Below are 287,231 nucleotides of genomic sequence, written 5' to 3' on the forward strand. Positions count from 1 at the left end.
TGTGCTGAGCAGTAATTTCATTCCGTGTCCTTTCGACAAGCAAGAACGTTTCTTCTCGCGTTGTTTCTTGGTGAGTAACCCATCGAGAGCACCTAGATTTTTTAGATTGGAGTATGGTATCTGGTACACGACACCCTTGGGCTTCATGTTGATGCTCTATGTGTTATTTTCACGGTATGTTATTTATATATATATATTCTGAGATTTTTTCTTGTGTAGTTTTTTTACGGTATGTTATTTATATATAAATGTTCTGAGATTTTTTTTTCAAGGCCTCGCAGTCGTTACACAAATTCTATTACGTGCTTCGTTTTCTTGCCAAGAAGTTCCTTTGTCCCCTTGTACACGATTCGAGTTTTGTTCTCGATTAAAATAGCTAGCTTCTCGTCGGATAACATGTTAGCGTATCGATCTGGTAAAAATAGACTGTATTGTGCGTTGAGCAACAGGCGTACCTTGGGGCCATACTGGGTAGAAACGATTGAACCGGAAGTTATCGTGTAAGGTTTGTCGACTTCCAATTCCTGAATTTTTACATACTCGACTGATAAATTTAGCATTTGTTTTAATGCTTGGAGGTCACTCATTTTTTCAGTCGTCATATCAAAGAAAAATTTCAGAGTGTTAGAGAGAAATTTATTTTTTATTCACGATGTGTGTTATTTATATATATATATATTTTTTCACGAGATTTTTTTTTGTATCGAATATTTTTTTAACAGAGGAAGAAAGTTCGTGCTTCCGAAAACGCGATGATGTGCGTGATGATTTCTTCAGTTTTCTGTTTGGACTTACGCCAATCATTAGTATACCGTCTTCTCCCCTGCCTCGCCTCGTGCAGTTCGTCCAACCTCTCGTTCAATTTCTTCCCCGCGGCCGACAGAAGAGTGTCGAGATCACCGCACCTCATTCTACTGATCTCCCGAAGACGGTCCGTGAGAACTATTTCACAAGGGATGCGAAATGCCGGCGTCGTTTTAGCTATGATCACAAGTTTATTAACATCTCCGTTAACTACCTTTTTGAATATTTTAGATAGTAGTTCGTGCGGCAAATCAGTTATGCAAGCCATGTTGTTTTTTTACTGGATGTTATTTATATACCCCACCCCAATTTTTGTTTTGTGTTCATGGCGATGGTGGTACCCAGTGCGACGACCCGTTCACCCAGCGATGCGTCTCTGCTCACGAACCTTTCGAAAGCTGCATGTTCCAATTTTTTGTCTGCTTCGTGACGTGCGTCCAGATCCGTCTGCGTGGTGTTGTAGGCGATGTCGTGATCTTTGCATGCGGCGTCCAACGGATTCACACCCTTGTCTCCTCTCTCCAATCTTTTCTCGAGTTTGGTAACCGGTCCGCAGTACTGGTAGCCAGGTAGATGCATCTCGAAAGGTAACTTGTTGATGATGTCGTTCACGAGTCCCTTTCCTTCGGCCACGTTCCAAAATTTCGGAGGCAGCGTGTTGATGATTTTGATCAGGTAACCTATGCCCTTGTCGTCGTTCACGATGAAGTTGGAAAGTTTCGTGCTGATCATGTCCACGATGCCAACCTTCTCGTTGTAGAAATTACGGTTGCCTGCATTCTCTTCGCCGGCTATCACCAACAATCGGTCCACGAGCTTCCTAACGTCGTCCACCCAAACGAATTCTTTGGGTAACGTGTTGTAGCGTTTGACGCCGCTGCCTGTTTTGACCTGGTTCCAAATCGGTTTGATGAGATTCCTGTACTTCTCGCCGCTGCTCGATTTCACCCTATTCTGCGAGGCGTCGTTGTTCTGGTACAAGGCATCCGTCATGATCAGAATTTCCTTGTAACTTTGGTAATCTTCGTCGGTGTAATCTTTCGGCTGCTTTTTGGCGACGAGTTCCCACAGTCCCACCGTACCCGGATACCTGGTCCAACTATCCTTGTCGCCTAAATTGACTTTAATGTCGTTGCCTTCGAAGGTCACCTTCGATTTCCCAATCTTCCACGCCACACCGCCGCCTTCGCTGGTTTCCATGCTGGGATACAATCCGAACACTTCATCCTTGTCGAATTTCCCCGTGCTCAGGTAGTCTCGTGCCAAAGGTCCCAACTCGATTTTATCCGAAGACGACGTGCTACCAATGGCTCGACGCCGTGCCGGCGCATCCTTCAGTTCGAACGGTGTCGAAGGAATGCTCGAAATAGGCGTGGGTACGGCGTAACTTTTAGCTGCGAGCGGTACGAGTTCGTTGATCAAATTTTTATTTTGTTCCGTGACACTTTTAATTTCTTTACCTAGACCGCTGATGGCATCGATCACAGGTTGATCCTGACGTTTCTTCTCTTCGTAGAATCCGCGATTCTCGGATTTCCAACCTTTGAAGCGTTTCGCGAGGTATTCTCGCAACTTGAGATTTTCGTCTTCGATTTTTCGTTTCGTCATGACGTTATTTATACACGTCGTTTCTCACAACGTTGCAACGTTTAGAAAGTCGTTGATTTTGTTTCTGTATTTTCCGTCGTTGGGTTTCCTCGTCATGTCGATCGTCGCGAATCCGAAATCGTCACCGTTCCAGCAAGAAGAGCAGCGTTCCGAAAATTGATTGTAGTTCATGTCTCCGCCTACGTAGTCATCGTACGCATGCTTGAGGTTGGTGTGATCTTGACGAAACAAACATATGAAATTAGCGTTGTCGCGTACTAACTGTTTTGGAATTTTGGAAAACGTTTGAGCTAGGTAAAAGCAATCCATTTCTTTGTGACGACCTTGCGTGAAAAAGTTGCGAATTTCATTTTGATTTTCCAGGATGGCGTCGTCGAACACGACGACTGAATTTTCACGACAATCGTCGAGTGGTTTTATTTCCGAAGCGAACGTTGCAATGTCCAGACCATCGTACAGTTTCATCAGTTGCTGGTATTTGGATTGCTCCAAACTTTTCGAGAACACGTACAGGTGCCTGTTCTTCCAATCTAACCAATTCGGTGCGAGGAGAAAATTGTCCACGAGCAGTGTCGTTTTCCCACACCCCGAAGGACCTACGATCAGACAGCGGATGCTGTCGGGAAGCAACTTGCCGTTCTTTTTTTTTCTCGTTTGACTTTCCGGATCCGGTAGACGCTTCACCACGTTCCACGTACTCACAAGATCACTTCGTTCGCGTCGATCCAACTCTTTTCCGGAAGTCCCAGCCATTTGACAAACAGTTTGTCACCTTTCCTACGCAATACTTTCTCGATGAGGTACGTGTCGGGGTGTTTTGTTTTAGAGAGTTCCTCTTCGTAAAATCTTCCTTTCAAAATCTCGCCGCTACTATCTTTTATTATATACGTGTGTCGGTTTCCGGGTAGAACTCGAACCACCGTAAAGAGTTCCGTGCTCCAATTTTTTGTGAATCCCTTCTCGAAGGTGCGTTTGAATTTGCTGATCCTCACCTGGTCTCCAATTTTGTATTTAGCTTTTTTTGTCGTGGGTGTGTACTTTGGACAGTAAACAGTAGAAATTAAACGCTGCTCGTCAGACTTGGTAACGTCAACTGGCTTCATGCCTATCGTTCTGTGTACCGTATCATTATAGGTGTCGACGAGTTCCGGCAGGATGTCGACCCATTTGTAATTTCCCCGAAGCGTGAATCGTTTCCACATGTGTGTTTTCAAGGTTCGATTGAATCTTTCCACGATGCCGGCTTTGATGTGACTGAAGGTCGAATAATGTCGAATCTTGTGTTTTTGAATAAACTTTTGGAATACGGCGTTGTAAAATTCTTTACCGTTGTCCGTTTGCAGAAACCGTGGTTGTCTGCCGCCGCTTTCGCGAAAAATTAATTTGAATGCTTCCGTGACGCACGATCCCGTTTTCGCCTTCAAAGGTAGAGCCCATGCGAATTTCGAAAATGTGTCTATGACGGTGAGGAGGTACTTGTTGCCCTTGTTCAATTTATGTACGTTTTTCAAATTGCCGCTACTCATCTCCACGAGGTCACTTTGCCAGAGGTCGTCGATGCCCTTGGTTACCACAGCCAAACGTTCGTAGTTACGGCGTGCAGGTTTATGCAATTCTTCGACGATGGCTTGCCTAGACATTTTTTTTAGAGATTACGTTTCAAGAGAAGCACAAGCGTGATGGGATTCAAAGAGGGTGGCACTTCGCTCGTGTTTTGAATGATCAGCTTATCGCCGGCACTCACGTCGAAAACGGTAAGATCTTCGTCTTCGTGTATTTCATATATGTTGCGCGTTTCGTTCCAACGTGCCAGAGGAATGTTTCCTGCTTTCTGGACACCACGATTCGATATCAAGGTCATGGTAGGAACGCTAGCTTTTCTACCGTGAGACCAGTACGAAAATTCGTTTATCTGAATCGTGCCATCGAGGAGAAACTTGTAGTACGGATGATAAGGATGCAACATGTACAGTTTGTTACCTTCGACGAACGTGGAGATTCTCTGTTGATTGGGTATGCTGTTTATTTCGATGGCTTGCAAGGTGAACAATTTGGCGAATTTAGTGTCGACGCCGAGCAGATTACTGTGAACTTGTCCGAGTTTATTTTCGATGGGCAACAAATGCTCGACTATGGCATCCGTTACGGCAGAAAACGACGGTTTGATTTTCACTTCCACGTTCAACTGCTTGTAGTTTTCGTTGAGTTCTTGCAACTTGGCACCGAAAGAGGCCAGCGTCGATTCCTGCGTGGATTCCAGCACTCCAACTTGATCTCTGATGTTGACGACAATGTTCTGAAGGTTCTCGACTTGATTCAATTTCGAGCTCTTCTCGGTAAGATCGTTCACGATGCTTCGCATCTCTGTAAACTGCGTGTGAAGGTCGGCGACGCTCTGCGAAGTGGGCAGCGTCGACACCAGCGAACTAATTTCGTCTCGAATCTGTTCCACGTTCGCCGTTTCCGTTTCCAGTCGTTTCAGCATTCGAGATATGTTTCTTTTCAAAGCGTGCAATTCTTTGGAGGTGGGGAGATTGGCCACCCTACTCTCGAGATCGCTCAATGAGCTTTTGATGTCGCTCGAATCGGATAGTGCCGTCACCGCCGTTTTCAATTTTTCCAAATCTTCGCTCGAAGGCACGCTCGTCCGTAACGATTCCAAGTCACCCTGTATGTTGTCGAGTACGTGATGAAAATGAGCAAGATTCGTTTCGACGTTCAAATTTTCTAAATATTCGATCTTCTGCTGAACCGTGCTTAACGTGTCTTGAATGCTCGTCAACGCTCTCGCTTCAGCGTGAATATTTTTAATTTCTTCGTTGATCAATTCCAAGGACGCCTGAAGCGTGCCGATGGTGGTTTGAATGTGTTCGAAATCTTGATAGGCCTCCAATTGAATTTTTATGTTCGCGACGCTTTTACCGATGACCTGCAGTTCGTCCGACGATGGTAGGTTCGTCATTGTATCTTCCAAAGTCTGCAATTTGGATTTAATTTCTTCCAACGTGCTGGTGAATTCTTCTTGTAATTTGGAAACAACAACATGCAAGCGTTCTGCGTCTATATCGTTCACGACGGTTTGAAGTTCAGAGAAATTCTTTTCTATTGCGGAAGTTCGTTCTTCGATTTCGAATTTCAGTTTTTCCAAATCTTCATTTTTGGATTGAAATTGCTGTAATTTGGCCAAATCATTTTGAAGCGAATCCACGCTCAACTGTATATTTTGAACGCTGTCGTAAGAAGGTACGTCGACATAATTTTTTATGAGCGTTTTCAGTTCGGAATCGATTTTCAGAATGGGGTCGAGACATTGCGTTTGGAGCGTAGCGATTTCCGACTCTAAACTTTTGTTTAAGGTCTCCTGCAAAGCAATCAAATCGGTCCTCAACTTCTTAACTCGAATGTCCAACATGAGAATCTCTTCTGCGTGGTCTACACGCTTGGTGTTGCCGAAAATGTCGTTAGGCATTTTTGGTTGACGGTTATTTATAATAGGATAAACGATTCGTAATTCTACAAAAAGAGGAATGAGTTTGTCGTTTTCTCCGAGAAGTTCCATGTAAAGATAATCTCCTGCAGAAACATCGTACGTAATGTTAGAAAGCATCTTGTCGTGCTTGATTCGAAAAATATTCTTGCCGGTAGAAATTTTGATTTCGCCTGCGTTTTCCGGATTCATGGTGATTTGAAGTTTCCCGTCGATCGGAATTTCGTAGAAATGTAAATTGTTATTAAAAACATAAAACATCTTACCCACATCGTCATTCAGTTTCGTCCAAATGCTGTTGAGATGAACAATCAGTAAACCATTGAGTTTAGATAACACGGAAGGTAAGAGGTTATTGAAATTTGGCGGTGCAGTCTCCATGTTGATCTGTTTGCGGAAGCCAAAAAGATTCATTGTCCTTGTTAGTTATTTAAGAATACGGTCAAAGTTTTTTTTTGTAATGACACGCAAAGTTTTTTTTTGTTTGCTTGCGTCACAATACAGGCACGTGCGCGTGCGTGTGTGTGTGCGACATATTGTTCCCGAAAGAGATTTACAAAAGTCACGATATATAAACATTTGGTCCCACAGTTGGAAAATTACGATAAGTTGTATTCATCCTTCAAGGATGAGAGAGTGCATTCGTCACAATACACGCGCGCGCGTGTAAAAATTATACACCGTGAAAAGCTACAACGAGTTGGAAACACTGCTGGTAGGGTTAACATACACCATAAAAGGCTACGCCTCGCCCCGAGTTGGCAACACTGCTTGTGAGGTTAACATACACCGTGAAAGGCTTCAAAATATCATATAGTGGAATTTTTGTAGAGTGGGTTGGCAACACCGACGAGTCTTGACATAAAAAATACGTGGACCCCTCAGGCCCTTTGATAAAAATTTACAGTGAAAAAAAAAACCCAGTAGGTTAACAACACTGTCAAAAAATCTACGGTAGTGTTGCCAGATGTAAACAGAGGGCAATAGACCCCCCCCTCATAACAGGCTACAGTAAGCCCCCACAGTGTTGCCAACTCTGTGCCCTCAAAATATACATCATAAAAAGCTACGACGAACCTCAAATGATGATTCGAGCCTCAAATAATGACTTAGAACCGGGCCACCTGTACTGTAAGGCAAGCCTCAAGCAAGGTTGCCAGCTCCTTGCTTTAGGTTAGGTTAGACAAAAAACCTTGGTGATTTTTTTCGAGTAAGATGTTGGCAACACTGTAACAAAATAGGGGGGGGTTTATGCCTTACAAGAGCAAACCATCAAGGCGAGCCCCACCAAGCTTTACTTTCGGGCGTAGTGTTGGCAACACTGCGAGAAAAGGTTGCCAGCTCCATGCTTTAGGTTAGGTTACCCCAAAAACCTTGGTGATTTTTTCGGGTAAGGAGTTGGCAACACTGCGAGCCCCACATGATGATTCGAGCCCCAATTGATTATTGAGAACTCTCCAATTGCCTCTACTGTCAATAAACCTGTCTGAGCATAAGGTGGATGTAAATAATAAATTTAATACAAAGATTCTCCAAAATTTCTCTACCACTGTCTACGTCACTAACGTCAGGCCAGTATCCAGTGGGGGCATGGGGGCCATGCCCCCCTCGAACCCTGAAATATTTAAATGTGAACCTATCAATAACTACGAAAATAACATCATTGATTTTAGAAATGTGCAAACATTTCAATTTTGTTCTTACATAAATGAATCTGTTTCTTGCGCAAAAGTCTTTAGGCTGCATATTGGATGGTTTTAGTTTTATAATGCAAGGCTAGCAGACGTCCGATTCACCGATTTAGTCAGGAGAGTGCGCTACTTTCAATCACTGTCCCGACTTTTTCGCACTGGAATCGTGATGCGAGAATGTCTCTTTGTTATTGATGTTTTCTTAACTCACAATTAGACATGTTCTTTATTGTAATAATAATTCCTAGTACGCAACATTTAATTTATAAATATATTATTTTCTAAACATAGAATTATCATGACTTTCGAATCGCGCTCGCACTATTTGAACTATTTTGTAATATCTGTCTCTCTCTCTCATATATATATATATATATATATATATATATATATATATATATATATATATAGACACACACACACACACACACACAGACACACACACACACACACATTAGGGTCTGTCCACTCCCTCAAAGAAATCCTGCGTACTGGCCTGGTCTACGTCAATGACAGAAATGCAAGCAATACTTTTATTTATATTTAACCCAATGAAAGGAATGTGGAAGAATTTAAAAGAAATGAGAAAGAGCGGAACTACTGTTGCTCTACTATAAAAATTGTTGTCCTTCGAGGAAGAAAAATAAGAAGGATATACTCCAGCACCTTAACACAGTGTCCCACGAGTCTCTCTTGACCAATATTGTCAAGTGTTAAGAATACAATTTTCCGCCTGTTTACGTCTAACGTTGCGCAGATTTGGTAGTTTGCAAACGGTGTAATTATTTCGTGTTACCTTACGCAACAGCAAATACATTTCATAAGACTGTTCTGAACACCAGACTTGCGTCAGTAAACAAGCAATACGTCTGTTGCAGTATCACAGGAAAAGAACATCGTCCTGCAATATTCAAGCCTCTAGATATTTTTCATTAATAATGTCTAATCACAATAATAAGTTAGAAGAAATAACTCGCATTTTCTGAACTACCAATATTCTCGTTTTCCTTCATCACTTCGAAAATTATTTCTCGAAGATATCTGCTATACTACAAGAAAGCAATCCAAAATTAAACTAAAAGTTCAACCACATGTATACCCAACTTCATTTACAATATTGGAAGTAAGGGCGTGGTGTAGTGGTTAGAGTTCTTGAAAGCATTGATTGTGGTCCCAGGTTCGATCCTCCTTAGGAGGTGTTCTTTTTTTAGTTCTCCTTTTATTACAAACAAGAGCATGGTAACATTAATTGTAATAGCAGTGTATAGTAGCTACATTGTTCTGCAAATGGAATTTATAAAAAAATAAACAAATAAATGAATTGACACACGTTCATAGGGATATTTTCATGTATAAGATCATGAATTATAATACTTTAACGATAATTGTGTTCTGCTTCAAAGACATTGACAAATATTAATGAAATAACTATTTATATTTATGGCAATTCAGGACATACTAATTTTACCCCTTTTCCCACTCGAGTTCAATGCAAGGATACCTCCGCAAATATCGAATGAAAAGTTCTCATCATGTGCAATTCTCCATTAAATGTTTCCTCCGAGTCGTACCACCTTCGTTTTCTTTGTTACAAACAAGTATTGTTTGCACATTACATGTATGAGGAAAGTTGCATCTACATTTCACATTGGTCAGCTCCTTCTACTTACTTTCAGGAGCGAAAGTAGTGTAGTGTTTAACTTTCAGGACTGTCAATGTGATGGTCGTAGGTTCAAACCCTTCCGGTGGCAGAAAATTTTCGTAAGTTTTAGACCTATCCCATTGTGTTCATTGTTCACCCCGTGTGAAACAGAATGATTCCGTTTGGAATTAACGATGGGAGGAGGGGAAATATTAAATTACAAAATCTCCATTTCAACGAACCGAGAATTGGACAAAAATTGGATAATTCTTATAAATATTAAAATTACATTCATGTTTTTAGTGGTATAATCGCAGGTAAAATCAAAGATCTTACATGGAAGATTTTACCTTGCTCTGAACTAAGCCAAAAGGCATTTCGCACCGATTTAATACATTCTCCAATACATTTCAAAATGTTATTGAATGTTTCATGTCGATAATTTGACCAATGCATCAATTCTTGACGCTGAGACGATATTTTCTGCAACTACCTCTTCTCTTCAGTCCCTTCTGTTCTTCTCTTCTCCTTCTCCTTCTTCTCTCCCCTCCTTCTGCTCTGCTTTTATCTCATATCGCCTTCCCTACTTTTCTCGCATCTTATCTCCATCCCACTCATCTCCACTCCTCGTATCTCCTTTCCTGTCTTAGATTTCCGACTCCACGCACTTTTCTCCTCTTCTTTTCGTCCTTCTCTTCTTCTCTCCTTCACTCTACTCTCCACTCTTCTCTCATTTCGTTTACCTTCTCTTTTCTCTTCTTTGCTCCATTTTCCTCATCTCTCCTAGAATATTTTTCCATTCTCCTCACTACATCTCCTCTCCTCGTCTATCCTCTCTTTCTTCTCTCCTCTACTTTTCCTCTTCTCCTCTCGCTTTCTCTTTCTCCTGTCATTTGTCACCTCTCGTTTTCTCTCACCTCTTCTCCTTTCTGTAGACTCATCAGCGATGAAATGCTAGAAAACCTATTATTTTTCTTTCAGAAAGAATTTTGTCACTTGCGATATAATATTGATATTTTTAATACTTTTTATACACTAATACTTGTTTTTATTTCTTTCGCGTATTTTATAAATATTTATTGTGCATGTGGCAACCCTGAAATTGAGCCTAACTCTACACGCAACCCACCAACGCCTTGTGTAAATTGGGTTGCCTAGTTTAAAATGTCGTTGTCCTAAAACTTTTGAGAGACACTGTACAACGGCATTTCTTTGGCTTAAGAATACACATTTATACAGTTCAATAAGTGCTGCAGTTTTTAAGAACTTTGCTCTTTCTTATTGCATGTTTTAAAACTTTAAATACAGGGTATTTACAAATTAGCTCTCTAATTTTAAAATTACGAGTATATAACTTTTGAATGAATTGGTACACGGATCTGTAGCTTGTAATGACTGTTTCAGTAGCTGTACAAGTATATGGTCCCGGTACGTCTTGCCTCACGGAAGTCACAGCCCAAACTAACGCAGCTACTTAGGACATCCTGGATACCCAGAATTCTTAGCCTATATCTAATCTGTGATTCTTAGCATGACGCCTGATTGGCTGCCGTTTCCAGCACCAGATGCCGGGCCAGGATATGTTTTGTTTTTATTCTGAATGAAATTGGCACGTGAAACAGGGTGCGAAATCAATTAAGATTGGAACGCGTGTGCAAATTGTGTACATTATTATGTGGTATACATATTTATATTATATATATCATGTATGATGTATGTATGTATAAAGGAATTAATCAGTAATTTATATATATATATATAATTATAGATTAGATAACTAACCCCTTCACTAATTGATTAAATATGCCAAAAAATTAAAAATAGTTGAAATTATGTTATATTATAATAGTTTTATTATGCATTAGGTGAAATGAAATAGTTTCCGTTTAGTTTTTGGTTTCTGTTAATATAAATCAACTACAGACTGCGTTTGTTTTGGCTCTGGGCCGACATAGCGCGTGACATGGCGCAGATGCCGGCATTTTCTTCCCGTAATGTCTCGCTTATTTACGCACATATCTTTAGCATGTACACATTTATATTTATATTACAAAACGAGTTGCTCAAAGTTGTTGACGCGCTCTCACAGACAAAACAAGCGAACTGTATCAAGGACATTAAGGGCATGCGGGACAGTTTCCACGGGGCTCTTCCCAAGCTCTCCCCTCCCCCGCGTGGTAGTGTTGCCAACTTAGCTCTCTTGGAGCCAGATCCGACTCTTTCGTGCACTCGTTTGGCTGTGAACTGGGGCGCCCGCCCCCGTGCACCACTATGATGCCATCACAGGTTCCGGTCCACATAGATCAACTTTTGCCATGATTATACATTTTGCACGTGACGTGATATTGTTATATTGACTGCGTTGCCCCCCTCTTATATCCCCAGATACTTTTTTTATAGTACCGTGTTGACGTGAAATTGGCTTAATATTGTTATCAGGGAACCCTTTATTTTCGATTTCGTATGACCATGAGATGATGGGTGATGCCGCCGGATCTAGATGGTGAAAACTAAGAATAAATTGTCATCAATTTAGAGTTAACGCTAATAGCAGAGCCCCACCCCTTTGACAACTAACATTACCCCAGGAAGCACTTAGTAAATCTAGCTCCTTGAAAGTCAGTTTTAACTCCATTTAAGGTGAAAGTTAGCTCTTTCATGCGCACCAGGTTTGGCAACACTGCCAGGATGGCCGTAGGAGGCAAGGATAAATGCATTGGGCTTATGGTGAGTATTATTGGGAATATCAAACTGCCGGACGAATAGAAACATATATCAACGGGAAGAGTGCTGTTTGAAGATGCATTTCACCAGCGAAAAAGTCGAAACTTCCATTTGATTAGCCGTAACTTGATATTGAAATTGATTCCCTATAAGGAATACACGGGATTACGAAAATTCTTATTCATCATGTTTTTCAAACATCTTGTCCAGCTTAATAATCAACATTAAAAAAACTCCTCCACTTGCAACATGGAGAGATATTCATACTCTTGGATACACCCAGGGTTTTTTTTAGTAGCAGTGCCCATTCCCGACGATATTCAAATAAATGCACAATTGGTGCGTAACTTTATCTCCTCCCGTTAAAAAGAAAGAAATGTACAAAAACTCAACGTTAGTATGTTATAATAGTCAATGAATGTGTAATTCAATAATACCTTTTCAGGGCCCGGGACTTTATGTCCTATAAAACTTTAAAATATGTATGTAATTATGTTATAAAAATGGAAAAATATTTCACGGAAAATGAAAAATATGTCAGAAAAAGTCAGAAGTATCCCCAGTAAAGCCAAAAATATGCACAGCAGTACTTTCGAATGTCTCATTATACGGGATGTCAGTATCTTCCAGGGAAGATTGACGACGATGGGGGTGAGGTATTAAATGAAGTCAGAATCCCTTTAACCATATAATGTAGTGGGAAAATACTGACAATATATTGTGAGGTTCACTGCAATTATCCAAAATGTTATTTGCTATTATGTCAGATTTTCACCTTTGTGGAAAGTAAGTCATAATTGGCAGCTCGCTATAAAAAAGGGGGAATTTTTGTTCTGTACTGGTTGGTAAGAAGATGACTTTAATTTCATCGTTCGTAATTTCCTTATCCTGCCATCGATAATATGAACTATCCGTTGTGGTAAAGGTACAAATTATAAAATAAAAATAAATAAATTATAAAATAACCGATAATATGGAAGACAATTACGAAATTATATAGAAATATGTCTGATTACGAGAATATTTTGAATAAATTGGTAAAATATACCTTATGAAGTTTGTCTATTTCGACTGATTTTCATCCGATATACGTGGCTCGTTCAATATATGTTTCCGTATGCTGCATAAAAATTTATTTTTAAGATACATTATAAAACTATACATACATGTATAATCCACATAATCGCCATAGAGATTCAGGTATTTGTCCCACCGTTGCACCAATGTGTCCATACCCTTTGCATGAAATTCAGGGCTCTCGCTATTGAGCACTATTCTCACATTACGCTTCACTTCTTCATCTGTTTCGAAACGGTAACCTTTGCAATTCAGACCTTAACACCGGAAAAAGATGGAAATCACTCGGCGCTAAATCGGGGCTGTATGGAGGGTGGGGCAGCCGTTCCCACCCCAATTCTTCAATTTTGTGTTGTGTTTGCACTGCTCAGTGGGGGCGTTATCGTCAAGATGAATGACACCAGCTGACAGGAGACCTGGTCGCTTATGTCGAATTGCATTTTTCAGTTTATCCAATGTTTGACAATAACGGTCAGCATTAATTATTCTTCCTCGTTCCAAAAAGTCCATAAGCAGAACGCCCTTAGCATCCATGCTTCTGAACTCCTTATGACGCGAGTCCGCATTTTCCGTACAAGCATTTACTTTTCGCCCTTGAGCGCATGTGCCTTCACGTCTGATAACGAATCGATTGTTGTTACTTGTAGACGAAGGATGGCGCTTGTCAACCATGTGCTTCTTTTTTATAGCACAGGGAAACTTATATATTAAACGTCCCTAATATAAAGATCTCAACCCAGTATCCGATCCGATGCCAAAAAAAAATATGTTATAACATAAAGTCACGGGCCCTAGTAATAATGATGCCATCATTTCGAAATCAAAGAAGTAAAAGGCTAAAAAACTCCGAAATTTTCCACTTGGGAGATCTTTTATTTCCCTGCAATCCAAGCACACCTACGGAGTCCCGCGTCACGAGCAAGGAAATAATTTACTGGAATCCCGGCCAGCTCAGCTAATAGCTTCTTACATCTGAAACCCCTGTGTAAGGATTAACTTCCCCGCTGGAACTCTTGTTGTGGGAAACTCAGCATTAGTGTATGGCGGACGGTGCCACGTGCACGTGTTTAGCCTCTCTGAACAGTACACTTGAAGCGCGCGGTTTTCAAACTTGCCGGTAAGCACAAAAAAATTGTAGCTCCAGAACTAATTGTCGTAGAGATATTAAATCGAGGTTTTTTTTTTCGGAATGAAAGGAATTTTAGCTGAGGTGAAATTTATGCATTCTACTTCCTAATAAGGTCTCCCCGATGGCGGTGTGGTAGCATCGTCGCCTTGTAATCAAGGGGCCGCGGGTTCGATACCGGTGGAGGCACATAACGGTTCAGATCCCACTTTAAACTGTATCTTCAATCCCGATTACCCTTATTGTGCATAAAGTGAACTGAAAAGACTGAAAATTAATCAAACAAAATATCCCAATAGTGAAAGTTAAGGAACAAGAAGAAGAAATTCGATATTTAAACAAGATATTGGTATTCAGCACGCCCCTGTGGGCACCTCTATAAAAAAAAGTTAATGAAATATGTATTATGTACAGTAAAACCTGTCTATCCCGTAACATGATGGTTCCGAGCAAAATATTCCGTCTTAATAGTTTTCCTTCTCATACAGGGTTGACATTAAATACAGTATAGAGCGCTGCAGGAAATAATGGAAAGCCAGATTTACATTTCGCATTACTTATAATGTAGAGTGTTAATGCATGTACATACATGAATACAAATGCGATACAGTCGCAATAAGCATAGCAGAGATTACAATTATGTAACTACACAACATGTTGGTACACTTTTTACAGTATTCTAAAAACGTACAGTATCTTTTCGAACCCGGGACCCCTGGCGTCGTAGCGCGATGTGCATAGAGGGAAAGAGAAAGATGGAATAAGAGAGGTGAAGAAAGATTGAGATAAAAGTGAAGAAAATAGAAAGATGACGAAAGAACAGAGGAGAAATAGACAAAGAAAGGTGGAGAAAGAGGGTAAGAGATGAAAGAAAGAAACGGAATCGGAACAGCTATGAGTATTGTAGCGCATTCTTTCATATCTACAATGTTACCGATAAGCGAGTGGCAACAGAGGCGTGTTCCACTTGCAGTATTGCACTGTTTTCTTGGGAGCGAAAAAAATAAAGGAAGAAATTTCCGTCTTACTGAGAATAAAAACATCTCGTTGGTCTTTAAATGGTGTTCCGTTTCCGCCTTAAGCAGGTCGTTTTCAGGTATGAAATCGGTCCGTTCTGGGGACTTTTTTCCCCAATATTTTTCCTTCTTATAGAGGTTCTGGGATATGCAGTTTTTACTGTATTATGTAGAAGAAGTACATTCCCACAACCATGAAAAGTTTCATTGAAAATACACTGATATTTCTTGGGAGTTCTTTAGCAAGTATCCCTTTATCATGATTGATTGAGTTGGTGTTTTAAGTCCATTTTATGCACAGTAAGGCTAATCGGGACTGGACCTACAGTTTAAAGTGGGATCCAAACCACTATCTGCTTCCACCGGGTATCGATCCCGGGACCCCTTGATTAAAAGGCGACTACGCTACCACTGCGACATCAATTTCATCATCATCTTCATGATTAGCCTAAAGCGACTACCCCCCCCCCACAAATCTAAAGGTTTAAAGATTTTATACGCGATGACATCAGAGCTTCCACGGTGGATCCACGAGTTTGCTCGCAGCGGAAGTGACGTAAGGTCAAACCGGCCAATCACCGGTTAGGAAAACATATCGTGTTTCGCGCATCCCAGGACCCCAGCCACCTGTTGCATCTGATGCTTTTTCCACCCTTGAAGTCGTTTTAACCACGTTCCAGTTGCTTTTTTCAACTCTCAGCGGCGAGGACTGGACTTCGACGCTTGTTCTTTCCATAACTCCTGTGACAGCCGCTTCACTGCAAAGCTTACGTGAGTAGCTGCTTCTTGTTATGTTCAATTTACGTTCCCACATGTTGTTTGTTTGCTGTGTTAAGCTTAACGCCCACTGAGACGCGGGGAACCGCGACAACAGAACATCTGTTGTATTCTTCTGTTAAAAACAGTGTTGTTAAAGGTCCATAAATTTTGAAATACATTTAATTCCGGTCCAAGAGAGAAAATCAGCAAGCGTAAATGGGTTCTGGACCGTAAATAACCTATTTATCTGTAAAGTATTTCAATTCGGTCCAGGAACCTTTTTCCCGATTAATTTAAATTCGGTCCAGAAACCTTTTTTCCAGAATGAATTTCAATTCGGTCCTGAAACTTTTTTTACGGAAGAATTTCAAATCGGTCCAGGAACATTTTTTACGGAAGAATTTCAATTCGGTCCAGGAACATTTTTTTACGGAAGAATTTCAATTTGGTCCAGGAACAGTTTTTCCCGCATTAATTTAAATACGGTCCGGAAACCTTTTTTCAAACCAATTTAAATTCGGTCCAGAAATCTTTCCAGAATGAATTTCAATTCGGTCCAGAAACTTTTTTTACGGAAGAATTTCAAATCGGTCCAGGAACATTTTTACGGAAGAATTTCGATTCGGTCCAGAAACCTTTTTTCCCGATTAATTTATGTATGTATTGTCTGTAACGCGCACTACAGGGAAACGCGTGGAACAGAAGCGGGAATTTCCGTGCCAGAAGTCTACAGCTTTTCTTAGAGATTATCGCCCACCGAGATGCTGGAAACGCGCTCAGTCAAGACGTCATCATCTGGAGGCGAACGTCTTAACGCTGTAAACCCCTTGTCGTAATTTTACCGTACTGAATTAAGGTATATTTATTTCTTTTATGAAGTTAAATTTTGACATTTACCCTCCCGACGAATATAGTTCGAAGAAAAAGTAGAATATTGAATATTTACACCAAAATTTTCATTCAGGAAGTCACTATGACCACCACAAAAAAATTCCTACCATAGCACCGTTAGAAACTTCCTGTCAGAAAAAGTTAAACATTGTATTTCCTTTAAAAATATTATCGGGAATATTTGTCAGCTACAGTAAAACTCGTAACCGCTTTTGTATGAACTTTTGTATGTAAAATCAATTGATTAAATCAGAACACCCCATATTAGGTTGACCGTAAACTTTCCAAGTTACCCAATCAATGAAATTGACTAACTTTACCCAAAATTAATCAACCAGATAATGCAGATATTCTGTGTAGCTATACAATCTCAATACAAAAAACTTAATTTCTATATCCTTGCAATGAAAGCGAAAGAAATCGGTACAAGGGCAATGTTACATTTCTGTGAATCAGGGGCGGCGCCAGGAGGGGCACCCCCTTCAGCAACCCCTATTCAAAACATGTGTTGAAAACATTAACTTTACAGTGATGCACCAGAATGTTAGGTGTTGTAGTGAGACCGCAGTTATTGCATACAACAGCCAAGCATTCGAAGAGAAGCCTGTTTTATTTTCCTGTACTGTCGGCAGTCTCTGTAAAGATCAGAGGCCCTTTTCTTTCCTTTCGTCAGTATTATTGTTAAGAATTGTTTATTGTTTTGCTTTAAGTGGCCTGTTTGTGTTTTTCGATATTTAACGACAGCTCAATGAATTCTTCTTTTGGCATTGTTGTTAAAGGTTTCCTGTCCGCCTATTTGTTCTTCCTCTTTTATCCAGGGAGAGAGAGAGAGAGAGAGAAAGAGAGAAAAGTAAGAGAGAGAGAGAGAGAGAGAGAGAAAAGTAAGAGAGAGATATTATCTCTCTCTTTCATCTTCTTCTTCTTCTCTCTATTTCTTCATCTCCTTCTCTCTCCCTCTTTCTTCATATTCTTCTTCTTCTCTCTTTTTCAACTTCTTCTTCTCTCTCTTTCTTCATATTCTTCTTCTTCTTCCCTCTTTCTTCATCTTCTTATCTCTTTCTTCTTCTTCTTCTTCTCTCTCTCTATCTCTCTCTCTCTCTCTCTCTGGTGGAGTGGGGCCCCCTCCCTTCCCAGAATAGAGAGAGAGAGAGAGAGAGAGAGAGAGAGAGAGAGAGGAGGAGATAAAGAAGGCCAGGGCGGTCGGGAGATGGAAGAAGAGAAAGCGGAAGAAGAAAGAAGGCGACTTAGAAAGAGAGAGAGAGAGAGGGAGAGGAGAGAAGAAGAAATAGATGTTGGGAGAAGAAGAATATGTCTCTCTCTCTCTCTCTCTCTCCCTCTCTCTCTTTCCCTCTCTCTCTGTAACCACTCATCCCCGTCTGCCCCTTTCCCCGACAGAGAGAGAGAGAGAGAGAGAGAGAGAGAGAGAGAGAGGGAGAGAGAGATGGATGTGGACGTTCACTCTCTCTTCTTCTTTCTTCTTTTTCACAGAGAGAGGAGAGTGAGGGAGAGAAAGAAAAGGTTCTTCTTCCTTCTTCTCTCCTCTTTCTCTCTCGGTTTTTCCTTTTTCTTCTTCTTCTATCTATTTTCTTCCTCCCTCCATTTTTCTTTCCTTTCCTTTCTCCCCACTTCCCATCTCTCTCTCTCTCATCCACCCTGCCAATTAGAGAGAGTGCGAGAGAGAGCGAATGATTCTTCATACACACAAACACACACACACACACACACACACACACACACACACAAGAGAGAGAAAGAAAGAAAGAGAGAGAGGATTTTCCCTCTCCCCCTTGAAAACAAGTCGCACTTTAACAAAAATTTCAGGTGCTTTCAAGATATCGTCAGGTTATGCTCGGGGAATTATTTTACTCGAGTTGGCTCGTGACGAGTAGATTACCTGTTAGTATGCTCTGTATGTTGCACGTAACATGTTTACTAAGGTAGAGTGAGATTGTTTTCGTAACATCTCTGAGTGTTCTGCATTTGCAGCTTGGGAGCGAGTAGAAAGGTCCGAAGCATCCAATCAAGAAGCGAGCCGCTGACGTCATCTGAACCCAGCACCTATCGCTAACTCTCCCGCTCACGCTCTACACTGTTGGTAGGCTCGCTTGCTGGACTTGCACAGGAAACTGGAGATGTTTCGAAAGTAATCGGACTATACCATTTCAGTGTCGAGGAGCCCAAAGTTCGCGAAGAAATGTTAGTTTGTTGATGTGGATGGTGCGGCAGAAAGCGTTTTTCAACAAAGATGAAGTTGCCGTCCACTTCGAGTTCTGTCTTGACACCGCAGCACCTGGGGCAGACGGAAGATAGCCAGTGGTGCAACTTGCAATAAAGCAAGGCTAGAAGAATCTAAGAGTAGCAGAACAATACTCTACACAAGATGGATTCTTTATTTTTTCTTTCAGACTTCCAATGGCACCTGCAGGTAGGAAATTGACATCCTCGATTTCAAATGTCATGCAATTAAAGACATATTTCGTTTTCTTTTTGTAAATTCCTGAAAGTTCAGAGCCGTAGCTAGGGGAAGGAAGAATCTAAATTAAAAGGTTATGAAAGAGAGAATGCGGCGCTCTATTAAATTAGTATTGTTTCCAGTTTGCAATAATTTGGATCTAAAAAAATTCTTGCGAGCGAGACGAGCAATATCATTCCTTTCTGTAATGTACCACAGAGAGAAAAAATACTAACTATGTACTGCACACTGTAACTGCTATATCTGCTAAGCAGTTTGGTCTTAAATGCAAGAACAATTGTTTGGATGAAAAGGAGCGTGCACATTTGAGAGATTTATATCGTTATGTGCATTTAAATAATATGTTATATACCTAGGTACATGTATTAAAGAAACTTTGAATACGTACACAATTTAGTGTTAACATGTTGCATACGCATCTTCTTATTTTTTTACGTCACTCCATGTCGCATATGTGTAAAACATTTTCTGTACATGAAAGTTACACATGTCATATGTACAAAAATAATTATATTCGTCATGCATTTTCTGTCTTTAAAAAATACAGTTTGTGTTGTTCTTATAAATTATTTGCTAATATGAAATTGAACGTGTCGAGAAATATTTTAAATCGTTTGTTCCAACACAAATGCTTTAGCACCGACTTCTCCCCTTTTTGCGTGATTTACGAGGATAATAACGTATTTGATACTACTATACTACTACACCTGCTACTACTACAATAATAATAATAATAATATTGGCACGTTTATCCTTGTACTTGCCCCCTCCCCCCAGACAAAAATTCGTGGTTGCGCCTCTGCTAAAACATGCATGCATATTTCATGCTTTCTTTATATTCAACATCGCACCCCTTAAATTTTATTCCGCACCCCCTCAGCACACCCAGATGATTGATCCTGGTGCCTCCGCTGCTGTGCATAAAAACTACACGTAAATCACTTGTCACATTGTAATTTCGACCTTATTGACTTTATTGAACGAATGATAATAAACAAATTGAATGTTTTCATTGTTGTTAGTAAGCTCTGTGATAATAACTTAAAGAGTTTAAACATTTTCACTGAAAAAAAGCAGATTAATATTTCGATCTTAGCGTTCACTTGGGAAATAAACATTTGGAATATTTCCTTACACTGTTTTTACACTATCTTAATAAAATCGTGAAGAACGATAATAAATTATGAAACAATTAACATTATCACTGATCAAAGTTACAAACATTGAAGCTTGACAAAGACAAAAAATAAAAAGCAGTTCATATGAAACATTTTTATAAAATTTAATACATTTGTAGTTCATATTAACATAGCTAGGTAACAAAAATCTTTCTGCGTGAAAACATTTGTATTTGAAACATAAGTAATATGTTCTTGGACAGTTTTACACCCGAATATTTCATCGAAGTTCTTGTTACACATAGCACCCTTGTATTTGAATGCACAACATATCTTCAATTAGCCTCCGATTAGCATATAGAAGCATAAGGCGCGGTAAAATATGAATGCAAATGTACACATGTATAAATTTAGCCCAGTTGTATAGCTTTCTTTCATTGAGCATATTTTGAAACTGAAAATTTGTGTAAATAATTTGAATATTTAATCGAATGCTTGCATGAAATTCACACTAACATACCTTTGGTAGATACGAACGTAATATTTTAAACGTTGTCTAAATCTTGAAACAAATGAATTTGCAATAATAAGCAAGAATCTTAACGTTAACCAACGGGTAACACTTTCATATAGGGGTGACGGATTTCTCACTTTTTACAGGAGAAAGTAATTACGCAAATCATTTTCTGTAGCGTTGTGGAAGTTCGTGAATGTAGTTTTGATCCATTTTAATGCAAATGCATGTTGTTTTCTTCGAAAATCTCTGTCCGACACGCTGTTTCTCCTGCCGCCATTTGCTTTCTGCATGAGAGCACAATGTTCCGTATGTTAGATGACGTAAACCCCGTAGTCAGTGTTTCAAACTCGCCGTGTTTTCACTAGAACATGACGTGTCGAGTATTTTTAATTTTTTTACTATGCTTGCCAAACCTAACCTAACCTTACGGAAAATGGTTTGTGGGGCTAAAGTGAATGGTTTTTGGAGCTAACGTCAATGGTTTGTGATGCTAACGTCAATGGTTTGCGAGGTATTAGCATAATTTCAAATCCGGGCACGAAAGTAGGTATTTTCCGGTGAACAAGGTTGCAACACTGCATAAATCGACAAAACACTATCACAACGCGCGATGAACCAGTACGCTATCGCCATAATGTGTGTGTGTTACAGAATAGAAATAACGAGTAACAGTAAGTACTCGTAAATGTAAGAAATAGACATTATTTTCGTTAGAAATTCATTATTTCACCAAAATAAATGTTCCGCAATGTTGAATAGTACGTTAGCAATGTAAAAAAGTGCGAAATACATGATTTATAGGTGTCACCCCTATAGTAAAGTAGTACCAACCAACGTTTATAATTCAGGGTAAAACATCACCACATTTAAGAGTATATTAGATGCCTATTCCGGACACATGAAATGTTTACATCATGAACTATTACTCTTATTTATTTATGAGTATAAAACCTTTGTTACTTAACTTGCATCTTTTCGTAGGAACCGAATCACATGGAATTTCCCTAAACATTTCTCATTTTCAGCAACATCTTGAAGAAATGTGAACGTTACTCTTACCTTTTTCATCATAATTGCCTCTGCAATTGAGTACACAACACTCACACACCAGACCTCTTGCACATTTAAGCATATTTACACGTCATGTAAACCCGATTACAGTTCTTAAATTTGCATTACAATTCCATATTCACTAAAAATGTCCAACATTGATTCCGAAGAAGCAAATCAAACATGGCGGCTATCTCGCCTCCAGTTGATGACGCTTAGTCACGTGACCAGAGCAAGCCATTAGGCTTTCAGATAGAGAAGGTAATGATTTGTTGCGGTATGTTGCCGCATTTCCCCACGCCTCAGTATGTGTTAAGATTTACAATGTCTCGCGTTTCTACGTCATCGGGTTAACGAATCTTCTCTTAGTAGTAACAGGGTCTACACTTACTTCCACGAGTAAAGTAACTGAATTATAGTTAGAGCAACTTAATAGAAAAAAGTTTTAGTTGAACAGTTAGAAAGTAACTGTTTCTGTTCATGTGAAAAGTAACAAAAAGTTTCATTTGAATATGTAAGAAGTAACGGTTTCCGTTACATGATTGAAAAGTAAAAAAAAAAACACTAATTCAGTTAAATGATGAAAAGTAACGGATGGGTTGCTCACCAGTGATGTGCCGTACACTATAAGTTTACGTCTACATGTGTTGTCTACACGTAATCTACGCGTACATTACATTGGGTTGTAGTTTACATATACTACGTAGACAATCTAAAGTGCATTAAAATTAATTTTCAGGGCTTTCATGAAAGGAAAGCGACATTTTCAACTATATTGGTTCCTAGCGAACTGAAAATAATCCAATTTACAATAAAATGTCTCTACTCTTCTATCATCAAGTATGGAAGAAGATAAATAGTATGCAAAAGAAACAACAGATGGCAGTCGTGAGGCAATATTAGTCTTTTCCCCATAAAATACTAGAATATTTCCTATGTTAGGTTTCTTTCCAAGGTGAGAAATTGTTCGAATTTGGAAGGGAGCGTATGAAAAGTTCTCCTCACACATCAGCAACTGATACGCAGTATAATATTCTTTTTATTCCACGGCGCCCTTTGCTAAGTCATCACCTTTCACCATGTTGTTTACATAGATTACGTAATCTACGTGTGTAAAATAGTCTACGTGTAGAATGTAGACTATCGTTGTTTACGCTTAAACGTGCATCACTGTACCCTTGTCGCTGTCCCTGTTTAGCCTTATAACGTGAGCACCTGAATTCCTGCCTCGGCGTGTTTGTCAAATGATCGTCTTACAATTGAAATAAGAGCCAGGTGCTACACGGGGACGAGAAACCTTTTATTGGCGGTTTCCGGAATGAAATACGATACGCCTTCTTCAATCCTCATGGGATCATCGTCTATAGCTGGGAAAGACAAGACACTTCTTTTCTTTGTTGTAAAAATAGAGAGTTAATTGAAAATATACACGAGTGTGTGCTTCATTTGGTTCATATTTCTTCGCTTTTCTCCCATTTTTGGTTAATCGCTAAGATGAGAATGAGTGATATGATGAAGGAACACACATGCCCCCACACAGAGAACTAAATGCATCATATCGATTGATGCACTAAAGTGTGTTTTGTAGCTTCTTCAAAGAATCAGATTCACATTTGATGCATTTTGGTGCATTTTTGTATGTCGTGAAAGAAACACCAAAGTGCATCATTTGGTTCAAGTGAGGATTTCTTTCAGTCGAGATGCACTTTAAGAGTGCCTTGGATTTTGGCATCAAAAGAGTTTTCCTGCCCGGTGCGATAGTAGTACAGTAAATATGCCTTCTACGCCAACCCTGATTTTTTGACCCCTAAGAAAATCGCACCAAAACCTCAAAAACTCACTTTCTCTCCACGTTCCGCGCCTCATTTATTGCGCTGACGATGTTTCACAGCGCAGAAAAGCAGTGATGAGTAAATGCACTTTCTCATCCTTGAAGGATGAATGCACCTTATCGTAATTTTCCAAGTCCGGGAACAATGTTTATATATCGTGACCTTTGTAAACCTCTCGGGAACGATGTGATCTCTCTGCCACACAAACACACACACACGCACACACACACACGCGCGCGCGCCTCTCATTATTTCTGTATTGTGACGCAAGCAAACAAACAAATAATAATTGTTTTTTTTTTTTTTTAGGATTCCTGGCCCCTATAACCTCACCAGGGTGCGTGGTGGTGAAATCGTCACGAGTTCGGATTTGTAATGCGAATGTTGCCAGAAATTTAATCAACGTTGTTCGTTCTCGATGCTGGAATCTTACGTAGATTATTCCATGAAAAACAAACTGATAATCCTGTGCGAAGCCCCCAAAGCATTCGTGCAATTTTTGATGTTTGCGTGGATAGCGACGCTCGGTTGAACGAATTTTTCAGTCCCTATAGAGAAATTGTGTTCCATCGCTCAACGCAACGTCTTCATCACAAACCAAACGCGCTTTCGAACGATCCAAATTTTCTGCAAAACGTTCGAGAACGAATTCCAAAATATCGAATGTCGCTCGAGAGTGGGAGAGAAAAATTGAAATCGATTTTCGATTCGATGAGAGCATCACCCCAAACATTAACCATTCCGGAGCTTGCACGGCAAGAACCCGAAAGTTCGTTTAAGATGGAATTGTTTTCGCACAACGTGCAAAATATCTTGCAAGCGTTTCCGAAACTATCGTCGTTGAACGCCGCAATTTTGGAAGCGATATGTGCGGGTGATGCGGAAATCGAACGTTCGTGGCTTCGAAACATCACTCGCTTTTTCTGCTCCGAACCTGCATACTGGAACGATTCGCAATTTCGCTCGCAAGCTTTGTTTTTCTTGCAAGCGTGTGCTCGATTGGGAAACAATATTATTTTTTCGAGGGAACTACAATCGCAAGAAATAATTGCCGTACTGCCCATGCTACCCGCTTCGGCAACACCCCCTCCCGCCACCGCCGCCGCAACAACGGCAACCCCTCCCCGAACCCGTTCAGCTTGCATCCTCTTCCACTCGAAGCGAATCTATTTTTTCAGCCTCCACGGTCATGAACGAAAGAATCCACATCCCCGATAACAATAGAATCAGAGGCGGAGGCGGCGGAAGCGAGCACAACATCCGCTTTGGAAGATTACCTATCCACATTATGCTCGACCGAAAAAAAAAGCTGCATTGTTGCACGTGGAATTTTCCAACCTTTTCGCGTACTGGTACCACGAATTATTCTTATGGAACCATAAACACGAAACGGTGGACGCTTCGTTTCAGGCATGGTTGAGTTTCGTGCTGGTTCTCGCAGAGCGGGGCCACCCGTTTCTCACGCAATTAGAGTTTGACCAAACCCTTTGGGATCAAAACAAAAAAAACGCTCGTCAATTTTATTGTTCTGGATTTTAAAACCACACCACACCCTGACGGGCGTGGAAGAGGCCGAGGAAAAATGATCGAATACCATGACAACATGCATGGGTGGAACTGTCAACGGGGGGGTACTTACCCGTTCATTGCCATTTGTCCCCCAGGATATTGTGCGCATCAAAAAAGTCTTTTGTTGAAAAAAAAAGTATAGCATTGTTTGTTGTACCAGGGTAACACACACACACACATGCATGAGTGAATCGGTCAACAGGGGTTTATTGACTATGGCGCTCATTGTGTTTTAACCAAGGGGTCGCGTGGGGTGGGGGTTCCTATATAACGCACCAGTTTATCTTTTTGTACATCATTATCATAGTGAACGTCAATCGTGGCAGTTCAGTATTCTTAATTGTTTGTCTGATAGTATACATATATATCATCGTGGAAGTTTTAGTGAGCTACAAGTTTTTTTTTAAGTCTCTCTATCTCTCTTGAAAGGTAAGTTTTTTTTTGTTTTTTTCAAGTGTGTTTTTTTTCATGATATATTTATTTTGTTTTGCGTCTGACACACACATATTCAGAGGAGTCATAAAAATTGACACACACCTCCTACAACAGTGCACACACTGTTCGCGTCTAATATATATATGCACTTGTGGAAGGAAAAATGTCTAGCATTTTTTTTATCTATTTTTTTCCTTCTGTTTCAGTGCGCTTTCCCCTACCACCACCAACCCCCCAAAAAATTTAGCTGTATATAAATAACAGAGAAAAAATGGAATCGCAACCAGGTCCCTCCGGTCTTTGCGGGAAAGTGGCATGTGTGAACTGTGCGAAGTTGGTTTCTAAACCCAATATTGCTAGGCATTTGAAAAAATGTCGTCTACCGGAACATGATGTCGTCCCCCCCGGCAAAGAAATCTCGCATTGCTGCGCATGAAGGCGGTGCTTTGAATAAAAGTGCACGCATCATGACGTATAAATCTGGAAGTGACGAAAAGTGTGACTCGAGCACCTTCCTCGACAACGTGAAATCTCTGGTAGTTGATAAATTACGGGATTGCCTCGTTAATGTTGCAGTTAAAATTCATCTCGTCTTGACCCTGCTGTATGAGAAAGTTGTCTCCTCCAAGACAAGCACTTTCAGCTTTTACGTAGGGTGCGAAGGCTTACATGAGGGCAATCACGACGATCTTGACGAGATTGTGACACGGCTATTTGAGCATCTGGGACAAAAACAAGAAGATTTTGAAGGACGCGGAAGCGGATGGAGTCTTTGCGGTCGCAACCACATGTTGCAGCTTCGAGTGTGCAAGTTCAGAGCCTTACGCGGTCCTCAAAAAACAAAAACAAAAAATGCTGCACCAGACATTAAAAAAAACCCGTGTTAAACATAGAAAGTAAAGATCAGAAGAGTTTCTTATGGTCTGTCATCGCCGCATTACAGCCAGCAAATAATGATAAACCCCAACGCCTGTCCAATTACACACGATACGAGAGGAAATACAAGAATGTCATGCGAGGAATTTCCTATCCTGTGCCCCTGAATGAGATCGATCAATTTTTAAAAAACTATAGAGAGGAAAAAAGAGAAGATATCGATATTTCTGTGTTTGGGGTTGACGATTGCGACAACATTCGTGTGTTAAGACCTGCGAGAAGCCAGAATAATGTAATTCGACTCTTGCTTGTAGATGGTCGTCACAGTTTGATACGGAATTTTTCTCGCCTAGTCGGAAGACAGATCAGCAAGGATCATGATAAGATTGAAATTTGCGATCGATGTTTGAGAATTTTTCGCGTGGGAAAGAAGATGAAAGAACAGCACAAGTGTTTTGGGTCCGTGAATGCAGAACCCGAAGATGTCATGCCGGAACCCGGAACCAAGATGAAATTTCAGAAACACCAGGCTCTTCTCCACCATCCCGTTGTCCTTTATGCCGACTTTGAAAGCTTCCAAGTTCCCATGACGTCTTGCAACCCTGATCCCTCTACCTCAAGCACAATGCAAATTTTTCACCACGAGCCTTGCAGTTTCTCCATCTACGGAGAAAAATTGAATGATGTCATCTTGTATTGTGGACCTGATGCGGGAAAAAATTTTGTTAAGAAGATAGCGGAATGCGCAAGAGAACTTGCACCCAGTCTGAAAGGCTCTTACGTTTCTCCACCTGCTCTCACCACGGAACAACAACGGAGACATGACACGGCGACAAGATGTGCGGAGTGTAACCAGGCTTTCACCCCCGAAAATCACAAAGGTCGCACACCATGACCATCACAATGGATTATTCCTGAACACCATCTGTAATTCGTGCAATCTTAAAATTAAGGAGTCGCATTTTGTTGCCGTGTTTCTGCATTACACGGAAAAATACGATACGCATCTGTTCATCAAAGAGTTGTACAATATCACGACTCGAATCAGCATCATCCCTAGAACGAGCGAGAAGTATATTGCAGTAAGAGTGTGGATCCCTCTCGAAGAAGGAGGAAGTGTGGAAGTTAGAATCCTGGACTCTTACAATTTCCTGTCCTCCAGCCTCGCCACCCTTGCATCTCAACTTGGCGACGAAGATCTTGTGGCCACAAAGCAAATGTTTTCGGGAGATGAGAATTTGAATCTGTTGCGTCGCAAGGGCGTCTACCCCTACGAGTACGTCAACGATTTCGACAAATTTGACGAGACGGAACTTCCACCCCGGGAGGCATTTTATTCTCATCTCACGGAGGACGTCTGTTCCGAAGAGGACTACGAACACGCTCGTAGTGTGTGGACGGCTTTCAATTGCCAAACTTTTCGCGACTATCACGATCTCTATCTCAAATTGGACGTGACACTTCTCATGGACATTTTCGAATCGTTTCGCAAAAGATGCATCTCGATCTACAAATTGGATCCTGCGTATTTCTTCACGACGCCGGGATTGACTTGGGAATCTATGATGAAATACACCAACGTGGAACTGGGGCTCATCGCAGAGAAAGAACAGTATGCCTTCATGGAGAGTGCGATACGCGGTGGCATCGTCCAATGTCCCCGACGCCATGCTCTGGCAAACAATCCTCATACGCCTGGTTACGATGCATCGAAGCCCAACACCTACATCGTCTACTGGGATCTTAACAACTTGTATGGCCATTCCATGTCCCAGTGTCTTCCCATCAGCGACTACGTGTGGATGACCGAAGAGGAACTCTCCTGCGAGGATTTCCTCAACTGGAGCGAAAATAACGAATGGGGCTGTTTCTTGGAAGTGGATCTCGATTATCCCGAAACGCTTCACGAGAAACATCACGGATTGGCCCTGGCCCCCACCAAAGAGAAGCCACCTGGAGGATCATCGGAGCCACAACTGATACTAAGCGTGGAGAACAAGCGGAATTACGTTCCGCAGTACCGACTCCTCCAATTTTACGTGAGTCACGGCTTGCAGCTGAAGAAAGTACATAGAGGATTAAAGTTCCGACAGAGCAAGTGGCTCGAACCGTACATAGCCGAGAACACGCAACGCAGAGCGCAATCAACATCGCCTGCAGACAAGGATCTGTACAAACTATTCAACAACGCCATCTACGGCAAGACGATGGAGAACGTACGCAGTTACATCGACGCAACGTTGGTCACGGACGAAAAGAATTTCGAGAAGATCGTCGCGTCCCCCTACTTCAAAAACTTCACCGTTTTCGACGAGAATCTGATATTCGTCGAGAAGAACAAGAAGCAAGTGATGCTAAACAAGCCGATTGCCATAGGTGCCACCGTCCTTGAACTCTCTAAATTGCACATGTACCAATCGTACTACGATCAGTTTCAACCCTTTTATGGAGATAACATTGAAATATGTTACATTGACACGGATAGCTTCATTTTTCTAATCCAAGCCTCGAACATGATCTGAATTCGATGAAGCATCTTTTTGATTTTTAGCAACCTACCATCAGGCCATCACTTGCATTCGACAGAAAATAAAATGACCATAGGAAAGTTCAAAGACGAAGCGGCGGGTAATTACATCAGCGAATTTGCGGGGCTTCGTGCCAAAATGTACTGCGTCAAGATTGCAGAAGAAAAAGAGATCAAGAAAGCGAAGGGGGTTGGAAAAATAAGTACCAGTAAATTTAGCATGCAAGATTACAAAGAATGCCTATTTCAAGATAAAAGAAAACTCAGCACCGATCATCGCATTGCGAATAAATTACACGAACTGTACACGACGCGCGTAACCAAGGTAGCATTGGATGCCAGAGACAACAAGTTACGTGTTCTCAATTGTCAAATACACACGAGAGAGTGGGGCCACTGCAATGGAAGCGATAAATGTGACGTGTGTTAACTGTAACCGCATAGCCATGAAGTCCGCTGTGTCTTTTGCCATTCTTCAAAAACATACGGAGGAAAAGAGGAAAAGGGGAAGCCCTCGGGCGATGAAAAGTTGGAAGTTGTTATTATGTCGTTACGCTCGCTCTAAACGAGGCTCATTAAATTCAACTCTTACTTTTTTCCATTCATCGTGATCTAATGACATAATTACATGTTCGAGCCTTTTGAATTGCATCGCTGCAGAGGAAAATCTTCTCTTCTTTTTTTTTATTCGATCTACAAGGGGGCACACCATAAAAAAAGGTAAAGTGTTCCCCTGTGCTTAGCACCACGCCATGAAGGCGCATAGGGGGTGTGGGGGTAACGCCCCACACTTTCTTGATCCGGTCGTGAGTGGGGGTGATGTGATCAGCATCACGCCCCTGACCGCCTTTACCCCCCAGGGTTTCCCCCAGGTACCCATGTTATTCGACGCTGGGTGGACGCCGGGGCCGCTTCCAACGTTAGAAAAGTTCCCGGATTTGAACCGGCCGGGGATCGAACCCGGGACCTTCAGCATGGTAGTCAGACGCGTTACCGACTGAGCCACCGCGGCCACACCATATAGAAAATTTAAATAACTAACAAGGACAATGAATCTTTTTGGTTTCCGAAAACAGACCATCATGGAAACTGCACCACCAAATTCCAATAACCTCTTACCTTCCATGTTATTCAAACTCAACGCCCTGTTGATCGTTCACCTGAACAGTATTTGGACGAAATTGGATGACGATGTGGGCAAGATGTTTTACGTCTTCAATAACAATTTACATTTTTACGAAATTCCGATCGGTGGGAAACTTCAAATCACCGTGAATCCGGAAAACGTAGGCGAAATCAAAATATCTACCGGCAAGAACATTTTTCGAATCAAGCACGACAAGATGCTTTCTAACATGGCATACGATGTTTCTGCAGGAGATTATCTTTACGTGGAACTCCTCGGAGATTACGACAAACTCATTCCTCTCTTCGTAGAATTACGAATCGTCTATCCTATAATAAATAACCGTTAACAAAATGCCTAACGACATTTTCGGACACACCAAGCGTGTAGACCACGCAGAAGAGATTCTCATGTTGGATATTCGAGTTAGAAAATTGAGGAGCGATTTGATCGCTTTGCAGGAGACCTTAAACAAAAGTTTAGAGTCGGAAATCGCTACGCTCCAAACGCAATGTCTCGACCCCATTCTGAAAATCGATTCCGAACTGAAAACGCTCATAAAAAATTATGTTGACGTACCTTCTTACGACAACGTTCAAAATATACAGTTGAGCGTGGATTCGCTTCAAAATGATTTGGCCAAATTGCAGCAATTTCAATCGAAAGAAGAAGATTTGGAAAAATTGAAACTCGAAATCGAAGAACGAACTTCCGCAATCGAAAAGAATTTCTCTGAACTTCAAACCGTCGTGAACGATATCGATGTAGAACGCTTGCATGTCGTCGTTTCCAAATTACAAGAAGAATTCACCGGCACGTTGGAAGAAATCAAATCCAAGTTACAGACTATGGAAGATACCATGACGAACCTACCATCGTCAGACGAACTGCAGGTCATCGGTAAAAGCGTTGCGAACATAAAAATTCAATTGGAGGCTTATCAAGATTTCGAACACATTCAAACCACCATCGCTACGCTTCAGGCGTCTCTGGAGTTGATCAACGAAGAAATTAAAAATATTCACGCTGAAGCGAGCGCGTTGACGAGCATTCAGGACACGTTAAGCACGGTTCAGCAAAAGATCGAATATTTAGAAAATTTGAACGTCGAATCGAACCTTGCTCATTTTCATCACGTACTGGACAACATACAGGGTGACTTGGAATCGTTACGGACGAGCGTGCCTTCGAAGGAAGATTTGGAAAAATTGAAAACGGCGGTGACGGCATTATCCGAATCGAGCGACATCAAAAGTTCATTGAGCGATCTCGAAAGTACGGTGGCCAATCTCCCCACCTCCAAAGAATTACACGCTTTGAAAAGGAACATATCTCGAATGCTGAAACGACTGGAAACGGAAACGGCAAACGTAGAACAGATTCGAGACGAAATTAGTTCGCTGGTGTCGACGCTGCCCACTTCGCAGAGCGTCGCCGACCTTCACACGCAGTTTACAGAGTTGCGAAGGATCGTGAACGATCTTACCGAGAAGAGCTCGAAATTGAATCAAGTCGAGAACCTTCAGAACATTGTCGTCAACATCACAGATCAAGTTGGAGTGCTGGAATCCACGCAGGAATCGACGCTGGCCTCTTTCGGTGCCAAGTTGCAAGAACTGAACGAAAACTACAAGCAGTTGAACGTGGAATTGAAAATCAAACCGTCATTTTCTGCCGTAACGGATACCATATTCGAGCATTTGTTGCCCATTGAAAATAAACTTGGACATGTTCACAGTAATCTGCTCAGCGTCGACACTAAAATCGCCAAATTGTTCACCTTGCAAGCCATCGAAATCAACAGCGTACCCAATCAACAGAGAATCTCCACGTTCGTCGAAGGTAACAAACTGTACATGTTACATCCTTCTCATCCGTACTACAAGTTTCTCCTCGATGGCACGATTCAGATAAACGAATTTTCATACTGGTCTCACGGCAGAAAAGCTAGCGTTCCCACCATGACCTTGATATCGAATCGTGGTGTCCAGAAAGCAGGAAATATTCCTCTGGCACGTTGGAACGAAACGCACAACATATATGAAATACACGAAGACGAAGATCTTACCATTTTCGACGTGAGTGCCGGCGATAAGCTGATCATTCAAAACACGAGCGAGGTGCCACCCTCTTTGAATCCCATCACGCTGGTGCTTCTCTTCAAACGTAATCTCTAAAAATGTCTAGGCAAGCCATCGTCCAAGAATTGCATAAACCTGCACGCCGCAACTACGAACGTTTGGCGGTGGTGACCAAGGGCATCGACGACCTCTGGGAAAGTGACCTCGTGGAGATGAGTAGCGGCAAGTAAAAAAACGTACATAAATTGAACAAGGGCAACAAGTACCTTCTCACCGTCATAGACACATTTTCGAAATTCGCATGGGCTCTACCTTTGAAGGCGAAAACGGGAACATGCATCACGGAAGCATTCAAATTAATTTTTCGCGAAAGCGGCAGACGACCTCGGTTTCTGCACACGGACAAGGGGAAGGAATTCTACAATGCCACGTTCAGGCAGTTTATTCGGAAACACGACGTTCGACATTACTCGACCTTCAGTGACGTCAAAGCCAGCATCGTGGAAAGATACAATCGCACTCTGAAATCGCGCATGTGGTCACGCTTCACGCTTCAGGGAAGCTACAAGTGGGTCACCATTCTTCCGGAACTCGTTAACGACTATAATCACACACGGCACAGAACGATAGGCATGAAGCCAGCTGACGTTACCAAGTCCGACGAGCAGTGTTTAATTTCTACAGTTTACTGTCCAAAGTACACACCCACGACAAAAAGACCTAAATACAAAATTGGAGACCAGGTGAGGGTCAGTAAATTGAAGCGAACGTTCGACAGGGGTTTCACACGAAACTGGAGCACGGAACTTTTTACCGTAGTTCGAGTTTTACCCGGGAACCGTCACACGTATATAATAAAGGACAGTGGCGGTGAAATTTTATTGGGGCGCTTCTACGAGGAGGAACTCTCTAAAACTAAATACCCCGACACGTACCTTATCGAAAAAGTTTTGCGTAAGAGAGGTGACAAACTTTTCGTGAAATGGCTGGGACTTCCGGGAACAAGTTGGATCGATTCGAACGAAGTGATTCTATGAGTACGTGGAATGTTGTGAAACGTTTACCTGATTCGGAAAGTCAAACGAAAAAAAGGAACGGCGAATTGCTCCCCGACAGCATACGGTGTCTGATCGTAGGACCTTCGGGGTGCGGAAAGACGACACTGTTCATTGATAATTTTATCCTCGCACCCAATTGGTTAGACTGGGAAAACAGAAACCTCTACGTATTTTCGAAAAGTCTCGAACAACCGAAATACCAGCAACTTATGAAACTGTACGAGGGACTGGGCATTGCAACTTTCGCATCTGAAATCATTCCACTGGACGATTGTCTCGAGAATTCCGTTGTGGTGTTCGACGACATGATCCTGGAAAATCAAAAAGAGATTCGTAATTTTTTCACTCGAGGTCGTCACAAAGGATTAGATTGTTTCTACCTGGCACAAACTTTTTCCAAGGTTCCGAAACAACTGCTACGCGATAATGCTAATTTTATTTGCTTGTTTCGACAAGACCACACCAATTTAAAACACGCACACGATGATTACGTAGGGGCTGAAATGAATTACAATCTATTTTCTAAATTCTGCTCCCACTGTTGGAACGAAGGTGATTTCGGATTCGTGACCATTCACATGACTCGAAAAGCAAACCATGGAAAATATAGGAATAAAATAAACGTTTATCTAGACGTCTCAAAGGCTAACAAGAGGACAATTTCAGATTTGCAACAAGAAGAAAAAATCCCCAAAAAAAATCAAAGGACGTGAGAATCTAAAAAAATAAAATTTGAAAAAAAAAGGTTTTTTTTTCAAAAGTCTGACAAGTATATATAAAATAACCATTACAACAAAAAGTGAATGTTAGAAAAAGTGGATAGTCTCAAGCGGGTGACAGCAAGAAAACTACGAGAACCGAACGTATAGGCTGAGAATTCGACGTTTCAGAAACGTTTCAACGTATATAGAAAAATGTCAAAACGTCAATTTCAAGAAGAGGACAATCTCAAGTTGCGTGAATATCTAGTGAAGCGATTCAAAGGTTGGAAATCCGAGAATCGCGGATCCTACGAAGAGAAGAAACGTCAGGATCAACCTGTGATCGATGCCATCAGCGGTCTAGGTAAAGAAATTAAAAGTGTCACGGAACAAAATAAAAATTTGATCAACGAACTCGTACCACTCGCAGCTAAAAGTTACGCTGTACCCACGCCCATTTCGAGCATTCCTTCGACGCCGTTCGAACTGAAGGACGTACCGGCACGACGTCAAGCCATAAGCAGTACCTCTTCGTCTTCGGATAAGATCGAGTTGGGACCTTTGGCACGAGACTACCTGAGCACGGGGAAATTCGACAAGGATGAAGTGTTCGGATTGTATCCGAGCATGGAAACCAACGAGGGTGTGGTGTGGAAGATTGGAAAATCGAAAGTCATATTCGAAGGCAACGACATTAAAGTTAATTTAGGCGAGAAGAACAGTTGAACCAGGTATCCGGGTACGGTGGGACTGTGGGAACTCGTTGCCAAAAAGCAGCCGAAAGATTACACGGACGAAGATTACAAGAGTTACAGGGAAATTCTAATCATGACGGATTCCATGTACCAGAACAACGATGCCTCGCAGAATAGGGTGAAATCGAGCAGCAGTGAAAAGTACAGGAATCTCATCAAACCGAATTGGAACGAGGTGAAGAGTGGAAGCGGCGTCAAACGCTACAACACGTTACCCAAAGAATTCGCTTGAGTGGACGACGTGAGGAAGCTCGCGGACCGATTGTTAGTGATAGCCGGTGAAGAGAATGCAGGCAATCGTAATTTTTACAACGAGAAGGTTGGCATCGTGGACATGATCAGCACGAAACTTTCCAACTTCATCGTGAACGACGACAAGGGCATAGGTTACCTGATCAAAATCATCAACACGCTGCCTCCGAGATTCTGGAACGTGGCCGAAGGAAAGGGACTCGTGAACGACATCATCAAGTTACCTTTCGAGATGCATTTACCTGGCTACCAGTACTGCGGACCGGGTACCAAACTCGAGAAAAGATTGGAGAGAGGAGACAAGGGTGTGAATCCGTTGGACGCTGCATGCAAATATCACGACATCGCTTACAACAACACTCGCACCGATCTGGATGCACGTCACGAAGCAGACAAGAAATTGGAACATGCCGCTTTCGAAAGATTCGTCAGCAGAGACGCTTCTTTGGGTGAAAGAGTTGCAGCATTGGGCACCACCATCGCCATGAGCACGAAACAAAAATTTGGGTGGGGTATATAAATAACATACAGTAAAAATAAATAAATAATAACAACATGTCTTGTATAACCGATTTACCGCCCGAGCTACTATGTAAAATATTCAAACACGCAGTAAACGGAGATTGTGAGGATAAAGGGAAACTTGTAATCATAGCAAACACAACACCGGCATTTCGTATCCCTTGTAAAATGGTTGTCAAGGATTATCTTCGGGAGATCAGTGGAATGAGGTGCGGTGATCTCAACACTCTTCTTTCGGCCGCAGGGGAAAAATTAAACGATATGTTGGACGAGCTTCACGAGGCGAGGCAGGGAAGAAGACGATACACGGATGATTGGCGCAAGTCTAAACAGGAGACCGAAGAAATCATCACGCACATCATCGCGTTTTCGGAAGCACGAACTTTCTTCCTCTGTGAAAAAAAATAATAATATATACGTGTCAAAACTTGATATATAAATAACACACATCGTGAAAGAAAAATCTTCGGTATATAAATAACACACATATTGTGAAAAAAAAAAATTCTCTAACACCCTGAAATTTCTCTTCTATATGACTGAAAAAATGAGTGACCTCCAAGCATTAAAACAAATGCTAAATTTGTCAGTCGAATATGTAAAAATTCAGGAATTGGAAGTGGACAAACCTTACACGATAACTTCCGGTTCAATTGTTTCTACCCAGTATGGTCCCAAGGTGCGTCTGTTGCTCAACGGACAATACAGTCTATTTTTACCAGATCGATACGCTAACATGTTATCCGACGAGAAGCTATCTATTTTAATCGAGAACAAAACTCGAATCGTGTACAAGGGGACAAAGGAACTTCTTGGCAAGAAAACGAAGCACGTAATAGAATTTGTGTAACGGCTGCGAGGAGTATATATAAAATAACATACCTTGAAAAAAAATTACACGAAAGAGGGAAACAAAAAAAAATCTCAGAACATATATATAAATAACATACTGTGAAAAAAACCATGAAGCCCAAGGGTGTCGTGTACCAGATACCATATTCGAATCTGAAAACGCTGGGTGCCCTCGATGGGTTACTCACCAAGAAACAACGCGAGAAGAAACGTTCTTGCTTGACGAAAGGACACGGAATGAAATTACTTCTCAGCACACCTCAATTGAAAAGATTGCAGCGTTCGCGGAAACAGCAAAAGATCGGAGGTTTCATATTCAGCATCCCGGCCATCCTGGCAGCATTGGGGGCCGTTGGAAGTTTGGCTGGGGGTAGCGCCGCCATCGCGAAAACCGTCATCGACTCGAAGAAGAACAAGGCGGAATTGGAAGAACAGAAACGTCACAACCTGGCCATGAAGAAGAAGGGGAAGGGCGTCATGAGGAAGTTTTAAAAAAAGAAACAGCACTCACCAACCGAGACATTGAATCTCTGATCAAACCGTTACAAATCAAACACTTCAGAGGCGTTTTCATGTCCGACTCGTTACCTTCAACCGTTAAAAGAAGAGAATGCGGAGTAGTCAACTTGGACAGTCAAGAAAATCCAGGCACGCATTGGATATGTTACCACAAAAATGATAAAGCATTCGTTTTCGATTCTTTCGGAGGTGTTCCACCTACAAATTTAGTTCGTTATCTGAAAACGAACAAAACCTATATATACTACAACGACGAACGCATTCAAAATTTCGGAGACGTGAACTGCGGTCATCTCTGCCTCTCCATGCTCGCGTTTCTCTCTAAAATAAATAAGCCGCAGGTGGAAGATTTCCAGAAAGCATTGTGGAAGCTGAAACAGCATCACGATGGGCGTGTTCCATCTCACGAGCGAATCTTCGATCTTGAAACTCACGCTGCACGACGACATCGTCTATCCTAAATCCATAGCTCTGCGTGCATTCTACAGCATGTACCTCATACCTAACGTCACGCAGCACAACAACAAAATTAGCGTCGGAAGCGAACATATCGTCGTCACGCCAGGCCAATACAATCTTTCTACTTTGCAAGCTCTGTTACCCAAAGGCACGTACCTTTCTCAAAATTCGGTCACGCACAGAGTGGAAATCGTATCGACGACGGAGACCGTGTACCTGGGCACCATGGGAGAACTTTTAGGTTTCGAGAACAATCACCCGAAACTCGAAGCTGGCATCAAGCACGTAGCAACCAATATTCCTAAATTTCTAGCCATAGAGACTCTGAACGTTCACTGCAACGTGGCGGAAGGCATGATCACGAAATCCTCGGACGGGTTACTGGGAAGTCACAAGCAGACGGGAATCATAGCCACGTTCAAACCCAGTTCCGAGTTCATGGAACCGATCATCTACACACCCTCTTCGCCGATCTATTTTCCAGTAAAGCAACCGCATAGACAACATAGAGTTGGTGGTGACGAACGAGAAAGGAGAGGTGGTGGATTTCGCAGGTGCAACGACGACGGCCGTCCTGGAGATCAACGTATAATAAATAACACACATAGTGAAAAAAATGGAGCAAATCGAAAGTTACGAGTTGCAATCTTTTCCTCCGAACCGTCGCACGTTCGCTAATTTGAACGAAGCGAACAGGGAGATCGAATACGACGTGGACGTAGGCGACGGGTTCGTTCATCCTCACAGAGCGGACCTCTACCTTCAATTCAACGTGGTGAAGAAAGAAAGCGGAGACGCGTTTCCCCCAGCAGCAGCAAATTTGATACTCGTGGACAACTTCGTGCCTCACCTGTTCTCGCAGGTGGAGGTGAGGAAACACAACACCGTCATCGACAGAATCGATTATCCAGGCATCACGTCGACGGCAGTGGGAACATTGAAATTATCCAAAACGGACGCAGCATACTATCAGGCGGGAGGGTTCGAAGCGGGGACCAAAATATCGACGAGAAGTCACACGGTGCTCTTTCCCATGCGTCTGCTTCCGGGATTCTTCTCGGACTACAAGGAGATCATGTGGAAGGGAGGACTGAGGATCACGTTTCGAAAAGCGGCCAACGACAACGACGCACTGATGCGATACGCTACTTTGGGTCCGGACGGAACGCCGCTGCCCAACACTTTACCCGAAGCAGCCAAGTGCGTCATCCGGAGCATGGAGTTGAGAATGCCGGTGGTGGAATACGAAACGAACTACGCCCTCAAGTACAAAGCAGAGATCTTGAAGAGTCCACAGGTGCCGATTCACTTTCACGGTTACCAGTGCGTGCAGAAGATAGCGTCCGGAAGTCACATGGAATTCGACGTGACGACGCAGTTCAACAACATACAGTTCGACATGCCAGATTTCGTCATTGTACTTTTTCAGACCGGTAGGGACAAGAATCAGGAAAAAGATTCCAGCAAGTTCGACGACTGCAAGATCAAGAACGTTTATCTCAAGAATGGTAGGAACGAAGTCTTCCCGCGCGAGAATTACAACCTCGACATGACCAAAGACGATTACCTCAAACTTTACGAAGCTTACACGGCTTACAAGCGCGTGACCGAGGGAAGCGTGGACATGTACTACACGCCCAGCGAATTCAAAACCCACAGACCCATGTCCGTCATCAACACGACGAAGCGGAAGCAGGTCGTGGTCAACGATCGCACCAACATCAAGGTCGTCTGCGAGTTCCAAGACGCGCTGCCTGCCGATACTCTATGCAGCGTCATCCTGGTCGCCGAGAAATCCTTCATCCACGACGTGAAGAACGAGAGGGTCACGGAGCAGTTTTAACAGGTTTAACATCTTTTCTTGCACAATCATTTACAATAAGAATTATGTACTAGCACAATCAGTTACAATAGCATAATACGAATTTCACTAGTTCAGATCAGTTACAATATCTTTTTCACCCTATCAGTTACAATAAGCATTTTTTTTTGTTTTATTTCATCAGTTTGCACTATAGCACTAGACAATCAGTTACAATCAGAATTTGCACAAAATTTTCGTTTTTTTTTACATGAGAAAATTAACAATAAATTTATTTTTTACTTTATCGTTTCAGATGCTGTCGAACATCAAAACACATATACATACACACTAGAAAAAAAAAGGCATGCAACTTTATCTGTTTGTAACACACATTCATCAAGAAAATATTATTAATAAACATAATTTTTTATCTATCTCACAAATAAAACTCTATATATCAAAAATACAACATCAAATAACACTAGAGTCGTTAGTACACGTTGCATGCATTACGGAGGTCCTCTGTAGAGTTTCATGGAAGTTTGAGAAAAAAAAGAAACACGTGAAACTCTACAGAGGTGTGGTTATCTAACCGCAGCCGTTAGAACATTTTTTTCGGTTGGGCACCACGCACCCTGGCGAGGTTATAGGGGCCAGGAATCCTAAAAAAAAACAATTATTATTTGTTTGTTTGCTTGCGTCACAATACAGAAATAATGAGAGGCGCGCGCGCGCGCGTGTGTGTGTGTGTGTGTGCGTGTGTGTGTTTGTGTGGCAGAGAGATCACATCGTTCCCGAGAGGTTTACAAAGGTCACGATATATAAACATTGGTCCCGGACTTGGAAAATTACGATAAGGTGCATTCATCCTTCAAGGATGAGAAAGTGCATTTACTCATCACTGCTTTTCTGCGCTGTGAAACATCGTCAGCGCAATAAATGAGGCGCGGAACGTGGAGAGAAAGTGAGTTTTTGAGGTTTTGGTGCGATTTTCTTAGGGGTCAAAAAATCAGGGTTGGCGTAGAAGGCATATTTACTGTACTACATGCGATACAGACACACCTAACGACATATCAGGGAACTAGGAATTCTTCTCGGTTGTGTCCTAAACCATAGGGCAGAGCACAGGCCCACAGGCCGTGGGCCAGAGGACCTACCCCCCATGGTGGAAAGACTTTCCACCATGCCTCCCCCTTGCCTTCACCACCCCCTCCCCTACGTGACCGCTGCGAAAGGGCACCACCTGTTTCATTTAATTCTGGTTCCGGCTTCTTTCAAGATTTCTCCACTGGCAAAATATTCACTGCTGGCAGGCCCTTGCGTTTAAAGTGGCCACGGCAAACAGTCAGGACCATCACAAATGAAATTTGAATTGAGTAAATTTTGTTGATTACAGTGGCTGCTATAATTATGTGGAATTTCTTAGTGCAGTTGAGATTATAAATTGAGAGTAAAGAAGGAGATAGAGATTATCAGTTGAAAGTAACGATGAATCAAGTAAGAATAACTAATTGAAAGTACGCTGTGGCTGTGTAGTCTTGCTAATGAACCGTGTTAAAAATGTAAACATAAACATTGGTGAGGTCTTGCCCGGTCTCCCCGGAACGTCCGGTTTAGGCCAGTTCCCGTTGTTTGCAGTACAGATTCACCGGCATACGAAGTAATAATAAGAGCTTGTTTTCATCAATTGTGCGATGATACTCAAGAAAGATATTTATTAAAGTTCTACTATGAAGGAGTGGACGTCAAGATACATATGGACGTAGATACATATGTACAAATGAACTACAGCCTCTGACAATAAAGTTCGGTGAATGATCCTGAATATCGAAAGTAGACGAATTATTAATGAAACCTACCTTACTGTTGTCACGTGCCAGTTTCGATGACACAATGAAAGTTGCAATGAGGAATGGTTTCTCGGAATCGACGAGAGATGGCAGCACGCTATATAAAGAGGAGCAAAGGAAATTATAAAAAAACTTAGAGCGGAGAAGAGGGATTATATATATTATAGTAAATTGAGAAATATATAAAAGAAGAGTTCAAATACTATAAAAGAAATAAATAGAATGTTGTATACAGTAACACTAAATTAAAATAATTAAGAATATGGCCGCATATGAAACGTTTAGGAGAGTTATTAAGTAAGCGAACGAATTCAGAAATCTATCTCTTTTGATTTCTCTGACGAGGAGAACATTGTCAGTATTTTGGTTGTTTGTCCCCGGTGGCGCTGTTGTCAAATTAGACGCCCCGAAGCACTTTACGGTTGCGCTCCTTTTTAGTCGCACTGGGCCATCGGTAGCGCTCGTTATTAGCGATCCTGGTTATTTCCCTTGGTTGTTGTTTTAGGAGGAGGCGCTATTGTCAGATTAGACGCCCCTAAAAATCCTCTATAGCTTTGGTTCAATTCTCTACAAGGAATGCAGCATAATGGTTTGTCTATATTATTGAGAAGAGATATGGTAAAGAGAAATATTTGCGATAAATGAGAGAAATAAGACTTTTTCCAGTGGCAAAGAAGAATAGAAGAAATAAGAATTTGCTGTGGAAAGAATGAATAGAAGAATTTATCGAGAATATAAGAATATCTTGTCGGAATATAGAAGAAAATAAGAATTGCTGGTGAAAGAAGAAATGAGAATTGATATGAATAGAGGAAATAAGAAACAGCGATGAATAAAAGGGGATGACTATTTTTTGTAAATAGAAGAAAGAGATTGTCATAAAAAGGTAGAAGAAAGAGAAATAAGATTATCCTTTTACCAAAGAAGTGGAAATTGAAGAAAGAAGAAGCCATTCATATATTTTGTCATAGAAGAAATTGACGAAAGAAGAAGAAGCCTTTATTTCCTATAGAAGAAATTGATGAAAGAAGAACGAGCCTTTCCATATTTTATCATAGAAGAAATTGATGAAAGAAGAAGAAGCCTTCCTATTACCATAGAGGAGACGATAAAAGAAGAAGAAGACTTTTTGATAATAAAAGAAGAAGAAGCCTTTTCGACAGAAGAAATAGATAAAAGAAGAAGAAGCCCTTTTGACAATAAAAGAAGAAGAAGCCTTTTCGATAATAAAAGAAGAAGAATCCTTTTCCCAAATTAGAGGGAAGTATAGAAGAAGAAGCCTTACATATACCTTTGCGATTATACACATATATATTTTTTCTCTGTATTTTGTATAGTTCTCAGAATATAGATCCGTATTTAACTATATCCTAAACTATATATAACTAAAAGGGATGAGGAGACAGGTGAGTGGAGAAGGTTACATAATTTAGAACTACATAATTTGTACTCATGTCCAGATATTATTAGAATAATTAAATCAAGAAGACTTAGGTGGGCAGGCCGTGTGGCACGAATGGGAGAGGAAAGAGGAGTTTACAGGATTCTTGTTGGGAAACCTGATGGTAAGAGACCTGTAGGAAGGCCAAGACGAAGATGGAGGGACAACGTTGAGATGGACCTAAGGGAAATCGGTAGGGATGGAAAAGAGTATATAGATCTTGCTCAAGATAGGGACAGATGGAAGGCCTGTGTTGCTGCAGCCATGAAACTTCGGGTTTAAGAAGGCTAGAGAGTTAGTTAGTTAGTTAGTATTTAACTATATCCTCTTGGCTATAAAACGATTTCTTATTTGGAATTCTCAAATAAAGAACCTATCCCCTGACATTAAGATATCTGTAGACGTGGTAAATAACATTTAAGTACGTACCCAAAGGGGCGTAGCACTGTCTTTCGAAGTAGTCCCCTCCCATGGCTATGCACCGTTGAGAACGGCTGTACATGTCCTGGAAACTTTTAGAAAAGTCTTCTTTCGGGATGGTGCTCAAGACCCTCGTCACGTTCCGTTGGATGTCCGGAATATCCTCAAATCTCTGACCTTTCAATGCGATTTTGAGGCGTGGGAAGAGAAAGAAATCTGGAGGATTCAGATCCAAATTTCTTGCAATGCATTGCTACAGAGGATGAGAGCTGGTTTGTGAGGTACGACCCTGAAACGAAACGCCGAAGCATGGAATGGCGTTCTTCTGCATCACCCCGTCGGAAGAAGGTCAAGGCGTAAAAATCACGCATCAAGACGATGCTTATCACTTTCTTTGACAGTGATGGCATGATCCACAAGGAATTCCTGCCGGAGGGAACAACAATTTTTTCCCCTTTGACACGTCTGTATTTGTATTTTCTTTTCTGCTTCTGCCACGTTTGGCTAATAGCGACGAGGAGGATGAATGAAGACACCCACTCACTCTCTCACTCACTCAGTCTTTTACACTCTCACACTCTATGTCCAGGCTGATGCCACGGCTTGAACGTGGAACCTTCCATGGTCAGACCATCGGTCAACTGCTGAGCGCGCTCGGCCACAGTTTCCTTTCTTATAATCTTCAAGTCCCTTTGTGCAGTTCTCATCGTTGAGTTCACAGCAGATATAATGGGCCAAGGTTGATCTGTTTGGTCTATTTTACTCAGCTTTTCTGCCACTTCTTACTATTCGCGAAGATGGGAGGGAATGAGTGATGATATGAAATTGATGAAAGAACACCCCATGCCCAGGCCTGGATTCGATTGATTGGTTTCAAATTGAAATTTCAGTCCAACTAAGGACAGTATGATCTTCGAGATGAGCACTATACGTGTTACAATGTACTCTTAAAAAATCCCAAGTGAATTGGTCAAAATAAATTGACAGAATTTCGAGGAGAGGTCGAGCCGCTGTGGACCCACACCTTACGCCAATATACGTCAGTAAACCCGTGGCGCAACAGCCAGTGAAGGCAAGGGCCTACTCACTCACTCACACTCCAACCAGTTACAGGGTGACGTATGGTCAGCACGACGAACCACCAGTCGTTGTTGAAGGTTTCCGTGACCAGGTTACTCATTCGTGGCTCCCCAATCTCCTCAACAGGTCTTATAGACCAGCCATGTCAAACTCAATTTGTGAGTAGGACCGCATAACGATAATGTCAAAACTATCCGGGCCACACATCTAGAACCCCAACACCTTGAAGTCCAGAACTAAGTGGTTCGACCCAACAGGGCCCGGGGGGAGATTCCAGTGATTATTATTGCAGCATCGATATGTAAATTATTTTTTCATGGTTATAGTATTTTACATATTAGTTTCGAGTATAAATTGGTTACAATTGTGCAAACATTTTTGCAAGAAACTGTTTGTGAGCAATTATAGTTTCTTTTCGCACAGATTTGACAGTTTTTTTTAACGAACTTCTCAAAAGCCTGCAATATGTTTTATGTCAGCATGAAACTCTAAATGCAGACAGCAAATGTTCTGCCAGTCATTCTTGATCATTCGGCTGTTTCATTAATCTGCATATGGAAAACAACTTTTCACCAAGGCAAGTGCAACCAAAATTAATAGAATTTCTACAGCAAAATAGCTTCTTCGAGGATACTGCTATGGGAGAAATGAGAAAAAACAAGGATAGCTCACCTCGTGATATTTATTTTTCATAACGAGTTGCACTGCAATTCAACAAGTTCCATTCGAAGGCAGGACCTGCACACGCATCATCAACAGGAAAGGGAGCAGAGCAGAACAAGAATATTGCCCTTCGTACCCTCTGAAGTCTTGAAACCTGTTTCCAACTTCATCACGTAGTAATTTTACTGTGGACAAATATTCCTGCCATTCCTGGTATTCCTGAGAAGTTGGGAAGGACAAATTATAACTGTATTAAAAAGTTTTAATGTAACGGAAGACTGTAACTTTGTAAATTGGCTTCCACTTCCTTCAAAATATCATCTCTTGAGTCACTGGGAGGAATCATTCAAGTAGTTTTACTGTCATATCGAGATGAGAATTGCATCCACGAATGAAGGGAGCTAACTGAGCTAGCTCACAGACGTCCGTAATTTCGCATATTGTGAGCGAAAAGGCAACAACACGAACAATTTTCGCTTTCAATTGTTCGTTGACTAAGTCATCAATCCTCTCCTCAACTGTATTTCTGATTCTTTTAATATTTTTTTTAATTAGCGTTGCTTTTCTGCCACGTTTGGCTAATGGCGACGATGAGGATGAGTAATGATATGATGAAATTGATGAAGGGACACATACAAAGAACACCCATGCTCAGGCTAGGATTCGAACCCGCAACCTCTGGTGTCGCAACGGACTGTGCTAACCACTCTGCCACAGAAGTTGGCAAATTTATTTCGTGATGAAGAAATACTTCTGAATGAATTAACTTTATCAGGGTACAAAATTTCTACTATTTTCACTGTTCACTTCACAACAAAAGTAAGCAATTCACTTGAAAAATCTACATTCCTCTTCTATAGTCCTTTTCTTACTCCCACGAAGTTTGGGCAGCGATATGGTTCTCTGAAACCTTTACAGAAACTGACATTTCTTCCAGGTAAATCCTTGAAAATCAAGAAACAGACTCATAGGCGACAGAAATTACGCACGCTGCTTTCCCCCAGCTGGAAAGAAATGTTCGTACTTCAGAAGTAACCTGTCCATCAGCTTGCTTGGTTGACATAACACCTACTCTCATGGGCGTCAACAAAAAATTATGTTTTTCACACATATAATTTCATTTTAGCCACAATAATATGTGTTAATTATTGCATGAACACCATAAATTCAAACTTAAGCAATGTTGTTTTAGGGAACAACACTATTTTTGGAGAAATGTGCCTTGTTCCCCACCCCTGGAAAAAAAAATACCTTCCTTGCCCCTCCTTGGAAAAAATCCTGCGGACGTCCATGCCTACTCTATAATGGAATGTATACATGTGTAGGGAAAATTGGTCAATGTGGTAAAGTTTGGATGAGTCTGGTCTTGTATCAAGAAAAAAGAGAAAACGGGATAACTACAAATGTATAGATAATTTCAAGCATGAAGTGTTAAGTGGGGCCAAGGCGGGCCGCATTAACGTATGCTGGGGCCCACCTTGTGGCCCGCGAGTTTGACTGGCCGAAATCTCAGGAGAAAAGTTGTTACGCTTTTCCCAGGAGACTCAAACCTGCGGGCGTCCCGTAGCTGGAGCCCAAAGCATGACGTCTTAGACCGTCTAAGGGCGAAAAAGTGGGGAACACCTGAAGATGAGTTTTTGTTTCCTAATTTTGATTTGGCAAAGGGGAGCTCTCTCACAGCACCAAGCGCCGTCAACCCTATGCCGGTCGTTTGAGTATCTTGAGTTTGAGTTTCTGTAAGTCTACTTTATGTATAGATAGGCTAATCGGGACTGGACCTACATTTATAGTGGGATTGAGCTATTGGGCGTCCACCAGGTAACAAACTCGGGACCGGTTGACATTACGAGGGTCTTCTTTACCATTACGCTATAGGGGAGGCAAAATATATCCGAAACTAAGAAGACATTTTGAAATTTCTTTTCCCTAAATACTCCCCCTAAATACGACGGAATTCTCCCTCCCCTTTCCTAACCTGTACATCTCTAATGTAATTCTCAACCAAGCCAAAAATATTGTCCTTCTACATTTTATATAACTTTTTTATTGTTAATGAAGAATTCGAATTAATCATTTGTCTTTAAATCTCAAGTTAGCAAGTCAGCCAAAATTATGTTCTTATTCTAAATTGTACATTAATTGAAGATTTGCAAAGAAACATTAGACCTTTTCATGATCCTTCCACTCCAAAAGCAAATGTTTTGTAAGAGTCACATCAAGTTTATGTTTGGAAGTAGTGAAGTTCTAGGAACCACACACACACGCGCGCGCGCACGCACGCATATGTAAGGAACAACAATAGTATTGTAATTTGGAGAAGATGTGATTAGCGAGCGGAACAAGCATGGGAATTTAACGAAGTTCCTTTGCGAATCATCAATTACATATGCATACATGTGTGTGTGTGTACACGTATTTCCTATCTCCACCGTTGACTCACAAAGTACACCCCTGTAATGGCCGCCGAGCGCTAGAACACGTTCAAATTGCGTCCCGCTAACTCATACATTTATAATCATATGTAGCAGCTATAGAGTTCTATTTGTTGCATTACAAGTAGTGTGAAGTGTAAGTGCAGCGGTTCGGACTGAAAAATATCAAGGAAGTGCCAGCTTTGTGGTTCTTGTGGAATATTATTGAAGCGAAAGCTCCCACAACGCCATGGCTCCTGGATCGCGCAGAGGCAGCAGCGGCACTACGGCAGTCAAATCACCGTCTGGCAATGCAGGTAAGGGTGAACTCTTGCAGCAGATATGCGACGAGGTAAAGCGGGCAGTGCAAACACCTGAAGTGTCGAAAGTAATTGTTGACGCGATAATTGAATCGGCGACGAAAATCGTGGTGGAAAGACTTGAGGATTCGCTGAAATTCAACAGCGACATGTTCTAAGACCTACGCAAGGAGCTCCGCAGCAAAGATGATGAGATACAGGAGCTGCACGAAAACATTCACGAGTTAGAACAATACCAGAGACGTAACAGTGTCCGTATATTCGGGATCCCTGAGAAGAAAGACGAAAACACGGACAATATTGCGCTTTCGCTTTTTGAAGAACAGCTGGGCCAAAAATTAAAGCAGGAAGACATTTGTCGCTCGCATCGCGTTGGACAAAACCGCCCCGGAACAACAAGACCCATAATTGTGAAATTCACGAGCTACAGATCACGGTCGGCAGTCTTCAGGAAGAAAAGCAAACTGAAGAACTCGGGCATTGTAACCAGGGAGGACCTGTGCATGGCAAGACTGCAACTTCTACGTCAAGCCATCCAAAAGTTCGATACTAAGAATGTATACACCCAAGATGGAAAAATTGTGGTCGTCGTGGATGGCAACTATATCACGAGGGAGGCACAGCTCCGGGGGCTATAGAATAGGAATAATCATTCAAAATCCAGTGCATGAGTTGTCCTCCCCCGAACTACACTGTGTTGTTAAAATGAAGCACCAGACATAGACTGGGACGCGATGCATTATGTGATACTTACCTGGGACACAAGTATCCTCATTTCATTTAATATATTCAATTTCATTCTTCTTCTAAGTTTTATTTTATATTATTATTTTTTACTATTATTTTTCATTATTTTTTAATCTTTATGAAATGTATATCACAGTTGATATTTTTCTGTTAAATGCAATCAACTTTATAGATTTTGTGGAAAATATGTGCACAGGTAAATATTTTATTTTGCTTCTGGTCGTCAGAATTCACGGGGTATATGTTAAACTTTAAAATGTTGCCACTCCTGGGTGAACCTCCTCTTACGGAACAGTGCATTCCATCACCCTCGACCCCCGCTGCAGTGGCAAACGGGGCAACAGACCTTTGCTTTCTTCCAAGAAAATCGCCCCCGGCCAACGCGACCACTGCTGCCTCCCCCCGCCCTCCCTCCTCTTTCACTATCGCACATGTAAACATTCGCTCCCTGATGCGCAAACTGGACGAAGTACGTCACACCGTAAAGGAAATGAACGTGGACGCCCTTTTAGTCACCGAAACGTGGCTCAAAGGACACGTTGATGACAAAACCATAAATATCCCTGGGTTTTCAGTTTTGCGGAAAGACAGAAAACACAAAAATGCCGGCGGGCTCTTATTATATGTACGCTCTGAACTGCAAGCTGAAGAGATTTCATATATTTCGGAAGAACAAACAAATATTGAACATATAATAGTAAAAATTCGTTTAAAGAAAGAAACCGTTGGGATCTGTGGGATTTATAGACCCGGAGATATACCCTATTCTAAGCTATCAATCCTAGAAGATATTATATCAGATATTAACCATAGGCGACTTTAATGTAGATTTCTTGAAACCAAACGAACCCGACACTTCCTATCTTCAATCGCTTGTTAAACAATTTAACCTCACTCAAATCTTAACTGAACCAACGCGAATTACCGCCACTACTAGAACGCTCATTGATCCAATATTTGTAAATAATGTAAGTGATATTATCAATTCTGGTGTTACGGTACCAGTCGGTAATTGTGATCACTCTTTAGCGTATCTCTCTTTACGTTACGGGAAACCACAAAGTAAGGGCAAGACGATCACATACAGAGACTACAGTGCGATAGTGAAGGATGCTCTGAAGGAAGATCTAGAGAGCATCGACTGGAATCCTCTGATGCTCTACGAAAACATTGACGTCAAGGTGCGTTTCTTTACGGAGAAATTGATTAAAGTGTTTGGTAAACACGCCCCCCTGAAAACAGTTCGTGCAACAAAACGAAAAGTACCCTGGATTACAGATAACGTTAAATTAATTATGAGGTTACGCGACAACATGCTGTTAAAATTTAAACGAACAAATAATCCTGACCATTGGAACGAATATAAGAGATTGCGTAACTTCGCTACTTCAGTCGTAAGACAAGAAAAAAAGGCATATTTTGAATACATCATTAATTCATCCAACGATTCGAAACACATTTGGCAACACCTGCGAAGCTTGGGATATGGCAGGAAAAACAAAATGGAGAGCCTTCCACCCGCACTAAATGACGCAAACGCACTGAACAACCATTTCGTCAACGTATCCTCCAAAATGGAAATTAATGAAGAGCTAGTCTCGCAGCAATGTGAGAAATGTTACGCCAGCAGTTTCGACCACGGTGCAGAGGCGTTCAGTTTCTGCGAGGTGGATGGTTCTCGCGTCAGGAAAGCGATATACGAAATCCAATCAAATGCATCTGGATCCGATGACATATCAATAAAAATGTTAAAGCTCTCTCTTCATCATATCCTCCCACCGCTCACGCACATAATCAACTACTCACTCTCCACGGGCAGTTTCCCTGATTCTTGGAAGGAGGCAACGGTAATTCCCATCCCTAAAAAACAGAACCCGGTTTCTGTGAATGACTTGCGGCCCATCAGCATTCTGGCGGTGCTTTCAAAAATCATCGAAAAAATTGCAAACGATCAAATTCGAAAGCATATTGACAAACTTCATATCCTTCCCCGGCAGCAATCCGGTTTTCGCCCTCACCATAGCACACAAACGGCGCTCTTAAAAGTAACCGACGACATTTTTAAATCGATGGATCAATCTAACGTAACGCTACTGGTGTTGCTCGACATTAGCAAGGCCTTTGACACTATACCGCATAAGCTCCTTCTGGCCAAGCTTCATTATTATAAATTCTCGCCGACTGCACTTAAATGGTTCGAAAAGTAAACAGCGGGTTAAGACAGGGGAGCTATCTTTTCCACTTCACGTACGAGCTGGGGTGCCTCAGGGCTCGATCCTTGGTCCGCTGCTATTCACGCTCTCGGCCGCTGATTTAGTCAAGTCTGTGAAAATATGCAACGTTCACTGTTATGCTGACGACACTCAATTGTATATATCCACACCCATATCAAAATTGCAGGACGCGGTCGCACTTTTAAACCAAGAGTTGAAGAACATAAGCGATTGGTGCGCTTCAAATGGGTTAGTAATAAATTCAAACAAATCAATATTTACAATTATCGGAACAGACAGTCTCTTGAAACATATTAACATCAATGAATGCGAAATAATTCTTCACACACAGCGTATTAAATTTTCTGAAACAGTAAAAAACCTAGGACTGATCATGAACCAGCGGCTCGATTGGTCTGAGCAGGTGATACAACAATGTGGCAAGGCGTATTCGATATTAAAAAGCCTCTATCTTCTGGTAGACTTCCTCTCTCCTAAGATCAAATTAAACCTAGTGCAGTCTCTTATCTTCCCCCTGTTTGACTATTGTGACGTCGTTTACGTGCTAGGAATAACAAAAAAGCTTGCAATAAAAATACAGAAAGTTCAAAACGCATGCATTAGATATGTATATAGAACAAAAAAGTGTGAACATATTCTCCCTGTGCTTAATGAGCAGGGAATCCTTTCCATGGCACGACGGAGAAAACTGCACTTGTTTTGTACACTGCACAACATAATTAATAGCAAGAGCCCAAACTACCTCTTTTCGAAATTAAACTTCAGAAGCAAAATTCATTCTCATTCAACCAGAAACGCTGCCAGTTTCAGCTTACCTCGTTGCAGAACTTCAGCTTATCAGGCCTCTTTCAGCTCCGCAGCACCCAAAGCCTGGAATGCACTACCAAATCTAACCAAAAATCAAAACTTCAGACGTTTTCGCGATATGCTCCGTGAATCACTGATCAACGATCAGAAGCAGGGTAAATCAACTTATGAATAATGATAAATACTGTGAGTTGCCAGAATTTATTTTTTTCTTACTATCAACTTTCTCGACTTCAGTTACTTTATTATCTAATTCACTGCCAATATTGTTGCAATGTATATGATTTTATTCCTATTGTATTTTATTGTACTTTCTTGATCAATTTCTTTGTAATATGAATTTCATTTTAATTTTTAGTTTTTATCTGTTCTATTGTATGAGATGTTATTCCATTTGTATTTTATTGTACTTTCTTGTTCATTTTCTTTGTAATCTTGAATTTTATTTTATTTTAATTTTAATCTGTACTTTTTGGGGTTAGGTGGTAGACCAGCAACAGCTGAACCTCACCCAGCAATAAAGTCAATTCAATTCAAAGTACTACATGTGAGGTAAAAAACTATCGAAATGTAAAAAGAGGAAGCGCTACCACCCTCCCCGGCTTTTCTACATTTTACTCAAATCGAACACGAGGCACGTATCTAGATATATATTTCGGAGGCGCGTCCTAACGTAATGTCTCAAAATAATAATATTAATAACGTTAAATTAAAATAAGTATAATTATATTAAATTAATTAATATATTTTTATTACATGAATAGGTGAGAAGGCGGTATAACAACAGTGATATAACATCACGTATTCATTATCTACCTTACGTGTAGTTAAGGTCGGCAAAATTTGTAAAAAAATAGAAACTGCCCTGGCAAGGAAATTAATGTCAAATAGATAAAGAATATAATATTTATTGAGTATGAAAAAATGATGTTAGATCCAGTTGACGAAAGTAAAATTCCTGGTAATATTTTGCATGTTATTATAAGTATGTAGTAATAATTCTTGCATAAATCTTCTTTGGTACTGTCATTCAAAGTCCTATTGCTTTCCAATAAGTTGCGGAAATAAACAATTTGCAATTAAACAACAACCATATTTTCATTACTTAATTGAAGTTATTTTATGATTTCATTATTTTCATTATTTGATTTTTGTACTTGGTAAGTCTTTCGGGGGGAGGTTGGGACTCCTGGGACCCCCCAAAATACGTCCTTGGCGGTAGGGGTCGAGATAAAGTTACTGTGTCACTGGTTCCAATTCATGCTCTGCTTCTCTACACTCAAACATACACAAACGGATGGTCTTCCTGCTTTCTTGGTTTCTTGCCTGGGAAAGAGGCAATAATTCAAGCTGTGACAGCTACGGAACCTTCTGACGAGGGGACGGAACCCATCTGTGCAAAGGATTCAAACACCCGCGCGAACTAGCCCTCCCCGTCAGCCTGAGGCAATTTTCTAACAGAGACATCTAGTGGCGAAGTGGCGAACTATGATGAATGAAATTCGGCTGAAGCTACCGTATCTTTCGCCGTCGATAATACATGACATTTTTAAACAATCATTTTGGGCTGTGCAAGTGACTGTTGAAAAAAAAAGCCCTCCCTAGCTTAGTCATGAAAGGATTGAGCATTACGTTAGTATGCATCATAATGGCAATTTTCGTTGGTGCTACCCACAAATCGTATAACTATTCTGTGCTTATTTATGTATTTCCTTATGGGAAACTGAAAAAAATTATGCAATTTGTGCACATTTATCGAACTGAAATTGCATAAATGTGTCATGTACTCAAAGTTTCATAAAGTAAGTTCACATCTACTTCGTGTTTTCCGGCAAATTTTTATCCTAAAACGTTATATTCAACAAAATGCAAGAAATCCCATGTTACATTTAAGAGCTTTCCACGGCGACCTTCGCCAAACTCCACCGCCCTCTTAATGCAACAAGCTGATGCGTTTTGATGCACTAGCATGCATCTTTTTTAATGATTCACTTAAACGATTCGTCTGAGCTACATAAAGTCTTTAGATCAGACCAAACGTTTAAGTGGATCATCCAAAAAAATGCAGGAAGGTGCATCAACTGATGCATTAAAGTGCATCTCAACTGAAAGAAATCCTTCTTGAATCAAATGATGCACTTTGGTGCTTCTTTCATGACACAAATATGCATCAAATGTGAATCTAATTCTTTGAAGAAACTACAAAACACACTTTAGTGCATCAATCGATATGATGCATTTAGTTTTCTGTGTGCAGTCCGAGATTCGAACCTGGGAGCCCTGGCATTGTAGCACGTTGTGCTAACCACTCCGCCACAGAGGCCGGCGTGTTAACGCCTGACTAGCGTCTCCCTATTAAGTGTGAATATCTCTGATCAAAAATTGCGTTGCCCTTCTTCAATACAAAAAAAACAACATAGAATAGGTTTATACAGGACATGTGTGGATTATGCTAGATGTGCTATTTAACCATAGCTTACCCGTGCCGTACAAGAAACTTACTTACCTGAGGGGGGGAGGGTTCACAGGCCCCCATTATTTTCATCATTAAAATTAAAGAAAACATTTTGATATTCTTCCTTTGTTGATTCTATATTTGCAGTTACTTATCAATCAATTGTACACTCTCACTGACATGAGTGTCTCAATGACAAACATTCGAAGATGGAGCGTGATAGGCCCACCTAGTGCATTTTGTCTCCTATGTGCATTATATTTATGTTTTTATGCATAAAAGAAATACACAAATATTGGGAACAATATAATTTACTTTCATTTTTTTTAGAAAAACTTCCACAATTAAAAAATCGAAAAAATAAAGGTGATGGCCCTTACAATCCTCCCCCCCACCCCGGGTTATGGGAGTGGGGATAAAACTTGTACAACTTTTTCCATAATTTACCTGTACGGAACTCGTATTTGAACAGGAACATCATGACAAACCTCAGAAACGTGCGTCTATTTGAAATCTAATAAAACAAGGCAAATTTATTTGCATGGCTTTACTTGAGAAGAAATATAAAGTCTATAGGGAAGCACCGCTTAGCGCTATGAGTCAACATTTACTCAGGAACATTATTGACTTTGTAAAGTTACTCTCAGAATCTCTAATTTTGTTTTGATTTCCTTAGGGAATAACAATTTTAAAGTTAGCGGCTGCTGGCTCCATCTCTCGTCAAATATATTGTCCACCACGAGACTGCTCTTGTACAGCACGATCGCATCGATTATTCTGATGTGCTTTATACACTGCAAGACGTTAATGGTACTTAGGCTGGCAATTTGAAAGCTATTGTGTAACCACGGCTGCATACACACAGGATAGCGATTGATGTTTTCGCGGGTGATCGTCGAAAAGATCCCATAACGAGCTAAATGTTACTGAGGAAAGTTTCTCGTCTTATGGTCACCTGTGTGGATTCCAAAACCGGGGGCAAGCCGTGAAACGTTGTCGGTGATTTACCGTACAGGGACACATACACAAGCACACAGGGTGTATCCGTAAAACACGGACAAAATTCACAGCGTACAAAGTACATTAGGGTGGAAAATTGTGCATGGTATTTGTATAGTTGAAGTCCCGATTCGAACGTCAGTTCGGTACCATTGACATAGGATAGCCCGAGAGGAAGCCGCCAGGACGTGCATCTGGGTTCGAGAAAGCGCCTGTTTTTCTGAGAAGCGCTGTTGCCACATTTACCTGCACTGTTTAGACATCCATTCATTGACTGCGACGTTACACTCCCAAGAATTCCACATTGTATATAAAAATATATCAAAACACAATAACGCAACCTAGCGAAGATAACCGCAACCTCACGTCATGAAATCTCTAAAGAAACTGAATTGGCAACATCGCATTTACTCCACGTGGACTAGACAAATTCTGTCAGATCGTACAACGGACGCTACCGGGCTCCACGTGGACTTGACATATGCTTACCAGAGACAAACGGGTCTTCCGGAACTTTCTTTGAAATAAAGTGGCGTTCGAATCAGGACTTGAACTATATGCTACATGAATATGCGAGTATATTTCAGATACGTGGGAGGTACTAAACCTTGAAATTTAGTTCCATCTTCCATGATACGTCAGGATTCTAAACACTCATTTATTAAATCTAAGTAACACACCCTAAGTAACATTTACATACGCTAATTTTATGAAATGTTTATTTATATTTCAGAGAGGGAGCGTAGAACTTAGACACGAGCAACCATTGCAACCAAATATCTGAGTGTGTGGTTCGAACAGAGACCCAAAAAGTTAATTTATAAGTTTTATACAAAAGGAAGAGTATGGTAAGTAATAATAAGATCTTTAATACTTAGGTAATTAGTAGTTACTGTTGTATTCCAGTTTAAAATTTCTCTCATAAATAACAGAATTGTCTTTTTTAGATTTGTTCGTAAATTTTGTCGCAAAAAAACTCCGTAGTGCAACAGTCCTTGAGGGCCAGGACCTGCCAAGATTATTTCGAGTCCCATCGTCGCTGTTCTCTTGCTTTCAAGACCTGAGTCCAGTGTGTTTTCTGCTGAAGGAAACAGATCCTCAATTGAGTTTTCTTTATAAAATTCCATTCATAACACTCTCAACAGCGTCAAGGAAAACATCTTCCAAGTAGTTTGTTTTAGATCACGTCGAATTTCTGTCCCTATTGACTAACCGCGACGATGAGGATGAAATTGATGAAGTGCACTCACAAGGAAAATTAATGCCTAGACCGACACTCGAACCGGGATCTTTCGGTTGTGTGGTTCGACTGGTCAACGCGCTCATCCAACCAGGTGGCAAACGTTGAATAACTACAGCCAACATAAACAACTGTACAAGTAAACACACCAAGACAAATCATATGGATGGTGATTGCATGTCACACTCGTTTAGTATGTCGGCGATTTAAAGTAACATTTAGTATATAGGGGAGAGGTGCCGAAATTGGACCGTTGCCTAAGTTGGACCGCTTTTGTTTTTGCTTATAGACAGGTATTTGAAACAGGTGAGTTGGCACTACTGGTTGGCGTCAGTGCCATGTACAAATGACAATGATCAGTCAACTAGAGACGTTCGACGAAGTAGGAGTGCTGTTATTGTGTTTCCATTGTTCGTGTTGCAATTATTTTGATTCGGATCTTAAGCTCTTGTGTAGACTAGGAGTAAGTAATCAAATGTCCTGTAGTATATTATAAAAGTGTCATTCATTAACCACTAAATGCATGTGGTAAAACTATGGTTTAGTTGCGTTGTTCGTGTAGCGTCATATTTTTATTAACGGGGTATAATTGCCTAAGTTGGACCACCACGTGCTTCCCAAATTGGACCGGGGAAAGTACGGGCTGTGGACAGAGATGGAATTGCAAATGGCTACAGCAGCATACAATAATGGGGACTATGGCTTGAACAAGTGTAGTAGAAGGAATGGTTTGTTTGGTTTTACAGCTGACCGAATATTCAACGTGGATGAGTCAGGTTTCACCACAGTCCAGAAACGTCCACAAAAAATTGTAGCAAATAAAGGAAAATCACAGGTAGGTGCTGTTACAAGCGGCGAAGGTGAAGTATATACCACAATGGTGTGTGCAGTGAGTGCTGCAGGTGTCTAGATACCGTAGACATTCATACGTACATGCCTTTTGTGAGCGGTCCAACCTAAGCAACCTGTGGTCCAAGTTAGGAAACCTGTTGCCTATAATGGACCGATGTCACTACTTTCGTTTATGTACCCTATTATATTGGTTCCTGCATTTTTTTGTTGAAATACATATATGAAGTGAAAGCTAATAGTTTGTGCTTCTCATACCTACAATTTCGTTTTTTATCTGTGTCTTGTTTTTGATGCAGAAGCAAAATAGTACCAACTTCCAATTTCGGCAACTCTCCCCTATATGGCAAAACCGTTTTCTTTTCCAGAAATCTTACTTTCATATTCAATTAAAAAAATTCATGCGATGCATGAATATTGGTTTACCACACTTAGCGAAATCTTCATTTATACTTTAAATTAATGCTTAGTCCAACTATTGATACTAATATTCAGGGAATTATAAAATTATCGATAGTTGTTCCACACACAAGTGTTTCGGTGATGTTTTACAGAATTACAGAACTGTTAAATTTAATTCCTGCCCCTCTTGTATGAATAATATTCCTGCTACATACACACACATTTGTAACGAACACGCCATGTATTGTTCCTAAGGTCTTGTGAAATATGACACCTTGTACCAAACATATTACCTGCAATGCCTTCACACCATTTCCTTGTCCAATTTGTATCTTTCGAGAGAGACTCTCAGGTGAAGATGTAGGCTGAATTGTTCTTTTTTCCCGAACACGCCTTCTATGTCAACAGCCATTAATTCCGTCTGTTTGTTTCGGCCTCAGTCATTTTATCACTTTCGTAATTTAAAAGCTCTGTATTAAACCCTAATAGTGTATCATTATTAACCACTATATCAGAGGTACAGCAGCTTCAGTGGCGTGTCCAAGAATTTCCAAAAAGTGGTATGGTATTTCTTGATAATCAAGCGCCGTATTTTGCTCCCTGTATCTGATGTTTTAAAATAATTAAAATAAGACCAAGATGGGGGTTATCAAACCCTTTAACCCCTTCCCTGTACACGCCATTGGTTGTTTATCAGCTGATAATATAAAGTATAATTGATTCCCTATATCAAGTGACACGCACTTACTGTCTTATGTATATATTGTACATAAATGTGCTACTTCCTTCAATTGGACTTCTTCATTTTGTTACAAGGCAAAAAGCCACAACAACTTCAGTTACACGAACTCCTATGCTTGCAGGAAAAACAGATGGTATTTCTCTCACAAATAACACACTTCGAACATAATTTGCAATAATGACCTTCTTGTACACGGTATTAAGTTTGATAAACGTTAATAACTTTCAACACTGAAAAAATCATTAACATGGGACTTACAAATTGTTACATCTATCTCAATGTCATTCTAAAACACATCATTTCGATTCTTACATTTTTTAGAGGTTAACATAAAGGTTGGTCGTCAACCACAAATGTTCAGAGATGCGTCATACTGGTGAAATGTCAGGGATTACTGACAAGGCCGTTACACAAGTACGATTGAGTTTCTAAGGGTGCATGGAATACAGCGCACGAATAACGTGGGTATCAACCAGTACTCCATTGGTGGATGACAACAATACTCCACTTTCTCGCAAGTTCATTTATGGGGCCATGTTGAATGGTTCCTGCTTCTCCTTATGTGTACCATCACCCTGTATGTCCTTATTTCCCTCAAGGAAATAAAATGCGAAAGATTTTCTGAACCCCTTAACTCCTCTTTCAGTGCGACGTTATTGTTACAAACATTACTGATAATTTCAAAACGTTGACAATTTTGCAATTAATATACCAGCTGGGTACACTGCCTAAATCGCGAAAAAGCTACAGTTTACCAAAATGTGTATAAAAACTCCGTACTGCACAATACTAACATGTGTTCCCTTTTTTTCTGCTTGCAGTATGGCCTCATACATGTGTGTCTACAAGAGCTCGTAATCTCCAAATATGGACAGAAGAAATGGGAAGAAATTCTGTAAGTTAGATTACATATAGAATTTCCTCATCCAAATCTTATTAAGCAAAGAGTCCGACAATTATCTATAGGAGCTGTTCATTGCATAGTTATCGTCGAATTCGTGCTTACCTATAAAATAGCAAAATATGAAACTACAATTCAAGTTTCAAATCTACAATACTCCTCGAATGTAATATTATTTACAAGTATGCAACATTAAAAAGAAAGGTTTGAGAAGAAAAAGATTTGCAGTGTCATCTATGAACACACTTTTACACAGGAAGCTTACTACAACCAATGTTTTTGCAAAACGTTTGCTTCAGAACTAAGAATGCATATTTTAGTTCTCTCAAGTCTTTGGAATTATCCTAACACCCTGTAATTAATTCATTCATTACTGAACAAGAACTAAAATCTCGTTACTTATTAAGAGCTGAGGCTGTGAAGAGGCTCTCAGCACACACAGAAACAACACTACTTCGTAGAGGTTTATTCTGGCCGTGAATCCAGGTGCCAGAGGCTCGTTGGCCAGCAAGAAGCAGTTAAGGGATCTACGTGGAATAGGCACGTAGCCACGGGGAGGGCTAAGGGGCCTGAAGCCCCCCCGAAATCCTACAAATATCCAATTTAAATGCTATTAATAACAGAAATAAAGTTAAAACCACAGTAAAAGCTGCAATACATCGAAAAACGTTTAGTGTATAATAGAGGAACCATGTTATATTTTTATATTCTACCATTTAATCCAAAGAATAAATGGATCCACAGCTTCCAAAACTTATAGTTTTCTTCGTGACAGGTCACAGACTATAACGATTGTGTAAAAGTTAATAACAAAATACAATAACTATGATTTTCAATACACTAACTGTACAAAATATAAGAAAAACAATGGACAACATTTGTGTTAGAGCAAATTCTCTCCATTTATGTAATAATAACAACAAATTTAGATTGAAATTGGTATATTATTAATAAATTATAATAGTTACTATTGTAAAATAACAATAATTATTATTGTCATTATTATTTGTACTAATCAAGTTTTATCTATGGCCTGACCCCCCCCTCTACAAATATTTCTGGCGTGGCCCGTGCTGATAGGAGATGAACCCCGCCCCCCCCCCCTGGCTACGGGCTTGACATGGAAGTAAGGTTTACTTTTGGGCACCTTACGAGAAGGTTGCTCCATACACCCCTAGCTTAGGGTTGAAAATTCGGCGACAGCGCCAGAAGGGTTCTCGCATTTTGGTAGAGCAGTAAAGATTCAGTTTCTTAACGTCTACTACTATTTGTCAAAAACACTTTTTCCTACTGCATAATTAACCTGGAAAGACCAAGTCCAAACTCAAATATGCAAAACACTTGTTTATTGTTTTATAATATGAAATTGACTCATTTCCGCAGAATTTACATAAATGTAAGGTGTAGGCTGTGACAATTCAGCTTTGCGTTAAAAGTGCCTGCGAAAGTTTATGCTTACCACTCACTACTACTAATAATACGCATAAAAATAATTAACATGAGCTTTAACTTTCATCAGCTATACCGAATAACTAGGGGCATGCATATTTCGTTTTTGACGAAAAAACGAAATTTGAAAAAACACATTGTAGTGTTAATTTTTCATGTTTTTGAAAGGTGTGAGATGCATTTTGTGACCATGTTTTGTCACGAAATAAAGCGAAATGAACTGCAAAAAGCGAAATTAACTCTGAAACACGAAATTCAGGGTTTATTCACCGACGGGACACCTTCGGAGGTCTGAATTATCCTGAGAGTTATGCAATTCCCGGAAAATTGATTAATTCTGCTGTTAATATTGGAGAAGCGAAAATGGACTCCTTTACTCAGAAATAAACTTAATACTCTGATAACTACAAGGTGGTTATAATTAAAGTGACGGTGTTCAGAGTGGTACAGCACGGGCTGTAATGAGAGTAGCAGTCTGAAACTTCGTAGATATGCTAATGAAGCAATGCGCTCGCGAATTATGCAAAAAAAAAAAAAAAATAGTTCCAATTCTCGCCACCAGGGTAAAAAATGGCGTTGTAAGCAGTCAAAACGTGGTATAGTTACAGGAAATAGGCAGGAAAGATCAAACACACGAGAAAAATGATTCTGGCATGTTTATTAGGAACTATGGTTACAAGAACTGTTCAATATGGCCTCCCAATTCAGCAACATGCTGCATTAGTAACACGGCATGATCGACAGTTGCTCGCAGCATGTCTGGTGAAATCTGAGCGACATGTCGTTGTATGCTAGCTTTCAGATCAGGCAGAGACCGGACATGTCCCTGATAGACACGATCTTTTAAATATCCCCACAGCCAGAAGTCACATGGATTAAGGTCGGGGGATCTGGAAGGCCAATCATCTGGAAACTGCCTAGAGATGATGCGGTCATTAGTGAAGGTTTCTCGCAGCAAATCTTTCACGTGGCGAGCGACATGTGGTGTTGCCCCATCTTGCATGAAAATGGTGGTGTGTTCACAGTTCCGTTCTTGCAAAGCTGGAATCACGTGTTGCACAAGGAGGTCCCTATAACGTGCAGATGTCACTGTACACCTAACAGGCCCTCGAGGTGTCATCTCCTCAAAGAAAAACGGACCAAGAATGAAGGAGCTAGTGAACCCACACCAAGCAGTCACGTAAACTGAGTGCAATGGTTGTTCCTGCACAACATGTGGACGAGTGGAACCCCATATGCGACAGTTCTGAGTATTCACTGTACCGACCAGAGTAAAATGCGCCTCGTCAGTCCACAGAATATTCCCCGGCCACATGTCATCCACTTCCATGCGTGCCAAAAACCGATGGGCAAACTCACGGCGTTGTGGAATATCTTGGGGTTTCAATTGGTGCACAATTTGAATCTTGTAGGGATACCAGTGTAAAATGCACCGCAATACCTTGCGAACTGTTGACCAGGGGAGTGACAATTCACGTGCCACAGCTCTAGCACTGGTTGCAGAAGTTGAGGCATGTGCTGCACGGTCAGCTACAGCTACAGCAACTTCGTCCACAACTTCCACGGGGATGGGCCGCCTTCCTCTCCCTGGTGCAACACCCAATTCACCTGTTTCCTCGAATTTCTTCATCATCTTCTTCAGCCCATTAATTGACATGGGCCCTCTTCTCCGCCCTTTCTGTTGGCGATATTTCCGCAGTGCAGCGTTTCTATTGCTCCCATTCTGGTAAAACAACTTCACTAGCAGTGCACGGTCTTTCTTCGCAATAGCCATTGCTTTTTACACGGGAAAAATCAAACTTTTAATGTTCGGCGAACATTCACATCACTAAAGGAAAAAAAAAAGCAACAAGCGTCACCAACAACAACCAGGGAGCTCACACAATGGTTAGGCAATGTCAACGACTTTGACGTCAGAGTTACGGAAAATTCCACGTTTTGACTGCTTACAGCGCCATTTTTTACCCTGGTGGCGAGAATTGGAACTTTTTTTTTTTTTTTTTTTTTTTGCATAATTCGCGAGCGCATTGCTTCATTATCATATGTACGAAGTTTCAGACTGCTACTCTCATTACAGCCCGTGCTGTACCACTCTGAACACCGTCACTTTAATTATAACCACCTGGTACATAAATGTGCTATTATAAGTGATATAATTCTGTGGAATAAGTGTAGTTTTTAAATCAAATTTAGGATTATATTCACAATTTTAAAACCAAATTGTCTTTTTATATACCACTTTTCATCCAATTTTTCACCGCTATAGCACCGATATTTTATTTTATTTACCGCTTTTGCACCCGAAATTGACTCAGTTTTTGTACCGAAATTTTGCTTTTTTATTTACCAAAAATATGTGCCTCTACGAATAACTTTTAAAATCAAGAAATAATACATTGAAAGTTGCTTTGACATTAATTTCTGTTGTAAGACAGATGTCTTATGCAAATTTACTAATAATAAGCTAGATAATGAATGATTACATTCTCTCTATCTCTCTCTCTGAGGGGGAAGAGGAACCCTCTCTCTCTCTCTGTCTCTATCTCTCTCTCCCTCGAAAGAGAAATGACAGGGAGAGAAGCGTAAAGGAGGAAAGAAGAAAGGAGAGGCGAAGGAATGAGAAGAGGAGAGTGAAAGAAAAAGAGACGAAGAGAGAAAATTAGGAAGAAAAAAGAAAGAAAAGAGAAAGGGAGAAAGCTTCTTCTTCTTCTTTTTTACTCTCTCCTCTCTTCTGTCCCCTTGGGGAGAGAGAGAGAGGAAGAGAGAGAAGAGGGAAAATCTCTCTCTCTCTCTTTTTTTCCTTCTCTCTCTCTCTCTCTGTCTCTCTCTCTCGCACCTTCCCTCTTGTGTCGTTTCTCTCGCTCTCTCTTTCTCTCTCTGAGAGAGAGAAAGAGGAGGAGGAGAGAAAGAGAGGATCAGAAAAAGAGAGAGAAATAACGAAAGAAAGAAGAGAGAGAGAGAGAAATATTCTCTTCTTTCTTCCATTTCCTTGTTTCTTTTTCTTTCTTTCCTCGGAGAGAGGGAGGGAGGGAGAGAGAGAGAGAGAGAGAAGAGAATGGAAGAGAGGAGAGTGAAGATAAATAGAAAGAAAACAGATGTTTCTCTCCCTGTCTCTCCTTCTCCGCTGCCCTTTTCTTTTTGTCTTTCTCTTTCAAGATATCAATCTTATTAAGATATTAATTGTAAAGTTTATTATTATTGGGCTCTCGCCTTTCGTGTGAGCTGTCCCTGGTTCGATTCCGGTGGAAGCTCAAAAATGTTGATGTCAGCCCAGAGTCTTGACGGCAATTGGAGATCTACATGAAGATAAGTTTCGAAAGCCAGAAAACAGCGGCGATGGGACTCTGTTCGCTGGCCACGCGTCACCCAAAGAAAATCCCTCTGGAATACCCTGGCCCTTATATTAGAGAACTTTGGAACCAAGGGATTTATTATTATTACACGTAAAACACCTGATTCAGACTCTTCTACCCCCCCCCCGAAATGTAGATGCGTGACTACCAGTTATCATCATCAATTTTTAACTTTATGAGAAACCATTTTAAACCACCAGATGGAGCTGTACATGTTTGGCTTTGTCACGCTGAAGAAAAGCTTCACATCTGGACAGTCCGTTCTCATGACTTACTACTAAATCCACACAAATGTCTCTTGTGAACACACACACGTGTCTCATGTTAGTAGCCTGTAAGTGTCTGCTTTGACGCTGCAAACAAAGCAGCTGCCTCTACAAACTCACACATAACGAGCAACTTATTTTCATTGTTCCCCAAGTTATGACGCAATTTCAAGAAATCGGGTGAGATAATGCAGCCCAAAATGGGATAAAACTGTTTCTCCACTTTCACTGAATGAAGATAGATGATTTGACAGGTTTCGGCCTTTTCTGTTCATTGTTTGCTTATCTCTGTGCTCATTTTCCTTTTTGCGAAGTTCTAAGATTGTGAAGTAAAACAACTAACGATGTGTGAGTGGGAGAGAGAGAGGCGAAGAGGTTGGAAGAGGGAAGAGAAGTACAGGAAGGAATGGAAGGGAGAAGCAAAAATAGAACTAGGAGCGAGAAAGAAATAGAAAGGTAAAGAATGAAGAGGGAGAAAGAACGGAAGTAAAGAAAAAGAGATAGGAATAAAGACAAGTAGAGATGGAGTGAAGAAACTGTTAAGACGCTCTAAAGAGTATAAAATAAAAATATGTTCTCAAATATAGATAAAAAAAAGTAAAGTGTTCTCCTGTGCTTAGCACCACGCCATGAAGGCGTATAGGGGGTGTGGGGGTAACGCCCCACACTTTCTTGATCCGGTCGTGTGATCAGCACCACGCCCCTGACCGCCTTTACCCCCCAGGTTTCCCCAGGTACCCATGTTATTCGACGCTGGGTGGGCGCCGGGGCCGCTTCCAACGTTAGAAAAGTTCCCCGATTTGAACCGGCCGGGGATCGAACCCGGGACCTTTAGCATGGTAGTCAGACGCGTTACCGACTGAGCCACCGCGGCCACCAATATAACTACCAATATTTCTATTGGTAATATATCAATGAAAAACATTGTAAATTATAAATTTTCCTTTCCATAAATCAACATATTTCGTAAATTAGACATTGTAACGCAATAATACACAAAATTAGATATTTGAGTTTCTTACACAAAAACATCATTTCCCCTGCATTATACAATGCACAAATAAGTTTTAGTTTTAAGTTGACTTTATCCACAAGCAGGCTAATCGGGTCTGGGCCTACAGTTTAAAGTGGAATCCGAACTCTCTCCACCGGGTATCGAACTCAGGACCCCTTGTCTTGCGTCATCGGAGAAGCTCACAAAAAAGTTTCTTTCAATAAACAAAGCCTGTGACTAAACATTTGTTAAATACACAAGAAAGGCACCATGTTTTTTTCAGAAATTCTGACTAAATATGGTCCTCCTTTAATACTACAAGCTTTATTTTGATTTCTAATTACGGAAAAACTCAACCATTATTTATAAAAATTCAAACAAATACGTTGTGTGTGTCATGAATGTATATAGGGGGCATGGATGTAGTGCTCCACAAACATGCTGTAGTTCAAATATACTGTGGATGGTGTGGACATCACAATTCTTCACCTGTCTTTAATGTCTACAAGAATCGCGCCCCAACGAACTCATCTATGAGTTTTTTGGTGTCTGAACACACACCGTGAATGTGCACAACTTACAATTTTTTTTGCTCTAAAATATCCTAGTATATCTGCAAACCTGCCAGACAGTAAAGTCAAGCTGGCTGCATAAACACAAGGATGAATCATTAACGGCGTATTCTTATTTGTTATTCATAAAGGAAATTTTTAATGCGATTGTATGGTCAGTACTTGGGTATATCCATACATGGAACTGTTGATAAAATTCGGACTGTCAGTGTTGCTAACCGGTATTAAATAACGCTAACGCTTATTTCTCTTCTCCCTTAAAAAAGTTCTACTCGTAATCCCTTGCTGTCCATGACCTTTCACAGCTCCCACGTAATCGAACAATTAGCATTCTCGCCTTTGGTGCCAGCAGTTCTGGGTTCGATCCAAGGCGGGAATTTAAAATATATCGGTGTTGGTCCGATTTTGGTGTCTAAACACTCACCGTAAGCCTCCCACGAGCTAGACATACATTTCTTACATGTATCGTAACATAGGTACTGCTCAGCAAAGAAGAGAAAACCCCCAGAAAATATGAGAACTAAAATCCACCCCCACTTGTTTCTGTCCCGGTGAACGGCAGCAGACGAGAATATGGGGGAAATCCTTCTTTTCCTCTGCTCTCAAATGGCACGCTGTTGCCACGTTGCCTCACAGCTGTTCTCTGACAGATGGAATTCTGGCGGATCTGCCTCAAAACGCGACGTTCAGGGTGGCGCGGTCGGTGGTTGAAGAAGAATGGATAGCATTCGTGACGATTCCCGATTTAAAAAATTAATAACAATAAAATCTATTGTCATGGTTGTGATTCTTACTATGCGATAGTAAATATTACCATCTAAGAAACAGATTTTATCTTCAATTTAATTATTAATTATAATTTTATTCTTAGAGACAGTGGCGGCGATTGGGGGCACCAGGCCAGCGGCGATAATTTGCGGGGCTTCTTGTTGGTTTTCATTAGCTGATATAATTCAGCCTTTCGACGATTATCTGAAAATTCAATTGAATTTTCTTTCAACCAGTGCTGCCTATTGTGGAAGGTTTGTTGACTTGCACGGAATGGTAAGGCGCTTTGTCCATGACAATAATGCTGTTGGAGGGAATATTCGGTAACAATTAACTTTCAAACCACTAACTAACTAACTAACTCTCTAGCCTTCTTAAACCCGAAGTTTCATGGCTGCAGCAACACAGGCCTTCCATCTTTCCCTATCTTGAGCAAGATCTATATACTCTTTTACATCCCTACCGATTTCCCTTAGGTCCATCTCAACGTTGTCCCTCCATCTTCGTCTTGGCCTTCCTACAGATCTCTTACCATCAGGTTTCCCAACAAGAATCCTGTAAACTCCTCTTTCCTCTCCCACTCGTGTCACATGGCCTGCCCACCTAAGTCTTCTGGATTTAATTATTCTAATAATATCTGGACACGTATACAAATTATGTAGTTCTAAATTATGTAACCTCCTCCTGTCTCCTCATCCCTTTTAGGTCCAAATATTTTCCTAAGGATCTTATTTTCAAATACCTCAATTTATGTTCAAATTTCAATGTAAGGGACCAAGTTTCACACCCATATAATACTACAGGCAAAATTACTGTTTTGTATATTTTAACTTTTAGTTTCTTAGATATTAAACGAGAAGACAAAAGTTTATGAAGAGAGAAGTAACATGCATTTCCTGAATTAAGCCTACTTTTTATTTCCTCTTTAATATAATTTTCATTTGTTAATATTACTCCTAGGTATTTGAATTTGCAAACTGTTTCAAACGAGTTGTTATCAATAATTAGATTTTGATTATTACCTAACATTTGGTTTCGGCCTGTAAGCATATATTTAGTTTTCTCTTTGTTAACTTCTAAACCTATCTCTTTAGCAGTTTTGAAAAATATTTTAGCATTATTCTTAATTGTATTTATATCATCCCCTAATAAGTCTACATCATCTGCATATGCTAACAAAAAAAATGTCAAGAAACAGCAATATAAGGCCATGGATGACTTTCAAACCATCGTTCAAAATTTCAGCATTCATTTCCCCATGATAATCTCCGGTTTTCTGTTTAGCTTTGAATATAAGTAAACAGTTTGGTACTAAACCGTTTTCACTCCCGGCGTGAAGGATGATCACCCTTCTTCCAGCACTGGTATTTGATAAAGCACAATGTACACTGCCTTCACCCTGCCAACACTTTTTCACCGTGTAGTTCTCATGGATCCATGTTTCATCTAAGTATATAACTGGCCTCTTCGCGTCACTATTCTCATTTTGCTTCAATGCCATCAGAAAACTTGTTCGATTGGACACGATGTCACTCCTTTCCACCAAAGCACTTCTCACGTTCTTGCACATTCGGAAACGAAATCCTAAGTCATTGCAAATAATGTTGCGAAGAGATTCACGACTACCCCGAAAATTAATTTCTTTCTTTAATTTCGAAAGCACTTTTTTTACTCTTGGCACTTCATGTTCAATCGTATAAGAGTTACCAATAGTTCTTCCAATCAAACACTTCGAATCAAGTTCTTCGAATCAAAGTCGTCTAGAACAATTCTACACTTTTCGGCAGACCTGTGCTTACCTGGTGTTGTAAATTTCCCCCCGGAATTTCCATCCTTTCTAATTTTCTTTATGAAAGTGTCCGACATTCGAACTGCAGCCGCCGCACGCTGCAACATCTTTCTCTAGCTTCGTTGTCAAAAAATTTAAATCCCCTATCGGCTCTCACTATGTGCGGTTTTGCCCTTCATTTCGGTACAAACAACATACACAACAGACGCACTCGAACTCAATGACCTTTCGTCCATGTAAGTTTGGCAACATTGAAAGGGTGTGAGAAATCGAGCAGTCTTTGCTACCCCCCACCCTCGAACAAATAAGTTGCTCACAGGATAGCAGCGCCAGACAGACTTTCTCATCTTTGCTGAGCAGTACATATGTGCACAACTTGCAATTTTTTTGCTCTAAAAATATCCTAATCTATCTGCAAACCCGCCAGACAGTAAGGTCACGCTGGCTGCATGAATACTAGGATGAATCATTAACGGCGTATTCTTATTTGTTATTCATAAAGGAAATTTTTAATGCGATTGTATTGTCAGCAGGGAGTCGTAACGTACCCAATTTGCGTTACACGGTACGTTCCATTTTGTAGGAGGAAGAGTATGGTTCAACTGCTGGTACCCATGTAACGTAACGAAATGCAATATCTTATAGAGTGACGTTACAAGGAACGTAACAAAATGTATTATGGTAGATATTAACGTTATAAAGGAACGGAACGAAATGAGCACATTGGAACATAACGTAATATGCAATATGGTATATACTACCGTTACAAGGATACAAGGAACGTAGTAACGAAATGCATTGTGGTATATACTAGCGTTACAAAAAAACGTAACGAAATGCAACATGGTAGTAAATAACGGTACATAGGAACGTAATGAATGCAATCCTCCGTAACGGAACGAAGTGAAAGGCAATATGGTTAATTAACGTTACATAGGAATGTAACAAAATGTAAACCACTGTAGCGGAACGGAACAAAATGCAGTTGGGTACATACCATCTGCATAAGGAACGTAAATAAATTCAGTATGGTAGATGTTAACGTTACAAGGAAAGAACAATTCACAAATGTTTGCTAGTAACGTTATAGGTGCGTGACAAATATAATCTATTAAACATCAAGGAAGAAAAAGGAATAGCCCAAATCTCTTGCCATTCATTGGAACATTGCGAAAAATAACTCAGTATATTGTGTGGGATTAATGTTTCGTTAAAAATATGGTTGTTTGTAAATTAATGAATTTCCACCAGGGTTGTTAAAGGATCAGGAATTTTAAATCAATTCAATTCAGATTCAGCAGGGAATATTAGCAAGCATAAATGGATCTGGACCGTAAAGAGCCTTTTTATGTTTAAGGTATTTAAATAAGTTCCAGGAACCTTTTTTCTGGATCAATTGAAATACGGCACAGGGTCCTTCGTTCCGGATCAATTTAAAGACGGTCTAAGTTCCATATTTGAAATGAAACAATACGCAACTTGGACCGAATTTACACTGTGATAGAACAGGTTCCGGTCTTGTTGCGGAACCCAATAGAACCCATTAGAATTTATGGGTTCGTGGACGTTTAACAATCCTGATTTGAAAATTACATTTTTGGCTCGAAATTGAATAAAGCTTCCAACTAGTGTAGAAATGAGTAGTCATAGACTACTCTTGAGGAATCTTATCGCCGGATTAAACGATATTATGCTCTTGAAGAAAATGAAGTATTACGAAGCCGATGAAAGTTCACAAAGCAACAACGGCGGAAGAAGGTGCAGTGGCGCAACCACAGGGGGCAGGGGAGATTAGCCCTCAAACTTGTACGGAAATCAATTCTAGGAGGTAAGGAAGGCAAACATTGGACTATAGAAAGAAAGGTTGCAGAATCTAAGAGTAGCAAGACAAAGGGATACTGAAGATGGATTTAGTTTTCACGTCTGTCGTGCACTATTTCTTCCAGACGGTCAAGAGCACCTGCAAGGAGGCACAGAGGGGCAATTGCCCCCTCTTGATTTCTATCTTTATACAAATATAAATAAAGTTATATAAACTTGGACAGTTGCTGCTGCTTACGGTGTACGTTTTGCCCGTGTAAGGTAATAAATAGATGTATTATTAACTTTTGAAACCCCACCGTTCATTTATAAACACACTGTATATGAGTCATTGTGAATTCGAGTCAATTAAAACATTTTGCGTTGTTGGGAGATTATATATTAGGATAAAATTTGGACATAATGAATCTAAGTAGAGAAAATGCAACTTGTATATCAAAATTGCCATGTCCAACTGATCTCCGAAAGTAGTGTTTAGCACGTCACATTTCAAGTATATTGTAATCATCTTCAATTAGGCCAAACGTTAACGAACAAAACAACATTTATTTAACTTATAACTTCATGTTATATAAACTACATGAAATACATTTAACAAAGACAAAAGACAAAATACAATCTCTCTCCAATTCGACTTGTTCACAGTATCTCTTCTAAAATTTTTATCTTTTTCTTAACTTCCATCATATATGATTGATTGATTTGAGTCCACTTTATGCACAGTTAGGCTAATCAGGACTGGACCTACAGTTTAAAGTGAAATCCCAATCACTTGTGCCTCCACCGGGTATCGAACCCGGGACCCCTTCATTACAAGGCGATGACGCTACCTTGCGCCATCGGGGAGGCCATTTCAAGTATAGTCCATGATTGTATCTAGTAGTATATGAACGAGATGTGTCCCTCCATTCAAACAATACGTGGCTTGTCCCTATAAGTGTGTCACTTATAAATTAAGTTTCCGAAAGCAGGTATTATGCATGGACAGAACAAAATATACTCGTGAGAAATTACAAAAATTATAAGTAAGTTCGTGGCGGGAGTCATTGACGGTTTTCCCCACAACCTATCCGCTTTAGGTTCCGGGTTCGAGTCCTGGTCTGTAAATATCTTTTTTAGGTGTCTCTTCATTAATTTAATCTAATTATCATCCATCTTCATAGTTTCGATTAATTATAAAAGTCACATAAAAGCGAAGCAAAATAAGAACAAATAAAAATAATTGCAAAATGATTACAATGTCAGAAGTACGTTTGAAAAATAAAATGCGGACAGAAGATTCATTTTCAAACAGGTATTTGGGTAGAATTGTGTAGACAGACAGCATGCTCCCGAAAGTTGCCAATCCACGTGTGGCATGACCTTCGATACTGGGGTTGTGCTTTTTCAGGAAAGTTTGCTCGACGCTCCTCAAGCGTCTTATCAAGAATGCCTCGGTGTTTGCAGCATTACCAACTTATTTTCCGTCGGGAAAATCTTTTTTCTCCTATTTAATCTGCGGTTGACTCTACAATACAGCATATTAATCAAGATACAACAACTGAATTACGGCGAAGTAGGTTAGAAACCCTGCGTGCTCAAGAGCAGCTTCGATAAGGCACCTGAATTGTTTCGAGCTGAACCAGGAAATGGGCGATGTTTATTCCCCAAGGCCATTCTGTAAAACTAATGCCACAAGAAGTTTTCTGTGTGGATTTGTGAGCATGAAATTGTAGGTTAATGATAGTACTACAAGACGTCAAGTGGATTTATTTTTCTGTTTCGTTATTTTATATAGCTTTCCTACCTATATAGTTTGAATAACTAATTAATCATTTCATAAGCAGACAAACACGAAGAAGCCGATCCCGTGGCAAATTGGTTAGCGTAATAAACTGCGAAGTCTAATGTCGGATTAGATTGATTGATTTAGTTTATTTTACTTCGCGTTTTGTGCCTCTAGGCTAATTTGCGAAGATGGGGATGAGTGATGAAATGATGAAATTGATGAATGGACATTCACAAACAACCAAGCCCGACCGGGATTCGAACCCGGGAGATGTCGGATTAGAGCCTGGACTAGAAAATATGGATGGGTTGGGTCATTGTCTTTATACCACTTTCATCACCTATCACATCCTTTATCATCGCGATTAACCGAAAGTGGTAGACGCGAAATAAAAATAGAACCTTTGCATGGAAGTCCGAAAGAGAGGCAAGGGGGGGGGGGTGCACGACCCACCTGGAAAATGAAAGTCAACCAAAAATTATATATATATCTCACACAATTCCATTTCAGCTGCAATAATATATGTTAATTATTGCATGAACATAACTAGCTAACTAACTAACTCTCTAGCCTTCTTAAACCCGAAGGTTCATGGCTGCAGAACACAGGCCTTCCATCTGTCCCTATCCTGAGCAAGATCTATATACTCTTTTCCATCCCTACCGATTTCCTTTAGGTCTATCTCAACGTTGTCCCTCCATCTTCGTCTTAACCTTCCTAAAGGTCTCTTACCATCAGGTTTCCCAACAAGAATCCTATAAACTCCTCTTTCCTCTCCCATTCGTGCCACATGGCCTACCCACCTAAGTCTTCTTGATTTAATTATTCTAATTATCTCCTCATCCCTTTTAGGTCCAAATATTTTCCTAAGGATCTTATTTTCAAATAAGATGAATATGATAACTTCAAATTAAAGCAATGTTTTTTGAGGAGACAACACTGTTATGCACCTTGTTTGCCTCCCTCCCCCCGGAAAAACTACCTTGCTTGCGCCTCTTTGGAAAAAATCCTGCAGACGTTCATGAACCTTTAGTATCGACTTCGGAGTATAAAGCATTGATTCTTCAATGTATAGAGCGGCAATATACCGCGACAGCCTCTTACAGAGTATTTGCCAGGAAATATCAACACGAGAACAGGGATAGGAATTCCTCTTATTTTAGATTTTCTCAAACTAATTTCAAGTATCTGGTGAAAATTCTTTCTATTTAGTATGCAAATAAAGGTTTTAAATTTGAATGGGCGTATTAATTTTCTGGGTTTTTCCTAGAGACGATATGAAGCACTGCGGATACGAAGGGCGAACTCAACAAAGTGCATTGTGAGGGAAATGCGTTTCAAGTTGTCAGGCACAATTCGAGCTCCACAAAAACTTGGTAACTGTAGATCGGAATGTTTCATGCGTGATTTTCAAAGATTTTATGGAGTTTGCACTGTGCCTGGCAACTTGAAACGCATTTCCATCACAATGCACTTTGTTGAGTTCGCCCTTCGTATCCGCAATGCCTCATATTTTCAATTACTTTGAAGCATTTTGGACCATTTTTTATTTTTATAAGCAACTGCATTAATTGATAGAATGATCTTAAACATGAAACTAATTGTTTTTTCCAATGATTGACTGTTTTCTTTGCCTTTCATTACGCTAGGTCACTCAGCCGCTATCTTTGTTGTGAGCCTAGATTAAGTGTGATTGGAGCTTATCCTATATGCTCTCTTCATACAACATGGCTGTCGGCTACATGTTTGACATCTTAACACAACTTCTTTGAAACATCGCTCATGAAATGTATTTCACCTATCGTCCTACGGGAATCAGAGGAACGTAACTACAAAAATTCTGTCTTCAGTTTCGTTAAAAAAAAAATCCTCTGAAGAGTATTTGGAGAAAATCGACATTTTCCACTTCTAATTCTTATCTGTAAGGCGGAGTCACGTTTAAGAGTCATATTCCTAAGAATACATTATTTCCTCTCCTATTAATTTGATAAATTAGAGTTAAGTCGCTCTGGTTCTCACACACGCTATCAGCCCCTATTTTCCAAAATTTGGCACGTTAGGTATTACGCCAGATGTGTCATTGGGTATGATGCATTTTTGTTATATGCCTGTGGAGATTCGAACAGTGTTCTCGGCTTGCGAGCCAGGTTATATCGGCGTCAGCGTCCAACGTTTGGAGCGCATACATTGCTCTAAGCAGGATGCTCTCTACCTTATGATGGGACACTTTTTTACCCATGAAAGTTATTGTCCGTGGCCTGCAAGCAAAGTTCTTGCAACAAACTGCCTCGAGAGAATTATGCGTAGGCTATGTGTGACTTTTCTGTTTCTCAGACCACGTGTGACTACCTACAAATTATGTGAAACAATAACATAAACAACTTCCCATGTGAGTATGAGAAAACACTTGCATTCTAGCCGGGTTCGATTCCTGGTGGAGGCACAGTGATTCGAATTCCACTTTAAACTGTAGGCCCACTCCCAATTAGCCTATCTGTGCATACAAGTGAACTTAAAACAAGACAAACTTTCATTCTAACCTCAGTCACTTATGGGAGCTGCTTAGAAGTAGTAGTGTTGACTGCCATGACTAAAATTTCTGGATCCAAGTTCACTTCCTCTCAACGATTTTATTTGTTGTTTTAAGTCCCCTTTATGCACAGTAAGGCTAATCGGGACTGGACCTACAATTTAAAGTGGGATCCGAACCACTTGTGCCTCCACCGGGTATCGAACCCGGGACCCCTCTCTCGACGATTTGACTGAGTCTGCACTCCTGCGCTACACTCCGCTGTCTATGCAATGTAGTTTTAAAAGTTGTTAACTGAGGTATCCTAGTCACTAATTCCACCGTGCCACCGGTTAGTCAAGGTATGACTCATCATCAGCCAGGCTCGGGCGAAATGCAACTCATTAAACCGTCGCGGACGAACTGTGGCATTTTTCTAGGAATTTCGCTTTCGGACCAAACGCTACTGAACGTACAGCAGTCCCAGTGCCTGCTCCAAGTTGCACAGCTGCTTTCGGAGCCCTTGGTTTTGGAAGGGGATGGGGGTGAGGAAAGGGTCTTTATTTTTCATACTGAAGCTCGTTCATTTCGTTCTCCTATTTCACTTGGTTGAATTTTCTGAGATACGGAATCTACCTCATTTTCCTTTTCATTTTGTTTTATTGCGTCACCCACGGTACTCTTACATGTACTTAACATTTTTAATTTCCCTGTACCTGCACCCTTTGGTTAGGTAAAAATAAATAGCTGCAGTTCGTCAAATGTTGTATTTTTGTTTTTGTTACCCATTTTTCTCGTACTTCAGTCAGGGGCAATGGAGCTACTGGTAACAGACGTAGTTAGGAAATAGCATGAATTGTTTCTTCCCCGCACTGTAGTTGACCGATAAAAGAACTATGTAAAGTCTCGTTTCTATTACCACAAATTTTACCGCGCAACATGACACGCGGCATGCGACGCTGCATGTGCCAAGCATTTGTTGAAATGGAAACTGTCTGCAACATGCCGCGGCGCAAGTGCCGGGGACAAAATTGCCCCAAACGATTAAGACGCACAACGTGCGCGGCGGACAATGGAAACAGCCTGCAGCAAGTTCCTGGGGCATACGAACTAGAGTAGGAACAGACGACGCGACTACAATCTGTGGTCCAACAAAATTTAATAACAATGCAAAATCACTTGCAGTCATTCTTACAAAGTTTTCGTATCCACTTTGAAGACGTAAGTCTCTCATCAACGAGTTAATTTTTTGCTAGAAAACTTCTAATCCACCATCTAGGTTGTTTTCGCCTCTTTTTTTAGAAATTCATGATACGCGCCTGCCATAACCACAAAACCCGCCATAGCTTTATTGTTCATCTTTACCCAAGTTAAATCACCACCAAATTATTACAATACAAGAGAAGGAACACTGACTACTCTAAAGCACTGCACAACGCTACACTGCGATCCTGCACTCCAGTGTTGTTGCGGACGTATTTTGAAGAAGTAGTTTTGAATTGGAAGCAGTACGAGTACACTAAATGACGCGCAACATGCGCCGGCACATGTTGCACGTCATGAGTCTGGAACTTGTCTGAATGGAAACGTAGCTTAACAGAAACAGAAGGCTTTCACGATTTGTCTGAATATTAAAGTGATCTCTTCTTTCACACCAAAACATAAATAACTATTCTCAGATTTGAAAACGTAACAGGGGTGTAAGGGGTGACCTTCCACGTATTACACCCAATCGTCAACTTCATTCCACGTAGTACACCCTGGACTGCTCTTTGCAGACTAACGAGGCTCTGGCGACTGACCCTATGGCCAGTATAATTCTGTGTGTGCTGTTTTTTGTCATGTGTGCTGAGTGCCCCTTTAGAGCCTCAGCTTTTTACCTAAGTCAGAATATTTTAATATTTCAGTTATTCGATATTACAGTTACGTTATTTGTTATGGTAAGGGGCTGGACCCCGTATAACGTGGCGGTTGCAAAATAGCCTAAGTGCTGACGCACCCAAAATTAAAAAAGAAAAAAATGTAACAGGGAATATAGCTTTAATAAATGCCTATAAATATTTCACTATCGTTTATATTTATGTACATGTTGTTAATTTCGAAATATTGTGAAGAAATGCAGCAAAATGCTACATATTCGATTACTAATTTGAGCCACTATACATGTTATGTTTTTATTTCATGAACAATGCGACACCACAGGTCCCGAGTTCAGATCCCAGCCTGTGTATTGTTTTCATTATTTTCTTCGTGATGTCCTTTCATCAATTTTGTCATTGCATCACCCATCCTCGTCTTCGCGATTAGCCAAAAGTGGCAGAAAACCAAAGTTAAATATAACAAATCAAATCAAACATTACTTGCAAGACAAGAATGGATAGGTTATTTTGAAGCTTCTGTTATTAAAAGCAAATTGTGTGTAGCTTTCCTAGACAGAAGTTTCAAACACAGAAAGTGATTGATTGGATAAGGGCTGTGGATTCCTACTCGAGCAGAAAATATATATGTTTCAATTTATTACTTACAACAATAGCAAACTGGTTTCCCGCTAAATCAAAGAAAACTTGCATTCACAGTTACAAATTGACGTGTTGAATGACCTTAACTACAGATTTCTCTCACTCCAATTCTGATTAATCGAACAGCACACCACAACGTGGGTCATTAAATATTTCCAACTTACTCTCGAGTTCCTCAACTAAAAATAAATTGACTGCGAGACAAAAACTCCTCTCCGATAACACATTATATGCAGAGTATACGTAAGTTGAAATTCCATCATAATAATTTGAATTCTTCAAGTAGTAGCTACAAATATAATTTTTCATGCATATTTTCTTAGCAGAATATGAAGTTTCTCACTTCAGATGGATAACATATACACAGTATTTCACAAGCGTTTTTAGTTCGAGCTAGTCGTAGGCCTAATATGAATATAAACGTGACTTCATTACTTAGTTTAAAAAAGTGCCAGGCAATCAAAATTCGAGGGTATGCCTGAAATTATTTGTAGTATCTCATGTGTCAAGGGGGCTTTATAAGTAGTAGTAGTAGAAACTTAATTATACTGCATGTTGCAACTGAAACCGTAGCCTCGAAGACCGAAGTCGTTGAGTGGTCCACTCATACACTCGGTACCAAACATTCCAAGTTCGAGTAGACACCTGGGCATGGCTGTTTTTTTTTTGTAAGCATCCCTTCATAGATTTAATATGATCATCATTCATCTTCATCGTCGCGATTATCTACAAGTGGCAGAAAAGCGATATAAAACAAGAATAATACAAAAGTATAACAAACAAAAGAGGATAAAAGGATGAACTGAGTTAATGATAGGAAGTTTTATGAAATTACTGTTTCTTGAAGAATCCTGTCCTTTGTTACGATTGTATTTCTCAGTCACACGTTGCTCAATGTTCACGTCGACTGTCGTCCTTACGTACTTGAAAATTACTTTCATGTCTGCCTATGCTCTTCTTTCAAACGTGGTAGGTGGGCGCTCTGTCTGTTTCTACACCAAAAAAGTTTAATGAACCTCCTGTCCAAGAAGACAAGAATTACTGAAAGTAATTTTCAAAATTGTAAGCGGATGAGGGCCCTTGTAAATGATAAAATATACTGTCCTTTTATTCGCTTAGTTTTGAGAATCACTTCCCATACAATTCTTGCCTTCTTGAGAGTCCAATGGCCCTGTCTAGCCACAAACCAGTTGCACAAACGCGGTTTCGTTTGTTTCGTACAACAATTCCATCTAACGTTTCGTTTCTACGTAGTTTCTACTTGCTAAAAGTGCCTTTCATATCGCCCCAGGGCGTTGTCTACTCGGCTGCTTCGTGACCGAAGGTCACGTGTACAAAGTTTGAGGATTCACATTTTCCGATTTTGCGTGGTGCTGCTGCTGCTACGAGCGAACACAAGTGAAAAAACCTTGGACGAAAAGTCCGCGCACAGCTCTTCTACTCTTCAGCTCGGCCCATAAGGAAGAACGGTCAACTCTCCCCCTCCCCTCCACGTGGTAGTACAGTGCACAGGAGTTGCGGGTCTGCACAGGTTTCTTTCCTTGTGGTTCAGTTCGTCTTATCAAGGTCGTGCAGCAAATAATTATTTTTCGTCTTCCGATAGGAAAAAGCTTGCCTCTCGCTTACGTGGATGAACGCGTAGCACAGATGATTCCTTGGTTGGTCCTTTATGTTTCGTCCTTCAGCAATTTAATCTAAGCATGAATCATTCTCATCGCCAAACATACTGTATTTTTTAATTGATGTAACACATGTAAACTGAAAGAGAGAGACAGAGAGAGAGAGAGAGAGAGAGAGAGAGAGAGAAAGATATACATAAACGTTTTCTTACAACAAACGTTTGTTTTCTATCGTATAAAGTGAACGCACATGTTAAAATTCATCTTGCATACATAATCAAATTAGAACAAATCCACGTAAAGTGATTTAGTATGCAGAAAATAAATATATTTGTGATAAATACATAGTTAATCAGTAAATTCCAATAACCAGAACTTCTGTCACGCTGAATCTTGTTTACGGATGTTTTCAAACGTTTTGTTTTACAATTTCATTTTTTCACTGACATCCAAAACGAAAATACGTATTATAATTTAATGACTTTCAAAATGTCAAATGCTGTAATGTTAGTATGCTGCCGATCATAATTGTGAGGCTTCTTCGAAAACGCCTTCGATAACGGTATTTACTATTCGTAACGGATATGTGTATCACTTTTTTGAAACAGACTTTTGTGAAGGGAAAGAACTGTAACGTTACAAAAGTAACGAGCACAATTATACGAGAGACCTATGTTATTCTCTCCGGAACACGGCATCGGACACGTTATTGCACATCGGAACGTCTGTATGATACCAGCTATAAATAACGTTGTTGCTTTGAAGCAAAGAGTGTAACGTTTTTACAGTCGTGACCTCAATTAAGTTACTGGTTAATTGTAACGTTACTATCACTTTCCACACACACTAAAGTTACTAGTCAATCGTGACGAACTTGTTTCTTACCCTGTAACGTTACTGGTTGCCGGCAATGGATGGAACGTTAAAGCGTCACCTAACGACCTACTGATTTACAGATCAGTTATGGTTCGGTACCGTTATGCACACCTGTAACGTAATGTTCATATACCTGAGGTAACGTTTCTGTTCACGAAAAAAGTTATTCAGTTTCTGGTTGTAACGTAACGGAAACCGTAATTGAAAATACCGTTCCATTTCGTTACGTTACGACTCCCTGATTGTCAGTACTTGGATTTATCCATACATGGAACTGTTGATAAAATTCGGACTGTCAGTGTTGCTAACCGGTAATAAATAACGCTAAAGCTTATTTCTCTTCTCCCTTAAAAAAGTTCTACTCCTAAACCCTTGCTGTCCATGACCTTTAACAGCTCCCACGTAATCGAACAATTCGCATCCTCGCCTTTGGTGCCAGCAGTTCTGGGTTCGATCCAAGGCGGGAATTTGAAATATATCGGTGTTGGTCCGGCATTGTGAGGACAGCTGGGGAGCTACTTGAAGGTAACAGAAGTGGCATCGTGAGGACAGCTGAGGAAGCAACAGTAGCGGAATGCAATCTCAAACCACAAAACAGCGGCGAAGGGATACGATGTGCTGACCGTGTCTCCTAGTCAAAGTTGCATTAAGGAGCTTAGTTTACTGATCTGTCGCCATATTTGTACTTCCGTCTGGCGCTAATATCGAACGATCAAATAACGGGAAGCCCGTAGTTCGCATATTCTCAGATGACATAGCCGACATCCTGGGTTCGAGTCTCGGCCTAAGCAAGTGGGTTCTCTGTTAGTGTCCCTTCAAATTCATATCATTACTCACACTCAGCGTCACGATTAGCCAAAAGTTGCAGAACATCGAGGCTAAATAATAACAGAACAGATGGCATAGGTAACTTGGAGCGTCAGTAATTTGGTTTACATGACCTCTCTTGATCGCAAACCAGAGATTAGTATTCTAATGCGAAATCCTTCTGAACTGAGTCATTCATTAACTTCTAGAATTTCCTGTATGGACTGAACTAGCAATTAAAAATGTTTCTAAAAATCTCAATAGATGGCGCTTCATAATACAGAAAGCCCTGCGTAAATTTCTCCCCCAATTTTCATGATAGAAACGACCAAATGCAGGGTTTCATAACGTTTAAAACACACTACATTTCAGGAAAGATTTATCCTCTAGTGAATTAACTGTGATAATTAATTATTGTCTTCCAACAGCAAGCTCTCTAAGTGTGACGGAATGGATATGCTAACATTCAAAATCTATCGAGACGATATTTCGTCTGAACTCCTCGCCGCATCGGCCAAAGTGTTGGGTAAGTGTTAAATTTAGTCTTTCTTTTTTCAATTTCCTAATATAGTATTGCAGGAACTAGAGTTGACGAGCTGTATCTTTGCGGGTAGCCTTGGCTACTCCGCGCATAGTGTGAGAGAGATACGTTTATGTAGTTGCCACCTACTCGCTCTTTGGGTGGTCAACAGCAAGGACAGAACGCAAGGATAATGACGCGCAGCCGGTAGCTCCTCCCCCTTGCTACTGCGCAGCCGTGCTTGGGAAAGTTTCGCCCACATAGGTACAGCTCGTCAACTCTAGTATGTATCAATGGTGTTATGTGTGGTATCGTCCAGAGCAGTGATATCGAAAGTGTCCATACAGAGGCACCACAAGAGACGGCGCTAGGGATCCCTGGTTTGAATTACGGCCTCGACGTGGGTGTTCCATAAAAGCATCCCTTTGTCAATTCCACCATACCATCCCTCATTCTCATCTTCGCGATTAACCCGGCGTGGCAGAAAAGTAAAATAAAATAAACCAAATGATTAAATCACAGGACGCGGCCGTAGAAACAAAAAACTTTCTGGAAGTTTTATCCATAATTGATCCTATAGGGTTTTCCAAATTTATTTCCCCTTGGCCTGTAATTTAATCATTTTCTAGGCGAATGGCTCTCAGAACATGTTCATTCCACTTTAACTGATTATTTTAAAATTTCTTGCACCATTGTCTCGACCTTCCATATATTTCGGATTTCTTCTCTTCTAACTTTGACTCGTAAAGTTACTTCACTTAAAGACCGCGAAAATCTCATTCGTGAAAATAATATTCTACTTTTATGATGTTGACGAAGAGTCCAACATTCGTTACCATACATAAAATATGTTGTGGCATATATTTTGAATTTATCTTCTCATTTATTTTCAAAATTCAAAAATTCCATTTAATGTGTTATATTTAGTAAATTTCTCTCAGCATCTTTTTGGTGTTCAAACTGTGAAATATGACTTTCCAAATATACGAAGTCTGTTACCTGTTCAATTTTTTTATGAGTTATCACTATTTTCAATCTAGGAAATTTTTTACCATTTATTGCCGTTGACTTTGTTTTATTAAATGAAATCCGTTCTCCCTTCCTTCCTAAATCCTGACGTTATCTGATGTTTATACATCTTTCCCTTTTCATCCTTCCCCTGTCTATCTTTCCAGGCATGAGCTTGGATGCTGTGCTGGACCTCTTCGGCGAGTATTTCCTAACGTACACAATGAACCATGGATACTGCGAGATGCTGAAGGGGCTTGGAACTTCCTACCTGGCCTTCATCAGAAACATCGACTATCTCCACTGGTACGTATCCACTTCAATGAAAGGGTGGGTTCTTTGTATTCAGATATTCAATAGCCACTGGTGTTAAAAAGTGACAGTTGCTTCAGGAGGTCTAACCTCAGTGTTGATAACAAGATTTTGTCTGTGTTATTTCAACACCACCGAGGGTAGACGTTGATCAATATGTAGTGTGGACCTCTTGGGATAACTGTCTGTGTCGCTTTTTAAAAGCATTGCAATAGGCTAAAGATTTAGGGGAAATTGTTTCGTTGCCAATCCTGAAAACGTAGGCTTTGAAGTAGAAAATCAGTGCCAGGCTAAGTCTGCAAGGAATACAAGACTTCAATGATGTCAATTCTTTTTTTGTGCCTATTTTGAATGTAATTGTCTCTAGTTGCCTAACCAATGAAATGATGGAAAAATCTTTTTGAGTTTCTTTATGTCGGATTCGAAGAACTTTCTTTAACAAATTTCAATCAGTTTTAGTGTATATTTTGTTGTTTAGTGCCTTTTTTTATCTGCTTGGTTATTAAACAAGTTAGTCAAGTCATCAAACAAGTGACGTGATTCAGTGATACTACTAAGAAAGGAAATATGGAGGGCAGGAAATAAAGATCGAGGAATAGAGAAAGAGAGAGAGGATAAAGAGACCGAGAAAAGTGTAAAAGAAATGTAATAAAAGAAGAAAAGAAGAAACAGAGAAACGGAAAATAGGATGAACAAAGAGGTAGAGAGCAAGAGATATGAAAATAAATGAAGAGAGAAAGAAAACTGAAGAGATAGAAAAAGAAAATTACTGTAAACTAAACTGGGATAGAAAAAGAAAAGAAGTGAAAATGAGAGAGGGAGAGAGAAAGAGAGGAGAGAGAGGGTGAGAGAGGGAGAGAGGGAGAGACAGGGTGAGAGAGAGAGGGAGAGAGAGGGAGAGAGGGGTGAGTGAGAGGGGGATGGAGAGAGAGGGAGAAGGGGAGGGAGAGAGGGAGGGAGAGGGAGAGAGGTAGAGAGGGAGAGAGAGTGGAGGGAGAGAGGGTGAGAGAGGGAGAGAGTGGGAGGGTGAGAGAGAGAGAGAGGGAGGGAGGGAGGGAGGGAGAGAGAGAGGGAGGGAGAGAGGGATAGATAGAGAGGGAGAGAAAGAGGTTGATAGAGGTAGAGAGAGAGAGGGAGAGAGAGAGAGAGAGGGAGAGAAAGAGAAGGGGATGAAAAATAATAGATTTATGAAGATGTGTATTAAAAAGAGAATGAAAGTTGAGGCAGAGGCTTAGTAATACAGTGGAGACTCTCTCTCTCTCTCTCTCTCATTCATGATGGACAAGGTCGAAATTGAGAAGTTGAGAAGTCAAGGGATAGCATTTCACATAACGTCCGGCATGACGAATAGGCCACGCGATGTGAAAAGCCTTTACTTTCCCACACCTAATTGTTACGTCCCAAAGTGAAATGGTTGCTAGTTTCTGGTCCAACTTTCCACGCCTTTACAAATATATATGCTCCCAGAAAACATTACGTTTCGTCTGATAAACGATATATATTGCGAATAAGCACGTTCTTTTGTTTTTAGTTAGAACCGTCGCTTTCAATTTAGGAGAAACTCTGTTTCCTAACATTTACGCCGTATTTGCATTAAGCTGTCAGGGTTTGAGAATGACATTGAATATAATCTGGAATGTTTGAGGGATGGGCAGTTGAATTCGAATGCAAATTTATTCGAATCATGGGTGGGATATGTAACCTGGATCCATTAGGAATATCCGAATTTTCAAACACCTGCCCATCCCTACTTTGAACGCATGCTTAAATAGATTGAGTTTGTGTTTTAAGTCCACTTTATGCACAGTAAGGCTAATCGGAACTGGGCCTACAGTCTAAAGTGGGATCACTATATTTATTTATTTAAGTATAGGATCATATTGCTGAAAACTAGCATGAAAGCCTTATACAGGAGTTTATTGCAATGTACATACAAATGACATAAGTATCATCTAGTATACTTATTGTATTTTTATTCTGTATTATTGACTCAGGTACGTAGCTAGAACTGATGTCCAGGGGGGCTCACGAGTTATCAGGGGGGGCTTTGTAAAGCAAGTCCCTTTTTGAAAAGTTTAACAGTATTAAATTAAGGTAAATTGAGAGTGAGGGGTAGGGGGGGGCATTAAGTTTCATAGAATTTAGAAATATCATACAAATACTACATTTTTCCTTTACCTTTTAAAACATCGGTTAAAGTGTTAATTGACTGCTACTGAAATCATCCCTTACTACACACTCAATAGCACTTTTGATGATACACATATTTATATCACACAAAACAAAATTAACAATATTCAATCATAGTGCTTATACAGGGAGGTTATTTCAGTCGTTCACCGCCAGCGTGTCGGCCGTTCATCGGACTCTTCATGCAACAGGTCCCGGCAAATTGCGTTCAGGAAGTCCGTAACAGAAACCGCTTGTTTTGTAATGTTTCCACTTTTCACAATTACAGTTACAATTACAATTGAAATAAGCACGTACCTTGTCGCAAGGATGCTGTGTGTGTGTGGAAAAGGTGTCCTCCCAAATACAAATATTTCTGGCACCTTATTTCTGACATCTAATCTTAGATTAGTCATCGCTACTTTATCCTCAGTTGTCGCGACAGCGCCGGCAGCTTATCGGGGGTTGGATGAGTTGTCAGCCGCGAGAGGGCGCTTCATACTGCACGTGTCGGCAGTGATGCCAACCGTAGGGACATGTCCCTAAGCATAGGGACTTTTCACTAAATTTCGCCCGCGTAGGAACGTAGGGACAGATTTTGACAAATGAGGGAAAACGTAGGTACTTTTTTCAATCTTGGTAAATGACATTTTATGAATTAATTTATCTGGATACTTTAGCGAAGAGGAGAAAAAAGAACTAACTAACAAATCTCCATCAGAATTTTGGAACATGTTATCGGTTACCAAAAACTTTCAAGGCAAGTTCCTTTTTTAAAACATTTCCACTCTCGCGAAAATAGTGCTAACATTGCCACATTCTAAAGCGGAAACGGAAAGAATATTTTCAATGTTAAGTGATACAAAAACAAAAAAGGGAAATAAAATGGGACCAGAATTGTTAAAGACTGCAGGAAATACAGCATCACCAACCAAGATCTATCTCAGCACAGCAGCAGCATGTATGACTTCAAATAACATAATCAACAGTAAACGACTCAACGTTATTCATTAGGGGTGTGCGGGATCCTTTACTTTAAAAAGTCGTTAATTCTCGACGTTTTCTGCCTTGTAAGTTTCTGGAACTTATCGAAAATTGTAAGTTTTTATTCTAGAAATGCAAAAACAATCACTTAATGTGAAAATGACTTGTAAAATTCGAGATTTCCAGTGCTTTGGGAAATTTCGAACATTTCCCGTCCCGAAAATTTTCCGACTTGGTCGGGAAATTGCAAATTTTTCAGTCCCGAATGTCGGGATTTAAAAAAATTACCGTCCCGATCCCGTCCCGACCCAAACAATTCTGTCCCGCACACCCCTATTATTCATTAAGGCAAGAATTTACAATACCGGACCCTTCTGTAATTTCAATGCTACGTCTTATACTCACGAAATAATTATTCGTGATGATTTATCTCAAGTTAACATGTTGGGGTGAGGGGGAAAAAAATGTTAATTAACGTGTAGAAGTTGTAAAATAAGCATTTCAATTCTCGCAATGATTCTCCGTATACAAGTATGGTAGCCATATTTGTTGATATGAACAAATTACAATTAGTTACGCTGTCTACAGCGTTGCCACACTGTTGATTTCATACTTGGAGAGCATGGATTGTGTAAGAATAGCGGAAGAGAACAGTAAAAAAGTTGTTAATGTTATACAGATTGTTAGGTGGAGTGTGCAGGAGGGCTAATTAATAAACTTATTCATTTCAGTATATTGCCCAAAGAACGTGCTTACATGTGACAGCGACAATCACGATGTAGAAGAACTGATTTGATTACAGGTAAATTTGGCAACATTACATCAATCATAAAATTGCAGGATACTAAAATGGCGTCTTCGATGATGTTAAAGTGCTACGAAAAAAATATTTTTTATCGGTTCGTAATCACAATTACCGCAAAACCATTCAGGAATAGCCCCACTGAGCATTCTCGGTAAGGTTAGGTTAAGTTAGGTTAGGCAAGGCAAACATAGTTAAAATTTGGGCTCGAAAAACGGGTAGCCCAACAAACCATTGACGGATAGCCCCACGAACCATTCAGGTACAAAAAAGGTAAAGTGTTCCCCTGTGCATAGCACCACGCCATGAAGGCGTATAGGGGGTGTGAGGGTAACGCCCCACACTTTCTTGATCCGGTCGTGAGTGGGGGTGATGTGATCAGCATCACGCCCCTGACCGCCTTTACCCCCCAGGGTTTCCCCCAGGTACCCATGTTATTCGACGCTGGGTAGGCGCCGGGGCCGCTTCCAGATACGGTTAGGTTAAGTTAGGATAGGCAAATGTAAATTCGCTCCTTCATTAATTGTGGAAGCACCGAGCAGAAAGATTTGGTAAGTAAATGTGTATATTTTATCTTCTGTTTTGCATGCTCATGAGGTGATAATTTTTTTAGTCGCTTTACTTGGCGTAGGGACATTTGGTCAGTTGTAGGGACATTTTGACTACGTCTGTAGGGACATTGCCGAAAAATGGTTAGCAACACTGTCGGCTACCAGACGTCAGTGTACGTTCATGTTCACTTCTGTTTGCGTTTATCAGTACACGTGTTGCTTATACTGTGTTATTGTAATGTGCTACTCATGGCCAGTGCTTTATTGTGTGTTAATTGTTATTCATTCATTAGTTATGTCGTTAAACAAATATAGTCTTGAACAGAGAGTTTTTATGTACGATAATTACGTGAAAACGAATTCTTGCAGAAAAGTGGTCAGGGAATTACGATAGACAGGATCTCTTGAACCTAAGAAACGTGTTGTATTGCTGTTAAAGGAGGTCATTTTCAACATCTCTTATAACACAGGAGGTTAGTGATCATCATTATTATTACTTTTAAATATCATTTTACGCTTTCGGTTTGCTTTATGCGCCGGGATGCTGTCTTCCCTTTCTGACAACTGACGATAAAGTAACGATGTCTAATCTAAGATTTTCTGTCAGAAATAAGGTGCCAGAAATATTTGTATTTGGGAGGACACCTTTTCCACACACACACAGCATCCTTGCGACAAGGTACGTGCTTATTTCAATTGTAATTGTAACTGTAATTGTGAAAAGTGGAAACATTACAAAACAAGCGGTTTCTGTTACGGACTTCCTGAACGCAATTTGCCGGGACCTGTTGCATGAAGAGTCCGATGAACGGCCGACACGCTGGCGGTGAACGACTGAAATAACCTCCCTGTAGTACATTCAACCACCGGCCGAATGAAACTCATCTTCGTTCCCAAAACTTGGAAGGTGTTGGCCCTTGACGTGGAAGGAATATGGATGATGACGTCAAAGTCATCACAGTTTTCTGTCTATAAATGGGAGGCCACAACAGGGGCAGCGAAGGTACAGATAAAGAAGCTCCCCCGTGAAAGAACTTTCTAAAGTCTAGAGAAGAGAATATCCTAAACACTTGCCCCTACTTAAACTTCTTTTTATAAATAACATGAATGTAGTAGCTGCTTGTTAATTTTCTGTGAATTTATCCTTCAACAAATCTGTGAGCAAAATTGCTGTCTACATTTTCACTCTTTACTACAGACAAATTATACAAAATAGTTTTACCTAATGTCAAGGGAGCTGATGGCAGTGCCGGGGGGCTCAGCCCCCCCCCTGGCCCCTGCCTGGCTACGGGCCTGTATTGACTAACATGGAATAGAATTGTCTTCATCTTAAAACAAAAGGACTATTCTATATTACTCCATAATACACGATGCAAAATACAATAAGTATACTACATGATAAAATATACTAAGAACACAAATTTCAATTGAGATTAACCATCACTTATACTAAAACACACGTTAAGTAGTAAAATTACACGTTATTTTCAAAACAAACGTTACTATCCTCCAATGGATTATGATACAAATGTGATATAACAAAATTAAAAGATCTATTATTATAAAATGTGAAATGTCAGGAGAGCAGAGAGTTCCGAATACATGGTTCACATATAATTCCACGGGGTATCGAACCAGGACCGGATCGAAAGAGGTTGATGATAAAAAAAAGATGGGATATGGATGTAGTGGCTCCATAGATGCATGTTCTTGGCCAAGGAAGAGATGGTGTGATCAGCACCACACTCTGGCCGTCTCAATCTCCCCCCCTCGATTTGCCGAACGTACCCATTTTATTATAGGCTAAGCTAGCCCCAGATCCGCTTTATGCAAGGTCATATCCTGAAAAATTTCCACCTCAGGACACATCCCCCGGGTCTCCCACTTGAGTCACTCCCCCCTTTCCTTTCGGACTTTATTTTTTTGAAACTGTTATCGATTTATGTCAATTTTTAGTTATGGCCGCATAAGTTGCAGAGAAGCGTAATAAAATAAATACATTTTTTAATGTATGGCACCCAACATCGTCGATATTGTCTGTCAATAACCGGATATTTCTTATTTATTTCCCCATCACAGGACTGAAATCCCATTTATGTTGAACATAATACAAATATAATATAATGTTAAAATTTGAAATATTGGTGTGACAACTCATTATAAATACTGTTAAAACTCATTTGCAGACAAATTCAATAAAATATGTTATACAGAATGTCGCACCCAATAACATTATAGGCTATGTATCAAAGAATATGTCCAAATCCTGTACTAGGAATAATAGCCAATTAAAATAATCTTGAATTCTTACGATTGGAGAATCTATTCTTCACTCTAAAAGGTGTTACATGAAAGCTTATTTTCCCTAACTGCTCATAACATAGCTAATCATGTCTTGCAATTTACGTAAAAATATTAGATCAGTGGATGTTTTACTTGTTGTTGAATTATAGTCCGCTTCAATCAAATTGGATCCTTAATATCTCCAAACTTGCCAGACATAAATACATGTCCGTGGTGTATCGCGATTTGTGCTAAAAATGGAGATATTTCTCTTTCAAAATTAACATTTTGATCACACTTGCATACGCATACATTCATACCTGAAATTTTGCAACAATTTAAGTGTTATACTTGGCAATGATTTGAAGATGCTATTATTATCGAACACATTTGATGTCCCTGACATCTATACGTGCTATATGGTACTCATTGCAAGGCGTGGTGACTTAATCTGTATATTTGTAAATATGAACAGGCAGATGTTGCTCTAAATGTAATTACCAGCGATAGGATTTATATGTAAATATATATTTTCAATGTCCTCCTCCGTGGCAGTGCGGTCTAAGGCGCTGTGCTTTGGGCTCCGACTGCGGGACGGCATGGGTTCGATTCTGCCTGGGTTCAGTATCTGGGTTCTCGGCCTGTGTATAGGACGGTGGCAACCCACCATCGTGAGGAAATTGGGGAGCTATGAGCGAGTAGCGTAACCCGGTCACGGGTATCTCCTACAACGGCTGAGGGTTCGACGTGCTGACCCAACGTCACCCCATTACTGGTAGAAGATCTCCACACCTCTAGGTAGAATTGTGGGAGGGACTGGTAGTCGGGAAATAGGCCCCTTCGAGGGCTGTCACGCCATGGGTATTCTTTAAAATAATTTTAGTTTGACAATTACTACTGAAATTTTGCAATATCTGTACGAATAGTAATGTTTATAATGATTTAAGACAAATTTTATAGTCAATATTTTTCCATATTTCCACCTTTAATACATACATTTACATAATTAAGGAAAACATACTAATTTTTACGTTTCAACAGGTTTATTTCATATATTGTTCCTATTTCATCATTTTGATATTGTTCAAAAGAAAGTATGTGGTTCCATGAGCATTTCAAATCTCGGCTCTGGCACGTGTTCTTGTAGGAATTGTTTAAAGGAGGCTGCCATGATTGCTGCCTTTGAGGTGCGGTGATTCAAACTGTAACAGTTATTTTCCTGCAAGGTGGTTATAAATGCTGACGACATATGTATTTCCTCAATTCACCAGTAGATGGCAGGGTTTTACAATTGGCTGTTTCAATTGAGCTTTGAGAAGCATGAAACATTTCTTACTCACTTCAGCGTTAGATAACTAGGTGTGTGGTCACGTGTTCGATTCTCCTTAGCTTTTCGTGAAAATAAGTGTCATCTCGAAGTGATCGTAGATATTTTATAAGTAATTGAGCTGTACTTCTCACATATAAATGTTTGTGATTTGACTTATATTCTTGCCAACTTGTCTTCGAGAACTCCGTGTAAAGATTTCGTAGTAAAGCTTATTTATGAGGAACTTGTGTAAAGATTTCTTAGAAAATATTACTTATGAGGAACTTCCATCTGGCTCAGATAGCGAATTGAGTATTATTGAGGATTCTGGCTATGATCCCCTGACAAACTAGGATTTGCGAAGAAGAGTGTACAAGTGACTGTTGTCAAATAAGGTTATCGTAAAGAATGCCAATGGAGACAGTTTGAGAGGTTTGCAGTGGAAGAGTGCTGCAATGCAATTTGCATTGAGTACGTGTGCAACACCAATTAGGACAATTTGGACATGCAGAGCCTGCAATGTACCATTCTCCCTAAGGAAGGAAAAAAATTGTTTCCTGATGCTTCAATCAAATTAAAGTATCACAAAACTTGCAATAAAGCAAGTGATTAAGTAAAAGGTTTGAGATGAAATCATTTTTATAAACACACATTGTAATTGTTAATAACGATGAAAATAATAAAAATAAAGAAAAAGTCCAAAGGCAAAATTTAATTATCTCCACAATATCTTACATATAATCAATGTTGCAAATGAATCTTGAAAAAAAAATTCCTACCCCTTAGAGAGTTAATGCGATGCTTGTTTTCTTTGTTAAAACTGCAATGCTTTGATGGGTGACAAGTTCAGTATATGTACTTGTTATTCTTGTTATTGTTGCTGAAGCTGGCATCGTTTGTAACTGTACAACAAAGACAGCCGACTGTCGCCCATCACGCCCCTGACCACTGTGCTGTAGTTTTCATTCAGGAAAACTATCCACCCACAGTGTACTTTCAATTATTTATCCCTACTTGCTCATTGTTACTTTCAACTGATAATCTCTACCTCCTTCTTTGCTCTCAGTTGATAATTCCAACCTCAACAAGAAAATTCAACATAAATAGTAGGGACTGTAATCAACCAAAATTTATTCAATCACAACTTTATTGATGAAGGTTTTGTCTCCGGAGCCACTGTGGCTACTCTTCTCGCTCCAGCAACCAGTGAATTGCTTTACCAGTGGAGAAATCTTAGCCACCGAAACCAGAATGAAGATAAACAGGTGGGTGCCATTTTCCTGGAAACCTCACTGCGGGAGTCACGGAGGAGGGGAGGGGTGGTGAAGGAAGGAAGGTTTAGAACACAGTTGAGAAGAATTCCTAGTTCCCTGATATGTCGCTAGCTGTCTCTGTATCGCGTCGAGCCAGGAAATTATTTTCATGCCGAACTCCAGGCCACTCCTAAGAAGTAGTGTTGGGGTCTATAGCCTGACAAGTTAAGTCCTGATGTGCGCAGATCGCTGCGGAGCACTTCCTATTACGTCATCCTCCCCACCACTCTTCTACGTACTGGTCTGGCCTTGAGACTACGAGTGGTGCCAACTCAGCAAAATCAAGCTAAAACAAATATGACAAACGACTTTTACTGTGTAGATTGACGATGCCGGCTCATATCAGTTTATCAGTGGTTCATTTGATTTAATCCGGTCTTTGAATTGCGAGCGGTGCGCGGATCATAAACTGTAGTATTACGCACGCGCGTTAAGGTTTATAACGAAGAGAAACTACTGGACGAATTACTTCAATTTCTAAATGCGACATCCAGCAGTGGCCTGGTTTTTTTTAAAAGCCGAGTGGGTGGGGGTTATTTTGTTTATCGTACAACAATCGCTACGAGAAGGCAATCTGATAACACGCTTGCCTGTGTTCTTTTTAAAGCATTGAAATGTTCATGTTCTTTACTCTTGACTGCATATTTTTGAAACCCAAAAATCAAATCATGCCGGGTCCAACGAAATCCACAATCTGCTCTGGAAAGCCCCTTAGAGGACAGGCCAGAGAAATTGTTTACAATGTTGCAACATATTTGCGAAATCAGAAGGAGTTACATAAACTTAAGTATAATGTTGTCGAGTCCACAAGCGCCGCCACGGGAGTATCTAAATGGATGGTTTCTCAAGTTTTCAAAGAATTGGATTGGATTGATTTGTTGTTTTAAGTCCACTTTAGGCACAGTAAGGCTAATCGGGATTGGACCTACAGTTTAAAGTGGGATCCGAACCACTATGTGCCTCCACCGGGAATCGAACCCGGGAACCCTTGATTACAAGGCGACGACGATACCACTGCGCCATCGAGGAGGCCAAGTTTTAAAAGAAGGAAAATAGTCTTTGGTGAAAGGTGAGCTGAATTTCTGTACTCCGACAGGTAGAAAACAGCCCAGGAAAAAGCGAATACAAATTTCGTTGAAAATCCTCAGACCATTCCGCTCCCTCCAGGTTGCAACACTGCGAACCAACGTCGCTGCGGAGAATGGAGTGGTGTGAGATGCGCAACAGCTATTTGCAGCGTCTTGTTTTTAAACTTGTCAAGTTATAATTGTCGAGAGTTAATACGTTATTAGTTCTCAAACCATTGGTAGCGTCTGTCGTGGATTACTTGTCGTTGCAGTTCCAATACCAGTGTACACTCTGTCCCGGGAAATTATATGACAGGTTGATATGTTTTCGTTTTCTCCGTTCCAGGCCACAATTTTGTTATTAACACTGATTATTTAATGCATAGTCGTGAGACATTGGCATTTGTACTAAAGAAAGGACAGATCTCTCTCTTTAAAAATGAACGTTTTGATCACCTTTAAATACGCATACATTTATACCAGCATTTTATCATAATATAAATGTCATATTGGATAACGATCTCAAGATGCTTTTATTATTACACATACACGATTTCCCTGACATCTATACGTGCTATCGCGTAACTACTGCTGGTAACGATCAGATCATTTGTAAATATGAATGGACGGATGTTGTGATTGTTGATTGTGTTGCATATAAACTCTATCGAACGATATGACAGAAGATTGAACCTCGTGATCCATGACGTGGGAGAATCTGAGGAGGAGAATTGCGAGGAGAAGGTGCTGGACATCCTCCGGGACAAGGTGCAGGTTCCAGTCGATGCATTCCAGCTCCAGAGATGCCACCGCCTGGGAGCGAAGCGACGCGACGGGAGTGAAAATCAGTGGCGAATACTGAGTTCAAGATATGGGCTATCTCACTGTCACGTGGTCCTAGGCTATGAATAGAAATAAGTTTACCAAGTCCTAAGAAATCAGGGTGCCAACTCATAGGAAATCAGGTTGCCAACTCATAAGAAATCAGGTTACCAACTCATAGGAAATCAGGTTGCCAACTCATAGGAAATCAGGTTGCCAACTCATAGGAAATCAGGTTGCCAACTCATAGGAAATCAGGTTGCCAACTCCAGAATCACCATCATCTCACTGATATGAATAATAATATTTACAATTTCTGATCTATTTTTCTCCCGTATTTTATTCTCTAGACTTCAGGCTTCGCAGATAGCCTAGCTAGCCTAGAATATACGCCCCTGGTGAAAACAGACAGCCTGGATGACGTAACCAAGTATAAAAAATGACAAACTCTGCCCTCGGTTGGCACTCATTGCATACATTAACCGCCGTAACCATTCACTCACTTCAATCATATGCTTCTCAACCTTATATTTCTTACCTTTCTCCTTTAAATAATTTAATTTGTCTCGCACGTATATTATATTTTTTCTCAGTCAATTTATTAATAATGAGTTTCATTGTTTCTAATGTAGGAAGGCAAGAGGTCAATGTTGTGCGGTGTCAGTGATAGATAGTTCGTTGGACACCCCTGAAAGATGTTTCCTGATATTTGCAAGAATGGCCACTCTCTCCCTCCCCCCCCTCGAGGCCAAGCAAGGTCGAGACCACAATGCTGGGGCTCTAAATAGCTTTCCTCCCTCCCTGCCTGGCAATGACCCGCCCCCCCCCCCCCGTGACGTTACACAGGCTGAGAGCCGTGTTGCCACATGAAGGGAAATTTCCCTTTCGCAGGGAAATTCGGACCGAAATTTAAGGGAAAAGGGAATTTCGATGAAAAATACCAGAATTGCTGAGCAATTTTAAAGTCATCTGACTACATTACTACAGTTTATGTTAATTTCGAATTTCATATCCACATTTTTTATGTTATTTATTTTTTATTCCTACTTGTTTCTGCTCCTTTAAGTTTATTGTACGTTTCTTTTATGCATCTTTGAATAAATAGTAACGATGAGGATTAACGATTAAATGGATTCCTGACCAGGATTCAAACCTGGGACATCTGGTCAGGAAGTGATGAAACTGAAATGTGAATTTTTAAAAAAATATTTTTTGTTTTAACGAATAATTCCACCACCACAACTAATAATGCTGCTGCTACTACTACTACTAATTATTATTATTATTATTATTATTATTTGCTTAGGTGAAGGGAAAAATTGGTCCAAAAAGGGAAATTTTGCCCGTTGGAAAGGGAAATTGTGCCCTCATATTGTGGCAACACTGCTGAGCGTGGCAAACCGGAGATTTCTTGCAAACTTGTATCCGCAATCCGCATGTAGAAGACCTTGCTTTCCCCCCCAAAACGCAGAAAATATCACGGTGGGTCAGCCAAGTATCCAGGAATTCCTTTCGGGGGGGGGCTGAACACCATTTTTAAATGGGGTATAGACAGAACCTCACAATTTTATGTTTAAGGCAGTGGTGGCAATTGGGTTCCAAAACAGTTGGGGGGGGGGTGCAAGGAAAGTTTACTTTATCTTGGTAGGCAAGAGCATTAAGAGGGCATAGTGATAGAGGGGAGGCGAAAATATGGGGTGAAACTATCCCTTAAATCGTCGCCACTGTTTAAGGCTGTCATTTTAATCGGAAGGTGAAATAGGAACATTTCTTACCAATTGACCCCCTCTGTTTCCATGCACTAACATTGTGTGTCGTAACGATGTCAGTATGTGTGTACCATTTCTTCTCATCGGGCATCAAAACATCTATGTACCAGAAGTATTTTTACGAAGCTGTTGCACGTGCACGGGACAACGCGAGATTCAAACTGTGGGCTGCGAACTGGACGCAGACAATTCTCTAATATTTCTCTCTGATTCAAGCCTGAACACCACTAATGTGTCTTGTCCTCCTATGTTTGCAGCTCGTATAAAATTCGAAACCCACCAAATGGTTCATATTCAGGCCTAAGCACTCGCAAGTGTTAAAAAAATTGTCTGTCAGAGCTTCCGCAGTCTTGTCATATATCGGCACGAAACAAAGGAAGTCTGCTAAAGTCGTTTTCACGTTCAGAAGACACAACGGCGCTTATGGAGAAACCGCACAGTGTTGCCAATACAGCGCTAGCTCATGTCGCCGGGAAATGATGACCTTCCTTCACAATAAAGGTGTTACATATTTTGTATATATAATGATAATTATATGTAATTATTAATAATATTATTATACTGTGAACGTTACAGTTATCCTTTTTACTATGATCCATTGCAATCACTACACACGTGAGTGTAATGCACGAATATGACACTTCAGAAATCACTTAAAAAAGTAAAAATCACTGAGCGATCACACAACTGAAAACACTTTTTCGAGAGAGGAAAAAAGTCTAAACAGACCAAAGCAGATCTCTCACTCAAGTAAGGGGAACCTGGCACATGGGTTAGATTAAGTTGCAACGCAAACAAACAAATGAGTTATGGCTCACGTGAACTGATAAGACGTGAATGACTCAAGCAAGGCATGTCATATTTCTATCTTGAAGCCCCATATTTTGTCACGTGTTTGAAAGCCTTTCAAAGGTTAATATGGTGTCTATGAATTTCTGTGTACGTTGGAAACTGAAAGCTGATCTTCATTTCAGTATTAATGTCGACAGTAATGTAAACAAAAACAACGTGTATTTGCGACAGCACTAATGTTGCTCACAACATCAGCATTGGAAATAATTGTCAATTATTAAATTTAAGTAATTTCAATTCTATTATAAGAAACTGTATGAAGTTCATATTTTTACTGAATGAAAATAAAATAACAACTCGAAAACTTGGTGGTGATTAGCCGGAATGCTGCGGTGAGCCAGCTCAAGATGGCCAGACAACGTCTCCTTACTTCGCGCGCGGTTCGGGTTAAAAAGAAACTCCAAATGCATGGAAGTAATATTTCTGGGAACCTTTGAGTGGTTATAAAAAATAATTTCATTATTTTCTCCACAACTTCGTCGCTGGAAGTTTTTACTTGGAATCACAGGACAAAAAATGGCCAGCGACGACATTTTCTACTGCACGAATATAAAAAATGTCCACATACTTTATTTGAATATTTTTTAATGCAAATATGCTTCAAGGTATTGATAAATTCTGAGTACCACCATCACCTATGAGAATTAAAAAACAGTGTCAATTTTTTTAACAATGAATGCTTCAATTTTACGGCATGTTTCAACGTTAGGAATGAAAACAATGTAAAAATTGTGTTTTCACAGAAAATTTTCGTTTTTAATTTATCTAAAATTATGTAAGCAAGTTACCATTTTTTTGTGTTCACCATTGTATTCTCTACAAAATTTCCTGCAAAACTGCAGGTACCGATTTTACTTAAGCTAAATTTGTAAATTCAGAAATTTCACAACAGCGCGCTCGTATTTCCCATAAGAAAAGCATTGCCCATAAGAGCCCATTGTGTCTTCTGAACGTGAAAACGACTTGTTTTTATATAGAATAGAGTTGGATCGCGAAACTAATGCACAGCGTAAACCCTTCCGTTCCCAACACATCTAATGTTTTGTCTCCCGATATGATCACATGCTTAGTCATTTATATCCAGTTATGTACCCAAGGAGGGTTGGTTGGGTCATAACCCCATTTGACCCAGTATTCCTTAAAAAAGAGCGTCAAAGACAGGAAAAGAAGGCAAAATGAGGACTGACCACCAAAAATAGTATGCGTAACCCTTCTCCCCTCCGAAAATCCTGGGCACGCCTCTTTTTATTTTCGACACATTTTTTAAAATCAACTCACCAGAAGTTTTTATCATTTCATATTGGAGACTGAAGTAAGATGCCTTCTTTCTGCAGGTTTGGAGATTATACTTCAGGCTGCTGCCGCCTGCCTTTGCGCCTAACCTTAGCAAAGCCTTAATTTTCCATCCTTGCGACTAATCTTCAAGACTTAGGAAGATTTCAGACTGAAGGGACACGCGATACATGTTGTTTGGATTGAGCCAATCAACAGCAACGTTTCACACCGTAGCGACACAAAGGGCCGCACAAACCTACGTTCGACTTGTGAAATCCTCAGGCGACAAGGTGTGAAATCTCCCTTAGTAGGCCACTGTCATCGTCACCTAGAAGTCTCATTAACCGTATCTGTTAGCCGCGTATTTATATCCTCATTATATTCTAGAATGTTCCGCAGATAAAATGATTCGTAAATATTGCCAGTGGTTCGACTTCTTCTCTTATTCAAGAACGTTCCAGAGATTAAAAATTACAACGAATCGCCCTACGTGTGGCGCTACCTTTGTTGTGCAGCTTTCAAATGCTGACAAGTTTCTACATAGTGCTCAAGTTCGCTGCGACAACACCGAAAGCGCAAGAAAAGTTTACGTGCAGTATTATCAACAACAGGGTACAGAACATTCTCTGTTTTGCTTCGATAATTATTTTTGTCCTTAAATTATCGTCACATTATTCAAGAAGCCAAAACCCTAATTTTATCTAGTGTAAACTGAAAAATTTCCTGGAGGGTGGGGCGGGCTCGAACCACCTCTCCCACCTTTGATACGCCTATTAACAATAACAGGGTTATAGAACATTCTCCGTCTTGTCTCGATAATTATTTATCTCCTTAAATTATCGTCACATTATTCAAGAAGCCCAAATCCTAAATTTATCTAGTGTAAACAGAAAAATTTCCTGAAAGTGGGGTGGGGTCTTGAGCCCATGATTCCCACCTTGGATATGTTCTATTAACAATAAAAGTGTTATAGGACATTCCCTATTTTGCCTCGATAATTACTTCTCTCCTTAAATTACTGTCACGTTATTGAAGAAGCAAAAAACCTAATTTCATCTAGTGTAAACTGAAAAATTTCTTGGAGTGAGGACTCGATCTCCCCGTACCCCACTTTGGGTACTATAATCCTGTACGTCTCTTATTTCCCATTACATACTTATTATATAAATACTGCCTCCCAATAGAAGTTGCATACTTATTTAAGATCATTTGAACTACATCACTCCAAGGGATATTTTCAATTATACATTTCATCCTTAATTTACCCATTTCAGCATTTAATTTTGGTAAAACTGCGAGCATAATCTCGTGAGAAGGCAACATTTTTCTGTCTTTAATGCCCTGCAATACATACAGAAATTTATACAGGCTTTCAGCATTAATTTCCTTAACTATAGGTACAGTAGCTATTAATTGAGTCAAATTTTCTTTGCCCATTTCCATATTTAACTTTCTCAAATCGGACCTATTATATAATACTCGTTCGTCTTCATCAGACGACGAACTTTCCAAAGGCTTACTTGGGCGTTTATTCACCCACCGGGGTTTACAAGGTACCTTTACGTACGTTTCTACATCTTCCCCCTCCCTTTGTCGTCCTTGGGCATTTTCAGGAGTGTGTTAAAAGGGTCCAACAAATTCATTTAACAGTTGCGACGCAGAATGTTCTCTACGAGTTGATAAAAGTGGGGGAAAAGGCGGAACAAAATTCCTCCCATCCACTGTTCCCGTAATATCTACTGTATAATAATTCCGAGAGGTAGCCATATTACCGCACAATTTTACACAAAGTACCAGAGACAGAACAACCATGTAACCATGCTCTGCTCTTATAATCCTGTACGTCTCTTATTTCCCCTTTATAAATAATAAAGATGTGAGACGAGGATTATATTATCTGCGCAGTGCAAGTTAATTATATTTCACTAGGTATTTAAACTATTTAATGTAAACTTAATATTCTTTCATCCATAATCTTTATTAACAAATCATATCATGAAATATACTTTCCAAATGTATATATGCATCACATGGTTCATTTATAACCAATCAAAACACCTAAGAACCACATTTTAGTTAACTCAACAAAAATAACTATGTATTATCTCCCAATTAAACTATAACAGTCCGTCCAATTAGATTGTCAAAAGTCAGTACGTAACGGCTATACGAGTCCGAGCCAACTGCAGCCCCGCCCAAAACCCCCACAGCCAACATGACCCGGAGCAATCTACCTTTAAAAAGAAACAACAACAAAAAAAATCCTTCTCTAGCACTTTTAAGAAGTAAGGGTGATACACGGAAATACAGTATACTCAGCCTGTGTCCAGTTAGTCCTACGTCTCCTCCAGTCGGCAAGGATCTGCCACGCCAAACTCCTCGCTCAACAAGCGCAGAAGCTTAGCCAATGGCATACCCTACCTTAGTCACATGTATATAGAGTCTTCAATACGTCATCAATGAGCTATCGTACACTATGGGCTTACAATACGTGCTATTATCAATAAGAGGGTTACAGAACATTCTCCATCTTGCCTCGATAATTATCTATCTCCTTAAATTATCGTCACATTATTTTATATCACGCCAAAAGAAACCACAAACCTCATTTTATCTAGTGTAAACCGAAAACTTCCGGGGTGGCTCGGGCCCCCGTGGATACGTGCCTGCGGTAGGCCATATCAATATTAACCGCCTAAAGAACAAAATAGATGAAATCGAAGCTTCACATATAACAAACTTCACATGACTCGCAATCACCCAGACTTGCCTAGATGCTTCCATTCCAGACCGACACGTTGAAATTGAACGGTTCAAAATGTATAAACTTGATCGAGACTCTCCCAAGCAAGGGGGAGGTATTATTGTTTACGCAAAAACAGCTGTAATATCGGAACTTGTATATTCTGTGTCAGATGTAGATATTGAAGGATTGTGGGTGTCTTTAAAACTCAAACAAAACGAGAAACCTTTAATTCTAGGATGCGTATATAGACATCCCAAAACCCCCCGTCACTTTTAATGAAAAACTAGAACACATCTTGCAGTCATTTCCGGCTTGCCACGCTTCGGTTCTCGTCGGGGATACAAATCACGACTTCATCAAACCTACTGCAGCGGAAATGCATTTTTCGATACGGTGGAATCAGCGGGGTACAAGCAGCTCGTACGCCTGCCGACACGCGTGAAAGTCTCATGGACCACATTTTTACCAACAAGAAAGAAATGCATGAAAAATCCGCTGTAGTAATGCATGATATAAGCCAGTGGTTTCCAACTTCAAAAGGTCCGAGGGCCAAAATTATATCCAGCAGTTAATTGGCGGGCCGCATTTTTTTGGGGGGGAGGGGGGGATTAAAAATTACAAAACTTGTAAGTACTGAACCGAAAATGTAGTACTTTTGCATTATCTAAATTTCTAAAATGAGGCAATAAAAACAATGGATTCACAAATCAAAATTGTATAATTAGAATTTATTTCACAATGATGAATTGAAAGAAATGAAAAGCACACCATACAAATAAGAATCCTTCATAGTAAGTGTTCAATGTGAAAATTGAGGCCGATCTGCTATTTTTATCAAAGTTGGAATGTCCTCTTCAATTTCTGTATTTGAAAGTCTCAGAAGGTGAAGCAGTGAAGAATCTGCCAGTCGGCTTCTGTAGCGGTTCTTGATGAACTTCATTGAAGAAAAAACACTTTCACACGTGTATGTGCTGTCGAACATCGATGTCATTCTTTGCCCAAAACTACGTACGTTTGGAAAGCGTTCCTTTGAAAAGTTTTTGAAAAACTCTGGCCCCTTTTCTTGCCTAGTTTGAAGGAACACATCGCCTTGCAAATCACACAATTCAAGTTGGAGAGAAGCTTCTTGTTCTTCGATGTTAACAGCAAGAGGATTGCTAAATAGCTGGATGCTGCTTTTAAGTTCTTCAACATCTTTAAATCTGGTGTCAAACTCATCCATTATTTCTTTAATATTTGCACTGAATTCAGAAAAGTCCAGCGTTTCTTCATCTCCTGCTAGCCGCCGACAGCTTGAAAAATGGACCAGGTTATTCCTCTCCAAAGTAACGTTGAAAATCTTCAGTTTATTACGAAACCCATTTATGTTTCCCATTAAATCTGACACCAGCTGGTTTCTTCCCTGCAGATTCAAGTTCAGTTCGTTCAGATGACCTGTGATATCTGTTAGAAACGCCAGTTGTTTAAGGAAATTCATAAATAGAACGTATTTTAATAAAAATACGTAAAATGAATGTATTTTGGAAACTGGCTTCGCGGGCCGCAAAAAATGACATCGCGGGCCGCCAGTTGGAAACCCCTGATATGAGCGATCATTTTCTGATATACACCTCAATTAATTAGATCTCCATGAATAGTCGTAACTAAGCGTTCTTTTAAAAATGTCCCTGAACAACAGTTCGTTAATCATTGTTCTTATCTACCCTTTCACAAAACAACAATGATGCCGGATATAAACGATAAGGTAAGATATTTGCAGTCATTAATGACCGAAGCTATGCGCCAATAAAAACGTTTCGTGTTAGGGGCAAGAAGCGTACCTGGATCACTGACGGTCTTCTAAGATTGATATCACTCAAGAACCGGATGTTTAAGCGCGCACGTAGTTCAAATAATAATAATTACACGTGCGAACAATATAAGACATTAAGGAACTACGTAACAAAAACAGTTAAAGATGCAAAAAGAAATTATATCCTTACGCAGATCTATTCCGATAAATATTCAGGCAATAACAAATTCAAGATTTTCAGGTTCTTAACTGGAAATGATAGCAAAAGCCAATCAATCGCCTCTATTGAACATAACAATGAAACAATTACGGAAGATGTGAGGGTGTCGAACGTCCTCAATGACCACTTTGCTAACGTCGGTAAGTCAATATCCAACACATTCACTAACGATTTAAGGGCGAAGAAAAATGAAAGTAACAAACAAAATGAAAAATACGCTAAATATCAAGAAACCAGCTTGAGTTTTAAGCCCTTCTCACGTGATGACGTTATGAAAAATCTTCAAAAACTTAACCTCAGAAAAGGTCCAGATTTCGATGAAATACGTAGTCACATACTATATCTACTCGCCCCATGGATTATCGAACATCTCACAGATATAATTAATTCATCCTTAAAAGGCGGAATCTTTCCTAACACTTGGAAAGACAAGGGTCACACCTACAGTTAAAGGGGGGGTTCCCGACACAAGTAAATAATTATCTCCCCATATCAATAACTTCATTATTAAGCAGGCTTATTGAAAAGGTAATAGACAAGCAATCAGAACAATACTTACATTCTAACAATCTACTGACAGACAGACAGTTCGCATTTAGGAAAAAATCGCTCGACAGAATTACTCGTGCATGAACTGTTACATAACTGGCGAAATACAGCGTGTCCATAAATATACTGTCATACTTTAAAGTGGTATTACGTTGCTTTGGATAATCGTATTTAAATGAAATTGGTGACATTTGAAAGAAAAACTCAAATATTTTATTTTACAACTCATAGACATTGAATGTGGGCCCCACGAGTGGCCCTGCAGACATCAAGGAGATATTCCCATTCATGCCACACACGCTCCAACATATCCACAGGGATGGACTGGATTGCAGAAGTGATGCGAATTTCCAGTTCTTGCAGGTTTTGAGGCAATGGGGGTACATAGACACAATCTTTTATGTAATCCCATGAAAAATGTCACAGACCGAAAAGTCAGGTGACCTCGGCGGCCAAACTCTACGTGGAATGATAAAACACAACAGCACGTTCACCAAACTCTACGTTCTTAAATCTTCTGTAATAACAACACAATTTTAAAGGAAAACATGCACATGTAACCTGCCTGCCTGCTAAATATCCAACAATTAACCCGCATCGTCCATTGTTGTCAGGAGTGAATTTATTTCATTTTCTATGTTTGATCTCGTTCATTGTTGTCCATTGCTGATATTGGTGTCCATTGTTGACATGCACAAAAATATTTGAGTTTTCTTTCAAATGTCACCAATTACATTTAAATACGATTATCCAAAGCGACGTAATACCAGTTTAAAGTATGACAGTATATTTATGGACACGGTGTATATTAAATCGTAAAGGAAATCAATACACACTATTTCTGTAGACATCAGTAAAGCATTCGACAGTGTTCATCCAAATTTATTAATACAGTAATTACATCAGCAATTCAATTTCTCTGCCGCTGCATGCAACTGGATCGAAAGTTATTTTTGCAATAGAAGTATCGACACAAAAGCAGGCAACTGTATCAAACAGTTTAAATGTATCTCTCGGTGTACCACAGGGATGTATTCTGGGCCCTAAACTGTTTAACATGTTTGTGAATGACATCGCAGACATGAAATTTGGGTTTCAATTATATTTGTACGCAGATGACTGTCTCTTGTACTGCGCGTCAAGGAAATTAGAAAAAGTAATTGCAAATATTGAGAAAAACATGGCCGAAGTTCTTGAGTGGTATCAATCTAACATGTTGAAAGTGAACGAGTCTAAGACGCAAGTATTAATACTATCCAGTGAAAACAATAACAATACGCTAGTTGACAACATTAAAACAGGTAATTGCAATGTAAAACCATGTGAATCTCTAAAATATCTCGGTATGCACCTAGATAAGAATTTATACACCTAGCCCACAAAGTAGCGTTCTACAAAGCATTTATTAGGCCATTACTTGAATACTGTTCCTCTGTACTTTATGGGATTAATAGAAATAACACAAGAAATACAGCTCACACGACCTCACGTGCAAGCAAGGAAGAGCTCCAATTACCGACGCTGGAATCCAGGCGAAAATATGCATTTCTACTTAACATTCACCAGTCAATTAACACGCACACGCACCACCACTTATTAAAGGACAAATTATGATATCTACATTATTCCAATCTGCGATCCAATAAACCAACAGTATCCGAGTACCAAAATGTAACAAGGCAAGATACGGATCAAAATCCCTGTCATCTCTGGCAAGTAAAGCGTGGAATCAACTGCCTGTAAATTGCAGAAAAGAGAGAAATTTGGCCAAATTTAAATTACAAATTGGGACATTAATCTATGAGTACTGACACCGTGCTTCATTTACCTCATTGCCTCCTTCATGTAACGTAGCTGCAAAAATGTTTATTTTTATTCTATTTCTTATATTTTTCAATTATACCGCGTGAGGCACCTAAAAGTACCACCTGAAATAGCGAAGAAACCAGAAACAGTAGCGATGTGAGGTTTGCGGGAAACAATAATATCAAATGGGGCTCGTAAATCGGAGGTATGGGGTGGGTCGAAAAATATCGACAAATGGGGCATCTGGAGCAAAGTCATATTTTTTTAAATGGAACGATATACAATAACATGCATAATATAAAAGAGCACACGCAGAGAAACACAACGCCGTTGGTCTCATGCATCTACTGCACATAGGAACGAAGATATGGCCATATGAAAATATGTAAACAAACTAACAAGTGGCCCACTTGACCGTCAGTACCACGGCATGTACAAGTATGAGATGTCGGAAGTCATTGGACAAGCTGAAGACAGAACGTGTTAAAGGAAGAAAAAATACAGTAGACATCGTCAGTACCATGTATTTGACAGTGTTACAGCATAATGAAAATGACCATGACAGTATGTCGAAGAACCACTGCGTAAGAAGCGAAAACCTGTCAAAGTGTGTGTTCAAAGTGGTGGCCGTCAGCTGCGATACAGGCAACGAGGCGCCCACGCAAAGATCGTTGCACAGAATGTAGCATCTCGTAGGGAATGTCCCTACAGGCCGCAGTAATTCGGTGTTGCATATCCTCTGGAGTTGTTGGCACATCCCGGTAGACAATGCCCTTCAGCTTTCCCCACAGGAAAAAGTCTAACGGTGACAAATCTGGGGAACGAGCCGGACATTTGACAGGCCCACCACGTCCAATCCAACGATTTGGAAATGTATTTTCCACACATGCTGTAGCGCGTCTTGCACTGTGAGCTGGGCACCCGTCATGTTGGTACCACATTTCCCTCCTTGTCTGAAGTGGTATGTCCTCCAATAGTACAGGCAGTTCATGTTGTAAAAACTGTATGTATCGATCAGCATTCAGTGTCCCTTGTATAAAAAAGGGCCAATGAGATGTTCACCCACTATACCACACCACACGTTCACACTCCATGGGCGCTGGCGTTCCACTTGGCGAAGTCAATGTGGATTTGTTACCGACCAATAGTGCATGTTCCTTAGGTTGACATTTCCATGATTGGTAAAAGTTGCCTCGTCAGTGAAGAGGATACGTGACAAATCGGGTGTGTCGTGTCGTAACATCCATGTGCAAAACCGAACACGGTCCACAAAATCATTCTCGTGAAGTTCCTGATGGAGGGAGATATGATATGGGTGTGTGTGTGTGTGTGCAGAATACGCAATACACTTCGCTGACTCATCCCAGCATCCCTGGCAATTTCACGGGAGCCAACGTGCGGATTCATAGCAACAGCGGCGAGAACATTTGTTGCACCTGCCTCACCTGTAGTTGGCTTGTTCCGCACACGTGAGTAGACTCCACTCGAGATAAAACCAAACAATAGACCCTTTAATTATGATTAATGGGTTTTTTTATTCATTATCGAGGGGTGACGCTATTGTTAATTAATCTAGCGCCACGTGTCGTGGGTGGAGGAGGAGATGAGTCACCGATGACTCATGCACACGTGTGAGTTTGAAATTAATGGTTTTCCATTAGTGCACAAAAGACACTATTATGTATTCCGTTTTCGACCTAAGCTAACACTATTGTTGTATTTTATTAATGCGTTTCTGCCGGATATGAGTCACAGATGATTTATACTGACGTTGGAGTTTGGAATTAATGGTTTTTCCATTAAGGTACAAAAGACACTATTATGGAGTTCGTTTTCGGACTATTCTAACACTATTGTTGTATTTTATTAATGCGTTTCTGCCGGATATGAGTCATGGGTGCTTTATGCACACGTGGGAACTTGGAATTAATGGTTTTTCCATTAAGGTACAAAAGACACTTTTGGCCTATTCTAAGGCGTCACGTCCGGCCATTTTGGCGTCGGTGGTGAGTCATATTTGGTATAATTAAGGATCCGGATTTACCCGAATTCAAACGGTGTCGACGCGTTCCATCGGAGGTAGAAGATATTATAACACATGTTCGCTTTAAAGGCGAAGAAATTGAACGATGTATCCTATATGCAAACGAAGTATGCGGGCAGAAGATATGTTATTAATATTAACCTGTTACGGAAGAACCTGTTATGTGGTTGCATTCATCGGCACCCCCAAACCGCGCGCGTTCATGGACATGTGAGGGGGAAGAAAGGTTCTCTATTGTTACGGCCCCCATCGCTTGGTCTTCTTCCGAAGTTGAATGGAAGTCAAGTGACGCCAAATTTTTACACACGAGTATTGATTTTCTTTGAGGTTCCAATTTTATTTGGCAGAAGTAATCTACGCGGTATTTCTGCCGCCTTTCGTAACATTGCAAAGACTATTTGACCAAAACCGTAAGGAATTTGGCTGAACTAGGAACATGGAACATTCAGTTCCAGTATCTACAAGTTAAAGTGGATGGCATCCACTATTTGCCCTTATTTCGGGGTTGCGAACCACAGACCATTTGATTATTGCCTTATAAACATCAGGATTCACGTAAAATTGACCAGATGTTTTTACTGTTACAGACAATATTTCGCATTTTTTGTGTATTTTTACTCAGAAAACGCTATTTGAACGATTCAAGCAAGAGTTCGCATGGGAATTTAGACACACAAACTGTGTTTCTTCAACTTTATCTGAAATTTAGGTTTATTTTTTTACTCTAATATCACAATTTCTTCTATTCAGGCAACATTTTTTATTAAATTTTGGACTCACAAAGACATTTTTCAACTTTTAACTTGCTATTTTAAAAGTTTATTTCCATTTTTTACTCTAATATCACAATTTCATCTATTCTTGCAGAAGTGTTTATTGCAATTTTGACTTGCAAAGATAATTTTTTCAACTTCTTTTATTATTTTTTCTATTTATTGCCTTTTGTATCTTATATTTTTAATTCTTAACTTTGAGTTTTGTTCTTTATTTAAAAAAATTCTCTAATCACTAAGGAAGAAGTACTTTTAAGTAAAACTGTACCCACAAACTTTATTATTACTATTATTATTAGTATTATTATTATTATTGTTGATGTTTTTTGTTTTGATGAAGTTGTTGAATCTTGTTGTTGTTGTTAGGGTTTATTGACTTCCACTACGGTATTTTTGGTTTGCTTCGTAGGAAAGTTTGTTTATTTTAGAGTTTCCTCGGTATTTTCTTACTGTTAGGGTAGGTAAAATTTCCTAAATATATGAGTAGGGTTCCATATATTCTTGTTCTTGCATGTTTTTCATATGATGTGATCACCACAACTCTCCAAGTGCTTTTACTGCATGTTTCCATTTTTTATTGAGGCTTAGTGATTCCTAGAGCCACTTTATGCATGAGAGAAAGCTTGAAAATTTTGATCTCAGATAGCCCTCAACCTTATGTCAGAGTATTTTCGAGTATATTTTAGTCTTATTATGGCCCACTAGAATATCACGGCTTGCTTATTTTTTAAGTATGTTGCGCAGTTATTGTATTTTTGCTTTTAACTTTTCTAACGGTTGAAGCGGCCCCGGCGCCCACCCAGCGTCGAATAACATGGGTACCTGGGGGAAACCCTGGGGGGTAAAGGCGGTCAGGGGCGTGATGCTGATCACATCACCCCCACTCACGACCGGATCAAGAAAGTGTGGGGCGTTACCCCCACACCCCCTATACGCCTTCATGGCGTGGTGCTATGCACAGGGGAACACTTTACTTCTTCTTTTTTTTTTGCTTTCTAGATAAACTGTATGAAATGTTTAATATTTGTACTTTTTGCACTTATAAGAGGCCAAACTTTTCCTGTAACTAAAATTATTATGTCTCTAGGCACTGAAACCCCTTTACCAAGAGTACTATAACTGCATGTTTATTAATATTGTTTCTTTCATCCCTCAAATATAACAATTTAACAATATAATGACTAATCACAGGACAAGTCGATGTTAGCAGATGACTACGTGGCTCTTAAGTCCACCTGCCAAACTTCTCTTACCATGCTATTTACCCTTATAGTCTTTTATTCGGGTACGTTTCAAGTACTATTGACTTTTTGAGTGTTTGATTAACACCAGGGGTTATTTGTATCTGTTATGCTGTATTATTTGAGGCTTCTAATTTTTATTCTACAATCACTATATGTCCATGAGAACTAAATTCCACTGACTGAAGCTTAAAGCTTAGGCTCTGCAGCATGTTGAATGGTTAAGCACTGGTCAATATGAATTTTACAGAGGCTAGTAGGAGGCATAGGAACACACGCCAGAGCCTTATTAGCGTGCAAGAAGCACTTTCAGGGAGTACTACGAGGAAACGAAGTTGATTTTTTTGAGTGCTTTACCAGTTACACAGCCAATATTTGCTATTTCAAGTAACTACAGGTACCAAAACATTTTACAGCCCAACACTAACTAGACTTCAATTTATATTTTATTAGGGGCTAAATGTAGCAAGAACACTGATTGTACATACTTTTGAGAATCCAACTATATCAGGATTTTTTCTATGTAAGTATATTTTTAGTTTGTTATTAATCTAATAAGTATGCTATTTTGTGATATTCTAATGCAAACGTTGTTTAATTCACTGGTTATAATGCAAACTTTTGCACAAATTCGATATATTCACTACCTTCAAACCAAACAATTGTACTTATTTAGCGCATTTCATTTATATTTCTTGTAATTAACTTATGTTTCTTATAATTAACAAACTAAACTAATTACTTTGGCATGTTAAAAACCTTATTTTTTACTATTTCCTATTCTATCAGGTTCTATATTGCTGTTTTTATCAATTATGTAAGACCACACTCTGGTAAATGCACATATATTCTCTTTTATACACACGAACGCCACACACACACACACACACACACACACACACACACACACACACACACACACACACACACACACACATTTACACACACACACACATTTACACACTTATACGAACTTACATCTGACGTTTTTCAATATTTTGCTATGAAGTTTGCATCCACGCTATTCAAACAAGGGCAGGCAATGTAGTATTTATGAGTATTAGTAATCCCAAAGTGGTGTTTTTGGTGTCCAAGTTCAGATGAGAGTCTGCTATGTGCCTTTTGCAGGGGATTGCATGTGAAGTGTATGCATATTGAGCATTATTGAGTGTGTAGGCTTCCAAGTTTTGCTGTTATTTTCCTATAATTCTGCGAGACTGTAGAGAGTTCTCCCTTTTCAACCAGTTTTCTTTCATTGATTGGATACTTTTTGGGAACTTAGCAGTTTTTTATGTTATGAAGCAGATTGTTGTAGAATATTTTGCATGGTCTTTTGTGATATTGAGTGGGTGCTGTAATGGTAGTAAGTATATTTCCTTTTTGTGTTGATGTTCTTGTGTAGGTTTCCTATTTTCTGTCAAGTTGCAGTACTTAGAATAATCGCTATTGTCTTATTGATCTACGAAGCTCCTTTGAATAATCATTTGCATGTGACCCTATACTCCACGCTGTACTTTGTTCTGGGAGCTATCTTTTGAAGCCTTGGCATTCTGCTAGTACAGTACTATTATCGTAGAGGTAAATTATTTCGTGAAAATATGTATTTTTCTGATTAACTATAGTCGCTTAGTTGTTCTAGCAGGTATAAGTAGTTACTGCTGATGTCTATTTGTTTTGTGTCTTGTAATATTATTTACTATAGTAACAAAATTATTTTTAAAAATTGATATTTATCAACATACTTGTATACTTCTTGTTCAGTATTTGTCAAAGTTTAATTTATTTTGTCCGCTATCTTTAGCAAGTAACACTATTAGTAGGGGCAAATAGAGAGTACTGAATCATCATTTGGGGCTCGTGGGGCTCGATCGCCTTAATGGATTTCTCTCGTAAGGCGCAGTGTTGCCAACTTCTTACCCGAAAAAATCACCAAGGTTGTGGCGCTCGTCGTAGCCTTTTATGATGTATATTTTGAGGGCAGAGTTGGCAACACTGCGGGGGCACTGTAGCCTTTTATGAGGGGGGGGGGTTTATTGCCCTCTGTTTACATCTGGCAACACTACCGTAGATTTTTTGACAGTGTTGTTAACCTACTGGGTTTTTTCACTGTAAATTTTCATCAAAGGACCTGAGGGGCCTATGTATTTTTTATGTCTGGCAATACTGTTGGGGCCTAGTGTTGGCGACACTGTGGGTTTTTACTGTAGCCTTTTATGAGGGGGGTCTATTGCCTTTTTTTTATATTTGGCAACTCTATTGGATGTTCCTTTTTTGAGACTTGGGTTTTGCCAACCCATCCGAAGAAAATTCCACTATATGATCTTTCACTGGCTAAGCTAACCTACAAATAGGAATTGGCAACACCGACGAGTCTTGAATTATTATTTGAGGCTCGTCGGTGTTGCCTACCCACTCTACAAAAATTCTACTATATGATATTTTGAAACTTTTGAATGCAACTTATCGTAATTTTCCAACTGTGGGACCAAATGTTTATATATCGTGACTTTTGTAAACCTCTTTCGGGAACAATGTGTCGCACACACACGTGCGCGCGCGTGCCTGTATTGTGACGCAAGCAAACAAAAAAAAAAACTTTGCGTGTCATTACAAAAAAAACTTTGAACGTATTCTTAAATAACTAACAAAGACAATGAATCTTTTTGGCTTCCGCAAACAGATCAACATGGAGACTGCACCACCAAATTCCAATAACCTCTTACCTTCCGTATTATCTAAACTCAATGGTTTACTGATTGTTCATCTCAACAGCATTTGGACGAAACTGAATGACGATGTGGGCAAGATGTTTTATGTTTTTAATAACAATTTACATTTCTACGAAATTCCGATCGACGGGAAACTTCAAATCACCGTGAATCCGGAAAACGCAGGCGAAATCAAAATTTCTACCGGCAAGAATATTTTTCGAATCAAGCACGACAAGATGCTTTCTAACATTACGTACGATGTTTCTGCAGGAGATTATCTTTACATCGAACTTCTCGGAGATTACGACAAACTCATTCCTCTTTTTGTAGAATTACGAATCGTCTATCCTATTATAAATAACCGTTAACCAAAAATGCCTAACGACATTTTCGGCAACACCAAGCGTGTAGACCACGCAGAAGAGATTCTCATGTTGGACATTCGAGTTAAGAAGTTGAGGACCGATTTGATTGCTTTGCAGGAGACCTTAAACAAAAGTTTAGAGTCGGAAATCGCTACGCTCCAAACGCAATGTCTCGACCCCATTCTGAAAATCGATTCCGAACTGAAAACGCTCATAAAAAATTATGTCGACGTACCTTCTTACGACAGCGTTCAAAATATACAGTTGAGCGTGGATTCGCTTCAAAATGATTTGGCCAAATTACAGCAATTTCAATCGAAAAATGAAGATTTGGAAAAACTGAAACTCGAAATCGAAGAACGAACTTCCGCAATAGAAAAGAATTTCTCCGAACTTCAAACCGTGGTGAACGATATAGACGCAGAACGCTTGCACGTCGTCGTTTCCAAATTACAAGAAGAATTCACCGGCACGTTGGAAGAAATTAAATCCAAGTTGCAGACTTTGGAAGATACAATGACGAACCTACCATCGTCGGACGAACTGCAGGTCATCGGTAAAAGCGTCGCGAACATAAAAATTCAATTGGAGGCCTATCAAGATTTCGAACACATTCAAACCACCATCGCTACGCTTCAGGCGTCCTTGGAATTGATCAACGAAGAAATTAAAAATATTCACGCCGAAGCGAGAGCGTTGACGAGCATTCAAGACACGTTGAGCACGGTTCAGCATAAAATCGAATATTTAGAAAATTTAAACGTCGAAACGAATCTTGCTCATTTTCATCACGTACTCGACAACATACAGGGTGACTTGGAATCGTTACGGACGAGCGTGCCTTCGAGCGAAGATTTGGAAAAATTGAAAACGGCGGTGACGGCACTATCCGATTCGAACGACATCAAAAGTTCTTTGAGCGATCTCGAGAGTAGGGTGGCCAATCTCTCCACCTCCAAAGAACTGCACGCTTTGAAAAGAAACATATCTCGAATGCTGAAACGACTAGAAACGGAAACGGCGAACGTGGAACAGATTCGAGACGAAATTAGTTCGCTGGTGTCGACGCTGCCCACTTCCCAGAGCGTCGCCGACCTTCACACGCAGTTTACAGAGATGCGAAGGATCGTGAACGATCTTACCGAGAAGAGCTCGAAATTGAATCAAGTCGAGAACCTTCAGAACATCGCCGTCAACATCAGAGATCAAGTCGGAGTGCTGGAATCCACGCAGGAATCGACGCTGGCCTCTTTCGGTGCCAAGTTGCAAGAACTCAACGAAAACTACAAGCAGTTGAACGTGGAAGTGAAAATCAAACCGTCGTTTTCTGCCGTAACGGATGCCATAATCGAGCATTTGCTGCCCATCGAAAATAAACTCGGACAAGTTCACAGTAATCTGCTCGGCGTCGACACTAAATTCGCCAAATTGTTCACCTTGCAAGCCATCGAAATCAACAGCATTCCCAATCAACAAAGAATCTCCACGTTTGTCGAAGGTAACAAACTGTACATGTTACATCCTTATCATCCGTACTACAAGTTTCTCCTCGATGGCACGATTCAGATAAACGAATTTTCGTACTGGTCTCACGGTGGAAAAGCTAGCGTTCCCACCATGACTTTGATATCGAATCGTGGTGTCCAGAAAGCAGGAAACATTCCTCTGGCACGTTGGAACGAAACGCGCAACATATATGAAATACACGAAGACGAAGATCTTACCGTTTTTGACGTGAGTGCCGGCGATAAGCTGATCATTCAAAACACGAGCGAAGTGCCACCCTCTTTGAATCCCATCACGCTTGTGCTTCTCTTGAAACGTAATCTCTAAGAAAAAATGTCTAGGCAAGCCATCGTCGAAGAATTGCATAAACCTGCACGCCGCAACTACGAACGTTTGGCTGTGGTAGCCAAGGGCATCGACGACCTCTGGCAAAGCGACCTCGTGGAGATGAGTAGCGGCAATTTGAAAAACGTACATAAATTGAACAAGGGCAACAAGTACCTCCTCACCGTCATAGACACATTTTCGAAATTCGCATGGGCTCTACCTTTGAAGGCGAAAACGGGAACATGCGTCACGGAAGCATTCAAATTAATTTTTCGCGAAAGCGGTGGCAGACGACCACGGTTTCTGCAAACGGACAACGGTAAAGAATTTTACAACGCCGTATTCCAAAAATTTATTCAAAAACACAAGATTCGACATTATTCGAGCTTCAGTCACATCAAAGCCAGCATCGTGGAAAGATTCAATCGAACCTTGAAAACACACATGTGGAAACGATTCACGCTTCGGGGAAATTACAAATGGGTCGACATCCTGCCGGAACTCGTCGACACCTATAATGATACGGTACACAGAACGATAGGCATGAAGCCAGCTGACGTTACCAAGTCCGACGAGCAGCGTTTAATTTCTACAGTTTACTGTCCAAAGTACACACCCACGACAAAAAAAGCTAAATACAAAATTGGAGACCAGGTGAGGATCAGCAAATTCAAACGCACCTTCGAGAAGGGATTCACAAAAAATTGGAGCACGGAACTTTTTACGGTGGTTCGAGTTCTACCCGGAAACCGACACACGTATATAATAAAAGATAGTAGCGGCGAGATTTTGAAAGGAAGATTTTACGAAGAGGAACTCTCTAAAACGAAACACCCCGACACGTACCTCATCGAGAAAGTATTGCGTAGGAAAGGTGACAAACTGTTTGTCAAATGGCTGCGACTTCCGGAAAAGAGTTGGATCGACGCGAACGAAGTGATCTTGTAAGTACGTGGAACGTGGTGAAGCGTCTACCGGATCCGGAAAGTCAAACGAGAAAAAAAAAGAACGGCAAGTTGCTTCCCGACAGCATCCGCTGTCTGATCGTAGGTCCTTCGGGGTGTGGGAAAACGACACTGCTCGTGGACAATTTTCTCCTCGCACCGAATTGGTTAGATTGGAAGAACAGGCACCTGTACGTGTTCTCGAAAAGTTTGGAGCAATCCAAATACCAGCAAGTGATGAAACTGTACGATGGTCTGGACATTGCAACGTTCGCCTCGGAAATAAAACCACTCGACGATTGTCGTGAAAATTCAGTCGTTGTGTTCGACGACGCCATCCTGGAAAATCAAAATGAAATTCGCAACTTTTTCACGCAAGGTCGTCACAAAGAAATGGATTGCTTTTACCTAGCTCAAACGTTTTCCAAAATTCCAAAACAGTTAGTACGCGACAACGCTAATTTCATATGTTTGTTTCGTCAAGATCACACCAACCTCAAGCACGCGTACGATGACTACGTAGGCGGAGACATGAACTACAATCAATTTTCGGAACGCTGCTGCTCTACTTGCTGGAACGGTGACGATTTCGGATTCGCTACGATCGACATGACGAGGAAACCCAACGACGGAAAATACAGAAACAAAATCAACGACTTTCTAAACGTTGCAACGTTGTGAGAAACGACGTGTATAAATAACGTCATGACGAAACGAAAAATCGAAGACGAAAATCTCAAGCTTCGCGATTACCTCGCGAAACGCTTCAAAGGTTGGAAATCCGAGAATCGCGGATTCTACGAAGAGAAGAAACGTCAGGATCAACCCGTGATCGATGCCATCAGCAGTCTAGGTAAAGAAATTAAAAGTGTCACGGAACAAAATAAAAATTTGATTAATGAACTCGTACCGCTCGCAGCTAAAAGTTACGCCGTACCCACACCTATTTCGAGCATTCCTTCGACGCCGTTCGAACTGAAGGATGCACCGGCACGACGTCGAGCCATTGGTAGCACGTCGTCTTCGGATAAAATCGAGTTGGGACCTTTGGCACGAGACTACCTGAGTACGGGGAAATTCGACAAGGATGAAGTGTTCGGATTGTATCCCAGCATGGAAACCAGCGAAGGCGGCGGTGTGGTGTGGAAGATTGGGAAATCGAAGGTGACCTTCGAAGGCAACGACATTAAAGTCAATTTAGGCGAGAAGGATAGTTGGACCAGGTATCCGGGTACGGTGGGACTGTGGGAACTCGTCGCCAAAAAGCAGCCGAAAGATTACACCGACGAAGATTACCAAAGTTACAAGGAAATTCTGATCATGACGGATGCCTTGTACCAGAACAACGACGCCTCGCAGAATAGGGTGAAATCGAGCAGCGGCGAGAAGTACAGGAATCTCATCAAACCGATTTGGAACCAGGTCAAAACAGGCAGCGGCGTCAAACGCTACAACACGTTACCCAAAGAATTCGTTTGGGTGGACGACGTTAGGAAACTCGTGGACCGATTGTTGGTGATAGCCGGCGAAGAGAATGCAGGCAACCGTAATTTCTACAACGAGAAGGTTGGCATCGTGGACATGATCAGCACGAAACTTTCCAACTTCATCGTGAACGACGACAAGGGCATAGGTTACCTGATCAAAATCATCAACACGCTGCCTCCGAAATTTTGGAACGTGGCCGAAGGAAAGGGACTCGTGAACGACATCATCAACAAGTTACCTTTCGAGATGCATCTACCTGGCTACCAGTACTGCGGACCGGGTACCAAACTCGAGAAAAGATTGGAGAGAGGAGACAAGGGTGTGAATCCGTTGGACGCGGCATGCAAAGATCACGACATCGCCTACAACACCACGCAGACGGATCTGGACGCACGTCACGAAGCAGACAAAAAATTGGAACATGCAGCTTTCGAAAGGTTCGTGAGCAGAGACGCATCGCTGGGTGAACGGGTCGCCGCACTGGGTACCACCATCGCCATGAACACGAAACAAAAATTGGGTTGGGGTATATAAATAACATACCGTAAAAAAACTACACAAGAAAAAATCTCAGAATATATATATAAATAACATACCGTGAAAATAACACATAGAGCATCAACATGAAGCCCAAGGGTGTCGTGTACCAGATACCATACTCCAATCTGAAAAATCTAGGTGCCCTCGATGGGTTACTCACCAAGAAACAAAGCGAGAAGAAACGTTCTTGCTTGTCGAAAGGACACGGAATGAAATTGCTGCTCAGCACACCTCAATTGAAAAGATTGCAGCGTTCGCGGAAACAGCAAAAGATCGGAGGTTTCATATTCAGCATCCCGGCCATCCTAGCAGCATTGGGGGCCGTTGGAAGTTTGGCCGGCGGAAGTGCCGCCATCGCGAAAACCGTCATCGACTCGAAGAAGAACAAGGCCGAGTTGGAAGAACAGAAACGTCACAACCTGGCCATGGAGAAGAAAGGAGGAAAGGGCGTGATGAGAAAGTTTAAAAAAAAGAAACAGAAGCACTCACCAACCGAGACATTGAATCTCTGATCGAACCGTTACAAATCAAACACTTCAGAGGAGTTTTCATGTCCGACTCGTTACCTTCAAGCGTTAAAAAAAGAGAATGCGGAGTAGTCAACTTGGACGGTCAAGAAAATCCAGGCACGCATTGGATATGTTACCACAAAAACGACAATGATAAAGCATTCGTTTTCGATTCTTTCGGAGGTGTCCCACCTACAAATTTAATTCATTATCTGAAAACGAACAAAACCTCTATATACTACAACGACGAACGCATTCAAAATTTCGGAGACGTGAACTGCGGTCATCTCTGCCTCTCCGTGCTCGCGTTTCTCTCTAAAATAAATAACCCTACGATCGAGGATTTCCAGAAAGCATTGTGGAACCTCAAACAGCATCACTAGGATGGGCGTGTTCCATCTCACGAGCGAATCTTCAATCTTGAAACTCACGCTGCACGACGACATCGTCTATCCTAAATCCGTGGCTCTGCGTGCATTCTACAGCATGTACCTCATACCTAATGTTACGCAGCACAACAACAAAATTAGCGTCGGAAGCGAACACATCGTCGTCACGCCAGGACAATACAATCTTTCCACTTTGCAAGCTCAATTACCCAAAGGCACATACCTTTCTCAAAATTCGGTCACGCACAGAGTGGAAATCCTATCCGCGACGGAGACCGTGGACCTGGGCACCATGGGAGAACTTTTAGGTTTCGAGAACGACACCAAACTCGAAGCTGGCATCAAGCACGTAGCAACCAACATTCCTAAATTCTTGGCCATAGAGACTCTGAACGTGCACTGTAACGTGGCCGAAGGTATGATCACGAAATCTTCGGACGGATTGTTAGGAAGTCACAAGCAGACGGGAATCATAGCCACTTTCAAACCAAGTTCCGAGTTCATGGAACCGATCATCTACACGCCCTCTTCGCCGATCTATTTTCCAGTATGTCGCAACCGCATAGACGACATAGAGTTGGTGGTGACGAACGAGAAAGGAGACGTGGTGGATTTCGCAGGTGCCACTACGACGGCCATCGTGGAGATCAACGTATAATAAATAACCATACATGTAAAATGGAGCAAATCGAAAGTTACGAATTGCAATCTTTCCCTCCCAACCGTCGCACGTTCGCCAATCTGAACGAAGCGAACAGGGAGATCGAATACGACGTGGACGTAGGCGACGGGTTCATTCATCCTCACAGAGCGGACCTCTACCTTCAATTCGACGTGGTGAAGAAGGAAAGCGGAGACGCGTTTCCCGCAGCAGCAAACTTGATACTCGTGGACAACTTCGTGCCTCACCTGTTCTCGCAGGTGGAGGTGAGGAAACACAACACCGTCATCGACAGAATAGATTATCCAGGCATCACGTCGACGGCGGTGGGAACGTTGAAATTATCCAAAACGGACGCAGGGTACTACCAGGCCGGGGGATTCGAAGCCGGGGCCAAAATATCGACGAAAAGTCACACGGTGCTCTTTCCCATGCGTCTGTTGCCTGGTTTTTTCTCGGACTACAAGGAGATCATGTGGAAGGGAGGACTGAGGATCACGTTTCGAAGAGCGGCCAACGACAACGACGCACTGATGCGATACGCTACTTTGGGTCCGGATGGCAGCACGCCGATAGCCAACACTTTACCCGAAGCAGCGAAATGTGTCATCCGGAGCATGGAATTGAGAATGCCGGTGGTGGAATACGAAACGAACTACGCCCTCAAGTACAAAGCGGAGATCTTGAAAAGTCCGCAGGTGCCGATTCACTTTCACGGTTACCAGTGCGTGCAGAAGATGGCGTCGGGAAGTCACATGGAATTCGACGTGACGACGCAGTTCAACAACATACAGTTCGACATGCCAGATTTCGTCGTAGTGCTTTTTCAGACCGGACGCGATAACGATCAGGAAAAAGATTCCAGCAAGTTCGACGACTGCAAGATCAAGAACGTTTATCTGAAGAACGGTAGGAACGAAGTGTTCCCGCGCGAGAATTACAACCTCGACATGACCAAAGACGATTACCTCAAACTTTACGAAGCTTACACGGCTTACAAACGCGTGACCGAGGGAAGCGTGGACGTGTACTACGCGCCCAGCGAATTCAAAGCACGGAGACCCATGACCGTCATCAACACATCTAAGAGGAAGCAAGTGGTGGTCAACGATCGTACCAACATCAAGATTGTATGCGGGTTCCACGATGCCTTGCCTGCAGATACTCTGTGCAGTGTCATTCTTATTGCAGAGAAAACATTTGTGTATGACGTCAAGAATGAAAGAGTAACTGAACAGTTTTAAATAAATAAAAAAAAAAGCACACAATAAGAAATGTGGAATTTTATATATATAAGTACAAATTGCAATTAGCAGTTTCCAGAAGTTTAATTTTGCTGTGCCATGCATGCATGTAATCGAGGAAGTGGAAGTAAATTAAAATTGTTTTTTTCGCATTGCCTATTACTTTTTGTTGCACTCTGGGCAGGCCTTACTAGTTTGGAGGCGATAGTGGCCCCACGGAAGTGTATGGATCCCACATTCAAGAATACACCTCTTGTCGTCGTGTGCATCCAGAGCAACTTTCCTGACAATATTAGTTGTAAGCACATGATCGACGCTTTGGATACGATGCTCTTTTTGTAGAATGGGCGATTTTGTTCTGAGGCACTCGAGGTAATCCTCAAACTTGAGGTGCTCCCGAACCACTTGCCTGCTTACACCCTTTGCCTTTTTTGTTACAGAACCCTCAGCCCGGATCGCATAGGCTTTGGCACGAAGTCCAGCAAACTCCACAATCACATCCCCGTCTTTCTCGTCCTTGAGTTTGCCGGGTATTTTTTTGTTCCGGGGCATTATTCCATACCGGTTTAGCTGGGGATAGCCCGATGTGTCGAAGAGCTTGACAAGAGCTGGAACTTTGGCTATATCACCATACGCATCGGCCGTGCGAACATGGTACACCAAGCTGTCTGTGTCTGTGTAGAGGAGCGAGATATTGTGGTTGTAGTGTGCACGTAGTATGCCGTAATATGTCTCGAACATGCACAACTTGCTCAGATCCAAAACTGCAGCTCCCACATAGATGGGCTTGTTGAGTAGCACCTTGCCCCGGTTCATGTGAATCAGAGACATCTGTTCGTTGTAAATTGTTCGAGACCTGAACAGTGGGCTTGCAACAAGTCGACGACACTGTGTTTTCTTCGTCACCAACATCACATCAACGCGATTTCGCACATTCTCCATGGTCTTCCCAAATACCGCATTGTTCATTAATTTGAAAAAATCGCGATCAAGTTCCGAAGTGGCAGCAGTGCGATGGTTGGTGTTCAGTTCGATGTACGGCTTCAACCATGGAGACTGCCTGAACAAGAGCACGTGGTAAACTGCTTTGACCGAGACCCCTTGCTGCATTAACCACTGGAGGTTCCGGTAGTGTAGCACATAATGCTTTTTGGGCTCCAAGTCCATGACTAGCTTCGGTTGATCCGAGCCAGGTGGACACTTCAATTCCGGAGCAGGCGAGAGGTCACAGAATGTATCCTGCAGCTTCTCGGGGAAGTCAAGGTCCACCTCGGCAAAAAACCCAAACTCGTCGCACTCTTTTTCGATGTCGTGGTATAAAGGATCAACCCACTTAAACTGTCCTGTTGGGAGTGGCTGCATCATGGAGTGCCCGTAAAGATTATTCACGTCAGTGTACATGATGTAGCTTGATGGTTGGGAGGGGTCGTAACCAGTGGCCATGTGGTGATTGTTGGCGTGTGCGAAGCGTTGCGACACTTGGACCATGCCGCCCCGGATAGCTCTCTCGATGAAAAGCATGATATCATTATCGGAGATAAGTGAAAGTTTAACTTTAGTCAGCAGGAGCATGGCCGACCATGCCAGTCCAGGAAGGCTGTAAAAATATACAGGGTCCAGGTTGTAAATATTTATCGCAGTCGCCCGAAACGCCTGGAACACATCGGCAAGAAGCGTCACATCAAGCTTCAGGTATGCATCGTGGTAATCACCGAAAGTTCGGCAACCCAACTTGACCCACATAGACTGAGCATGCTTGTACTCCTCGTCGGTAATACCTGAACCTCTCAGCTGGCTGTAGAACTTATCCTGGGGAGGCAGCAACTCTTCTTCGAACTTGGAAGGGTCTGTGACGTATTCGTAGGGGTAGACCCCTTTACGTCTGATGAGTGCGACATCTAAGTTCGGGAAACTTGATGTAGTAATGGCTAGTTGGTCGTCTCTGAGCTTCCCAGCAAGAGCATCGAGGCTTGCCTGGAGGAACCTCAGAGAGTCGAGGAACCGAAGCTCGATGCTGTTGCTTGAGTTGGGGATCGGCACCCACTTGCTGATGCTAATATAACGCTCCTCGTTCTGTGCCAGGACATTGATTCTCGCATTGTCGTACCCTAGATGTGTAACCAAGTGATGGAAATCATATCCCGAGCCATTGTGAAAAAAGACCGGTATGAAGCGCGGGTCCCTGGCTCTCAAGTTACATCTGTTGCACCACGGGCCAATGTAGCTTCCGCTCCCATAATGGTCATGGTGGTGGACCTTTTTGTTATCGTCAGTGAAGACCGAGTTGCAAACAGGACAATTTAGAGCCATTTCGTGCTGATGCTTGTCTTCCGGAGACAGAGGCAGCATGGGCTTGGGGGCCAACAGCACCTTCCCTATCTTGATGGCTTCCTGTTGCATTCTCTCCAGGAAGTGTTTGACCGGGTCGGGACCGCGATACACATAGGGCTCGGAGGCAATATGTTGGTCTCGCCACACCACAACATAGGAGTAACTCGAGGCCTCGTGGATTTGGAAAGGAATGGTAGAGGATGTTTCGGGGTTGGGCTCGCAGTTAGACAGAGGTTGAAGAAAGGCCTCGAAGTCTGCTACAATATAGGCAGGATGCTTCACCATAGCACTGTGCATGCGAAAGCACTCTACTGCACCAGGTTCGGGCAGGATAATTCGTGCAGGCTTGTTGGTACCACAGTAGAACATGTGGCGAGCTAGCTTCTCAGCAGCAATGTTGGGTCCTCGAGAGTGTTTGAATTTATAATGGTTTTGGTTGTCGAAAGTGGACAGGCACCTGCGACACACCACGATGTGACCATTATGTCTATTTTTCTGATTTGAAACAAGTCTGGAAAGAGAGCGAATAAGGGTGTAATGGTGATGGGTTTCGTCCTTGATGAGCAGGAGGTTGATTTCTCGTACCTCGTTGTTGTTGCCCACGTTGCTCACCCGGATGGGGTGGACCTCATGTTTGTTCTCGGTGAGACCGTAAACATTGATGGCTAATTGCAGGCCCAACAAGTCACGAGCACGAACCTCAAACTTGCGAATATGCGAGACTTCTACAGGGTAGGCAATCCCGGCCATTGCATCCTCCAGTTCCGACTCATACTGTTTGTAGTGGTTAACACGGCGTGGACTGTTTTCCCTAGGTATAGGGTGTAATGCTGCCAGCACCGACCAGAGGAAGCATTTGGTGTCTTTGTTCTGAATATTGAGAACAGCTTTCCTTGCTTCAACCTCGGGTGGCAGGGCAATATAGCTAGACCCTGCCAGTGGCAGGGACTTGCTAAGTTTCAGACAAAGTTCGTGGGGGTCGCCACACAGCGAACCGCCCGAGCCTTTAGCCCGATGCTCCTCGTGCTTTGCCACAAACTCCTCGACAAACTTGTCGTAGATGCTGTCGAGGTCAGTGATATCTGCCTGATGCAGTGTTTTTGCTTTTGTGGCATGGAAGAATTTATATATTTCATCAGACGGTTTCTTATACTTGCAGCATAGCACAGCATAGAATTTAGTGGAGTATGTAGCCAATGCATCGTTGAGGATGGATATTATCTTAGCTCGCTCGCTCTCCAGAAAACTACGCACATCGCAGAAGCTGACTGATGTTATGTTAAAGTCTTCTAATAAATGCTCAAACGCAATTCGGTCTGCTTTCTTCGCCAGCTTGACGCGTTTGGCAGGTGGCGATGTATCGAGGGAGGTTACTTCTACCTTTCGCTTGGAAGGTTGCGGTAGAGATGTTCCAGTGCTCTTGCAAGTAAGCTGGTGTCGCTTGAAGTTATCAATAGAAAAATTGTTTCCACACTTAGAGCACAGTTTGGTCGCACATATTCGCTTTCCCGGCACACAAGTACGACAGTGCCTTTGAAAATGTTTACTTGACATAGTAATTTGGCACGTAGGGCAATTTTTTTCAGAACGCATAATGCAGAGATTTTTTGGGGGTATGTTATTTAATACCTAATGCTGTGCAATGCAAAATATAATTGTTTATTTTTTTTTTAACTATTTTCTATGACCTTACTTGGTTTTTTTTTCGCCAAATTATATGCTTCTAGTCTCCTATACAATACAATATACGTACAATATTGTCAACAGTATTATATTTGAGCGGGTCGCTTGTCACCTAAACACTACAGCTCACAGGTTGGGAAAATCTGACATGAAAGCAGATAATACGCTTATGCCTTATTTATATATAATTTTCACGGGGGCGTTCAATATTGTCAACAGTATTATATTTGAGCGGGTCGCTTGTCACCTAAACACTACAGCTCACAGGTTGGGAAAATCTGACATGAAAGCAGATAATACGCTTATGCCTTATTTATATATAATTTTCACGGGCGTACAATATTGTTAAGAGCGTCAGTTTCCGTAGAGCTCTCTTTTTCCATCTTCCCTCTATACAGTGAAGCTGTAGAAGACACAATTAGCTAACCTAGCATACAACATACTTTCCTAATTAATATGGATATTGTCACACATTCCTCTTATTTTATACTGTTGTAAATGGAAAAGATTATGTACGGTAAATGTTTTGTACATTATAGGGAAAAAATGCAAAATATCCCCCAACTTTAATTCGATCCACCTCTGAATCGAATTTTTTACATATTTTCACGCCGCCATATGTTGTTCTATTTTGCTTCTTTTACTTGCCTTGCTTAATTAACTCTCGCTAATTAGCATTTTGTACACGCAAACATTCACATGTGCTTTTTATTATTTTGTGTTCGGTAAGTACAAGTATATTCTTACATAAATTATTGTTTAATTTAATAAATTGTAAACTCGGAGCCTGCTATACTAACATTCCTTCTGTCTATTGAAAGCAAATGTTGCATACATGCGGAAATAACACAGAAAAAAAAAGCGGATGGAAGCAATTTAAAATCAGTAAAGCAAGGTCAGTATTACGAGAGCGTAAAAACATGTGCTTTCATTCAACTTCGAAAAATAAGAATAAATGTGTGCATACAGAACACATATGCTTTCTTTTCACAGTTGTAAAATCATATAAATTGTACATGAAGTAAGTTACGGGAAGGCTCTCTCTTTTATGTCTGTGTATATGTTGTACAATTAGGTACAAGTATTGTATAATTAGGTACAAATTGTTATACAATTATTTTCCCCAGTTGTCCAGTTGGAGTTGGGGGCATAACACTGGTACTATTTGTAATCACCGTGCTTACTCATGTATTTTGTTTAATATTTTATTTCAAATTCACTGTCAGAAACTAGTGTTGCCAGTTCCTGGATGTAGGTTTACCTACTCTGTTGGTTGTCACTGTCAAGCTTCCAGTATTCGTACAGCATAAAAAGCTATAACCCCCTCTCAAAATATATACATTGTATACGCCAAGATGCTCAATAGCCTAGCAACACATCATGAAAAAACATGTCAAGAGAACCCAGTGGGTTTATAAGTCAGTGCTGCCAACTCCTATTTGAGCAGGTCGCTTGTCACCTAAACACTACAGCTCACAGGTTGGTAAAATCTGACATGAAAGCAGATAATACGCTTAACTCTTCCCTCTCTTTCTCTCCTCTCTCTTTTTTTTTGTAAAAAGTTGTAGGTAGGCTGTCGGTTGTTTAACTCTTCCCTCTCTCTCTCCTCTCTCTTTTTTTTGTAAAAAGCCATGGCAAAAGTACCAGTAGGTTGGCAACCTTGCTTTAGGTTAGGTTAGACAAAAAAAAAAGCTGTAGGTGGGCTGTCGGTTGTTTAACTCTTCCATCTCTCTCTCTCCTCTCTCTTTTTTGTAAAAAGTTATGTCAAAAATACCAGTAGGTTAGCAACCTTGCTTTATGCACTGTAAGGCAAGCCTCAAGCAAGGTTGCCAGCTCCTTGCTTTAGGCTAGGTTAGACCTGGTTAGGTTAGGTTAGGTTAGGTTAGGTTAGGTTAGACCTGGTTAGGTTAGGTTAGGTTAGAGTAGGTTAGGTTAGGTTAGGTTAGGTTAGGTTAGACCTGGTTAGGTTAGGTTAGGTTAGGTTAGGTTAGAGTAGGTTAGGTTAGGTTAGGTTAGGTTAGATTAGGTTAGGTTAGGTTAGGTTAGAGTAGGTTAGGTTAGGTTAGGTTAGGTTAGGTTAGGGTGGGTTAGGTTAGGTTAGGTTAGGTTAGGTTAGCCAGTGAAAGATCATATAGTAGAATTTTTGTAGAGTGGGTTGGCAACACCGACGAGCATCAAATAATGATTTCAAGCCTCAAATAATAATTTCGAGCCTCAAAAAAAGGAACATCCAATAAAATTGCCAAATATAAGAAGGGGGCAATAAACCCCCCCCTCATAAAAAGCTACAGTAAAAACCCACAGTGTCGCCAACACTAGGCCCCCAACAGTATTGCCAGACATAAAAATACATGGACCCCTCAGGTCCTTTTATGAAAATTTACAGTGAAAAAGCTTTCATTTTTCATGATGTCAAGAGCATCTACCTCTAGCGCAGGTTGCTTGTTGCTGACTTACAGACTGATAAGAGCTTATGCAAGAGCACCCTGCTTGGCGAGCTGTAGAAGCCACAATTACCTAACCTATTTTTTTAAAAATATATTTGTAAAATCCATCTAATGTCTGAATTTAAAAAAATATATATTATATTTGTTAACTGTTTAAGGAAAATTTTTGCAAAATACCCCGACAACGTTTCAGCTACTAGGACCTCATTACCATGAGCCTAATCCTAGTAAGCCACATACACACCTGTTCTTCGTATCGCATATACTAGTAAGTCAGATGACATCATGGGAGAATCACATTTCCCCCAAGAAGCCCACCACAACAAACGTCGCACATGCTAGAAGAAACAGGATCAGGATATTTTATGCTAAATTTACGGCTGCCTGTATGCAGTTATAGGCAAATCATTAAAAGAGCGCTCTAATATACAATGATTTCTCCTACCATGTACCCTAACATACAATTTAACATAACAAGTAAAATTTCGATTCGTCTATATATACCCAACAAAACTCAGAAACTGTCATACGCGAGAGCTAATATTTTGCAACAACTGTAATTACCCAACACTAGCAACAAGAACAAAAAAAAATATATCAATTATTTGTATAATATTAATTAGTAACTTTAGATAATATTAATTATTAGTTTTCAGTTGTAATTAATTTTAAAAAACAATTAATAACATGTTAGGTGATGATAACCAAGTGCAAAAAGCATTGCATTTTTTTTTACACACAAACAAAACACCACATAGTTCACAAAACCTCTAACAGATGGCAGATAGTTACATGGTTCTAGTTAGGATGATTTTTGGGTTGTTGGATTGGGGTTGAAGAAGACTATTTGTTGTAGTGACCACAGTATTGTTTTTTTTTGTGTGTGTGTGTTTTCTGTTCTCTTACGAGAATTAATATAGGTTGTCATAGAACCCTCCAATTCATGACTTAGGAAAAATCTGTTTGGTGATTCATCACGTACACCTATATGTGAGAAAAAGTATGAATAGTGGTAGTGTTGCCAGATGTAAACAGAGGGCAATAGACCCCCCTCATAAAAGGCTACAGTAAAAACCCACAGTGTCGCCAACACTAGGCCCCCAACAGTATTGCCAGACATAAAAAATACATAGGCCCCTCAGGTCCTTTGATGAAAATTTACAGTGAAAAAACCCAGTAGGTTAACAACACTGTCAAAAAATCTACGGTAGTGTTGCCAGATGTAAACAGAGGGCAATAAACCCCCCCCTCATAAAAGGCTACAGTGCCCCGCAGTGTTGCCAACTCTGCCCTCAAAATATACATCATAAAAGGCTACGACGAGCGCCACAACCTTGGTGATTTTTTCGGGTAAGAAGTTGGCAACACTGCGCCTTACGAGAGAAATCCATTAAGGCGATCGAGCCCCACGAGCCCCAAATGATGATTCAGTACTCTCTATTTGCCCCTACTACTATTTTGAAATTTAATAAATAAATTCATGAAAATTTACTGTAATTTTATATCAACTAACATATTTATTTTAACAACAATAACAAAATTGTACAAAAGTTCAAATAGCAGAAGAATTGTACTCTTAAATTATTAACTTTGAAAGAATAGTATTTTTAAAACATTAACTTTATAAAAATTGTACTTTTAAAACATTCACTTTGAAAAAATTGTACTTTTAAATTATTAACTTTGAAAAAATTGTACTTTTAAAACATTAACTTTGAAAAAATTGTACTTTTAAACATTAACTTTGTAAAAATTGTACTTTTAAAACATTCACTTTGAAAAATTGTACTTTTACACCAGAAATAATCAAATATATGGGAAAGAAGGAGAAGTTCTGTTGCTCAGAATAATAAATGTGGGATGGAAGGAAAATAATTTTGTTACTATAGTAAATAATATTACAAGACACAAAACAAATAGATTCAGTAAACAAATAAAAACAAATAAGGAAATAAACAAAACAGCAATCAACAATAAAGTTAAACAAGGATAGTCCTGAAGTCAAACAACCTAACTCAGATAACAAGCAGCAACAAGGATAAACAGAAACCAACATGGAATTCAGAAAGGGACATCAATAGCCACAGCCATAGCAAAAATAATAGATAGTCAAACAAGCTACCTCAGATATGAACCAGCAACATACCTCAGATATCTAGCAGCAACAAGGCATAGAATAGAGTAAAACAGGACATGCTTATGGAGAAACTCAACAACATAGGAATAAAAGGGACAGCCAACACAAATACGCTACATCATACATAGCCCCTGCGAATAGAAAATTAACAACATCAGCAGTAACTACTTATACCTGCTAGAACAACTAAGCGACTATAGTTAATCAGAAAAATACATATTTTCACGAACTAATTTACCTCTACGATAATAGTACTGTACTAGCAGAATGCCAAGGCTTCAAAAGATAGCTCCCAGAACAAAGTACAGCGTGGAGTATAGGGTCACATGCAAATGATTATTCAAAGGAGCTTCGTAGATCAATAAGACAATAGCGATTATTCTAAGTACTGCAACTTGACAGAAAATAGGAAACCTACACAAGAACATCAACACAAAAAGGAAATATACTTACTACCATTACAGCACCCACTCAATATCACAAAAGACCATGCAAAATATTCTACAACAATCTGCTTCATAACATAAAAAACTGCTAAGTTCCCAAAAAGTATCCAATCAATGAAAGAAAACTGGTTGAAAAGGGAGAACTCTCTACAGTCTCGCAGAATTATAGGAAAATAACAGCAAAACTTGGAAGCCTACACACTCAATAATGCTCAATATGCATACACTTCACATGCAATCCCCTGCAAAAGGCACATAGCAGACTCTCATCTGAACTTGGACACCAAAAACACCACTTTGGGATTACTAATACTCATAAATACTACATTGCCTGCCCTTGTTTGAATAGCGTGGATGCAAACTTCATAGCAAAATATTGAAAAACGTCAGATGTAAGTTCGTATAAGTGTGTAAATGTGTGTGTGTGTGTGTAAATGTGTGTGTGTGTGTGTGTGTGTGTGTGTGCGTGTGTGTGTGTGTGTGTGTGTGTGTGTGTGTGTGTGTGTGTGTGGCGTTCGTGTGTATAAAAGAGAATATATGTGCATTTACCAGAGTGTGGTCTTACATAATTGATAAAAACAGCAATATAGAACCTGATAGAATAGGAAATAGTAAAAAATAAGGTTTTTAACATGCCAAAGTAATTAGTTTAGTTTGTTAATTATAAGAAACATAAGTTAATTACAAGAAATATAAATGAAATGCGCTAAATAAGTACAATTGTTTGGTTTGAAGGTAGTGAATATATCGAATTTGTGCAAAAGTTTGCATTATAACCAGTGAATTAAACAACGTTTGCATTAGAATATCACAAAATAGCATACTTATTAGATTAATAACAAACTTTCTGATGCAGTAAAGTATTGACTAGGGCTGAATGATTCAATTACTGTAAAATATTAGTCTCAGATTGAAGTAAATAAAGTGTAAACAATACCATTTGTTTGTAAAATAGGGTTGTTAATTCCTCTGATAGCAGAAATATCAACTTGTACCAGTAAATTTGAGAGTTTTAGCAATATTTGTCCTGAAATGGATATAACTGTAACGTGCCAAGTACAAAATATTTAAGAAACAGTACAGTATATCCTTAATTTTTAAAGCTAACAGTACTCTAGTGTTTCTACATAGGCGTCTGTAGTGGTAAAATACATCCAGTCCTTAAGATTTTTTGGCCATCCATTCATCCTCAGCGTCACGATTAGTCACAAAAGCAAAAAAAGCGAAATCTTGTGGATGTTATAATTTCTACTTTTCATGCAATCACCTACACTATAGTACTAAGTTTAGTGAATTTTGTTGTCTTCCTGATTGGTCTGTTAAAGTTAGTAATCAATAAAAATATACTTACATAGAAAAAATCCTGATATAGTTGGATTCTCAAAAGTATGTACAATCAGTGTTCTTGCTACATTTAGCCCCTAATAAAATATAAATTGAAGTCTAGTTAGTGTTGGGCTGTAAAATGTTTTGGTACCTGTAGTTACTTGAAATAGCAAATATTGGCTGTGTAACTGGTAAAGCACTCAAAAAAATCAACTTCGTTTCCTCGTAGTACTCCCTGAAAGTGCTTCTTGCACGCTAATAAGGCTCTGGCGTGTGTTCCTATGCCTCCTACTAGCCTCTGTAAAATTCATATTGACCAGTGCTTAACCATTCAACATGCTGCAGAGCCTAAGCTTTAAGCTTCAGTCAGTGGAATTTAGTTCTCATGGACATATAGTGATTGTAGAATAAAAATTAGAAGCCTCAAATAATACAGCATAACAGATACAAATAACCCCTGGTGTTAATCAAACACTCAAAAAGTCAAGTAGTACTTGAAACGTACCCCGAATAAAAGACTATAAGGGTAAATAGCATGGTAAGAAAAGTTTGGCAGGTGGACTTAAGAGCCACGTAGTCATCTGCTAACATCGACTTGTCCTGTGATTAGTCAGTAGAGGCAATTGGAGAGTTCTCAATAATCAATTGGGGCTCGAATCATCATGTGGGGCTCGCAGTGTTGCCAACTCCTTACCCGAAAAAATCACCAAGGTTTTTGGGGTAACCTAACCTAAAGCATGGAGCTGGCAACCTTTTTCTCGCAGTGTTGCCAACACTACGCCCGAAAGTAAAGCTCGGTGGGGCTCGCCTTGATGGTTTGCTCTTGTAAGGCATAAACCCCCCCCTATTTTGTTACAGTGTTGCCAACATCTTACTCGAAAAAAATCACCAAGGGATTTTTGTCTAACCTAACCTAAAGCAAGGAGCTGGCAACCTTGCTTGAGGCTTGTTTTACAGTGCATAAAGCAAGGTTGCCAACCTACTGGTATTTTTGCCATAGTCTTTTACAAAAAAAAAGAGAGAGGGGAGAGAGAGAGAGGGAAGAGTTAAACAACCGACAGCCTACCTACAGCTTTTTTTTGTCTAACCTAACCTAAAGCAAGGAGCTGGCAACTTTGCTTGAGGCTTGCCTTACAGTGCATAAAGCAATTTTTGCTACCCGAAAAAATCACCAAGGTTTTTGGGGTAACCTAACCTAAAGCAAGGAGCTGGCAATTTTTTTCTCGCAGTATTGCTAACACTGCGCCCGAAAGTAAAGCTCGGTGGGGGCTTGCTTTAATGGTTTGCTCTTGTAAGGCATAAACCCCCCCCTATTTTCGGACACAGTATTACCAATATTTTACTCGAAGAAAATCACCAAGGTTTTTTGTGTAACCTAACCTAAAGCAAGGAGCTGGCAACCTTGCTTAAGGCTTGCCTTACAGTGCATAAAACAAGGTTGCCAACCTACTGGTACTTTTACCATGGCCTTTTACAAAAAAAGAGAGAGGAGAGAGAGAGAGGAAAGAGTTAAACAACCGACAGCCTACCTACAGCTTTTTTTTGTCTAACCTAACCTAAAGCAAGAAGCTGGCAACTTTGCTTGAGGCTTGCTTTACAGTGCATAAAGCAATTTTTGCCAACCTACATATACTAAACAAGGAGAGCCGACACTGCCGTAAAAAAGAGAGAGATGGGTGGATGGCAACACAGTATGTGTGTGCGTGTGTGTGTAACCTAACCTAAGCTAACCTAACCTAACCTAACACATAACCTAACCTAACCTAACCTAACACATAACCTAACCTAACCTAACCTAACACATAACCTAACCTAACCTAACCTAACACATAACCTAACCTAACCTAACACATAACCTAACCTAACCTAACCTAACCTAACCTAACCCACTGGGTTCTCTTGGCATGTTTTTTCATGATGTGTTGCTAGGCTATTGAGCATCTTGGCGTATACAATGTATATATTTTGAGAGGGGGGTTATAGCTTTTTATGCTGTACGAATACTGGAAGCTTGACAGTGACAACCAACAGAGTATGTAAACCTACATCCAAAAACTGGCAACACTAGTTTCTGACAGTGAATTTGAAATAAAATATTAAACAAAATACATGAGTAAGCACTGTGATTACAAATAGTACCAGTGTTATGCCCCCAACTCCAACTGGACAACTGGGGAAAATAATTGTACAACAATTTGTACCTAATTGTACAATACTTGTACCTAATTGTACAACATATACACAGACATAAAAGAGAGAGCCTTCCCGTAACTTACTTCATGTACAATTTATATGATTTTACAACTGTGAAAAGAAAGCATATGTGTTCTCTATGCACACATTTATTCTTATTTTTCGAAGTTGAATGAAAGCACATGTTTTTACGCTCTCGTAATACTAACCTTGCTCCACTGATTTTAAATTGCTTCCATCCGCTTTTTTTTTTCCTGTGTTATTTCCGCATGCACGCAACATTCGCTTTCAATAGACAGAAGGAGTGTTAGTATAGCAGGCTTCGAGTTTACAATTTATTAAATTAAACAATAATTTATGTAAGAATATACTTGTACTTACCGAACACAAAATAATAAAAGCACATGTGAATATTTGCGTGTGTTCATGTTATATGACGACTGAGTAAAAAAATAACATTGACTCCCCGAAAGATAAAAGTTCCTAGTTCGACATCAGATGCATGCAAATTTTATGTTTTGCTCTCCAAAATCTTGATTTTTATGTTTGTGCTATTTGTCATACAGCAGAGGAGGAGGAGGAGGGAGAGGGAGGGGAGGGGGTACTATTAGCGCCATCTATTAGCAAACAATAGAAATAAAAAGTAAGTCAAACTTTTTCAACACCCAAAAATTTTAAACGTCCTTGCGTAGTAATACGATCTAGCTGAAGATGTTTAAAAGAGTACTCTTAGTCGACGAAGCTAATTGCTAGGGCCCTTATATTACTAAAATATCCTTTAATTTGCATATTTCTCATACCGCCATATGTTGTTCTATTTGACTTCTTCCAAAAAAATGCTAATTAGCGAGAGTTAATTAAGCAAGGCAAGTAAAAGAAGCAAAATAGAACAACATATGGCGGCGTGAAAATATGTAAAAAATTCGATTCAGAGGTGGATCGAATTAAAGTTGGGGGATATTTTGCATTTTTTCCCTATAATGTACAAAACATTTACCGTACATAATCTTTTCCATTTACAACAGTATAAAATAAGAGGAATGTGTGACAATATCCATATTAATTAGGAAAGTATGTTGTATGCTAGGTTAGCTAATTGTGTCTTCTACAGCTTCACTGTATAGAGGGAAGATGGAAAAAGAGAGCTCTACGGAAACTGACGCTCTTAACAATATTGTACGCCTGTGAAAATTATATATAAACAAGACTTAAGCGTATTATCTGCTTTCATGTCAGATTTTACCAACCTGTGAGCTGTAGTGTTTAGGTGACAAGCGACCTGGTCAAATATGATACTGTTGACAATATTGTACGCCTGTGAAAATTATATATAAATAAGACTTAAGCGTATTATCTGCTTTCATGTCAGATTTTGCCAACCTGTGAGCTGTAGTGTTTAGGTGACAAGCGACCTGGTCAAATATGATACTGTTGACAATATTGTACGCCCGTGAAAATTATATATAAATAAGACTTAAGCGTATTATCTGCTTTCATGTCAGATTTTCCCAACCTGTGAGCTGTAGTGTTTAGGTGACAAGCGACCTGCTCAAATATGATACTGTTGACAATATTGTACGCCTGTGAAAATTATATATAAATAAGACTTAAGCGTATTATCTGCTTTCATGTCAGATTTTGCCAACCTGTGAGCTGTAGTGTTTAGGTGACAAGCGACCTGCTCAAATATGATACTGTTGGCAATATTGTACGCCCGTGAAAATTATATATAAATAAGACTTAAGCGTATTATCTGCTTTCTTGTCAGATTTTACCAACCTGTGAGCTGTAGTGTTTAGGTGACAAGCGACCTGCTCAAATATGATACTGTTGACAATATTGTACGTATATTGTATTGTATAGGAGACTAGAAGCATATAATTTGACGAAAAAAAAACCCAAATAAGGTCATAGAGAATAGTTAAAAAAAAGTGAACAATTATATTTTGCATTGCACAGCATTCGGTATTAAATAACATACCCCCAAAAAATCTCTGCATTATGCGTTCTGAAAAAAATTGCCCTACGTGCCAAATTGCTGTGTCAAGTAAACATTTTCAAAGGCACTGTCGTATTTGTGTGCCGGGAAAGCGAATATGTGCGACCAAACTGTGCTCTAAGTGTGGAAAAAATTATTCTATTCCCAACTTCAAGCGACACCAGCTTACTTGCAAGAGCACTGGAACATCTCTACCGCAACCTTCCAAGCGAAAGGTAGAAGTAACCTCCCTCGATGCATCGCCACCTGCCAAACGCGTCAAGCTGGCGAAGAAAGCAGACCGATTTGCGTTTGAGCATTTATTAGAAGACTTTAACATAACATCAGACAGCTTCTGCGATGTGCGTAGTTTTCTGGAGAGCGAGCGAGCTAAGATAATATCCATCCTCAACGATGCATTGGCGACATACTCCACTAAATTCTATGCTGTGCTATGCTGCAAGTATAAGAAACCGTCTGATGAAATATATAAATTCTTCCATGCCACAAAAGCAAAAACACTGGATCAGGCAGATGTCACTGACCTCGACAGCATCTACGACAAGTTTGTCGAGGAGTTTATGGCAAAGCACGAGAAGCATCAGGATGAAGGCTCGGGCGGTTCGCTGTGTGGCGACCCCCACGAACTTTGTCTGAACCTTAGTAAGTTCCTGCCACTGGCAGGGTCTAGCTATATTGCCCTGCCACCCGAGGTTGAAGCAAGAAAAGCTGTTCTCAATATTCAGAACAAAGACACCAAATGCTTCCTCTGGTCGGTGCTGGCAGCATTGCACCCTGTTCACTGGAAAAACAGTCCACGCTATGTTTCACACTACAAGCAGTATGAGTCGGAACTGGAGGATGCAATGGCCGGGATTGCCTACCCTGTAGAAGTCTCGCATATTCACAAGTTTGAGGTTCGTGCTCGTGACTTGTTGGGCCTGCAATTAGCCATCAATGTTTACGGTCTCACCGAGAACGAAAATGAGGTCCACCCCATGCGGGTGAGCAACGTGAGCAACAACAACGAGGTACGAGAAATCAACCTCCTGCTCATCAAGGACGAAACCCATCACCATTACACCCTTATTCGCTCTCTTTCCAGACTTGTTTCAAATCAGAAAAATAGACATAATGGTCACATCGTGGTGTGTCGCAGGTGCCTGTCCACTTTCGACAAACGAAACCATTATAAATTCAAACACTTTCAAGGACCCAACATTGCTGCTGAGAAGCTAGCTGACCACATGCTCTATTGTGGTACCAACAAGCCTGCACGAATTATCCTGCCCGAACCTGGTGCAGTAGAGTGCTTTCGCATGCACAGTGCTATGGTGAAGCATCCTGCCTATATTGTAGCAGACTTCGAGGCCTTTCTTCAACCTCTGTCTAACTGCGAGCCCAACCCCGAAACACCCTCTACTATTCCTTTCCAAATCCACGAGGCCTCGAGTTACTCCTATGTTGTGGTGTGGCGAGACCAACATATTGCCTCCGAGCCCTATGTGTATCGCGGTCCCGACCCGGTCAAACACTTCCTGGAGAGAATGCAACAGGAAGCCATCAAGATAGGGAAGGTGCTGTTGGCCCCCAAGCCTATGCTGCCTCTGTCTCCGGAAGACAAGCATCAGCACGAAATAGCTCTAAATTGTCCTGTTTGCAACTCGGTCTTCACTGACGATAACAAAAAGGTCCACCACCATGACCATTATGGGGCCGGAAGCTACATTGGCCCGTGGTGCAACAGATGTAACTTGAGAGCCAGGGACCCGCGCTTCATACCGGTCTTTTTTCACAATGGCTCGGGATATGATTTCCATCACTTGGTCACACATCTAGGGTACGACAATGCGAGAATCAATGTCCTGGCACAGAACGAGGAGCGTTATATTAGCATCAGCAAGTGGGTGCCGATCCCCGACTCAAGCAGCAGCATCGAGCTTCGGTTTCTCGACTCTCTGAGGTTCCTCCAGGCAAGCCTCGATGCTCTTGCTGGGAAGCTCAGAGACGACCAACTAGCCATTACCACATCAAGTTTCCCGAACTTAGATGTCGCACTCATCAGACGTAAAGGGGTCTACCCCTACGAATACGTCACCGACCCTTCCAAGTTCGAAGAAGAGTTGCTGCCTCCCCAGGATAAGTTCTACAGCCAACTGAGAGGTTCAGGTATTACCGACGAGGAATACAAGCATGCTCAGTCTATGTGGGTCAAGTTGGGTTGCCGAACTTTCGGTGATTACCACGATGCATACCTGAAGCTTGATGTGACGCTTCTTGCCGATGTGTTCCAGGCGTTTCGGGCAACTGCGATAAAAATTTACAACCTGGACCCTGTATATTTTTACAGCCTTCCTGGACTGGCATGGTCGGCCATGCTCCTGCTGACTAAAGTTAAACTTTCACTTATCTCCAATAATGATATCATGCTTTTCATCGAGAAAGCTATCCGGGGCGGCATGGTCCAAGTGTCGCAACGCTTCGCACACGCCAACAATCACCACATGGCCACTGGTTACGACCCCTCCCAACCATCAAGCTACATCATGTACACTGACGTGAATAATCTTTACGGGCACTCAATGATGCAACCACTCCCAACAGGACAGTTTGAGTGGGCTGATCCTTTACACGACATCGAAAAAGAGTGCGACGAGTTTGGGTTTTTTGCCGAGGTGGACCTTGACTTCCCCGAGAAGCTGCAGGATACATTCTGTGACCTCTCGCCTGCTCCGGAAGTCAAGTGTCCACCTGGCTCGGATCAACCGAAGCTCGTCATGGACTTGGAGCCCAAAAAACGTTATGTGCTACACTACCGGAACCTCCAGTGGTTAATGCAGCAAGGGGTCTCGGTCAAAACAGTTTACAACGTGCTCTTGTTCAGGCAGTCTCCATGGTTGAAGCCGTACATCGAACTGAACACCAACCATCGCACTGCTGCCACTTCGGAACTTGATCGCGATTTTTTCAAATTAATGAACAATGCGGTATTTGGGAAGACCATGGAGAATGTGCGAAATCACGTTGATGTGAGATTGGTGACGAAGAAAACACAGTGTCGTCGACTTGTTGCAAGCCCGCTGTTCAGGTCTCGAACAATTTACAACGAACAGATGTCTCTGATTCACATGAACCGGGGCAAGGTGCTACTCAACAAGCCCATCTATGTGGGAGCTGCAGTTTTGGATCTGAGCAAGTTGTGCATGTTCGAGACATATTACGGCATACTACGTGCACACTACAACCACAATATCTCGCTCCTCTACACAGACACAGACAGCTTGGTGTACCATGTTCGCACGGCCGATGCGTATGGTGATATAGCCAAAGTTCCAGCTCTTGTCAAGCTCTTCGACACATCGGGCTATCCCCAGCTAAACCGGTATGGAATTCTGCTCCGGAACAAAAAAATACCCGGCAAACTCAAGGACGAGAAAGACGGGGATGTGATTGTGGAGTTTGCTGGACTTCGTGCCAAAGCCTATGCGATCCGGGCTGAGGGTTCTGTAACAAAAAAGGCAAAGGGTGTAAGTAGGCAAGTGGTTCGGGAGCACCTCAAGTTTGAGGATTACCTCGAGTGCCTCAGAACAAAATCGCCCATTCTACAAAAAGAGCATCGTATCCAAAGCGTCGATCATGTGCTTACAACTAATATTGTCAGAAAAGTTGCTCTGGATGCACACGACGACAAGAGGTGTATTCTTGAATGTGGGGTCCATACACTTCCGTGGGGCCACTATCGCCTCCAAACTAGTAAGGCCTGCCCAGAGTGCAACAAAAAGTAATAGGAAATGCGAAAAAAACAATTTTAATTTACTTCCACTTCCTCGATTACATGCATGCATGGCACAGCAAAATTAAACTTCTGGAAACTACTAATTGCAATTTGTACTTATATATATAAAATTCCACATTTCTTATTGTGTGCTATTTTTTTTTTATTTATTTAAAACTGTTCAGTCACTCTTTCATTCTTGACGTCATACACAAATGTTTTCTCTGCAATAAGAATGACACTGCACAGAGTATCTGCAGGCAAGGCATCGTGGAACTCGCATACAATCTTGATGTTGGTACGATCGTTGACCACCACTTGCTTTCTTTTCGTGGTGTTGATGACGGTCATGGGTCTCCGTGCTTTGAATTCGCTGGGCGCGTAGTACATGTCCACGCTTCCTTCGGTCACGCGTTTGTAAGCCGTGTAAGCTTCGTAAAGTTTGAGGTAATCGTCTTTGGTCATGTCGAGGTTGTAATTCTCGCGCGGGAACACTTCGTTCCTACCGTTCTTCAGATAAACGTTCTTGATCTTGCAGTCGTCGAACTTGCTGGAATCTTTTTCCTGATCGTTATCGCGTCCGGTCTGAAAAAGCACTACGACGAAATCTGGCATGTCGAACTGTATGTTGTTGAACTGTGTCGTCACGTCGAATTCCATGTGACTTCCCGACGCCATCTTCTGCACGCACTGGTAACCGTGAAAGTGAATCGGCACCTGCGGACTTTTCAAGATCTCCGCTTTGTACTTGAGGGCGTAGTTCGTTTCGTATTCCACCACCGGCATTCTCAATTCCATGCTCCGGATGACGCATTTCGCTGCTTCGGGTAAAGTGTTGGCTATCGGCGTGGTGCCGTCCGGACCCAAAGTAGCGTATCGCATCAGTGCGTCGTTGTCGTTGGCCGCTCTTCGAAACGTGATCCTCAGTCCTCCCTTCCACATGATCTCCTTGTAGTCCGAGAAGAAACCAGGCAGCAGACGCATGGGAAAAAGCACCGTGTGACTTCTCGTCGATATTTTGGTCCCGGCTTCGAATCCCCCGGCTTGGTAGTACGCTGCGTCCGTTTTGGATAATTTCAACGTTCCCACTGCCGTCGACGTGATGCCTGGATAATCTATTCTGTCGATGACGGTGTTGTGTTTCCTCACCTCCACCTGCGAGAACAGGTGAGGCACGAAGTTGTCCACGAGTATCAAGTTTGCTGCTGCAGGAAACGCGTCTCCGCTTTCCTTCTTCACCACGTCGAATTGAAGATAAAGGTCCGCTCTGTGAGGATGAATAAACCCGTCGCCTACGTCCACGTCGTATTCGATCTCCCTGTTCGCTTCGTTCAGATTGGCGAACGTGCGACGGTTGGGAGGGAAAGACTGCAATTCGTAACTTTCGATTTGCTCCATTTTACACTATGTGTGTTATTTATTATACGTTGATCTCCACGATGGCCGTCGTAGTGGCACCTGCGAAATCCACCACGTCTCCTTTCTCGTTCGTCACCACCAACTCTATGTCGTCTATGCGGTTGCGACATACTGGAAAATAGATCGGCGAAGAGGGCGTGTAGATGATCGGTTCCATGAACTCGGAACTTGGTTTGAAAGTGGCTATGATTCCCGTCTGCTTGTGACTTCCTAATAATCCGTCCGAAGATTTCGTGATCATGCCTTCCGCCACGTTGCAGTGTACGTTCAGAGTCTCTATGGCCAAGAATTTAGGAATGTTGGTTGCTACGTGCTTGATGCCAGCTTCGAGTTTTGGGTGGTTGTTCTCGAAACCTAAAAGTTCTCCCATGGTGCCCAGGTCCACGGTCTCCGTCGCGGATAGGATTTCCACTCTGTGCGTGACCGAATTTTGAGAAAGGTATGTGCCTTTGGGTAATTGAGCTTGCAAAGTGGAAAGATTGTATTGTCCTGGCGTGACGACGATGTGTTCGCTTCCGACGCTAATTTTGTTGTTGTACTGCGTGACGTTAGGTATGAGGTACATGCTATAGAATGCACGCAGAGCCACGGATTTAGGATAGACGATGTCGTCGTGCAGCGTGAGTTTCAAGATTGAAGATTCGCTCGTGAGATGGAACACGCCCATGGTGTTTTAGGTACCACAATGCTTTCTGAAAATGTTCCACCGACGGGTTATTTATTTTAGACATGTATGCGAGAACGGAAAGGCATAGGTGGCCGCAGTTAACATCGGTGAAACCCTGGATGCGTTTGTCATTGTAGTAGAGGTTGGCAACACTGAGATACTTCACCAACCTGGCAGGCGGTGTGCCACCGAACGAATCGAAAACAAATGCATTGTTATCGTTAATTTTGAGGTAGCATATCCAATGTGTACCAGGATTTTTGTAACTGTCCAGGTTGACCACGCCATACTCCTTTTTCTTCACAGCAGAGGGTAGAGAATCGGACATGAAAACACCCCTGAAGTTCCTTATTCCCAACGGTTCGATCAGAGATTCAATATCGAAGTTGGACAGGGCTTTTTCTTTTTTTTATATTTCTTCAAAGCATCGAGGCTGCTTTTTTGCTTTTTGGTCACACCTTTCCCCTTCTTCTCCATGGCCAGGTTGTGACGTTTCTGTTCTTCCACTCGGCCTTGTTCTTCTTCGAGTCGATGACGGTTTTCGCGATGGCGGCACTTCCACCGGCCAAACTTCCCACGGCCCCCAATGCTGCCAGGATGGCGGGGATGCTGAATATGAAACCTCCGATCTTTTGCTGTTTCCGCGAACGCTGCAATCTTTTCAATTGAGGTGTGCTGAGCAGTAATTTCATTCCGTGTCCTTTCGACAAGCAAGAACGTTTCTTCTCACGTTGTTTCTTGGTGAGTAACCCATCGAGAGCACCTAGATTTTTTAGATTGGAGTATGGTATCTGGTACACGACACCCTTGGGCTTCATGTTGATGCTCTATGTGTTATTTTCACGGTATGGTATTTATATATATATATTCTGAGATTTTTTCTTGTGTAGTTTTTTTTACGGTATGTTATTTATATATAAATGTTCTGAGATTTTTTTTCAAGGCCTCGCAGTCGTTACACAAATTCTATTACGTGCTTCGTTTTCTTGCCAAGAAGTTCCTTTGTCCCCTTGTACACGATTCGAGTTTTGTTCTCGATTAAAATAGCTAGCTTCTCGTCGGATAACATGTTAGCGTATCGATCTGGTAAAAATAGACTGTATTGTGCGTTGAGCAACAGGCGTACCTTGGGACCATACTGGGTAGAAACGATTGAACCGGAAGTTATCGTGTAAGGTTTGTCGACTTCCAATTCCTGAATTTTTACATACTCGACTGATAAATTTAGCATTTGTTTTAATGCTTGGAGGTCACTCATTTTTTCAGTCGTCATATCAAAGAAAAATTTCAGTGTTAGAGAGAAATTTAATTTTTATTCACGATGTGTGTTATTTATATATATATATTTTTTCACGAGATTTTTTTTTGTATCGAATATTTTTTTAACAGAGGAAGAAAGTTCGTGCTTCCGAAAACGCGATGATGTGCGTGATGATTTCTTCAGTTTTCTGTTTGGACTTACGCCAATCATTAGTATACCGTCTTCTCCCCTGCCTCGCCTCGTGCAGTTCGTCCAACCTCTCGTTCAATTTCTTCCCCGCGGCCGACAGAAGAGTGTCGAGATCACCGCACCTCATTCCACTGATCTCCCGAAGACGGTCCTTGAGAACTATTTCACAAGGGATGCGAAATGCCGGCGTCGTTTTAGCTATAATCACAAGTTTATTAACATCTCCGTTAACTACCTTTTTGAATATTTTAGATAGTAGTTCGTGCGGCAAATCAGTTATGCAAGCCATGTTTTTTTTTTACTGGATGTTATTTATATACCCCACCCCAATTTTTGTTTTGTGTTCATGGCGATGGTGGTACCCAGTGCGGCGACCCGTTCACCCAGCGATGCGTCTCTGCTCACGAACCTTTCGAAAGCTGCATGTTCCAATTTTTTGTCTGCTTCGTGACGTGCGTCCAGATCCGTCTGCGTGGTGTTGTAGGCGATGTCGTGATCTTTGCATGCGGCGTCCAACGGATTCACACCCTTGTCTCCTCTCTCCAATCTTTTCTCGAGTTTGGTACCCGGTCCGCAGTACTGGTAGCCAGGTAGATGCATCTCGAAAGGTAACTTGTTGATGATGTCGTTCACGAGTCCCTTTCCTTCGGCCACGTTCCAAAATTTCGGAGGCAGCGTGTTGATGATTTTGATCAGGTAACCTATGCCCTTGTCGTCGTTCACGATGAAGTTGGAAAGTTTCGTGCTGATCATGTCCACGATGCCAACCTTCTCGTTGTAGAAATTACGGTTGCCTGCATTCTCTTCGCCGGCTATCACCAACAATCGGTCCACGAGCTTCCTAACGTCGTCCACCCAAACGAATTCTTTGGGTAACGTGTTGTAGCGTTTGACGCCGCTGCCTGTTTTGACCTGGTTCCAAATCGGTTTGATGAGATTCCTGTACTTCTCGCCGCTGCTCGATTTCACCCTATTCTGCGAGGCGTCGTTGTTCTGGTACAAGGCATCCGTCATGATCAGAATTTCCTTGTAACTTTGGTAATCTTCGTCGGTGTAATCTTTCGGCTGCTTTTTGGCGACGAGTTCCCACAGTCCCACCGTACCCGGATACCTGGTCCAACTATCCTTCTCGCCTAAATTGACTTTAATGTCGTTGCCTTCGAAGGTCACCTTCGATTTCCCAATCTTCCACACCACACCGCCGCCTTCGCTGGTTTCCATGCTGGGATACAATCCGAACACTTCATCCTTGTCGAATTTCCCCGTGCTCAGGTAGTCTCGTGCCAAAGGTCCCAACTCGATTTTATCCGAAGACGACGTGCTACCAATGGCTCGACGCCGTGCCGGCGCATCCTTCAGTTCGAACGGTGTCGAAGGAATGCTCGAAATAGGCGTGGGTACAGCGTAACTTTTAGCTGCGAGCGGTACGAGTTCGTTGATCAAATTTTTATTTTGTTCCGTGACACTTTTAATTTCTTTACCTAGACCGCTGATGGCATCGATCACAGGTTGATCCTGACGTTTCTTCTCTTCGTAGAATCCGCGATTCTCGGATTTCCAACCTTTGAAGCGTTTCGCGAGGTATTCTCGCAACTTGAGATTTTCGTCTTCGATTTTTCGTTTCGTCATGACGTTATTTATACACGTCGTTTCTCACAACGTTGCAACGTTTAGAAAGTCGTTGATTTTGTTTCTGTATTTTCCGTCGTTGGGTTTCCTCGTCATGTCGATCGTCGCGAATCCGAAATCGTCACCGTTCCAGCAAGAAGAGCAGCGTTCCGAAAATTGATTGTAGTTCATGTCTCCGCCTACGTAGTCATCGTACGCATGCTTGAGGTTGGTGTGATCTTGACGAAACAAACATATGAAATTAGCGTTGTCGCGTAGTAACTGTTTTGGAATTTTGGAAAACGTTTGAGCTAGGTAAAAGCAATCCATTTCTTTGTGACGACCTTGCGTGAAAAAGTTGCGAATTTCATTTTGATTTTCCAGGATGGCGTCGTCGAACACGACGACTGAATTTTCACGACAATCGGCGAGTGGTTTTATTTCCGAAGCGAACGTTGCAATGTCCAGACCATCGTACAGTTTCATCAGTTGCTGGTATTTGGATTGCTCCAAACTTTTCGAGAACACGTACAGGTGCCTGTTCTTCCAATCTAACCAATTCGGTGCGAGGAGAAAATTGTCCACGAGCAGTGTCGTTTTCCCACACCCCGAAGGACCTACGATCAGACAGCGGATGCTGTCGGGAAGCAACTTGCCGTTCTTTTTTTTTTCTCGTTTGACTTTCCGGATCCGGTAGACGCTTCACCACGTTCCACGTACTCACAAGATCACTTCGTTCGCGTCGATCCAACTCTTTTCCGGAAGTCCCAGCCATTTGACAAACAGTTTGTCACCTTTCCTACGCAATACTTTCTCGATGAGGTACGTGTCGGGGTGTTTCGTTTTAGAGAGTTCCTCTTCGTAAAATCTTTCTTTCAAAATCTCGCCGCTACTATCTTTTATTATATACGTGTGTCGGTTTCCGGGTAGAACTCGAACCACCGTAAAGAGTTCCGTGCTCAAATTTTTTGTGAATCCCTTCTCGAAGGTGCGTTTGAATTTGCTGATCCTCACCTGGTCTCCAATTTTGTATTTAGCTTTTTTTGTCGTGGGTGTGTACTTTGGACAGTAAACAGTAGAAATTAAACGCTGCTCGTCAGACTTGGTAACGTCAACTGGCTTCATGCCTATCGTTCTGTGTACCGTATCATTATAGGTGTCGACGAGTTCCGGCAGGATGTCGACCCATTTGTAATTTCCCCGAAGCGTGAATCGTTTCCACATGTGTGTTTTCAAGGTTCGATTGAATCTTTCCACGATGCCGGCTTTGATGTGACTGAAGGTCGATTAATGTCGAATCTTGTGTTTTTGAATAAACTTTTGGAATACGGCGTTGTAAAATTCTTTACCGTTGTCCGTTTGCAGAAACCGTGGTTGTCTGCCGCCGCTTTCGCGAAAAATTAATTTGAATGCTTCCGTGACGCACGATCCCGTTTTCGCCTTCAAAGGTAGAGCCCATGCGAATTTCGAAAATGTGTCTATGACGGTGAGGAGGTACTTGTTGCCCTTGTTCAATTTATGTACGTTTTTCAAATTGCCGCTACTCATCTCCACGAGGTCACTTTGCCAGAGGTCGTCGATGCCCTTGGTTACCACAGCCAAACATTCGTAGTTACGGCGTGCAGGTTTATGCAATTCTTCGACGATGGCTTGCCTAGACATTTTTTTTAGAGATTACGTTTCAAGAGAAGCACAAGCGTGATGGGATTCAAAGAGGGTGGCACTTCGCTCGTGTTTTGAATGATCAGCTTATCGCCGGCACTCACGTCGAAAACGGTAAGATCTTCGTCTTCGTGTATTTCATATATGTTGCGCGTTTCGTTCCAACGTGCCAGAGGAATGTTTCCTGCTTTCTGGACACCACGATTCGATATCAAGGTCATGGTAGGAACGCTAGCTTTTCTACCGTGAGACCAGTACGAAAATTCGTTTATCTGAATCGTGCCATCGAGGAGAAACTTGTAGTACGGATGATAAGGATGCAACATGTACAGTTTGTTACCTTCGACGAACGTGGAGATTCTCTGTTGATTGGGTATGCTGTTTATTTCGATGGCTTGCAAGGTGAACAATTTGGCGAATTTAGTGTCGACGCCGAGCAGATTACTGTGAACTTGTCCGAGTTTATTTTCGATGGGCAGCAAATGCTCGACTATGGCATCCGTTACGGCAGAAAACGACGGTTTGATTTTCACTTCCACGTTCAACTGCTTGTAGTTTTCGTTGAGTTCTTGCAACTTGGCACCGAAAGAGGCCAGCGTCGATTCCTGCGTGGATTCCAGCACTCCAACTTGATCTCTGATGTTGACGACAATGTTCTGAAGGTTCTCGACTTGATTCAATTTCGAGCTCTTCTCGGTAAGATCGTTCACGATCCTTCGCATCTCTGTAAACTGCGTGTGAATGTCGGCGACGCTCTGCGAAGTGGGCAGCGTCGACACCAGCGAACTAATTTCGTCTCGAATCTGTTCCACGTTCGCCGTTTCCGTTTCCAGTCGTTTCAGCATTCGAGATATGTTTCTTTTCAAAGCATGCAATTCTTTGGAGGTGGGGAGATTGGCCACCCTACTCTCGAGATCGCTCAATGAGCTTTTGATGTCGCTCGAATCGGATAGTGCCGTCACCGCCGTTTTCAATTTTTCCAAATCTTCGCTCGAAGGCACGCTCGTCCGTAACGATTCCAAGTCACCCTGTATGTTGTCGAGTACGTGATGAAAATGAGCAAGATTCGTTTCGACGTTCAAATTTTCTAAATATTCGATCTTCTGCTGAACCGTGCTTAACGTGTCTTGAATGCTCGTCAACGCTCTCGCTTCAGCGTGAATATTTTTAATTTCTTCGTTGATCAATTCCAAGGACGCCTGAAGCGTGGCGATGGTGGTTTGAATGTGTTCGAAATCTTGATAGGCCTCCAATTGAATTTTTATGTTCGCGACGCTTTTACCGATGACCTGCAGTTCGTCCGACGATGGTAGGTTCGTCATTGTATCTTCCAAAGTCTGCAACTTGGATTTAATTTCTTCCAACGTGCTGGTGAATTCTTCTTGTAATTTGGAAACAACAACATGCAAGCGTTCTGCGTCTATATCGTTCACGACGGTTTGAAGTTCAGAGATATTCTTTTCTATTGCGGAAGTTCGTTCTTCGATTTCGAGTTTCAGTTTTTCCAAATCTTCATTTTTCGATTGAAATTGCTGTAATTTGGCCAAATCATTTTGAAGCGAATCCACGCTCAACTGTATATTTTGAACGCTGTCGTAAGAAGGTACGTCGACATAATTTTTTATGAGCGTTTTCAGTTCGGAATCGATTTTCAGAATGGGGTCGAGACATTGCGTTTGGAGCGTAGCGATTTCCGACTCTAAACTTCTGTTTAAGGTCTCCTGCAAAGCAATCAAATCGGTCCTCAACTTCTTAACTCGAATGTCCAACATGAGAATCTCTTCTGCGTGGTCTACACGCTTGGTGTTGCCGAAAATGTCGTTAGGCATTTTTGGTTAACGGTTATTTATAATAGGATAAACGATTCGTAATTCTACAAAAAGAGGAATGAGTTTGTCGTAATCTCCGAGAAGTTCCATGTAAAGATAATCTCCTGCAGAAACATCGTACGTAATGTTAGAAAGCATCTTGTCGTGCTTGATTCGAAAAATATTCTTGCCGGTAGAAATTTTGATTTCGCCTGCGTTTTCCGGATTCACGGTGATTTGAAGTTTCCCGTCGATCGGAATTTCGTAGAAATGTAATTTGTTATTAAAAACATAAAACATCTTACCCACATCGTCATTCAGTTTCGTCCAAATGCTGTTGAGATGAACAATCAGTAAACCATTGAGTTTAGATAACACGGAAGGTAAGAGGTTATTGAAATTTGGCGGTGCAGTCTCCATGTTGATCTGTTTGCGGAAGCCAAAAAGATTCATTGTCCTTGTTAGTTATTTAAGAATACGGTCAAAGTTTTTTTTGTAATGACACGCAAAGTTTTTTTTTGTTTGCTTGCGTCACAATACAGGCACGTGCGCGTGCGTGTGTGTGTGCGACATATTGTTCCCGAAAGAGATTTACAAAAGTCACGATATATAAACATTTGGTCCCACAGTTGGAAAATTACGATAAGTTGTATTCATCCTTCAAGGATGAGAGAGTGCATTCGTCACAATACACGCGCGCGCGTGTAAAAATTATACACCGTGAAAAGCTAAAACGAGTTGGAAACACTGCTGGTAGGGTTAACATACACCATAAAAGGCTACGCCTCGCCCCGAGTTGGCAACACTGCTTGTGAGGTTAACATACATCGTGAAAGGCTTCAAAATATCATATAGTGGAATTTTTGTAGAGTGGGTTGGCAACACCGACGAGTCTTGACATAAAAAATACGTGGACCCCTCAGGCCCTTTGATAAAAATTTACAGTGAAAAAAAAAACCCAGTAGGTTAACAACACTGTCAAAAAATCTACGGTAGTGTTGCCAGATGTAAACAGAGGGCAATAGACCCCCCCCTCATAACAGGCTACAGTAAGCCCCACAGTGTTGCCAACTCTGTGCCCTCAAAATATACATCATAAAAAGCTACGACGAGCCTCAAATGATGATTCGAGCCTCAAATAATGGCTTAGAACCGGGCCACCTGTACTGTAAGGCAAGCCTCAAGCAAGGTTGCCAGCTCCTTGCTTTAGGTTAGGTTAGACAAAAAACCTTGGTGATTTTTTTCGAGTAAGATGTTGGCAACACTGTAACAAAATAGGGGGGGTTTATGCCTTACAAGAGCAAACCATCAAGGCGAGCCCCACCGAGCTTTACTTTCGGGCGTAGTGTTGGCAACACTGCGAGAAAAAGGTTGCCAGCTCCATGCTTTAGGTTAGGTTACCCCAAAAACCTTGGTGATTTTTTCGGGTAAGGAGTTGGCAACACTGCGAGCCCCACATGATGATTCGAGCCCCAATTGATTATTTAGAACTCTCCAATTGCCTCTACTTTAGTCATTATATTGTTAAATTGTTATATTTGAGGGATGAAAGAAACAATATTAATAAACATGCAGTTATAGTACTCTTGGTAAAGGGGTTTCAGTGCCTAGAGACATAATAATTTTAGTTACAGTAAAAGTTTGGCCTCTTATAAGTGCAAAAAGTACAAATATTAAACATTTCATACAGTTTATCTAGAAAGCAAAAAAAAAGAAGAAGTAAAGTGTTCCCCTGTGCATAGCACCACGCCATGAAGGCGTATAGGGGGTGTGGGGGTAACGCCCCACACTTTCTTGATCCGGTCGTGAGTGGGGGTGATGTGATCAGCATCACGCCCCTGACCGCCTTTACCCCCCAGGGTTTCCCCCAGGTACCCATGTTATTCGACGCTGGGTGGGCGCCGGGGCCGCTTCAACCGTTAGAAAAGTTAAAAGCAAAAATACAATAACTGCGCAACATACTTAAAAAATAAGCAAGCCGTGATATTCTAGTGGGCCATAATAAGACTAAAATATACTCGAAAATACTCTGACATAAGGTTGAGGGCTATCTGAGATCAAAATTTTCAAGCTTTCTCTCATGCATAAAGTGGCTCTAGGAATCACTAAGCCTCAATAAAAAATGGAAACATGCAGTAAAAGCACTTGGAGAGTTGTGGTGATCACATCATATGAAAAACATGCAAGAACAAGAATATATGGAACCCTACTCATATATTTAGGAAATTTTACCTACCCTAACAGTAAGAAAATACCGAGGAAACTCTAAAATAAACAAACTTTCCTACGAAGCAAACCAAAAATACCGTAGTGGAAGTCAATAAACCCTAACAACAACAACAAGATTCAACAACTTCATCAAAACAAAAAACATCAACAATAATAATAATAATACTAATAATAATAGTAATAATAAAGTTTGTGGGTACAGTTTTACTTAAAAGTACTTCTTCCTTAGTGATTAGAGAATTTTTTTAAATAAAGAACAAAACTCAAAGTTAAGAATTAAAAATATAAGATACAAAAGGCAATAAATAGAAAAAATAATAAAAGAAGTTGAAAAAATTATCTTTGCAAGTCAAAATTGCAATAAACACTTCTGCAAGAATAGATGAAATTGTGATATTAGAGTAAAAAATGGAAATAAACTTTTAAAATAGCAAGTTAAAAGTTGAAAAATGTCTTTGTGAGTCCAAAATTTAATAAAAAATGTTGCCTGAATAGAAGAAATTGTGATATTAGAGTAAAAAAATAAACCTAAATTTCAGATAAAGTTGAAGAAACACAGTTTGTGTGTCTAAATTCCCATGCGAACTCTTGCTTGAATCGTTCAAATAGCGTTTTCTGAGTAAAAATACACAAAAAATGCGAAATATTGTCTGTAACAGTAAAAACATCTGGTCAATTTTACGTGAATCCTGATGTTTATAAGGCAATAATCAAATGGTCTGTGGTTCGCAACCCCGAAATAAGGGCAAATAGTGGATGCCATCCACTTTAACTTGTAGATACTGGAACTGAATGTTCCATGTTCCTAGTTCAGCCAAATTCCTTACGGTTTTGGTCAAATAGTCTTTGCAATGTTACGAAAGGCGGCAGAAATACCGCGTAGATTACTTCTGCCAAATAAAATTGGAACCTCAAAGAAAATCAATACTCGTGTGTAAAAATTTGGCGACACTTGACTTCCATTCAACTTCGGAAGAAGACCAAGCGATGGGGGCCGTAACAATAGAGAACCTTTCTTCCCCCTCACATGTCCATGAACGCGCGCGGTTTGGGGGTGCCGATGAATGCAACCACATAACAGGTTCTTCCGTAACAGGTTAATATTAATAACATATCTTCTGCCCGCATACTTCGTTTGCATATAGGATACATCGTTCAATTTCTTCGCCTTTAAAGCGAACATGTGTTATAATATCTTCTACCTCCGATGGAACGCGTCGACACCGTTTGAATTCGGGTAAATCCGGATCCTTAATTATACCAAATATGACTCACCACCGACGCCAAAATGGCCGGACGTGACGCCTTAGAATAGGCCAAAAGTGTCTTTTGTACCTTAATGGAAAAACCATTAATTCCAAGTTCCCACGTGTGCATAAAGCACCCATGACTCATATCCGGCAGAAACGCATTAATAAAATACAACAATAGTGTTAGAATAGTCCGAAAACGAACTCCATAATAGTGTCTTTTGTACCTTAATGGAAAAACCATTAATTCCAAACTCCAACGTCAGTATAAATCATCTGTGACTCATATCCGGCAGAAACGCATTAATAAAATACAACAATAGTGTTAGCTTAGGTCGAAAACGGAATACATAATAGTGTATTTTGTGCACTAATGGAAAACCATTAATTTCAAACTCACACGTGTGCATGAGTCAACGGTGACTCATCTCCTCCTCCACCCACGACACGTGGCGCTAGATTAATTAACAATAGCGTCACCCCTCGATAATGAATAAAAAAACCCATTAATCATAATTAAAGGGTCTATTGTTTGGTTTTATCTCGAGTGGAGTCTACTCACGTGCTCGTGGTGTTACACTTCCGGTGTCTCTTAATTTAATAAATAACTTACCAAACAGACGTCGAGATGGCTGTCGTCTGTCCGGATATATCTCTGCGTACACACGGTAGGCTTCTGAGGCATTCTTTCGGCATTCCCCATAAATCAGGATCATGTCCGCTTTTTCTATGTTTGTGAACACCATAATCTTCGCTCTTACCACTACGACTGCTTGCTATAAACTAACACGATCTCGTAGACCTGCTATCAAAACTTGCTCTGCGTAAAGGCAGTTCTGTCAGGCACCTGAGAAGTCTTACATGCCGTGGTACTGACGGTCAATGGGCCACTTGTTACTTTGTTTACATATTTTCACATGGCCATATCTTCGTTCCTATGTGCAGTAGATGCATGAGACCAACGGAGTTGTGTTTCTCTGCGTGTGCTCTTTTATATTATGCATGTTTTTGTATATCGTTCCATTTAAAAAAAATATGACATTGCTCCAGATGCCCCATTTGTCGATATTTTTCGACCCACCCCATACCTCCGATTTACGAGCCCCATTTGATATTATTGTTTCCCGCAAACCTCACATCGCTACTGTTTCTGATTTCTTCGCTATTTCAGGTGGTACTTTTAGGTGCCTCACGCGGTATAGATTTATAATATTCCATTTTATGTATACTTATAGACAAATAGCATAAGTGTATATTAATTCATGTAGGGCAAAAAGCTGTTTTTGTAGTTACAGAATCAATGTAAAGAATATTGTAAGCTTAAAAGTAACCCTACTTTAATAATAATAATAATAATAATAATAATAATAATAATAATAATAATAGTAATAATTGTAATTGTTATTTCAGGTACCTGATGTCCACGGCCTACCCAGGGATCATGTCGCCCTCCTTCACCTGTTCAATAGACGAGAGGAACAGCGTCGTTCTCAATTACTACTCGCACAGGAAGGATATGCACCCTCTCGCCATAGGTAGATAGAACCACCATTAAGATTCAGAATAGACACAAAGAGAAGAACGACTTACTTCACACCAGTGTCCGAAATCTACTTTTTACAAACAAGGGAGTTGAAGTTACTTGTATCAAAACGTAACTGACTTAAAGTTACTTGTATCAAAAAGTAACTCAGTTACAAGTAATGTATCAAAAAGTAACTGACTTACAGTTACTTGGATCAAAAGGTAACTGACTTACAGTTACTTGGATCAAAAGGTAACTGACTTACAGTTACTTGGATCAAAACGTAACTGAGTTACAGTTACTTGGATCAAAAAGTAACTCAGTTACAAGTAATGTATCAAAAAGTAACTGGCTTACAGTTACTTGGATCAAAAGGTAACTGACTTACAGTTACTTGGATCAAAAGGTAACTGACTTACAGTTACTTGGATCAAAAAGTAACTGAGTTACAGTTACTTGGATCAAAAAGTAACTCAGTTACAAGTAATGTATCAAAAAGTAACTGACTTACAGTTACTTGGATCAAAACGTAACTGACTTACAGTTACTTGGATCAAAAAGTAACTGACTTACAGTTACTTGGATCAAAAAGTAACTGAGTTACAGTTACTTGTATCAAAAAGTATCTCAGTTACAAGTAATGTATCAAAAAGTAACTGACTTACAGTTACTTGGATCAAAACGTAACTGACTTACAGTTACTTGGATCAAAATGTAACTGAGTTACAGTTACTTGGTTCAAAATGTAAGTGGTTTACAGTTACTTGGATCAAAACGTAACTGACTTACAGTTACTTGGATCAAAACGTAACTGACTTACAGTTACTTGGATCAAAATGTAACTGAGTTACAGTTACTTGGTTCAAAATGTAAGTGGTTTACAGTTACTTGGATCAAAACGTAACTGAGTTACAGTTACTTGGATCAAAACGTAAATGAGTTACAGTTACTTGGATCAAAAAGTAAATGAGTTACAGTTACTTGGATCAAAAAATAACTCGGTTGCAAGTAATGTATTAAAAGTAACTGACTTACAGTTACTTGGATAAAAAGTAACTGACTTACAGTTACTTGGATAAAAATGTAACTGAGTTACAGTTACTTGGTTCAAAACGTAACTGGGTTACAGTTACTTGGAAAAAATGTAACTGGGTTACAGTTACTTGGATCAAAAATTAACTGACTTACAGTTACTTGGATCAAAACGTAACTGACTTACAGTTACTTTGATCAAAAAGTAACTGAGTTACAGTTACTTGTATCAAAAAGTAACTGAGTTACAGTTACTTGTATCAAAAAGTAACTGACTTACAGTTACTTGTATCAAAACGTAAATGACTTACAGTTACTTGCATCAAAAAGTAACTGAGTTACAGTTACTTGTATCAAAACTCAGTTACAAGTAATGTATCAAAAAGTGACTGACTTACAGTTACTTGGATCAAAAAGTAACTGACTTACAGTTACTAGGATCAAAAAGTAACTGAGTTACAGTTCCTTGTTTCAAAAAGTAACTCAGTTGCAAGTAATGTATCAAAAAGTAACTGACTTACAGTTACTTGGATCAAAACGTAACTGTCTTACAGTTACTTGGATCAAAATGTAACTGAGTTACAGTTACTTCGTTCAAAATGTAACTGGGTTACAGTTACTTGGATCAAAAAGTAACTCAGTTACAGTTACTTGTATCAAAAAGTAACTCAGTTAAAGTTACTTGTATCAAAAAGTAACTCAGTTATAGTTACTTGTATCAAAAAGTAACTGACTTACAGTTACTTGGATCAAAACATAACTGACTTACAATTACTTCGATCAAAACGTAACTGAGTTACAGTTACTTCGTTCAAAATGTAACAGAGTTACAGTTACTTGGTTCAAAATGTAAGTGGTTTACAGTTACTTGGATCAAAACGTAACTGAGTTACAGTTACTTGGATCAAAACGTAAATGAGTTACAGTTACTTGGATCAAAACGTAACTGAGTTACAGTTACTTGGATCAAAAAGTAACTCGGTTGCAAGTAATGTATTAAAAGTAACTGACTTACAGTTACTTGGATAAAAAGTAACTGATTTACAGTTACTTGGATCAAAAAGTAACTGCGTTACAGTTACTTGGATAAAAATGTAACTGAGTTACAGTTACTTGGTTCAAAACGTAACTGGGTTACAGTTACTTGGATAAAAATGTAACTGGGTTACAGTTACTTGGATCAAAAAGTAACTGACTTACAGTTACTTGGATCAAAACGTAACTGACTTACAGTTACTTGGATCAAAACGTAACTGAGTTACAGTTACTTGGATCAAAAAGTAACTCGGTTGCAAGTAATGTATTAAAAGTAACTGACTTACAGTTACTTGGATAAAAAGTAACTGATTTACAGTTACTTGGATCAAAAAGTAACTGAGTTACAGTTACTTGGATAAAAATGTAACTGAGTTACAGTTACTTGGTTCAAAACGTAACTGGGTTACAGTTACTTGGATAAAAATGTAACTGGGTTACAGTTACTTGGATCAAAAAGTAACTGACTTACAGTTACTTGGATCAAAACGTAACTGACTTACAGTTACTTGGATCAAAACGTAACTGACTTACAGTTACTTGGATCAAAAAGTAACTGAGTTACAGTTACTTGGATAAAAATGTAACTGAGTTACAGTTACTTGGATAAAAATGTAATTGCGTTACAGTTATATGGATTAAAAAGTAACTGAGTTACAGTTACGTCGATCAAAAATTAACTGAATTACAGTTACTGGCATTAAAAGGTAACCGAGTTACAGTTACTTGGTAAGATTCGTAACAAATCCTCATAAACATAGGCCAAGTTGATTATTCGTGTGTAAAGGGACAACAAACTAGTGAACATATAAGTCAATTTACAAATGAATGATTTTTGACTTGATGAGAGGTACGTACATAAACTACACATTCCACTCGTAACGACAGTACATATAGGGGGCCTCTAGCTACAGCCCTGCCGGGATCGGCAAGTAGTTTTCACTAGTGTCTCGTTATGTACACTCATAGCCCGAAGGATCATGGTGGACTGTGCTACAGTGGAATCCATGAATATTACCGTGCAAATTGTCCGTGGCTGTTATCATTAACTTTTCTCTTACATCCGGTGTGTTTTCAAGCAATGGATTTTTATGTATGCTGGTGAAGAAGTTGTCAGCAGCTTGTTTGGAGTTTTCTTATAATTTTTGAAGCTCTTATTGGGTCAAATAAATTGCACGAACATGGTGATCGACAATTTGCACAGTAATACTCATGGATTCCACTGTACACCAAGTCGTCTGCATACCTTGCTTAGAAAATACCAAGATTTATTATATGTTTACCTTGTTCCACTTTCATCTTATTAATTAAAATATCCTTAACTACATTATTAATGTTCGAGCCATCATCACACTGGTTCACGTATCGCACAAAATATTTTTTTACCAGAAAGTCACGTCTACTTTGCCAAACACTTCTTTCGACACATTACACGTTGTTTCTTTTCATGACGTCAATGCTAAGTAGTCCCTGAATATATAGTTTCAAAATGACCAAAACTATATTAGATCACACGTTTTATGATGATTATTTATTTAATCAAGTGAACAATAAGTGATCCAAATAAAATATTCATAGAATTGATGAAGAAATAACTGAACAAGTTCATTCCCTAACGCACATCAAAATTATGTATCCTTCCGCAGATTTGTTTCAATGTAGAAACACAGATGGCGTAGTAACAAATAAATTAATCAATGAACTAAACAACCATTTTAAAATTTTAAATCAGATTTCTAACCACGAATAAATAAAAGTTTATCTACGAAATGAAAACAAGTGACATTTGGAAGTATACTATTTGTTCGTATGTAATTACCTTGAGTAAGCTACATGTTGTCAATGCGAGAATATTTTGTTTACAAGATGTGTTGTGGAAACTGAAAAGCAACTCCAACTGGCGGCTGGGAAACAGCGAATCAGCGATCACTTGAATTTTCTTCGACTAAGATCGGGCATTTTCGGGTCACAAGGTACCGAGCGTTCGCTGGAAGAAACAAATGAGCGCTGGGTTCACCACATGTTGCCAAACGTACCGTAAAGGGAGTGGTTCTGCACGTTGAAGTTTCCGGAAGGACCACCCACAGGCAGAGATGTGCGTCTACGCGTAAACAACAATAGTCTACATTTTACACGTAGACTATTTTATACACGTAGATTACGTAATCTATGTAAACAACATGGCGAAAGGTGATAACTTAGCAAAGGGCGCCGTGGAATTAAAAGAAAATTATACTGCGTATCAGTTGCTGATGTGTGAGGAGAACTTTGCATACTCTTTCTTCCAAATTCGAACAATTTCTCACCTAGGAAGAAACCTAATATAGAAATATTCTAGTGTTTTATGGGGAAAAGACCAATCTTGCCTCACGACTGCCATCTGTTGTTGTTTTCTGCATACTATTTATCTTCTTCCATAGTTGATAATAGAAGAGAAGAGAAATTTTGTTCTAAATAGGGTTCTTTTCATTTCGTCAGGAACCAATATTGTTGAAAATGTCACTTTCCTTTCATGAAACCCTTGAAAATTAATTTTAATGCACTTTAGATTGTCTACGTAGTGTATGTAAACTACAACCCAATGTAATGTACGCGTAGATTACGTGTAGACAACGCATGTAGACGTAAACTTATAGTCTACGGCACATCACTGCCCACAGGTCGGAATGCAGGCGGACACACAGTCATATAAAGGCAACTGGCAAAAACAGAAGAACGCTTGGCAACGTTGCTTCGGGAGAGCGATGTGATCCCTTCAGCTTTTACTTCGCAACTGAGTTTGTTGACGCCCATCGGACCACACGCCCCCAAAAATGATTGGGGGACAGAAACAGCCTTCAAGGTCAGCCGCCAGTTGGAGATGCTACGGCTTTTCCATGAATGAGTAACATAATATTAATAGGGGATTCCATGCGAAAGTGTCCCTGAGCCTCAACTTTTTAAAAATAAATTCAAAGCTGTATAGTTATCCTAACTTGTGAGTGAACAATTTAAAATTGTAATTTACATAAAACTTCAAGTATTATACATCATTAACTTAGAATGTAAAAGGTATTTTACACATTGTTCGTTTTTTTAATTTACTTCCGTTTTATATTGTGTCCCTGCCGTAACATAAAAAAAGAAAACAATTAATTTCTCTTTTAACTGTCACATGTCCCTCTCAGCTCCCTGGAATATTCCCTCTTTGTCTTAAATAATTTATTTTTCGTCATTTGACAAATCACAAAAATTAAAATAAGCTTCTTATTACGTTAAGAGGAAGTATTTCGTCTGTCCCGCCCGTGACACAGTATCGTATCAATCCATAGGAATATTCTCGTATCATTCTAATTAATGATGGGATCGAACTTGCCACTCCCAATGGGTGATGTAGCTAATCATCATTCATCCTCATTAATGATGAGAGCACTTGTCATAACGACAAGTTAAATGCTTGGCAGCAAAAGGCACATCTGAAATAAAATACCTTAAACAACTAGAAATGACAAATAGTCACGCGTTGGATTTTAGAACCTTGAACCCGAATCATCCATGGTAAGGATTAGGATAAATACCTGTCTAGACTTAGATGAATGATGATGAAGTTAATATCGAAGACTAAAATTAAACTATCCTTTCTCCAGGCTTGGTAGGTAGTTCACCTAAGTCAGGCAGGCTGCTGTCCTTCTCTACTCCCCAAAGTGCTCTTGCCTGTCTCTAATCAAATCGAAAAGTGAGTCACCTACCAGTCTGTCCGCTCCTCTAAACCCCCGTCCGTGGAGACTTCCTATACGCTGATACGTGAGTTTTGCCTTCCTATTATTGTAAACAGCTTACTCCTTGTTTACCTGTTGTAAACCTTGTAGCCTCAATACAGCAGGAAGTGGAAGGCTGCTTAACACTCGACTGTGCATAATTCAAATACCTGAGAGGAGGGGACAGCTGTTGTAAACAAGTGAATGAACCTTGGTGAATAGAAGCTTCCAGAGAAAGTTAAAATAAAATAAAGAATAATCCTATGGATTGATACGGTATGGTTCACTTGCAGCTACAAATCTGGGAAAGTATTATAAGGTTAGTTATGTTTAATCAACAGTGTTAAGTTTCATATTTCATTGCACAGAAACTGTAAGAAAATAACTATCAGTAGAATTGTTACTATAATATAAAAAAATAGTCCGCGTGTTCCACCCGTGATAATGGAATGGCTCTAATGTAATTTTTACACTTGAGCATTGCCAGAATTGAAAGGAAATATAGAATTCTATAATAATTTTTATATTTTGAAGCACATATACTTCAAGTTAAAATTCTCTAATTAAAAAACACTAAGCAGTAACCTTATAAACGCATTTTATTGTTTGTTAAACACTAAAAATTCAAATTTATTAGTTCCGTCAGTATAGAACTTATACGTAAGAACTAGAATGGTTATCGTTTGAAAATTGAACACAAGTAAATCATAGTCTGGTACAGGCGCGGACATTTCTGGGCTCTAACTATATCATTTCCTTACAACCCACCAATGTCAGTGACTGTATCTCCTGTAACCTCTTTCTGCAGGACTTCTAAGGGCCGTGGGGAAGGAGATGTTTAACCTGCAGGTGAAATTCGAGCTTGTACAGGCAACGGAAGAACCCTTGGCTGAGTCTCGTGTTCTCCATCATCGAATGTTCAGGTAAGAATCCAAGCTTTGTCCTTGAGACGCTTCAAAGCAAACATCACGAAATGCTAATCTAAAGAGAGTGCTGTTTCAAAGCTTAGCTTATGGACACGATAGGGAGGCTGTGTTGGCCCAACAGTGAGCCGCAAACAACACATGTAGGCTTGTAACAATGTTTTCAACAATGAAATGACTTGAAAAACTCAATATGCTGACCAAGGCAGTAATTTATTTTATTATAAAACATAAACTAAACGTAAAGTTTCAACCTTCTAGCAAGGTCTTCTTCAGACTCTGCACCAAGTACAAATGAAATAAGGTACAAAATAGGAAGATATATATACACAAAAATCACTCCCCTCCACACACAAGATTATTAGAAAGTTGATTCTGGAACATTCCAGCAGGTGGCCTTCCCTTGTCAACTGTACTTTCACCTGACAGGCGATTTAGCTAAATATTTCCTTTCATCTGGAAAGTGGTTGGACTCTTTATCTCACTCTCTTTTTCCTTTCTTTCTTCATTCCTCTTCCTTCTTCTCTCCTCTTTCGCTCTTGTCCTTTCCACTTTTTCTAACACCTTCTTCTATTCTTTGCTTATCTTCAGGCCCCCATTCCAGTTCATTGTGTCTTCTTCACCTTTTTTCTATATTTCCTTGGCCTCTTTCCATTTTCTCACTAGTAATCTCTCCTTCCTTCCTATCTGCTTAGCCTCATCCTACTTTATGTCATGTCCTGTTTCTCCCGTGCGAGTCCAACCACCTTCCAGATGAAAGGAAACGTTTAGCTAAAACGCGTGTCAGGTGAAAGTACAGTTGACAAGGGAAGGCCACCTGCTGGAATGTTCCAGGAAAACAACTTTTTAATAGTCTGGAGGGGAGTAATGTTTGTGTATATATATCGTCCTGTTTTGTACCTTGTTACATTTGTACTTAGTGCAGAGTCTGAAGAAGACCTTGCTAGAAGGTTGAAACGTTACGTTTAGTTTATGTTTTTTAATAAATAAATTTCTGCCTTGGTCAGCATATTGAGTTTTGCATATCATGGAAAGAAGGCTTAATGTTGTTTAACGGTCAAGAATTTTCATCTCTTACTTAAATCTTGAAAAAATCAAATACCTATTGCCTTGGTCAATTTTTTGCATGTGATAATTATTATTATTATAGAACATTTATTTTTGTACGATAATAAATATTAGAAAATCTGTAACAGAAAGTGTATATTTGTTTGACTGTAGTCACCGTCCGTCTGTGCTTACGCCCAGTAATTATACTTCCGAAAAGAATAGATAATTTATTGCTTTACCGAAATTACCTCTCCATCAATTTAATTATATTGCCGTAATTAACGCAATTATTACAATAATCACTAACGTTGCTGGTATTTAATCGAGCAGAAATCCCTTATTTATAGTAATTACTATACATAACCGTTTATTGCACGTTACTTTAGATAGAAGTTGATAGTTATAGTCACCAATTTTTACAATATTGTGTGCAGAGCTTTGCTTTGCTCTAAATCCGCCATCTATGAGAGAAATTATTATTCCGTATTATACGAGGCTTGTTCAAAAAAGATTTTTTTCACAAACAAGTACTTTTCAAATTAGCATAGAAATACTCCTATGTTCAAACTTACTAATTTCTGTACTCTGTTCGTGTGTTTAATATTCATGAATAGCTGAAACATCATCTTTCCAAACAGATTTATCTCACTTGTGGATAATAATAAATATCATTGTGTTAAGTAAGGGAGAATAGTGCGATTGAAAATTTTTCTGCACGAGGATTTAACAGCAGCGGGACTGTGCTGAGGATTTTCATCTGCGTAATACTAAATTATTATTATTAGAATAATTAAATCAAGACGACTTAGGTGGGCAGGCCATGTGACACGAATGGGAGAGGATGGAAGAGTTTACAGGATTCTTGTTGGGAAACCTGATGGTAAGAGACCATTAAGTAGACCAAGACGAAGATGGAGGGATAATATTGAGATGGACCTAAAGGAAATCGCTAAGGATGGAAAAGGGTATAGAGATCTTGCCCAGGATAGGGACAGATGGAAGGCCATAAACCTTCGTGTTTAAGAAGGCTAGAGAGTTAATTAGCTAGAAGTTAGTAACACTAAAGGAAGCAGGTACTTATTATGCAGGGACAAGACAATATTCTACTAGACAGAATCATTACTAAGTGTGTATAAATCTATTTTCATGCAAAACTGTTTTATGTTCCATCCAATCGACGATTATCAAGGATCATTGGTATTGTTAAAGCGAATTTACCACCTGTGTAGTAATGGATATTTGTTTGCTGGTAACGCAACCTCTCTCTGGAATGTAATGGAATCATTCGATAGTTAATTAATTGATTCGATCAGTCCGTAAATCTAATTATTGACTATGTGAAGTGTTTGTTTGGAAGCATAGACCGCGATGTAACAATTGTTGGCAGAGACTTGTGATGTTTAATGACAATTTGAATCACAAATAAGGCAATTATGTAGTCAAACGATGCAGTGACAATAGTAGATAGAAAGTAGTTGCAACCGTGTTTACGATTCACAATGACAATATCCTACATGGTGTCAACACTATGCTAAAGCTCGTTTTATCGATATTTTGGTTCTCTTTATGGACACTTTTTCTAATCGTGACGATGAAGATGTCTGAATGACATTGAGCAAGAGACGCTCACCAACAGAGGTGCAACCACGATTTTTTGTCTGGGGGGGAGTACCAGGATAAATAATAATGACAATAACAATAATAATGACATTATTATTATTACTAGTTGTAGTAGTAGCATCAAAGACGTTATTATCCTCATAAATTAAGCCAAAAGGGGGTAGAAGTCGGCGCTAAAGCATTTATTTGGAACAAACGATTTGAAATCATTTTTCAACACGTTCAATTTCACATTAGTTAATAATGGAAAACAAGCACACAAACTGTATTTTTGAATGACAGAAAATGAATGATAAATGCATTCAGAAGATATTCTCTTTGTACATATAACATGTATAACTTTCATGCACAAAATATGTTTTACACATATACAACATGGAGCGACATAAAATAAGAAAATACATATGCAACATGCTAACACTAAATTGTGTATGCATTCAAAGTTTATCCAATACATATATACAACACATATTATTTAACTACATTACAGAAAACAAGCACACTGCGAGCGAAGCGAGCAAGAAAATTTTTAGATTCAATTTTTGCAACTCAAAACAATATTGATTCAGCTGGGCGAAAATAACTTCACGGGGCGCCATGGCACTTTCTTTTTTACAACATTTTTCATTTGGATCGGTCGGCTCTGAACTTGACGAGACTGAGAAAAGTAGGGAGCAAGAAAATTTTTATGAAATGTATTTTTATTTGCATAAAGTTTGAAATCGAGGGGGGCAATTGTTCCTCTGTGGCCCCCTGCAGGTGCCCTTGGCCGTCAACATTTGCCCCCCTAGAATTGACTTCCATCGAAGGTTGGTGGGGGTAAAGCCCCCCACCCTGGTTGCGCCACAGCTCACGAATAACGCCCATGCCAAAACCGGGACTCGAACATGAATCCTTCAGTACCGAGATTATGAGTCGACCACTTAACGTGTCCCATCACGAAGTTTCCTGGTTCGAATCCCGACCAGGGTAATGATAACATCAAAAATAGAAATACGAATACAACTTAACGTGTTAGCTTCAGCGAAATAGTAATGTGATTTGATTCCTGTTATTTAGCGTCGCTTTTCTGCTACTTTTCAGTAATCGTGACGATGAGGATGCGTGATTATATCAAACGCCATTAAAAATGATCACCCATGCGCAGGTCTAGGATTACCAGACGGGGATTGTCCCCTTTTTTAAAGAAATGTCCCGGTGTCCCGGAAAATGTTCTCGGGACGCCCATTTGTCCTGTATTTAGCTAAAGAAAAAACTAATACAAATTTCGAAATCATTTTATACAACAAGAAATCAATAACAATTTAAAACTAACCTAATTGAATACCAATTACCGTTTACAACTCAAACCTCATATTAACATTGGTGTAGAACTGCTCATTGTCGATTGTCGATATCTCGAATAACAAGCGAGTCACGACTGGCAACGGCAGTTCTGGTTCTAATACAACTATCACTTGTTTCCTTTCTTGGTCAATGGAATCAGAGTGGAGTGGATAATATTCAGGGCTTAGGTGATGTAAAAAGTTTTCTTTTATTTCGTCACGCCAAAAATACTAACTAACTAACTCTCTAGCCTTCATAAACCCGAAGGTTCATGGCTGCAGCAACACAGGCCTTCCATCTGTCCCTATCTTGTCCCTCCATCTTCGTCTTGGCCTTCCTACAGGTCTCTTACCATTGGGTTTCCCAACAAGAATCCTGTAAACTCCTCATTCCTCTCCCATTCGTGCCACATGTCCTGCCCACCTAAGTCTTCTTGATTTAATTATTCTAATAATATCTGGACATGAATACAAATTATGTAGTTCTAAATTACGTAACCTTCTCCACTCACCTGTCTCCTCATCCCTTTTAGGTCCAAAGATTTTCCTAAGGATCTTATTTTCAAATACTCTCAATTTATGTTCGTCTTTCAATGTAAGGGACCAAGTTTCACACCCATATAATATTACAGGCTAAATTACTGTTTTGCATATTTTAACTTTGAGTTTCTTAGATATTAAACGAGAAGACAAAAGTTGCCAAAAAGAAAGTGCTCTTATAGTAGTGATTATTCTAAACAAAGATCCTCTTAAAGGACTCCAAGTGTTCATTCAAATATTAATATATTTTGTCAAAATGTTAACAATTCGGCATTAACAATGCTTTAAACTGCAATTGTTTTTGTAATGTTTAAAAATGTTATACAAATAAATTTAACCATATCCATGTCTATATGTCCCGTTCTTTTTATGTTAGAAATCTGGAAACACTACCCAGGCCAGGATTCGAACCCGACACCTCTAGGCCTGTGCTAACCACTCAGAGTAATGCGCTCTGTGAAATCGATAATTCCAATAGTGTTCCGCCATTATGCATGTTACACTTACTATCATTATAAAATATAGATCTTGTGATTGTACTAACAAGGGAGGTTATCTAAGTGTCCCCCTCCGATTTCCATGAAACGTGGCAGGTGTATAAAGGGGTCCAAAGAAAGGAATACGTGCTTTTTGTTTCGGCTAAAAAAACTGTTTTAGGGGGCAAAATCCGCCTCAAATGTCAAGATGAGGACAAATTGACGTGGGGATCTGACCCATGTGTCCCCCTTCGATTTCCATGAAAAACACGTACTTCTTCCTTTGGGCCCCTCTATACACCTGCCAAGTTTCATGGAAATCGGAGGGGGACACAGGGGTCAAATGCCCACTTCAATTTGTCTTAATTTTGACATTTGAGTAGGGGTTTGCCCCCTAAAACAGTTTTTTGGCGGAAACAAAGAAACACGTATTTCTTCCTTTGGGTCCCTCTATACACCTGCCAAGTTTCATGGAAATCGGAGGGGGACACTTAGATAACCTCCCTTGTAAGTGCAGTAGCGGCGATTCGGTGCCAAAACAGGCAAGGACAGTTTACTTCAAGGCTTAGCATTAATAGGCCATAGTGTAGGAGAAAAGTGGTCAAAAGTGTAGGGCACTGCCCCCCAAGTCCCCCTAATAGCCGCTACTGACTAAGTGATATAATATTTAGTGATGTTCCTTGTTCTCTGCTCTTTTAGAGTGCACATGATGTCACTTAGCATACCTCGACATATATCTGATCTAAGTCGACCATCGTCGTCAACAAGTGACGTCATCATGATGAAACCGCACGCGGAACTGACAAAGTCAAAGTCTACAGGCAGCTCCAGCAAGAATTTCCTGCCGATTTCTCCTCACTTCTTCTGCAGGATGCATCCTTATCATGTCATCTTCAACAGGTAGGGTATAATGTTTGTATTTCGCTCCTTACCACTTTAATCATTTATAAATAACTTGTATGGCTGGCTGTCAAACTAGCATTTGACAGAAGGTACAGTAACATGAAAATATATTCCCAGGTATCACTACACAGGATAGAGCAAGTACCAGACTGTGGATGCTTGACGTTTGTTCTAACAATCGTATAACTACTTCCCAAAAATTAGACGTTTTTTTTTAGAACAAACAAACCTATACTTTTATGTACATAATAATTTATATTAAGAGGGAATACATGTTAACAAATAAATGCAACATGGTAATTAACATTGGATAATAAACGTTTTCGAGCAGGCCTTATCTCCAGGAAGCTATCAACTCGGGGCAAGCACCGGCACCTAGCGACCTGTTGGGTGGGATGAGTCAAGGCAAATGGATAATAAATCTTTTCCTATTCCCACAAAAATAGGCAATAGTTAGGATGGAGAGTTGAGTGAACTAACCGATCTCTAACTACGCACTGGTTATCACAACTTCATCACTTTCCATGGTAATCAACATTGCAACATTATGTATTATTTATAATTTACAAGGTCCTTGTTAAGCTGGGAGTACTAGAAATTATTTAATATTTAAACATCCTGTTGTTTAGACTTTGCAAAAACAAATACTACATGTTCATCAAGTAAAAGTAGAGGAAATAAATTTAAACTAGTCTTGCTTGAAATTCATCAAAACGAAAAGAAAAATAAATATTTCTGGAATAACGATCCAAGAGCCATCTATTGGCAATCGTTTCACCCTTTTTCACGCACGAAACAAGACCCAAGTATTATTTTTCGAGGCAAAGCGTTTGTCTTTTGTTTCACGATTTAAAGAGGCTCAATATATCCCAAGATGTTTCCATGTCAGCAAGCTTTCATTTATACTCCCGTTATTCTTTTGTTCAGGATTATCTCGCCACTCCTCTTACACGGATCCTTTGTATAATAGACAATTGAAGACTAAAATTGGTAAACGCTGTAAGTGCCACACTAATTCAAACACCGTTTCCACTTTAAACTGTGAAATGTGCCATGCTTTATAATGTGATAAATGTGAAATGTGGCTGGTAGCCCTCTAAGTAGTTCAAAGGGCGTGGAAAGATGTCACTAGTGTGCACGTTCTTACGGGCTGATGTGCGGAACGATACGATTTCCCAACACTTTCGCTTTAGGCACCTACAACGTTTACCACTTTCAGTCCTTAATTGTCAGAGTACTCTCTTTGTTATTCATATTATCCCTTCCGTTTCACCTGCTTTCGTGTCTTATACCTTTGAAATATTACATCGCTGCACCGCGGGAGTTGCAATTGTAAAGGTGGATATAACAGTCACATACACTTCTGGGTTGTAACAATTTCACTCGCGTTCAATAGGATCATTACAACCCATAAGTGTCCATTCCATGACTGTACATAGCTGCTTTCTAGGGGGGAAGGCGGTTATTTTGAACTTTATTCTCTCAAAAATGGCAATTGTAAGGGGATTTTACATTTACCACTCTTGTTTTCCCGAGTTTTTCTTTGCTTTTATTTGAAAATCTTGATTATCTTTTTTCAAAATTTCGGAGGGAGCTGCAGCCGCATCAGCCCCCCCTATGCGTACGCCTGTGCATGGCCGAGAATGCGCAAGTAATGTCTTGAGAGGAGGAAATTTGAATTTCGGACAAAAATGTTCTTATTAAGAAGAACAAGGCGTAGGTATACCGTGCTTATTTCTTAGTCAGAATGTTACACACACACACATCAGTGGCGTATGCTGAGTCAAGGAAGCCACGTTGCCATCTAAACGGTTGTCAGATTATAAATTTATAAAAATTCAGGTTGCTAACTCCTAATAATTCAGGCTGTCAACTCCTTATAATCCAGGTTGCCAACTCCTAATAATCCAAGTTGCCAACTCCTAATGATCCAGGTTGCCAACTCCTAATGATCCAGGTTGCTAACTCCTAATGATTCAGGTTGCCAACTCCTAATGATCCAGGTTGCCAACTCCTAACAATTCAGGTTACCAACTCCTAATGATCCAGGTTGCCAACTCCTAATGATCCAGGTTGCCAACTCCTAATAATTCAGGTTGCCAACTCCTAATAATTCAGGTTGCCAACTCCTAATAATTCAGGTTGCCAACTCCTAATGATCCAGGTTGCCAACTCCTAATGATCCAGGTTGCCAACTGCTAATGATCCAGGTTGCCAACTCCTAATGATCCACTTTGCCAACTTCGGAATCGCCATTATCTTCTATTTCAAATCAGCTTAATTCACACAGTTTCTAGAAGATTTATCTTCATTATTTTACTTTCTAGGTTTCAGGCTTAGCATATAGCCTAGCTAGCGTAGAATATACGCTGATGACACACACATATACATATATCTACAGGGTGTCATTAAAATGGTGCCCAAGGACCAAGGAACGCTATTGATGACGTCGAAACAAACAACTTACAGTGGCCGCCATTGTAAGGACTCTCACTCTCTCTCTCTCTCTCTCTCTCTCTCTCTCTCTCTCTCTCTCTCTCTCTCTCTCTCTCTCTCTCTCTCTTTCTGTATGTGTGCGAGCGTGTGTATCACATATTCCGCCTAAGAAACAAGCATGAGAGACTCATATGAAACTTTGTCAAGATTAGGGAATTTACTCTGTCATTCTCCATTGGCTTGGAGTAAGTTATATGTTATGCGGAATCTGCCAGGCACTCGTAGAGACGGGTCTGGGGTCTGAAGCCTAGGGCTTTATGTAGAGAGGACGCCATTTTATTTTTAAGACGACAAAGTCAGAATATGTGACGGAGAGATTTACACTGGCGTCGATTAGGGGGATTAGAGGGGGGTGTCGTGTCGTTTGCGCAGAGGCTTCTTATCGGTTCATTTCCGCCGTGACATATGTCAACACCTTCCTCGGCTGGTTTTCCCACAATCCAGAGTGTCATCACCGCCACGCGCACGTATGTTTATGGGCATATGTGTTTTAGTGCATAAAGTGGACTTAACACATAAAATCAAACGTGTCTTTATGACGTTGCAAAGCTGTGTTTACACTGAAATGTTAAACCTATCCAGAGAGTCAAATATGACTTTTCTTTACTTATTTCAAAAGACGTTACACAGGATTACTTGTATCAATTTTATTCCACAACAGAAAATACAAAAATCAGCATCAGCCTATTAACTATTAATCATTTATCGTTAATCGTAAAAAAAACATTGTAAATACAGTATTGTTAAAATATTGAAAGCATTCTACAAGTAAATGTACACTTTGGAAGCAACATAAATGTGCCAGTCTATTACACTTAATTATTATACACTACATAAAATCGTCAAAAACATTATAAATACGGTGTAATTTTTTGCAAACATTATATACGTAATTCTTGTAGGTATGCAAATGCTCGAAGGCATTCCAAGCGTTGTTTGTATCATTTCCATATTCTCAGCCATCTTGTGGTCTCTCTCAAGTCTCAGTTTTACTACATAAATACTAATTTCCCAATGTATATCCCTCATATATATTTTCATCTTACATTCATTTACCAATCACCTTCCTTTTCAATCGAAGATAAACACAGCTGGAGCTGGGCAACGTCATAAACACACATGCGCGCGGCGGTAATGACACTCCGGATTGTGGGAAAACGCACCAAGGAAGTTCTTGACCTATGTCGCGGGGGAAATGAACCGATAAGAACCCTCGGCGCAAATAACTCGGCGCAAGCGACACGGACTCATTGGGGGGCACTTTCCCCCAAGTTTTTGCAACTTTTGCCCGCGCACTATGGCCTCTCCTTTCTACCAAGAGAAAGTAAACAGCCCTTTATCCCCCCCCAGTTTTGACACATAATCACCGCTACTTATTGGGAGAGTTATATTCTTTTAACCCACTGCTAGAATTATCTGTTTCCATAGGTAGTAATCGTGCGTTTTAAAGATGTTCTTTAGACACTAACTGAAATATTCTTAAACATCCTAAACTTTTTCTTTTAAATCAGAAATACAAACTACGAGTCTTTAAATACAGGGTGTACCGTTCATTAAAGGTGTACCGGTTTTATATGGGACACCCTGTATAACTTTTTAAATAAGTTTCTCTTTGTTTCCTCATTTCAAAATGTGTAAATCACAAATCATGGCATAAAACAAAAACATCGATGGACGCAATGTCGGTGTTTGCTAGCACGCGGGGAAAGGGGGGAGGGATCACCTGAGTAGAACGGCGGGGCTGTAATCCGCCAATCAGCACTTGGAAAACACTGGCCTCAATCCGACGTGACGACCGCTGGCAGACATATGACACATGTCCAGCCGACAGACTATAAGATCAGCTCGTCTTGATGGATATCCCTAAGGGAAATAAAGCATGAAGTGTAACAGATTGATAGATGCTATGATGCCCTGTGAAAGTTGATATTGTTCTTAGTTCGCAAAGTACTAAATCCAACAATTTTCTTGTGTCATTCTCTTCATTGATCAAAAACATACATTAAGTTTATTTTCTGGGTGCAGTCCACTAGCGCACAAAAATGCGAAAGTATGCGCTAGTGGTGTATGAAAGGTGGCAGGAGCGCACAACATGCAATGCTGCGTTGCCATATCTATGATTGTGTAATGGGTGACCTGTGTAGAGGATGATTTTAATTTCATAGAAAGTCAAATGTCAAGAAGTATTACACATGTTTATTATAACAAAACTTTCATGAATACAATGAATGACTTTGTTTGTAACTTTTTTGTTAACGCTGAAAAGATACCCGATAACTTTAAGGAATCTTAGAATATAATGAATATCTTTCTCCGATGAATTGAAGATATCCATGTGCCTCTGGATGAATACCTTCGTTCGGTTAGGTTAGGTTAGGTTCGTTGATTAAACTGCAACTGTGATTGGCCGGGAACAAATAGCGTAATTTCTGTGCGGTCCGCGTTCTTTCAAGGGGCCCCTTGAAAGGCAAAAACAGTTGACACAACGTGGCAACATCGCCAAAGATTCTGTGCGCCTTTTGTTTGTGCGCTCCCGGCCTAAGGCCTATTTTATTGCTTTAACAGTTACTGAATAAAATTTGTTCATAATAATGTTATGTGCAAAGTACTAATCAATCACTAATAGTATATGTGCAAGGGAGTTTGTAACATTGGAAAGCGTCAAAATTTGGAAATATGTATCTCGCTTTTCAAGGAAACAATTATGAAGGAATATAGTTGCACTTCCAAACATAAAAATTGTTATTAGTGTTCATTCATATCAATTATAAAATTACACTTTCTGTATTTAAAGCACATGCATGATGTTTACAATTTTATTACACTGAAACATAATTGTATTAACAATTCTATCTATTACAACTTACTTACGATGAGCACATTGGAGATGTACAGTGGGATCCGTGAGTATTGCCGTGCAAATTGTCCATGGCTATTTTCATTAATTTTCTCTCACATCCTGTGTGTTTATAAGCGATAGATTCTTATGTATGCTGGTGCTGAAGTTGTCAACAGCTTGTTTTGAGTTTTCTGAAGCTCTTATTGGGTTAAATAAAGTGCACGAACATGGTGATGGACATTTTAAAGTCAATCAGTTAGTCCACATATGCCTATGGATAATATATTGAAGAAAAAAATCGTATAAATCAGAAATTTGCCTAGCAATTTCCCTTGAACTTCCCAATAGCATAGTGGCTAATGCTGTCGATTGGTGGTCAAGAGATCCCGGGTTGGGTTCCCGGTTGAGGCACTTGAGAAACAGTTTCGATTTTTGAAAACTGCGGATTTAGGGACGCGCAAATCTTACACTGCACAGAAATCACTCCGCGTGTAAGAACAAATTGAACCTTTTGACCGCTAGCGTATAAGTGTAGGCATGAATCTGTGCACAGGTCGTCGACATTTTCCCTAGCATTTCTCAGTCTTCAAGCAGGATAAGAAGTTTACGACGAAAAATTAAACCTTGAAGATTGGGATATCGGCAGCACAGGATTTTCCTCAACCAGGAAGAGTGGAATAGTGTTCAAACAGTCGTTAGCCCGTTCCCAGGGGGAGCTCCCAGACTTCCTTGCAACCATCACCTGATGACGTCATTCCAACCGGAAGTAAAATTTAGAGGAAACGAATTTTTCGATTCATACATATCGACGCAATTGGTTAGTTACAAATTTTCAATCTTGTATTCCTTCGGCCTGACATCTATCGGCCACATAACGAAATATGACGAAACTATAAGGTTTCTCTATTTCCTGCGGAAATTAGTACGCTGTTATAAAAATAATTGCTTTCCCAATCAAATTCCCTATGCATTTGATCCGACTGCTGCGATATCGAAGCGTTATTGAGTGGAATAAGAAAGAAGGAGGTGATTTTTCTTCGTCGCCGACTCCGAGTCACGTCCCACCATCTTCAAAGGTGACGTCAGTTCCACAGTGATGGCATTACGTCCGCTGGTAGAAGGAAGATAAATCACACGTGTTCAGGATCGGCTATCTAGCATCCACCGCAAGTATGAAGTCGATGTAAACAATCCCACGTGACCTGTGCCTGGGTGGACACAAATCATTTTTGTTAATTTTTTTATTTAAACCGATTTTTTTAAAAAAACACGCTTAAAATGCTTGTATTTTTTTGGCACCAACATATAGATATATGTTTTTTTATAGAAAGGCTTTATCTAGTAAACGGCTCTGTAAAATATTTGAACAATTTGATTAAAGCAAATAAAAAAAAATATATAAATAAACACTTTTCTGTTTCCGATATGGTACCCACTATGGAAAAGTTTGTTGAGTGTCTTAATGAAATTATAATAATTTTCAGTAACTTTTCTTTCAGTGATAAACATTCTGGATCTGCTCTATAAGTGTAACTTAAAATATTAACTATGGTCTTTGTAGCTAAATTTTGGAGAATTTTTTAGTGATAGTTTCAGAATGGTAGTTAGTATCAGCTGCCATGTTCATTTACAGTTTAATGATAATGACACTATTTATCGTTTAACATGATTAGTATTTTGTATAACTTTCTACACAAAATGCTTGCTATTTTTGCCTATAAAAATTATAGAATTTTAAATTAAGAGAAATGTGTGTTTACATTTTTATCGCGGAAGGACACGTGCTTATGCTGATTGAATAACAGCAAGAAATCTTAAATCGTCTTTTCGAGATTGGAAATGAATGATCCATATTTTTTATGTGACGTCACAACTTTAAAATATGTCACTGATATATTATACTTTTATGAAAGGACACGTAAATGTTGTGTTGTTATATGTAATATTGCACCTTGTTTGTAATGTATATCTTTTCTTTAATGTTTATTGTATTTTATGCTCTATTATGAGTAGTTTAATGTATCTTCATGTTTGCGAGAGTGCACTATACGAATTTGTATTTCTAAACATGTGTAGATGTCAGTTTTGTTCATGGTGTCCTTTTGTAGATAGTGAGTGATTCATCTGTACTTGAATCTGTGTTCTCGAAAATAGTATAAAAGCGAGGATATCGCGTAAGTAATATCACACTTTCGCCACGGATCGACGAAACTTTTAAACTTAAAAAGAACTCCTTGGTGTTGTGCATACATCCTGGTATGGTAGTTCGGGGCGCAAGCTAGACCTATGTGATCATAGGTACGCCGATAGCCATGCATTGATGCTATGCACAATACTGCAACCATTCTACGTCAAATAATAAAGCTAGCCTAAGAGTAGTGGGGGTGACTGTACAACCAGGACAACTTACAAGTGTAGAAAAGGCGAGGCTATTTGATTGAACAATCAGATTTGCTTACACTTAAAACAAAGCCAAGAGAGGCCTATACCCCAATTTTTCAGGTGTGATATGCTCTGATTTTTAAGAAATTCTGAATTTCTAGTGTAGAAAAGGCGAGGGCTCAACAGATAGATTTACCCATACTTAAGACAATGGCAAGAGGGGCCTATACCCCAATTTTTCAGGTGTGGAGGTTCGGGTTTAAGTCCTCATAAAATGTGAAGCCTTCCTTGATGGCAAAATGATAATATTGTTGTCTTGTAAACAAAAGGCTCAGGGTTCGAGTCCTGATAAAATATTTAAGATTGAAATACATGTGGCAAAATAATATGTCCACAAGTGAGATTTTGAGAATAATTACTGCTAGTTGATAGCCCCCAGATCTGAAAACCTTTTTTCTCCTCTGCTCAGACAGATTCGGCCATGTATGTAAAAATTATAACTGTATGATTGTTGTTTATAAACTTGTCAAAAATATGGTTTTTTTGTATGAAAACATGCAATCCTGAATACAATTCTGGTTTTGTCTTGTTCTGTTAATATAAACACAAGTGAGACTTACAGAATATTTATTGTACAGTTCAAAATCCAATTTTGAATTGTATTTAGTTGATATAGAGATGAGGTTTTAAACCTGGTGAAGTGTGTTGCACATCAGCAAAACTATCACCAAAAACCTAGTTACTGCTGTTGTTTGGGTATAAAAGCACCAGCTCAGCTATTAACTGCTGAACCCAACTGATATTTTTATTAAGTATAAAGTTTTGAATTGAAGCCCAGAAAATCTTATATAATAAACAACAAGAAAAAAATGCCAAAACAAAAATATTGCAATCAGTGTAATAAAAATATATCTAGTTCTCATTGGGCTAGGCATTGCCGTATTTGTAATTCTAAGAAATGCAGAAAAGCTACTAAATTGTGCCCAAGATGCCATAAAATATTAAGCAAGGCATATTACAAATGGCATAAGTGTAATTCTTATGTACAGTCATCAGCATTGCCCTCACAACCATCCACATCTGGTCTGAAAAGAAGGCATGAAGCCCCTCTTAATGCTAGAGCAGCAAAGCAGCCACGCCATGAACCTATCCATAGCAGTTTTAAAGGCCAATTAAAAGATTATCGGTTTATATCAGAGCCAAGATGTGGCATTGAGAATTTTTTGAACAGTATAAATTCTGATCTCCAGGCAATTCTTAATGCACAAAATGGCTCTTATAAGCTATCCCTTAAATTGTATACTGAATATAAGAAACCAAACGGCACAAAATTTATACACCCCCACATAACAGAAACTGTACCTGTATATTCAAATGCAAATTCGGACAGAATAATAAGCAGATTGATAAATCAATTGAATATTAAACACTCTGAATTTGCAGCAAAAGAGTCAGGATGGAGCCTATGCGGCTCATCACACAAGTTATATGTTAATGTTTCTGAATTCAGCTCATTGCAAGGATCTACATATGTGCCATTACCTGCCAATATCAAAAACAAAACAGCCGTGGTTAACATAAAAAATAATGACCAGAAATGCTTCTTGTGGTGTATTTTAGCTGCTTTGTATCCAGTTTCAAGCCATCCTGAGAGAATAAGTTATTACAAACAGCATGAACATGATTTTGATGAGGCAATGGAGGGTTTGGAATATCCAATGTCTGTTCAGAATATTGATAAATTTGAAAAAAAGGCCAGGCACATCAACGGCAAACAATTATCTATTAATGTATTTATTTGTTCCACTGGCAATTGCCCGATAGCACCTCTCAGAATCAGTACAATTGATGATGATTCTGCTGTTCCGATTGATCTGCTCTTAATTGAAGGGGGTGATACATACCATTATACTCTGATACACAGTCTTGAAGCTTTAGTGAGAACACAGCTAGACAAAACTCATACAATATTCAAGTTGTGCAGAAGATGCTTAACTGTATTTTATGGTCAAAAAATGGTAAAAGGGGTTCGGGAAGAGAATGCAGAAATTGCTAAAAACAAGTTAATTGAGCATCTGAAATACTGTGGTAACCATAAACCTGTTCATATGATGATGCCCAATCCAAGTGAAAATTGCAAATTCAAAAAGTTTGAAGCCTTGTTGGAACACCCAGCATATATTGTCTGTGATTTTGAATCGAATCTCAAACCTCTTGCATTCTGCAATCCAGATCCTGAAGAATCTGCAACTACACCATACCAGCTACATGAACCTTCCAGTTTTTGTTATACAGTTATACAGGATGGTGTAGCTAGTGAGCCATACTTATACATGGGACCAAATGCCATCAAAATATTTGCAGATAAAATGGAAAATGTGTGCCATAACATAGCATCTAACATCTTATTAAAATCAAAGCCTATGTTGCCTTTAACAGAGAAACAGATTGAAGATTTCAACAATGCAGAAAAATGCCCGGTATGTGATTGTGAATTTTCAGATACAAATATCAAGGTTCATCACCATTCTCATACAGATGGTAAATTCAAAATGGCCCTGTGTAATAGCTGTAATATTCAGATCAAGAGACCAAGATTTGTCCCCATATTTTGCCATGGAGCATCCAATTATGATTTCCATCATCTGATCAGGTACGAGGGGTTTGAGAAGCAGAATTTAAATATTTTAGCTGAAAATGATGAGAAATATATATCTATTAGCAAGATAATTAAAGTTGATGGTGTTCCTATTCACATAAGATTTCTTGATTCTTACAGATTTTTACCTGCTAGCCTGGCCACACTAACCACTCAATTACCTGATGATAAATTGAAAATTACACATGCTTTGTTTCCAAATCAGGACCTGAAATTAATTAGGCGGAAGGGTGTATATCCATATGACTATGTTACAGATTTTTCTAAATTTGATGAGTGTTCCCTGCCACCACAAGAAGAGTTTTACAGCAAAATCAGAGGATCTGGAATCACTGATGAAGATTATCACCATGCTCAATTGACGTGGAACAATTTAAATTGCAAGACATTTGGTGATTATCACATGGCATATTCGAAACTTGATGTAACCCTCTTAGCTGATATATTCCAGGCATTCAGAAAATCTTGCATGCAAAATTATGGACTGGACCCAGTGTATTTTTACAGTGCCCCAGGTCTAGCATGGGCCGCAATGTTTTTGAACACTAACATGCATTTGGATCTGATCCAAGATCAAGATACGTATCTGTTTATGGAGAAATGTATAAGAGGAGGGATGGTGCAATGTTCCCAGAGATATGCCAGAGCAAATAACAAGCATATTCCCAATTATGATCCAGCACGGCCATCAAATTATATAGTGTATGTAGATGCAAACAGCCTCTATGGTCATGCCATGATGCAAAAACTGCCATATGCAGGGCTTGAATGTGTTGAAGATTTCAATATTGAAGATCTTCAGGACTTTGATGACATTAATTATGGCCTATTCTTAGAGGTTGATCTGACAATTCCTGATGATTTGCACAATAAATTTTCTGATCTGCCCCCAATTCCCGAGGTTCAGTGCTCACCTGGCTCTAAACAGAAGAAGCTCATGATGACACTGGAGCCAAAACAGGGATATGTCATATATTACAAAAACCTCCAGTTCCTGATGAAACATGGTGTTCAAGTGACCAAAATTGGAAAAGTTTTGAGGTTCAGGCACTCAGAATGGTTGAAACCATACATTGATACAAATACAGAGCTTCGAACATCTGCAATGAGCCAATTTGATAAGGCATTGTTTAAATTGATGGTCAATTCAGTGTATGGCAAAACAATTGAAAATGTCAGAAAACATACCGATGTTAAAATAATTACTGACCCCAGCCGGAGCAAAAAATTGATTGCAAAGCCTAATTTCAATTATAGAAGAATTTATGATGAGCACATGGCACTTTTCAACATGAAAAAAACAAAGATTAAGTTTGATAAACCTATTTATGTAGGGGCTGTGATATTGGAATTGGCCAAATTACATATGTTAACATTGTATTATGATGTGTTGAATCCTTTTTATGGTGATCGTGTAAAATTGATGTACATGGACACGAATAGTTTTATTCTTGATATTCAAACAGAAGATGTTTATCAAGATATAGCACAGCCTGAATTGTTTCAATATTTTGATACCAGTGAACATACAGAGATTCAACCCCACAACAAAAAGGTGCCTGGCAAGTTAAAAGATGAGACACTTGGTGATGTTATTGTGGCATTTGCTGGGTTAAGAGCCAAGATGTACACTTTTGAAACATGTAGTGGTGTTGTTGCCAAAAAGGCCAAGGGCATTGGCAGAGTGATTGTGGAAAAAGAGCTCCAATTTGAAGATTACAAAAATTGTCTCAAATCATGTAGCACAATCAGAACATCAGAAAATAGAATTCAGAGTGTGGATCACTTATTGACTAGCAATATTGTAAGAAAAGTGGCTCTGGACCCACATGATGATAAGAGATGTATTTTATCATGTGGCATACATACTTTACCATGGGGGCATTGTGATTTGAAAAATGGAAATCAATGCCCAATTACAGAGCATGATTTGAAATAAATAAACATGCCTATGAACTTATTTGGGTTCAAAAAACAAGATATCTATCCTATTAGACACAAACACAGTATCAATAAATTTATAATTTAATAGAACTGTGCGGTGATGTTGTTATTGGGAACAAGCTTCAAATCATGGATAGGTGATTGTTATGAGGATAGATATTAGACACAGACACAGAAATCAATAAATTTATAATATTCTTATACCTGACAGAACTATGCAGTGATGCTATTATTGGGAGCAAGCTTCAAATCATAGATAGGTGATTGTCATGAAGATAGATATTAGATACAGATACGGAAATAATATTTTCCATAAATCTATACTCAATATCCCTATACCTGACAGAGCTGTGCGGTGATGTTGTTATTGGGAACAGGATTCAAATCATGGATAGGTGATTGTCATGAAGATAGATATTAGATACAGATACAGAAATAATATTTTCCATAAATCTATACTCAATATCCCTATACCTGACAGAACTGTGTGGTTAATATTATTAGGAACAAGCTTTAAATCTTACACAGATATAGAGCGGAATTATTATGGATAGGTGATTGCCATGAGGATAGATACTCAATATCTCTGCTGTTATTGGACACAAACACAGAGAATAAAATATCCCTATACCTAACAGAACTGTGCAGTGACGCTGTTATTGGGAACAAGCTTCAAATCATGGATAGGTGATTGTTATGAGGATAGATATTAGACACAGACACAGAAATAATATTTATCCATAAATCTATACTCGATTTAATAGAGCTGTGTAGTGATGCTGTTATTGGGAACAGGATTCAAATCATGGATAGGTGATTGCCCTATACCTAACAAAGCTGTGCGGTGATATAATTATTGGGAACAGGATTCAAATCTTACACAGATACAGAGTGAAATTATTATGGATAGGTGATTGTCATGAAGATAGATATTAGACACAGAGCCTTGCTGAGCTTGGAATTATTATAGATAGGTAATTGTCATAAAGAACACAGAGAATGAAATTGTAAATCTATACTCAATATTTTTTTGACAGAGCATTGTTCTTTTATAAACGTTTCAACATACGTTCCAGCAAAACTGTACCTATTAGGGTATGTATTATTCACATCTTATCCATAACATATCAGCAAGGGTAAATAATATTTTCAAGGCAGCCTACACAACACAGCTCTGTTAGAGATAGGGATTATGACAATAACAATATCAACAAGGCTCTATATCTATGTGTGAGATTTGTGCCTACACAACACAGCTCTGTTAAAAATTCATAACAGCACAGCTCTGTTCAGCATGGTAGAAATTGTATAGATGAGAAGAGAAATATTTTAATAGTACTCAATATTCTATACCTAACAGAGCTGTGCTCTGTTGCTGTTATTAGGTATGGTAGATATGAGAAGAGAAATATTTTAATAGAAATCTATACTTATTTTATACCTAACAGATCACAGCTCTGTTCAGCATGGTAGAAATTGTATAGATGAGAAGAGAAGAAGAGAAATATTTTAATAGTACTCAATATCCTATACCTACACAGCTGTACTCTGTTGCTGTTATTAGGTATGGTAGATATGAGAAGAGAAATATTTTAATAGTACTCAATATCCTATACCTGTTGCTGTTATTAGGTATGGTAGATATGTTACTCAGAAATTGCCGAGAGAATAAAATATTGCTTATTTCTACCCAACAGAGCTAGGTAATTAATACTCCGGCTGTAAGTTTTTAGGGAAGTTGAGAATTGCCCGGGCGGTGAGTATTTATTCCACAGCACTGTGGCAGGAAGTTGAGAACTGCCCGGCCGGTGAGATTCCCCAGCACCACGGTGCGGCGGGGAGTTGAGAACTGGGTCGGGGAGCTGAGAATCAATATATTGATTAACAACTTCCTGCTGCACCGCAGTGCTAGGGAATCAATATATTGATTCTCAACTTCCCGCCGCACCGTGGTGCTAAGGAATCTCGCCGCGGGGCTAGGGGATTCTGGTTTGAATCATGCATGTGGGACTGCAACAAGTACTTCTCGGCAAATTTATTTCTGTTCACTTATTCAAGTCGCGGTGACAAAAATTGTACTTGAATATGTTTCCACAGGGCTGGGCTGTATTGTGACAGAATATAAACTGCTTATTTAATTCAAGCTTGGTACCCTCCAAAAATTTCTCATCGGGATGCACAATTTTGCCCCTGACAACATGACAGAACCCTGCTTTTTTTTTAACATTTCAAGAGTTCTGGTATAGGGTCTCAGGAACAGCCCTGTTGTGGTATGTATATGTCATATACATATATACTAGGTCCTATTACTTGGCCATGCACAACAATTGTGTCTCCCAGATCGGCACTCACAATTCCAAACATTGCAGGGTGAATTGCCTCTGCATAATTTTCCGAGCAGGCATTATTTTTGCTACAAATCACAGTGGGTGATCCCACCTAATACACAATACCTATGCGGGACCCATCCAGGCTGTCAGTCATAACCCATTCGGGTATGGGATTTACAAAACATAGATTATAATTGGGTATTTGAGGATAACAGATATTACTGATATTAAATTTTGACATTACCGGAAGAATATAAACATACTCAAAACACACCTCTATAATATAGGATAGGCTGCAATAATCTGGGTGTATGAGATGCCTTATTGATTTCACATGTTTGTATTTTTCAGGCTCTCTTGTTACAAACACCAGAATATTGTCCCTGTACTTGTACTCTGCTATGTAGGGGTGGAAATGCTCGGCTCTTCTAACCCGTCTCAAGTGATTGTAATGCGGGCAACCATTTATAGTTAATTCCATTCAAAATTCCAAAAACACTATTCACAGCAATAATAAGATTCTAGGTCTTGACCATAGTGTTACACCCCTATCACATCAGTATGTAGAGATTCTGCTTGAACACAACATGAGTTTTGTGGGCAGAACCTGTGCCTTGCTGAACCATATTACATAGGATCTGTAATAGCAGTGAAGCATGAATGCATCTATTCTATAGTGATATACCTGTGATTCATGGTAATATATGCAATCACCCAGCCCTATGCTTACATACCCAAAACTATGATCCCTGTCAAGCAACCACATAAACTCTATCTCATTCCTAACTGCAAAAAAATCATACTCTGATAGAGTTGAAAATTCATGCCTTATAGAATCAACAAGAATGTCAGATTTAATATACCGTGCAATGTTTCTTCTGTCAAAATATGTTTGCATTTTGGCACCCTATAAAAACAAAATGCCAAATTAATTTACATAGCATATCCCCAAAACAGAATCAATACATTCATACCTGCACTCATACATATTAACAACTGATTGAGTCACAATTAAATTGGCATCTTATAGATTCTATATTGTTCTCAGATATTGTTCCCAATTGTTAAATCTTCAAGCATAGATTTGAGATCTGTTTAACACAACTGCTTCCCGCAACTGCACTGGGAATAAAATATGCCGTTTTGGAGAACAATCACTAGGCAAGAGGCATTGCATTTTTTGAAATTTTCTGCACATAAAACACATAAATAGTTCGTTCATAGATATAAGATTCTTATCAAAATTGTAAAAGGTTTCAGGGTTGAAATCACTACCCCTGTACATAAGATTGTCATCCTCCTGGTGAAATTCTAATGCATTGAAATAGTTTCTATCTGTTATGTCGTAGCGATGCAAACTGAATTTGAATCCGGAAATCATATAATTTGAGTACCACCTTCTTGTATAATCCACATCGAAGAAAATAAAAAAGCCATTGATCCTTCCCCCCTTTATATATTGATATTCCTCAAATGGGGTGATGTCCCCCAGACTCAAATATTTAAATTGCTTCCCACAGTCTAGAACCCATTGAATCTCTGTTTCATTTCTCGCACAAAACAAATCAAACTCTGTAATTTGGTGGAATCTGAGCATGATATCATCAAGTACAGACTTGGATCTAATAAATCGGGATATCAAAATATGTTTGCATCTGAAGTTAGAACAACTCTGAGTGTTAAATTTGCATGCCGCATCTGCATCTCACATTAAAAAATCCCCACTCCATGATTCTTCCCACACAGTCCAGGCCACAGTATTTAAATTTGTGCCATATGAAGTACAGGACCATTTCATTCAGTCCAAACAACAAATATCTAAAATCCTCATAGGTATATATTCTGTCATCCCCATTATGTTGGAAATAAAATGGGAGGCCCATTGTGAAACAATATCAAAATGCATACAGATTAAATTTGTACGGTGAGAAATTCCTGCAATATGTAACAAATATGGGTCACACTTTTCTTCTCTCCCCATATTATAACATGATCCCAAACACAGAAACAGTCACATGGATCCATTTTGATAGTATCCCCACAGATGAGGATAGGAAAATCCTCAGAGAGAAATTTCCAAATTTAAAATATGTCACTGTGTATCACAGCTTGTACTCACCAGAAGATATTTGTAATATTCCAGATTTCTGTAAAAATTTGAAGAATCTAGGTGTAAATTTGTACATGATCACATCAACCATGAGGCCATGAGTCTCGGCATTACAGCAGAGGATTATGGAACATATGGTGTCTGTGTTTAATGCAGTGCATTTTCTTGTTTTTCTTGGCTTATACTTAATATATGCAGCCATTCAATCTGGATGTGCCATGATCAGAACAAATATGTAATCAATGCAATATCAAGTTTCACCGCATTGCTTCAATCAATTACAATAGTTGTAAATTTGTGTCTCCTTATCAATTATGGACATGATGGATATAGAAGAGAGCATATTTATTGCTAAAAACAATGTTGAATCCCTGCTCGCATTGGATGTTTTAACCTATGATATAATAGAGCTCGGTCCTATTAGGTTTAAGATGTTTGCACAGATTGTAAATAAAATAAAATATGCAAAACTTGTAAGAGCAACAATTATAAGCACAATTTAGAGAATTGAAAAACTTCACACAGAACATTGATATATTTTCATTCAGCCAAAATTATATCCATTCCCAGGTATCACCAGTATAGGTCAAATGATGGAATAATATATTACAACCCAACAAATATTATAAACACATCACCTCTTGCTCAAATATATCATGCAGAAGCTGAGATAGACCCGCTTGTAGAATGGCTTCACTTTTATGAACTTCCAGACAGTTTGGATTCTGTTTCAAATTTCAGGAACCTGAAACACATAAGCTTTGGGAGTTTTGTTTGCAACCCGTACAATATTATTTTTTCCTACATTTATAGACAATATATTGCACAGTCCCGAACTGCTGAAGCTCCAATTGCAGTATGTATGATATGGAATCGTGGAACTCCATGCCATCGCTTGGAATTATGATTTTATGCAGTGCGTGCCTTGTGATATTAATTGTATTAGAATAGGTGTGACAGAATCCAAGGACTTAACATGTTCCACAGCAATGCTGTACTACAGAATCAATGCTGATCTTAGAAACAACATATTCCCACTCAAGGAACTTGAAATTGTTAGTTGTTAGCACGTCTCTGTGCAATTTTCCTATTTTTTTTGTCAAGTGTGATGAGCAAATTAAAATACTCACCCCAAATCAGAAGCAGAGCAAGGTAATGTGAGATATAATATTTGTATTGAAACAGAGCTTTGTATTTTGTGTAAAAACTCGAATTATTTAAGTCCATCTTGTATTGAATGAGCCAGAATTGATATTGTTTTTAAGCAGGTACATAATCAACTCATTAAAATATAAACCAGAATTTACATCCAATTTTCCTGCCTCATCAAGTATGGAAATTGTTGTATCATCAACAGGCCCCCTGCTGTTTGTATAAATTCTATGATCATGGAAAAATTTGTAAAACCTAAATTTTTCTAAACTTGAAGTACTTTTTGTAAAAAAAGCAACATATTTTCCCCAATGACAATGCAACAGGTATGCATCAATTCTATGCCAGTATGTATTGGATTCAAAATCATCATATTCAGAACCTAATTCTATGCTCACATACCCAAACCCAACATCACTGTCAAGTACCCATCTTGCCTCTGTTTCATTTTGCACTTTAAAAAAATCATACTCTGTTAGATTTTCAAATTTTTCCCTAAAACAATCCAACAGGTGGTCTGATTTTATATATCTTGCAATGTTTCTTCTTTCAAAATATGTTTGCATGTTCAGGTATCTATATTTTATTGCATTTGTTGTTGGTTTATTATATATATTTCCTGGGCTTCAATTCAAAACTCTATGCTGGATAAAAATATCAGTTGAGTTCAGCACTGTGCTTTGTGTGTGTGTGTATGTGTGTATGTGTGTGTGTGTTAATATTTTTGGCTTTGGTATTTATATAAAATTTCTTGGGGATCAAAATTGTTTTTTAAATCTGCATAAAAATGGCTCGGGTCTGTGTGTATGCAGGAAGAGGCAAGATTGAAATCTGCTTGGGTATAATTTTCTGAAGCCTGTACCTTATCACAGCATAGCTCTGTCAGAGATAGGGACTGTGTTTCTTCATAATTATTATTCTTGTCAGTAAACAATTCTACAATAATAGGCTCTTCTCATCAGTGTAACAAATTTCCTGTCTTGTTTTACATGCAGTTCCAAATCCCTGCTCATCAGTGCTGTAGAAATATCAGCCAGGCTCGGGTCTGTATGCAGGAAGAGGCAAGATATTTGTTTGAAATCTGCTTGGGTATAATTTTCTGAAGCCTGTACCTCATCACAGCATTGCTCTGTCAGAGATAGGGACTGTGTTTCTTTATAATTATTATTCTTGTCAGTAATCAATTCTAACAAGTTTAATTTTTAATAGGATCTTCTCATCAGTGTAACAAATTTCCTGTCTTGTTTTACATGCAGTTCCAAATCCCTTCTCATCAGTGCTGTAGAAATATCAGCCAGGCTCGGGCAATACTGATATGTATTACACACCAGATGAATTCAAAGCACAGAGACCCATGTTTGTAATCAACACTTCAAAAAGGAAACAGGTTGTGGTGAATGACAGGACAAATATTAAAATTATCTGTGAATTCCATGAGGCTTTACCTGATGACACCATATGTAGTGTTATTCTTATAGGTGAAAAATCGTATATTTATGACGTAAGAAATGAGAGGGTCACGGAGCAATTCTAGAAGATATTTGCTCTATTGTCCTGTTGTACAACACACAAACCTCAGCTGTATATCAGCTAGCGGTGAATATCTTATGTGTGGGCAGTTGTATATATTTCAATCTTATACAGGACTCGAACCCAAAGCCCCTGATTACAATGCCACAATATTAACACGTCTCCAAATAGAATATGCCCACATTTTACCGGCTTCTGAAGATCTTGATACAGACAAAATTGGATTTTGTTTCTGTCATAATATTTTCCAAGTGTCTGCCTAGGTTCATATTATCAGAAGAGAATTGTTTTCAACATGAAGAGGGGCAGTTCATTGCCACTGGGTCAGAAAATATGTATCTTTGTCTCTCAATCTTTGTTACATTTTTCTTGTTACAGACATGTTACACGCACAGAAAGATTAATGGCCTCTTCAGTGAATCGCACAGAAAAATCATTATTATTCCCTTCTAGCATGTAGATTTTATCTCTTGCGTGCCGGCAAGACATGGAGGCAATTAATTATGCCTACCCACTTACACAATATATTGTTGTAAAACATTTTTTACCAGGTTTTCAGATCTGGGGGCTATCAACTAGCAGTAATTATTCTCAAAATCTCACTTGTGGACATATTATTTTGCCACATGTATTTCAATCTTAAATATTTTATCAGGACTCGAGCCCTGAGCCTTTTGTTTACAAGACAACAATATTATCATTTTGCCATCAAGAGAGGCTTCACATTTTATGAGGACTTAAACCCGAACCTCCACACCTGAAAAATTGGGGTATAGGCCCCTCTTGCCATTGTCTTAAGTATGGGTAAATCTATCTGTTGAGCCCTCGCCTTTTCTACACTAGAAATTCAGAATTTCTTAAAAATCAGAGCATATCACACCTGAAAAATTGGGGTATAGGCCTCTCTTGGCTTTGTTTTAAGTGTAAGCAAATCTGATTGTTCAATCAAATAGCCTCGCCTTTTCTACACTTGTAAGTTGTCCTGGGAGTACAGTCAACCCCACTACTCCTAAGGATTAATTTGGAAATAAAAGGCTAAAGAGCAAATATTGGCTCAGTTATCATTGCATATCTCTTGGTGTGGTAGTTCGGGGCGCAAGCTAGGTCTATGTGATCATAGGCTTGCCGATAGCCACGCATTGAGTTTATGCGTTTTTAGTTGAGTCAATTCATTGACAAAGCGAAATCCTCGCCTTCGTCTCAAGTATATTTGCATTATAATTGCCATATATAAAGAAGAAAACCTTTAAGTTTATCTACTGCAGCAATGTGGTTTTATTTCTCCGTGCTGTGAATATTGTCTTTGCTAACACTATCCCTGTGCCTGAGAGGAGTCTGTGTACTTCACCGAGTCTCATCGTTCACCGCTGATTATTATTAAGTTATTATTAATAAATATAATAATACGTTAAATAGTATAATCATACAGGTTTGACTTGAACGTATCAAAGTTTAGACTATTGAATTTCAGAAAGAAATTCAATAAATGCATAGGCAAAGTGATCATGTAAATCCTGCTTCAAATGTCATAATCGGTTTTCTTTTGAAGTCACTTGGCCAGGGTTATATATAAATATATTAAATATATATTATATATATAAAATATATTTTGTCGATGGTCCTCATTTAAAAGCCTAGTTTTCGGGATAATTAAATAATATTTCGTCTATAGATAGCAACTTTCTACATTCTTGAATCTATCATTTATTAGTTTATGTTCTTCTCTTTATATTTTGTTTCATTCAGACCTTGTTTTCAGGCACAAATGGCAATTATTTTAATAAAAATCTCAATTTTGTAATAGTCCGTAATTCTTCGTTCCCTTAATTCACTTCTTCAATAGACATTTCTTAAGATCCGAAAGCGTCATAATCCTTATAGCGCACTTAATTTCAGAGTCCCATATGTATTTACATATAAAAATACACATTATTTCGTTATGCATTTCTTAATGATACGTCGCTGCTCATTAAATGTTGGCAAAACTTATACGTTGCTGTTCATTCTTATTTGGTTTCTGATTTGCTAATAAGCGGTACTGGACTATAATCTGAATTAACGAAACTTAGAATGGCATTGGTATCTGTCCGATTAGATATTAAGCACAAGGGTGCCCGCAGGGGGGTGGAAATATCTGGAAACACTTCATACAATTCAAATTTTGAAATTGTAGCGTGAAAACATGGACGAGGGGTGCGGTGAAAGACAACAGATTAAGTGTGCAAATTATTCTAGTGCTGCGGATGCTATATGAGAATTCTCTAAACTGGGGAAAAGCATCACTTCACCTATCCTCCACTTTAAGTACTGCTGCCCCCCCTGAGAAATATATTGCGGGTGGCCATTATTAAGCAAATAACGTCCAATTATAAGCATGCATAGCATTTTGGTAAAAAAATCTGCATGTGAGGTTTAAATGAATGGAAACTAATTACAGCCAAGAGGCCGCGGTGGCTCTGTCGGCAGATGAGTCATCTCCTCCTCCACCCCCGACACGTGGCGCTTGATTAATTAACAATAGCGTCACCCCTCGATACTGAATTAAAAAAAACATTAATCATAATTAAAAATGACAGATAGTCGATGAAAAACGACGCGAAGTATTTTTGATACTACTAGAGAGAGTTTCATAAACATGCAATCTCTCTCCCGATTTCCTCTGTATTTCTCTCCCCATTTTGGTAACAGTACGGTATAGTGAAAACACATTTCTTCAAATTTACAGGAGAAAACACCTTCGGAAATGAGTTTCTGTAAACTTTTGGAAGCTCGTGGAAGTGTTTTTCTCCCTTCGTTCAACTTATTCGGCCGGTAAATCATGTATTTTTCGACATTAATGTATCTCCGATGCACGATAGCTCTTGCCACCATTTCCGTCGATTACGTGAATCAAATGTTCCGTGCGTTCGATTATGTAACCCCCTGTTAGTGTAGCAACCACGCGGTAGTTTTACAAGATGACGTGTAATTTAATTTTCTGTTTGCCTACCCTAACTGAACCTAACCTAACCTTCCGTGAATGGTTTGTGGATCAATTTTCGCTTAAAAACCTTCTGTGAATAGTTTGTGCGGCATTTTTCGGTTAATAAGTTTGGAAACACTGCATAACAGCTGACGATAGACAACGTGAGTCAAGATTTGCCCGCCATATTGTGTGTAACGAAAGCGAATTAGCAACGAACAATAAATACTTGTAATGTGAAAAATACGCTTCTTTCAGTGAAAAAGCAAAATCCCACGTTCAAAAATGTTCAGCTATGCATAACAGGTAAGTACAAATGTAAATAATTAGGAAATAAACGATTGAAATGTGTTTTCACTATACCATACTGTTACCCACATTTTTATTTGGCTGGTGTACGTTTTCTTATTAATCCTCACACACACGTACATGCGCGCGCATAGTTCTCTTGTCAATTATTCCAATCAAATTTATCAAGTGTATTCTCCCTATCCACTCCACTCTAGAAAAATGTGGCGAAGGGGCTGGATGCCGTCACGTATTGAAAAACACACGTATTGAATTTGTGTAAAGATCTTGAGCAGGATTGCTCTGTCAGAACAATCGTATCTACAAGACACGAGAAATAATTAAAATTAAGAAGCAAAGTGTAAAATAGGGAACCACAAGGCACAAAGGATGAAGGCAACATAGACGTCCTCACATACAATACTGTGCTAAGTCCTCTAGTTGCAACAACGCAACTCCACATACAGGGGAAGCTTATACAGAGCATTCCCTAACATTCGCTACAAGACTCGGCGTCAAGCGGCCCGGCATCAGCGCTTGTCTTTCCCGGTGAACGGGTCCGCGACAGTCGCAAGCTACAGTCTGTTTTTCGCTCTCCCTGCCTTCACTCTCTTTTCCTTTCTGTTGACGTTGCAGACTGAGGCCAGTATAATCCTCCCTCGGAAGTTGTGTTGTGTCGTGTCCGTGCGTTGAAGATTGTGGCTTAATATGGCACCACAAAAGTTTACATTACAACAAGGATTTATCTTGTCGAGTGTTACTTCGGAAAGAGGAATTGTGGAGAAGTGCGACGACGTTTTGCAACGAAATTTCCTGATGTTCTCGTTCCACATAGGACCACTGTATTAAACCTCGTAAAATCTAAAAAATAAAGTATACAAAGACAATCCGCACACCATCCGTGAGTTAAAAGAGAGTATTGTACGAGAAATCGGGAGAATTACAGCAGACGAACTTGCACGTGTAAATGCCAATTTCCTTCGGAGATGCCAGGATTGTGTTGCAGCAGAGGGGCATCATTTTCAACACCTTCTGTAGTCAAGGTTAGTACACAATGTGAAAACTGTAATTTTAATAGCCGACTCTAGCGACTGTCGCGGACCTGTTCACCGGGAAAGACTAGCGCTGATACCGGGCCGCTTTCCGCCGAGTTTCGTAGCGAATGTCAGGGAATGCTCTGTATAAATGTTATAATACCGTTATGTACCATTAAAGAGTAGTAACAAATTTACTTCATACGGAAAAGGTCAAATCTAGTGAAATATGTAAAAATAATAATAATAATAACGAATCGGAACTGTCCGTTGCAATATCTGACGAGACGGAGCGGTAAGGTTCCAGATATTCACGATCCGGATCGCCGTTCTAACTATTTACTTATCTTACTTAGTAAACTAATATAAATCCAAAAACAGCAAAACTTCTTTAGAATAATTTGTGAGCCTTTGTAGTATCGACGATATTCATAAGGAAAATGTGCACAGAGCTAAGACAAGAATATGCTTTTCATATTTTCCTAAACGCTTATGTCTTGAATTTGTTCCGGTGAGCAATCGGGTGGGCAGAGGAACTTTTGGGTGGGAGCTTGTCCACCCTCGCCCACCCATCGCGCCGTCCCTGCCGCCCTTGATACGTAAGCTGCTCGTCTCGGCAATTGGACTGAAACCTCAGAATCAACCAGCAAAAAATTCCGATTACATCATTCAATCAATCGATCAATCAATCAATATTCAATTTCCCCAAACGCGCATGCTTCTAATTTCGTTAACTCCATGTTGAACCATATGATTTTCAACCCCACGGCTTCGATAGCTGATTCCGACGATGCCTGAAAGTAGTCCAATTAAGCCGGTTGAACGTCCTCTTGTGAGGAGCTGAAGTGAGGAGCTCGCCTTAATGGATTTCTCTCGTAAGGCATGAGCTCTATTTGATGGCGCAGTGTTGCTAGCTCCTTACTCGAAAAAATCACCAAGGTTTTTGGGGTAAGCTAACCTAAAGCAAGGAGCTGGCAACCTTTTTCTCGCAGTGTTGCCAGCTCCTCACTCGAAAAAATCACCAAGGTTTTTGGTTTAACCTAACCTAAAGCAAGGGGCTGGCAACTTTTTTCTCGCAGTGTTGGCAACACTACACCCGAAAGTAAAGCTTGGTGGGGCTTGTTTTGATGGTTTGCTCTTGTAAGGCATAAACCCCCCCCCTATTTTCGGACACAGTATTACCAACATCTTACTCGAAAAAATCACCAAGGTTTTTGGTCTAACCTAGCCTCAAGCAAGAAGCTGGCAACCTTGCTTGAGGCTTGTTTTACAGTGCATAAAGCAAGGTTGCCAACCTACTGGTACTTTTGCCATAGCCTTTTACAAAAAAGAGAGAGGAGAGAGAGAGGGAAGAGTTAAACAGCCGACAGCCTACCTACAGCTTTTTTTTTGTCTAACCTAACCTAAAGCAAGGGGCTGGCAACTTTGCTTGAGGTTTGCTTTACAGTGCATAAAGCAATTTTTGCCAACCTACATATACTAAACAAAGAGAGCCGGCACTGCTGTAAAAGAGAGAGATGGATGGATGGGAACACTACACGGGTTTAACGACATCAAATAAAAATCGCCTTAATGGTTTTTTCTTGTAAGGCATGATCTTTATTTTCTCGCAGTGCTGCCAACTCCTACCTACACTTTTTTTTTTAGTTGGCAAGGGCTAGAGAGAGAGAAAAACTTATAGCTGGGAACAGTAATGAGCGAATGTGCCATATCGTAATTTTCCAACTCCCGGGGGCCAATGTTTGTATATCGTGACCTTTGTAAACCTCTCTCTCTCGGGGGAACGATGTGCCGCGCACACACACACACACACACGCACACGCACGCGCGCGCGCGGGCCAAAATTTTTGAATTTACGGTTGGAAAAATGTTTTTCTATGACATGTTTTCGTTCGAGGCAAATTCGTAGGTAGATATTGTTAAATAAATATTAATATTGTAAATATATATATATACTTATTGTATTTAGTTTTTCGGTATCGAAAAGCGACTGTCATATTGTATTTGAAAAACATATTATGCTTTTGCCTGTGGATATCTAGAAAAACGACAATTTCGTTCCCTCTCTCTGTATATGCTATCAACGTTGACACAATGACACAAATTCAACAAATACGTAGTCAACCGTACATCTCTTTTTTTTCCTGACAATTTCGTTATCTGACTAGGACGGAAATGGGTTTTCCGGTGACAGAAAATACGTTGCTCCGTTTCTATACAAATAACCAGAAATCACCATATGCATTTCGCAACTATGCTTGGTGGTAGAGAAAAAATACAGTTCCGGTTTAAATCCAATTTCAATGAGCATCTATTGAAGATAGATTCAAAACAGTATTCAGCTGGCGAAATGAAAACACGAAGTAGCGTCCGCTCTCGTGGGTGCAGAGGCGAGGTCAAGAGCTATGAAATAAATAACCGGAACTGTATTTTTTCTCTGCCACCAAGCATAGTTGCGAAATAATGTGGCTGAAATGTAGGGGGGAGAATGTTCTAGAGAATTTGGTTCTTGGATTTCTATTGGTCCACGTTGCGTTGGCTAACATATCATTTTTGACGTTATTAGAAAACCGTATAAAACTTAAAGCGCTGGTGTATAAAGTTCTGTTTCATTTTCAACGTTAGTGAAGAGCATTTCCGCAGAATTTCTAAAAGTAAGTAACTTTGTTTCTTAGCTCGCATGAGTTGGTTTTGATTTATAAGTATGGCAATGCTTTTGCGGAAGAAAATATACTCACAAAACATGCAAAAAGAGAGAGAATATAGAAGGTGTTTCATGTCTCTCTCTGCTTTTATATATTTGAAGCATGCATCTTGGTAGCTGGAATATCTTTTTTCTTCCGTGTGCCGTTGTTGGTAGGTAGGAAATATGTGTGCGGGGCATATTTCAAAAAAAATAAATGTGTTAAATTGTTAGAGGAAGACATGAAAAATAGAGGAGAGTTGCGTGTTTTTGATATCTAGTGGAAGTACTGATTAATTGATTGAGTTGGCGTTTTTTTTTGTTTAAGTCCACTTTATGCACAGTAAGGCTAATCTGGACTGGACCTACAGTTTCAAGAACCACTTGTACGGGTATCGAACCCTTGATTACAAGACAACGACGTTATCGCTACATCATCGCAGAGGTTAGTGGAAGTACTGATTGATTTGATGTTTTAAGTCTATTTTATGCACAGTAAGGCTAATCGGAACTGGACCTACAGTTTCAAGAACCACTTATGTCCCCACCTGGTATCGAACCCTTCATTACAAGACAACAACGTTATCGCTACGTCATCGCAGAGGTTAGTGGAAGTACTGATTGATTTGATGTTTTAAGTCCACTTTATGTACAGTAAGGCTAATCGGGACTGGACCTATAGTTTCAAGAACCACTTTTACGGGTATCGAACCCTTGATTACAAGGCTATCGCTGTGCTAACGCAGAGGCTAGTGGAAGTACTGATTGATTTGATGTTTTAAGTCTATTTTATGCACAGTAAAACTAATCGGGACTGGACCTACAGTTTCAAGAAGCACTTGTACGGGTATCGAACCCTTGATTACAAGCCTACCGCTGCGCTATCGCTGTGCTAACGCAGAGGCTAGTGGAAGTACTGATTGATTTGATGTTTTAAGTCTATTTTATGCACAGTAAAACTAATCGGGACTGGACCTACAGTTTCAAGAACCACTTGTGCGGGTATCGAACCCTTGAATACAAGGCTATCGCTGTGCTAACGCAGAGGCTAGTGGAAGTACATAGTTATTCGAATCTTATTTATTTAAAATATTTAGTTTTTTTTTTATGCACGCTTATTGATTTTAAACCTAAAATTAAATAAAATCCGGCAATTATATCCAATTATACTTATGGCTACAACGAGCATTGAGATTTTTTTGCTACGTAAACAAAATGGCTGACATGCCAAATATGAACAGGCTATATAGATTTGAGAGAGAGATGGATAAAAAAAAGTTAATTAAAATTTAATTTCATGATTGCAACACGGAACTTAATGATTGATTTAGTTTATTTTATTTTACGTTTTGTACCTCTTGGCTAATTTGCGAAGATTGGGGGTGAGTGATGAAATGGACATTCACAAACAACCAAGCCCGACCAGGATTCGAACCCAGGACCCTTGGCGTCGCAGCGCAATGTGCTAACCACTCGGCCACAGGGTCGGGCAAGTGTTGGTATATACATAGATCAAAGTTACATGGTTCTAGGCCCCATAGGAGCCGAGAAAATCAATGTCTTGGAAAACGTCTTAAGACAAATATCTCAATCTTTAAGAAAGTCGACTTCCGGTATCTTAAGATGTTACTTCCGGTCTGTCAAGAAAATTTTCTTAAGACAAAAATCTTAAGACGTTTTCCAAGACATTGATTTTCTCGGCTCCTAATTGAGCTAGGATGATGATTTTAGGTTTGTTGGATAGGATTCGACGAGAACTATTCGACTAGCAAATAAAATCGATTCCACCCCCTCAAGTTTCGGAAATACAGACAATTTTTTATTTTTTTGAGAAACTTGATTTGCAGGCTTAGTTTTTGCCCTAATTCGAAAATTTTAATAGCATTCGATGCAGAATTAGAAGTACTCTACAACTTATTGGAGGGATGATGACTACTGCCTGCTGTTTTCGAGTTATTTTGGATTAAAATTTCAAGATGTAATTTCTAAGATGTTTTGTAATTCATCAACTATGGGTTGTAGGAAAACGATTCTTGCTCTATCTGCTATCGCTCGACGAATACTATAAACATAAATAATGCTTATGGTTTGATTTTTAAAATGGCGAGCGGAAAATAACTATGTTTTCTGAAATTATGATTTATACTTCATATGCCAAGAGGGCTGAGGGTTAGAAAAAAAAAAGATTGTTTGGTAGAATTATGCACACATAATATTTTTGTGTTTTCTATACACAAGCTTAATTATTTTTTTTCAATTATTTACAGGATTCATTAAGAAGCAAGAAGTAGCATAAATAACACACTCCCATTAAACCCAACACTATTGTGAATTATTGCACAGTATTTATTTTGTGGCACTCCACTATATATATATAATAACATACCCACAAATATTTTCAACAAGATGCAATCTGAGAAAAGTTGCCCTGTGTGCAAGATAACCATATCAAGCCAAAATTTTGCAAGACATTGTCGCACCTGCGCACCTGGTAAGCGTGTAACCGCTAAAAAATCATGTCCCAGGTGCGGTATACATATTACTATTAATAATTTAAAGAGGCATATAACATCATGCAAAGTTGTCGTCGGAACACCTGTTCCACAACCGTCGACCAGCTCGACCAAGAGGAAAGCGGAAGCCGACTCGCCACCATCCGCCAAACGTGTCAAGCCTGTGGCGAAAGCGAACCAGACTGCTTTCGAGCGGTTGTTAGAGGACTTTGTCCTCACTTCGGAGGGCTCATGCGACGTGCGTAGCTTTTTGGAGAACGTGCAAGCCAAAATCATTTCCATCCTCGGCGATGCACTGGCTACGTACTCCACCAAATTCTACGCATCGCTACGTTGCCAGTACAAGAAGCCGTCTGAAGAAATTTACAGCTTCTGCCACAACACCAAGGCGAAGACGCTGCATCTGGCGGATTTCGACAACCTCGAGGTCATCTACAACCAGTTTGCCGAGGAGCTGGTGACAAAACAAGAAGAACATGAAGCTAAAGGCTCGGGGGGTTCGCTGTGTGGCGAGCCTCACGAACTGTGCGTCAAATTTTGTAAGTTCGTGCCTCTCTCCGCCTCCAGCTACGTCCCCTTACCACCTACCATTGCGGCAAAAAAGGCCGTCCTGAACATTCAGAACAGTGACGCCAAGTGCTTCGTATGGTGTGTTCTGGCAGCGTTGCACCCAGTTGAGCCAAAAAATAATCCAAAACGTGTTGGCCACTACCTACCCTATGAGGCAGAGCTGGAAGTTGCCATGGCTGAGATCGACTACCCGGTGGCGCTTTCGGACATTCGAAAGTTTGAGGTTCGTGCACGGTTGGCCATCAACGTTTACGGTCTCACTGACGAAAATGCGGTGTACCCCATCCGGGTGAGCGACGTAGAGGACGATGGTGCGCAGGAAATTCACCTTCTGCTCATCAAGGACGAGACCCATCACCACTACACTCTTATCCGTTCCCTCTCCCGGTTGGTGTCGAGCCAAACAAGCAAACACGAACACCACATAGAAGTTTGTCGCAGGTGCTTGTCAACTTTTGACAATCAAAAACAGCAGGATTATCAGCACATCAAAGGTCCCAACATCGCTGTCGAGAAGCTCGCCAGCCACAAGATCTACTGCAATGCCAACGAGCCGGGTGTGGCAGTCTTGCCCAAACCTGGCACTGTGGAGCGTTTCCACATGCACGGTGCCATGGTGGAGCACCCCGCTATCATCATCGCGGATTTCGAAGCCTTCCTCAAACCCCTGTCCACTTGCGATCCTGATCCCGAAGTTTCCTCCACCACCCCTTACCAACTCCACGAGGCTTCGAGTTATGCATACGTTGTGGTGCGACGTGACCAGCATATCGCCCCCGAGCCCTACGTGTACCGTGGTCCCGACGCCGCCAAACACTTCCTCGAGAGGATGGTTGTCGAGGCCAACGAGATAGGGAAGGTACTGTTGGCCCCCAAGTCTATGCTCCCACTGTCTCCCGACGATCAGCGTAGACACGACGAGGCCATCGCTTGCCCTGTCTGCGTCAAGGAGTATACCGCCAACAACCGTAAAGTCCAACACCACGATCACTTTAACGGTAGGTATGTTGGTCCATGGTGCAACGGATGCAACCTCATGGCCCGGGACCCGCGCTTCATCCCTGTGTTTTTTCATAATGGCTCGGGATACGACTTCCACCACCTCGTCAAGCATCTTGGGTACGACGACATGCGAATCAACGTCCTGGCGCAGAACGAGGAGCGTTACATCAGCTTGAGCAAGTGGGTGCGAATCTCAGGATCACACTCTACCGTCGAGCTTCGCTTCCTCGACTCCCTGAGGTTCCTCCCGGCCAGCCTCGATGCTCTCGCAGGGAAGCTTAGCGACGAGCAAATGCTTATTACCTCCGGAAACTTTCCGAACTTGGACGCCGGCCTCTTCAAGCGTAAGGGTGTCTACCCCTACGAATACGTCACAGACCCTACCAAGTTCGCAGAGACGTCGCTACCTCCTCGAGCAAACTTCTATAGCAAGCTGCGAGGCTCGAACATCACCGACGAGGAATATCACCACGCCCAGTCCATGTGGCGCGAGCTGGGCTGTCGAACTCTCGGGGACTACCACGACGCCTACCTCAGACTTGATGTGACGCTCCTCGCCGACGTGTTCCAGACGTTCCGTGCAACTGCGAAGACCATCTACAAGCTGGACCCTGCATACTTCTACAGTCTCCCCGGACTGGCGTGGTCAGCCATGTTTCTGGTGACGAAGATCGAGCTGGAGCTTCTTTCGGACGTGGACATGGTGCTGTTTGTGGAACGTGCCGTGCGGGGTGGAATGGTCCAGGTATCGCAGCGACACTCGCACGCCAACAATCACCACATGGCCACCGGCTACGACCCCTCACAACCGTCCAGCTACATCATGTACACGGACGTCAATAACCTCTATGGACACTCCATGATGCAGCCACTCCCTTTTAGAGGGTTCGAGTGGGCTGACCCTTCCAACTTCGACGTCGAAAGCTTCGACGATTCGGAACATGGGTTCTTCGCCGAGGTGGACCTTGAGTTCTCCGAGAAGCTGCAGGATTTGTTCTACGATCTTCCCCCTGCACCCGAGTTCAAGTGTCCACCCGATTCCAACCAGAAGAAGCTCGTCATGGACTTCGAGTCCAAAGAGCGTTATGTCCTGCACTACCAAAACCTCCGGTGGTTGATGAAGCAAGGGGTTACCGTCCACGCAGTTCACCACATCCTCAAGTTCGAGCATTCTCCATGGTTGAAGCCATACATCGAGCTCAACACCGAACATCGCACAGTCGCCACTTCTGATTTTGATCGCGATTTCTTCAAGTTAATGAATAATGCGGTGTTTGGCAAAACTATGGAGAATGTACGGAATCGCATGGACATAAAATTGGTAACGAGGAAAGCACAATGTCGCAGGCTCGTAGCAAACCCATTATTTAAATCGAGGACCATTTATAATGAGCAGCTTGCTCTGGTGCATATGAGGAAGAGTGAGGTGAGGCTCGACAAGCCAATTTATGTTGGTGCCTCAGTATTAGACCTAAGCAAGCTGCACATGTTCGAGACGTACTACGGCATATTACGTCCACATTATAGCCACAACATCTCGCTTCTCTACACGGACACGGACAGCTTGGTGTACCACGTCCACTCAGCCGATGCATACAGGGATATAGTCACGGTACCAGCTTTGGTTAACCTTTTCGACACCTCGGGCTATCCCCAGCCGAACCAGTACGGCATCCTGCCCCGAAACAAAAAAGTGCCTGGCAAACTCAAAGACGAGAAGGACGGTGATGTAATTCTCGAGTTTGCAGGTCTTCGCGCCAAGGCCTATGCCATCAAAGCCGAGGGCAGCGTTACCAAGAAGGCCAAGGGTGTCGGCAGACAGGTGGTTCGGGAGCATCTCGCATTCGAGGACTTTGTCGATTGCCTCAAGACCAGGTCGTCGGTTCTAAGAGAAGAACAGCGCATCCAGAGCGTCGACCATGTGTTGACCACAAACAAAGTTAGAAAAATTGCGCTCGATCCCAACGACGACAAGAGGTGCGTCCTCGAGTGTGGTATTCACACATTGCCGTGGGGGCACTATCGCTTAGCAGAAGGCAAAACCTGCAACATATGTCCATCTTCAACAGAAGATTCATAAAAAACAAAACAAAACAAAAAAAACACTTTGACTGTCATTACAAGAAACTTTGACTGTATTCTTAAATAACCAGCATGCCTATGAATTTGTTCGGTTTCAAAAAACAGATCATTATGGAAACCATACCAGATCATGAAGTCTTACCTTCCGTGTTACCTAAACTCAACGGTCTGTTGATCATTCACCTCAACAGCATTTGGACGAAACTGAATGACGATGTGGGCAAGATGTTTTATGTTTTTAATAACAATTTACATTACTACGAAATTCCGATCGACGGGAAACTTCAAATCACCGTGAATCCGGAAAACGCAGGCGAAATCAAAATTTCTACGGGCAAGAACATTTTTCGAATCAAGCATGACAAGATGCTTTCTAACATTACGTACGATGTGTCCGCAGGAGATTATTTTTACGTGGAACTCCTCGGAGATTACGACAAACTTATTCCTCTCTTCGTAGAATTACGAATCGTCTATCCTATTATAAATAACCGTTAACCAAAAATGCCTAACGACATTTTCGGCAACACCAAGCGTGTGGACCACGCAGAAGAGATTCTCATGTTGGACATTCGAGTTAAGAAGTTGAGGACCGATTTGATCGCTTTGCAGGAAACCTTAAACAAAAGTTTAGAGTCGGAAATCGCTACGCTCCAAACGCAATGTCTCGACCCCATTCTGAAAATCGATTCCGAACTGAAAACGCTCATAAAAAATTATGTCGACGTACCTTCTTACGACAGCGTTCAAAATATACAGTTGAGCGCGGATTCGCTTCAAAATGATTTGGCCAAATTACAGCAATTTCAATCGAAAAATGAAGATTTGGAAAAATTGAAACTCGAAATCGAAGAACGAACTTCCGCAATAGAAAAGAATTTCTCTGAACTTCAAACCGTCGTGAACGATATAGACGCAGAACGCTTGCATGTCGTCGTTTCCAAATTACAAGAAGAATTCACCAGCACGTTGGAAGAAATCAAGTCCAAGTTACAGACTTTGGAAGATACCATGACGAACCTACCATCGTCGGACGAACTGCAGGTCATCGGTAAAAGCGTCGCGAACATAAAAATTCAATTGGAGGCCTATCAAGATTTCGAACACATTCAAACCACCATCGCTACGCTTCAGGCGTCCTTGGAATTGATCAACGAAGAAATTAAAAATATTCACGCCGAAGCGAGAGCGTTGACGAGCATTCAAGACACGTTGAGCACGGTTCAGCAGAAGATCGAATATTTAGAAAATTTGAACGTCGAATCCAATCTCACTCATTTTCATCACGTACTGGACAACATACAGGGTGACTTGGAATCGTTACGAACGAGCGTGCCTTCGAGCGAAGATTTGGAAAAATTGAAAACGGCGGTGACGGCACTATCCGAATCGAGCGACATCAAAAGTTCGTTGAGCGATCTCGAGAGTAGGTTGGCCAATCTCCCCACCTCCAAAGAATTACACGCTTTGAAAAGGAACATATCACGTATGCTGAAACGACTAGAAACGGAAACGGCGAACGTGGAACATATTGGAGACGAACTTGCTTCGCTGGTGTCGACGCTGCCCACTTCGCAGAGCGTCGCCGACCTTCACACGCAGTTTACAGAGATGCGAAGGATCGTGAACGATCTTACCGAGAAGAGCTCGAAATTGAATCAAGTCGAGAACCTTCAGAACATCGTCGTCAACATCAGAGATCAAGTCGGAGTGCTGGAATCCACGCAGGAATCGACGCTGGCCTCTTTCGGTGCCAAGTTGCAAGAACTCAACGAAAACTACAAGCAGTTGAACGTGGAAGTGAAAATCAAACCGTCGTTTTCTACCGTAACGGATACCATAGTCGAGCATTTGCTCCCCATCGAAAATAAACTCGGACAAGTTCACAGTAATCTGCTCGGCGTCGACACTAAATTCGCTAAACTGCATTTTCTGCAAGCCATCGAAATCAACAGCGTACCCAATCAACAGAGAATCTCCACGTTCGTCGAAGGTAACAAACTGTACATGTTACATCCTTATCATCCGTACTACAAGTTTCTCCTCGATGGCACGATTCAGATAAACGAATTTTCGTACTGGTCTCACGGTAGAAAAGCTAGCGTTCCTACCATGACTTTAATATCGAATCGTGGTGTCCAGAAAGCAGGAAACATTCCTCTGGCACGTTGGAACGAAACGCGCAACATATATGAAATACACGAAGACGAAGATCTTACCGTTTTCGACGTGAGTGCCGGCGATAAGCTGATCATTCAAAACACGAGCGAAGTGCCACCCTCTTTGAATCCCATCACGCTTGTGCTTCTCTTGAAACGTAATCTCTAAAAAAATGTCTAGGCAAGCCATCGTCGAAGAATTGCATAAACCTGCACGCCGTAACTACGAACGTTTGGCTGTGGTAACCAAGGGCATCGACGACCTCTGGCAAAGTGACCTCGTGGAGATGAGTAGCGGCAATTTGAAAAACGTACATAAATTGAACAAGGGCAACAAGTACCTTCTCACCGTCATAGACACGTTTTCGAAATTCGCATGGGCTCTACCTTTGAAGGCGAAAACGGGAACGTGCGTCACGGAAGCATTCAAATTAATTTTTCACGAAAGCGGTGGCAGACGACCACGGTTTCTGCAAACGGACAACGGTAAAGAATTTTACAACGCCGTATTCCAAAAGTTTATTCAAAAACACAAGATTCGACATTATTCGAGCTTCAGTCACATCAAAGCCAGCATCGTGGAAAGATTTAATCGAACCTTGAAAACACACATGTGGAAACGATTCACGCTTCGGGGAAATTACAAATGGGTCGACATCCTGCCGGAACTCGTCGACACCTATAATGATACGGTACACAGAACGATAGGCATGAAGCCAGCCGACGTTACCAAGTCTGACGAGCAGCGTTTAATTTCTACAGTTTACTGTCCAAAGTACACACCCACGACAAAAAAAGCTAAATACAAAATTGGAGACCAGGTGAGGATCAGCAAATTCAAACGCACCTTCGAGAAGGGATTCACAAAAAATTGGAGCACGGAACTTTTTACGGTGGTTCGAGTTCTACCCGGAAACCGACACACGTATATAATAAAAGATAGTAGCGGCGAAATTTTGAAAGGAAGATTTTACGAAGAGGAACTCTCTAAAACGAAACACCCCGACACGTACCTCATCGAGAAAGTATTGCGTAGGAAAGGTGACAAACTGTTTGTCAAATGGCTGGGACTTCCGGAAAAGAGTTGGATCGACGCGAACGAAGTGATCTTGTGAGTATGTGGAACGTGGTGAAGCGTCTACCGGATCCAGAAAGTCAAACGAGAAAAAAAAAGAACGGTGAGTTGCTTCCCGACAGCATCCGCTGTCTGATCGTAGGTCCTTCGGGGTGTGGGAAAACGACACTGCTCGTGGACAATTTTCTCCTCGCACCGAATTGGTTAGATTGGAAGAACAGGCACCTGTACGTGTTCTCGAAAATTTGGAGCAATCCAAATACCAGCAACTGATGAAACTGTACGATGGTCTGGACATTGCAACGTTTGCCTCGGAAATAAAACCACTCGACGATTGTCGTGAAAATTCAGTTGTTGTGTTCGACGACGCCATCCTGGAAAATCAAAATGAAATTCGGAACTTTTTCACGCAAGGTCGTCACAAAGGAATGGATTGCTTTTACCTAGCTCAAACGTTTTCCAAAATTCCAAAACAGTTAGTGCGCGACAACGCCAATTTCATATGTTTGTTTCGTCAAGATCACACCAACCTCAAGCATGCGTACGATGACTACGTAGGCGGAGACATGAACTACAATCAATTTTCGGAAGGCTGCTGCTCTACTTGCTGGAACGGTGACGATTTCGGATTTGTGACGATCGACATGACGAGAAAACCCAACGATGGAAAATACAGAAACAAAATCAACGACTTTCTAAACGTTGCAACGTTGTGAGAAACGACGTATATAAATAACGTCATGACGAAACGAAAAATCGAAGACGAAAATCTCAAGCTTCGCGATTACCTCGCGAAACGCTTCAAAGGTTGGAAATCCGAGAATCGCGGATTCTACGAAGAGAAGAAACGTCAGGATCAACCCGTGATCGATGCCATCAGCAGTCTAGGTAAAGAAATTAAAAGTGTCACGGAACAAAATAAAAATTTGATTAATGAACTCGTACCGCTCGCAGCTAAAAGTTACGCCGTACCCACGCCCATTTCGAGCATTCCTTCGACGCCGTTCGAACTGAAGGATGCACCGGCACGACGTCGAGCCATAGGTAGCACGTCGTCTTCGGATAAAATCGAGTTGGGACCTTTGGCACGAGACTACCTAAGCACGGGGAAATTCGACAAGGATGAAGTGTTCGGATTGTATCCCAGCATGGAAACCAGCGAAGGCGGCGGTGTGATGTGGAAGATTGGGAAATCGAAGGTGACCTTCGAAGGCAACGACATTAAAGTCAATTTAGGCGACAAGGATAGTTGGACCAGGTATCCGGGTACGGTGGGACTGTGGGAACTCGTCGCCAAAAAGCAGCCGAAAGATTACACCGACGAAGATTACCAAAGTTACAAGGAAATTCTGATCATGACGGATGCCTTGTACCAGAACAACGACGCCTCGCAGAATAGGGTGAAATCGAGCAGCGGCGAGAAGTACAGGAATCTCATCAAACCGATTTGGAACCAGGTCAAAACAGGCAGCGGCGTCAAACGGTACAACACGTTACCCAAAGAATTCGTTTGGGTGGACGACGTGAGAAAGCTCGTGGACCGATTGTTGGTGATAGCCGGCGAAGAGAATGCAGGCAACCGTAATTTCTACAACGAGAAGGTTGGCATCGTGGACATGATCAGCACGAAACTTTCCAACTTCATCGTGAACGACGACAAGGCCATAGGTTATCAAAATCATCAACACGCTGCCTCCGAAATTTTGGAACGTGGCCGAAGGAAAGGGACTCGTGAACGACATCATCAACAAGTTACCTTTCGAGATGCATCTACCTGGCTACCAGTACTGCGGACCGGGTACCAAACTCGAGAAAAGATTGGAGAGAGGAGACAAGGGTGTGAATCCGTTGGACGCGGCATGCAAAAATCACGACATCGCTTACAACACCACGCAGACGGATCTGGACGCACGTCACGAAGCAGACAGAAAGTTAGAGCACGCAGCTTTCGAAAGGTTCGTGAGCAGAGACGCATCGCTGGGTGAACGGGTCGCCGCACTAGGCACCACCATCGCCATGAACACGAAACAAAAATTGGGGTGGGGTATATAAATAACATACCGTAAAAAATAATAATAATAACAACATGTCTCGTATAACTGATTTGCAACCCGAGCTACTATCTAAAATATTCAAAAAAGTAGTAAACAGAGATGTTAATAAACTTGTAATCGTAGCAAGAACAACGCCAGAATTTCGCATCCCTTGTGAAATGGTTCTCAAGGACCATCTTCGGGAGATCAGCGGCCTGAGGTGCGGTGATCTCAACATTCTGCTTTCGGCTGCAGGGGAAAAATTGAACGAGAGGTTGGACGAACTGTACGAGGCGATGCAGGGAAGAAGACGGTACACAGTAGATTGGTACAAGTCTGAGCAGGAGAGGAAAGATATTATTACGCACATCATCGCATTTTCGGAAGCACGAACTTTCTTCCTCTGTTAAAAAAAATAATAATATATATACGATACAAATCGCGAAAAAAAAAACTTGATATATAAATAACACACATCGTGAAAAAAAAATCTTCAGTATATATAAATAACCCACATCGTGAAAAAACAATTAAATTTCTCTCTAACACTCTGAAATTTTTTTTGATATGACGACTGAAAAAATAAGTGATCTCCAAGCATTAAAACAAATGCTAAATTTGTCAGTCGAGTATGTAAAAATTCAGGAATTGGAAGTCGACAAACCTTACACGATAACTTCCGGTTCAATCGTTTCTACCCAGTATGGTCCCAAGGTGTGTCTGTTGCTCAACGGACAATACAGTCTATTTTTACCAGATCGATACGCTAACATGTTATCCGACGAGAAGCTATCTATTTTAATCGAGAACAAAACTCGCTACGTGTACAAGAGGACAAAGGAACTTCTTGGCAAGAAAACGAAGCACGTAATAGAATTTGTGTAACGACTGCGAGGCCTTGAAAATATATAAATAACATACCGTAAAAAAAACTACACAAGAAAAAATCTCAGAATATATATATAAATAACATACCGTGAAAATAACACATAGAGCATCAACATGAAGCCCAAGGGTGTCGTGTACCAGATACCATACTCCAATCTTAAAAATCTAGGTGCCCTCGATGGGTTACTCACCAAGAAACAACGCGAGAAGAAACGTTCTTGCTTGTCGAAAGGACACGGAATGAAATTACTGCTCAGCACACCTCAATTGAAAAGATTGCAGCGTTCGCGGAAACAGCAAAAGATCGGAGGTTTCATATTCAGCATCCCGGCCATCCTAGCAGCATTGGGGGCTGTTGGAAGTTTGGCTGGCGGAAGTGCCGCCATCGCGAAAACCGTCATCGACTCGAAGAAGAACAAGGCCGAGTTGGAAGAACAGAAACGTCACAACCTGGCCATGGAGAAGAAAAAAGGAAAGGGCGTGATGAGAAAGTTTAAAAAAAAGAAACAACAGCACTCACCAACCGAGACATTGAATCTCTGATCGAACCGTTACGAATCAAGCACTTCAGAGGAGTTTTCATGTCCGACTCGTTACCTTCAACCGTCAAAAGAAGAGAATGCGGAGTAGTCAACTTGGACGGTCAAGAAAATCCAGGCACGCATTGGATATGTTACCACAAAAATGATGATAAAGCATTCGTTTTCGATTCTTTCGGAGGTGTTCCACCTACAAATTTAATTCATTATCTGAAAACGAGCAAAACCTCTATATACTACAACGACGAACGCATTCAAGATTTCGGAGACGTGAACTGCGGTCATCTCTGCCTCTCCATGCTCGCGTTTCTCTCTAAAATAAATAACCCTACGGTCGAAGATTTCCAGAAAGCATTGTGGAGCCTCAAACAGCATCACTAGGATGGGCGTGTTCCATCTCACGAGCGAATCTTCAATCTTGAAACTCACGCTGCACGACGACATCGTCTATCCTAAATCCGTGGCTCTGCGTGCATTCTACAGCATGTACCTCATACCCAATGTTACGCAGCACAACAACAAAATTAGCGTCGGAAGCGAACACATCGTCGTCACGCCAGGACAATACAATCTTTCCACTTTGCAAGCTCAGTTACCCAAAGGCACATACCTTTCTCAAAATTCGGTCACGCACAGAGTGGAAATCCTATCCGCGACGGAGACCGTGGACCTGGGCACCATGGGAGAACTTTTAGGTTTCGAGAACGACACCAAACTCGAAGCTGGCATCAAGCACGTAGCAACCAACATTCCTAAATTCTTGGCCATAGAGACTCTGAACGTACACTGTAACGTGGCCGAAGGTATGATCACGAAATCTTCGGACGGATTGTTAGGAAGTCACAAGCAGACGGGAATCATAGCCACTTTCAAACCAAGTTCCGAGTTCATGGAACCGATTATCTACACGCCCTCTTCGCCGATCTATTTTCCAGTATGTCGCAACCGCATAGACGACATAGAGTTGGTGGTGACGAACGAGAAAGGAGACGTGGTGGATTTCGCAGGTGCCACTACGACGGCCATCGTGGAGATCAACGTATAATAAATAACCATACATGTAAAATGGAGCAAATCGAAAGTTACGAATTGCAATCTTTCCCTCCCAACCGTCGCACGTTCGCCAATCTCAACGAAGCGAACAGGGAGATCGAATACGATGTGGACGTAGGCGATGGGTTCGTTCATCCTCACAGAGCGGACCTCTACCTTCAATTCGACGTGGTGAAGAAGGAAAGCGGAGACGCGTTTCCTGCAGCAGCAAACTTGATACTCGTGGACAACTTCGTGCCTCACCTGTTCTCGCAGGTGGAGGTGAGGAAACACAACACCGTCATCGACAGAATAGATTATCCAGGCATCACGTCGACGGCGGTGGGAACGTTGAAATTATCCAAAATGGACGCAGCGTACTACCAGGCCGGGGGATTCGAAGCCGGGACCAAAATATCGACGAGAAGTCACACGGTGCTCTTTCCCATGCGTCTGCTGCCTGGTTTCTTCTCGGACTACAAGGAGATCATGTGGAAGGGAGGACTGAGGGTCACGTTTCGAAGAGCGGCCAACGACAACGACGCACTGATGCGATACGCTACTTTGGGTCCGGACGGCACCACGCCGATAGCCAACACTTTACCCGAAGCGGCGAAATGCGTCATCCGGAGCATGGAATTGAGAATGCCGGTGGTGGAATACGAAACGAACTACGCCCTCAAGTACAAAGCGGAGATCTTGAAAAGTCCGCAGGTGCCGATTCAATTTCACGGTTACCAGTGCGTGCAGAAAATGGCGTCGGGAAGTCACATGGAATTCGACGTGACGACGCAGTTCAACAACATACAGTTCGACATGCCAGATTTCGTCGTAGTGCTCTTTCAGACCGGGAGGGACAAGAATCAGGAAAAAGATTCCAGCAAGTTCGACGACTGCAAGATCAAGAACGTTTATCTGAAGAATGGACGCAACGAAGTGTTCCCGCGCGAGAATTACAACCTCGACGTGACCAAAAACGATTACCTCAAACTTTACGAAGCGTTCTGGGCTTACAAACGCGTGACCGAGGGAAGCGTGGACATGTACTACACGCCCAGCGAGTTCAAAGCACGGAGACCCATGACCGTCATCAACACATCTAAGAGAAAGAAGGTTGTGGTCAACGATCGAACCAACATCAAGGTCGTCTGCGAGTTCCACGATGCCTTGCCCGAGGATACCCTATGCAGTGTCATCCTGATTGCAGAGAAGTCCTTCGCCTACGACGTGAAGAACGAGAGGGTCACAGAGCAGTTTTAACAAGTTTTTTAACATCTTTTCTTGCACAATAAGAAATTTTCTGCACTAGCACAATCAGTTACAATGGCACAATACGAATTTCACTAGTTCAGATCAGTTACAAATGTCAATTTCATTAGTTATCAGTTACAATATCTTTTTTTGCACTATAGCACAAGAGACAATCAGAAAATTTGCACAAAAAAATTTGTTGTTGTTTTTTACACGTGAAAATTAACAATAAAATTTCTTTTTTTGTCGTTTCAGATGCTGTCGAAACATCAAAAACACATACACACACACTAGAAAAAAGCATGCAACTTTATTTGTAACACACACATATTCTCCATCTTCATCAAGAAAATATTATAATAAACATAATTATTTTTATCTATATCTCACAATAAAACTCTATATCCAAAAATATCACAACATCAAATAACACTAGAGTCGTTAGTACACGTTGCATGCATTACGGAGGTCCTCTGTAGGGTTTCATGGAAGTTTGGGGGGAAAAAAAAAACACGTGAAACTCTACAGAGGTGCGGTAATCTATAACCGCAGCCATTAGAAAACTTTTACATTTTTGGTTGGGCACCACGCACCCTGGCGAGGTTATAGGGGCCAGGCCTCCTAAAAAAAAACAATTATTATTTTGTTTGTTTGTTTGTGTTACAATACATATGCACGCGCGCGCGCGTGCGTGTGCGTGTGTGTGTGTGTGTGCGCGGCACATCGTTCCCCCGAGAGAGAGAGGTTTACAAAGGTCACGATATACAAACATTGGCCCCCGGGAGTTGGAAAATTACGATATGGCACATTCGCTCATTACTGTTCCCAGCTATAAGTTTTTCTCTCTCTCTAGCCCTTGCCAACTAAAAAAAAAAAGTGTAGGTAGGAGTTGGCAGCACTGCGAGAAAATAAAGATCATGCCTTACAAGAAAAAACCATTAAGGCGATTTTTATTTGATGACGTTAAACCCGTGTAGTGTTCCCATCCATCCATCTCTCTCTTTTACAGCAGTGCCGGCTCTCTTTGTTTAGTATATGTAGGTTGGCAAAAATTGCTTTATGCACTGTAAAGCAAACCTCAAGCAAAGTTGCCAGCCCCTTGCTTTAGGTTAGGTTAGACAAAAAAAAAGCTGTAGGTAGGCTGTCGGCTGTTTAACTCTTCCCTCTCTCTCTCCTCTCTCTTTTTTGTAAAAGGCTATGGCAAAAGTACCAGTAGGTTGGCAACCTTGCTTTATGCACTGTAAAACAAGCCTCAAGCAAGGTTGCCAGCTTCTTGCTTGAGGCTAGGTTAGACCAAAAACCTTGGTGATTTTTTCGAGTAAGATGTTGGTAATACTGTGTCCGAAAATAGGGGGGGGGGGTTTATGCCTTACAAGAGCAAACCATCAAAACAAGCCCCACCAAGCTTTACTTTCGGGTGTAGTGTTGCCAACACTGCGAGAAAAAAGTTGCCAGCCCCTTGCTTTAGGTTAGGTTAAACCAAAAACCTTGGTGATTTTTTCGAGTGAGGAGCTGGCAACACTGCGAGAAAAAGGTTGCCAGCTCCTTGCTTTAGGTTAGCTTACCCCAAAAACCTTGGTGATTTTTTCGAGTAAGGAGCTAGCAACACTGCGCCATCAAATAGAGCTCATGCCTTACGAGAGAAATCCATTAAGGCGAGCTCCTCACTTCAGCTCCTCACAAGAGGACGTTCAACCGGCTTAATTGGACTACTCCTGAAATTGTACAGTCGGAAGCAAAAGTGTTTGTATTTAATAGAGGTTATGACAATTACTTCTACTGCTAATGTTTGACATATAGTCAGTGTACCTCTAGGCGCACAATTGACTAATAATTTATTTCTCAACACGGTTGAAAATAAGTGGTCTTTTGGCTTTATTCTACCCTATAAAAACTTTTGTTTATGACTGTACCCGACTGATAAAATCAATCTTTTACCCCCCCTGCCTCCTCCTCAATCCATTTTACTGGGAAGGATGACTAGATTTACCGAGAAAAAGTTTATTTTCTTTTGTTAGAGAATATCGCAACTTAATGTAAAAATAAAGGTTTAATTTTCATAAAAGTCCCGATGAATTAACCACAAGAGACAAAGTTCATAATAGACACTTCAAGAAGTGAATGTACCATCTCGACATTTCGTTGAGGAAAAATCACTGGAAAACTTCACCCAGAATGATCAATTCAAAGTTTCGAACCTGTTACCTTCCGAATGTGAGGGCTTCTCCCGCAAAGCTACCGTATCAAATTAATCGATTCGAGAATGTGCTTCAAGCAGTTCCGAACACAACCGCTAGAGTACACTAGTTATCGTTTTGCTAGTGCCACATGGTGGCAAAAACGGGAACTACATCAATTCTAGTTTAGATGTCTTCGTTGAAAAAAAAACCACTAATAGTTCAATCAAATAAATGTTCTTGCAAATGATTATTTGGTAAAATACACATTGAAAACTATATGTTGCTCACATATTCCACGACTTCCGATTTTCTTGGTCATTAATTGAATTAGGTATATTTTATTTTTAGAGACGAAACTCGAATTGATGAAAAAACACTCACAAGAACAAAAATGTATCTGTAGAGTAACAGGGAATATCAACGGAAGTTAACTACATGTATAGTAACAATAATTTTTGAGCAAATATAAATTAATATTTTATATAGAAATTTAGAAAGAATCATATTTCCAAATTTATTATGTAACTTAAAGTTACAATATTTTTCTTGCAGAGAGCTGGTGATCCAGCAAGTGGGCTACTTCCTCAGAGACATCTGTCCGTCGCTGGCGGAAGGAGGAACAACTCTGTCCGCCATATTTGACATGGTCTGGCCCTTAGTTCCGTTAACTTTCGCAAATATCCTGAGATTCCAGAACCTGGTGTTTCAGTTCACGGTGAAACAGGACTCAGAATATTCTGCAGGTCTCTCTCTCAAAGGTAAGAACTGATGAATTTTTATCTACTTCGCTTCTTACTTATGCATGCATGAGCCGAAGCAATCTTCCTCTCGCATCGGTTAAGCAGTGGCAGACAGTTGCGCGCGCACCTCAAGGTCACGGGCCGTGTGCGAGTATTTCTTCTACAACCGAAGCTAGCATCGGACAGGGAGTTCGAGAGTGTATGAGTGTGTTTCATCTCGTATTGTTGTCGGTTTTCCTCAGTTTACGGGTTTGGTTTGCCGATATATGAAAATATGTGAAGGTATCAGTTAGTATCTAGTAATGTAGAACAATGTGTACTATAAAAGAGCTTTTGTCCAAGCAGTTTTCTGCCCGTTCTTTCTAAGAAAAAAATGAGATAATTAAAAATGGACGGCCAACACCAGGATTGCCGAACTTGGTTCAAAAGACCAGTAAATTCACTACATTTTCAGTGTAATATTTATGTATACCAAATGTGACTGGTTTGCCGGTAGCGCTGAGCTAAATGCGGTGCTTTGCTGGTATTGTCTGTTGTTTGGAAAGGATAGAAATACTTCTAGGACCAAAACTGGGTACATGAATTTGGGAAATTTAGTGAAGTCAATAGCCGAGCACGGACTGTCTGTTAACCATCTACAATCGTCTGTAGCTATAGCTGCTTTTGGGGAGAACAGAATAGAAACTGCGCTTCATGACCAGCGTAGAAATGAAATGAACTAGTACCAGCTGTGATTTTTATCAAGGCAAGCTTTTCCCTTGATTTGCTATTGTTTACTTAAAAATTATATATTCAGTGCTTCGACTATCTAAATGGTCACCGCACGCCACTGGAATTGATTCCCACAGAGAGTACCCGATTTGACACCCCAGGCTTCAATCTGTGTTGGTACCTCAATGGAAAACTGTACGCTACGCGCCCTTGGACAATGAATCACTTGGAGGCCAGTATTGACAACAGCATACTCCAACGAAAGGCCAGGAATATGAAACGACATTTCCAGAGGAGGGGGGGGAGGGGAGGACAGTTTCAGCGTGTACTGTAACGGTTATAGACTCCCATATCTATGCTACATTTCAGATGTAATAATTTGTTGCCAGGGTTGTAAAAGGTCCAGGGACCTAAAAATTCTAATGGGTTCTATTGGGTTCCGCTGCAGGACCGGAATTTTTTTCTCGCACAATTTAAATTCGGTCCAAGTTGCGTATTGTTTCATTGAAGAAAGGTTCCTGGACCGTATTTAAATTGTTCCTGAAAAAAGGTTCCTGGACCGAATTGAAATACCTTCCAAAGCTGCTTTACGGTCCAGAACCGATTTACGCTTCCTGATTTTCTCTCCTGGACCGGAATTGAATTCGTATAAAATTCCTGGGCCTTTAACAACCCTGCTTGTTGCTAGCTTTATCCTTGTTCACATGCTCAGATAATGAAATGTGTCAGTTTTTTATGAATCACCCTGTATAAGCATAAAAGTCCACAGCATCGTGCTAATGCAACCCTCCTTGTTCGCAGGTGAGATATACTTCGTTCCCGAAATGGACGCCTTGGTGTTAGTCGGGACTCCTATGGTTCGAAGCCTGAAGGAGATGACGCAGAAGTCCCTCAGGCTGTCCGACATTCCTCTGTACGACTCGACTCGTGAGCTCATTCTCCTCAAGCACCAGAGAAGCACAGAGTTCGATCTAATGTAAGTCTCCTGCGTTTCCCACTCTGCCCCGGGGATCTAAGGAGCAAGCGAACGAAAACAAGTGTCCACTCAAGTGGTGAATCGAGAGGGCTCGACCAATGATCGTTTGAAAGGGGGAAGTGAGTGCATGGAGGGGGAAAACACGGCTGCAGCTACCAGTCCTGTTGCACTGCTTTTTCCCCTTCTCTGATTGATTGATTGATTTAGTTTATTTTACTTCGCGTTTTGTGCCTCTTGGCTAATTTGCGAAGATGGGGATGAGTGATGAAATGATGAAATTGATGAATGGACATTCACAAACAACCAAGCCCGACCGGGATTCGAACCCGGGACCCTTGGCGTCTCAGCGCGATGTACTAACCATTCGGCCACAGGGTCGGGCTCCCCTTCTCTGACGTTATATACGACCTTTCTCTACATATTCCCGAGACAGAGTTTAGGCTTTCTTTTGTTTACTGTGCGGAAGCTGTGGCTTAGTAAGAGTAAAAGCATTTCATCCTTGCATTTATGCAACCCGGTATATTTAAACAGCCCTCGTATATGACAGAGTTACTTCACCTTTCTGCCACTTTTCGCTAATTGCAAGCATGAGGATGAATGATAAGTAGAGCAGTAGAGACAATTAGAGAGTTCTGAAACCTCATTTGAGGCTCGAATCATCATGTGAGGCTCGTCGTAGCCTTTTATGATGTATATTTTGAGGGCAGAGTTGGCAACACTGTGCGCCCACTGTAGCCTTTTATGGGGGGGGTCTATTGCCCTCTGTTTACATCTGGCAATATTGCCGTAGATTGACAGTGTTGTTAAACCTACTGGGTTTTTCACTGTAAATTTTTATCAAAGGACCTGAGGGGCCCACGTATTTTTTATGTCTGGCAACACTGTTGGGGGCACAGAGTTGGCAACACTGTGGGCTCTTACTGTAGCTTTTTATGAGGGGGACCTATTGTCCTCTTTTTATATTTGGCAACTCTATTGGATGTTTTTTTTTGAGGCTTGGGTTTTGCCAACCCATCCGAAGAAAATTCTACTATATGATCTTTCACTGGCTAAGCTAACCTACAAATAGAAATTGGCAACACCGACGAGGCTCGAATCATCATTTGAGGCTCGAAATCATCATTTAATGCTCGTCGGTGTTGCCTACCCACTCTACAAAAATTCCACTATATGATTTTTTAGAGGCTAAGCTAACCTACAAATAGGAGTTGGCAGCACTGACTTATAAACCCATTGGGTCCTCTTGGCATGTTTTTTCATGATGTGTTGCTAGGCTATTGAGCATCTTGGCGTATACAATGTATATATTTTGAGAGGGGGGTTATAGCTTTTTATGCTGTACGAATACTGGAAGCTTGACAGTGACAACCAACAGAGTAGGTAAACCTACATCCAGGAACTGGCAACACTAGTTTCTGACAGTGAATTTGAAATAAAATATTAAACAAAATACATGAGTAAGCACTGTGAGTACAAATAGTACCAGTGTTATGCCCCCAACTCCAACTGGACAACTGGGGAAAATAATTGTACAACAATTTGTACCTAATTGTACAATACTTGTACCTAATTGTACAACATATACACAGACATAAAAGAAAGAGCCTTCCCGTAACTTACTTCATGTACAATTTATATGATTTTACAACTGTGAAAAGAAAGCATATGTGTTCTGTATGCACATATTTATTCTTATTTTTCGAAGTTGAATGAAAGCACATGTTTTTACGTTCTCGTAATACTAACCTTGCTCCACTGATTTTAAATTGCTTCCATCCGCTTTTTTTTCTGTGTTATTTCCGTATGCATGCAACATTCGCTTTCAATAGACAGAAGGAATGTTAGTATAGCAGGCTCCGAGTTTACAATTTATTAAATTAAACAATAATTTATGTAAGAATATACTTGTACTTACCGAACACAAAATAATAAAAAGCACATGTGAATATTTGCGTGTGTTCATGTTATATGACGACTGAGTAAAAAAATAACGTTGACTCCCCGAAAAATAAAAGTTCCTAGTTCGACATCAGATGCATGCAAATTTTATGTTTTGCTCTCCAAAATCTTGATTTTATGTTTGTGCTATTTGTCATACAGCAGAGGAGGAGGAGAAAGAGGGGGGGAGAAGAGGGGAGAGGGAGGGGAGGGGGTACTATTAGCGCCATCTATTAGCAAACAATAGAAATAAAAAGTAGGGTCAAACTTTTTCAACACCCAAACATTTTAAACGTCCTCGCGTAGTAATACGATCTAGCTGAAGACGTTTAAAAGAGTACTCTTAGTCGACGAAGCTAATTGCTAGGGCCCTTATATTACTAAAATATCCTTTAATTTGCATATTTCTCATACCGCCATATGTTGTTCTATTTGACTTCTTCCAAAAAAAATGCTAATTAGCGAGAGTTAATTAAGCAAGGCAAGTAAAAGAAGCAAAATAGAACAACATATGTGCCGGCGTGAAAATATGTAAAAAATTCGATTCAGAGGTGAATCGAATTAAAGTTGGGGGATATTTTGCATTTTTTCCCTATAATGTACAAAACATTTACCGTACATAATCTTTTCCATTTACAACAGTATAAAATAAGAGGAATGTGTGACAATATCCATATTAATTAGGAAAGTATGTTGTATGCTAGGTTAGCTAATTGTGTCTTCTACAGCTTCACTGTATAGAGGGAAGATGGAAAAAGAGAGCTCTACGGAAACTGACGCTCTTAACAATATTGTACGTCCGTGAAAATTATATATAAATAAGACTTAAGCGTATTATCTGCTTTCATGTCAGATTTTACCAACCTGTGAGCTGTAGTGTTTAGGTGACAAGCGACCTGCTCAAATATGATACTGTTGATAATATTGTACGCCCGTGAAAATTATATATAAATAAGACTTAAGCGTATTATCTGCTTTCATGTCAGATTTTACCAACCTGTGAGCTGTAGTGTTTAGGTGACAAGCGACCTGCTCAAATATGATACTGTTGATAATATTGTACGCCCGTGAAAATTATATATAAATAAGACTTAAGCGTATTATCTGCTTTCATGTCAGATTTTGCCAACCTGTGAGCTGTAGTGTTTAGGTGACAAGCGACCTGCTCAAATATGATACTGTTGACAATATTGTACGCCCGTGAAAATTATATATAAATAAGACTTAAGCGTATTATCTGCTTTCATGTCAGATTTTACCAACCTGTGAGCTGTAGTGTTTAGGTGACAAGCGACCTGCTCAAATATGATACTGTTGACAATATTGTACGTCCGTGAAAATTATATATAAATAAGACTTAAGCGTATTATCTGCTTTCATGTCAGATTTTACCAACCTGTGAGCTGTAGTGTTTAGGTGACAAGCGACCTGCTCAAATATGATACTGTTGATAATATTGTACGTTCGTGAAAATTATATATAAATAAGACTTAAGCGTATTATCTGCTTTCATGTCAGATTTTACCAACCTGTGAGCTGTAGTGTTTAGGTGACAAGCGACCTGCTCAAATATGATACTGTTGATAATATTGTACGCCCGTGAAAATTATATATAAATAAGACTTAAGCGTATTATCTGCTTTCATGTCAGATTTTGCCAACCTGTGAGCTGTAGTGTTTAGGTGACAAGTTATTACGTAATATAATAATGTCATATCAGTTGTGTTGTTTTCTAATTGGCGTAGTGTCTCGAGTAAAAAACAGAGATTTTGATTGGCTAATAATTTATACGTGGTGTTTTCTGATTGGTTTAAGTAAGCAAGATTTCTATTGGCTGTCTAAATCTCACCTTTACTAAATTAACAAAGGAACCTACATAACGGGGGGATAGAACCTGAACGGGCTCCACCAAAGTATAGGAGACTAGAAGCATATAATTTGGCGGAAAAACCCAAGTAAGGCCATAGAGAATATTTCAAAAATAGATTTTTTTTAAAAAAAAATTAACAATTATATTTTGCATTGCACAGTATTAGGTATTAAATAACATACCCCCAAAAAATCTCTGCATTATGCGTTCTGTAAAAAATTGCCCTACGTGCCAAATTGCTGTGTCAAGTAAAAATTTTCAAAGACACTGTCGTATTTGTGTGCCGGGAAAGCGAATATGTGCGACCAAACTGTGCTCTAAGTGTGGAAAAAATATTACTATTGCCAACTTCAAGCGACACCAGCTTACTTGCAAGAGCACTGGAACATCTCTACCGCAACCTTCCAAACGAAAGGTAGAAGTAACCTCCCTCGATGCATCGCCACCTGCCAAACGCGTCAAGCTGGCGAAAAAAGCAGACCGATTTGCGTTTGAGCATTTATTAGAAGACTTTAACATAACATCAGACAGCTTCTGCGATGTGCGTAGTTTTCTGGAGAGCGAGCGAGCTAAGATAATATCCATCCTCAACGATGCATTGGCCACACACTCCACTAAATTCTATGCTGTGCTATGCTGCAAGTATAAGAAACCGTCTGATGAAATATATAAATTCTTCCATGCCACAAAAGCAAAAACACTGCATCAGGCAGATGTCACTGACCTCGACAGCATCTACGACAAGTTTGTCGAGGAGCTTGTGGCAAAGCACGAGGAGCATCAGGCTGAAGGCTCGGGCGGTTCGCTGTGTGGCGACCCCCACGAACTTCGTCTGAAACTTAGCAAGTCCCTGCCACTGGCAGGGTCTAGCTATATTGCCCTGCCACCCGAGGTTGAAGCAAGGAAAGCTGTTCTCAATATTCAGAACAAAGACACCAAATGTTTCCTCTGGTCGGTGGTGGCAGCATTGCACCCTATACCTAGGGAAAACGGTCCACGCCGTGTTGCACACTACAAACAGTATGAGTCGGAACTGGAGGATGCAATGGCCGGGATTGCCTACCCTGTAGAAGTCTCGCATATTCGCAAGTTTGAGGTTCGTGCTCGTGACTTGTTGGGCCTGCAATTAGCCATCAATGTTTACGGTCTCACCGAGAACAAACATGAGGTCCACCCCATCCGGGTGAGCAACATGAGCAACAACAACGAGGTACGAGAAATCAACCTCCTGCTCATCAAGGACGAAACCCATCACCATTACACCCTTATTCGCTCTCTTTCCAGACTTGTTTCAAATCAGAAAAATAGACATAATGGTCACATCGTGGTGTGTCGCAGGTGCCTGTCCACTTTCGACAACCAAAACCATTATAAATTCAAACACTCTCGAGGACCCAACATTGCTGCTGAGAAGCTAGCTCGCCACATGCTCTACTGTGGTACCAACAAGCCTGCACGAACTATCCTGCCCGAACCTGGTGCAGTAGAGTGCTTTCGCATGCACAGTGCTATGGTGAAGCATCCCGCCTATATTGTAGCAGACTTCGAGGCCTTTCTTCAACCTCTGTCTAACTGCCATCCCAACCCCGAAACATCCTCTACCATTCCTTTCCAAATCCACGAGGCCTCGAGTTACTCCTATGTTGTGGTGTGGCGAGACCAACATATTGCCTCCGAGCCCTATGTGTATCGCGGTCCCGACCCGGTCAAACACTTCCTGGAGAGAATGCAACAGGAAGCCATCAAGATAGGGAAGGTGCTGTTGGCCCCCAAGCCCATGCTGCCTCTGTCTCCGGAAGACAAGCATCAGCACGAAATAGCTCTAAATTGTCCTGTTTGCAACTCGGTCTTCACTGACGATAACAAAAAGGTCCACCACCATGACCATTATGGGAGCGGAAGCTACATTGCCCCGTGGTGCAACAGATGTAACTTGAGAGCCAGGGACCCGCGCTTCATACCGGTCTTTTTTCACAATGGCTCGGGATATGATTTCCATCACTTGGTCACACATCTAGGGTACGACAATGCGAGAATCAATGTCCTGGCACAAAACGAGGAGCGTTATATTAGCATCAGCAAGTGGGTGCCGATCCCCGACTCAAGCAGCAGCATCGAGCTTCGGTTCCTCGACTCTCTGAGGTTCCTCCAGGCAAGCCTCGATGCTCTTGCTGGGAAGCTCAGAGACGACCAACTAGCCATTACCACATCATGTTTCCCGAACTTAGATGTCGCACTCATCAGACGTAAAGGGGTCTACCCCTACGAATACGTCACAGACCCTTCCAAGTTCGAAGAAGAGTTGCTGCCTCCCCAGGATAAGTTCTACAGCCAGCTGAGAGGTTCAGGTATTACCGACGAGGAGTACAAGCACGCTCAGTCTATGTGGGTCAAGTTGGGTTGCCGAACTTTCGGTGATTACCACGATGCATACCTGAAGCTTGATGTGACGCTTCTTGCCGATGTGTTCCAGGCGTTTCGGGCGACTGCGATAAACATTTACAACCTGGACCCTGTATATTTTTACAGCCTTCCTGGACTGGCATGGTCGGCCATGCTCCTGCTGACTAAAATTAAACTTTCACTTATCTCCGATACTAATATCATGCTTTTCATCGAGAGAGCTATCCGGGGCGGCATGGTCCAAGTGTCGCAACGCTTCGCACACGCCAACAATCACCACTGGTTACGACCCCTCCCAACCATCAAGCTACATCATGTACACTGACGTGAATAATCTTTACGGGCACTCCATGATGCAGCCACTCCCAACAGGACAGTTTGAGTGGGCTGATCCTTTATACCACGAAATCGAAAAAGAGTGCGACGAGTTTGGGTTTTTTGCCGAGGTGGACCTTGACTTCCCCGAGAAGCTGCAGGATACATTCTGTGACCTCTCGCCTGCTCCGGAATTCAAGTGTCCACCTGGCTCGCATCAACCGAAGCTCGTCATGGACTTGGAGCCCAAAAAGCGTTATGTGCTACACTACCGGAACCTCCAGTGGTTAATGCAGCAAGGGGTCTCGGTCAAAGCAGTTTACGACGTGCTCTTGTTCAGGCAGTCTCCATGGTTGAAGCCGTACATCGAACTGAACACCAACCATCGCACTGCTGCCACTTCGGAACTTGATCGCAATTTTTTCAAATTAATGAACAATGCGGTATTTGGGAAGACCATGGAGAATGTGCGAAATCGCGTTGATGTGAGGTTGGTGACGAAGAAAACACAGTGTCGTCGACTTGTTGCAAGCCCGCTGTTCAGGTCTCGAACAATTTACAACGAACAGATGTCTCTGATTCACATGAACCGGGGCAAGGTGCTACTCAACAAGCCCATCTATGTGGGAGCTGCAGTTTTGGATCTGAGCAAGTTGTGCATGTTCGAGACATATTACGACATACTACGTGCACACTACAACCACAATATCTCGCTCCTCTACACAGACACAGACAGCTTGGTGTACCATGTTCGCACGGCCGATGCGTATGGTGATATAGCCAAAGTTCCAGCTCTTGTCAAGCTCTTCGACACATCGGGCTATCCCCAGCTAAACCGGTATGGAATTCTGCCCCGGAACAAAAAAATACCCGGCAAACTCAAGGACGAGAAAGACGGGGATGTGATTGTGGAGTTTGCTGGACTTCGTGCCAAAGCCTATGCGATCCGGGCTGAGGGTTCTGTAACAAAAAAGGCAAAGGGTGTAAGCAGGCAAGTGGTTCGGGAGCACCTCAAGTTTGAGGATTACCTCGAGTGCCTCAGAACAAAATCGCCCATTCTACAAAAAGAGCATCGTATCCAAAGCGTCGATCATGTGCTTACAACTAATATTGTCAGGAAAGTTGCTCTGGATGCACACGACGACAAGAGGTGTATTCTTGAATGTGGGGTCCATACACTTCCGTGGGGCCACTATCGCCTCCAAACTAGTAAGGCCTGCCCAGAGTGCAACAAAAAGTAATAGGCAATGCGAAAAAAAAAAACAATTTTAATTTACTTCCACTTCCTCGATTACATGCATGCATGGCACAGCAAAATTAAACTTCTGGAAACTGCTAATTGAAATTTGTACTTATATATATAAAATTCCACATTTCTTATTGTGTGCTATTTTTTTTTTATTTATTTAAAACTGCTCAGTCACTCTTTCATTCTTGACGTCATACACAAATGTTTTCTCTGCAATAAGAATGACACTGCACAGAGTATCTGCAGGCAAGGCATCGTGGAACTCGCATACGATCTTGATGTTGGTACGATCGTTGACCACCACTTGCTTTCTTTTCGTGGTGTTGATGACGGTCATGGGTCTCCGTGCTTTGAATTCGCTGGGCGCGTAGTACATGTCCACGCTTCCTTCGGTCACGCGTTTGTAAGCCGTGTAAGCTTCGTAAAGTTTGAGGTAATCATCTTTGGTCATGTCGAGGTTGTAATTATCGCGCGGGAACACTTCGTTCCTACCGTTCTTCAGATAAACGTTCTTGATCTTGCAGTCGTCGAACTTGCTGGAATCTTTTTCCTGATCGTTATCGCGTCCGGTCTGAAAAAGCACTACGACGAAATCTGGCATGTCGAACTGTATGTTGTTGAACTGTGTCGTCACGTCGAATTCCATGTGACTTCCCGACGCCATCTTCTGCACGCACTGGTAACCGTGAAAGTGAATCGGCACCTGCGGACTTTTCAAGATCTCCGCTTTGTACTTGAGGGCGTAGTTCGTTTCGTATTCCACCACCGGCATTCTCAATTCCATGCTCCGGATGACGCATTTCGCTGCTTCGGGTAAAGTGTTGGCTATCGGCGTGGTGCCGTCCGGACCCAAAGTAGCGTATCGCATCAGTGCGTCGTTGTCGTTGGCCGCTCTTCGAAACGTGATCCTCAGTCCTCCCTTCCACATGATCTCCTTGTAGTCCGAGAAGAAACCAGGCAGCAGACGCATGGGAAAGAGCACCGTGTGACTTCTCGTCGATATTTTGGTCCCGGCTTCGAATCCCCCGGCCTTGTAGTACGCTGCGCCCGTTTTGGATAATTTCAACGTTCCCACTGCCGTCGACGTGATGCCTGGATAATCTATTCTGTCGATGACGGTGTTGTGTTTCCTCACCTCCACCTGCGAGAACAGGTGAGGCACGAAGTTGTCCACGAGTATCAAGTTTGCTGCTGCAGGAAACGCGTCTCCGCTTTCCTTCTTCACCACGTCGAATTGAAGATAAAGGTCCGCTCTGTGAGGATGAATGAACCCGTCGCCTACGTCCACGTCGTATTCGATCTCCCTGTTCGCTTCGTTCAGATTGGCGAACGTGCGACGGTTGGGAGGGAAAGACTGCAATTCGTAACTTTCGATTTGCTCCATTTTACATGTATGGTTATTTATTATACGTTGATCTCCACGATGGCCGTCGTAGTGGCACCTGCGAAATCCACCACGTCTCCTTTCTCGTTCGTCACCACCAACTCTATGTAGTCTATGCGGTTGCGACATACTGGAAAATAGATCGGCGAAGAGGGCGTGTAGATGATCGGTTCCATGAACTCAGAACTTGGTTTGAAAGTGGCTATGATTCCCGTCTGCTTGTGACTTCCTAATAATCCGTCCGAAGATTTCGTGATCATGCCTTACGCCACGTTGCAGCGTACGTTCAGAGTCTCTATGGCCAAGAATTTAGGAATGTTGGTTGCTACGTGCTTGATGCCAGCTTCGAGTTTTGGGTGGTTGTTCTCGAAACCTAAAAGTTCTCCCATGGTGCCCAGGTCCACGGTCTCCGTCGCGGATAGGATTTCCACTCTGTGCGTGACCGAATTTTGAGAAAGGTATGTGCCTTTGGGTAATTGAGCTTGCAAAGTGGAAAGATTGTATTGTCCTGGCGTGACGACGATGTGTTCGCTTCCGACGCTAATTTTGTTGTTGTGCTGCGTGACGTTAGGTATGAGGTACATGCTGTAGAATGCACGCAGAGCCACGGATTTAGGATAGACGATGTCGTCGTGCAGCGTGAGTTTCAAGATTGAAGATTCGCTCGTGAGATGGAACACGCCCATCCTAGTGATGCTGTTTGAGGTTCCACAATGCTTTCTGGAAATCCTCGATCGTAGGGTTATTTATTTTAGAGAGAAACGCGAGCACGGAGAGGCAGAGATGACCGCAGTTCACGTCTCCGAAATTTTGAATGCGTTCGTCGTTGTAGTATATAGAGGTTTTGTTCGTTTTCAGATAATGAATTAAATTTGTAGGTGGAACACCTCCGAAAGAATCGAAAACGAATGCTTTATCATCATTTTTGTGGTAACATATCCAATGCGTGCCTGGATTTTCTTGACCGTCCAAGTTGACTACTCCGCATTCTCTTCTTTTAACGCTTGAAGGTAACGAGTCGGACATGAACACTCCTCTGAAGTGTTTGATTTGTAACGGTTCGATCAGAGATTCAATGTCTCGGTTGGTGAGTGCCGTTGTTTCTTTTTTTTAAACTTCTTCATCACGCCCTTCCCCCCTTTCTTCTCCATGGCCAGGTTGTGACGTTTCTGTTCTTCCAATTCCGCCTTGTTCTTCTTCGAGTCGATGACGGTTTTCGCGATGGCGGCACTTCCGCCAGCCAAACTTCCAACAGCCCCCAATGCTGCTAGGATGGCCGGGATGCTGAATATGAAACCTCCGATCTTTTGCTGTTTCCGCGAACGCTGCAATCTTTTCAATTGAGGTGTGCTGAGCAGCAATTTCATTCCGTGTCCTTTCGACAAGCAAGAACGTTTCTTCTCACGTTGTTTCTTGGTGAGTAACCCATCGAGGGCACCTAGATTTTTTAGATTCGAATATGGTATCTGGTACACGACACCCTTGGGCTTCATGTTGATGCTTTATGTGTTATTTTCACGGTATGTTATTTATATATATATTCTGAGATTTTTTCTTGTGTAGTTTTTTTACGGTATGTTATTTATATACCCCACCCCAATTTTTGTTTTGTGTTCATGGCGATGGTGGTACCCAGTGCGGCGACCCGTTCACCCAGCGATGCGTCTCTGCTCACGAACCTTTCGAAAGCTGCATGTTCCAATTTTTTGTCTGCTTCGTGACGTGCGTCCAGATCCGTCTGCGTGGTGTTGTAGGCGATGTCGTGATCTTTGCATGCCGCGTCCAACGGATTCACACCCTTGTCTTCTCTCTCCAATCTTTTCTCGAGTTTGGTACCCGGTCCGCAGTACTGGTAGCCAGGTAGATGCATCTCGAAAGGTAACTTGTTGATGATGTCGTTCACGAGTCCCTTTCCTTCGGCCACGTTCCAAAATTTCGGAGGCAGCGTGTTGATGATTTTGATCAGGTAACCTATGCCCTTGTCGTCGTTCACGATGAAGTTGGAAAGTTTCGTGCTGATCATGTCCACGATGCCAACCTTCTCGTTGTAGAAATTACGATTGCCTGCATTCTCTTCGCCGGCTATCACCAACAATCGGTCCACGAGCTTCCTCACGTCGTCCACCCAAACGAATTCTTTGGGTAACGTGTTGTAGCGTTTGACGCCGCTGCCTGTTTTGACCTGGTTCCAAATCGGTTTGATGAGATTCCTGTACTTCTCGCCGCTGCTCGATTTCACCCTATTCTGCGAGGCGTCGTTGTTTTGGTACAAGGCATCCGTCATGATCAGAATTTCCTTGTAACTCTGGTAATTTTCGTCGGTGTAATCTTTCGGCTGCTTTTTGGCGACGAGTTCCCACAGTCCCACCGTACCGGGATACCTGGTCCAACTATCCTTGTCGCCTAAATTGACTTTAATGTCGTTGCCTTCGAAGGTCACCTTCGATTTCCCAATCTTCCACACCACACCACCGCCTTCGTTGCTTTCCATGCTAGGATACAATCCGAACACTTCATCCTTGTCGAATTTCCCCGTACTCAGGTAGTCTCGTGCCAAAGGCCCGAACTCGATTTTATCCGAAGACGTGCTGCCTATGGCTCGACGTCGTGCCGGTGCATCCTTCAGTTCGAACGGCGTCGAAGGAATGCTCGAAATGGGCGTGGGTACGGCATAACTTTTAGCTGCGAGCGGTACGAGTTCGTTGATCAAATTTTTATTTTGTTCCGTGACACTTTTAATTTCTTTACCTAGACCGCTGATGGCATCGATCACAGGTTGATCCTGACGTTTCTTCTCTTCGTAGAATCCGCGATTCTCGGATTTCCAACCTTTGAAGCGTTTCGCGAGGTAATCTCGCAACTTGAGATTTTCGTCTTCGATTTTTCGTTTCGTCATGACGTTATTTATACACATCGTTTCTCACAACGTTGCAACGTTTAGAAAGTCGTTGATTTTGTTTCTGTATTTTCCGTCGTTGGGTTTCCTCGTCATGTCGATCGTCGCGAATCCGAAATCGTCACCGTTCCAGCAAGAAGAGCAGCCTTCCGAAAATTGATTGTAGTTCATGTCTCCGCCTACGTAGTCATCGTACGCGTGCTTGAGGTTGGTGTGATCTTGACGAAACAAACATATGAAATCAGCGTTGTCGCGTACTAACTGTTTTGGAATTTTGGAAAACGTTTGAGCTAGGTAAAAGCAATCCATTTTTTTGTGACGACCTTGCGTAAAAAAGTTGCGAATTTCATTTTGATTTTCCAGGATGGCGTCGTCGAACACGACGACTGAATTTTCACGACAATCGTCGAGTGGTTTTATTTCCGAAGCGAACGTTGCAATGTCCAGACCATCGTACACTTTCATCAGTTGCTGGTATTTGGATTGCTCCAAACTTTTCGAGAACACGTACAGGTGCCTGTTCTTCCAATCTAACCAATTCGGTGCGAGGAGAAAATTGTCCACGAGCAGTGTCGTTTTCCCACACCCCGAAGGACCTACGATCAGACAGCGGATGCTGTCGGGAAGCAACTCACCGTTCTTTGTTTTCTTGTTTGACTTTCCGGATCCAGTAGACGCTTCACCACGTTCCACGTACTCACAAGATCACTTCGTTCGCGTCGATCCAACTCTTTTCCGGAAGTCCCAGCCATTTGACAAACAGTTTGTCACCTTTCCTACGCAATACTTTCTCGATGAGGTACGTGTCGGGGTGTTTTGTTTTAGAGAGTTCCTCTTCGTAAAATCTTCCTTTCAAAATCTCGCCGCTACTATCTTTTATTATATACGTGTGTCGGTTTCCGGGTAGAACTCGAACCACGGTAAAAAGTTCTGTGCTCCAATTTTTTGTGAATCCCTTCTCGAAGGTGCGTTTGAATTTGCTGATCCTCACCTGGTCTCCAATTTTGTATTTAGCTTTTTTTGTCGTGGGTGTGTACTTTGGACAGTAAACTGTAGAAATTAAACGCTGCTCGTCGGACTTGGTAACGTCGGCTGGCTTCATGCCTATTGTTCTGTGTACCGTATCATTATAGGTGTCGACGAGTTCCGGCAGGATGTCGACCCATTTGTAATTTCCCCGAAGCGTGAATCGTTTCCACATGTGTGTTTTCAAGGTTCGATTGAATCTTTCCACGATGCTGGCTTTGATGTGACTGAAGGTCGAATAATATTGAATCTTGTGTTTTTGAATAAACTTTTGGAATACGGCGTTGTAAAATTCTTTACCGTTGTCCGTTTGCAGAAACCGTGGTTGTCTGCCGCCGCTTTCGCGAAAAATTAATTTGAATGCTTTCGTGACGCATGTTCCCGTTTTCGCCTTCAAAGGTAGAGCCCATGCGAATTTCGAAAATGTGTCTATGACGGTGAGGAGGTACTTGTTGCCCTTGTTCAATTTATGTACGTTTTTCAAATTGCCGCTACTCATCTCCACGAGGTCGCTTTGCCAGAGGTCGTCGATGCCCTTGGTTACCACAGCCAAACGTTCGTAGTTACGGCGTGCAGGTTTATGCAATTCTTCGACGATGGCTTGCCTAGACATTTTTTTAGAGATTACGTTTCAAGAGAAGCACAAGCGTGATGGGATTCAAAGAGGGTGGCACTTCGCTCGTGTTTTGAATGATCAGCTTATCGCCGGCACTCACGTCGAAAACGGTAAGATCTTCGTCTTCGTGTATTTCATATATGTTGCGCGTTTCGTTCCAACGTGCCAGAGGAATGTTTCCTGCTTTCTGGACACCACGATTCGATATCAAAGTCATGGTAGGAACGCTAGCTTTTCTGCCGTGAGACCAGTACGAAAATTCGTTTATCTGAATCGTGCCATCGAGGAGAAACTTGTAGTACGGATGATAAGGATGCAACATGTACAGTTTGTTACCTTCGACGAACGTGGAGATTCTCTGTTGATTGGGAACGCTGTTGATTTCGATGGCTTGCAAGGTGAACAATTTGGCGAATTTAGTGTCGAAGGTGACGAGATTACTGTGAACTTGTCCGAGTTTATTTTCGATGGGCAGCAAATGCTCGATTATGGCATCCGTTACGGCAGAAAACGACGGTTTGATTTTCACTTCCACGTTCAACTGCTTGTAGTTTTCGTTGAGTTCTTGCAACTTGGCACCGAAAGAGGCCAGCGTCGATTCCTGCGTGGATTCCAGCACTCCAACTTGATCTCTGATGTTGACGACAATGTTCTGAAGGTTCTCGACTTGATTCAATTTCGAGCTCTTCTCGGTAAGATCGTTCACGATCCTTCGCATCTCTGTAAACTGCGTGTGAAGGTCGGCGACGCTCTGCGAAGTGGGCAGCGTCGACACCAGCGAACTAATTTCGTCTCGAATCTGTTCCACGTTCGCCGTTTCCGTTTCTAGTCGTTTCAGCATTCGAGATATGTTTCTTTTCAAAGCGTGCAATTCTTTGGAGGTGGGGAGATTGGCCACCCTACTCTCGAGATCGCTCAATGAACTTTTGATGTCGTTCGAATCGGATAGTGCCGTCACCGCCGTTTTCAATTTTTCCAAATCTTCGCTCGAAGGCACGCTCGTCCGTAACGATTCCAAGTCACCCTGTATGTTGTCGAGTACGTGATGAAAATGAGCGAGATTCGTTTCGACGTTTAAATTTTCTAAATATTCGATCTTCTGCTGAACCGTGCTTAACGTGTCTTGAATGCTCGTCAATGCTCTCGCTTCAGCGTGAATATTTTTAATTTCTTCGTTGATCAATTCCAAGGACGCCTGAAGCGTGGCGATGGTGGTTTGAATGTGTTCGAAATCTCGATACGCCTCCAATTGAATTTTTATGTTCGCGACGCTTTTACCGATGACCTGCAGTTCGTCCGACGATGGTAGGTTCGTCATTGTATCTTCCAAAGTCTGCAACTTGGATTTAATTTCTTCCAACGTGCTGGTGAATTCTTCTTGTAATTTGGAAACAACGACATGCAAGCGTTCTGCATCTATATCGTTCACGACGGTTTGAAGTTCAGATAAATTCTTTTCTATTGCGGAAGTTCGTTCTTCGATTTCGAGTTTCAATTTTTCCAAATCTTCATTTTTCGATTGAAATTGCTGTAATTTGGCCAAATCATTTTGAAGCGAATCCACGCTCAACTGTATATTTTGAACGTTGTCGTAAGAAGGTACGTCGACATAATTTTTTATCAGCGTCTTCAGTTCGGAATCGATTTTCAGAATGGGGTCGAGACATTGCGTTTGGAGCGTAGCGATTTCCGACTCTAAACTTTTGTTTAAGGTCTCCTGCAAAGCAATCAAATCGGTCCTCAACTTCTTAACTCGAATGTCCAACATGAGAATCTCTTCTGCGTGGTCTACACGCTTGGTGTTGCCGAAAATGTCGTTAGGCATTTTTGGTTAACGGTTATTTATAATAGGATAGACGATTCGTAATTCTACAAAGAGAGGAATGAGTTTGTCGTAATCTCCGAGAAGTTCCATGTAAAGATAATCTCCTGCAGAAACATCGTACGTAATGTTAGAAAGCATCTTGTCGTGCTTGATTCGAAAAATATTCTTGCCGGTAGAAATTTTGATTTCGCCTGCGTTTTCCGGATTCACGTTGATTTGAAGTTTCCCGTCGATCGGAATTTCGTAGAAATGTAAATTGTTATTAAAAACATAAAACATCTTGCCCACATCGTCATTCAGTTTCGTCCAAATGCTGTTGAGATGAACAATCAGTAAACCATTGAGTTTAGATAATACGGAAGGTAAGAGGTTATTGAAATTTGGCGGTGCAGTCTCCATGTTGATCTGTTTGCGGAAGCCAAAAAGATTCATTGTCCTTGTTAGTTATTTAAGAATACGGTCAAAGTTTTTTTTTTGTAATGACAGGCAAAGTTTTTTTTGTTTGCTTGCGTCACAATACAGGCACGCGCGCGCGCGTGTGTGTGTGCGACACATTGTTCCCGAAAGAGGTTTACAAAGGTCACGATATATAAACATTTGGTCCCACAGTTGGAAAATTACGATAAGATGCATTCATCCTTCAAGGATGAGAGAGTGCATTCGTCACAATACACGCGCGTGCGTGTAAAAATTATACACCGTGAAAAGCTACGACGAGTTGGAAACACTGCTGGTAGGGTTAACATACACCATAAAAGGCTACGCCTCGCCCCGAGTTGGCAACACTGCTTGTGAGGTTAACATACACCGTGAAAGGCTTCAAAATATCATATAGTGGAATTTTTGTAGAGTGGGTTGGCAACACCGACGAGTTTTGAATTATTATTTGAGGCTCGAATCATCATTTGATGCTCGAAATCATTATTTGAGGCTCGAAATCATTATTTGATGCTCGTCGGTGTTGGCAATTTCTATTTGTAGGTTAGCTTAGCCAGTAAAAGATCATATAGTGGAATTTTCTTCGGATGGGTTGGTAAAACCCAAGCCTCAAAAAAAAAACATCCAATAGAGTTGCCGAATATAAAAAAAGGACAATAGGCCCCCCTCATAAAAGGCTACAGTAAAAACCCACAGTGTTGCCAACTCTGTGCCCCCAACAGTGTTGCCAGACATAAAAAATACATGGGCCCCTCAGGTCCTTTGATAAAAATTTACAGTGAAAAACCCAGTAGGTTTAACAACACTGTCAATCTACAGCAATATTGCCAGATGTAAACAGAGGGCAATAGACCCCCCCATAAAAAGCTACAGTGGGCCCACAGTGTTGCCAACTCTGTGCCCTCAAAATATACATCATAAAAGGCTACGACGATCCTCACATGATGATTCGAGCCTCAAATGAGGTTTCAGAACTCTCTAATTGTCTCTACTTAGAGCCTGGAACTTTATGTCCTATAAAACTGTAAAACTGCTTGTGTGCGATTGTTTTATAGTAGGTCAACTTGAAGCATCATTGTTGTACATTGTTCAGTAGCTTCAAGAATTTCATCTTACTGCAGCATTGCTATCTGATTATTGGTATTTCTGTATTGTACTGTGGGTTAATTGTGAGCTTCATTGTTTGCAGCAGTTGGAAGTTGACCTACTATACAACAATCGCACAAAAGCGTTCTGTTGGTTGAAAATAACAATAACAATAATAGACTACAATGCTGCACTCAGATGCAATTATTGAAGTTACTGAATGATGTCATTTAAACTTGTTTAATGTTTCTATACAGAATATAGTATTTAGAGTCCAGCACAGATATTTCTGCCGTGCGATGCGCGAAACAACTAAACAAGCAGTGTTGCTAATGGAGCAGATAGAAAAATCGCTGGAGTGCGCCGATGCACAGCTGTTACGTACAACAAGGAAATTAGAGAATTCAGGTCTATCTAACGTTGAGTTTTAAACGTCATGCATTATACCAGGACTAGGATTAATATGTACTAACAAGTGGCTTGTATGTAGCTACATACATATGGACTAAAAATTCGCAAAATATGAACTAACACATACGTAAAATTACCAAAAATGCTGCAAAGAAGACTTCTTCATACGATTCCTTATTTGAGTGATTTCAAACAAAATTAAAAAAAATATTATTTTACATTGCATTAATGCACTGGTGGCGTTCTAACTGTTCACTCCCAAAACCCGTATACACTGGTACGGAAGTGCAACGGCAGATAACATGCCAACAATTGGACCACAACACTCCTCCTCAAGCAATATTATTATTTCCTCTCTGTGATCGGCGAAAGTCGGTTGCCTTTGTTGTACATTTACAAACGATGCCGGCTTCCACAACAATAACAAGTACATATACTGCCACTAGACGATAAGCTGCGCAGCTTTTTCTTTTGCTATGAACCAGGGCTGGCGCTAGTCATTTTGCCTCCCTGGGCGGTGGCCGTAGATGCCGCTCCATTTCGACCCGCCCCCCCCCCGCCATTACGCAGCAACGGGAAATTGAAAATCAATATATTCCTAAGTAAAACATCAAAATATAAAATAAATAATGAGACTTCTTATGCTATTTCAATACTATTAAGCGCAAAAGAATATCTCGCTCGACCACAGTTTTCAATAGGCTTATTTCTTTCTTCTCTTCAAATTTTGCCGCCCTGGCCGGTGGCACGGTTCGCCCTCCCCTCCCGCCGGCCCTGCTATGAACTTGGTGACCCACCAAAGCATGGCAATTTTAACACAGAAAACAATATGCATCGCATTAAGCAGCAAAAATGACAGCCTCCTCTTCCTCCACCTAAATCCCATCTTTCGCAGCAAACGTCACAAACTCTCTTGACTTCCCGCAAAATGTATGTCCGCCTGTAATTTGACATGCAAATTTTTCAATGTCGGCACTTCATTTTCACGCAGAGCGTAGTCGTATATGCGCCTACGGATAACGTTTTCATCGAAAGCGTCCACTGACGATTTGGTCGCTGGTCTTTGTCGTTCTTTCCCGGGAGTGTGGAATGATGTGGAGGGGCCTTCTGACATCTCAAGAGATTGTCTTTCGTTCATGATTGCCCTGATTGTTCGTTCGGGAACTCCAGTCGCAACCGCTGCTCTCTTGCCAAAATGCTGTATTGGGATGCTAACACCTTCACTGGCTTCCTCCTTCATGAACTCGTGCACGTTGCTTAGAATTTCCCGAGCTTGGCTATGCAAGGTTTTTGATTTCAACTTTGACAGAACTGGAGGCATTATGGAATTGAACGTTCATTAACAAACACACACTTTCACATACACACACGCAATACACGCACACAACGTCAAACCGGTAAAATACTTCCAATCCAACAAAACTCACCGTCATTTTACCTGCCTTTCCCCTTCCGTGACAGAAATAGTGCTTCATTATTACAGTTGGCAACACTAGTTACTAGCTAGCCAATGAACATGCACTGCATAAAAGAAGCAACCACTACGCCGTGCTATATTGCCACATTACCGTCCCTGCCGAACGGTGTGAACCGCGGGCTGGAGCGCTATTCAATTGTTTTCAATGATGTTTGCGCGAGTGTGTCCAGGAATGGAATGACAATATGGCAACAATAGCGAAGGTTTTCGAGCAGGGTAGAACACGTGATACTAAGAGAGAGGGAGACGAAACGAAAATTGGTATCTACGCAACGGCAAATTTATGTGTGTTGTACTCTACATTCGATATTTTTTAAAAAATAACATTTTACTAAAAGTGTCCAGAATTAATGACACTACTGTAATTATGTCATAAAAATTGAAAAATATATAAAAAATGTAGAAATATTCCCAGTAAATCCAAAAATATGCACAACAGTACTTTCCAATTTCTCACAATACGGGATTCAGTATCTTCCAGGGTAGATCCACTAGGATGGATGTGGAGTATTAAATGAAGCCAAAATCCTGCACAACAATGAGATAACATTTTCCCTCAATAATGTTTGCATTGCTATTAATTGTCGGCGGGATAAAGAAAGGGGGGAGGGTATTATTGTTCTATTTTTAGTTGGTAAGAAAAGGCTGCTTCTGCTTTTAAATTCTTCGTTAGTAATTTCCTTATCCTGGCATCGATAATATGAACTATCTTGCGCTAAACATACGAAGAAAAATTATAAAATAACAGAGTATATGCAAGACAATTACGAAATTATACAGAAATGTGTCTTATTACGAGAAAATTGAAGAAATATGTTGTAAAAACGCGAAATTGGTAAAATATGTCAAAATATGCTTTATCAAGTTGGTCTATTTCGGCTGATTTTCATCAGATATCTAATGATCTCGCCACAGTACACGATCCGATGGCAAATAAAAAATATGTTATAACATTAAGTCCCGGGCCCTAATGATAAGATGAAGGGACAATCACAAACACACAAGGGCAGCACACAAATCCCATAGAGAATTCTACTGGCCATGATTTCAGATGACAGAACCTCGTTGGCAGGGTTGGCAACATTTGTGTTTTCTTAAAAAGAAACAAAAGAAACGTTTTTTTTTGTTTTCAACATGTTTTAAACAGTGTTTTAAACAAGATCCGAAGAAATGTTTTCAACAAATAAAACGTTTAGAACATAATGCCAATATGGCTTATATTTTACAAATAATGATTAATATGGAATCTGTTAATCATCCAAGGATGGACTGTCTTCCTATTATAAAATAAACGCTTGACTGACTTATTACAATACTAGTTTTTCTTGTATGTACCCATTGCTTGCATTGTAGAATTATTTTCCTGTAGTTTACGATTATTACAAGCATAAGAATACAGTTTTTCATTGTGACGTTTCAGGAGAACACACGCTCCCTTCATCACACATTTATTTTCATTTTGACTAAAGATACAGTTATAACAATGGTTAGCATTTTTTTAAACAAAGAAAATCCGTTATATAATGGATGTTGTCAATGTTACATTGTTGTAATATAGCAACTTAACTGTGAAAAGAAGCAGTCTGTTTTATTTTTGATCACATTATTTTTTATTTAAAATTATGAATCCCAAATCTGAAATAAAAACAGTTAAGTTGCTATATTACAACAATGTAACATTGACAACATCCATTATATAACTCATTCTTTTTGTTTAAAAAATTGCTAACCATTGTTATAACTGTATCTTTAGTCAAAATGAAAATAAATGGCTGATGAAGGGAGCGTGTGTTCTCCTGAAACGTCACAACGAAAAACTGTTTTCTTATGCTTGTAATTACCGAAAACTACAGGAAAATAATTCTTACAATACACATATATGTTAGTCTTAAATCTCGCATGTTGGTTGTTCAAGAAGCGTCAACTAACGCACAGTTGCCAGGCCCCAGTGAATCCACGTGAAAGCTACTCTGCGGTTTTTAATACATTTTATGTTGAATGCAACAAAATATTGACATTAACAACAATGTGCACATTTTGCAGTGATTTAAGTGAGAAACAAAACAGTTTCTTCCATGTACTATTCAAATTTTAATATATTTTAAACACCTGTAAAAAACGTAGCCAGAGGTGTTTTAAACGTGACCCACGAGTATTCATCATGATATGTTTCTTTGTTAATTCAATATACATTTTCAGCCACTGAACAGAATTCTATGCACAATAAACAGAATGACACGCATTGAATGAAAAGGCATAGTTACAAAACATGCCAATAACCACAAACATGTTTAAAACACTTTGTTTTAAACGTTTTAAACATTTGTGAAAGAAACAAAGCCATGTATTTTTAACGTTTAAAACAAGTTATCTAAAACACTTTTGCAGTTCAGGGTGTACAACTTGGAAGCGAGATTTATATTTTGGGTGTCTTCAGAAAGCGCAAACCCCTGTCACACTTTTCAGTAGAACTTCTTTCAAATGGCGGGTCCCGGGTTCGAATCCCAGCCTGGGCATTGATGTTCTCTGGAAGTATCCCTTCATCATATCATCACTCATCCTCATCTTCACGATTGGCCAGGAAAAGCGAAGTAAAATAAACCAAATCACGCACTCTTTCAAATGACACGTGCTTGTCTTAAACCAATCACTGACATTGAAACCTCAGCACACTGTATTTCAAACACTTCGCTTTCTTGTTTCATAGGGTTTTGAATTAACAATACACGATTGGTTAAACCTTTTGGTAACAGTAAACAAAGTATTCAGTAGCATTTACTAAATTTTGTTATTTAACCAATTTTTTCAGTAATCTTTGTTGCCTATTTGAACAAATGTTTGTTTGCTGGAAACTATTTTTTTTAGTTATTCCAAAGACACAGTGAATATTGAAGGAGTACATACTAAAATATATACAGCGTGTCCATAAATATACTGTCATACTTCAAAGTGGTATTACGTCGCTTTGGATAATGGTATTTAAATGAAAATGGTGACATTTGAAAAAAAACTCAAATATTTTATTTTACAACTCATAGACATTGAATGTGGCCCCCACGAGTGGCCCTGCAGACATCAAGGCGATATTCCCATTCATGCCACACACGCTCCAACATATCCACAGTGATGGACTGGATTGCAGAAGTGATGCGAATTTGCAGTTCTTGCAGGTTTTGAGGCAATGGGGGTACATAGACATAGCCCTAATATTTTATGTAACCCCATAAAAAAGTCACAGACCGACAAGTCAGGTGACCTCGGCGGCCAATTGTAGAAGATATTATCATCATTTCCTGATTTTGAAACCTTCGCCTATAAGCACGCTGAACCTTCACCAAACTCTGCGTGTAATGATTTTCTAAAACACACCAACTACGTTCTTAAATCTTCTGTAATAACAACACAATTTTAACGGAAAACATTCACATGTAACCTGCCTGTCTGCTAAATATCCAACAATGAACCCGCATCGTCCATTGTTGTCAGGAGTGAATTTATTTCAGTTTCTATGTTTGATCTCGTTCATTGTTGTCCATTGCTGATATTGGTGTCCATTGTTGACATGCACAAAAATATTTGAGTTTTTCTTTCAAATGTCACCAATTTCATTTAAATACGATTATCCAAAGCGACGTAATACCACTTTAAAGTATGACAGTATATTTATGGACACGGTGTATATTTCTTACAGCACATTCTCTTAAAAATAGTAATTTTGGATGCATTATGACCACAAAATTGCACTATTTGATAAAGAATGAAATTGCTTGATTTTCAAGTTCTCACATTCGTACCTGCTTTCCAACAAATCGTAATAAAATCTTAAGCAATCTGGGTGCAATCGCGAACTAAACTAACCATTGTTTCTGCAGGCAGAAGCTGGAGGAGACAACAATGGAACTGAAAGTGACGTCAGAGGCCCTGGAGGAAGAGAAGGTGAAGACGGATGAGCTTCTTCATCAGATGATGCCCATAGAGGTGGCCAGCATGCTCAAGAGAGGAAAAAAGGTGCAACAGAGTTTCTCCGAATGCACAAGTTAGTTCTTTTAAAACAATAATACCAATTAATATAAACGGTTTCCCTTATAAGTATGAATGTAGACTTAAATTGATTCGATAATAAGTCCAAATCACTGTTTTCTGATCTACAATCTATGCATCGTAAACTTTCTTTCCAGTTTCAAGGTAAAAGTATCTCTAATAGGCTTAATTTTGTTCACTTAAGGTCCTAGAGATATGTGAATTTGTGTCTACCCGCACAGAAATAAACAAATGCAGCGCAATTTTATAAGAAAACACAATAACCAATCTTCCTTCGTTAGCTGAACAGTTGAAGAGGTTAGGCGTATCTCCGCAAGTTAGCGCTACATTCGCTGGGTAACGGTTCCATCTAGCGGACGATCTGAGAACTATCTGGTCGTGGCTAAAGTAAACTTTGATGTTTGCAATTTGAAACCTGGGTTATTTTACGGTTTTCTTCGAGTAAAAATGTAATATGCTGCAATGCAGGGGTGGGAAATTCTGCAATATAGAAAATGGTGCAAAATCTACATGATATTGATTGGTTAGTCAATTTTCCATCAACGGAACCTTAAATGCTTAGGGCTACTTGGATTTGTTAAATAAACAGTTTTTTCATCCTTGCTTATGGAAGAAGGTACTTTTTACAGAGTTTTTTCAATAGGGAAGAACACCAGAACACTTATGGGAACGTTATGAACCAGTTTTTGTCCAAAGTTAGTTATCAGATGACAAGGGTCCCATATTCTATTTATAAACTTCCTTATGAATATAAACATTAGCCTTGTCACTGTGAAGGACTTTTAATTCAATGGAAGCGTCATACTGTAAATTGTTCGCGACAACCATTCATAATGCACAGCTCTTTGTGGATGTATCCGATTAAAATAATGTGCAATGGCATGCGAACGTCTCTCCATAGACGTCACTTTGATCTCGACGCATTACCGAAGCGCTAAACAAATTTTAAGGAATTTTTCTAACACCTCGAAAAGGAGCAAATTGGTACAAGAATTCAGTCATAACTTTTTACTGGTTAAAGATACGTCGAAAAAACCTTCACCATTGCATTTCTCGTGAAATTCTAGCCCATTTTGATATTTCGCACGACCCCCTTCCATTTAAAATTCTGAAGTTGAATTCAAGATGGCCGCCGACCGTGTGGGTGGCGTCAATGTGGTTCCCCCTTGGCCTGATAACGATTGGTCATCACCATTTCCATGTTGCGCGCTGCAGTGGCCTTGTACTGGGGTGTTAAGTGACTTATTGAACCACCCTGTATATCACATAGAACTTTGTGAAGAATTATGTTATCTAGTTCTGTCTATCTCTCTCTTTCTCCTGTCTTCTACTGACGTATTTGTCTTTAAACTTCCGTCTCTTTCATGACTGTCTTCTTATCTTGCTCTTTTCTCTGTCTTCCTGTACCCGGTGGAGGCACAGTGGTTCGGATCCAACTTTAAACTGTAGGTCAGTCCATATTTGCCTATTTGTGCATAAAGTGGACTTTAAACAATTCATATTCACATTTTCTATCTCTCTAGCTGTTCATTCCTTTCTTCTCTTTAACATTGTATCTCTCTCTCTCTATCTCTCAGTGTCTGTTTTTTCTCATCTCTTATTTTCCTCTATCCTCTTCTCTCTCTCTCTCTCTCTCTCTCTCTCTCTCTCTCTCTCTCTCTCTCTCAGTGTTTGCTTTTCTCATCTCTCTTTTACTTTTCTCTATCCTCTTCTCTCTCTCTCTGTCTCTCAGTGTCTGTTTTTTCTCATCTCTCTTTTATTTCTCTCTCTCTCCCTCTCTCTTTCTCTCTCTCTCTCTCTCTCTGTCTCCCTTTATAATTGTTTGTCTACATTCTTTTTGTGTCTCTCTCTCCTTTCTCCCGTCTACTTTCACCTTTCTCCCTACCTCCCCCTCTCTCTATGGCTCTTCGCATCTCTCTCTCTAAAATCATTGTCTATCCTTCTTCTCTTCCACATCTCTCTCCCCCCTCATCCCACTCTCTTTCCTCCTTGGATGTTAGCGAGCGTCGTTCGTCAGTTTCATCACGTCATCACTCATCCCCATCTTCGCAAATTAGCCGAAAGTGGGGCAAGAAGCGAAGTAAAATAAAGCAAATCCATCTCTCAGTCCACTTTATGTTCAGAGGTTAATTAGAATCCTATAGATTAAAGAGGGATGCAAATAGTTGTGCAATGAATATACCTCCTCCGGGGACCAAACCCAGGACCTCTAGACTGATCTCTATCTGTGTGTGAGTGTGCATTTCTCTACGTTTCCATCCATTCTCATGGCTCTCTTTTCCCCTTTCAGTTCTCTTCAGCGACATCGTGACGTTCACCGTCATAGCATCCAGGTGCACCCCAATGGAGATAGTGGACATGCTGAACAGCTTGTTCTCCAAGTTCGACACACTCACGGAAGTCAACGACGTCTATAAGGTACTATGGACTATACGTATTTCCTATCTGCACTAAAAGATGCGATGAATACTTCCTGGAAGCAGTTGTCAAAGTTCATTTAATTCCTATCGTGTTTTCTTAGCTGGACATTATCTATCGTCTATTTCCCTGTTTACCAGTGGCGTAGCATGGACATTTCGGGTGGGAACGCTAAGTCCGAAGGAAGAGTCGGCCCTTTCTTGCTTAATAATTTACTTATGGTATTAGTCGCCACAGGTATTATTTGCCTGAAGTAAGCTGGGTTTTCAATAAAACATCATCATTGCATGTTTTAGCTAGAAAATTAGATGCCTCACTATGCCACAGATGTTTTGAACTCTGGTGTTCTATACCTTTTTTTATATCTTTCTGCATGACGCAAGTCATTAAAAACCTACCTGAATCACAAGCGCCTCTGCACTACAGTAGACGTCATTGTTGTGGGCGATCCAACTACTGATTGATTTGGTTTATTTTACTTCGCTTTTCTACCACTTTTGGTTAATTGCGAATATGAATATGAGTGATGATATTGATGAAGGGACACTGACAAAGAACACCCGTGCTCACTCCGGGATTCGAACCAGGGACCTCTGTCGTCTTGGCGCACTGTGAAAAGCAGAGTGGATGATCCAAATATCGTACACTCTACTGACGTAACAGTGCCGATTAGTAATTCAGACCACTGTTTATTACATCTTGAGAATGCTGATAAACATTTTAAAATAATGTTCTCCAGAGACCATTCGATGTTAAGAGTTTTAAATGAATGCTAAACATTTCCATTCACACAATATTAAGTAGTTAGATAATAACGAAAAAATACAATAAAAAAAATAGTTTTGCGGGTTAAGTGGTAGAGCAGCCACAGGCTGAATTTCTACCACGAGGACTTCACCAACTTATTTGACAAAAACTGTGTTGATCTTTTAGTTTCTAATGCACATCGCTGTTCGTGCGATAAATCATACAATGCAGTGACCATTAAGAAGCAGTATGTTTGAGATTGGTAAAGTTACGTCAGTCAATATTGCGTATTGTAGCATCACATAGCACGAGTTGCATGAGAGCGAAGAACCGGGTAGGAATGCTACCGCTGTCGTCTGCTTCAGAAGGCAGGAAGGGTCACATGAACCAATCACAGTAGACCTCTCGTACGCTGGCGTAAGAGAGCCCATTTACGCGCGTGCTGTAGAAATGGAAGCTTTCCCTCCATAAAGGCAGCAAGGAATATAGGAGTCCTGTACGCCGAACCTGCTCGGCGTCCGGCCGGGAAAGGCATTGAAAAGAGATGCTAGAACGAGTGTTGAGAGTGGAGCGTTGCAAGCGGATCGCGAAAAATAGCTATTATAATGCCATGAAGGTCAAACATATATGAAATTAGTCACGTTTTACTTTATAATCACAGCATTTTAGCATTTTTGAAATTTTAAATCTGGGAACGCCGGGCGTACGGGCGTACTATAACGCTACGCCACTGCTGTTTACCAATTATAACACTACTTTCGAGCAGAGTGGTTAAAGGTCCACGAACCCATAAATTCTAATGGGTTCTGCAGGACCGGAACCTCTTTTCCTCGCACAATTTAAATTCGGTCCAAGTTGCGTATTGTTTCATTTCAATACCGAATTTGGACCCTATTTGAATTGACCCGGAAAAAAAGGGTTCCTGGACCGAATTGAAATACTTTACAGGTAAAAAGGTTCTTTACGGTCCAGAACCCATTTAATGTTGTTGATTTTGTCTCATGGACCGGAACTGAATTTATGTAAAATTCCTGGACGTTTAACAACCCTTCTTTCGACGGAGCATCTCTTCTCTCGCATCAGGTGAGCTACTGGCTCATTTTATCGATTCTGAAAGTAATGTCCACGACACATTTGCGAATAATTATAAAGTAGCATTCAATTTTAATAAAGAAACATGATCACAAGCACACATAATAGTATTATAATTTGAATTCATTTTTATTATTTGGGTATTATTTCGAAACAGTAGCATACCCAAGATTCTAATTTGAGTGGGATAAGCAAAATTGTATATCCTGTTCGAAATTTTGAAATTTGCATGTAGAAATCAATTTCGCATCAAAATTATCGGTCAGCGCTGCTGTTCACTGTTGTATTTTCTTCTTTCTCTGTGCCTTGCCTATCTACCTCTCTTTTCTAATTGTTCTCCTCTCTTCATCATTGAAAACGAAAAAACGGGCGAAATACACTCGAACTCTCGGACCCTATTAGTACACGTATTTGCGTACTTTTTCTATCGTAGTCGGCCCTTAAATATGGATCATGAAGTAAAAGAATAAGTGAAATTGAAAAATAAGTGAACATACTCATCATCTCCATGTTAAAATGCAGTTTTGTGTATCTTACCGTAGACGGAAAATAAACTGTTTATGGACAATGCAAAATATTTTTAAATTTACTTTAGAAATAGTAAGTATAGGTTTTTCTTTCGGACACCTTTTGACAAAGTTCGTAACTAAGTTATAGAAAAAATTGGTGATAATTTAGAGAAGTACTTAACACTAAGCTGGACCATTTGCCGATGCCAACAAAACCGTTTTCGAAGTTTCCTTTACTTTTATAAAGCGCTATGACATCCGAAAATCTGAGAAATTATATTTGCTTGGAATTCCTTCCGGAGCATTCACGTGGGTCCTCGTGTGGTTTGCTTTTGTTGTTGTTTAGATATTTGTAATAGTTTCGTGGCTAATTAGCGTCTAGACACCAGGGAAATCGAACCGCACGGGGATTCGCCTGAGTGTTCTGGAGGGGATTCTAAGCAGATTTATTTTTTTTACCGAATTTTTTAGTCTTCGAAATTAAAGAAATTTGAAAGACTGCTTTGTTGGGGGGGGGGGCTGCCAAACCTTACACATGTTGTTCATGTCGACATTCACAATGGGCCTGGTCAAAGCAAACTATTGTAGGTGGCAGCACCCCTGTTGTGTCCCCATGCTTTTGATCGGCAATTGTTCTCCTATTTAAATACATGGGGAATTTGATGCCGAACGTGCAGCTATTACATTAAATTGCAAGTTTAATATCATCTTAACAATGATGTCTGAATATGATAGTTGAATAATCAGTGCTGTAAAAGTAAGATTTTTGTTTACATCACTTGCAATTTTCACAATTTAAGTGATCTATTGTTGTGAATCCGGTAATGAATAATGCATAATAATTCCGCTCGACTGTACTTTTATTTTTATAGATGTTTTTAATAAAAGCTGACTTTATTTTCATGTGATAAACTTTTCCACGTAGTTAGTAAATATGGTCCTTTGTTTTATAAACACACATTTATCGTCAAGAATAGTTATTACAAAAAATATTTTTTCTTCTGTTTCATGTTTCGGAACCCCTAGGACTATCTTACTTACAGAAATTATAATTTTAAAATTGTTGTTACCAATTTCTGTTTGTCTTGTGTAATATCGGTGATATGTATGTATGTGTCTTGTGTTGTAGTTGTGCTGTCTAGTATGTTTGTGTAGTAGTTGTGCTGTCTAGTAGGTTTGTTTTGTCTTGCGTAGTAGTTGTGCTGTCTAATTTGTTTGTGTTTGTCTTGTGTAGTAGTTGTGCTGTGTAGTTTGTTTATGTTTATATTGTGTAGTAGTTGTGGTGTGTTTGTGTTTATATTGTGTTATAGTTGTGATGAGTTTGTGTGTGTCTTGTGTAGTAGTTGTGCTGTCTAATGTGTTTGTGTTCATCTTGTGTAGTAATTGTGCTGTCTAATGTGTTTGTGTTTGTCTTGTGTAGTAGTTCCTCCATTCATATTGGGGGTTAGGCGTAGAGCTGACAACTCTGCACTGTAAAAAAAAATGTCAAGAAACAGCAATATAAGGCCATGGATGTTACCAAGGTAAAATATTCCGGAGGTAAAATAGTCCCCCGTTCGGATCTCCGGGTGAGAACTACTTTGGGAGGTCCCTGGACTAAGGATAAGATCTACGTTAGGAATAAGGATATTAAATTAGGCACCTGGAATGTTCTGAGCCTTTACCGGCCTGGGGCATTTCAGTGTACAGTTAATGAGATAGTCAAGTATAAATTAGATGTAGTAGCTGTCCAGGAAGTTAGGTACGATTGGTAAAGAAAGTCTTCATGAATTAAGTAATGATAATGGTATAAGATTGATTACTTTTGCAACCTCAAAGAATTTAATTGTGAAAAGTACCACTTTTAAACATAAAGATATCCATAAATATACCTGGTCTTCTCCAGATGGTAAAACTCATAATCAGATAGATCATATTCTCATTGATAAGAGAAGGCATACTAGTATAATTGACGTTCGTACACATAGAGATGCTGACTGGGCCAGTGACCATTATTTGGTAATTGCTAAATTAAGAGAAAGACTCGCAGTGATAAATCATAAGCAACAAAATCTAAAAGTTCTAAAATTTGATAGAGGAAAGTTTACTGATGAAAGAATTAAGAAAGATTACCAAATTAAACTGTCAAATAGATTTGATGTTTTGCAGGATTTAAATGATGATCAAAATATAAATGAAACAGACGTAAATAAGAATTGGGAGCACATACGTAATGCAATAGAATCAGCAGCTAAAGAAAGTATAGGATACCATAAACCAAGAAAAAGTAAGCCATGGTTTGATAATGAATGTCATAATCTAATAGAAATAAGAAATCAGGCTAGACTTAGGTGGTTAAATAACTCTAATGATACAAATCTAAACAATTATAATAGAATAAAGCGAGAAGTTAACCACACGTTTAGAAGTAAAAAAAGAGATTACTTGAAAAGCAAATTTAACGAAATTGAAACAAACAGCAAAAATAAAAATATCAGAGATCTATATAAAGGTGTAAATGAGTTTAGAAAGGGGTGGCAACCTAAAGTAAATTTGATAAAAGATAAAGATGGTGATTTTCTAGCTGACCCAAGCGATATTCTAAATAGATGGAAGAACTACTTTAATGACCTTTTAAATGTCCATGTAGGAGATAAATCAGAAGTAAATGAAGTGCACACAGCAGAACCTTTAGTTCCAGAACCTAACTTGACTGAAGTTAAAGATGCTATTAAAAGGCTAAAGAATAACAAAGCACCTGGCATTGATTTAATACCAGCTGAGTTAATTAAATATGGTGGAAATTCATTAATATGTCAAATTCATAAATTAATTTGTTTAATATGGAATAAAGAAGAAATCCCTCTACAGTGGAAAGAATCCATAATTGTTCCTGTGTTTAAAAAAGGTGATAAAATGAACTGCAATAATTACCGTGGAATTTCTCTACTCTCAACAACATATAAAATATTATCTAACATTCTTTTAACAAGACTAACCCCATATGCTAATGAAATTATAGGTGATTATCAATGTGGATTTAAACGCAACAGATCAACTACAGATCAAATTTTTCACATCAGACAGACACTTGAAAAAAAGTGGGAATATAATCAAAATGTCCATCAGCTATTCATTGATTTCAAAAAAGCATATGATTCGGTCAAAAGAGATAAATTATATAATATATTAGTAGAGTTTGGAATACCTAAGAAGCCTGTTAGTATGATAAAAATATGCACCAGTGAAACAGAAAGTAAAATTCGTGTAGGTATTAACATGTCTGATAAATTTACAATTCATGATGGGTTAAAACAAGGAGATGCATTATCTCCATTGCTCTTTAATTTTGCCTTACAATATGCTGTTAGGAAGGTAAAAGAAACTAAAGAAGGACTAAAATTAAATGGTGTGACTCAGTTGTTAGCATATGCAGATGATGTAGACTTACTAGGGGATGATGTGATTACAATTAAGAATAATGCTAAAATATTTTTCAAAACTGCTAAAGAGATAGGTTTGGAAGTTAACAAAGAGAAAACTAAATATATGCTTACAGCCCGAAACCAAGTGTTAGGTAATAATCAAAATCTAATTATTGATAACAACTCGTTTGAACCAGTTTCCAAATTCAAATACTTAGGAGTAATATTAACAAATGAAAATTATATTAAAGAGGAAATAAAAAGTAGGCTTAATTCAGGAAATGCATGTTACTTCTCTCTTCATAAACTTTTGTCTTCTCGTTTAATATCTAAGAAACTAAAAGTTAAAATATACAAAACAGTAATTTTGCCTGTAGTATTATATGGATTTGAAACTTGGTCCCTTACATTGAAAGAGGAACATAAATTGAGAGTATTTGAAAATAAGATCCTTAGGAAAATCTTTGGACCTAAAAGGGATGACGAAACAGGTGAGTGGAGAAGGTTACATAATTTAGAACTACATAATTTGTATTCATGTCCAGATATTATTAGAATAATTAAATCCAGAAGACTTATGTGGGCAGGCCATGTGGCACGAATGGGAGAGGAAAGAGGAGTTTACAGGATTCTTGTTGGGAAACCTGATGGTAATAGACCTGTAGGAAGGCCAAGACGAAGATGGAGGGACAACGTTGAGATGGACCTAAGGGAAATCGGTAGGGATGGAAAAGAGTATATAGAACTTACTCAAGATAGGGAAAGATTGAAGGCCTGTGTTGCTGCAGCCATGAACCTTCGGGTTTAAGAAGGCTAGGGAGTTCGTTAGTTAGTTAGTTCCTCTTTTTCATCATTCTCTTTCCATCTTCCCTTTATCACTAATTATCCATTCTTCTTCTTCTCTCTTTTTTCGCTTCCTCATTTGTCTCTCTCTCTCGACTTCTTCTTATCCCTTTGGCCAGTAGCGAGGCTAGCTAGGCTCTCTGCGAAGCCTGAAGCCTTGAAAGCAAAATACTGAAGAAAAGTCAGTTTGAAACTGAGAATTAACCTGATTTTTTTAAAAAAATAATAATAATATAAATGGCGATTCTGAAGTTCGCAACCTGAATTCTTTGGATTAGCAAACTGAATTCTTTGGAGTTGGCAACCTGAGTTCTTTGGAGTTGGCAACCTGAGTTCTATGGAGTTGGCAACCTGAGTTCTTTGGAGTTGGCAACCTGAGTTCTTTGGAGTTGGCAACCTGAATTCTTTGGAGTTGGCAACCTGAATTCTTTGGACTTCGCAACCTGAATTCTTTGGAGTTTGCAACCTCAATTCTTTGGAGTTGGCAACCTGAGTTCTTTGGAGTTGGCAACCTGAGTTCTTTGGAGTTGGCAACCTGAGTTCTTTGGAGTTGGCAACCTGAGTTCTTTGGAGTTGGCAACCTGAGTTCTTTGGAGTTGGCAACCTGAATTCTTTGGAGTTGGCAACCTGAATTCTTTGGAGTTGGCAACCTCAATTCTTTGGACTTCGCAACCTCAATTCTTTGGAGTTGGCAACCTGAGTTCTTTGGAGTTGGCAACCTGAGTTCTTTGGAGTTGGCAACCTGAATTCTTTGGAGTTTGCAACCTCAATGCTTTGAAGTTGGCAACCTCAATGCTTTGAAGTTGGCAACCTCAATGCTTTGAAGTTGGCAACCTGAATTCTTTGAAGTTGTCAAGAATGAGCCTAGTTTTCTCCCTTCATCCATAGCTAGGACCAGGTGTAGTGAGTCCAGGTCTTTGACTCAACATACGACACTGCCTGTGGCTTTCTCCTTTCTTCACTCTTTCTACATCTTTCTTTCTACTTCCCCTTCCTCTCTTCTCTTCAACACTTATTTTCTCTTTCCCCCTATCACCTCTTTCAGTCTGGTTCTTCGCATATCTCTCCTTGTTTATCATGATCCTATCTCTCCCCTCGCCGTCATTTCATATTTCTCTCTCTCTATCTGTTCCTTCCCACACCTATCCTTTTCTCATTTTCCATCATTGTCTCTCTATCTGGTTCTTCTAATATCTCTTTCTCTTCTTTTTTCATCATCCTCTTTCCCTTTCTTATCTTCATCATTGTATTTCTCTCTCCCTCTCTGTCCTTGCTTCTCTTTTCTTATCTTTCTACGTCTCTATATATTTTACTCCTGCAGTTCTCTCTTTCCAGTCCTCTTAAGCGATGCGGTGTTCTTCACTGTCACAGCAACCCATGTCGTACGATACAAACACTTCCACAGCACGTACAGGACATCAAGGCGAACAGACTTTCCTAAATAACGTTTTGCTAGTAGAGACCTCGTTCCGACGCTACGAACCCTCAAAGAGAGGCATTTTCTCTGCCGTGTGCATGCAGTCGTGTGGCACATACCCACGATTGGCACTGACAGTTAAATTTCCTGTTGGAAAACGACAATCTTTTCAGTATGCTGCGAACAGAATACGTAACAAATAAAAGCAAGATCCTCCCTTCGAACAAAACTTAGGAAATCCCGCCTTTACTACAAAAACATGATATATGTAACATATGTATGCTCATACATGCATGTTTAGGAGGCAGTGTTTAAACCCAGTCTCTGCTCGACTGAAAAAATAAATGTCGCTGGCAACCTTGAATCTGTCATGAATGCATACACACAGGAGAGAAAATGGAGTTTTTCGAGCAAAATATTACGGAGAAATGTTTGTCTTCATGTCTTCTGCGCTCTATGAAAGTTTGTCCGTGCTTTATAATATAAATTATCTGTACAAAACTGTCAATGGCACATTTCCGCTGTGACACACTCCACGAATTCCAATTTCGAGGGCCTATGCGCACAACACGTGACACAAACCTATCTTACACAGTAAAACCTAGACTAGAAATTCAAAGAAGATATATTCTACAGACTTCTCACTCAATATAACCAAGTGTTATATATTCTGCTTATTTTTGACTTGCACTATAGTCTATTAAAGCTAACAGGGAGGTTATCTAAGTGTCCCTCTCCGATTTCCATGAAACTTGGCAGGTGTATAGAGGGGCCCAAAGGAAGAATTACGTGTTTTTTTGTTTCGGCTAAAAACTGTTTTAGGGGGGCAACCCCCCTCAAATGTCAAGATGAAGACAAATTGACGCGGGGATCTGAGCCCTGTGTCCCACTCTGATTTCCATGAAATTTGACAGGTGTATAGAGATGTTCCAAAGGAAGAAGTACATGTTTTTGTGTTTCAGCTAAAAAACAGTCTTAGGGGGCAAACCCCCACCCGCTCAAATGTCAAGATGAGAAATTGAAGTAAATATGGCATAGGAAGAGACAGGGGGCATAGGGTCCTTCTATACACCTGCCAAATTTAATGGAAATCGTAGGGGGACACAGGGGTCAGATCCCCACGTCAATTTGTCTTCATCTTGACATTTGAGGAGGGTTTTGCCCCCTAAAACAGTTTCTTAGCCGAAGCAAAAAAACACATATGTCTTATTTTGGGCCCCTCTATACACCTGCCAAGTTTAATTAAAATCGGAGGGGGACACAGGGGTCAGATCCTCCCTTCAATTTTTCCTCATTTTGACATTGAGGGTGGTTTTGCCCCCTAAAGCAGTTTTTCTAGCTAAAACAAAAAAACACGTATTTTTTCCTTTAGGCGCCTCTATACACCTGCCAAGTTTCATGGAAATCGGAGGGGGACACTTAGATAACCTCCCTTGTAAGTCTCGTCTACCAAGACAACGGCATATCCAGACGGTGGGTCCATGGGATCCGTACCCCGAACCACCCAAAATCTTACTTTTTTAAAAAATACTACATGGTAGATTCACCATACTTTCCGATGCGACACTCTATAGCAGGTGTATAACAATTATCTCCATGTGCACGGATTGTGGATTCTAAAATAACATCGACTAGAATTTTCTAAGTTTCAAACTTGGTAGTGATATGTCAGTTGAGACTCTGTTTTTGACTATTGTCAGTGTGTGAAACATGATTTCAAGAAAAACATGATTCACATTATGTTTTTGTTATTCTTCAACCTTGTGCATCGTCCCTCTAGTGCACTTCTTAAAATGAACATACCACGGCTACAGATATGTCAATCTCATGGGATAGGTTCTTTATTCGAGAATTCCAAATAAGAAAGCGTTTTATAGCCAAGAGGATATAGTTAAATGCGTATCTATATTCTGAAAACTATAATTTACGTCGGTTATATTCTTCTTGAAAGGAAATCTTCTTCTTCTTTCTTCTCGTAATTTCTGGAAAAGGCTTCTTCTTCCTTCCTATCTTTGATTTGGGAAAAGGATTCTTCTTCTTCTTTTCTTCCTTCTATTTTGGAAAATACTTCTTCTTTTTCTTCTCTTTGATTTGGGAAAAGACTACTTCTTCTTTTCTTCCTTCTATTTTGGGAAAAGGCTTCTTCTTCTTTTCCTTCTTCTAATTTATTTCTTCCCTTTTAAATCGTAATCTTATTTATTACATATATGCGCTCGCTTTCCCTGCTTCTTTGGCAAACGATAGAAGCTATACTTATAGAAAGAGTAGGGTCGACTAAACTGACAATAGCGCCACCTCCTATGTAACGACCAAAAGGGGAATAGCCCAGGATCGCTAACAGCAAGCGCTGCCTATGGTCCAGTGCGTCTAATAAGAAGCGCAACCATAAGTGCTTCGGGGCGTCTAATTGAACACAGCGCCACCGAGGGACGGACAAATACAAAAGCTGACGATGTTCTCCTCGTCGGATGTTCAAAAAGGAGAGATATATTTCTGAATTCATTTGCTCACTTATTAACTACCCTAATTGTTTCATATTTGAGCATATTTTTAATTTTCTTAATTGAACATTTACAACATTTTATTCACTCCTTCTATAATTTTATACTCTTCCTTTATGTATTTTGCATTTACTACAATATATATAATCACTCTTCTCCGCTCCTAGTTTCTACAATGAACTCGGCTCTCCTTTATATGGCGTGCTGCCATCTATCGTCCCTTTCGGGAAACATTTCTTCCTTGCATTTTTCATTGTATCGTCGGAACTGGCACATGACACTTGTCAGTTAAGTGGAGCTGTCAGAGTGACCTATCCCAAGCAAGTGATCATCTTAATCTGTGGAAAGGTTTTCAGTTTTACTGTTCAGCTGTCAAAGTACCGAGAGCCCTCATCACAATGTATCCTCTGCTCTTACTAATTCATAAAACAGAATCAGAAATTTTGGGAGATTTACGATGAAGAGCTTGTGAGTTGCCTGTCTTATCCATACACCTTACTTCCTCTCTCGAGGCTCTGATTTGTGTACATACATAGTTGCTATGCAAAGAATATAAAAATCTAAATAATAATAATGTAAAATGCTTTTTCACTAATTACTGAATCTTCGTTGAATCGTACCGGCACACACATTCACACATACATATCGGTATTCATGTTATTACCTAATTTATTACAGCATTAAAAAATATATTAATAATAATTAAAAAAAACTATTTCCCTGACACGAGAGCATCTCAAGTTCAGCCAAATATTTCAAACTGTTTCTGAAAAGTGTCAACAAACATTTAATTCTGAAATTGCGATTCCAAGAATAACAAAACAAAAAAGCGAGATAACCATTCTCGTACTATTATTGGGAGGGGGGAGGCTGATGCTTTATTGGCCTCAAGGGATGGGCATCCCTGGATTGGCATCCCTGGATGGACCCCCTCCAAATTTTATTTCTGGATACGCCCCTGTACCAAGAGAAAGTACACTGCTCCAACCATTTGTTGAAAACAAATTAATTTGATTGATTGATTGGCATTATTTATCTTCGCGTTTTGTGCCACTTTTTTGCTAATTTGCGAAGATGGCGATGAGTGATGACATGATGAAATTCATGAATGGACACTTACAATTCACAAACATCCATGCGCAGGCCGGGATTCGAATCCGGGACGCCTGGTGTCGTAGCGCGATGTGCTAACCACTCCGCCACTGAAAACAAATGAACAGAGATAACAACATGTATGTTGTTCGAATCACAGTAAATGGAACATAATTTAATATATTAATTTTATTGTGATTAACTGAGCATAATATATAATACTCAAGCCTCTACAACACTAGCACCCACTTTTGGCTAATTGAGAAGATAAGGATGGGTGATGGACAAGATGGATGCTTTAAATCAGGTGTTTTTTTAAAAAAAAAAAAGAATCACTTATTTGAATCACTTTAAATAAATGAAGACTAAAATTGGTAAAAGCTGTAAGTGCCACAATAATTCAAACACCGTTTTCCACGTTAACCTGTGGAATGTGCCATGCTTTATAATGTGGTAAACGTGAAATGTAGCTGGTAGTCCTCTAAGTAGTTCAAAGGGCGTGTAAAGAGGTCACTAGTGCTGCTGATGTGCGGAACGATGCGAATTCCCAACACTTTCGCTTTAGGAACTTACAACGTTTACCACTTTTAGTCCTCAAATAATTTATAGAATAATGTACTTAAGGATTTGTAGATATCAGAAACACTTTTGGTGAAAGTTCATTAATCTCGTAATCATTTAATGGTGATTATTAGGTTTTAAGATAGGAAAATGAAGGAAATAAAATCTATGGACTGATGATGTGAAGCTCATACGAAAGGAAATCCAAATGCAGGATTTCTCTTGATTTAAAATTCAATAATTTATATAGGCAAAAATAGCAAACATTTTGTGTAGAAAAATATAAAAAACACTAATCATATTAAATCATAAATAGTGTTATAATCATTATACTGTAAATAAACAGTGGCCGCGGTGGCTCAGTCGGTAACGCGTCTGACTACCATGCTCAAGGTCCCGGGTTCGATCCCCGGCCGGTTCAAATCCGGGAACTTTTCTAACGTTGGAAGCGGCCCCGGCGCCCACCCAGCGTCGAATAACATGGGTACCTGGGGGAAACCCTGGGGGGTAAAGGTGGTCAGGGGCGTGATGCTGATCACATCACCCCCACTCATGACCGGATCAAGAAAGTGTGGGGCGTTACCCCCACACCCCCTATACGCCTTCATGGCGTGGTGCTAAGCACAGGGGAGCACTTTACCTTTTTTTTTTATATACTGTAAATAAACATGGTAGCTGATACTTTTCAAATCATCATCAAAAGAATCTCCAAAATTCGGCTACAAAGACTAAAAAAATATTTAAGCTAATATTTTAAGTTACAATTATATGGTACATCCAGAATGTTTTATTTTCACTGGAAGAAAAGTTACTGAAATTATTATAGTTTCATTAACACACACAATAAACAGTTCCATAATAGGTTCATATACACAGTATCAGAAACAGAAAAATGTATATTTACGTATATTTTTTACTTGCTCTAATCAAACTGTTCAATTATTTTACAGGGCCGTTTACTAGACAAAGCCTTTCCATAAAAAACAAACTTATTTATGTGCATGGTGCCAAAAACCATGCACGTACTTTTTCTTAAATAAAAATCATGATTTTTGTTAGTAGGTGTACAAGGCCGATAGAGGAACCAAAAATGGTGCTTAGTGGTGCTCGCAGTGTTGCCAACTCGTAGCCGTTTACGATGTATGTTAACCTCACTGGCAGTGTTGCCAACTCGGCGTAGCCTTTCACGATGTATATTTTTAAAAGCTATGGCCTTTTACGATGTATGTTAACTTCACTGGCAGTGTTGCAAACTTGTAGCCGTTTACGATGTATATTTTGGGGGCCCACAGCTGTTTGCGGTGTATGTTAACGACACTGGCAGTGTTGCCACCATGTAGCTGTTTACGAATCAGTGTTGGCGAGTTATGTACTGTTTTATACCCTAAGCTAAACTAACATTGTACTCTATTATGACTCTATCTAACCCAAATGGATGGCATCTTACTTTTTTACGATTTGTACTACATTACCCTGGCAACGTGCCTGTTCATGTTACCCTAGCAACCAAATCAGTGTGTTGTTGTTGCCTACGACCAAATCTAACCTAATATGGATAGCATCTAACCTTATCGTGATGTGGCTCGTCTCCAACTTATCGGATGTTTAGCAGTTGGCGAAAATCTAGATACATTACATTTCTCACAGATCAGACACACAGATGAATGAACATCGTAAGCGGCAAAGAGTTGGCAACACTACGAGCACCACTGAGCACCATTTTCGGTTGCTCAATCGGCCTTGTACATCTACTTTTGTTATCCATTTACACCCAGGTCGAAATTCGAATTAAAGAAAAGATCACTACATTACAATATTCAAATTATGTTAAACAAATAAATATTTCTCCCTTCTCGTCACTGGTGGAGACCATAGGTGACGCCTACATGGTGGTTGGAGGGGTGCCAACCTCCGTGCCAGATCATGCACAGAAGGTGGTCAACATGGCTAAAGGGATGCTGGAGGCTTCGTCCCAAGTCTGCAGCCCTGTAACAGGACACCCCATACAGGTAAGGAAGCAGAAGGAAAAAGAGCGTGAGATAAAGAGTCCAACCTCATTCACTTTCAGGTGAAAGTACAGTTGACAAGGGAAAGCCACCTGCTAGAATGTTCCAGAACAACTTTCTAATAGTCTGGAGGGGAGTATTGTTGTGTATATATATCGTCCTGTTTTGTAACTCGTTACATTTGTACTTGGTGCAGTCTGAAGAAGACCTTGCTAGAAGGTTGAAACGTTACGTTTAGTATATATTTTAAAATAAAATAAATTCTGCCTTGGTCAGTATATTGAGTTTTTCATATCGTATCAATCCATAAGTTTGTATGTTTATTTTATTAAGTCTCTCTGAACGCTTCATGTTGTGTTTCACCAACATGGTACATAGTTAAAAATACAATTGCACATTGGACATTTTCTGATATTTTCAATCAGAGTAGACAGTTGGTAAGATACTGCAAGATTATTTTTTTTTGTGTGCAGTCATACAAAGGTATTCACCAAGCCATATACGAGGGGCGATCAGGTTGCTCTGACCCTAACATAGAAAGAGCGGCAATAGAGTTTCAATTTTATTTTTATTTTTCAACATACTCCCCTGCAACTCCAATGCACTTCTCCCATCGGTGCTCCAACGCGTGGATACCTTGCAAAAAAAAATCTTCCGACTGGTCCTCCAACCATGAGTCCACAGCCCTTATCACCTCAGAATCATCAGAAAATTTTTGCCCACGAATGTCATTCTTCAAATGTTTGAACAAATGGAAATCACTGGGGGCCAAATCTGGGGAATAGGGTGGGTGGGGCAGCAATTCGCACGATGCATCTGCGATAGCGGCCCTCGCAATGCGTGAGGTGTGGACAGGTGCATTGTCCTGGTAAAGGAGCACACAACGGGTCAACATCCCACGCCTCTTTTTCTTGATGGAATCACGTAATTTCTTGATTAGGTCACTGTAGTATGTGCCAGTGATGGTTTGGCCTCTTTGTAGATAGTCCACAAGAAGGACACCCTTGCAGTCCCAGAAAATTGAGGCCATCACCTTCTTGGCTGACGTTTGTACCTTGAACTTCTTCGTTGGTGGAGAATGTGGGTGTTTCCACTCCATGCTTTGTGATTTTGTTTCTGGGTCGAAGTGATGGACCCATGTTTCATCCATAGTTACAAATCGGGCAAGAAAATCGTCTATATCAGCACGAAACTTGGCAAGAAGTTCTTGACTGATGAGCACTCGGGTGCGCTTCTGATCTGGGGTGAGGTTTCGAGGGACCCATCTTGCAGCAATTTTTTTCATTTGCAATTCCTGGGTAATTATGTTTTGCACAGTGGCATATGACAGGCCACACATATCAGCAACATGACGGATAGTGACTCGACGATCCTTCAGCACGATATCGTGGACTTTGTTAATGTTTTCGGTCGTCATGACAGTTTTTGGTGCTCCACCTGCATGTTCATCCTCACACGACTCTCTCCCACAATTAAATTCACGACACCATCTTTTCACCATATTGTATGAAGGAGCACTGTCCCCTAATGTATCCACCAAGTCCTCATGAATTTTGGATACCGTCCACTTCTTCTTCACAAAATATTTAATCACAGCTCTCACCTCAGTTTTCTCCATTCTGGCACATTGACACAACTTCACTCAGTTAAACCCCTGTAAAAAGAAAACTGTACGTTACTTAGACTTGCAATTCAGATTGAAAGCATATAAAGGATCACTAAACAATAACAAAATAAAAAAACAATCGTGACGTCATTCCTTCTATGTTAGGGTCGGAGCAACCTGATCGCCCCTCGTATATGTATACAGTGTACAGATTAACGTAGAAAAGAAAATTGAACGCTATAGTTATGTTTTACCAGCGACAGTTATCAGTGTAACCAATTATATGCATTGAATATTGTATTATGATACATTGGAATGTGCAACATAGCCGTGCAAGTTCATATATTCAACGAGGTTAGGAGTGAACTGGCTACGTAATTAGCAAAATGTATTACACAGGCTTTAACACAAGACAAAACATTGAGATATATATATATATATTGTGTCAATATTTTACATGCCTATTTAGGACGAATGTGACTATTCACATTTTATAGACTTACGTGTGTACCCTTGTCAGGGTTTGGAGCGTATTTACGGGCTCCAAGCTTAAGAAACAGTGGGAGCTATGTTTTGTTTTGCGAAGACGCTCCAGCCATTTGCCTCGCTGGCGACACAGAGTAGAAACCGCTTGGCGAGGCATCACAGACTATTGACTAAGCGCTGGCGGATGAGCAATTCTACATAATAAACATTACGTACGCACAAATGTGGTACATTAAGAGTTTTATCGCTTAACGACACGAACTTTTGTGATTTCTAGTCTTATAATATTACATATTATTGTGTTTTACATCGTATAAACATACGAATTTGTTAGTATTACTGGTATTATTTATTATAATGTTTAGGGAATAAAATTTTTTTTTAGCGATTAGGATAATTAGTGATAGTTATGTTCGGTGGTCTTATTTTGTATATTTGGTTTTTCTAAGAAAATATATGGAATTGGCGAACCTGGGTCATGTCAAGCTTTGCGATTTGACTTTTAAATTTTCAAAGGAGAAAATTTTTCTCCGTCGGGGCGAACGTATCAATCCATAAGATTGTATGTTTATTTTATTAAGTCTCTCTGAACTCTTCATGTTGACCAGGGCATTCACTTGTTTTTCTCAGCTGTCTCAAGCCTCTTAGGCATGTTTACAATGCATTGTGTTGTGCCATGCAAACCTCCTGAGCATTCAGGAACAGGTAACACTTCTGGTTTTAGAGTCAGCGGTTTGCATGGTAGCAATTATGATAATCACACGATTCGGCATCGAGGAAGAGCTCGATGGCCAGGGAATATAGAGGTGAGACAAGCTGGGAGGTGACTGACTTTGGGGATTGAGTGGGGAGAAAGAAGGTGGTCAGCAAGGCAGTAGGTGAAGAGTAGAACGACGCTCTGGTCGACAAATAGGAGAGAAGCTTACAGAGGACTTCGCTATTTTCATTCAGCTAAAGACTTCAGATAGACAGGTAATTATCCTACACCCAGCCATGATACAGGTTCAACGGTTCACAAAATCCAACGAGTGACCATTGTCTTTTCAGTAGTTTAATTCCTTTGTGTAATTTGTACCTTTCGCATGCCAAGCAATAACTCGTCATGTCAATGACGAGTGGTCTCATCAAGAGGATGAATGATGAGTAGTTTACATCACCCCATCGATTAACTGGTTCAGATCCCTTCATTCTATAGAATGACACGATATCATGGAAACAAGGCTTAATGGTGTTATAATAGGTAAGGATTGCATTCGTATTAGTAAAAAAAATATATCTCCCCCCCGCTCGCCTTTGAAACAGCCTACAAGGATATTGGTTAAAGTGGCTAATTTACGAAATACAGTTGTCTTTTAGTAGACCGTATCTCGAGATCGATTAAGCTTGCAAGGCGAATCCAGCCATCTTGTGATGATACAGGGTGTTTTGCAAAAGAAATAGTCGAAAGAAGTCCAACAAAAAAGCAGTGGCAAAAACTGTTTCCGTTAAGCTTCGAAATATTCTGTACAATTTCTCTACAGCTCAAAGTGTGAGCGAACTTGCCCCAAAATCAGGTAACCGAAATAACGAAAATTATTCGGTTACTTTTTCTTGGGCCACCCTGTAGTAGAAACAATGGCACAAACGTTCAATATCGAACACATCCAATGGCTGTCCAAAGAACTCTTCGCGTTTGAGTTTCTTTATGCACTGATAGGCTAATCGAGTCTGGATTTACCAGCACCATAGCTAGATGCCGAACCACCGACATTTTATTTGTGTCCTTCGATATTTTCTTCTTATGCCATGATTTGTGAAGTTCTACAAATTTTGAAATGAGGAAACAAAGAAAGACCCATTAAGAATAATATAGGTTACATATTTGAAGATCCGTAAGAGAGCTGCGGTAGCTCAGTCGTTAGGGCGTCTGACTACCATGCGAGACACACTGGTTCTTTCCGGGGCGAACCGAGATTTTTTCCCACCTGTCCAAGCGGATCCGGCACCCACCCTGCGTCGTATAAAGTGGGTACCTGGAGGAAACTCTGGGGTGTAAAAGGCGGGCAGGGGCGTGGTGTTGATCACATCACCTCCAGCTTCAGCCATGATCAAGAAAGTGTGGGGGCCCTAAATCCACCCCCCCCCCCTATACGCCTTCATGGAGTGGTGCAATGCACATGGGATCACTTTACATTTACATTTAAGGATTCGTAGTATTAGAGAAGGTCTAAATATGGGCGAAGGTTTAAATATGGGTTTTGGAGTTATCAGCGCTCCCGGGTGCTGCAGCCTGGCGGAGGCTATTGGAACTGGTTATCTGTCAAGGACAAAGGTTGCGGCGCCAATTCGCAAGAGAAAGTGGTGGTTAGTTTCGGCCTTGGACGCTGTTGTAGAATTGCGACCTCCGAAAACTTTTTGCAGGTATGTTTTAACTCGGCGTTTTCTGAATTCTCATCTGCTTTGTATAGGTTATAATATTAGCGGTACATAAAACAAATGTGGGCTTTTATAATGCCATGATTTGTTTGCGAAATATGTACCACAGAGAGCGAAAATAAATTGAAGAAGAAAAATACCGTGGTGGTCTAAATATGGGCTATGACATGAGGTCTAATGCTGAGATGTTTTTCTTAATTTCGATTTTACCCATTCCGCGTGATTTTCAAAACAACAGATTATTCATAAATGTGAATTTTATAATGTTTTAGCGATAAATGACTGTTTCTTAAAATTTTAATTGCTTTTTGTGATATTGCAACTAGTAGCCCATATTTAAACCACAATTTTGAAATTCATCATTTTACCATTTTTTGGAAATTGCTTTTTTAAAAAAACAAAATGGAGACCATCTATACTTTAGCATGCTATTACATTTAAGTATATATTTCATAGATATGCATTTTAAAGGCAGGTGCTTGATATATTAATTTTTTTCCTCCGAAAATAACAACATAAAAAGGGGGCCCATATTCAGACCTTTTCCTCTACTTGGGAAACAGAGAATTCCAGCAATGTGTTACTTACCATGGGCCTCTGTCAAGTGTAAATTTCTCCATCGCGAATTCTTATTTTGTTCTTTTTCTTCTTCTTTTTTTTAAAAAAAAGCTTTGAATGGTGTCCCCGGCTTCAGCTCCCATCGCCTATCCCTCGCTTTAGGCATGGGACCTGCGGTTTAATGTGAGATCCGAACCACTATGTGCCTCCACCGGATATCGAACTCGGGGCGCCTTGATTACGAGGCGACGACGCTATCGAGGTGGTCCAAGAAACTGTTCGAAATGCTATTTTATGTTCAGAATAGGACAAGTTTTACATTCCTAGCTTCTTGTTTCGTTCCAGAGACATGTGCTACCTATTTGAAAATACAGTGTTTCGTAAATAAACTATTTTTTATCCAAGATCAGACCATATGCTCTTACGAAAAATTACAATACCTGATTGTTTGTCAACACTGAGAATATTAATACCATATTTACACGTAACCTGTACAAAGACATTGAGTTTCCTTTAGAAAAAACAGAAAAATACTTATCATGAGTTTTCATGACAGTATTTATACAGGGTGGGGCAAAAAAATGTTACCACAGAAAGGGAAACATACACATTTAATATACCCCTTCAACCTGTAAACCAGAATTGTGAATACATTTGACCATTCTGTCAACCATCGAGTCCATGACCCTTGAACACATGTCTTGCGGTATAGAGCGTATCATTGTCGAAATTCTTTGTTTAAGTCTTGTATGTCTCGCGGTTTTATTGCGTAAACACGCTCCTTTACCATCCCCCGTAACAAGAAATCGCACGGGCTGAGGTCTGGTGATCTTGCCGGCCATGGTAGCGGACCCCGCCCACCAATCCATCGTTGACCCAATGTCCTGTCGAGGTTACCACGAACATCCGCGTGATAGTGTGCACGCGCACCGTCTTGTTGAAAGTAGCCACGAGCAAGAATGGCTAATGGAAGGTTGTGTACCACGTAATGAGTTAACATAGCCAAATAGGAGGCGCCAGTGACCGTTGCAGTGTTAAAAAAATAGGGGTCCACTATTCCCAACTTTGAAACAACACACCATACGTTTATCTTCGGGGAGTCCCGTATGTGTTCACTCACTACATGTGGATGTTCAGTAGCCCAAATCACACAGTTGTTGTTTGTTAACGCGACCACTCACCGAAATGTTGCCTCGTCGAAGAAAAACCGTACAGATGGATCGATTCTTGTCATTTCCACTAACACAACACCATATAAGTGGTAACATTATTTTGACCAACCGAAACACCATATAAATGGTAACATTATTTTGCCCCACCCCGTATTACGAAATATAATATTTAGAATTCTAATGCATAGTTGTTGCATTAATATGACTCAAGAGATGCTCTGAAATCATGTTCTTTTTTATGTTTTCGTAGCAGTGCCCTCTCTTAGTTTCCCCAACAAACACCCTCTTAAGACAAGATTACCATTTTGCCCCGATTGTCGTTTGTTTATGCCTTCGACGGAAACGCACAGAGACGTGGCTTGAGCAAGAAAGTTTACGATACTGGAGAAGAGTTTGCCAGGACAATCCGCAAGAACACACATCTTACAAGAGAATGTCGACGAAATTGGGTCACAGGGCGTGCCGTGAAAGACATTCGCTTAATTCTACTGTACTTTATCCTGCTTCTCGTCCTTGTGACATTTCCTCCCCCTTATACTCAAAGACGTCCGTTTCACTTGTAACCTATTCCTAACCCTTTGAAAATCTCATAAAAAAACGTTCCCCCTCCCCCTGTTCATGGTTGCCAAGTGACACCAATTTATCACTAGGATACCAGATGTCTTGCCTTTGGAAATTCCATCTTTTTGAAGATGTAATACAACTCTTAAAGGAATCCCCCCTACTCCCCCTCCCTGATTTCTTTTTTTCTTTCTACTTCTAAAGTTACCACGGTAATATAAGACGATCTACGTGTGAAATGAAAGGGAAACTTACGAAAGGAGAGAATTCGAGAAAACTGGAGGGGAAAAAAATAATAATCTGGGTACGTGAGGGATTTCAGGATTCTTGGAAACCGAATTGAAAGAAAATATATATTTCTTTTGAGATTTCAAACACGTTAGTCTCTGTTATTGAAAATATTTCCCATCCTCGCCTTTAGAAATATGCGAGGGGCGTTCGATAAGTTAGTTCCTAGCCGGCCTTCGCGACGGAAGTTGTTGGCGTAATGCTCTGCGAACCCAGTGTGACCGTTTCAAAAAGGTTTGACAGTATCTTTTATGTTCACATGGGCTAATCGAGGTTGGGCCTACAGTTTAAAGGAGGATCCGAACTGCTGTGTGCTTACATCGGGTATCGAACCCGGGACCCCTTTATTACTGTCACTGTTTTAATAGACACATACGTGGTTGAGGAGAAGTGTGAAAGAGGTGAACTGGAAGTCAGCCACTAGATCCATATATATTTATCCTCACTTTTAAAAAACAAAAAACAGTCGTGTCTTATTTTTATCCAAACCTGTTGTAGGGAGTCTGTAAAAATAAGATCCACGCTTTCTCATCTAAAATAGCCATCTGATTGGTCAAGAGTCAATGCCTGCTTGACAGCATCATCAATATGTCGTCGAAGTCGTACATAGCCTATCCATATTGAGAAAAATAAAGATTAGAAGATATTGACCGGCAAGAAATAATGATGGAAAGTGCAACGCGAATATCACTAGACCTACAGGCAAGGGACATCCGGGAATGGGGACAAGCAAATTATATGAAGAACGTAAGCAAGGAAGTAAGAGAGGCTGTAGTATGGCTGAGATTGGGGAGTGGAGACAGTGTGGTGAAAAGAGAGGGAGGGACATATGAATGTATACTATGTAAGGATAATGATAGGACGGATCATCTGTTTGCATGTCCGGGAACGCGCGCCCTGCAGGACAAATGGGTGGAGAGTGTGGAAAAGATGAAACACTCAAATTAGTTGTGGAACAGAGTGCAACAAGTGTGGAAAAGTTGGAGAAAGTGGAAGTGTTTTTGGTGAAAGCGAAGGAAAAGAGAAGTGAGGCGAGGAAGAAGGAAGAAAGACTGGAAGAAGAACGAGTTACATATATATATATATATATATATATACGTGTGTGTGGGGGGGGGAGGGAGGTTGATGGTGTGTGTGTATTGTAGAAGATAAATTCAAATGTGATGTAGTGCCTAAAGCCTATGGCTCGCACATGAAAGGAATAAATCTAAAAAAAAAAAGTAAAGTGCTCCCCTGTGCATAGCACCACGCCATGAAGGCGTATAGGGGGTGTGAGGGTCTAAAAAAAATAATCTAATTTTTACACCAGGTTATATAGGATGAGGCAGTCAAAAGGGAAGATTAAAAAAAATAACAAAAAATAGAGAAGCAAATATTAGTTAATTTTTGAACATGAATGTACTGTACATGAGCTGAAATTACTAATGTACCTGAAAATGTTCATATATTATTTTTAATATGGTGTCCTTGGTTTTGTACACATTGTCGGAGTCTCAGGGTAAATCCGCCCATGACGGTATGATGACGTCCTGTCTGTCCTCGGTGACTATGACCCAGATGAAGAAGCACTCTTCCAGCAAGATATTGCAACTAGCGATACTGCCAGAGTGTGTATGAATGTGCTTAGACTCGCATTTCATGGTCGTCATTCCGTGGTCTGCCCGTTCACCCGATTTGACGGGTCCTGACTTTTTCCTTTGGGGTTACCTCAAAGTATTCAAGGACAACCCTCCAAGAACCAGGGATAATTTGAAGGAGTGAATCCGGCAATTCAATTAAAAAATTAACTAATATTTGGTCTCTCTAATTTTGTGATTTTTTAAATCTTCCCGTTTGACTGCGTCACCATGTATATTCTTAAGACATATTCAGGATTTCTTTATGCAAAGCTACGCAGTTCATTAATACAACGTAAGAAAGGTGCTGAAATCAGGATGTTTCCACCCGTTGTTACTTGAATATCAACTTTTATGTAAAGTTTTCTTACATTTTAGTATCCCTCACTACAACAATATGTTGTACAACAGTTCTACAAGTTTTAATTGTTGGTAGTCGTGTTCGGTATTTGTAATGTACTAATTGGATTCTTAGTATTCTTAAACCCGAAGGTTTATGGCTGCAGGAAGACAAGCCTTCCATCTGTCCCTATCCTGGGCAAGATCAATCCAATCTTTTCCATCCTAACCGATTTCCTTTAGGTCCATCTCAACGTTATCCCTCCTCCATCTTATTCTTGGTCTCCCTACAGGTCTCTTACCATCAGGTTTCCCAACAACAACTCTTCTTTCCTCTTCCATTCGTGCCACATGGCCTGCCCACCTAAGTCTTCTTGGTGTAATTATTCTAATAATTAATACTGAAAATACTGTACACAAATTTCAGTGAAACATCAGTAGGATTACAGTGTCATAACCGTAAAGTTACGGTAATGTTTTACAGTGTAACGGTCCCGATTGTTTCACTTCACAGCCGAGAACCAAAATTAGAACAAGTGAAATGACAGCATAACTTCGACCAGTAAAGCTCCTGTAGTTTTCTTTAATTTCAGTATTTTCAAACATGCTGTTCTGATGCGAAATAATCTTAAAAATAAACGCCCTCTATTATTTCTCCTATGACACATTTCAGTCAATAATAAAGTCTGCTTTATGTGGGAATCGTGGCCATAACGAAGGAAATGACACACTATTGCGTCGTAATATTGTTGCAATATCGTTACATTGTTGTTTATTTGTTGCAGATACGCGTCGGGGTGCATTCTGGTCCTGTCGTAGCTGGCTGCGTGGGCCTCAAGATGCCTCGATACTGCCTCTTCGGGGATACAGTGAACACGGCATCTCGTATGGAGTCGCATGGGGTTCCGGGGAAGATACACATAAGCGCCACCACTTTCAGGTATATTTGTGTTCTTCTTCCAACACGAGAGATTACGTGCGTGTTTACTCTTGATTTATTGGGGAGAATGTTGTAGCTGTAAGGAATGTAAAAAATGACCCTTTTCTGAAATATGGGGGCAGCGCATCCATCGAAGCGCTTCCGACGCCGTGCAAGGAACGATATGAACCCAATATGGCCTACCTACGGTTTGCGATTGTTTCAAATGGTGTACAAAGTCAGAAAGGTAAATTTCATCGCAAGATTCAAAAGAAGGAACATTTCTGGACGCTTGCTTAAAATTGGAGTTAGTTCCAAATAATAATAGGGGTGTAGTGAAGATATTTTTAAAAAGTAACGTTTAGGCCGTTTTTGGGTACGTACCCAAAATGACCTTGTGATATGTATTTTGGTTTGTGTGTATGTGTGTGTGTGTGTGTGTGTGTGCATTTACCCAGACACCAGCCATGTATACAGGGTGTCTCATAAGTAATAGCGCAAACTGACACAGGTGAAAGTTCACGATAATAGAAGCAAAAAAGTCTCAGTAAACATGGGTCTGCAAACGAGCCGTTTTCGAGATAATCGCGAATGTGTGGTTACAAGCCGCCACTGACCTCATTGTTTTAAACGTCGTCCTAGTTGGTAAAATGCTAATAATGTGTGAGAATGTGTGGTTACAAGCCGTCAACGATTGCATTTTGTAAACACCGAGTGCTTTGCTCCTTGCGGGGTCCGAGGTTTGCTATTGGTTTACAAAACAGAACATTCCCGAGAGATGGCGTTGGAATCAAACAGGATGCATACAAGCAGTACAGAGAATTGTACATGCTTGTGACTAATTCCGAAATGAACCGGGGGTGTTCGAAAGAATTCGAAACTCAATGCGGAATCGCGTCCAGTATTGCATCCAGATGGAAGGACGACACTTTGAACACCTCCTTTAACAGGTACGAGTGTACAGTAATTGTAACCTAGAACATACGTACTAGTAAAGTAGTGTTGTATTCCTTGATAAAGTAAGTAGAATGTTCAATAAAAGCAATGAGATGATCTGATTTTTCATACTGTATTATTGGTATTTTACCAACTAGGACGACGTTTACAAACACTGAAGTCAGTGACGGCTTGTACCCACACATTATTAGCATTTTACCAACTAGGAGACGTTTACAAACACTGAAGTCAGTGGCGGCTTGTAACTCCACATTTTCGATTATCTCGAAAACGGCTCGTTTGCAGACCCATGTTTACTGAGACTTTTTTGGCTTCTATTATCGTGTACTTTCACCTGTGTCAGTTTGCGCTATTACTTTTGAGACACCCTGTATATTATTTTAGTCAGCCTCCATGGCGGAGTGGTCAACGCAACGTGTAATGGAGTAAGAGGTGCCAGGTTCGAATCCTGATCAAGGGACGTGTATTCCTTTCTGACTGTCCCTTCATGAGTTTCATCTCATCTTCGTGATTGGTCCGAAGTGGCAAAAAAAAATGACAGAAAATAAAAATACAAGAAAAAATCTGGTTTTCCGCAACTTTAAGTTAACTGATGAAATGACACACATGCCGAAGCCAGGAGTCGAACCCAGAACCTACCGCTCTCCAAGGGAATTCCTTTCATTTTATTAAGTTAAAGTTAAAGGGAACTTTGACCAAATTGAACGTTTGTTTTACATATGAAAAGCAAACATTGAAACGAAAATTGAAAAATAGAAACTTCGTTTAAATGTAACAAAATTGCTACATATCGAATTGAAAACACATTACCTGCCCTTTCACGCTAAACGAAACAAGAAATGGAAAGAAAATATAGCGAAAAATGATCATCACACCGTAAATTATTCACCGAAACAAAATTTTTAAAATCGTCAAGACGCGTACAATTTATGATACGGTATCATTCACGAAGAATATGGCACCACAGGAAGAACAATATAATAAACAAATTACACTAAATAAACAAAACTATGCAAATATATAGATAGGTTAGTTTCTTGTACGATAAATTTCAACTCTTTTATCTGGGCATTGATTGATTAACATATAGCCAAATGTCGTGCATGCTTGCTACTGTCCTCTGACACGAACAATGTTGCCACCTACACGTCGTAATTTAAAAGAAACGTACTTTTTTATGGACGTCATAATTAACCCCATACATCACGGTGATGCATGTGTAAAAATGTATTGTTCTTTCATCAATTTGATAAATAGCCACGCAGAGATTATTGCAAGAGATTTGAATATTCATTTTTGTTTTCACTTCGTATAATTTTTTTTTACACCTTAGTAACTTCTCCCGCATACTGAATGTTCATGTAAAGCATGGTTTTCTTGTTGAATGCTTGGAAAATATCTATATAGACAAAGTACGTCAATACTCAGTGTTATGTTTCATGTCTCGATAGGTTTTTGTGCAAAAGTTACGTACGTTCAAAGTCTCGGGTTGGTGACTTTTTGGACACCCTGTACCAAGTGATATAAAAGTAGAGAAGTGCAAAGCAAGGTTCAAAAAGAAATTCAAAAACTCTTCATAAATCAAGTAATATTTAGACAAAGAAATGTTTGTAATTAATTATAATAATAATAATTTCTAAATATGAAAACGTAGCAAACCATGATATTCTAAATGCAGTTTAAACATATAACATAATACCGACTGATTGTTTGTGTCATTTAAATTACAAGAACTTGTGGCTTTGTTATATTCTAATGAAAATAATCTTACAATTACGTATCTTTCACACGAAACCGACATGGGTGTGAAGAATAAATTCAGATACTACGACAAAACCACGAACAAAATAAATGTCATTTTTCAGGATAATACTTGACTGCCATCTATATTAAAGACGATGCACTACAACCTATAAGCTACTAAGAATTGTATTATGTTGACTATTCTCCATCCACTGCAAAATCAAAATTAATATAAACAAAACAACCTGAGTTCTGAAAAATAGTTCCATTTCTAGGTGCTAATTGTGGTGTTGTTTCGCGCATGAAATATAGTTCCTAGCTGTATAACTCATAAAAACGTCCCCCAGCATTGTATTGTATGGCTTTATCACATGGACTATATTTCTGCTCGACCAATGGAATTTTTCAGAAACCACGTGTATGCCTTCACATTGACTTCGTTCTTATAACGGACAGAGTATGAGTATTGTATGTTTATTAAATTGTATAAATTAGTAGTATAGTGATGTAAATAGAGTATGTGTTTTCCCTATCTGTTTAGCGTTGATTAAACTGACGTGCATTATATTTTATGTTGTGTAAAATAGTGCAAAAGGTGTTTTTCCTTGGTGGAGTTTGCTTTTTGAAGTCCACTTTATGCACTGTAAGGCTAATCGGTACTGGGTCTACAGTCCAAAGTGGGATCCGAACCATTATGTGCCTCCATCAGGTATCGAACCCCGGGTCACTTGATTGAAGGACATGTAATTCAGCACCAGAAAGTTCCAGGAAGCCATTAATTCTAATGGATTCTACTAGGCTCTGCTGCAGGAGCAACCTTTCTCTCGCACAAATTAAATTCTATACAAGTTGCGTATTGTTTCATTATAAAAAAGGTTCCTGGATCGTATTTAAATTTATCCGAAAAAAAAAAGGTTCCTGAATCGTATTTAAATTTATCCGGAAAAAAGGTTCCTGAATCGTATTTAAATTCATCCGGAAAAAGGTTCCTGAATCGTATTTAAATTTATCCGAAAAAAAGGTTCCTGAATCGTATTTAAATTTATCCGGAAAAAAGGTTCCTGAATCGTATTTAAATTTATCCGGAAAAAAGGTTCCTGAATCGTATTTAAATTCATCCGGAAAAAAGGTTCCTGAATCGTATTTAAATTTATCCGGAAAAAAGGTTCCTGAATCGTATTTAAATTTATCCGGAAAAAAAGGTTCCTGAATCGTATTTAAATTTATCCGGAAAAAAGGTTCCTGAATCGAATTTAAATTTATGCGAAAAAAAAGGTTCCTGAATCGTATTTAAATTTATCCGAAAAAAAAGGTTCCTGAATCGTATTTAAATTCATCCGGAAAAAGGTTCCTGAATCGTATTTAAATTCATCCGGAAAAAAGGTTCCTGAATCGAATTTAAATTCATCCGGAAAAAAAGGTTCCTGAATCGTATTTAAATTCATCCGGAAAAAAGGTTCCTGAATCGAATTTAAATTCATCCGGAAAAAAAGGTTCCTGAATCGTATTTAAATTCATCCGGAAAAAAGGTTCCTGAATCGAATTTAAATTCATCCGGAAAAAAAGGTTCCTGAATCGTATTTAAATTCATCCGGAAAAAAGGTTCCTGAATCGTATTTAAATTCATCCGGAAAAAAAGGTTCCTGAATCGTATTTAAATTCATCCGGAAAAAAGGTTCCTGAATCGTATTTAAATTCATCCGGAAAAAAAGGTTCCTGAATCGTATTTAAATTCATCCGGAAAAAAGGTTCCTGAATCGTATTTAAATTTATCCGGAAAAAAGGTTCCTGAATCGTATTTAAATTTATCCGGAAAAAAAGGTTCCTGAATCGTATTTAAATTTATCCGGAAAAAAAGGTTCCTGAATCGTATTTAAATTTATCCGGAAAAAAGGTTCCTGAATCGTATTTAAATTCATCCGGAAAAAAAGGTTCCTGAATCGTATTTAAATTTATCCGGAAAAAAGGTTCCTGAATCGTATTTAAATTTATCCGGAAAAAAAGGTTCCTGAATCGTATTTAAATTTATCCGGAAAAAAAGGTTCCTGAATCGTATTTAAATTCATCCGGAAAAAAGGTTCCTGAATCGTATTTAAATTCATCCGGAAAAAAGGTTCCTGAATCGTATTTAAATTCATCCGGAAAAAAGTTCCTGAACATTTTTTAAATTTATCCGGAAAAAATGTTACTGGACTGTATTTAAATTCATCCGGAAAAAAGGTTTCTTGACCGAATTTCACCGGATAAACGTTCCTGGACCGAATTTAAATTCACCGGAAAAAGTTCCTGGACCGAATTTAAATTCAGCCGGAAAAAAACGTTCCTAGACCGAATGAAATACTTTAAACACAAGTTTTTTTACGGTTCAGAACCCATTTACGCTTGCTGACTTTCTCAGCTGGACCGGAATTGGATTTATTTAAAATTCCTGGCCCTTTAACAACACTGCTAGAAATAGCAAATATGCCCAGGAAACTGAGAGAAGAAAGTATTTGCAAAAATGAACACTTTTTCCCAGTTGTGTGGAATCCCTCATAGCCATGCCTTTTATTGCATTAGGGGACGCGTCCCTTTCTTCCTTTATAATTCACCCTTTTTTGTCTTTGCAGGGCACTGGAGGGCAAAGGCTACACGACGGTAAAAAGGGGTGAGATTGAGATCAAGGGGAAGGGTGTGATGGCTACCTACTTCCTCATCCCTGACAGCGAAACAGGGCCGCAAATGGAGGCTGATGGGTTCAAAGGTCAGCTGCCGGTTGAAGAGGTTAAAAGCTCTCACAGACGTCATAGCAAGATGTGTTCAGTGTTATAGGTGTGTTTCCTGTGGAAATAAATTTTATTGTTTGGCAACTGTGTGTTTTAATGCAACACAGGGCAGGCCTCTCCGATAACGGTTCCGATTGTATTATGCTGTTTTTCAAAATCTCGTAGAAGAAACACTAACTATCGAAGAACTTTGGCAATCATTGTCACACGAAATTTGAACCTTTCTTAAAGTATTCAGCAGTGTTTGGATTTCGAAAAAGTACTTGTTAGTGTTGAAAACATTTTAAAAATACCTTACACAACAATGTCTCCTCCCGATATGTAAGGCATTCTTCGTTCATGGAAGCAAAACAAAGTATTTTAAGTACAGCTAAGGTAATTTAGAACAGTACGGAAATTAATTAGATCACTTATCTCCTGCAAGATGCACAGATTATGTGAAAAATAAGATGTTAGAAGTACCTTGCGAAAAACTCGGCATTTCGCAAAGTTCATGCATGACACAGACTACAACCTCTAGCTGTTCCTCTCTCCCCGGATGTTCGCAGGAGGTCCGAAGGGATTTCGTGTTTGAGAGAAGCAGTAGCGACATCTAGTAGTAGTAATTAGCGGTGTTCGGAACAGAATTTCTTGGGACGGGATGGGAAATTTTTAAAATCCAGACATTCGGAAAGGGAAAGATTCGCAATTTCCACACAAAGTCAGGATTTCGACACGGGAAACGTTGAAAATTTCCCGAAACTCTGGAAATCTCGAATTCTACACGTCATTTTCACCTTATGTGATTGTTTTTGCATTTCTCGTACAAAGCTAACAATTTCCGATAAGTTCCAGACATTTAGAACGCAAAAAACGTCGAGAATTAACGACTTTTAAAAATAACAAGTCGCTTTTTCAGGGCTAAAAAAAAAAATCATGAAAATTGCCCTCCGCCCCTGGGGTAATTGGTATACTACGACAACAAATTTTAACTATGCTTGCCTAATCCAACCTTAACCTAAACTAACCTTAGTGTGAATGGTTCGTGGGGCTATTCGTGAATAGTTTGTGGTCCAATTACGATCACGAACCGTTTTGTAGCGCTATAACGGCAAACAATGCTTCTTCACGAAAGACGCCATTTTCGTAACATGCAATGGGACGCCGGAAACGGATAACCTTATTTTTCAACTTCTAGACGTTAATGAACAATTTCTACGTCACCCCTAGTTGTTAACCTCAGATTATTCATCGGGACAACGTATTTCGTGAGTATAAGAAATATGAAAGTAATCGGGGTATAACTTAAGATGACGGGACTTGTCTCCGATTTTCTTCATATTTGACATACTTACTAATTGAGGCGTGCTACTGACCAATCTGAAGTTAAAAATTGTCGGAAACGTCTAGAAATTGCAAAATAATTGTGAACCATTGACGTTAGCCCCACAAACCATTGGCGCTAGCCCCACGAATCATTGACGTGTGGTTAGGTTACGTTAGGTACACAAAATTTGGTGTCGTGATAGTATCAGGAATATATTTCCTTGTGAAACAAAAAAATTCGCGAAAATCGACGGTTCCCATTCCGAAAACTAACGCCTTATTTTCGCTTATTTTGTAATTTCTAGACGTTTCCGACAACTTTTAACTTCATATTCGTGATTAGGAGGCCTCAATTAGTGAGTATGCCAAATATGAAGAAAATCGGAGGGGGGGGGTCTGGTCACCTTAAGTCGTGTAAATATAAGCCGAATTTTAATATTACAGAAATGTAAGTTTCGTAGCATGTAGATCTCTAAAAATTTCCTTCCGCGCTAGTTAAAAACACCCTTTCTTAGAAAAGCCTGGAATAATATCTGTAGCCCCCACCTGGATGTTTCCTTTGGCATACGAATTATCCGAATCCTCGATTCGATATGGGACTGAATCAGTGAACCGATGCCGAAAACCCCTTCATACCTCACGGATATGACCCACACAGGAGCGGACGTTCGTCCGAAAGACGATAGTAAACAAAAGGCTGTTGTCACAGTAGGATTACATAGGAGAATATGGCAGTGGAAAATCCGTGTCAACAAAATATTCAGTAAGTTGTCGCTAAAACTCTGCAGTATGTGTTAACATACATAAATCGAAATCGAACCATGTAAAAATTGCATTTAGCATGATGAAATCGCAATAAAACAAAAGGAACTTGGGCCCTAATATGTGACAAGTACACGTTCGTATGTATAATTTATTAACTACATGACAGTAATCGTAAAGCTCTTGCTGTTTTGACAGAAATGCAGAGAGACTATGACATCCATTGTTTGCAATGAGTGCAAGGGTACAAAATTATCCTAGTTATGAAATTTCAAAACTGAGCGAAGTCGTAAGCATTTACTGAAAGATATTAGATTTATTTCGAGAACTTTTTACTATTGACGTAACTTACTAAAAGCAAATAAACTTCTTTTACTATGGTTAGAAAGTAAAAACGTGTTATATTTCGAATTACGCAATATTCGACAACGTATACCCAATAATAGCGACATAAAAGCACAATGAACATTTCCTTCGTGGGTATTAAAGAAATCTCAATCATTACAAATACAACATCCATGTAATCAACGTTACAAATCAGCTAGATTTACACATTATTTTTTCAATATCAACCTACTTCGCACTAGTTGAACACATAATTTTTGTACTCATTTGTAATCGAGTTTTGTATTACACACAAACGCACAAACTTACGTGTAATCTATCACGATATGGTCATTTTAAAGTTATTATTGTAATTATTATTATTATTCTGAAAGAAATACATTTATTTGAACTGTTTTTAGACGAACTAGCTCATTCAAATAGTATTTGACTCAAAAACCTTTACATAAAGTGTTCTTATGATGAACTACAAATAGTTATATTTGTAATGAAAGTAATAGACAAGCATAAAAGTTCATGTCTTACCTGCTTACATGAATGTCGACATGCTGACAAAAAAAGACTTCAATTCACCACCGTTTCACCAAACTTAACACTTTTAACAACACAGTGAGCTGTTTTGAGTATGCACGCAGATCCATATTGTTCCAAATGCACACAATTTCACACGCACAAACACACGCATTACGACTTGTAAACGTCTAATCACTGTGACCCCTCACAACCGCAACTGCAGCTTATCAAGATCAAGCCACACAAGGGACAAGGCAGGTTGCTCGAAGCTTCCCCCTAATACGTCATCACAACACAGAGCCTTGGACAGGGGAAATTTACAAGCATACAGGTGGAGTTGATATGCAGGCAAGTGTGTGCTAGCGTGAACAACGATAGACTACATCTACACACAGGCAATGTAGACTGTATCAGTGTATAATTATTACAAGTAACAATGATTTTATCTAGTAATAGTAGTTATAACTACAAATCAGTTACTAGGAACGAGTGAGTTTAATAAACAGTTACTTCACTGTTCTTGTTGTTCCACTACACGTAGCACAGACGACGAAGTTTTGCTGAGTTGGGCAAATTCATGCGACTATCGGACTTAATGGATATTAGATATGTGCTGTAGCCAGGCCCGTATCCAAATGGGGGCAAGCGGGCCATGTCCCACTTGAACTATGAAATGTTTTGATGTGATCGTATAGAAACATTTTCAAAATCTCTTGTCCTTGCATAAATAAATGTATAGAGAGGCGAAGCTACTAGATGTCCCGATTTAGTCAGGACAGTCCATCCTTTTAAATCTCTGTCCCAACTTTTTTCGAATAGCAGTCGTGGTGCGTAAATGACCTTCTTTCTTGTGAACTCATATTCAGACATGTTATTCATTATAAGAATCATTGCTAACAGGTATCACTTAATTTACAAATATACTATTTTAGAAACATAGAATTATCATGGCTGTTCAGTGGTAATGATGAAAGAAAATTGAAGGGAATTCGCAAACATTGTTGATTTCCGGAACACAGTACTATTCGAACATTCCTTAGAATTGAATGCAAACAGTAAGCACCAAGCTATACGCTGTGTGATTGGTTGACTGAATTGTTGGTTTAAGTCCACTTTATGCACATGTAGGTGAATAGGGACTGGACCTACAGATTCAAGTGAGATCCGAACTACTGTGCAATGTGCCCCATCGGGTATCGAACCTGGGACCCCTTGATTACAAGGTGAAGACGTTACCAGTACGCCGTGTGACAGCCTTAGTCTGGGGGGGGGAATGTATCAGCGAGTTTGAATTTATTTTTCTTTACTTTGGACCATAATATTGCAACTCTATAATTTTGCGTCTAGCTGTAATACTACAGGGAGGTTATTGCAGCATGCCACCGCAAAAGCGTCGGCCTCTTACCGGCCTTGTCATGCATCAGGTGCCGGCAAATTGCGTAACAGATAGCCCGTTACACAAACCGCTTGTTTTGTAATGTTTCCACTTTTCACAATTATAGTTACAATTACAACTTAAATAAGCACGTACCTTGCCGCAAGGATGCTGGAAAAGGTGTCCTCTAAAATACAAATATTTCTGGCACTTTATTTCTGCCCATATCGCTTCTGACAGCAATGACTCATCCAACATAAAGGATTCAATTTTTCATTCTTGTCTTGCCTTCGAATAAACAAAACCGTGACTCTTATTTTGCAGATAACACAAGATTAATCCTTTTGAACACTAGAGTCAGTGGCGTGCCCAAGATTTTCGAGGGGGGAGGTTACGTATACATTATTATGCAAAACGAAAGCGCAGATAAACGAATTATTTAACAGTGTCACTTAATTTTAACGTGTGAATATTTTTGAAGTAAAGTAGCGATCATACACTGTGTGCGTTTTTCTTTCTGAGAGCGCCATTTGAAATAAGCACTTTTCCCCTTTTGCTACTATGGGATAAACTGAATATAAAAGGCTATAACTGCTCAACAACTGCATCTTTTTAAGAAATTTAAATTCTAAATGTAAGAATGAACAAAAAGCAACATTTTATGTAAATTCCGACAATTGTGAGTCCAGGGGGAAACGGGGGCCAAATCCCAAAGTTCTATTTTCCCCGTAATTACGCAAAATTTCTGAACGTCGTAATTTCCATATTTTTTTTTTTTCAAAGTTGCGGCAGGAGCATTACATATCCTCATAGAGTAGTCTTTTGTTGTGCTTCCCTCAAAATTTGGTCCATCCAGTGTCTATAGAGCCGACGCTAGAAGCGAAATTCCTCAGATGTCGCAAGAGCGTCAGCGGCTTATCGGAGTAGTGGTAAGCCGCGAGAAGCCTCTCGATACTACGCGAATGCGACAGCTGTCGGCTACCAGTTGTTTAGACGTGTTCACTTCGGTTTGCGTTTATCAGTACTCGTGTTGTTTATACTGTGTTATTGAGTTATTAGTTATGCCGCCAAACAAATATAGTCTTGAACAAAGAGTTTTTATGTACGATACTTACGTGAAAACGAACTCTTGCAGAAAAGTAGTCAGGCGATTCGCAAGAAAATTTCCTGGCAATCCTGTTCCGGACAGACATACTGTTTACAACCTCGTTAAAAGATTACGAGAGACAGGATCTCTTGAACCTAAGAAACGTGTTTCCAGACGACGTGTTCTTACGGAAGAAAAGCTAGACGAAATTGGTGAACGACTTGAACATACTCCAAAAAAATCCCTCCGTCGGCTTGCTCAGGAAACAGGCATTTCAAAATCCTCAGCACGAAATGCCACTAAATTACTTAGATTAAAACCCTACAAAATTACAGTGGTTCATGAATTGCAACCGCGCGATCACGCGACTAGAGTTCGATTCTGTAACTGGATGCTGGATAATATTGTTGCTGGCAGAGTAAATCCAGAATTAATCATATTTTCAGACGAAGCTTGGTTCGAATTGAATGGCCGAGTTATTTCACAAAACAATCGCTATTGGAGCGCAGAAAAACCTGACCTTGTGCATGAAGTTCCGCTCCATCCTGCAAAAATTGGTGTGTGGTGTGGTTTGAATGCGCACAGAATAATAGGGCCTATTTTTTATGAAGGTACTATCAATGGTGAAAGGTATCGAAGAGACATACTACAACCTTTTTTTGAACAATTAACGGACATTGAATGCCAGCAGTCATTTTTTTCAGCAGGACTCTGCTACTGCTCACACTGCTTATGAATCACTTAATTTTATTGCCGAGATTTTTGAGGACAGAATTATCAGTACTGAGTTGTGGCCCTCTCGTAGCCCCGATCTTACTCCTTGTGATTATTATTTATGGGGAACATTAAAAAACAAAGTGTATCAGAATAACCCGCGTACAATAGAGGATTTAAAAGAAAATATAAGAAGAGAAATTGCCAGAATCACACCTGAGGAGCTTATGGATGTTCAGAGGAATTTCATACGCAGATGCCGGAAATGTATTGGTGTTGAAGGAGGTCATTTTCAACATCATTTATAACACAGAAGGTTAGTGATCATCATTATTATTATTAGTTTTAAATATAATTTTACACTTTCGGTTTGCTTTATGCGCCGCGATGCTGTCTTCCCTTTCTGTCAACCGAGGATAAAGTAGAGATGTCTAAGAAAGATTAGATGTCTGAAATAAGGTTGTAATTGTAACTGTAATTGTGAAAAGTGGAAACATTACAAAACAAGCGGTTTCTGTTACGGACTATCTGTTACGCAATTTGGCGGCACCTGATGCATGACAAGGCCGGTAAGCGGCCGAAGCTCTCGCGGTGTCTAAGAAAGATTACATGTCAAAAATAAAGTGCCAGAAATATTTGTATTTTAGAGGAGTAGATGGTATCCGAGATAGAACCAAACAATAGACCCTTTAATTGACATTAATGGCTTTTTTATTCATTTTCGAGGGGTGACGCTATTGTTAATTAATCTAGCGCCACGTGGCGCCACGTGTCGGGGGTGGAGGAGGAGATGAGTCATCGATGACTCATGCACACGTGTGAGTTTGAAATTAATGGTTTTCCATTAGTGCACAAAAGATACTATTATGTATTCCGTTTTTGACCTAAGCTAACCTTTTGTTGTATATTATATATGCGTTTCTGCCGGATATGAGTCACAGATGATTTATACAGACGTTGGAGTTTGGAATTAATGGTTTTTCCATTAAGGTACAAAAGACACTATTGTGGAGTTCGTTTTCGGACTATTCTAACACTATTGTTGTATATTATATATGCGTTTCTGCCGGATATGAGTCACAGATGATTTATACTGACGTTGGAGTTTGGAATTAATGGTTTTTCCATTAATGTACAAAAGACATTTTCGGGCTATTGTAAGGCGTCACGTCCGGCCATTTTGGCGTCGGTGGTGAGTCATATTTGGTATAATTAAGGATCCAGATTTACCCGAATTCATCCGGTGTCGACGCGTTCGATCGGAGGTAGAAGATATTATAACACATGTTCGCTTTAAAGGCGAAGAAATTGAACGATGTATTCTATATGCAAACGAAGTATGCGAGCGGAATCCATGTTAATAATATTAACCTGTTACGGAAGAACCTGTTATGTGGTTGCATTCATCGGCACCCCCAAACCGCGCGCGTTCATGGACATGTGAGGGGGAAGAAAGGGTCGCCATTGTTACGGCCCCCTTCGCTTGGTCTTCTTCCGAAGTTGAATGGAAGTCAAGTGTCGCCAAATTTTTACACACGAGTATTGATTTTCTTTGAGGTTCCAATTTTATTTGGTGGAAGTAATCTACGCGGTATTTCTGCCGCCTTTCGTAACATTGCAAAGACTATTTGACCAAAACCGTAAGGAATTTGGCTGAACTAAGAACATTCAGTTCCAGTATCTACAAGTTAAAGTGGATGCCAGCCACTATTTGCCCTTATTTCGGGGTTGCGAACCACGGACCATTTGATTATTGCCTTATATACATCAGGATTCACGTAAAATTGACCAGATGTTTTTACTGTTAGGGACAATATTTCGCATTTTTTGTGTATTTTTACTCAGAAAACGCTATTTGAACGATTCAAGCAAGAGTTCGCATGGCAATTTAGACACACAAACTGTGTTTCTTCAACTTTAGCTGAAATTTAGGTTTATTTTTTACTCTATTATCACAATTTCTTCTATTCAGGCAACATTTTTTATTAAATTTTGGACTCACAGAGACATTTTTCAACTTTTAACTTGATATTTTAAAAGTTTATTTCCATTTTTTACTCTAATATCACAATTTCTTCTATTCAGGCAACATTTTTTATTAAATTTTGGACTCACAAAGACATTTTTTCAACTTTTAACTTGTTATTTTAAAAGTTTATTTCCATTTTTACTCTAATATCACAATTTCATCTATTCTGGCAGGAGTGTTTATTCCAGTTTAGACTTGCAAAGATAATTTTTTCAACTTCTTTTATTAATTTTTCTATTTATTGCCTTTTGTATCTTATATTTATTAATTCTTAACTTTGAGTTTTGTTCTTTATTTAAAAAATTTCTCTAATCACTAAGGAAGAAGTACTTTTAAGTAAAACTGTACCCACAAACTTTATTATTACTATTATTATTAGTATTATTATTATTGTTGTTGTTTTTGTTTTGATGTAGTTGTTGAATCTTGTTGTTGTTGTTAGGGTTTATTAACTTCCACTACGCTATTTTTGGTTTGCTTCGTAGGAAAGTTTGCTTATTTTAGAGTTTCCTAGGTATTTTCTTACTGTTAGGGTAGGTAAAGTTTCCTAAATATATGAGTAGGGTTCCATATATTTTTGTTCTTGCATGTTTTTCATATGATGTGATCACCACAACTCTCCAAGGGCTTTTACTGCATGTTTCCATTTTTATTGAGGCTTAGTGATTCCTAGAGCCACTTTATGCATGAGAGAAAGCTTGAAAATTTTGATCTCAGATAGCCGTCAACCTTATGTCAGAGTATTTTCGAGTATATTTTAGTCTTATTATGGCCCCCTAGAATATCACGGTTTGCTTTTTTTTAAGTATGTTGCGCAGTTATTGTATTTTTGCTTTTGCTTTCTAGATAAACTGTATGAAATGTTTAATATTTGTACTTTTTGCACTTATAAGAGGCCAAACTTTTACTGTAACTAAAATTATTATGTCTCTGGGCACTGAAACCCCTTTACCAAGAGTACTATAACTGCATGTTTATTAATATTGTTTTTTTTTTTCATCCCTCAAATATAACAATTTAACAATATAATGACTAATCACAGGACAAGTCGATGTTAGCAGATGACTACGTGGCTCTTAAGTCCACCTGCCAAACTTTTCTTACCATGCTATTTACCCTTATAGTCTTTTATTCGGGGTACGTTTCAAGTACTATTGAATTTTTGAGTGTTTGATTAACACCAGGGGTTATTTGTATCTGTTATGCTGTATTATTTGAGGCTTCTTTTTTATTCTACAATCACTATATGTCCCTGAGAACTAAATTCCGCTGACTGAAGCTTAAAGCTTAGGCTCTACAGCATGTTGAATGGTTAAGCACTGGTCAATATGAATTTTACAGAGGCTAGTAGGAGGCATAGGAACACACGCCAGAGCATTATTAGCGTGCAAGAAACACTTTCAGGGAGTACTACGAGGAAATGAAGTTGATTTTTTTGAGGGCTTTACCAGTTACACAGCCAATATTTGTTATTTCAAGTAACTACAGGTACCAAAACATTTTACAGCCCCACACTAACTAGACTTCAATTTATACTTTATTAGGTGCTAAATGTAGCAAGAACACTGATTGTACATACTTTTGAGAATCCAACTATTTCAGGATTTTTTCTATGTAAGCATATTTTTATTGATTACTAACTTTAACAGACCAATCAGGAAGACGCCAAAATTCACTAAACTTAGTACTATAGTGTAGGTGATTGCATGAAAAGTAGAAATTATAACAACCACAAGATTTCGCTTTTTTGCTTTTGTGACTAATCGTGACGCTGAGGATGAATGGATGGCCAAAAATCTTAAGGACTGGATGTATTTTACCACTACAGACGCCTATGTAGAAACACTAGAGTACTGTTAGCTTTCAAAATTGAGGATATACTGTACTGTTTCTTAAATATTTCGTACTTGGCACGTTACAGTTATATCCATTTCAGGACAAATATTGCTAAAACTCTCAAATTAATGTGTACAAGTTGATATTTCTGCTATCAGAGGAATTAACAACCCTATTTTACAAACAAATGGTATTGTTTACACTTTATTTACTTCAATCTGAGACTAATATTTTACAGTAATTGAATCATTCAGCTCTAGTCAATACTTTACTGCATCAGAAAGTTTGTTATTAATCTAATAAGTATGCTATTTTGTGATATTCTAATGCAAACGTTGTTTAATTCACTGGTTATAATGCAAACTTTTGCACAAATTCGATATATTCACTACCTTCAAACCAAACAATTGTACTTATTTAGCGCATTTCATTTATATTTCTTGTAATTAACTTATGTTTCTTATAATTAACAAACTAAACTAATTACTTTGGCATGTTAAAAACCTTTTTTTTTACTATTTCCTATTCTATCAGGTTCTATATTGCTGTTTTTATCAATTATGTAAGACCACACTCTGGTAAATGCACATATATTCTCTTTTACACACGCACGCCACACACACACACACACACACACACACACACACACACACACACACTCACACACACACACACACACACACACACACACACACACACACACACACATTTACACACTTATACGAACATACATCTGACGTTTTTCAATATTTTGCTATGAAGTTTGCATCCACGCTATTCAAACAAGGGCAGGCAATGTAGTATTTATGAGTATTAGTAATCCCAAAGTGGTGTTTTTTGTGTCCAAGTTCAGATGAGAGTCTGCTATGTGCCTTTTGCAGGGGATTGCATGTGAAGTGTATGCATATTGAGCATTATTGAGTGTGTAGGCTTCCAAGTTTTGCTGTTATTTTCCTATAATTCTGCGAGACTGTAGAGAGTTCTCCCTTTTCAACCAGTTTTCTTTCATTGATTGGATACTTTTTGGGAACTTAGCAGTTTTTTATGTTATGAAGCAGATTGTTGTAGAATATTTTGCATGGTCATTTGTGATATTGAGTGCCTGCTGTAACGGAAGTAAGTATCTTTCCTTTTTGTGTTGATGTTCTCGTGTAGGTTTCCTATTTTCGGTCAAGTTGCAGTAGGGAACTTAGCAGTTTTTTATGTTATGAAGCAGATTGTTGTAGAATATTTTGCATGGTCTTTTGTGATATTGAGTGGGTGCTGTAATGGTAGTAAGTATCTTTCCTTTTTGTGTTGATGTTCTTGTGTAGGTTTCCTATTTTCGGTCAAGTTGCAGTACTTAGAATAATCACTATTGTCTTATTGATCTACGAAGCTCCTTTGAATAATCATTTGCATGTGACCCTATACTCCACGCTGTACTTTGTTCTGGGAGCTATCTTTTGAAGCCTTGGCATTCTGCTAGTACAGTATTATTAGCGTAGAGGTAAATTAGTTCGTGAAAATATGTATTTTTCTGATTAACTATAGTCGCTTAGTTGTTCTAGCAGGTATAAGTAGTTACTGCTGATGTTGTTAATTTTCTATTCGCAGGGGCTATGTATGATGTAGCGTATTTGTGTTGGCTGTCCCTTTTATGCCTATGTTGTTGAGTTTCTCCATAAGCATGTCCTGTATTACTCTATTCTATGCCTTGTTGCTGCTAGATATCTGAGGTATGTTGCTGGTTCATATCTGATGTAGCTTGTTTGACTATCTATTATTTTTGCTATGGCTGTGGCTATTGATGTCCCTTTCTGAATTCCATGTTGGTTTCTGTTTATCCTTGTTGCTGCTTGTTATCTGAGTTAGGTTGTTTGACTGCAGGACTTTCCTTTTTTAACTTTATTGTTGATTGCTGTTTTGTTTATTTCCTTATTTGTTTTTATTTGTTTACTGAATCTATTTGTTTTGTGTCTTGTAATATTATTTACTATAGTAACAAAATTATTTTCCTTCCATCCCACATTTATTATTCTGAGCAACAGAACTTCTCCTTTTTTCCCATATAATTGATTATTTCTGGTGTAAAAGTAAATTTTTTTCAAAGTGAATGTTTTAAAAGTACAATTGTTACAAAGTTAATGTTTTAAAAGTACAATTTTTACAATGTTAATGTTTTAAAAATACTATTCTTTCAAAGTTAATAATTTAAGAGTACAATTCTTTCAAAGTTAATAATTTAAGAGTACAATTTTTTCAAAGTTAATAATTTAAAAGTACAATTTTGTTATTGTTGTTAAAATAAATATGTTAGTTGATATAAAATTACAGTAAATTTTCATGAATTTATATATTAAATTTCAAAATAGTGTTACTTGCTAAAGATAGCGGACAAAATAAATTAAACTTTGACAAATACTGAACAAGAAATATACAAGTATGTTGATAAATATCAATTTTTAAAAATAATTTTGTTACTATAGTAAATAATATTACAAGACACAAAACAAATAGATTCAGTAAACAAATAAAAACAAATAAGGAAATAAACAAAACAGCAATCAACAATAAAGTTAAAAAAGGAAAGTCCTGCAGTCAAACAACCTAACTCAGATAACAAGCAGCAACAAGGATAAACAGAAACCAACATGGAATTCAGAAAGGGACATCAATAGCCACAGCCATAGCAAAAATAATAGATAGTCAAACAAGCTACATCAGATATGAACCAGCAACATACCTCAGATATCTAGCAGCAACAAGGCATAGAATAGAGTAATACAGGACATGCTTATGGAGAAACTCAACAACATAGGCATAAAAGGGACAGCCAACACAAATACGCTACATCATACATAGCCCCTGCGAATAGAAAATTAACAACATCAGCAGTAACTACTTATACCTGCTAGAACAACTAAGCGACTATAGTTAATCAGAAAAATACATATTTTCACGAACTAATTTACCTTTACGCTAATAATACTGTACTAGCAGAATGCCAAGGCTTCAAAAGATAGCTCCCAGAACAAAGTACAGCGTGGAGTATAGGGTCACATGCAAATGATTATTCAAAGGAGCTTCGTAGATCAATAAGACAATAGTGATTATTCTAAGTACTGCAACTTGACCGAAAATAGGAAACCTACACAAGAACATCAACACAAAAAGGAAAGATACTTACTACCATTACAGCACCCACTCAATATCACAAAAGACCATGCAAAATATTCTACAACAATCTGCTTCATAACATAAAAAACTGCTAAGTTCCCTACTGCAACTTGACCGAAAATAGGAAACCTACACGAGAACATCAACACAAGAAGGAAAGATACTTACTTCCGTTACAGCAGGCACTCAATATCACAAATGACCATGCAAAATATTCTACAACAATCTGCTTCATAACATAAAAAACTGCTAAGTTCCCAAAAAGTATCCAATCAATGAAAGAAAACTGGTTGAAAAGGGAGAACTCTCTACAGTCTCGCAGAATTATAGGAAAATAACAGCAAAACTTGGAAGCCTACACACTCAATAATGCTCAATATGCATACACTTCACATGCAATCCCCTGCAAAAGGCACATAGCAGACTCTCATCTGAACTTGGACACAAAAAACACCACTTTGGGATTACTAATACTCATAAATACTACATTGCCTGCCCTTGTTTGAATAGCGTGGATGCAAACTTCATAGCAAAATATTGAAAAACGTCAGATGTATGTTCGTATAAGTGTGTAAATGTGTGTGTGTGTGTGTGTGTGTGTGTGTGTGTGTGTGTGTGTGTGTGTGTGTAGCGTGCGTGCGTGTGTATAAAAGAGAATATATAGGCATTTACCAGAGTGTGGTCTTACATAATTGATAAAAACAGCAATATAGAACCTGATAGAATAGGAAATAGTAAAAAATAAGGTTTTTAACATGCCAAAGTAATTAGTTTAGTTTGTTAATTATAAGAAACATAAGTTAATTACAAGAAATATAAATGAAATGCGCTAAATAAGTACAATTGTTTGGTTTGAAGGTAGTGAATATATCGAATTTGTGCAAAAGTTTGCATTATAACCAGTGAATTAAACAACGTTTGCATTAGAATATCCCAAAATAGCATACTTATTAGATTAATAACAAACTTTCTGATGCAGTAAAGTATTGACTAGGGCTGAATGATTCAATTACTGTAAAATATTAGTCTCAGATTGAAGTAAATAAAGTGTAAACAATACCATTTGTTTGTAAAATAGGGTTGTTAATTCCTCTGATAGCAGAAATATCAACTTGTACCAGTAAATTTGAGAGTTTTAGCAATATTTGTCCTGAAATGGATATAACTATAACGTGCCAAGTACAAAATATTTAAGAAACAGTACAGTATAACCTCAATTTTGAAAGCTAACAGTACTCTAGTGTTTCTACATAGGCGTCTGTAGTGGTAAAATACATCCAGTCCTTAAGATTTTTGGCCATCCATTCATCCTCAGCGTCACGATTAGTCACAAAAGCAAAAAAAGCGAAATCTTGTGGATGTTTTAATTTCTACTTTTCATGCAATCACCTACACTATAGTACTAAGTTTAGTGAATTTTGTTGTCTTCCTGATTGGTCTGTTAAAGTTAGTAATCAATAAAAATATACTTACATAGAAAAAATCCTGATATAGTTGGATTCTCAAAAATATGTACAATCAGTGTTCTTGCTACATTTAGCCCCTAATATAGTATAAATTGAAGTCTAGTTAGTGTTGGGCTGTAAAATGTTCTGGTACATGTAGTTACTTGAAATAGCAAATATTGGCTGTGTAACTGGTAAAGCACTCAAAAAAATCAACTTCGTTTCCTCGTAGTACTCCCTGAAAGTGTTTCTTGCACGCTAATAATGCTCTGGCGTGTGTTCCTATGCCTCCTACTAGCCTCTGTAAAATTCATATTGACCAGTGCTTAACCATTCAACATGCTGTAGAGCCTAAGCTTTAAGCTTCAGTCAGCGGAATTTAGTTCTCAGGGACATATAGTGATTGTAGAATAAAAAAGAAGCCTCAAATAATACAGCATAACAGATACAAATAACCCCTGGTGTTAATCAAACACTCAAAAATTCAATAGTACTTGAAACGTACCCCGAATAAAAGACTATAAGGGTAAATAGCATGGTAAGAAAAGTTTGGCAGGTGGACTTAAGAGCCACGTAGTCATCTGCTAACATCGACTTGTCCTGTGATTAGTCATTATATTGTTAAATTGTTATATTTGAGGGATGAAAAAAAAAAACAATATTAATAAACATGCAGTTATAGTACTCTTGGTAAAGGGGTTTCAGTGCCCAGAGACATAATAATTTTAGTTACAGTAAAAGTTTGGCCTCTTATAAGTGCAAAAAGTACAAATATTAAACATTTCATACAGTTTATCTAGAAAGCAAAAGCAAAAATACAATAACTGCGCAACATACTTAAAAAAAAGCAAACCGTGATATTCTAGGGGGCCATAATAAGACTAAAATATACTCGAAAATACTCTGACATAAGGTTGACGGCTATCTGAGATCAAAATTTTCAAGCTTTCTCTCATGCATAAAGTGGCTCTAGGAATCACTAAGCCTCAATAAAAATGGAAACATGCAGTAAAAGCCCTTGGAGAGTTGTGGTGATCACATCATATGAAAAACATGCAAGAACAAAAATATATGGAACCCTACTCATATATTTAGGAAACTTTACCTACCCTAACAGTAAGAAAATACCTAGGAAACTCTAAAATAAGCAAACTTTCCTACGAAGCAAACCAAAAATAGCGTAGTGGAAGTTAATAAACCCTAACAACAACAACAAGATTCAACAACTACATCAAAACAAAAACAACAACAATAATAATAATACTAATAATAATAGTAATAATAAAGTTTGTGGGTACAGTTTTACTTAAAAGTACTTCTTCCTTAGTGATTAGAGAAATTTTTTAAATAAAGAACAAAACTCAAAGTTAAGAATTAATAAATATAAGATACAAAAGGCAATAAATAGAAAAATTAATAAAAGAAGTTGAAAAAATTATCTTTGCAAGTCTAAACTGGAATAAACACTCCTGCCAGAATAGATGAAATTGTGATATTAGAGTAAAAATGGAAATAAACTTTTAAAATAACAAGTTAAAAGTTGAAAAAATGTCTTTGTGAGTCCAAAATTTAATAAAAAATGTTGCCTGAATAGAAGAAATTGTGATATTAGAGTAAAAAATGGAAATAAACTTTTAAAATATCAAGTTAAAAGTTGAAAAATGTCTCTGTGAGTCCAAAATTTAATAAAAAATGTTGCCTGAATAGAAGAAATTGTGATAATAGAGTAAAAAATAAACCTAAATTTCAGCTAAAGTTGAAGAAACACAGTTTGTGTGTCTAAATTGCCATGCGAACTCTTGCTTGAATCGTTCAAATAGCGTTTTCTGAGTAAAAATACACAAAAAATGCGAAATATTGTCCCTAACAGTAAAAACATCTGGTCAATTTTACGTGAATCCTGATGTATATAAGGCAATAATCAAATGGTCCGTGGTTCGCAACCCCGAAATAAGGGCAAATAGTGGCTGGCATCCACTTTAACTTGTAGATACTGGAACTGAATGTTCTTAGTTCAGCCAAATTCCTTACGGTTTTGGTCAAATAGTCTTTGCAATGTTACGAAAGGCGGCAGAAATACCGCGTAGATTACTTCCACCAAATAAAATTGGAACCTCAAAGAAAATCAATACTCGTGTGTAAAAATTTGGCGACACTTGACTTCCATTCAACTTCGGAAGAAGACCAAGCGAAGGGGGCCGTAACAATGGCGACCCTTTCTTCCCCCTCACATGTCCATGAACGCGCGCGGTTTGGGGGTGCCGATGAATGCAACCACATAACAGGTTCTTCCGTAACAGGTTAATATTATTAACATGGATTCCGCTCGCATACTTCGTTTGCATATAAAATACATCGTTCAATTTCTTCGCCTTTAAAGCGAACATGTGTTATAATATCTTCTACCTCCGATCGAACGCGTCGACACCGGATGAATTCGGGTAAATCTGGATCCTTAATTATACCAAATATGACTCACCACCGACGCCAAAATGGCCGGACGTGACGCCTTACAATAGCCCGAAAATGTCTTTTGTACATTAATGGAAAAACCATTAATTCCAAACTCCAACGTCTGTATAAATCATCTGTGACTCATATCCGGCAGAAACGCATATATAATATACAACAATAGTGTTAGAATAGTCCGAAAACGAACTCCACAATAGTGTCTTTTGTACCTTAATGGAAAAACCATTAATTCCAAACTCCAACGTCTGTATAAATCATCTGTGACTCATATCCGGCAGAAACGCATATATAATATACAACAAAAGGTTAGCTTAGGTCAAAAACGGAATACATAATAGTATCTTTTGTGCACTAATGGAAAACCATTAATTTCAAACTCACACGTGTGCATGAGTCATCGATGACTCATCTCCTCCTCCACCCCCGACACGTGGCGCCACGTGGCGCTAGATTAATTAACAATAGCGTCACCCCTCGAAAATGAATAAAAAAGCCATTAATGTCAATTAAAGGGTCTATTGTTTGGTTCTATCTCGGATACCATCTACTTAGAGGACACCTTTTCCAGCATGCTTACGACAAGGTACGTGCTTATTTAAGTTGTAATTGTAACTATAATTGTGAAAAGTGGAAACATTACAAAACAAGCGGTTTGTGTAACGGGCTATCTGTTACGCAATTTGCCGGCACCTGATGCATGACAAGGCCGGTAAGCGGCCGACGCTTTTGCGGTGGCATGCTGCAATAACCTCCCTGTACGTACCATAGCGTTGGTGGTCACATCTAATACTCGAACAGCATTTCGGATCTTCTCTTTGTTCCACATTTTTGAGATCTGCGCCCTCCCCCCACGTTAATACAAAAGTTTGCAGGTCTGGTTGTAGTAATTTCTTTTAATGAATTTGTGATTAAATATGGATTTGAACATAGAACTATTTTTGTGCTGTCACCATTGTTTATCAGCTTTCGTGTTTGAAATGATAAATGACTCCGTTTTTTCCGCAATAAGACTGTTCTACTCGGCAGATATAAAGCGTAAAATTAAGAATCGTCGTATTTGCTGCCTAAATAATATCAATGGAATTTTTTGGAAATAACTTGTTCCTCGACATTTAGTAATTGACTGTATCGGTTGCTATGTTGCTAGTCGCTGAAATAATTATTTTCAAGCTACGAAGGTTTATTACAAAGAAAATGTTAGTTACAGATGCATAGCCTGTGTCAAAAGAAAAAGAAACTCAAAGTTTTTTCCCTTGTTCTAGGTAGAGTCTGAGTTGGTATAGGAGTCGCTGCAGTAGCTAGTGCGTTTTATGGTATCATGAGCGAGTCTTTAGGAGGTAACAGCTACGGCTCAAGGGGGGGGGAGCCGCCGTGCCATGGCACTACCCTCAGAAGAAACGCATACCTCGCCCAAGTATTGTTAAATGAATACATTGATAGTTTACAGACAAGGAGATTCGAATCTTGCAATCGGTCAAGCTGACGTGACTGCAACGCCAACCGTTTCGTACCCTGCCGGGCAGCGGTCTGCGCCGCCCAAGAGCTGGCCGAACCAAGTTGACAGACGTGCAGAGGATTGAAGAAGTCTCAGCGAGGAACATTTCCACCATGAGCCGGGAACAAAGTGTAAGGGGGTGGGGTTAGCCCATAAGACACCAGCCGTGCCCGTTTTCGCCTGGCACGGCGATGGAACTTTCTTAGTGTTCGACACAGTTGCCACCTTCAGAGATAAGTCGCTAAATACGACGGATTTGTAAGACCCGTTGGGGAAGTAATTCGTGAGAAAGGTACTATCTACTTTTCTGCATACTTTGGAGAAACGAACCTAGTATTTTTCCAAACTTAAATGAACATTTTGATAATAGATAAATGCGACTAGAGGGCTATCCAGTCTTTTTCAAATTTCTTTTTCAACAAATGTATAGGATATATTCGACATCCAGTTGGAATACGTGTGCATGGGGGAGGAGAATGTGGGAGGATTTGTTTTTCCCTTCCTCTTGTGATTGTTGTGTTTTTAGGGAAGTGTCCTCCTGTAGTGTATAAAGATAGGTTAGTGAGTGAAGATGAATCGGATTAGTGCGTTATTACTTAAACACACGCTGTTTTCCACATTACCAAACGAGGATAAACATCTTGGCCAGTGGCGCATCCTCACGGAGGGGCTGGGGTGGGCATTGCAATTTCTTTTTCGGGTTCTTGATCACATTGGCACTACCCATCATTGTTGCTGCCGGCCACTGGAGGGGAATATGGACGACTACCACCTGATTGCAAAAGCATTGTTGCGTGGTATAACAAGTTTAAGAAACCGGAAGTGAGTTTTTCCGTCCTTCAGTGAAGAGAGTGTTGAGGCTGTGCAGAAAACATTTGTAAGAAGCCCTTCCAAGTCTACTCGTCGTGCATCTCGTGAACCCGGAATTTCCCTGTCCACAGTGCAAGCTTTGATCTGAGATGACTGCACTGCCCTCGTCACGAGCTTTCTCCTGCACTGATGCTATTTTCACATCCAGTGACTGCAGTGCTACCTATACCAACTCAACTAGGGGGAAAACTCTTGAGTTTCTCTTTCTTCCTCTTTATAATGTTGAAAATACTTTCTGGTCACCCTATACTTTGAAACGAGCTTGCAGAATAAATCTTTTGACTATTGTGAGACTATTGTAACTATTGTGATAGTAATAACAGTCCCGCTCAGTTTGTGTGAGCATAAAGTAACTTCAAACAAACTTTCAGCTACATTATGAGTGTGGGTGTTGACAAACATCCTTAGTACAGCAACGTGAATGTACACGGGGCTTAAAATTACAAAGCGGACTGGTCCTATAACATTCAAAAGCAAAGTATTCATAACTTTCAGTCCTTCAACACTTCCACAAGTCTCAGAGTCCAATTACTGTGGCGCGCATCCATTCAAACAAGCTGCAGATCAAAATTAATAGATCTAACGTTACAATACTCTTCCCCATATTTACCAAATTTCCAACTCGAACAGAAGTCAACGTATATTCACAGTTATAAGTTGTTACCTTGAACTAATTAATACGACCTCTGCCAGAAATCTTCATCCGAAACTAAATAAGCGCTTCTCGACTTTCAAAGAGCGTTTGTAATGGTAAGAAGATCCCCGGCGTTGCTTTAATTACCACTGAGGCTAATTACCACATCCCCTGTCGGCAGGATGCGTTAATGCGTTTACCTGCACCACCAGGTAAAGCGAGCAAAGGGATATCCTTGGAAGACGCAACCCGCATCCCTCTGTCAACCTAGCCCTGAACCGAACCACATCGTTATCAACGTCGTGGCTGCTCAAGTAATCTCTCCTTGAAGATTTCGGCAAATGAACCTCGCGGTTTACATGTCTTTTTAGGGCAAGGCTAATCAGCAAAGTTGAAGTGTCGGGAACTATTAGGCGTAGAAACGTAAAACTATGAGTAGGGGCAAAATTTAATGAAGCTTGATAGTGCTGCGTCTGGCTTCAGTTAGAGTCAGAAAACATTGGTTTTGTTTCGAGTTAATGGACGTAAATTTTGGTAGGTTTTTCATTGTATTCTTCAGGATTCTGCATGCTTTTACATTAAAAAATATAAGCTGTCTTTCCCTTTCTATCCTCTGGGCGGGATTAGAAGACAAGGAAATAGATACAGATGTAAAAGACTAAATGATGGACAGAATGAAAGAGGAAGACAACAATATTGTAGGAAGAGACAGAGGAAGAAAAGGTGAAACAAGAAGAAGGGTTGAAATAGAAGCAAATGAGAGAGGACAAGAGTAGGAAACAGGAAGAAGAAAGCGAAATAAAGAGAGAGAAATATATGAAAGAGAAAAAGAAGAAAAAGAGGAGGGTGAAACAAAGAGGGTAGAGGATAGGAAGGGAGAGACGGGGATAAAAGAGTAGTAAGAAAGAGAGATGGAAAGAAGGAGAAGAAGGTAAAACAGAAATATTATAGAGGGTAGAAGGGAACGGACAGGGATGAAAGAGAGGTAAGAAAGAGAGATGGAAATAAGAAGAAGAGGCTGAAACAAAGATGATAGAGGATAGGAAGGGAGAGACAGGGATGAAAGAGAGGTAAGAAAGAGAGATGGAAGAAGAAGAAGAGGCTGAAACAGAAAGAGGATAGAGGATAGAAAGGGAGAGACAGGGATGAAAGAATGGTAAGAAACAGAGATGGAAAGAAGAAGAAGAGGGTGAAAAAGAAAGAAGATAGAGGATAGAGATTTTCTTACTCTATTTTATGTCGTTGCATTTTTGTTGTATTTGCTACAAAGCCTAAGTTCACATTCTGTCAAGGTACGGATCCCTAATCGCAATGCTTAACCTAGAGCGGTAGAATAGCGTCATAATACAGCCAAAATTTTAATGTAAACTCCCTCGCTTTTCCTGTTTTCTCTGTCCTGCTTTTCCTGTTGCATTGCTTCCATCTTTTCTCTCAGTTTACATATTTTTCCTCTCTATATCTGTCTAGGTTTGGGGTTTACCTTTTCTCAAACTCGTGTCCTTTCCTCTGTGCCAATGTTTCCTTTATTTCTTTGCTGTATTTATCTTTCAAAGTATCTCCTTCTCTTTTTCTCTTCAATAATATCTTTATTTCTTTTTTTATTCTTGCTCTCTCACCTCCTTTTATTTCACCTCCTTCTCTTTCAATCTCTTTCTTCTTTAGATTTCAATCTCGTCTCTTTCTTTCTATCTCTTACTTCTATTTTTATTTCACCCCTCTATCTCTTTCGCTTTCTTCTTTCTGTTTAATCTTCTTCTCCTTCTTTCCAGCTCTTTTTCTTACTTCTCTTTTTCCCTGTCTCTGCCTTTCTATCCTCTTTGTTTCACCCTCCACTTTTTCTTCTTTCTCTCTTTCATATATTTCCCTCTCTCCCTTTCTATCCTCTTTCTGTTTCAGCCTCTTCTCCTTGTTTCCATCTCTCTCTCATCCCTGTCTCTCCCTTTCTATCCTCTATCCTCTGTTTCAGCCTCTTCTTCTTCTTTCCATCTCTCTTTCTTACATCTCTTTTATTGCTTTCTCTCCCTTTCTATCCTCTATCCTCTTTCTGTTTCAGCCTCTTCTCCTTCTTTCCATCTCTCTTTCATCCCTGTGTCTCCCTTTCTATCCTCTATTCTGTTTCACCCTCCTCTTTCTCTTCTTTCTCTCTCTCATATATTTCTCTCTCTCTCGCTTTTCTTCTTCCTGTTCCATACTCTCCTCCTCTCTCATTTGCTTCTATTTTAACCCTCTCTGTCTCTTCTTCCTGTTTCACCTTTTCTTCCTCTGTCTCTCCCTAGAATATTGTTGTCTCCCTCTTTCATTCTGTCCATCATTTAGTCTTTTGCATCTGTATCTATTTCCTTCTCTTCTAATCCCGCCCAAATTCGTGTGTACCATTTATCTACCTCTTCACATCTTCCTTTCTCTTTGAACGAATTTGACGAACCTCCAGCAAAACAGCCATCATGATGAGGTACATTTACAGGAATGATAACATCAAGTTTTTGTCTTGCTTGTGTAGTGTTTAAAATCGCCAGATTCATTGCTACACCCTTTACACGATAAGTTTAGGG

At 40.1% G+C, this 287,231-nt stretch overlaps 2 protein-coding genes across 2 annotated transcripts in view; both read left to right on the forward strand.

Moving 5' to 3' along the window:
* Window positions 1-49,785: 49,785 nt before the first annotated feature.
* Window positions 49,786-242,557, forward strand: LOC145999733 (guanylate cyclase soluble subunit beta-1-like). Its single transcript, XM_083137012.1, has 12 exons — window positions 49,786-50,130; window positions 58,833-58,906; window positions 80,451-80,548; window positions 81,718-81,856; window positions 150,733-150,857; window positions 157,460-157,574; window positions 163,285-163,485; window positions 207,774-207,979; window positions 209,474-209,648; window positions 232,455-232,618; window positions 234,914-235,041; window positions 242,525-242,557. Exons 1-12 carry the CDS (start codon window positions 49,786-49,788, stop codon window positions 242,555-242,557), a joined length of 1,803 nt encoding a protein of 600 aa, XP_082993138.1.
* A 6,536-nt stretch (window positions 242,558-249,093) lies between these two features.
* LOC145999734 (transcription termination factor 2-like) overlaps window positions 249,094-287,231 on the forward strand; it is an 82,266-nt gene continuing 44,128 nt past the window's right edge. Inside the window, 3 exon segments of the mRNA XM_083137013.1 lie at window positions 249,094-249,216; window positions 259,040-259,194; window positions 264,483-264,636. Coding sequence (XP_082993139.1) covers window positions 249,094-249,216; window positions 259,040-259,194; window positions 264,483-264,636 — 432 coding nt within the window.

Source organism: Lepisma saccharinum, chromosome 15, assembly GCF_977018435.1.
Source record: "Lepisma saccharinum chromosome 15, izLepSacc3.1, whole genome shotgun sequence".
Classification (NCBI taxonomy): domain Eukaryota; kingdom Metazoa; phylum Arthropoda; class Insecta; order Zygentoma; family Lepismatidae; genus Lepisma; species Lepisma saccharinum.

Excerpts from the sequence above, each read along its gene's own strand:
- LOC145999733 (XM_083137012.1), top strand. The coding sequence starts at position 49,786 with ATGGAGAGCCTTCCACCCGCACTAAATGACGCAAACGCACTGAACAAC. Across the intron at positions 50,131-58,832 it reads ATTCTTGGAAGGAGGCAACG|TATGGCCTCATACATGTGTG; the intron begins GTAATTCCCATC and ends TTCTGCTTGCAG. Across the intron at positions 232,619-234,913 it reads GAGTTTCTCCGAATGCACAA|TTCTCTTCAGCGACATCGTG; the intron begins GTTAGTTCTTTT and ends TTCCCCTTTCAG.